The sequence below is a fragment of the Scyliorhinus torazame genome, chromosome 3 (genome assembly GCF_047496885.1).
Source record: "Scyliorhinus torazame isolate Kashiwa2021f chromosome 3, sScyTor2.1, whole genome shotgun sequence".
Taxonomy (NCBI): domain Eukaryota; kingdom Metazoa; phylum Chordata; class Chondrichthyes; order Carcharhiniformes; family Scyliorhinidae; genus Scyliorhinus; species Scyliorhinus torazame.
In genome coordinates this window covers 267563236-267851593 of record NC_092709.1, presented here as the reverse complement: position 1 = coordinate 267851593, position 288358 = coordinate 267563236, and the positions used below count along the sequence as shown (strand labels likewise).

The 288358-nt window shown below is 46.8% G+C and overlaps 1 protein-coding gene across 2 annotated transcripts; it reads left to right on the top strand.

Annotated features, from left to right (window-relative positions):
- Positions 1-68216: 68216 nt before the first annotated feature.
- On the top strand, positions 68217-285507 carry ube2r2 (ubiquitin-conjugating enzyme E2R 2). Of its 2 annotated transcripts, XM_072497227.1 has the most exons (5): positions 68217-68879; positions 243572-243658; positions 260319-260416; positions 270654-270788; positions 284274-285507. In XM_072497227.1, exons 1-5 carry the CDS (start codon positions 68703-68705, stop codon positions 284491-284493), a joined length of 717 nt encoding a protein of 238 aa, XP_072353328.1. In that variant the 5' UTR covers positions 68217-68702; the 3' UTR covers positions 284494-285507. The 2 variants fall into 2 exon arrangements, with proteins under 2 accessions (XP_072353328.1, XP_072353329.1); XM_072497228.1 differs by lacking the exon at positions 243572-243658.
- The last annotated feature ends 2851 nt before the right edge of the window (positions 285508-288358 follow it).

The window sequence follows — 288358 nt, the reverse complement described above, 5'->3', positions numbered from 1 at the left end:
CATTGTCCACCTCTCACCCGTGGCATTCTTATGACAGGTGGGGTGGAAGAATCTAGCCCATTGTCTCTCTAGGTTCTTCCTACATAAATTAATAACTTCACATTTCACTGCATTGAACTTCAGCTGTCTGCCCATTCCAGCAACTTGTGTCTTTTTTGTTACGATCCCAGGTGATATAACTGGACGCGAAGGTCCCAGAATGGAACCCTGGCTCAAAAGACCATAACTTTTACTATTGTGCAGAAAACGTGTAGGTACAGAGTCATAGGATTAAGTAGTTTCAACAGCAAGAAACAAATATTTATTTATAAAAGTTGGATTATGATACAATACTCCTTCACTCCCCCTTAACTTAACAAATACACACAGATTTTCCGATTAACATGGATTTCAAAGTGCATCTTAAGCTACAATGGTATCATTAACACAGTCACTTTAATCACAGATTGGCTATGGTCAAATTCACACACTCCCCTCTGAACCCAAATTAGTGTCTGGATATCTCCTCAGAATCCCCCCCCCCCCCCCAGATGATCGTCATATGAGGGTTTCCAAATTCCACTCCCAAAAACATGCTTTAAAATCTTGTTTCACAATAATGTTTTCCATTAGCAGTTTGCATTTCAAACTCCACTCCAGGTTTTCCAAATAACTCTTAACAAAACTTCTGCTCCACTTTTAGCAGCGGATCCAATATCCAGATTTTACACCACCCCCTTTAGGATTTTTTTGTCTTGGCTGCTCGCAAAACTGTGCATGTTGGCTTCCTAAATTAACTTGCATTATTGTCCAGTAAATTAAATAACTGCAATTGTAGTTTTCTCTTTGTTGCTATTGCCGCACCCTGTTTTCAAGGCAGGGTGCAGCCATAATCCTTTCCTTGGATTGCCACCTTGCTGTGGTAGAGAGGCTTGAACGTTCCATTGATCCCGAGAGCAATGCCATCGGGAGTCTTAAGCTCCTGGCAGGGTCAGCCATGAGATAAGGTCAGAGGAGAGGAACCAGACAAAGTGCAATCCAAAACAAGTCCTCAACGGCCGATCAGGCAGAAGATACTCATATGGTATCAATGGCTGCAAGGGCAGATGAAGACTACTGCAAAAGGGAGATCCCCAGTAGTCGAGGTTGATTCAGTTGTCTCGCTCCTGGAATAGGAACAGGAGAGCATTTCGACAGCTTTATTCACGACTGAGGAGCCCACTTCAGGATCCACTCTGCTCACCCAACAAGGGGAAGGGGCTAGAAAAGATATCCTAAAAATAGCCTGTTCTGTCCCCAACCTGGCTGGAAAACCACATCCAGCGGGCTCATCTACCTGTGGTCAGAAAATCAAAGTGAACCTGACTTTCAGAACCTGGAATGTACAAACTCATGGATAATGAGCAAAAGAATCGACCGAAATGGAGAACTGCCCCTGTTGTTCATGAACTCAGGCACTTCAACATTGACATCTCTGCCCTGCAAGAGACCCGAAGAGCAGGCGAAGGGCACCTTCCTCTGGAGAGGAAAACCAAAGGATCAGCCCAGGACGCATGAAATTGGTTTTGTCATCAAGAACAAACTTGTCAACCGACTATTGGAGCTCCTTGTCGGCATCAACAAGCACTTCATTACATTCCGTCTACAACTTGCTAAAAACCAGCAGGCAACAGTCGTGAGTGCCCAAGCCCCAACCGTTGATGCCAATGCTGGGTCCAAAGAAGGCTTCTCTCCACCCTGGACACCATACTGTCCAACATTCCGAAGGAAGATAAAATCAACTTCCTTGGGGATTTCAATGCCAGTGTTGGAAAGGACCTCCAACATTGGAATGGAACCATCAGAAAGGAAGGAGTTGGAAACTGCAACTCCAACAGGTTTCTCCTGCTCGTGAAATGCTCAGAACATCGGTTTTTCATCTGACCAAACCATAGAACAGCTGACATGATTTTCACTGCTCGGCAATTTCAAGAAAAATGCCAAGAGCCACATCAGCCACTCTACATGGCCTTCATCGATCTGACCAAGGCTTTTGACCCGGTCAATTGGGAAGTGCAATGGAAGACCCTGTTAAAGGTTAGCAATCCAGAGAAATTCATCAACATCCTCCGACGCCTCCACAACAAGATGTCGGCGACAGTCCTCACTGATGGAAACAAGACAGAAACTTTTGAGGTCAAGATTGGAATCAAGCAGGGATGTGTCATCACCCCCACTTTTTTCTCCATCTTCATCGCCACCATCCTTTTACTTTGTCAAGAGCAAGCTTCTCAGTGGAGTGGATATCATCTACAGGATGGACGGAAAACTTTCTCAACCTCAACTGGTTGAAATCCAAGAAGAAAACAACACTGACATCGCTCGTGGAACTTCAGTATGTGGATGACATCGCCATCTCCACTCTCTCAGAAGAGAATCTCCAAGCCATGCTTGACGCCTTCGTGGAAGCATACCAAAGAATCGCTTTCAGCCTCAACCTACAGAGGACTCAAGTCCTTTACCACTCCCACCCAGGGCAAGATCATTTCTCTCCCTCCATCAAAATAACGTAGAAACCCTAAAATCTGAAACATTCCCAGACTTAGGAAGCCACCTCTCCTCTGACATTGATGCGGAAATCCAATCTGCAAGTGCCTCCTTTGGATGCCTAAGTATGAGAGTCTTTGACGGCCGTGACATCTGTGCTGAGACCCAGATCTTTGTGTACAAGAAGGTCGCCCTCCCAGCTCTTCTATACAAAGAACAATACAGCACAGGAACAGGCCCTTCGGCCCTCCAAGCCTGCGCCAATCACGTGTCCTATCTACACCAACCGCCTGTATCCTTCTGTACCCCATCTGTTCATGTGCCTATCTATAAGTCTCTGCCTCAGCCACTTCCTTGGCAGTGCATGCCAGACCACCACCACAGTCTGTGTAAAACACTTCCCCCGCACATCTCCACTGAACCTTTCCCCCCTCACCTTGAACTTGTGCCCCCTTGTAGTTGTCATCTCTGCCCTGGGAAAAAGCCTCCAAATGTTCACCCTATCTAATACCCTAATAATTTTATAAATTTCTGTCAGGTCGCCCTCAGTCTCCGTCTCTCGAGGGAGAACAATCCCAGTTTATTCAATCTCTCCTCAAAGCTAATACCCTCCATACCTGGCAACATCCTGGTAAACCTTTTCTGTGCTCTCTACAAAGCCTCCACGTCCTTCCGGTAGTGTGGTGACCAGAATTAGGCACATATTCCAAATGTGGCCTAACCAACGTTCTATATAATTGTAACATACTTTTTGAGCTTTTATATTCAATATACAGCTCAGAAACTTGGACTATATACAGATCCCACCTGAAGGACCTGGAGAGGTACCATCAATGCTGTCTGAGATGAATTATCCACCACCACCGGGAGGACAGGCATCCTAACATCAGTGTCCTTGAAGAAGCCAAGAGCACCATCATCGAGGCCATGATAATCCAAAACTAACTCAGCACCAGCTGGGTCTGCCATGTGCTTAGGATATCAGAATCACAACAGTCAAAGCATATCTTCTTTACCCAACTCAAGAAGACTTCTTGACAAGCCTTCTTGAAGACAAAGGAAGTGCTTCAAAGACACCCTGAAAGCTTATCTCAAGGCATAGGATGAGGATGCTAGGCGCCATGGGCTAGTTCATGGAAGCGCAATGAGGGGTGAGCAGGTGGTTAGAGTGCTAATGGGGGTTGGGATCGTTATTTTGTGGGGAGGGGGGGAGGAACTGCTGACAAAGGAGGAAATATGGTGTGGGAGGAGTTGGTGATGATGGACATCCAAGAACGGGCCTGAGGGGGTGCTGGATGTGGGCTGGAGGCTGGCCCGGGAGGGGATACGGCTGATGGGGGGGGGGGGGGGGGGTCACTGTCCATGTGGAGTTTGCACATTCTCCTAGTGTCTGTGTGGGTCTCACCCTCACAACCCAAAGATGGGCAGGGTAGCTATGGTGGCCATGCTAAATTGCCACTTAAATGGAAAAAATAATTGGGTATTCTAAATTTATTTTTAAAAATGAAAGAGGGAACTTCCGATGGCAGTCATGGAGTGAGTGGTTGTACACAGGGCAGCTCCTGTTTGAAGGCATAGAAAAGAGCACTTTTTACCCAAATCAGGTGTAACTTTGACGGAAAAGTGTAACTGAAAGGCGGAGGAGAAGCTCCCCCCGGGAATGGTATATCAGCTGATTACCAAACCTGGCAGAAGACGGTGAAAGACCTGGCCAAGATGTTGGAGGAGACCTGTGGTGCAGCAGCCATTGGAAGGATGGCGGAGGGGGAAGGGCTTGTGCAAGTCGGAAAGCCCCAGGTGGAGGAGTTGATGGCTTTCATCAAGGACGAGTACCACCAGCAGAGGAAGCAGATGGAAGAAGATCACTGGAAGGCCATCGAAGGGGCTGTGGCACCATTGCAGGGCTCGATGGAGAAGCCGAGAGCAGGGGAACCGCCGCAGGTGGTGATCGTGAGGCTCCACAAGTTTGTGGAGGAGAAGATTCTGCAGTGGGCCAGGGAGAAGCGCAATTGGGAATGGCAGGGTATCAAGGTCCGAATATATCAGGATGTGGAGATGCCGGCGTTGGACTGGGGTGAGCACAGTAAGAAGTCTTACACCAGGTTAAAGTCCAACAGGTTTGTTTCGATGTCACTAACTTTCGGAGCGCTGCTCCGTCCTCAGGTGAATGAAGAGGTCTGTTCCAGAAACATATATATAGACAGATTCAAAGATGCCAGACAATGCTTGGAATGCGAGCATTAGCAGGTGATTAAATCTTTACAGATCCAGAGATGGGGTAACCCCAGGTTAAAGAGGTGTGAATTGTGTCAAGCCAGGACAGTTGGTAGGATTTCGCAGGCCAGATGGTGGGGGATGAATGTAATGCGACATGAATCCCAGGTCCCAGTTGAGGCCGCACTCATGTGTGAGGAACTTGGCGAGAAGCTTCTGCTCGGCGATTCTGCGTTGTCGCGCGTCCTGAAGGCCATCTTGGAGAACGCTTACCCGGAGATCAGAGGCTGAATGCCCTTGACTGCTGAAGTGTTCCCCGACTGGAAGGGAACATTCCTGCCTGGCGATGTCCGTTCATTCATTGTCGCAGCGTCTGCATGGTCTCGCCAATGTACCACGCTTCGGGACATCCTTTCCTGCAGTGTATGAGGTAGACAACGTTGGCCGAGTCGCACGAGTATGTACCGCGTACCTGGTGGGTGGTGTTCTCACGTGTAATGGTGGTATCCATGTCGATGATCTGGCACGTCTTGCAGAGATTGCCATGGCAGGGTTGTATGGTGTTGTGGTCGCTGTTCTGAAGGTTGGGTAGTTTGCTGCAAACAATGGTTCGTTTGAGGTTGCGCGGTTGTTTGAAGGCAAGTAGTGGGGGTGTGGGGATGACCTTGGCAAGATGTTTATCTTCATCGATGACGTGTTGAAGGCTGTGAAGAAGATGTCGTAGTTTCTCCACTCCGGGAAAGTACTGGACGACGAAGGGTATTCTGTCGGTTGTGTCCCATGTTTCTGGAACATACCTCTTCATTCACCTGAGGAAGGAGCAGCGCTCCGAAAGCTGGTGACATTGAAACAAACCTGTTGGACTTTAACCTGGTGTTGTAAGACTTCTTACTGCGAATATATCAGGACATTGGAGCTGACCTGGCAAAACGGCGGGGTTCAACAAAGCCAAAGCGATGCTACATCGATGGCAGATCAGGTTTTAGTGCTCTACCCAGTGGAACTATGGGTGACTAATGAAGGCCGGGAATACTATCTTGAGACCCCAGAAGCGGTCAATGACTTGACAAAAGGGCATAAACTGCGGGGGGGGGACTGAACAATTTTGGAAGACTGAGGTGCTAGCACTTTGAAGTAATTGAGAACACGGGTAGAGTGGGGTTGGAGGAAGGTTTTTTTTTTCTATTCCTCTGATGTGGAGGTTTTTTTCTTCTTTTTACTGTTGGGTCGACAAAGGATAGCAGGGATGAAAAGTATGTAAAGGGGATGGCTGTTCCCCGCTCAATTTCCCCCCCCCCCCTCACCCCCCCCCCCTCCCCCCCGCCCCCCCCCCCCCCCCCCCCCCCCCCGGCCCCCGCTGCCTAGGGCTGTGTTTTTTTTTCTTTGTCTTGGCGGGGGGGGGGACCTGTGCTTCAAGATGAGTCTCTGTTTCGGTGGGGGAAAGTGAGGTCAGCGGGGAGCCTTCTTCACAGAACAGAGAGGTGAGGGCGGGGAGGAGTGAGGAGTCAGCAGGAAGAGTCTTTGGGCAGAATTTACCATGCTGGCAGGTAATGCTGGTGAAAGGAGGTGAGGTGGGGGAGAAAGCCGAGAGCGGTGGTCATAGCGGGGGGGTGATGCGGTGAGACGAGGTTGAAGAAGAAACATGATCAGGGGCAGAGAAAGGGGCCATCTTGGATGGGCCAGGTACAGGGTGAAATTAAGGGGGGCAGAGCTGAAAGATGAGGATGGCGGACGGTCGAGGGGAATAGAGATGTAAGCACCTGGTACGGCTGATAACATGGAACATGCGAGGGCTCAATGGACCGGTTAAGAGATCTTGGGTCTTTACTCACCTAAGGAGTTTAAAAGCGGAGGTCGTCTCTCTGCAGGACACTGACCTACGCATGAAGGCCTGATTAGGCTGAGGAAGGGATGGGTGGGTCAGGAGTTCCACTCGGGGTTTGATTCAAAGTCGGGGGGGAAGAGGGGGGGAAAGAGGAGGGGGGGGGGAAAGAGGAGGGGGGGGGAAAGAGGAGGGGGGGGGAAAGAGGGGGGGGGGGAAAGAGGAGGGGGGGGAAAGAGGAGGGGGGGGGGGGAAAAGAGGGGGGGGGGAAAAGAGGGGGGGGGGAGAAAAGAGGGGGGGGGGAAAGGAGGGGGGGGGGAAAGGAGGGGGGGGGGAAAGAGGGGGGGAAGAGGGGGAGGGGGGAGAAAAGGGGGGGGGAAAGAGAGGGGGGGAAGAGGGGGGGGAAAGAGGGGGGAGGGGGGAGAAAAGGGGGGAGAAGAGGGGGGGGAACGGGGGGGGAAGGGGGGGGAGAAGAGGGGGGGGAAGGGGGGGGAAGAGGGGGGGGGGAAGGGGGGGGGAAGAGGGGGAGGGGGGGGCAATTTTGATGAGTAAGAAAACGGGGTTGGTAAGCACGAAGGAAGTGAGGGACTGGGGTGAGAGGTATGTGATTGTGAGTAATGTATTAGAAGGGACGCTGGTGGTATTGGTGAATGTGTATGCACCGAATTGGGAAGTTGTAGGTTTTATGAGGGGGTTGCTGGCAGCAATCCCGGACTTGGCCACGCACCAGTTGAATATGGAGGAGATTTTAATTGTGTCCTAGAGCAGAGGGTAGGTGGATCGAGTGCCTCCTCAGCTGGTTCCACACCTTCACCGTGGGCTGCTCTTCTGGGGTCTCTGAGTGTTTCCTTGGCGCCATTGGCATTGCTGCCGTCACCATAGTCCTCAAGCTGGAGCCCCTGCAGAATTCTTCCTCAGGACAATGGGTAGGATACGAATGGCAAAGGAGCTGGGCGGGTTTATGAAAAGATGGGTATGGTGGACCCGTGGCGCTTCAAGAACCCAGGTTGAAGGGAGTATTCCTTTTTCTCATATGTTTATAGGGTGTATTCAAGAATCAACTTTTTTGTGGTGAGCCGGGAGGTTTTGGTTGGGGTTGAGGGGGCAGAATACATGGGTATAGTAATCTCAGACCATGCACCCCACTGGCTGGAGATTCGACTTAGATCGGGACAGGAGCAGAAGCCAGGGTGGAGGCTCGATTCAGGGTTGTTGGCAGATAGAGTGTTTTGCGATGAAGTGTGGGCTGTGATTATGTAGAATTGTTCCCATTGCTCCCGTACAGAGGATTCAGGACAGGGTGATTTCGGTGTATGGGTTGGAGAAGGCAAGGTTTCAGCGATCTATCAAGAGATGAAAGAAGAGGAGGAGGTTTCGGTAGAGGAGCTCAAGGGCAAGTGGGAGGAGGAGCTTGGGGAGGAGATTGATGAGGGTCTGTGGGCTGATGCCCTGAGTAGGGTTAACTCCTCTTCCTCTTGCGCCAGGCTCAGCCTAATACAATTCAAGGTTACTCACAGAGCGCATATGACAGGGGCGAGGTTGAGTAGGTTCTTTGGGGTGGAGGACAGATGTGGGAGGTGCTTGGGAAGCCCGGCGAATCACGTCCACATGTTCTGGTCGTGCCCGGCACTGGAGGGGTTTTGGAGGGGTCTTGCGAGGACTATGTCCAAGGTGGTGAAAGTCCAGGTCAAGCCGAGTTGGGTGTTGGCATTATTTGGGGTAACGGACGAGCCGGGAGTGCAGGTGGCGAAAGAGGCCGGTATCGTGGCCTTTGTGTCCGTGGTAGCCCGGCGGAGGATCTTGCTATTATGGAAGGATGCGAAGCCCCCCAGTGTGGAAGCCTGGATAAATGACATGGCAGGGTTCATTAAGCTGGAGAGGATAAAGTTCGCCTTGAGAGGGTCTGTGCAGGGGTTCTTCAGGCGGTGGCAACCATTCCTAGACTATCTCGCAGAGCGCTAGGAGGAGGTCAGCAGCAGCAACCCGGGAGGGGGGGGGGTGTCTCTTTCGGGGGGGTATTTGGGCAGGTGGGGGGGGGGGGGTTCCCCAAGGGTACTTTTGAATGTCATATGGGGTGGTTAATATATACGGGAGAAACCCAATGTACAAGTAGCTTATTATTTTTGATTGTGGTGTTTGTGTTCTTTCTTCTTTTTGTTATGGGGGGGGGGGGGTTGCCTCCGTAGCACATCAGCTACGGAGGCAGGCCATGTCCAAGGAAATACTGAAGATACGGACTGGGGCTGGGGATGTGGTGAAGCCGGGGAAGATAAACTAGGTGTTTAGGGATTACTAGAAGGAGCTGTACAGGGCGGACGCGGGGGATGAAGATGGTTCTTAGACGATCTGGAGTTTCCACAGTTGGAGGAAGAGAAGAGCCAGGTGCTAGAGGAGCCCTTAGGGCTGAGGCAGTATTGGATAGTATAAGGGGTATGAAGTTGGGGTAGGCCCTGGGGCCTGATGGTTACCCGGTGGAATTCTATCAGGAGTTTGCGACGGACCTAGCACCATCTCTTGGGGATGTTTAATGAGGTTTTGAAGGGTGGGCTGCCTGAGATACAGGCAACGATCACATTAATACCAAAAAAGGGGAAGGACCCATTGGAAGGTGGGTCTTTTAGACCCATATCATTGTTAAATACGGATGTGAAAGTACTGGCTAAGTTGATGGCGGAAAGGATGGAAGGTTGTGTCCTGGAGGTGGTTGTGGCGGACCAAACAGGCTTCGGAAAGGACAGGCAGCTTTCTAGTAATCTAAGGCAGCTGTTTAACATGATCTTGCCCCCGTCGAGAGCCCAGGTGCCGGAAGTAGTGGTGTCCATGGATGCGGAGAAGGCATTTGACCGGGTGGCGTGGTGGTACCTGTCTGAGGTCCTGGGAAGGTTCGGGTTTGGGCCGAAGTTTGTGGCATGGGTGCTCCTGTTATATGTGACATCGATGGTGAGTGTGCGGATCAATGACATGGGTTCACAGAACTTTGAACTGCACAGGGGAACTCGGCGGGGGTGCCCGCTGTTGCCGCTGCTGTTTGCGCTGGCTATAGAGCTGCGGTAAACACACTCTGACCAACTCATCCACCAGCGTGAAAGTCAACGGCCACGTGACCTCCTGCCTACTGGACTCCGGGAGCACCGAGAGCTTTGTACATCCAAATACGGTAAGGCGCTGCTCCCTTAAGGTACACCCTACCAATCAAAGTATCTCCCTGGCCTCCGGATCCCATCACGTAGCAATCTGGGGGTACTGCACGGTCACGCTCACAGTCCAAGGCGTTGAGTTCCACGGTTTTCACCTCTACGTCCTCCCTAACCTCTGCGCTGCACTTATCCTTGGCCTGGATTTTCGTGCAACCTCCAGAGCCTGACCCTTAAATTCTGCGGACCCTTACCACCCCTCACTGTGTGCGGCCTCGCGACCCTAAAGGTCGATCCTCCTTCCCTCTTTGCCAGTCTAACTCCAGATTGCAAACCCGTCGCCACCAGGAGCAGACGGTACAGCACCCAGGATAAGGCCTTCATCAGGCCCGAGGTCCAGCGGTTGCTTCAGGAGGGAGTCATCGAGGCCAGCAACAGCCCCTGGAGAGCTCAAGTGGTAGTGGTTAAGTCTGGGGAGAAAAATCGAATGGTCGTGGACTACAGCCAGACCATCAACAGGTACACGCAGCTCGACATGTACCCCCTCCCATGCATATCTGACATGGTTAACCAGATTGCACAGTACCGGGTCTTCTCAACAGTGGACCTGAAATCCGCTTACCACCAGCTCCACATCCGCAAATTGGACCGGCCATACACCGCCTTCGAGGCAGACGGCCGGCTATATCACTTCCTTAGGGTCCCCTTCAGCGTCACCAATGGGGTTTCGGTCTTCCAAAGGGAGATGTACCGAATGGTCGACCGCTACGGCTTGCGGGCCACGTTTCCGTACCTAGACAATGCGGCCATGATCAGCAGGACCACGACGCCAACCTCGCTAAATTTCTCCGCACCGCCACTGTCCTCAACCTCACGTATAACAGGGAGAATTGTGTATTCCGTACAAACCACTTAGCCATCCTCGGCTACGAGGTCCAGAACGGAGTTCTGGGGCGCGATCCCGACTGCATGGGCCCCCTCATGGAACTCCCCCTCCCCCACTGCCCCAAGGCCCTCAAATGCTGCCTGGTGTTCTTCTCATATTACGCTCAGTGGGTCCCAAACTATGCGGACAAGGCCCGCCCACTCATACAGTCCACTCATTTCCCCCTGACGGCCGAGGCCCAACAGGCCTTCGCCCAAATCAGAGCTGATATTGCCAAGGCCACGATGCACGCTGTAGACGAATCACTTCCTTTCCAAGTAGAAAGCGACGTATTGGACGTCGCCCTTGCCGCCACCCTCAACCAGGCAGGCAGGCCCATGGCATTCTTTTGCCGCACCCTCCATGCCTCCGAAATTCGACACTCATCCGTCAAAAAGGAGGCCCAGGCTATCGTTGAGGCTGTGCGACATTGGAGGCATTACCTGGCCGGCAGGAGATTCACTCTCCTCACTGACCAACGGTCGGTAGCCTTCATGTTCAACAACACGCAGGGGGGCAAGATCAAAAATGACAAAATCTTGCGGTGAAGAATCGAGCTCTCCACCTATAATTATGAGATTAAGTATCGCCCTGGAAAACTCAACGAGCCCCCAGACGCCCTATCCCGAGGTACATGTGCCAGCGTACAGGTAGACCGACTCTGGACCCTGCACGACAGCCTTTGTCACCCAGGGGTCACTCGGTTGTACCACTTCATTAAGGCACAAAATTTGCCCTACTCCGTCGAGGAAGTAAGGACGATCTCCAAAGACTGCCAGGTCTGTGCGGAGTGCAAACCGCACTTCTACCGGCCGGACCGCACCTGGTGAAGGCCTCCCGCCCCTTTGAATGCCTCAGCGTGGATTTCAAAGGCCCCCTCCCCTCCTCCGACCGACACACGTATTTCCTCAGTGTGATCGATGAATACTCCCGTTTTCCCTTCGCCATCCCATGCCCCGACATGACGTCTGCCACCGTCATTAAAGCCCTTAATTCTATCTTCACTCTGTTCGGCTTCCCCGCCTACATCCGCAGTGATAGGGGATCCTCATTCATGAGTGATGAGCTACGTCAGTTCCTGCTCAGCAGGGGTATCACCTCCAGCAGAATGATGAGCTACAACCCCCGGGGAAACGGACAGGTAGAAAGGGAGAACGGGACGGTACGGAGGGCCGTCCAGCTGGCCCTAGGGTCCAGAAATCTCCCGGCCTCCCGCTGGCAAGAGGTCCTCCCTGATGCACTACATTCCATTTGCTCATTACTTTGCACTGCTACTAACAGTACACCGCATGAACGTCTTTTTGCCTTCCCCAGGAAGTCCACATCCGGGGTATCACTCCCAACTTGGCTCACAGCTCCGGGAACCGTGCTTCTCCGTAAACATGTGCGGCTCTACAAGGCGGACCAGTTGGTGGAAAGGGTGCACCTGCTCCACGCAAACCCACAGTACGCCTATGTGGCGTTCCCCGACGGCCGCCAGGATACCGTTCTCCCTCAGGGACCTGGCACCAGCAGGTTCCGCCCCCACATCACCCCCGTCACCACCCTTCCCCCACCCCCCCCCCCCACCCCACCCCGCCGCCCCCATCACCCCCCCTAGGACTGTCCGTCCTCCCCCTGCCCACCCCCGTTGATGAAGAGGATTTTGGCATGCTCCCGGAGTTAACTTGAACCACGACAGCACCAACATCGCCGGCTCCACTTCGTCGATCCCAGAGGACGATCAAGGCGCCGGATCGGCTGAACCTCTGACCGGCCCGCCGGATGACCAGAGACATTTTTTTTTTCACTGTTCTGTAAATATTGAAGATTGCGAATTGTATACAGTTATCCACCACCCCCGCCGGACTCAATTTTAACAGGGGGTGAATGTGGTAAACCACTGTGTTCCTATATTAAGGGTTGTATGGTAGAACCTGCACTATAGGTTCACCTGGGCCCCTGCATGCTAGCTCCGCCCAGGAGCCGGGTTATAAATATGCGTGGCCTTCAGCTCGCAGCCATTTCGTCAGCTGAGGCCACACTTCAGAGACTAATAAAGCCTCAGTTCGAATTCAACTTCGTCTCCAGCCAAATTGATCGTGCCTCAAGAGCCTCTGGCAATGGCTCTTAGGGAGGGGGGGGTCGGCAGAGTGGCGAGGGATTGTGAGGGGACGAAGGGAGCATCGGGTGTCACTACAAGTGGACAACCTGCTATTGTATGTTTCGGACCCGCTGGAGAGCATGGAGAGGATCATGGGCCTGTTGGGGGAAGTTTGGGGTGTTCTCGGGATATAAGCTTAATGTAGGGAAAAGCAAAGTGTTCCCACTGAACAAGTTGGGTCGGCGAGCCAATCTAGGGGGACACCATTTAAGGAGGCTAGAGACAGGTTTAGATACCTGGGGATTCAGGTAGCAAGGGAATGAACGACGCCACACAAATGGAATTTAACAAAACTGGTGAAAGAGTTTAGGGAGGATCTGAAGAGGTGGGACCTGATGCACTTGACTTTGGCAGGGAGAGTCCAAGTGGTGACGGTGAACATCGTGCCGAGGATCCTGTTCATATTCCAGACACTCCCAATCTTTGTACCGAAGGCCTTCTTTCAAAAACTGGATATGATTATTTCAGACTTTGTATGGGCAGGGAAGGTGCCACCCGTTAAGAGGACCCTGTTGCAGAGACAGAGGCAGAAGGGAGGGTTGGTGTTGCTGGACCTGCTACATTATTACTGGGCGGTGACCGTGGAGAAGGTACGGCGGCGGTGGGAAAGAGAAGGGGTTAGGATGGAGGAAAGATTCTGTAGCGGGTGCAGCTTGAGGGCTATGGTGACGGCGGCATTGCCAATGGCGCTAAGGAAACACTCAGAGACCCCGGAAGAGTAGTCCACGGTGAAGGTCTGGAAACAGCGGGGGAGGCACTTTAGGATAGAGGGATGTCGGTGATAACAGCGTTGTGCGAAAACCACGGTTTTGAGCCAGGGGAGTTGGGGTTTAGATGGCGTGGAGAGAAGTGGGACTGGTTAAGGTGAGGGATCTGTTCCTGGAGGTGGGGTTTGCTAGTATAGAGGAACTGAAGGAGAGGGTAGAGCTCCTGAGAGGAAGTGAGTTTAGGTACCTGCAGGTAGGGGACTTCACGTGGAAGGTTTGGAAAGTGTTCCCCAGGCTGCTGAGGTACACCCTGTTGGAGTGACTGCTACTTCCGGATGTTGAAGGGGAGGGCATGATCGGAGACATATATGAGTGGCTGGGAGAGCAGGGAGGTGAACAGGTGATGAAGGTTAAGGAGAAGTGGGAGGGGGAGCTGGGAGGGGAGATAAACTGGGGAATATGGAGTGAGGCGCTACGAAGGGTAAATGTGACCTCCTTGTGCGCAAATGTGAGCCTGATACAGTTTAAGGTGGTACACAGGGTACACATGACTCGGGCAAGAATGAGTGGGTTCTTCCAGGGCGCGACAGACGAGTGTGAGAAGTGTAGGCGGGGACCAGCAAATCATGGTCATATGTTCTGGGGCTGTAAATAGTTGGGATGATTTTGGGTGGGAGTGTTCATGGCGCTGACAAGGATAGTGGGGGTGGAGGTTGAGCCGGGCCCATTAGTGGTGATATTTGGGATATCAGAGAAGCCGGAGCTGATGGAGGGAAGGAGGGTCGATGTTGTGGCCTTCGCCTCTCTGATTGCCCTGCCAAGAATTCTGCTGGAGTGGAGGTCAGCAACGCCCACAGGGGTGGCGACTTGGCTGGGGGACTTATATGACTTTCTTCAGTTGGAAAATATTAAGTACGAATTAAGGGGTTCAGCGGAGGACTTCGAGGTAAGGTGGGGGATGTCCATGGCCGTGTTTGAGCAGCTGTTTTCACGGGAGGGGGAGGGGGGAGGGAGGTGGGGAGTGAAAAAGGGAAAAATTTGTACAAACTGTATAGTTATGTGTTGGGGAGTTTGTTCCCCGAATTGTTTATATTCTGTAACCTTTTGTATATGTTTGGAATAAATACATTTTTTAAAAAGTGAAACAAATAGCGAGGAGTTATTTCTGGTGGCCTTGATTGGATGTGGAGATTGAAGAGAAAGCTGGAACATATTCTTTATGTATGAAGGTCCGAAATCTGGCATCATTTCTTTTTTAAGTTTAGAGTACCCAATTCATTTTTTTTTCCACTTAAGGACCAATCTGCACATCTTTGGGTTGTGGGGGTAAAACCTACGCAAACACGGGGAGAAAGCGCAAACTCCACACGGACAGTGACCCACAGCCGGGATCGAACCTGGGACCTCGGCCCCGTGAGGCAACCCACTGCGCCACCGTGCTGCCCGAAATCTGCCATCATTAGCACCGCTTCATCCTTAGGAAAGGCTGGAAGAGGCTTGGCAATGGGTGCACATCAACTTAGCAGAACCTTTTCAAGGACACATGTTCTTAGTAAGAGTCGATGCTCATTCAAAGTGGCCAGACATCACCATAATGAAGTCAACTTCATCAGAAAAGATGATTGAGAGGCTAGGTGAAGTCTGTAGTAGGTTTGGGTTCCCTGAGCAATTGCTAAGCGATAACAAACCTCAATTTGTCGCCCAAGAATGGGAACGTTTCCTGAAAGAGAATGGTATTCAACATATTAGGTCTGCACCGTACCTCCTGCTACGAACTGACGAGTAGAACATTTTGTTCAAACCATGAAACACACATTGGGGTCAACCAAGTAACAAGATGCTTTGGAGATCTACATTTTCCTCCCGTCGAATATCCCATTACCTTCTGAATTATAATTTTCTCTGCAGTAACACTCTACTTCCATTCAGTCTATCTCATCTGGGTAGCTGATTTCATCATCAGGTATAACTAGACCCCTACTACCCTCCACTGTCTCCACACCCCACTCCACCTCCTTGATTCAAAAAATACATCATACCAGTCCTGTAATTGTGACACTTTTGAAATTCAATTAATTTAATTTAGAAATGCATGAATCAAACATTGACTACTTGGGTTCATTTTTTCCTGAAGGGGCACCAGCTGCACAGTAGCACAGTGGTTAGCATTGCTGCTTCACAGCGCCAGGGTCCCAGGTTCGAATCCTGGTTTGGGTCACTGTCTGTGCGGAGTCTGCACGTTCTCCCCGTGTGTGCGTGGATTTCCTCCGGGTGCTCCGGTTTCCTCCCACAAATCCTGAAAGATGTTCAGTTAGGTAATTTGGACATTCTGAATTCTCCCTCCCGAACAGGCACCGGAGTGTGGTGACTAAGGGTTTTTCACAGTAACGTCATTGCAGTGTTAATGTATGCCTACTTGTGACACTAATAAAGATTATGATTATTATTTATTAGATTATTATTATTAAATATGTCAACTTTCCAGGCATCCCAAAGGGGAGGACCTGTCATGTTCTACTCCCAAATGTTTTGATTTCATACTTTATCTTTACAATGTTCCTTTTCCTGCCTCTTTCAGCGAATCTTCAAAGAGACAGTCTTGGTATGCCCTTCATGTGCAAAATTTGTCCCAGCTATTGCTTCAGTTTTTAAAATTTACTGCCAACTTTCAACAAAACAGTGGCCTCAGTAGACCTTTTTTCAGATAGCCTTGAGCAAAATAAATAAAAGCTGGGACAAAGAGCACAAATATATCTACCAAAATGTTCCAGACCATTTCAAAATCAAATGTTGACTTAACGTAGCTTACTGACTGATACAGTCAGCACTGAGGAGGCAAAGATAGTTTATTGATTCGCTTCACAGTTAATCAAACAAGCTAAAAAAAACATCCTCCGACCATTCTTTCACTGGTCTTTTGAGAGGTAGAAAAATATCCAAACACAATGTTGACTGAAGCTCAGACTTGAGGTTGAATTTTACTGCTGTTTGCAGTAGACTCCAAGTAAATAATCAAACAATTAATGATATTGATGGTCTCAGATTTCATCTTTGATCGGTGCTGCATTAATTGACCCCTGCCGTGTTAATGATGGAGTATCTGGAATTGGCCCCAGTGTTTTCTTTAAATTTAGAGTGCCCAATTCATTTTTTCCAATTAAGGGGCAATTTAGCGTGGCCAATCCACCTATCCTGCACATCTTTGGGTTGTGGGGGCGAAACCCACGCAAACACGGAGAAAATGTGAAAACTCCACACGGACAATGACCCAGAGCTGAGATCAAACTGGGACCTCGGTGCCGTAAGGCAGCAGTGCTAATCACTGCACCACCGTGCTGCCCGATTGGCCTCAGTGTGACAAAGATTTTGAACCAATCGATATCACAGCATCATGTCTCTTCTTGAAAGATTCCAGAGCTCCTGTCTCCACTATCCTGTGTCGGAAACCACTTTTGTACAAAGAAGTAATCTGAGTTACTTACGGTAATCATGGGTTTGTGTTTTATTAATTTATACCTGTGTCTTGGAATTATGATTTAACTTCTCTATTCAATTTAGTATCTTGTATAACTCTAAAAGGTCTTCCATCATTTCTCTATTTTTAAGAAAAAGGAGTGAGTTTTTCTAACCTTTCCCTATAGTTCAGTCTTCAAGCAGGGATCAGTGACATAAACAGTCACTGAATCACTTTCAGAATTTGAATGTTTTATTTTTAACTCAATGACGAAGGCAAGGCACAGAACTCAAGCTAAAGCTCGCAAGAGCACGCTACAGCTCCAGCACAACTGCTTCAGAAATACATTCCACTGTCTGGGCAATTTAGCTCAGCACTGTGCTTTGCTATTGGTGCTCAACAGTAACTATGTAGAGTAGGGGTTGAATCTCTCACAGAGTCCCTCCCAGATTAAGGTCAACCCCATTCATTGAGTAAGTGTATCTCCCAACTGTGTTGGCTGCCTTTCACTCCAGGCTATTTTCATATTGGTAGCTGTGATTATACAGTTAAGGCTGCTCAGCCTTTTGGCTAAGGTCAATAATAGGATCAAGCCCGAGATCAGGTGTGATGTTTGTTCTTGTCAGCTTGGACCTAGTGTGTCCCTTTTGCGGAGACCATCAATTGGATTCAATGTGAATTGTCTTATGGAGCAAGCAAGGCGATGGATTAACTTGTCCACGCTACATATTGACTTTGTAACTTTGAGAAAGGATTTTTTTAAAAAGGCTATATTATAAGGTTATCTCATTACAGCCCAGTATAATGTGCTTTTAGGATACTTAAGTACCTCCTATTTGAAAATCTTGCCACACTTCCTAAAATAGGCCTTGCATGTACTGCAAAGTCAAAGTTCAGTCCTGGTTGTTTTCTTCCTCTGTAGAGATGTCATATCCTTTACAAGTCAAAGACAATCTATCACCTGTGCCCATTGCACCTGATTTCTCTCCAGACCACTCCCGTTATTTGCTGCTTAGTAAAGTACCTGATGACAGTTTTGTTCACTTATCAATTCAAACTGAGCTCAGGTACCAAATGAACAATATTTATGTACAGAAATTGAAGAAATAAGACACATAAATATTTGGTATGATCACAGCAAGCCAATCTTTTAAAACTAAGCTATGCCCTTTCCAGTAGTAAAGAATGCAGAACCTCTTTACCAGCAGTCTATAATATATCTAGTCCTTGCTTTTGGGTCTATTTTACTCAGAACCAGAACCAAATTTTCATTGTTCAAATATTCTCTGCCTTTCCCTGTACAAGAAGCTCAAATGATCTATTCGCCTATGAAATCTTGGATTGCGCAGTAAATTCTATGTAGGCAAACATAATTAATTGTGATGTGACAAACATCCATCACAAAATAGTTCATCTAATAGTTCCTTTTCTGAATTGATTGATTTACAAGAATAACTTGTGCTAATAAATATCCCAAGGTGCTTCACAAACGTGTTACCAATACAAATTTGGCACTGAACCACAGAAAGAGAAATTAGGACAGATGAAAAAAAGCTCAGCCAAAATATAGGTTTTGAGGAGCAGTTTAAGGGAGCAAAGGGAAATAGAGGCCGAGAATTTAGGCAGAGATCTACAGAGCTTAGAGCCTTGACAACTGAAGGGAGGTCACCAATGGTGGTCTAATTAGAATCATGGATATTCAAGAGGCTAGGGTTAGAGAAATGCAGATATCAGAAGGTTGTGGGGCTGGAGGAGATTGCAGAGCTAGCAAAGAGGTGAGGTCATGGAGGGATTTAAACTAAGTATGAGAATTTGAAAATCAAGGTGTTTCTTAACTGCGAGCCACTTTAAGTCAGTGAGCATGGGGGTTATGAGTGAACAGGTCTTGGTGCAAGTTGTGATGCTGGCAGCAGAGTTTTGGATGACCTCAAGTTTTCGGGAGGGTAGGACTGGTTAGGAGTCCAATGGAGTAGTCAAGACAAGAGGCAATGAAAGATCTTAGCAGAGGCAGGAACAAAGTCATAAGATGTAACCGCACTTCAAATTGGCAATCTTGGTGATGGCATGGACTTGCGGTTATAGGTTATCTCAGTATCAAGTAGGACATCAAAGTTGTGAAAAGTCTGGTTCAGTCTCAAGGCTGTTGTCAAGGAGAGGGATGGAGTCAATTGCTGTGGAACAATGCATACAGTGGGCCTCAAGGCAATGACTTTGGTCTTTCGAATGTTTATTTGAAGAAAGTTTCTCTTCATCCAATACTGTATCAGACAAGTAGCATGGCAATTTAACGAGGGGTCAAGAGGTGGGGTAGGATTCCGGGTGCGGCGATGACCAGCTAAGTCGCACGTTTCGGCAGCTCCCGGTGGAACGGACTTTTGGGCTCTTGATAGGAGCCCCAACGGCAATTTTAACGGCTAAAAACACCGTGCGGTAAACCAGAAGGGTATTCCCCCTGGACACGGATGGAAAAAGGAGAGGAAAGTGGCCGGATTGCAGCGGATCCTTTGGAACAGCGGCAAGGAAGGCAAGCAAAAACCAAGATGGCGTCGGAAGGTGGCAGTTTCATATGGGGCCCTGAACAACAAGAGTTCTTGAAATGCTGCGTGGAGGAGATAAAAAAGGAAATGAAGAAAGAGTTGTTGGCCCCGATACTACAGGCGATCGAAGGGCTAAAGGAGGAACAAAAGACCCAGGAGCAGGAGCTTCGGGTCGTGAAGGCGAAAGCAGCTGAGAATGAGAACGATATACAGGGCCTGGTGGTGAAGACGGAGATACAGGAGGCACATCAGAAACGATGTGTGGAGAGGTTGGAGGCACTGGAAAACAACGCAAGGAGGAACAACCTGAGGATTCTTGGTCTTCCTGAAGGTGTGGAGGGGGCGGACGTCGGGGCATATGTGAGCACGATGCTGCACTCGTTAATGGGAGCGGAGGCCCCGACGGGTCCGTTGGAGGTGGAGGGAGCGTACCGAGTTATGGTGCGAGGATCGAGAGCAGGAGAAACTCCCAGAGCCATAGTGGTGAGATTCCTCCGTTTTAAGGATAGAGAAATGGTCCTTAGATGGGCGAAGAAAACTCGGTGCAGTAAATGGGAGAACGCGGTGATCCGCGTTTATCAAGACTGGAGTGCGGAGGTGGCGAGAAGGAGGGCGAGCTTTAATCGGGCCAAGGCTGTGCTTCATAAAAGGAAGATAAAATTTGGAATGCTGCAACCGGCAAGACTGTGGGTCACATATCAAGGGAGGCACCACTACTTTGAGACGGCGGATGAAGCGTGGACTTTTATTGTAGAAGAAAAACTGGAATGAGTGGATTATTAAAAAGAACGTTTGGACAAAGTGGTGGGGCGAATGTGGGGGGCGAAGAGGGGTTTTATGTTCTAATCCTGCGGTATGGTAACTTTTCTTTCTCCCACAGGTGGTGATGGGGGAGGTGGGGAGGGAGAGGAGATGGGGCGTTGGCCATGGGAGGCGGGGCCGAGGGAGAAGCGCGGGCTTGGTTCCCGCGCTATGATAATTATGGCGGGAATAGAGAAGCAGGAAGGAGGGGGCGTCGCACGGTGCGAGCCGTGGTCACGGGGGGAAGCCGAGGTCAGCCAGAGTTTGCTGACTTCTGGGAGCAACATGGGGGGAGTAATTACGCTAGCGGGGGGTCTAGCGGGGGGGGTGGGAGGGGGGAATTACTGGGTTGCTGCTGCTGGGGAAAGGGGGGAGTGGGTACGGGAGAGGATGGGCGGGGGGGCACCGCCTGGGGGAGATACAGCTGCGTGGGAACTGGGTGAGAAGCTGGAAAAAGATGATGGCTAATCGGCAAGGGGGGGGGGTGGGAAGCCCCCCAACTCGGCTGATCACGTGGAACGTGAGAGGGCTCAATGGGCCGATAAAGAGGGCACGAGTACTCGCACACCTTAAGAAACTTAAAGCAGATGTGGTTATGTTACAGGAAACGCACCTGAAACTGATAGACCAGGTTAGGCTGCGCAAAGGATGGGTGGGGCAGGTGTTCCATTCGGGGCTGGATGCGAAAAACAGGGGGGTGGCTATATTAGTGGGGAAGCGGGTAATGTTCGAGGCAAAGACTATAGTGGCGGATAACGGGGGCAGATACGTGATGGTGAGTGGCAAACTACAGGGAGAGATGGTGGTTTTGGTAAACGTGTATGCCCCGAACTGGGTTGATGCCAACTTTATGAGGCGAATGCTAGGACGCATTCCGGACCTAGAGACGGGAAAGCTGATAATGGGGGGAGACTTTAACACGGTGTTGGAACCAGGGCTGGATAGGTCGAAGTCCAGGACTGGTAGGAGGCCGGCAGCAGCTAAGGTGCTTAAAGATTTTATGGAGCAGATGGGAGGTGTGGACCCGTGGAGATTCAGTAGACCTAGGAGTAAGGAGTTCTCGTTTTTCTCCTATGTCCATAAAGTCTATTCGCGCATAGACTTTTTTGTGCTGGGTAGGGCATTGATCCCGAAGGTGAGGGGAACGGAATATACGGCTATAGCCATTTCGGATCATGCCCCACACTGGGTGGACTTGGAGATAGGGGAGGAAACAGGAGGGCGCCCACCCTGGAGAATGGACATGGGACTAATGGCGGATGAGGGGGTGTGCCTAAGGGTGAGGGGATGTATTGAAAAGTACTTGGAACTCAATGACAATGGGGAGGTCCAGGTGGGAGTGGTCTGGGAGGCGTTGAAGGCGGTGGTTAGGGGGGAGCTGATATCAATAAGGGCACATAAAGGGAAGCAGGAGAGTAAGGAACGGGAGCGGTTGCTGCAAGAACTTTTGAGGGTGGACAGACAATATGCGGAAGCACTCCGGAGGAGGGATTGTACAGGGAAAGGCAAAGGCTGCATGTGGAATTTGACTTGCTGACTACAGGCACTGCAGAGGCACAATGGAGGAAGGCGCAGGGTGTACAGTATGAATATGGGGAGAAGGCGAGCAGATTGCTGGCACACCAATTGAGGAAAAGGGGAGCAGCGAGGGAAATAGGGGGAGTGAGGGACGAGGAAGGAGAGATGGAGCGGGGAGCGGAGAGAGTGAATGAAGTGTTCAAGACATTTTATAAAAAATTATATGAAGCTCAACCCCCGGATGGGAGGGAGAGAATGATGGACTTTTTGGATCGGCTGGAAATTCCCAAGGTGAAAGAGCAGGAAAGGGTGGGACTGGGAGCACAGATCAAGGTAGAAGAAGTGGTGAAAGGAATTAGGAACATGCAGACGGGAAAGGCCCCGGGACCGGACGGATTCCCAGTTGAATTCTACAGAAAATATTTGGACTTGCTCGCCCCGGTACTGACGAGGACCTTTAACGAGGCAAAGGAAAGGGGACAACTGCCCCCGACTATGTCTGAAGCAACGATATCGCTTCTCTTAAAGAAGGAAAAGGACCCGCTACAATGCGGGTCCTACAGACCAATTTCCCTTCTAAATGTGGATGCCAAGGTCCTGGCCAAGGTAATGGCAATGAGAATAGAGGAATGTGTCCCGGGGGTGGTTCACGAGGACCAAACTGGGTTTGTGAAGGGGAGACAGCTGAACACGAATATACGGAGGCTGTTAGGGGTAATGATGATGGCCCCACCAGAGGGTGAAACGGAGATAGTAGTGGCGATGGATGCCGAGAAAGCATTTGATAGAGTGGAATGGGATTATTTGTGGGAGGTGTTGAGGAGATTTGGTTTTGGAGAGGGGTATGTTAGATGGGTGCAGCTATTGTATAGGGCCCCAGTGGCGAGTGTGGTCACGAATGGACGGGGATCGGCATATTTTCGGCTCCATAGAGGGACAAGGCAGGGATGTCCTCTGTCCCCATTACTGTTTGCACTGGCGATTGAGCCCCTGGCGATAGCGCTGAGGGGTTCCAAGAGATGGAGGGGAGTACTTAGGGGAGGAGAAGAACACCGGGTATCTTTGTATGCGGATGATTTGCTACTATATGTGGCGGATCCGGCGGAGGGGATGCCAGAAATAATGCGGATACTTGGGGAGTTTGGGGATTTTTCAGGGTATAAATTGAACATGGGGAAGAGTGAGCTGTTTGTGGTGCATCCAGGGGAGCAGAGTAGAGAAATAGAGGACCTACCGTTGAGGAAGGTAACAAGAGACTTTCGTTACCTGGGGATCCAGATAGCTAAGAATTGGGGCACATTGCACAGGCTAAATTTAACGCGGTTGGTGGAACAGATGGAGGAAGATTTCAAGAGATGGGATATGGTAGCACTGTCAATGGCAGGGAGGGTGCAGGCGGTTAAGATGGTGGTCCTCCCAAGATTCCTCTTTGTGTTTCAGTGCCTCTCGGTGGTGATCACGAAGGCTTTTTTTAAAAGGATAGAAAAGAGCATCATGGGTTTTGTTTGGGCCGGGAAGACTCCGAGAGTGAGGAAGGGATTCTTACAGCGTAGTAGGGATAGGGGGGGGCTGGCACTACCGAGCCTAAGTGAGTACTATTGGGCCGCTAATATTTCAATGGTGAGTAAGTGGATGGGAGAGGAGGAGGGAGCGGCGTGGAAGAGATTAGAGAGGGCGTCCTGTAGGGGGACTAGCCTGCAGGCTATGGTGACAGCCCCATTGCCGTTCTCACCGAGGAACTACACCACAAGCTCGGTGGTGGTAGCTACACTGAAGATTTGGGGACAGTGGAGACGACATAGGGGAAAGACCGGAGCATTGGGGGGGTCCCCGATAAGAAACAACCATAGGTTTGCCCCGGGGGGAATGGATGGGGGATATGGAATGTGGCAAAGAGCAGGAATAACGCAACTGAAAGATCTATTTGTGGATGGGAAGTTTGCAAGTCTGGGAGCGCTGACCGAGAAATATGGGTTGCCCCAAGGGAATGCATTCAGGTACATGCAATTGAGGGCTTTTGCGAGGCAACAGGTGAGGGAATTCCCGCAGCTCCCGACACAAGAGGTGCAGGACAGAGTGATCTCAAAGAAATGGGTGGGGGATGGTAAGGTGTCAGATATATATAGGGAAATGAGGGACGAAGGGGAGACTATGGTGGATGAACTAAAAGGGAAATGGGAAGAAGAGCTAGGGGAGGAGATCGAGGAGGGGCTGTGGGCAGATGCCCTAAGCAGGGTAAACTCGTCGTCCTCGTGTGCCAGGCTAAGCCTGATTCAGTTTAAGGTATTACACAGGGCACATATGACTGGAACACGGCTCAGTAAATTTTTTGGGGTGGAGGATAGGTGTGCGAGGTGCTCGAGAAGCCCAGCGAATCATACCCATATGTTTTGGTCATGCCCGGCACTACAGGGGTTTTGGGTGGGGGTGACAAAGGCGCTTTCAAAAGTAGTAGGAGTCCGGGTCGAACCAAGCTGGGGGTTGGCTATATTTGGGGTTGCACAAGAGCCGGGAGTGCAGGAGGCGAGAGAGGCCGATGTTTTGGCCTTTGCGTCCCTAGTAGCCCGGCGCAGGATATTGTTAATGTGGAAAGAAGCCAAGCCCCCGGGGGTGGAGACCTGGATAAATGACATGGCGGGGTTCATAAAGCTAGAGCGGATTAAGTTCGTCCTAAGGGGGTCGGCTCAAGGGTTCACCAGGCGGTGGCAACCGTTCGTCGAATATCTTGCGGATAGATAGATGGGGGAAAAAAGAAGGCAGCAGCAGCAGCCCAGGATTTGGGGGGGGGGGGGGGAGGGATGGGGGGGGGGGGGCGGGGGGGGGGTGTAGCTTGTGACAAGGCAGTTGCCAATTAGGGCTAGTTTTCATTTTTGTTATTTAATATTTATTTATTTTTTGTTTTTTTTGTTTATATAAAATAGGTCATTGTTATCTGTGTTGTTATAATGTTGTGTAAAGGATGCACAATGTACTGTGTTGGTTGACCAAAAATTTTCAATAAAATATTTATTAAAAAAAAAAGAGGTGGGGTAGAGCTGCAGGTCATCTGGGCACGTGTGAAAACTGATGTTGTGTTTTTGGATGATGTCACCAAGGGCCAGCATGTCAGGTGTGAATAGGAAGGGGCCAAGAATAGATCCTTACAGGGTGACCAGAGGTAACATTGTGGGAATTGTTCATACTCCTCCCAAAAAAACCTCAGGAAAGCAGACATATTGAGCTCAATAGTCATCTTATCCTTGGCTTTACATTTATGCACAGTGCAATATCAAATCTCCACCAAATAGCTAATCTTGGGTGGAACATGGAAGACTGGCTAAGAGTGCAATAGAGTAGTCCAGACCTAAAGACCTTGGTGTTTCCAAACAACATGTCTGCATGTTTCATACTGGATAAAAGGAAAGATTGAAACTCAATGGTCAATATCAACTTCCCATTATACCTCAATGGCCTTCCCCATCCTTGGGTCTCAGAAATGTTAACCCAGTAGTTATGGGGTTGAGGCTGGTTTCAGCAACTGCATCATTAATACCCCAGGACCTAGCAGATCATTTAGGTGCGAGCCACTCTTAGAATCAGACTCTGAAACCAGCTCCTAGTCACAAAGTAGCCAACATACTTCACCTGTTTCAGTTCCAAAGTTCACCTGAGAACCAACCTCTGAGATATTTGACAACAAAACCTTGCAACATGTTGTAAACCCATTACTTTATAAGACCCGCACTTCAACTTTCAATCAGTTAACCCATTAACAAAACCACAGGTCCTACCACATAGAATCATAGAATTTACAATGCAGAAGGAGGCCATTCGGCCCATCGAATCTGCACCAGCCCTAAGGGGCAATTTATCATGGCCAATCCACCTAACCTGCACATCTTTGGACTGTAGGAGGAAACCGAAGCACCCAGAGGAAACCCATGCAGACACGGGGAGAAAGTGCAAACTCCACACAGTCATCCGAGGCCGGAAGTGAACCTGGGATCCTGGAATGGGAGACCAGAACCTAAATCAGAGACAGAATTTTTTTTTTTTTTTTTAATTTAGAGTACCCAATTCATTTTTTTTTTCCAATTAAGGGGCAATTAAGGTGTTCAATCCACCTACCTTGCACATCTTTGGGTTGTGGGGGTGAAACCCACGCAAACACAAGGAGAATGTGCAAACTCCACACGGACAGTGACCCAGAGCCGGGATCGAACCTGGGACCTCGGCGCCATGAGACTGCAGTGCTACCACTGCACCACCGTGCTGCCCTAATCAGAGACAGAATTAACTGTAATCTGTAAAATGCGCTATCTTTATCTCCATCCAATCTTTGTTTGTTTGTGTGTTGAATGTGTGCTTGAGACCCTGTGTGACATTGTATTAATTTGGGGTAAGTGTGTGAGAATAAAGATCCCAGAGGACTGGGGAAACTCAGTCATTGAGTATGTTCAAGATAGATATTAATATATTTCTATTAACAATAATGTAAAGGGTTATGGGGATACTGTGGGTAATAGGCATTGAATCAGCCATGATCGTATTGAATAGCGGAGCAGGCTTGATAGGCTGAATGGTCTACCAGTGTTCCTATTGTAGCCATCTGGGATGGCCACTTCCCAATTACAAAATGGACACTTTGCAAAGATTGCAGGGAAAATGGACAATACTGAGAAAACAAGCAGGTTCAGAGCTTGTCTGTATATTGGAGCCGCAGCTCCCAGACAAGACCAAAACTGTAGGCTCATTAGCATACTAATGGCCATTTGAGTAACCGATACTAAGGCAGACACCCCGGCGCCAGAGGAGACCAGAACAAAGCAGGCCAATGGCCACCTAGGACACACCCAGCCATCAGGGCACCCACCCCTTTATTGGATGAAATTGATAGGAACGATCGAGAAACGGCCTAATTGATTGGGGCCAAGTTCAAGGCCCGCCCAAAAGCGCGCGAAGCCCCTTTGGGTACAAGGAGCCCCCAAGAGAGAATCGTTCTCTTGGATCCGGCTCTCACCGAGGAGAGACCTGTCCAACAACTGCACCAGAGGCAAGTAAGTCCAAGGTCAACGCTCGCTACCAGACAGTCGACCTTAGCTGTTCCCTTTCACCACTTCGACCCCAGCAGCCTCAGATCCGAACAACGGCCATTGTTCCTCTGACTGAGTGGGCGCCCGAAGCTACGTATAGGCTTTAGCAGTAGTGATAGTTTAGTCTGTAGTATTTGTGCGTGAGTATATTTAACTGTGTGTGTAACTAAATAAACATTTGACTTTGAACTAACTAACTGGTGTATTGAGTCTTTGATCAGTATTTGGTTTGAACCTTGTGGCGGTATCAAAAGATACCTGGTGACTCCAGAGCAAATGTAATTAGAATTAAGGAAGGCGACCATACTGACCGCCATATTCAGAGTCAACGAAAGAGAGAAAACATTTAGCAACACTATGTCCCTAAATAACCTTCTTTATTTTAAACTCATAAAGATTTGCTCATGAGTAATTTAATTGGAATACACACTCCAAGGGTAAGACAAGATGCACTTCTTTCCATTCAAAACTCACTGATTATGGGCACTAGGGGAGCAAATACATTGTATCTGTGACATCTCCCTTAATTAGAAGGTTATAGATCCTTTGTCACTGGAGCACTACTTCAATGTTGTACTGAAGCTTCAGCCTTGGCTCAATTGGAGCATTCTCATCTCGAAGTCAGAAGGCTGAGAAACATGAGGTTATTTTTCCCAATAGATTATTCACATGTGGTTAAAAGAAATGAGTACGACTTCCGGGTGCGGCGATGACCAGCTGAGTCGCACGTTTCGGCACCTCCTGGTGGAACGGACTTTTGGGCTCTTATTAGGAGCCCCAACGGCAATTTTTGACGGCTAAAACCATTGTGCGGTGAAATAGAAGGGAATCCCCCGGATATATATGGAGAAAGAGAGTAGTGGCTGGATTGCAGAGGATCCTCAGGAGCAGCGGCAAGGAAGGGAAGCACGAAGCAAGATGGCGGCGGAAGGAGGCCGTTCGGTGTGGGGCCCGGAACAGCAAGAGTTCCTGCGGCGCTGTGTGGAGGAGCTGAAGAAGGAAGTGTTGGCCCCGATGCTACAGGCGATTGAAGGGCTAAAGGAGGCACAGAAGACCCAGGAGTTGGAGCTTCGTGATGTGAAGGCAAAGGCTGCCGAGAATGAGGATGAAATACAGGGCCTGGTGGTGAAGACAGAGACGCACGAGGCACTGCATAAAAGGTGTGTAGAGAGGCTGGAAGCCCTGGAGAATAACTCGAGGAGGAAGAACTTAAGAGTTTTGGGTCTTCCCGAAGGTGCAGAGGGGGCGGACGTCGGGGAATATGTGAGCACATTGCTTCACTCGTTAATGGGATCGGAGGCCCCGACGGGCCCCTTGGAAGTGGAGGGAGCATATCGAGTCCTTGCGCGAAGACCAAAGGCAGGAGAAATACCTCGAGCCATAGTGGTGAGGTTTCACTGCTATAAGGACAGGGAGATGGTCCTGAGATGGGCGAAAAAGACACGCAGCTGCAGGTGGGAGAATGCGGTGATCCGCGTGTACCAGGATTGGAGTGCGGAGGTGGCGAGAAGGAGGGAGAGTTTCAATCGGGCCAAGGCGGTGCTACATAGAAAGAAAGTTAAATTTGGAATGCTGCAGCCAGCGAGACTGTGGGTTACACACCAAGGGAAACATCACTACTTCGAGACGGCAGAAGAGACGTGGACATTTATTGTAGAGGAGAAGTTGGACTAGACTGGAGAGAGAAAGAGTTTTCTGTAATAAAGTAGTGGGGGGATTGTATGGGACGGGGAAGGGGGAAGGGGGGGAAATTTTCTCTATTCCCCTCGTGGGGGGGGGGGGTATGGTGAACTGTGGGCGCCGGTGGGGAAGGAGAGGGGGAAGGAGAGAGGGAGCTGCGCCATTAGGGGCGGGGCCGAGTGGGAAACGCGGGCTTTGTTCCCGCGCTATGGTAATTGCGGCGGGAAAGGGAGCGCAGGAAGGAGGGGGCCTTACACAATGGGGGGCCAAGGATAAACGGGGGAAGCCGAGGTCAGCCAGAGTTTGCTGACTTCTGGGAGTAACATGGGGGGAGCAATTACGCTAGAAAGGGATCTAGCGGAGGGGGGGGGGGTTAACTGGGTTGCTGCTGCTAAGGGAAAGGGGGAGCTGTTATGGGGCGGGGTGGTCGGGACGGGAGGACACCGTCGGGGGGACAAACGGGAGCGTGGGAACCGGGTGAGGAGCTGGTCTAAAAAAGGGGATGGCTAGTCGACATGGGGGGGGGGGGTAAAGAGCCCCCCGACCCGGCTGATCACGTGGAATGTGAGAGGGCTGAATGGGCCGATTAAGAGAGCAAGGGTACTCGCGCACTTAAAGAAATTAAAGGCAGATGTGGTCATGCTACAGGAGACGCATCTGAAACTGGCGGATCAGGTCAGATTACGTAAAGGATGGGTGGGACAGGTATTTCATTCGGGCTTGGATGCGAAAAATAGAGGGGTGGCTATATTAGTGGGGAAACGGGTAGTGTTTGAGGCGAGGACCATAGTAGCGGACAGTGGGGGTAGATACGTGATGGCGAGTGGCAGATTACAAGGGGAAGCGGTGGTTCTGGTGAACATATATGCCCCGAACTGGGATGATGCAAACTTCATGAAGCGTATGCTGGGGCGTATCCCGGACCTGGAGGCGGGAAAGTTGGTAATGGGGGGAGATTTCAACACGGTGCAGGATCCAGGGCTGGACCGTTCCAGGACTAGGACCGGGAGGATGCCGGCAGCGGCCAAGGTGCTTAAGGACTTCATGGAGCAGATGGGAGGAGTTGACCCCTGGAGATTCACTAGGCCCAGGAGTAGGGAGTTTTCCTTCTTCTCCCATGTCCACAAGGTGTATTCTCGGATAGACTTCTTTGTCCTGGGAAGTGCACTGATCCCGAAGGTGACAGGGACGGAGTATTCGGCCATAGCCATCTCGGACCATGTCCCACATTGGGTAGACCTGGTAGTAGGAGAGGAAATAGAACGGCACCCACTCTGGAGATTAGATATGGGACTGTTGGAGGATGAGGGGGTGTGTGTAAGGGTGAGGGGATGTATCGAAAGGTACCTGGAGATTAACGATGATGGAGAGGTTCAGGTGGGAGTGGTCTGGGAGTCACTGAAGGCGGTGGTCAGAGGGGAACTGATTTCCATAAAGGCCCATAAGGGGAAACAAGAGAGTAAAGAGAGGGAGCAATTGTTGAGAGAAATTTTGAGGGTGGATAGGCAGTATGCAGGGGCTCCGGATGTGGGACGGTACAGGGAAAGACGAAGGTTGCATACGGAATTTAACTTGCTGACCACGGGCAGGGCAGAGGCACAATGGAGGAAGGCACAGGGAGTACAGTATGAGTACGGAGAGAAGGCGAGCCGGTTACTGGCCCAACAATTGAGGAAGAGAGGGGCGGCGAGGGAGATAGGTGGGGTGAGGGACGAGGAGGGTGAGATGGAACGGGGAGCAGAGAGGGTGAACGGGGTGTTTAAGGCATTTTATGAGAGGCTGTATAAGGCTCAACCCCTGGAAGGGAAGGAGGGAATGATGCACTTCCTGGATCTGCTGGAATTCCCGAAGGTGGAGGAGCAGGAGAGGACAGGATTGGGAGCACGGATTGAGGTGGAGGAGGTGGTAAAAGGGATTGGGAGCATGCAGGCAGGGAAGGCCCCGGGACAAGATGGGTTCCCGGTGGAATTTTATAGGAAATACTTGGACTTACTAGCCCCGCTTCTGACGAGAACCTTTAACGAGGCCAGGGAAAGGGGGACGTTGCCCCCAACAATGTCGGAGGCGACGATATCGTTGCTCCTGAAGAGGGACAAAGACCCGCTGCAGTGCGGGTCTTACAGGCCTATCTCCCTTCTGAATGTAGATGCCAAGCTCTTGGCCAAGGTGATGGCGACGAGGATCGAGGATTATGTCCCAGGGGTGGTTCACGAGGATCAAACTGGGTTTATTAAGGGGAGACAGTTAAACACTAATATACGGAGGCTGCTCGGTGTGATGATGATGTCCCCGCCGGAGGTAGAGGCGGAGATAGTGGTGGCGATGGACGCTGAGAAAGCATTTGATAGAGTGGAGTGGGATTACCTGTGGGAAGTGTTGAGGAGATTTGGATTTGGAGAGGGGTTTATTGGGTGGGTTCGGCTTTTATATAGGGTCCCGGTGGCAAGTGTGATCACAAACAGGCAGAGATCTGACTACTTCTGTCTATATAGAGGGACAAGACAGGGGTGTCCCCTGTCCCCGATACTGTTTGCGTTGGCAATTGAGCCACTGGCCATAGCGCTGAGGGGCTCTAGGAAGTGGAGGGGAGTACTCAGGGGAGGAGAAGAACACCGGGTATCATTGTATGCAGATGATTTATTGCTGTATGTCGCGGACCCAGTGGAGGGGATGCCCGAGATAATGCAGACACTCAGGGAGTTTGGGGAATTTTCGGGATATAAACTGAATATGGGGAAGAGTGAGCTGTTTGTGATGCACCCTGGGGAAAAGAGCAGGGGAATAGATGATTTGCCGCTGAGGAGAGTAACAAGGGATTTTCGGTACCTAGGGATCCAGATAGCCAGGAACTGGGGAACCTTGCATAAGCTTAATTTAGGAAGATTGGTGGAGCAGATGGAAGAGGATTTTAGGAGATGGGACATGGTACCCCTGTCACTGGCGGGCAGGGTGCAGGCGGTCAAAATGGTGGTCCTTCCGCGATTTCTTTTTGTGTTCCAGTGCCTCCCTGTGATGATTACCAAGGCTTTTTTCAAAAAAGTGGATAAGAGCGTTATGAGCTTTGTGTGGGCTGGGAAGACCCCAAGAGTGAAGAGGGGGTTTCTGCAGCGTAGCAGGGATAGGGGGGGACTGGCACTGCCGAGCTTAAGTGACTATTATTGGGCCGCCAATATATCAATAGTATGCAAGTGGATGGGGGAAGGGGAGGGAGCGGCATGGAAAAGACTAGAGATGGCGTCCTGTAGGGGAACCTGCCTGCAAGCATTAGCGACGGCGCCTTTACCGTTCTCCCCGAAAAAGTACACCACAAGTCCAGTGGTGGTGGCAACACTGAAAATTTGGGGGCAGTGGAGACGACATAAGGGAGTGACGGGTGCCTCAGTGTGGTCCCCGATAAGGAACAACCATAGGTTCGTCCCGGGAAGGATAGATGGGGGATTTAAATCTTGGCAGCGAGCAGGAATTGCGAAATTGAAGGACTTGTTCTTAGACGGGATGTTCGCGTGTCTGGGAGCACTGACAGAAAAATATGGGTTACCACCTGGGAATGCATTTCGCTATATGCAAGTGAGGGCATTTGTGAGGCAACAGGTGAGGGAATTTCCACAGCTCCCGGCGCAAGAGATCCAGGACAGAGTGATTTTGGGGGCATGGGTGGGTGATGGTAGGGTGTCAGATATATATAGGGAAATGAGAGATGAGGGGGAGATGATGGTAGAGGAGCTGAAGGGAAAATGGGAGGAGGAGCTGGGGGAAGAGATTGAGGAGGGGCTGTGGGCAGGAGCCCTAAGTAGGGTAAACTCTTCATCCTCATGTGCCAGGCTCAGCCTGATACAATTCAAGGTTCTACACAGGGTGCATATGACGGGAGCAAGGCTGAGTAGATTTTGTGGAGTGGAAGATAGGTGCGGGAGATGCGCGGGAAGCCCGGCGAACCACACCCACGTGTTTTGGTCATGTCCGGTATTGCATGGGTTCTGGGTGGGTGTGGTTTCAAAGGTGGTGGGGGTCCGGCTCGAACGGAGCTGGGGGTTGGCTATATTTGGGGTTGCAGAAGAGCCGGGAGTGCAGGAGGCGAGAGAGGCCGATGTTTTGGCCTTTGCATCCCTAGTAGCCCGGCGAAGGATTCTACTTCTGTGGAAAGAAGCTAAACCCCCGGGCGTGGAGGCCTGGATAAACGACATGGCAGGGTTTATAAAATTGGAGCGGATAAAGTACGCACTAAGAGGTTCGGCTCAAGGGTTCACCAGGCGGTGGCAGCCGTTCCTTGACTACCTCGCAGAACGATAAGGGAAATGGAGAAGGTAGCAGCAGCAACCCGGGGGGGAGGGGGGGGGAGGGTGGAGGGGGCAGGGCCCACGCGGGCCCTCAGGGGTCTCCTATAGTTGTTTGTATATTAGTTATTTATACTGGCGTGTGGGACTTTATTGTATTGGAGAGTTATTATTTTGTTGTTGGCAGTTGCCGTTTAGTTAATATATTATTTATTTGTTTTTAAAAAACGGTCATCGTTATTATTTATATTGTTTTAAAGTTGTAAAAAGGGGAAAATCCTGTACTGTTCTTGTTTGACCGAAAAAAATTTGAATAAAATATTTTTTTTTAAATGAGTACTACATATAGTTATTGACCAACATTTAAATTTGCTGGTAAAATGCCAAGACAAAAAACAGAGTATGTGCATTATTTTACATCTTCGGTTACCAGATGCTGGTAGTTGTTTGTTAAGTAAATATAAATATATCAAATATAATTAGTTGATTAGTTGTATTGTATTAATGTATGGAAGGTATTTTGCACTAAAATGACTGCCATTGCCACCTCTATGGCTAGTCAACAATTTCTCCTGCAGAACACTGATGAAAGCTAACAGCTGTACTGAGGAAGTGTTGCCAAATAAGTTATTTTAAAAATCCTGGTTGCGCAATCCAGTGGATGTAAAAGATCCTGTGGTATTTGAAGAACAGTGGAGTTATTCAAAGTATTTCATCGGCTGTGAAACATTCAAAGATTTTGTGAAAGATTCTCCCCTGCTCCCCCCACACCGACAGGAGAAATTGTTTCTTTTCATCAATGAGGCATTGAAGTCAGGATCTTCCTGGTTGACATGGCTCAGCTGCTCATTGGCTAAACTCAGGAAACAAACATTCATACATGTAACTTAAAACCTACAGTTTACTTACTGTTGACGATTATCACTTCTAAACTCCCTTCCCCCATATTTGATGGATCAGTAAGTAATGGATGTACTGTACTGTATTGTACTGTATATTGAACCATCAGTGAAGATCCCAATTCTGATTCCTGCGCTGTATTAAGTTTGTGGTTTTGATCATGGTAGCACTAATAAAAGGACGAATAAAAATACCACAACAAATGGCCAGGGGAAGGAGGGAAAAGAACCAAGTTGTGTTCTAACTCTTGATCATTATCTGTGTGTGGACATAAGGTGGGGATTGAAATATCTTCCACTGTGCTGCTCCACTAGTCAAGTAGTTTGCCCAAGCTCACACATGAAGAATAATCACTAAGGTGCAATACTTGAGAGCTTGTAAATATTCTTGGAATTAAAGCTAAGCATGAGTAACTCATTTAGGGAAGCAGGAAAGAATAGTAGGGAGAAATATTTTTTTTTGTCATTCATGTTTCCATTAATCATCCTCTATATTGTTATCTGACGCGCCATCTCTTCTTCCTGCTCTGATTTTTAGAGGGGACACAAATGTGATCATTATGATTTTGACTGTTATCAGTACTTTTCCACAACTCAGCTTCAGATCTAAGCCTCTTTGTGTTAGTGGGACTAAAATTATTTTCCAGTGCATGTTTTGCATGGTTGCGAACAGGAATGCAATTCCAATTCTCTTCCTGTATCTAGTGGTGCACTAAGACAGACTTTCCACCGTTCCCATAGCTAGTTATTCCTGGAACAGGTCGCTAGTCTGTCACCAGGAGCTTATAGCTTGACCGGCACCACTCCACATTAAGCATGGTTGACCAGGAGTGTCGCCCGTTCTTACTGACAGCCATTGGTGCGTTGGAAGGATTTTGTAGGTTGACACTCAACACACCTTCCTTGGCCATCAAATCCTGGGGTGAGATTCAAACACTTCTGGCTCAGCGACAGGGATGCTACTCAATGTGGCACAAGACCTCCATGCGAGCAGGAGTACTACCTCCAAATTACGTGACTTTAAGAATACTGACAGACAACTAGGGATGGGCAATAAATGCTGGCCTAACCAGCGATGCCCACATCCTGCAAATTATATTTTTAAATTAAATATATTTACTTCTGTTAAGAAAGCCAAATAGGCCACAGAGTCTCAATGGAGTAGAAGAACAAACAAGTTCAGGGAACAGATTCACAATTCATTCAAAGTAGCAATGCAGGTTAACCAGGCCACAAAACTGCAAACAAAGCTGGGGTTTGTTGTTAGAGGAACAGAACTGAACAGCAGCGATGCCATAGTTCAATTTGTATGGAACTTTGCCTAGACCACACTTAGAATACTGTGCACAATTCTGGGCCGGGATTCTCCGATTCCTCGCCGGTTCAGAGAATCCCCGGGGGGACGCGCGGATCCCACCTTGCCGCCCCGACGCCAGCTGTCCTATTCTCCGGCGCCGATTTTCGGGCAGCATCGGGATTCCCGCCACGCCGGTCGGGGGCCATTGACAGCAGCCCCCCGGTGATTCTCTGGGACCCGATGGGCCGAGCGGCCGTCCAGCTTTGGCCAGTCCCGCTGGCGTGAATTACTCACCTCACGCACAGCGGGACCTGGCAGGTAAGTGTGCGGGGGCGGTCCTCGGGGGGGCATGGGGGGATCCGACCCCGGGGGAGCCCCCACGGTGGCCTGGCCCGCAATCGAGGCCTACCGATCTGCGGGCGGGCTTGTTTTGTGGGGAGACTTCTTTCCTCCGTGCTGGGTCCCTGTAGGGCTCCGCCATATTGCCCGGGCCGGGGCGGAGAAGAGAACCCCTCGCGTATGCCACAGCCCCCAGATTCTCAGAGCCGCCACCACCATCGGACTTGTGGAGTATCGGGCCGGCGAGAATGAAAGAGGTGCCGTTATCAGTGTTCCCAAACTTGTGTCTTTGCATGATGCCGCCTCCATCCGCTCCCACACCAACCCCTCCCCCACTACCCACTTCCTAATCATGGCTATATTAGCCGCCCATTAGTATCCACACAAAGCCCGAAATAACCTTATTCACCGGCTTGAAAAAGGCCTTTGGGATGAAGATGGGGAGGCACTAAAAGACAAACAGAAATCTGGGGAGAACCGTCATTTTCACGGTCCGTACCCTCACCGCTAGTGATAGCGGAAGCATGTCCCATCTCTTAAAGTCTCCTTCCATTTGTTCTACCAGTCGGGATAGGTTTAACTTGTGCAGTGCCTCCCATTCCCGGGCCACCTGGATTCCGAGATACCGAAAGCTCTTTCCTACCATTCTAAGTGGCAGCTCTCCCAGTCTCTTCTCCTGCCCTCTTGCCTGGATCGCGAACATCTCGCTTTACCCCATGTTCAATTTATACCCCGAAAAATTGCCAAATTCCCCAGGATTTGCATTACTTCCCCCATCCCCTCCGACGGGTCTGAAATATACAAGATCAGGTCCCAGCTGGCCAGTATCTTAGCCAGCAGTTTGGCGTCCACATTCAGAAGATAAATTTGCCTGTATTACCCGCATTGCTCCGGATCCTTCTCCCGTTTCAGGATCAATGAAATCGAGGCCTGCGACATTGTTGGGGAGAGGACGCCGTTCTCTCTTGCTTCATTAAATGTCCTCACCAGCAGTGGGCACAATATCTCTGAAAACTTCTTATAGAATTCCACCGGATTGCCGTCAGGCCCCGGGGCCTTGCCCGACTGCATGCTCTCCAGCCCCTCGGTTATTTCCTCAGTCTCAATTGGGGCTCCCAGCCCTTCCACCAGATCCTCATCTACCCTCGGAAACCTCAACTGATCCAAAAATTGCCTCATCCCCTCCAACCCAGCCAGGGGTTCTGACACATATAATTTACTATAAAAGTTCTTAAACACCTCATTCACCCCCCACTGTTAGACGTTTAGCTGCTGTTGTATAAAGAGTCAAAGGTTCTGCTTCTTTTCCACAAACACCTTTAATTTACCAATAGGAGTAGAAGCCCACATGCACCTGAAATTTTGGTGGCTTCCAATAAATTAGATGAAAAAGTTATCAAAGATGCCAAACAGCAAGAACTGCATAGTTGGAGTGAATTTGGGGTGTACACAGAAGTACCGGATAGGGGACAAAGAGCTCTATCCCACAGATGGATTTGCACGGAAAAGGTTCTTCTGGATGGAACATATAAGGCAAGGGCCAGGCTTGTGGCAAGGGGGATTTGAAGAAAACCTATCCGATCAGGATTTAAGGGTAGATTCACCTACAGCAGGAAAGGTTATTTTAAAGATCTTCTTGGCTCTATTAGCCACAAAGGCATGGGAATGCAAATCTATAGATATTAAAGCTGCCTTTTTGCAGGGGCATCAACTCCAGAGAGACATTTTTCTCCTTCCTCCTAAAGAAGCAGCTAACACAGATGGGGTACTCTGGAAGTTGAACAAATGTGTATATGGATTGAATGATGCGTCTAGAGTCTGGTACTTTTCGGTAAGGTCAGCTTTGATAAAGTAAGGTTGTTGCCAGTTGAAAGCAGATCCGCAATGTTTTACTGGTACAATAAAGGAAATCTTTCTGGCAATCAAGCGACACCAAAAAGGATTTTCAGCACTGGCTAGCTTGTTACGAGGCGCACATCAGGTCTGCACCAGACCCTGTTCCGGAGGCTCAGAAAATACAGATACTGTACTCAAGGTTGAGCTCCAACGTCTTTCCGCTGATCCAGGACGCGCGGAACTACGACAAAGCCATGGCGCCACTTAAAGAAAATTACGCCCAGCGGACGAACACGCTCTTCGCCAGACACATACTCGCCACTCGCTCTCAGCTCCCTGGTGAGTCCATAGAAGACATCTGGCGGGCCCTAATGCCACTAGTCCGGGAATGTGACTGTCAGGCCGTTACGGCCATTGAACATTCTAACCTCCTTATGCGGGACGCTTTTGTTACGGGGATTGGGTCGGACCTCATACACCAGTGACGTTTAGAAGGGGCCACGCTCGATCTCGCAGAGACAAATAAGCTAGCGCTCTCTATGACTGTCGCCTCACGCAATATTCAGGCCTACACCCCCCAGCCGGCGGACCACCCCTCCTAGGCATCGAGGTCCCCACAGACGGCCGTCCCAGCGGGGGCCTTACCCAGCCAATGCGCCTGCGCCATGTGCCAGCCAGCTAAAGGTCCCCGGTGTTACTTTTACACCCAACAAAAACACCCCCGCCAACGCTGCCCGGCCCGCGCTGCCCTTTGTAAGGCTTGCGGCAAGAAGAGGCACTTCGCCGCGGTGTGCCAGGCCCGCGTAGACGCCACTATCACCCCCACCCCACTCGTTTACGCACAATGGGTGCCACCATCTTCCCCTCCGTGCAACACGTGTGGCCCATGGGCGCCTCCATCTTGTTCAACCCCCGCCACGTGTGGCCCATAGGCGCCGCCATTTTGTCCTCCGCAAGATTTCAGGCGCCGCCAACTTGTCTTCCCCACGGCACATGGGCACCACCAGCGCTCCAGGACCCGTGCCCCCCGGGCACCCCATCATCCGACACCAGCGATGACCAACCACAACTCGCCTGAGTGACCATCGACCAATCTCGTCCGCACAACCCGGCCACTGCATCGACCAGCGTTAAAATCGATGGACACGTGACCTCTTGCCTGCTGGACTCCGGGAGAACCGAAAGCTTCATCCACCCGGATACGGTAAGGTGCTGCTCCCTCGCGGTACACCCCGCCAATCAAAGAATCTCCCTGGCCTCCGGTTCCCATTCCGTGGCGACCCGGGGGTACTGTACAGTTACACTCACGGTCCAGGGCGAAGAATTCAGTGGTTTCCGCCTCTACGTTCTCCCTAACCTCTGCGCTGCCCTTCTACTCGGCCTGGACTTCCAGTGTAACCTCCAGAGCCTCACCCTGAAATTCGACGGGCCCCTACCACCCCTTACTGTGTGCGCCTCGCGACCCTAAAGGTCGATCCACCTTCCCTCTTCGCAAATCTAACCCCGGATTGCAAACCCATCGCCACCAGGAGCAGACGGTACAGCACCCAGGACAGGACCTTTATCAGGTCCGAGGTCCAGGGGCTGCTTCGGGAAGGCATCATCAAGGCCAGCAACAGCCCCTGGAGAGCCCAAGTGGTACTAGCTAAAACTGGGGAGAAACACAGAATGGTCATGGACTACAGCCAGACCATCAATCGGTACACGCAGCTCGACGCGTACCCCCTCCCACGCATATTTGAAATGGTCAATCAGATTGCACAGTACCGGATCTTCTCAACGGTAGACCTCAAATCCGCCTACCACCAGCTCCCCATCCAGAAGGCGGACCGTCCATACACTGCCTTCGAGGCAGACGGTCGCCTCTATCACTTCCTCAGGGTTCCCTTAGGCGTCACCAACGGGGCCTCGGTCTTCCAAAGGGAGATGGACCGAATGGTCGACCGGTACGGTTTGCGGGCCACCTTCCCGTACCTAGACAACGTCACAATCTGCGGCCATGATCAGCAGGACCACAATGCCAACCTTGCCAAATTTCTCCACACCGCCACTCTCCTAAACCTCACCTACAACAAGGAGAAGTGCGTGTTCAGCACAAACCGCTTAGCCATCCTCGGCTATGTGGTCCAGAACGGAGTTCTGGGGCCCAATCCTGACTGCATGCGCCCCCTCATGGAGCTCCCCCTCCCCCATTGCCCTCCCCCACTGCCCCAAGGCCCTCAAACGCTGCCTGGGGTTCTTTTCGTACTACGCCCAGTGGTTCCCAAACTATGCGGACAAGGCCTGCCCACTCATACAGTCCACCCATTTTCCCCTGACTGCTGAGGCTCAACAGGCCTTCGCCCGTGTTCAGAGCCGATATCGCCAAGCCGCGATGCATGCAGTAGACGAGACGCTGCCTTTTCAAGTGGAGAGCGACACATCAGACGTCACCCTGGCCACCACCCTCATCCAGGCAGGCAGGTCCGTGGCATTCTTTTCCCGCACCCTTCATGCCTCAGAAATTCGGCAGATATCCGTCGGAAAAGAGGCCCAAGCTATCGTTGAAGCTGAGTGGCATTGGAGGCATTACCTGGCAGGCAGGAGATTCACTCTCCTCACTGACCAACGGTCGGTAGCCTTCATGTTCAATACCACACAGCGGGGCAAGATCAAGAATGATAAGATCTTGAGGTGGAGGATCGAGCTCTCCACCTACAATTACGAGATTTTGTATCGCCCCGGTAAGCTCAACGAGCCCCCAGGCGCCCTATCCCGAGGTACATGTGCCAGCGCACAAGTAGACCGACTCAGGGCCCTGCACGACAGCCTTTGTCACCCGGGAGACACACGGTTGTACCGTTTCCTAAAGGCGCGCAATCTGCCCTACTCCGTCGAGGAAGTCAGGGCTATCACCAGGGACTGCCAGGTCTGCGCGGAGTGCAAACCGCACTTCTACCAGCCACACCGTGCGCGCCTGGTGAAGGCCTCCCGCCCCTTTGATCAGCGTGGATTTCAAAGGCCCCCTCCCCTCCACCGACTGTAACACGTATTTTCTCAGTGTGGTCGCTGAATACTCCAGATTCCCCTTCGCCATCCCATGCCCCGACATGACGTCTGCCACCGTCATCAAAGCCCTAAATACTATCTTCGCTCTGTTTGATTTCCCCGCCTGCATCCACAGTGACAGGGGATCCTCCTTCATGAGTGATGAGCTGCGTCAGTTCTTGCTCAGCAGGGGTATCGCCTCCAGCAGGACGACCAGCTATAACCCCCGGGGAAACGGACAGGTAGAGAGGGAGAACGGGACGGTCTGGAGGGCCGTCCAACTGGCCCTACGGTCCAGGAACCTCCCGGCCTCCCTCTGGCAGGAGGTCCTCCCCGATGCACTACACTCCATTCGGTCACTACTGTGCACCGCCACTAACAACACACCCCATGAGCGTCTCTTTGCCTTCCCCAGGAAGTCCACATCCGGGGTGTCGCTCCCGACTTGGCTCGCAGCTCCAGGACCCGTCCTGCTCCGTAGGCACGTCCGACTCCACAAGGCGGACCCGTTGGTGGAGAGGGTGCAGTTGCTCCATGCGAACCCCCAGTCTGCCTACGTGGCGTACCCCGACGGCCGCCAGGATACTGTCTCCCTCAGGGACCTGGCACCAGCACGTTCCACACACACACACCTCTGGAGTGGCTCCACCCCCAGGCGCTCCCAGCAGCAACCCCCCCAGGACCATCCGTCCTCCCACTGCCCACGCCCGAGGACGAAGAGGATTTTGGCACGCTCCCGGAGAGACCGAAGACCAGACCAGCATCGGCATCGTCGCCACCGCTGTGTCGCTCCCAGCAGCACATCAAGGCCCCGGACCGGTTAAACCTCTAACTGGTTCACTGGACTTCAAAATAAAAAAAAATTTCTGGAAATATTGTATATGTAAATTCAATTGCTGTATATAGTTCTCCACCACCCCCGCCGGACTCAATTTTAACAGGGGGTGAATGTGGTAAACCACTGTTGCACCTATATTAGGTGATGTACGTTAAGACCTGTACTACAGGTACAGCGGTAGTCCCTGCCTGCGGGGCTCCGCCAAGTAGGTGGAGTATAAATATGTGTGTCCTCCATGCAGCAGCCATTTCGCCAGCTGCTGTGGGAGGCCACACATCTTAGAGCAATAAAGCCTCAGTTGTATTCAACTCTCGTCTTTGTCCAATTGATCGTGCATCAGGGGCAATGGAGGAGATATGAGAGTTGAGGGAGCATCGGTTTGGACCCCGATTTATAATAATCACCGGTTTATACCGGGTAGGCTGGATGGTGGGTTCCGGAGATGGCAAAGGGCAGGAATTAGAAGGATCGGGGATCTATTTATAGATGGGAGCATTCCCAGCTTGAAAGCCTTGGAGGATAAATTTGAATTGCCAGCAGGGAACGGGTTTAGGTATTTGCAGGTGCGAGACTTCCTGAGAAAACAGGTGCCGGCCTTTCCGCTGCTGCCTCCACGGGGGATACAGGATAGAGTAGTCTCCAGTACCTGGGTGGGAGAGGGGAAGGTTTCGGATATTTACCAGGAGCTTTCGGAGGCGGAGGAAACTCTGGTGGAGGAGCTTAAGGGCAAGTGGGAGGACGAGCTAGTAGGAGAGATAGAGGTAGGTCTATGGGCGGATGCCCTAAGCAGGGTTAATACATCCTCATCATGTGCCAGGCTTAGCCTGATACAATTTAAGGTAGTCTACAGGACACACATGACAGCGGCTAGGATGAGCAAGTTTTCGGGGTAGAAGATATGTGTGCGAGGTGCGCGGGAAGCCCAGCAAATCATGTCCACATGTTTTGGGCATGCCCGAAGCTTGGAGGGTTTTGGCAGGGTTTTGCTAAGGCAATGTCTACGGTGCTAAAAACACGGGTGGTGCCGAGTCCGGAGGTAGCGATCTTTAGAGTGTTGCAAGAGCCGGCAGTTCAGGGGGTGAAAGAGGCTGACGTCTTGGCCTTTGCCTCCCTGGTAGCCTGGAGACGGATCTTGTTAATGTGGAGGGACTCAAAGCCCCTGAGTGTAGAGACTTGGGTTAGTGACATGGTTGGGTTTCTCAGTCTCAAGAAGATAAAGTTCGCCTTAAGAGGGTCAATGGTCGGGTTCACCCGGAGGTGGCAGCCGTTCGTCGACTTTCTCGGGGAAAATTAAAATGGCAGCAGATGCAGTATTCCAAGGGAGAGGGGGAGAGAGAGCCGGATTGTTGTTTTATAGTTGGGGTGTGTGAAGATTGGGATTGGGGTGGAAATGTTTATTATACCATATTTATGTCATTGTTATGTTATTATTATAAACATTTTCAAATATCTTAATAAAAATATTTCAAAAAGAAAATGGACGGATCTGTTGAGAGAAATACGGTGGGAGAAGGCCGAGCATGCACAAAGACATAGACCAGTTGGGCCAAATGGCTCATTTCTGTGCTGTAAATGTTGCATAATTTTATGGAACATCATAGAAATACAATTTGTGTACACATTTTTCCACGTTTTTCTAGAGGTTACTGGTTGACTCAAAGTAAATTTGCTTTTAAATTTCCCAAATTGATCAATGTGCACAAAACCCCTGAAGACCATGCTATAATATAAATAAGGGCAGCTTTGTTCTGAATCAGAAGAAATACAGATAAATGAGTGAGGCGATTATGGTGGCACCAACAGCTCATAACTGACATAACTTAATACAGAATTCACCACGGTAAAAACAAAAACACAGATGTATTGATGTACGCAGTAATTGTGCCATCAACTTATATTAGACACTACTGGCTCTCCAGAGGGTGCAGAGAGTTTATCCTGTGAGTAGCTGAGTTGTACAGATAAAGAAGGTGCACTAGAGGTGCAAATTCCACGTGATTTAGTTGACCTAAAATGGGCTGATGGTAGGAATGTTGCAATTAACCTTCTCTTCACTTGTTTAGGGGGAAAAAATTAAAGCAGCGGTCCCACTCATTCGACCCGCCAAATCTGCCCCGACCCTCTGAAAGAGCACCTTACCTGGACCTACTCCCCTAGCTCTGTAAACCCACCTAATCTGCATATCTTTAGACACTAAGGAGCAATTTAGTACAGCGAATCCACATAACCAACACATCTTTAGACTGTGGGAGGAAACGGAGCACCCGGAGAAAACCCACACAGACACCGGGAGAAAGTACAAACTCCACACAGTCACCTAAGGCCGGAATTGAACCCAGGTCACTGGCAGCAAGGCTAACCACTGTGCCACCCCACCAGCCTCCACATTTAAAGGGTCATCCTCCCCTATTTCCGCCAACTCCAGTATGATACTACCAGAAAAGAATTGTTCCCCTCACCCCACTGTCAGAATTCTGCAGTGACCACTCGTCCCGCACCCCCAACTCCTCATTCCCTTCCCATGGTACCTTCCCATGCAATTGCAGAAAGTGTTACTTGCCCCTTTACTTCCTCCCTCCTCACTGTTCAAGGCCCAGCATTCCTTTCAGGTGAAGCAACGTTTCGCTTGCTCCTTCTTCAATTTGGTCGACAGTATTCACTGCTCCCAGTGCGGTCTCCTCTACATTGGGGTGGCCAAACACAGACAGGGTGACCGCTTTGGGAAACACCTTAGCTCAGTCCTCATGCATGACCCCAATTCTCCTGTTACTTGCCATTTCAAATCAGCATCATGCAGTTCAAAAAATCGGTTGTGCACAGCAAAGGGAAATTAAAGGGAATATCACTTAGATGCACTGGTGATTTATAGATACAGAAAAAACGGAAGAGGAAACTGAGTTTTGCATGTAACAGGCAATGCAACACAGTAATAATAATCAACAATAGGAACAACAAGTTTTGAGCCCCTCGCTGTTATCGTAATCGTGACTGGGGCTCCAATACTACTTAATATTAACATAAATACATTAGTGTTCGGTATTTACAGTGGGGCAAACTTAATTTGATTCATCCATAGGCCTTGTCATTTTTGAGACTGTAAGATACATGTTATAAAAATGGTTTTTCAACTCATTTGACTAATTATAAATTAATTGCTTTAAAGTATTGTACCATTTTAGTATCTTGCACCATCATTTAACTTCTGTGTACTGTACTCTGTTCCCTACCTATCAACATGAACCCTCTTCCTGGTAACAGAATGAGATTAAGCCAGTCTGTTTTCAACCTCGGTGATTGTTATTACGATTAAGTAACCTGTAAAAATAATTGAATAGTTTTAGCCTGTGAATGTAAAGTCTGGGGGGCTATCTCGGACAAAGGGCGGGATTTTTAGGTCGTGCCCACCTGGAGACCAGAAATTCCCATCCGCAGTCAACAGACCTTTACTTGGTCCCTGTCCCATCCGTGGCATTCTTGCGGCGGTCACGGCCGAGCGATCCCGCCCAAAGCATGCACAGGTTCAGGAGACTTGGTCGACCTAACTACTTTTTTCTTTACTGTGGATGCAAGACAAAATATTGGGGGAAAAAGATAGCAATGAAGATTAAATCTGGGATATTCTTGCACTATGTAACTCCCAATTTCAATACTTTAACAGCTAATTCGTGGGTGAACTTATCCCAATCTCTAAAGCAAGATCTTGATCATTCCACACTCCCACCCCCCCTGCTCTCCCCCCCTCCTTAAAATAAAACCCGGTCCCCTCAGGAGCAAGGATTTAACTCAAAGAATAAGAGTGCACAAAATTATAATTTAAATTTTTTTTATTTTTTTCCCCCAATGGTCAATTTAGCGTGGCCAATCCACCTACCTTGCACATCTTTGGGTTGTGAGGGTGAGACTCTCGCAGACATGGGAGAATGTGCAAATACCACACGGCCAGTGACCCAGGGTCGGGACAAAATTAATTTTTAACAGTTTTATTTCATTTCATTTTAAGTTATTCAGTTATGTTTATGAATTTTCATCAGGAGTAAGGAAAACAAAATTAAAAGCGTAATTTAATTCCGACCCTCCCTTTCTTTGTTTACATTTTGTAAGCAATCATATTGAACATGTTGGCAAAGGGGAAATGATATAGAAAATGTTCATCCATTTTGACAATGCTTACTCACAATTTAAGCATCTTTTGACAATCATGCACAATAACTGGGTTGTTTCTATATGTCCTACCCAGTTCATAATGAAACACTATGTAACAATGGTGAGAGTGATACCATCCATAGGTACGGGACCAAATTCCACGTGAGCTCAGATGAAATCTTTACCTCTTCCTTATCTATTGTAGGCCTCTCCCCAGTGCTCCAAACCCAGGTCTCTTGCCAGGCTTCCTGCTCGCAGGCCTCTCCCCAGGACTCTGACTGGAGGTCAGTGTCCAGGCCTTCCAATTTCAGGCATTTCCCCCATCGTTGGGATCCCATGTCTCTCCCCAGACCACCCGATTGCAGGACGCTTCTGAGGCGTCCTGATCGTAGGCCTCTCGCCAGGCCCACCGATCTTTTTATTTATTCGTTCATGGGACAGGAGTACCGCTGGTTGGCCAGCACTCAGTGCCCATCCCTGAGGGCAATTGAGAGTCAACCATATTGCTGTGGGTTTGGAAACACATGTAGGCCAGACCACACAAGGATGGCGGATTTCCTTCCCTAAAGGACATTAGTGAGCCAGGTGGGATTGTTTTAATGACAATCGAGAATGATTTCATGGTCATCATTAGACTTTTAATTCCAATTTTTAAAAATTGAATTCAAATTTCACCACCTGCCATGGTGGGTATTGAACCCAGGTCCACAGAGCATTACCCTGGGTCTCTGATTTATTAGTCAAGTGACAACACCTCTATGCCACTGCCTCCACAAAGAGACCTTACCTCAGGCCTACCAATTACATACCTCTCGCAGATTTTGCACCAAACCCCCTGATTGCAGGTCTATCCCCAGCTTTCCCAATTGCAAGCCTTGACCCAGCCCTACTAGGCCCGGTCACTAGGCCTCTCTCTTCCATGTCTGATTGTCGGGAATGGTCTTCAGAGGTCCCTGTAGCTGCGGCCACCTGCTGCTAATGTTCCGTCCAATCCACCATCTAGGTTGTCCATATTGCTGAGTGGTAGGCTGACTTACAAAGTGAGGTTCTGCTTTTAACATAGAAACATAGAAAATGGGAGAAGAAGGCCATCAATTCACACGAGACGAAGAGTTGAAGTGAACAGTGGTTTTAATCAGCTAGATATGTGCCTGCCTGCGGCTGCTCTGTACTGAGTGGGTTCGTTGACTCCGGGAGCGTGTCGTCTGGAGCTTCATCACTGTAGGTCGGCGATGGGGGGAAGGGGGGTGTAGGCCATGTAGGGGCGGGGGCGGTGTTCGGTGTAGGGTGGGGGGGGGGGGTAGGTGATGGTCTCAGGGGAACCGGCGGGTGCCAGATCCTGGAGGGAGACTGTATCTTGTCGGCTGTCGTGGTGCGCCACATAGGCATACTGAGGGTTGGTGTGAAGGAGCTGGACCCTCTCGACCAGGGGGTTGGACTTATGACTCCTCACGTGCTTCCGGAGGAGGACAGGCCCCGGTGTTGTCAGCCAGGACGGAAGCGAAACCCCGGAGGTGGATTTCCTGGGGAAGACAAATAGACAGTTGTGAGGGATTTCGTTCGTGGCTGTGCAGAGGAGCGACGTAATTGAGTGGAGCGCGTCGGGGAGGACCTCCTGCCAGCGGGAAACTGGGTGACTTCTAGACCGTAGGGCCAGAAGGACGGCCTTCCATACCGTCGCATTCTCCCTCTCCACCTGTCCGTTTCCCCGGGGGTTGTAACTGGTAGTCCTGCTCGAGGCGATGCCCTTACCGAGCAGGTACCGACGCAGCTCGTCGCTCATGAACGAGGAGCCCCAGTCACTGTGGACGTAAGTGGGGAAACCGAACAGGGTGAAGATGCTGTGCAGGGCCTTAATGACAGTGGCCGCAGTCATGTCGGGGCATGGGATGGCAAAGGGGAAGCGGTAGGACTCGTCAACGACGTTGAGAAAATTCACGTTGCGGTCAGTGGAGGGGAGGGGCCCTTTGAAATCGACGCTGAGACATTCAAAGGGGCGGGATGCCTTCACCAGGTGGATCTTGTCTGGCCGATAGAAGTGCGGCTTGCACTCCGCACAGACTTGGCAGTCCCTGGTCATGGCCCGGACCTCCTCGGCAGGTTGCGGGCCTTGACGAAGTGGAGAAGCAGGGTGACCCCCAGGTGACAGAGGTCATTGTGGATGGCCCGAAGTCGGTCATCTTGCGTGCTGATGCATGTGCCACGGGACGGGGCTTCTGGGGGCTCATTGAGCTTCCCAGGACGATACACAATATCGTAATTATAGGTGGAGAGTTCGATTCTCCACCTCAAGATTTTATCATTCTTGATCTTGCCCAGCTGTGTGTTGTTGAACATCAAGGCTACCGATCGTTGGTCGGTGACGAGGGTGAACCTCCTACCAGCCAGGTAGTGCCTCCAATACCGCACAGCTTCCACAATGGCTTGAACTTCTTTTTCGACCGAGGAGTGTCGAATCTCGGAGGCATTGTGGGTGAGGGCAAAAAAGGCCACGGGCCTGCCTGTCTGGTTAAGGGTAGCAGCCAGGGCGACATCTGAAGCGTCGCTCGCCACCTGGAAAGGAATGGAATCGTCCACCGCATGCCGCGCGGCTTTAGTAATGTCTGCCTTGATGCGGCTGAAGGCCAGGCGGGCCTCATGATGCACGATCAATCACTACTGAAGCGAGATTGTAGTCCAATTGAAGGCTTTAATGAACAAGTAGTTACCCCAGCAGCTCCGGTACAGAATGACTGCTGTGGGTGAAACACAGACTCTTATGCTCCGCCTGCTGGGCGGAACCAGCAGGCAGGTTCTACCACTCATAATACAGTATAAGGTACATCCCACCGAGGTACCGCGATACCCCTAATATAGCCCATCACATTCACCCCTTGTTTAAAAAAGAGTCCGGTGGGGGTGGTGGCCTTGCTTTTACAGTGGTAGAGGTTACAGCGGTACCCTTCGGTGCCTTTACATCCAATACACATATTTACAGACAATTATATACAAGTTAATTTTACAATGAAACTATCAGCCGGTCGGGGGCCCTGGTCGTCCTCTGCGATTGTTGCAGTCCCGGCGGTGATGCTGGCGTTGGCTCGGGCATCCGTGGCTCTGGGAGCATGGCGTCTTCAGCTTCATCGCATCCGGATGGAGCCAGTGGGAGGACGGATCCTCCTGGGAAAGGGGCTGCGGTGGTGTGCGCCGGTGAAAAAATGGTTCGGGTTGGTGGCGGGGCGGGGGATCCAGCGGGGGCCAGATCAAGGAGGGAGACTGTGTCTTGTCGGCCGTCAGGGTGCGCCACATAGGCGTACTGGGGGTTAGCATGCACCCTCTCGACTAGTGGGTCCGACTTGTGGGCCCGTATGTGTTTGCGGAGTAGCACGGGTCCGGGGGCTGCCAGCCATGTTGGGAGCGAGGTCCCCGAGGAGGACCTCCTAAGGAAGGCATGGAGACGTTCATGAGGTGTTTCATTGGTAGTAGTGCACAGTAGTGATCAGATGGAGTGAAGTGCATCGGGGAGGACCTCCTGCCATCGGGACACTGGGAGATTCTTGGACCATAGGGCCTGTAGGACGGCCTTCCAGACCGTCCCGTTCTCCCTCTCTACCTGCCCGTTTCCCCAGGGGTTGTAACTGATCGTCCTGCTGGAGGCAATGCCCTTGCTGAGCAGGAATTGACGCAGCTCGTCACTCATGAAGGAGGACCCCCTATCGCTATGGATGTAGGCGGGGAAACCAAACAGGGTAAAGATGCTGTGGAGGGCTTTAATGACGGTGGCAGCCGTAATAAGAACAAAGAACAAAGAAAATTACAGCACAGGAACAGCACATTCGACCCTCCCAGCCTGCGCCGATCCAGATCTTTTATCTAAACCTGTCACCTATTTTCCAAGGATCTACTTCCCTCTGTTCCCCGCCCGTTCATATATCTGTCTAGATGCATCTTGAATGATGCTATTGTGCCCGCCTCTAGCACCTCCGCTGGCAAAGCGTTCCAGGCACCCATCACCCTCTGCGTAAAAATCTTTCCACGCACATCTCCCTTAAACTTTCCCCCTCTCACCTTGAAATCGTGACCCCTTATAATTGACACCCCCACTCTTGGAAAAAGCTTGTTGCTATCCACCCTGTTCATACCTTTCATAATTCTGTAGACCTCAATCAGGTCCCCCCTCCACCTCCGTCTTGCCAACAAAAGCAATCCTAATCTACTCAACCTTTCTTCATAGCTAGCACCCTCCATACCAGGCAACATCCTGGTGAACCTCCTCTGCACCCTCTCTAAAGCATCCACATCCTTCTGGTAATGTGGCGACCAGAACTGCACGCAGTATTCCAAATGTGGCCAAACCAAAGTCCTATACAACTGTAACATGACCTGCCGACTCTTGTACTCAATACCCCGTCCGATGAAGGCAAGCATGCTGTATGCCTTCTTGACCACTCTATCGACCTGCGTTGCCACCTTCAGGGTACAATGGACCTGAACTCCCAGATCTCTCTGTACATCAATTTTCCCCAGGACTCTTCCATTGACTGTATAGTCCGCTCTTGAATTAGATCTTCCAAAATGCATCACCTCGCATTTGCCTGGATTGAACTCCATCTGCCATTTCTCTGCCCAACTCTCCAATCTATTTATATTTTGCTGTATTCTCTGACAGTCCTCCTCGCTATCTGCAACTCCACCAATCTTAGTACCATCTGCAAACTTGCTAATCAGGCCACCTATACCTTCATCCAGATCATTTATGTATATCACAAACAACAGTGGTCCGAGCACGGATCCCTGTGGAACACCACTAGTCACCCTTCTCCATTTTGAGACACTCCCTTCCACCACTACTCTCTGTCTCCTGTTGCCCAGCCAGTTCTTTATCCATCTAGCTAGTACACCCTGAACCCCATATGACTTCACTTTTTCCATCAACCTGCCATGGAAAACTTTATTAAACGCCTTGCTGAAGTCCATGTATATGACATCTACAGCCCTTCCCTCATCAATTAACGTTGTCACTTCCTCAAAGAATTCTATTAGGTTTGTAAGACATGACCTTCCCTGAACAAAACCATGCTGCCTATCACTGATAAGTCTATTTTCTTCCAAATGTGAATAGATCCTATCCCTCAGTATCTTCTCCAACAGTTTGCCTACCACTGACGTCAAGCTCACAGGTCTATAATTCCCTGGATTATCCTGCTACCCTTCTTAAACAAAGGGACAACATTAGCAATTCTCCAGTCCTCCGGGACCTCACCCGTGCTCAAGGATGCTGCAAAGATATCTATTAAGGCCCCAGCTATTTCTTCCCTCGCTTTCCTCAGTAACCTGGGATAGATCCCATCCGGACCTGGGGACTTATCCACCTTAATGCCTTTTAGAATACCCAAAACCTCCCCCTTCCTTATGCCGACTTGCCCTAGAGTATTTAAACATCTATCCTTAGCCTCAACATCCGTCATGTCCCTCTCCTTGGTGAATACCAATGCAAAGTACTCATTAAGAATCTCACCCATTTCCTCTGACTCCACGCATAAATTCCCTCTTTTGTCTTTGAGTGGGCCAATCCTTTTTCTAGTTACCCTCTTGCTCCTTATATACGAATAAAAGGCTTTGGGATTTTCCTTAACCCTGTTAGCCAAAGATAGTTCATGACCCCTTTTAGCCCTCTTTATTGCGCGTTTGAGATTTGTCCTACTTTCCCGATATTCCTCCAAAGCTTCATCAGATTTAAGTCGCCTAGATCTTATGTATGCTTCCTTTTTCATCTTAGCTAATCTCACAATTCCACCCGTCATCCATGGTTCCCTAATCTTGCCATTTCTATCCCTCATTTTCACAGGGACATGTCTGTCCTGCACTCTAATCAATCTTTCCTTAAAAGACTCCCACATTTCAAATGTGGATTTACCCTTAAAGAGCTGCTCCCAATCCACATTCCCTAGCTCCTGCCGAATTTTGTTATACTTGGCCTTTCCCCAATTTAGCACTCTTTCTTTAGGACCACTCTCGTCTTTGTCCATGAGTATTCTAAAACTTACGGAATTGTGATCGCTATTCCCAAAATAATCACCGACTGAAACTTCAACCACCTGGCCGGGATCATTCCCCAATACCAGGTCCAGTATTGCCCCTTCCCGAGTTGGACTATTTACATACTGCTCTAAAAAAACTCTCCTGGATGGTCCTTACAAATTCTGCTCCATCTACGCCTCCAACACTACATGAGTCCCATTCAATGCTGGGGAAGTTAAGATCTCCCATCATGACCAGCCTATTGCTCCTACATTTTCTATAATCTGTCTACATATTTGTACCTCTACTTCACGCTCGCTTTTGGGAGGCCTGTAGTAGAGGCCCAACAATGTTACTGCACCCTTACTATTTCTTAGCTCTACACATATTGCCTCAGTGCTCAAATCCTCCATCGTGCCCTCCTTAATCATAACTGTGATATCATCACTGACCAGAAATGCAACTCCTCCAACCTTTTACCTCCCTCTCTATCCCTCCTGAAGCATCTATACCCTGGGATATTAGGTGGCAGGCCTTGTCTGCATAATTGGGGACCCACTGGGCGTAATAAGAAAAGAAGCCCAGGCAACATTTCAGGGCCTTGGGGCAGTGGGGGAGGGGAAACTCCATGAGGCGGCGCATGCGTTCGGGATCTGGGCCTATGACTCCATCATGCACTACGTAGCCGAGGATGGCTAGGCGATCGGTGCTAAACACACATTTGTCCATGTTATAGGTTAAGTTAAAAATTTTTGTGGTATGGAGGAATTTGCGGGGGTTGGTGTCGTGGTCCTTGTGGTCGTGGCCGCAGTTAGTGACATTGTCGAGGTACGGGAACGTGGCCCGCAGACCGTACCGGTCAACCATTCGGTCCATCTCCCATTGGAAGACCGAGACCCCATTTATGACACCAAAGGGAACCCTTAGAAAGTGGTAGAGCCGCCCATCTGCTTCGAATGCAGTGTACTTGCGGTCGTCCTGGCGAATGGGGAGCTGGTGGTAGGCTGATTTAAGGTCTGCTGTGGAGAAAACCTTGTATTGCGCTATCTGGTTGACCATTTCGGATATGCGGGGGAGAGGGTACACGTCGAGCTGCGTATACCTGTTGATGGTCTGACTGTAGTCTATGACCAACCTATGTTTCTCCCCGGTCTTTACAACCACCACTTGAGCTCTCCCGGGGCTGTTGCTGGCCTCGATAATGCCTTCCTTCAGTAACCGTTGGACTTCTGACCGAATGAAGGTCCGGTCCTGGGCACTGTACCGTCTGCTCCTGGTGGTGACGGGTTTGCAATCGGGGGTAATGTTTGCAAACAGGGAAGGCGGGTCGGCCTTGAGGGTCGCAAGGCCGCAGACAGTGAGGGGGGGTATGGGCTACCGAATTTGAACGTTAAACTTTGCAGGTTACACTGGAAGTCCAGTCCCAGGACTGTGGCAGTGCAGAGATGGGGGAGTTATTGAACTCCACGCCCTGGACCGTGAGGTTGGCTATGCAGTACCCCTGGATCTCCACAGAGTGAGACCCAGAGGCCAGGGAGATCTTTTGTTTAATCGGGTGTACAGCGACGGAGCAGTGTCTTACCGTATTGGGATGGATGAAGCTCTCCGTGCTCCCAGAGTCGATCAAGCAGGATGTCTTGTGCCCGTTGATGAGTACCGATGTCGTAGCGGTTGAAAGCGCTCGGGGCCGATACTAGTCCAGTGTCACTGAGGCAAGTTGTGGCAGATGCTGAGAGGTCTCGTCGGCCGATATACGGCCACCCGAGTTGGGGTCCTGAGATGTCATCCAAGATGGCTGCCCTCATGAATCGCACATGGCCGGCTGGGAGATCTCATCAGGCGATACATGGCCAGCCGAGTCGGGGTCCTGAGATGTCATCCAAGATGGCTGCCCCCATGAATCGCACATGGCCTGTGAGGAGAGGAAAGGCATCGGGCCCGGTTCGGCTGTGGAGACAGCGGCGGCCGACTGGGCCTGGCATACTGCCACGAGGTGCCCCTTCTTCCCACAGCCCTTGCAGATTGCGGATCGGGCCGGGCAGCGTTGCCGGGGGTGTTTGTTTTGCCCACAAAAATATCATCGGGCCCCCCCGGGCTTTCCAGGCTGCCGCACTGCACAAGCTTGTGGGGAATTTAGGGGTGCTTTGGAATCGGCCGCGGGTGGGGTCCACCCTGTCCATGCAGGTACCGCGCGGTCGGGAAAGTAGGACTGGGCGTTGCGGGAGGCTACATCTGGGGAGTGTGCAAGTTTCCGTCCCTCTTTAAGCCCTAGCGTGTCATTTTCTAGCAGTCGCTGGCGGATTTTAGAGGACAGCATGCCCGCAATAAAAGCATCCCGTATTAAGAATTCAGTGTGGTCATTGGCTGAGACTTGTGGACAGTTACAGTTTCTACCTAGCACTAACAATGAGCGGTACAAATCATCCAGTGATTCCCCTGGGATCTGCCGTCTGTTGCTAAAAGATGCCCAGCGTATATCTGATTCACAGTGCGGACGTAGTGCTCTTTTAACAAAGTCATTGCGTCCTTGAAACCGTCTGCGTCTTTGATAAGCGTGTAGATTTCTGGGCTCACCCTTGAGTGGAGGACTTGCATTTTTTGTTCCTCCGTGGGGGTAGTCGGGACCGTCCTGATGTCCCAGTTGAAACATACCAGCCAATGTTTAAAAGTTGCTGCTGCATTTGCCGCGTGGGGGTTGATTTGTAGACACTCTGGCTTGATGCGGAGAGCAGCCATTCTTCAATTTTGTTTATTAAATTGATGCACGATTAATCACCACTGAAGCGAGATTGTAGTCCAATTGAAGGCTTTAATGAACAAGTAGTTACCCCAGCAGCTCCGGTACAGAATGACTGCTGTGGGTGAAACACAGACTCTTATGCTCCGCCTGCTGGGCAGAACCAGTAGGCAGGTTCTACCACTCATCCTACAGTATAAGGTACATCCCACCTAGGTACCACGATACCCCTAATATAGCCTACCACACATCAGTCGTCAGGGGGAGGATGGTGACTTTGATAAGTGGGCGGGCTTTGTCCGCATAGTTGGGGACCCATTGGGCATAGTATGAAAAGAACCCGAGGCATCTTTTCAGGGCCTTGGGGCAGTGGGGGAGGGGGAGTTGTAGGAGGGGGCGCATACGGTCTGGGTCGGGCCCTAGGACTCCATTTTCCACGACATAGCCGAGTATGGCTAGTCGGGTTGTGCTGAAAACGCATTTCTCCTTGTAGGTGAGATTGAGGGCTTGGGCGGTTTGGAGGAACTTCTGAAGGTTAGCTTCATGGCCATGCTGATCATGGCCGCAGATGGTGACGTTATCCAAGTGCGGAAACGTGGCCCGCAGCCCGTACTGGTCCACTATTCGGTCCATCGTTCTTTGGAAGACCGAGACCCCATTGGTGACGCCGAAGGGAACCCTGAGGAAGTGGAAGAGGCGGCCGTCTGCCTCAAAGGCAGTGTAGTGGCGGTCTTCCGTGCGGATCGGAAGCTGGTGGTATGCGGACTTCAGATCTACCGTGGAGAAAACCCGGTAGTGTGCAATCTGATTCACCATGTCGGCTATCCGGGGAAGAGTGTACGCATCGAGTTGCGTGTACCGATTTATGGTTTGGCTGAAGTCTACAAGCATCCGGTTCTTTTCCCCGGTCCTGACGACCACCACTTGGGCTCTCCAGGGGCTATTACTGGCCTCGATGGTCCCCTCCCTCAGGAGCCGCTGGACCTCTGACTTGATAAAAGTCCTGTCCTGGACACTGTACCGCCTGCTCCTGGTGGTGACGGGTTTACAGTCGGCGGTGAGGTTCGTGAAGAGCAAGGGAGGGGTGACCTTAAGGGTCGCGAGGTTACATACGGTAAGAGGGGGTAGGGGCCCGCCTACTTCAGGGTCAGGCTCCTGAGGTTGCACTGGAAGTCCAGTCCTAACAGGAGAGGAGCTCAGAGATAGGGGAGGACATATAGTTTAAAATTGGCGTACTCGGCGCCCTGTATCGCAAGGTTCGCGACACAGTACCCCCGGATCTGCACTGAATGTGATCCGGAAGTAAGGGAGATTGTTTGGGAAATCTGGAGAGAACAGTGCCTTACTGTGTCTGGGTGTATGAAGCTCTCCGTGCTCCCAGAGTCAAACAGACAGGGCGTTTCGTGCCCATTGACCCGGAAGGTCATCATCAAATTCCTGATTGGGCCGTGACTGGTCGAGGGTGACAGCGGCGAGCTGCGGGTAGCCGGTGTGGTCGGAGGAAGCGGAGTGGTCCCATGATGGCGGCCGCCGTCGGTCGCACGTGTCGGGCGGCGTTGAAGATGGCGGCCAAGATGGCGGCCCCCGTCGGTCGCACGTGTCGGGCGGCGTTGAAGATGGCGGCCAAGATGGCGGCCCCCATGAGTCGCATGTGTCGGGTAGGGTTAAAGATGGCGGCCCCCACGGATAGCACGGGGCTGATGACGCGTCCGAAGGGGGCGGTACCAGCAGGCACGCAGCCATGCTGCGGGGTCTGCGGGCCTGTGAGCCGGGCCTGCAATTTAGGAGCTTTGGATCTGGCCAGGCAGACTTTGGCAAAGTGTCCTTTCTTGCCGCAGTTGCTACAGGTCGCATTCTGAGCCGGGCAGCGCTGCCTGAGGTGCTGGTTCTGACCACAGAAATAGCAGGACAGCGTCCCGGGTTGGGCGGGCAGTCGCGCGGCACAGGCCTGGGACACCCTCTGGTCGGGTGTCCACGAGGGAATCACGTGGTCGGAGGGGAACGCATTGAGGCTCTGGAAAGCTACTTCTAAGGAGGTGGATAGTTTTACCGTCTCTTCTAGGTCGAGGGCGCCCTTTTCGAGCAGGCGCTGTCTGACATAGTTGGACTGGACTCCAGCCACATAGGTGTCCCGGATGGCGAGTTCCATAAGCTGCGAGGCCGTGACGTCCTTGTAATTGCAGTTTCGAACGAGTGCCCTCAAGTCGTGTAAGTATTCCTCCAGCGATTCCCCGGGGCGTTGACGACGAGTGGTGAGGAGATGCCGCGCGAACACTTCGTTCACTGGCCTCACGTAGTGCCTTTTCAGGATTTCGACCAAGTCTGCGTACATGGTCGCTTCCTCGATAAATACGGAGATTCGGTGGCTCACCCGGGCGTGGAGGAGACTCAGTTTCTGTGCCTCTGTGACGGCGGGCGAGGAGGAGGCGGCGAGGTAGGCCTCAAAACAGCAGAGCCAGTGCGAAAAGATTCCTTTGGCTACAGCTGCCTGTGGGTCGAGTTCCAGTCGATCAGGTTTGAGGGCGGCTTCCATAGCGATATCTTAGCTGATTAAATTGATGCGACCATCAATTCACACGAGATGAAGAGTTGAAGTGAACAGTGGTTTTAATCAGCTAGATCTGTTCCTGCCTGCGTCTGCTCTGTACTGTGTGCCGCCTACAGGCTGCAGATCTATATACCTCCCCCGAGGGGGCGGAGCCATAGGCAGAACCCACAAGGGCATCAACATAATACAATACAATGTAATGCAATACAATGGTGAATGGTAGCCTTAATACATTCACCACAGAGCCTGTCCCGCCATTCATTATAATCATGGCATTCTTTGATCCCCTTTGCCCCAAGTGCTGTACCTAACTGCTTCCTGAAAACATACACTGTTTTAGCCTCAGCTACTTTCTGTGGTAACAAATTCCATAGGCTCACCACTTTCTGGGTGAAGAAATTTCTCCTCATCTATGTCCTAAATGGTCTACTCTGTCTCCTCAGACTGTGACCCCTGGTTCTGGACAACCCCCCACCATCAGGAATATCCTTCTTGTCTCTATCCTGTTAGAATTTTGTAGGCTTCTATGAGATCCTGTTTCATTCTTCTGAACTCCAGTGAATACAATCCTAACCGACTCAATCTCTCCTCATAAATCCGTACTGGCATCCCAGGAATCAGTCTGGTAAACCTTTGTTGCACTGCCTCTAGAGCAAGAACATCTTTCCTCAGATAAGGAGGTGAAAGCTGCACGAAGTATTCCAGGTTTGGCCTCACCAAAGCCCTGCATTATTACAGCAAGACATTCCTGCTCCTGTACTTGAATCCTCTCATTATGAAGGCCAACATACCATTTGCCTTCTTTACCGCCTGTTGTACCTGCATGCTTACCTTCAGTGACTGGTGTACAAGAACACTTAGGTCTTGTTGCACATTCCCCTCTCCTAATTTATGGCCATTCAGATAATTGTCTGTCTTTCAGTTTTTGCTCCCAAAGCGGATAAGTCATATTTATCAAAATTATACTGCATCTGCCATTCAGATCTGTGGGATTCTGTGTCCACAGCCTTGATAGAATCTTCATCCATTTTTCATCTCAACCAGACTCGCTCTGCTACCTCCAACACTTATTCCCACATTGTCTGCATCGCCAAGAGCACTTCCTTACACCTGCACAACAATTACTTCCTCCATCCCCAACAGAGGCACATCATGCCAAGACATGTCTTTGTCATCTCCAGATTTAACTCAAAGAAAAAGAGCGCACAAAATTAATTTTTAACAGTCTTAACAATCTCATGACCCAACTTATCCAAAGCGTTGCTGGCCCTCTCCTATCTTCCATTATGTCCATCTACAGTCCTTGCAGTTCTATGTAACTGTTTTTGTCAATCTTTTATTCGATGTGAGTGTCACTGGCAAGACCAGCATTTGTCCCCCATCCCTAATGCCCTTGAACTGATTGCTTGCTAGCCTATTTCACAGAATGCTTAAGAATCTGGAGACACATCCATAGACAAGGTAAGGATGGCAGATTTCATTTCCTAAGGAACATCAGTTTTTACAGCATTACTAAAATAAGCTTATTCCAGCGTTATTGGAATTCCACCGGCTGCCATGGTGGGTGCTGAACTCAACTTTCCAGAGGATTAGGCTGGGTCCAGTGACATTCCATTATTCTACTGTCTCCCCTTAGTGCTTGGGGCCCAGTGCAGTGAACTTAAAATCCTCATGCTTATTTCCACAATCTAAATTGCCCCTTAGTATGCAGGCTAAGTGTGGTTTTGGGAGGGCAGCACGGTGGTGCAGTGGTTAGCACTGGGACTACAGCGCTGAGGACCTGGGTTCAAATCCCGGCCCTGGGTCACTATCTGTGTGGAGTTTGCACATTCTCCCTGGGTCTGCGTGGGTTTCACCCCCACAACCCAAAGATGTGCAGGTTAGATGGATTGGTCATGCTAAATTGCCCCTTAATTGGAAAAAAAAATAACTGGTTACTCTAAATTTATTTTTAAAAAGTGTGGTTTTGGGGTTGCATGGATAGGGAGGGAGACTGTCTAGAGTGTTCTTTCAGAGGGCTGGTGCAGACTTGATGGGCCGAATGGCCTCCTTCTGCACTGTAGAGATTCTATGATTCTATGATCAGTCTTAAATGTCCCCCAAACACCCTTTACCTATGAATTTGAACCATCTGTGTATCACAGCCTTTTCAGCACATTACTGGTGAATGAGCTTTCAACCATCTAGGGAATATTCTCTGAAATTCCCTATTTAAATCCAATCACCGGTCCACCTCTTGCTCATTCTTCAAAAGTAAAAGAATCCCTATATTTCTGAATGGGGCAGTGGAGTGATGCTCGATCAATAACTCCAGAAGCGAGATTGGATGACAATTGAAGGCTTTATTGGACTAGATGTTTCCCCCAGCAGCGCAGGTTCAGAATGCAGCTGCTAGGGAGACACAGACTCTTATACTCCGCCTTACTGGGCGGAACCAGCAGGCAGGCTTCACCAATGATCTTCCTTTCTCAGGTACCTCCCACACCAATGATCTTACAGCCTCAACCGAGGTACCGTAATACCCCTAATACAGGCTACCACATTCACCCACTTTTTAAAAAAGAGTCCGGCGGGGGTGGTGGTCTCGTGTCATACAGTGGTAGAGGTTATGGTGGTACCCGTCGGTGGTACAGTGTTTTGCCTTATTACATTTCACAACTATTTACAGTATTCATTTTACATGTACGTATCAGAATTAGTCGATCGGGGGCCCTGGTCGTCCTCTGTGATTGTCGCAGTTTCGACGGTAATGCAGGTGCTGGCTCGGGAATCCGTGACTCCGGGAGCAGCTTCTTCGGTAGCTTCATCACCCCTGGGTGGGACCAGTGGAAGAACCAATCCACGTGGAAAGGGGGGTAGCCGTGGGGTGCGCCGGTGGGAGGGAGGGTGGGGTTGGTGGGGGTGTGTGGGTGGGGATCCAGCGGGCGCCAGGTCCCATAGGGAGACCGTATCCTGCTGGCCGTCGGGGTACGCCACATAGGCGTACTGAGGGTTAGCGTGAAGGAGGTGGACACTCTTTACCAATGGGTCCGACTTGTGCACCCGCACGTGTTTGCGGAGCAGAATGGGTCCAGGAGCTGCCAGCCAGGTTGGGAGCGAGGTCCCGGAGGAGGACTTCCTAGGGAAGACAAGGAGACGTTCATGAGCTGTTTCGTTTGTCGTGGTACACAGCAGTGATCAGATGGAGTGGAGTGCATCGAGAAGGACCTCCTGCCAGCGGGAGACTGGGAGATTCCTGGATCGTAGGGCCAGTAGGACGGTCTTCCAGACCGTTCCGTCCTCCCTCTCTACCTGTCCGTTTCCCCGGGAGTTATAACTGGTCGTCCTGCTCGAGGCGATGCCCTTCCTGAGCAGGAATTGACGCAGTTCGTCGTTCATGAAGGAGGACCCCCTATCGCTGTGTATGTAGACGGGGAAACCGAACAGGGTAAAGATACTGTGGAGGGATTTTATGACGGTGGCTGCAGTCATGTCGGGGCAGGGGATGGTGAATGGGAACTGGGAGTACTCGTCAATCACAAAGAACAAAGAAAAGTACAGCACAGGAACAGGCCCTTTGGCCCTCCAAGCCCGTGCCGACCATGCTGCCCGTCTAAACTAAAATCTTCTACACTTCCTGGGTCCGTATCCCTCTAATCCCATCCTATTCATGTATTTGTCAAGATGCCCCTTAAATGTCACTTTCGTCCCTGCTTCCACCACCTCCTCCGGTAGCACGTTCCAGGCACCCACTACCCTCTGTGTAAAAAACTTGCCTCGTACATCTACTCTAAACCTTGCCCCTCGCATCTTAAACCTATGCCCCCTAGTAATTGACCCCTCTGCCCTGGGGAAAAGCCTCTGACTATCCACTCTGTCTATGCCCCTCATAATTTTGTAGACCTCTATCAGGTCGCCCCTCAACCTCCGTCGTTCCAGTGAGAACCACTCCTCATAGCTAATGCCCTCCATACCAGGCAACATCCTGGTAAATCTCTTCTGCACCCTCTCTAAAGGAAGTACGTGTTGCGGTCAGAGGAGAGGAGGGGCTCTTTGAAATCCATACTGAGGCGTTCAAAGGACGGGAAGCCTTTATCAGGTGCGCTTTCTCTGGCCTGTAGAAGTGCGGCTTGCACTCCGCGCAGATTTGGCAGTTCCTGGTGGCGGTCCTGACCTCCTCAAGGGAGTAGGGCAGGTTGCGGGTCTTGATAAAATGGAAGAATCGAGTGACCCGATGGGTGGCAGAGGTCCATGGAGGGTCCGGAGTCGGTCCACTTGTGCGTTGGCACACATGCCGCAGGATAGGGCATCAGGAGGCTCGTTTAGCTTCTCGGGACGATACAAGATCTCATAGTTGTAGGTGGAGAGCTTGAACCTCCACCGTAACATCTTATCGTTCTTTATCTTGCCCCGCTGTGCGTTATCGAACATGAAAGCTACCGACCGTTGGTCAGTGAGGTGCATGAATCTCCCGCCGGCCAGGTAATGCCTCCAGTGCCGCACAGCTTCTACTATGGCCTGGGCCTCCTTTTCAACGGAGGAATGACGGATTTCTGAAGCATCGAGGGTGCGTGAGAAGAAGGCCATGGGCCTGCCCGCTTGGTTGAGGGTGTCCGCCAGAGCTACATCGGAAGCGTCGCTCTCGACTTGGAAGGGAAGGGATTCATCGATTGTGTGCATTGTGGCTTTTGCGATGTCCGCCTTTATGCGGCTGAAGGCCTGGCGGGCCTCTGCCGACAGGGGGAAAACTGAGGATTGGATTAGTGGGCGGGCCTTGTCCGCATAATTGGGGACCCACTGGGCGTAATTTGAAAAAAATCCCAGGCAGCGTTTCAGGGCCTTGGAGCAGTGGGGGAGGGGAAACTCCATGAGGGGGCGCATGCGTTCGGGACCTGGGCCTATGACTCCATCATGCACTACGTCGCCGAGGACAGCTAGACGGTCGGTGCTGAACACGCATTTATCCTTGTTGTAGGTTAAGTTAAGGGTTTTTGCGGTATGGAGGAATTTGCGGTGGTTGGTGTCGTGGTCCTGCTGGTCGTCGCCGCAGATGGTGACGTTGTCGAGGAACAGAAACATGGCCCGCAAACCGTACCGGTCAACCATTCGGTCCATCTCCCGTTGGAAGACCGAGACTCCATTTGTGACACCCAAGGGAACCCTTAGGAAGTGGTAGAGCCGCCCATCTGCTTCGAATGCTGTGTACTTGCGGTCGCCCGGGCGGATGGGGAGCTGGTGGTAGGCGGATTTAAGGTCCACCGTGGAAAAGACCTTGTATTGTGCAATCTGATTGACCAAATCAGATATGCGGGGGAGAGGGTAAGCGTCGAGCTGCGCATACCTGTTAATGGTCTGACTATAATCGATGACCATCCTGTGCTTCTCCCCGGTCTTTACAACCACTACTTGAGCTCTCCAGGGGCTGTTGCTAGCTTCGATAACACCTTCCTTCAGTAGCCGCTGGACTTCCGACCTAATGAAGGTCTGGTCCTGAGCACTGTACCGTCTGCTGCTGGTGGCGACGGGTTTGCAATCCGGGGTGAGGTTCGCAAAAAGGGAAGGCGGGTCGACCTTGAGGGTCGCGAGGCTGCAGACAGTGAGTGGGGGGGTGGGGGGCAGGTATGGAGCCGCCAAATTTGAAGTTAAGCTCTGGAGGTTGCATTGGAAGTCCAATCCCAGGAGCGTGGCAGCGCAGAGGTGAGGGAGGACGTAGAGTCGGAATTTTTAAAATTCTCTTCCCTGGACCGTGAGGTTCGCTACGCAGAACCCCTTGATCTCTACAGAGTGAGACCCGGAGGCCAGGGAGATTTTTTGGTTAACTGGGTGTATGGGAAGAGAACAGCGCCTTACCGTGATGGGGTGTATGAAGCTCTCTGGTCCTCCGTGGGTGCAGTTGTGGCCTTCCTGAGGTACCCTTTGAAGCACGCCAGCCAGTGTTTGAAGGTTGATGCTGTGTTTGCTGCTTGGGGGCTGAGTTGCAGACACTCCGGCTTGATTCGGAGCTCCATTCTTTAAAATCTAGTCCAATAAATTGATGCTCGATCAATAACTCCAGAAGCGAGATAGGATGACAATTGAAGGCTTTATTGGACTAGATGTTTCCCCCAGCAGCGCAGGTACAGAATGCAGCTGCTAGGCAGACACAGACACTTATACTCCGCCTTACTGGGCGGAACCAGCAGGCAGGCTTCACCAATGATCTTCCTGTCTCAGGTACCTCCCACACCAATGATCTTACAGCCTCAACCTAGGTACCGTGATATCCCTAATACAGACTACCACATGGAGTTACCTGTGTCAACTCTGAAATAAATATTAGTCCCACTCCTGTCATAATATACACCAGTATATCATGGTGCAGATACACACACACTGATGGACACACAGCAAGACCAATCAACACACACAACACCGCAGCCAATCACCAGTTAGAGCACACTCACGAGAAAGACAGGGGGCATCAGAGTTCCCATTCATTCGGGATGCAGCCTCCTAGAAGGACAGAGCTTATAGCTTACAGCACAGATCTTCACCATTTGCTGAGTGCATAGACTGATTAGGACAGGCATAGGTCTTTAGTTTAATCTAACATTGTGTTAACCCACAGTGAAAGTATGTTCAACAGTTTCTAACTTAATAAAATAGTGTTGCACTATTTTAAGTGTTGGTGGCCTATATGTGTTCCATGGATCCAGAGCACCCAACACATCATGGTACCAGGAGTTGAGGGATATTTGATCTTCTTAGACCTACCTGCAAGTGATCTGCCTTCCACCAGCATACAGCCATCCTGCAAAATGGACAGCGTCCGCTCGCCGCCGCCGCTCCGCATCACCGGTAACCTAGGGGCTAACTGGAAGATATTCAAACAACACTCCCAGCTCTACCTTGAAGCCACAGACCGGGAAGATGCCTCAGACACCAGGAAGATCGCTCTCTTCCTATCCACGGCCGGGGAACATGCCATCCACATTTTCAATTCTCTCACCTTTGCTGATGTTGAAGATAAATCAAAATTCAAGACGGTCCTCCTCAAGTTTGACACTCACTGCACCATAGAGGTGAATGAAAGTTTTGAGCGCTCTGAATTCCAACAGCGTTTGCAGGGTAAGGATGAACCTTTCCAGTCCTTTCTCACCTACCTCCGCATCCTTGCGCAGTCCTGTAATTACGGGTCTACCTCCGACTCCATGATACGTTTACGGCGGCCAGATCGTTTTCGGTGTTCAGTCGGACCCCCTACGCCAGCAGCTCCTCAAGGTACAGCAGCTCACCCTAGCGACCGCCATCGAGACTTGTGTGCTACACGAACACGCCACGAGTCGGTATTCCCACATCCAAGCGGCTGAAACGGCGCGGCAGGGTCCCCACGAGGCAGAACCGGTCCAAGCAATCGAGCAACTCCAGGGCCTCAGCCTGGATGAGGGCGGCAAATTTGCGCGCTTTTCGCGGACTCCCTCACTTGTGCACACCGAACGAGGGGACGGCGACGTCGACGATTGTACTGCGCAGGTGCGCACCACGTACGACTGCACCGCGCATGCGTGGTGGCGCAGCGAACGTACTGACGCTACAACGTGCGGCAACGATGGCTCCACCCACTTAAAGCGGCAATGCCCTGCCAAATCCCGACGATGCCTGAGATGTGGCAAACTTGGCCACTATGCTGCTTTATGCAGAGCAGCTCAGCCTGCCAACTCATATCGCTTCAGCCAGCCTCGCAGGAATGTCCGGGCCATTCAACCCACGGTCACCAAGTCCGATGCGGACCTACTACCCGATATTGACACCAAGGACCCGAAGGCGCCTTTTCGAGTCGGTATCGTTACAAAAAACAGGGTTTCCCTGAAGCAAAGAATCCAGCCTCGACCGGTACACAGCATCGATCCAGACGATGAGTGGTGTGCCACCCTGACGGTCAACCAGTCCCAAATACGATTCCGCCTGGACACTGGTGCCTCCGCCAATCTCATTGTCTGACCTCCAAAGCCTTTGTGTCAAACCAGCCATCCTCCCATCAGCCTGCCAGCTATTTGATTATAATGGCAATGCCATTGCTGCCAGCCGCTCGTGCCAACTTGAAGTGACGCACAGGTCACGCAAAGCCATCCTTCCCTTTGAAATCGTGGGCTCCTCGAAAGCCTCCCTGCTTGGCGCGCAGGCATGTAAACTGTTGAACCTAGTTCAGAGAGTTCACTCTCACTCTCCTGCTGACGCGTCTGCCTTTCAGAACACCGACTTCAGGCCGGCCACGTGTACCATGGGGGCTGCCATCTTTGACGCCATCTTCCTCACCGCCCGCCACGCTCGGCCAATGGGGGCCGCCATCTTGTCCGCCATCTGCTACGCCGCTCGACGCGTACGACCTACAAACCATATCCCTCGCCTCTGGATCGCACTCGGTGCAAATCCAAGGGTGCACTACTGCAACCCTAGTGATACAGGGCGCTGAGTACGCTAATTTTCAACTATATGTGCTCCCAGACCTCTGCGCTCCTCTCCTTTTGGGACTCGACTTCCAGTGCAACCTCAGGAGCCTAACTCGTAAGTTCGGGGAGCCCCTGCCCCCGCTCACCGTATGCAGCCTCGCGACCCTAAAAATTTACAAAATTTACCCTTCGCAAACCTCACCACCGATTGCAAGCCAGTAGCCACCAGAAGCAGGCGGTATAGCATGCAGGACAGGACGTTCATTAGATCAGAGGTCCAGCGTCTCTTGCGGGAGGGGGGTCATAGAAGCCAGCAATAGCCCCTGGAGAGCTCAGGTTTCACAGTAACTTCATTTGAAGCCTACTTGTGACAATAAGCGATTTTCATTTAATTTCATTTAATTTCAGGTGGTGGTCGTCAAGACCGGGGAAAAGTTCCGGATGGTGGTTGATTACAGCCAGACCATTAACCGGTTTACGCAACTCGATGCGTACCCCCTTCCCCGGATTGCAGACATGGTAAATCAGATCGCGCACTCGTGTTCTCCACGGTGGATCTGAGCTCTGCATACCACCAGCTCCCAATCCGCCCGGAGGACCGCCACTACACGGCGTTTGAGGCAGACGGCCGCCTTTTCCATTTCCTCCGGGTCCCCTTTGGCATCATGAACGGGGTTTTGGTGTTCCAACAAGCGATGGACCGAATGGTGGACCAGTACGGGCTGCGGGCCACGTTTTCGTACTTGGACAATGTCACCATCTGCGGCCATGATCAGCAGGACCACGACGCCAACCTCCACCGATTTCTCCAAACCGCCCAAAAGCTCAATCTCACCTACAACAAGGAGAAATGCGTTTTCCGCACAACCAGGCTAGCCATCCTCGGCTACGTCATGGAAACCGGGGTCCGAGGGCCCGACCCTGACCCTATGCACCCCCTCCTACAACTCCCTCTCCCTCACTGTCCCAAGGCCCTGAAGAGGTGCCTTGGATTTTTCTCCTATTACGCCCAGTGGGTCCCCCAGTATGCGGACAAAGCCCACCCACTATTTAAGGCCACCCTCTTTCCACTGGCAGCTGAGGCCCGCCAGGCCTTCAACTGCATCAAGGCTGACATTGCCAAAGCTGCGATGCGCGCGGTGGACGAGTCCGTCTCCTTCCAGGTGGAGAGCGACGCCTCAGAGGTCGCTCTCACCGCCACCCTCAACCAAGCAGGCAGACCGGTAGCATTTTTTTCACGCACCCTCACCACCTCCGAAATTCGACACCCCTCGGTCGAAAAAGAAGCCCAAGCCATCGTGGAATCCGTGCAGCACTGGAGGCACTACCTCGCTGGTAGGAGGTTTACCCTCGTCACCGACCAACGATCGGTTGCCTTCATGTTTTACAATACGCAGTGGGGCAAGATCAAGAATGATAAGATCTTCAGGTAGAGAATCGAACTCTCCACCTATAACTACGATATAGTATATTGTCCTGGGAAGTTCAACGAGCCCCCAGATGCCCTGTCCCGCGACACATGCGCCAGATGACCGACTACGGGCTATCCAAGATGACCTCTGCTACCCGAGAGTCACCCGGCTCGCCCATTACATCAAGGCCCGCAACCTGCCTTACTCCACTGAGGAGGTCAGAGCTATAACCAGAGACTGCCAAATCTGTGCGGAGTGTAAACTGCACTTTTATCGACCGGATAAGGCCCGCCTGGTAAAGTCACCCCGGCCCTTTGAACGCCTCAGTATTGATTTCAAAGGGCCCCTCCCCTCCAATAACTGCAACACATACTTCCTTAACATCATAAATGAGTTCTCCTGCTTCCTATTTGCCATCCCTTGCCCTGATATGACCACCCCCACTATCATTAAAGCCCTGCATAGTGTCTTCACCCTGTTTGGTTTCCCCAGTTATGTCCATAGCGACAGGGGCTCGTCGTTCATGAGCCACAAACTGCGTCAGTACCTGCACAGTAAGGGCATCGCCTCGAGCAGGACTACCAGTTATAGCCCCAGGGGTAACGGGCAGGTGGAGAGGGAGAACGCGACGGTCTGGAAGACCGTCCTACTGACCCTGCGGTCCAGGAATCTCCCAGCTTCTCACTGGCAGGAGGTCCTCCCCGATGCGCTCCACTCTATTAGGTCCCTCCATTGCACGGCCACAAACCAGACTCCTCATGACCGTTTGTTTGTTTTCCCTAGGGAAGCTACCTCAGGGGCCTCGCTTCCGCCCTGGCTGATGACACCGGGTCCAGTCCTCCTCCGAAAACATGGTCGGGCCATAAGACCGACCCCCTGGTAGAGAGGGTCCAGCTCCTGCACTCCAACCCACACTATGCGTACGTCGAATACCCCAATGGCCGGCAAGATACCGTCTCCCTCCGGGACCTGGCGCCCACAGGCTCCAACACCACTCCCACTACTGCATCCCCCACACTATGTCCCATCCAACCTCCCATGTTCAGCACCTCCACCCCTATATGGTTCCCGCGCTCCCTCCCACACGCCGCACCGGTCCACAGGAGCGAAGCTCCGGAAGAGCCGCTCCCGGAGTCCACGCCTGTGCCTGCTCCGGACCCACTTCCACAGCCACCCGAAACGGCTGCAACACCAGTGCTTCGGCGGTCGCAACATACGATCCGGGCACCGGACCGACTGAATCTATGAGCCTGTCACCCCCGCCCAACTTCATTTTTTAATTAGGGGGTGAATGTATAATTACTGATAATTCACCAGTGCACTGTGTTATGTTATTGACCCTGTGGGCTCTACTTATGGGCCATTGTGTTGCTTCATCCACAGGGGATATGTTGGGGCATGTATGGGCTCCGCCCATGGCTCCACCCCATTACAGGAAGTATAAGAGCTGCTGACCTGCGGGGCTGCCTTCAGTGTTGTACCGGTCACAGGCAGGCTCAGAGATTAAAACCATGGTTTACTTCTCCACGTGTATTCGAGTGAATTGATGGTCGCATCAAAAGCATTGATGCAATTCACAACGTTGTATTACTTCTTTACAGTAAATGTGTTGGAAGCGAGTTGTAGGAATCAATTGCTTTTTTTGGATGCTTAAAATTATGCACAAATATTGCAAAACATTTTCTTATTTAAGACACAGCCTGTGCTCACAAATCAGATTCTTGTATCCAGGGTGTCTTATTCTGCCAAGCCACTACGTCAGCGCAGGGAGTGGGAGGGGGAACCTTTTGCGCAGACTCAATCCTCAGCAGCAACACATGGCATAGGGCGGGGAAAGGGCGCGTCACAATGAGCGGCGGTGACGTCACAGGCGGGGGACCCGGGGGGGCGGGGGCGGGGGCGGCGCCGGGGCTGAGGCGCAGCCGCAGTAGCAGCTGGTGGGCCATTTTATTGCTGTCAGTGTGGAGAGCGCACAGCCAAGATAATCATTACAGGGAGAGAGAAAATAAAACCAAACCGTACAATAAGCAGCGAAATAAACATCTCATTTTATATAAAAAATACTCATCTTCATGAACTGTTCGTGGTCGGCTTATTTTCCCCTAATGTGTGGAGAATTGGTTTAATTATTTTATCTGGTGAAGAGACTTGGCGTTGTGAAGGAGGAAGAAGGACTTTCTCTCTCTCTCTTTCCCCCTCCCCCCCCCCCCCCCATCCCCTTCTCTCAACTCACTGAAGAGTCCAGGACGTCGCTCAGTTCATTGCCTGGTGTCAACCGAAGGCTGTGTTTTTTTTTTATTATTTTGTTTCCTCCCTCCCTTTTGCTTTATTTTATCTTTCTCTTCCTCCCCTCCCCACCGCCCCCTTCCTCCCCTCATTTTCTTCCCTTTCTTGTTGTTTCTCTATCTCTCTCTGGTTCCTCGCCCACCACCATGGCTCAGCAGCAGATGACGAGCTCTCAAAAGGCCTTAATGTTGGAGCTGAAGAGTTTGCAGGAGGAGCCGGTGGAAGGTTTCAGGATCACTCTGGTGGACGAGTCCGATCTGTACAATTGGGAAGTGGCGATTTTCGGGCCGCCCAACACGCTCTATGAGGGAGGCTACTTTAAGGTAAATGATAGAGGCCCTGTTTACATCTCGGCTCCTCAAAAAAACCCTTTCTCAGTTACTGTTACCAATAAAGTAATCGCTGCTGTCGCAGCATGTTTGGAACATTTTTTAAAAAAATGCCTGTGTAATATTAAAAAGAGACGATTAAAAATAGGGCCCATAGCAGCAGCTAACCATTTTGTTAACGTGGGTAAACAACCGCCCCCACCCCCACCTTTCACTGTTGGTTTTGCCTCGGTCTTAATCGTGCATTTTATTCGTGCAAATCTTATATTTTTATATGTACCCAAGTACACCGAGGCTCTGTCTATGCTTGCCTTCGACTGCACACACAAGTAGTGTGTTTTCTTTTCAAGCCGGATAGACTTTTAAGTGATCAAACTAATGGTTTCTATTGTGGCTTCTTTACATATGTGTTTAAAAAAGCCACGATGTCTTTTTCATTGTTATGCCCCGTCCAGTTATGGGACTCGTGTTTAATAATTTGAAACGAGTGGAGTTTATGGGACACTTACCTTGTGGACTTGAATACATTTTGGGATTTAAAAAAATCCTAAATACAGTAGCCTTTTAACAATGAAAAAGGAACCGATCTTTGAGCCTCCACGTTTTGGTAGCGAAGAATGAAGAACGGCCTCATTGAAGCAATCAGAATATATATAGCATCTGATTTTTGTTTTGTATTTTGAGACGGTAGCAATTTTATCAATGGAAATTTATTTTTTGTGGCAATGATTCTTTGTGCGCTTTCTCTTTATTTTTCTGCTCGAGTAGCAAATGAACCCTAGTAGCCCTGAGATTTATATTTCATAAATGTGGTTTTATTTTTGCGTGGTATACGGGAATTGTATAATTGTATACATTTACTGTGCTATGCTCGGGTGTTTTGATTTGTACAAAGAAAGCCGCTGACTGCATTGAATCGCCCATCTGCGCAGTAATAAACTGCATTAGTTTCCCAGTATCCCTTATTGCAGCAGATTCCCTTGTCTTTCACTACCTCTTATTAATAAGGATAGGTTGTTTATTTATCCCTTTTATACCCATATACTTTGCAAATATATTACGAAAGCACTATGCCATTTAACGAAAGTATTATAATCGTTATTGCTGTGTTCAACTAATATCCTGGGAAAAAGGCCATTGCAATATTTTTATCAGTTAGCTTATTTTTATCTTTATTGATTAATTCGAAGGAGGGTTCTTTACTCATGTGAAGTACAGTATATATTCAATCTGTTTCATCGTGCTAAAAGTTTCCTCTTGTAAACAAATGTCATATGCCACCAATATGGGCTATGGTGAAAGAGTCGTGCGTGATGTTTCTTTTGTCTCCTTTTCTGTTTCTGATTGTATGGGTCTTGATCAATTTTTAGTGCACTTTATAAAATCGTCTATAGATCACTAAAATGCATAAAGTCATGATCACATGAGCAAAAGCAGACAGTCATGTTTCCAAATCAGTACAGAAAGTAACTTTGTAAACTGGGGCTGGGTAATAATTACCTTTGTCACTGCCTTTGCTTAAGAAGTAAACAAACACTTTTTTTTCTTTAAAATGGCCTAACCTAAATCTATCTAGCCTGTACAGCCAATCTGATTGGGCAACCTGTATGGAGTGTTAAACCAAGATTTATCCATTCCTCCTACTAGAGGGAATAGATTACAAGGTGGAATGTTTTGCGATTCAACTCTGATGCTTGGAATATCACACCAGTGGGGAAAATACTTAGAATGATTCACTATCCTAATGAGACACGAGTAGACAGTAAAAATCCAAACCACCACAACATACTAACAGTTTCAGGCAAGAGGTTCATCCAGCCTCACGAGTCCAGTATTCCCTCTATGTATTTGTAATAATCCTGAATCCCATTTCTTGACATTTCTTGTCCAGTTCTTTCTTGACACCCATTAAGGTTTCTTGTTCCATCATTCATGCTAGAGATCAGTTCCAGATACTTGTCAGCCTGATAATAAAAGTCCTGCACTTCCGATTTTCTGCTGTTGAAGTATGACTCTGATCAAGTATTAATATAACCATGACATAGGTAGAAGTCTATCACAAGCATATCCAGGCACGTGTAAATTCGCAACTTTGTGCAGTTAATGTATTAATTGTCTTTTGTAACACAGGTTGACTTTGTTATGGTAGTACTTTCCATTTCTTTATTGCTTGAAGACTATAAGACATAGAGCAGAATTAGGCCACTCTGCCCATCGAGTCTTCTCCGCTATTCAATCATGGCTGATATTTTCCTCATCCCCATTACCCCTGATCCCCTTATTAATCAAGAACCTATCTATCTCTGTCTTAAAGACACTCAGTGATTTGGCATCCACAGTCTTCTGCGGCAAAGAGCTCCACAGATTCACCACCCTCTGGCTGAAGAAATTCCTCCTCATGTGTTTTAAAGGATCGTCCCATTAATCTGAGATTGTGTCCTTTGCTTCTAGTTTTTCCTCCAAGTTGAAACATCCTCTCCACATCCACTCTATCCAGGTCACAAAGCATCCTGTAAGTTTCAATAAGATCCCCACTCATTCTTCTAAACTTCCAACGAGTACAGACCCAGAGTCCTCAACCGTTCCTCATACAATAAGCTCTTCATCCCAGGCATCATTCTTGTTAAATGTTTCATCAGAAATTGAATTTTTAAAAAAATCATGGGATGTGGCCGTCACTGGTGAGGCCACCCTATGTTGCTCAAACCTATATTGGCTTAGAACCACTGCAGTCCAGCTGGTGCAGGTGCACCCATTGTGCTGCCGGGAAGGGGGTGCTAAGATTTCAATCCCACGACAGTGAAGGAATGGCAATATAGTTCCAAGTCAGATGATGAGTGACTTGGAGTGGAACTTGCAGGTTTTGGTGATGCTATTGTCATGTGAGAGTACCTTTAAGAAATGGATGTTTAAACAATGTACCTTTAAGAAAACAGTGATGTCAGAGAGTGGGTGGAGCTGAGCTCAGTTCAGCCATTTTGTAGTTTCAATTTTGAGGAAAAGAGCTTGGGTGTGTGTCTGTGTTTTGCAGTGAGCTGGATCTGCTGTGATCTCTGCCATGAAAGACTATCTCTGGATCATTTGGGTGATTTAAACTCATAATAGTAAAGCCTTTAACCTGATGTGTTTCTGTTTAAAGGTGTTGGGCCTCATGGATGTTGAAAGGGATAACTGAAGGATTATTTAGTGTTGTAATATTTTCAGGGTTATCTTTGAAGTAAGGGGTATTAAGGGGTCCAATGTTTATTTAAAAGGTTAAGCTGAGTTCATAGAATAAACATTGTTTTGTGTTAAAAACCACATGTCCATAATTGTAATATCACACCTGGGGAACAAGTCGGGTGCTTAAAAAGCAACAATCCATCAAAGGAGGAGGTTGGTTGAACTCCATGATACATTTTGGGGTTCTGAAAACAACTCGCCCATAACACTATGCATCCGCTACCCTCTCTTTCTAGGTGGTAGAGTTAAGGGGTTTGGAAGGTGCTGTTCAAGGAACCTCGATGAGTTGTTTCAGTGCTTGTATAGTATATACTATTGCCACTTGACATTGGTGATGGAGGAAGTGACTGCTTAAGTTGATGGGTAAGGTGCCAGCCAAGTTGGCTTTGCGCCGGATGGTGTCAAGCTTCTTGAGTGTTGTTGGAGTCACACTCCTTAAGGTATGTAGGCAGTATTTCATCGCACTCCTGATTTGCACCTTGTAGATGGTGGATAAGCTTTGGGGAGTTAGGAGATTACTTACTTGCCGCCTGAACTGCTCTTGTAGCCACAGAATTTATATGGCTGTTCTAGTTCAGTTTCTGGTCAATGGTAACTCAAGGATGTTGATGGTGAGGGACGATGGTAATGCTATTGAGTTTCATGGGGAGATGGTTAGATTCTCTCTTGTTGGTGATGGTCATTGGCTGGCACATGTATGGTGTGAATGTTACTTGCCACTTACCAGCCCAAAACTAAATGTTATCCAGGTCTTGTTGCATATTGGTGCAGGCTGCTTCAATATCTGAGGAAGTTGCAATGGTACTGAACGTTATGCAGTCTTCAGCGAACATCCCCATTTCTGACCTTATGATGGAAGGGAGGTTAATGATGGGCCTAGGTCACTCCTCTAAGGAACCTGGCACTGCAATGTCCTGGGACTGGGGTGACAACCAGAATAATTTACCATTGTTCTAGGTTTGACTCCATCCAATGGAGAATTTTCACCTGATTCCCAGTGACTTAAATTTTGTCACTGCTCCTAGATGCCACACTTGGTCAAAAGCTGGCTCGATGTCAAGGACGACCGCTACCTCCCTTCCATCTTGAGTCACAATTTTCAAAACAGCAATCATAATATTACATTCTTGTAATCTGATGGATGCTTCAAAAACACCCAACACCCTATAACAATATTGGAAAGACATTTTGCAATTCCATTAATACCTTTCCCAAGAGGTGTTGACTAAATGACTATAGCATTGCAAGGAACAGCACAACTAATCCTTATTCTTTCCTTTCCCAAAATTCAGCTGAGATAATTGAATGGCAATCAAGACATCAGAATCCTGGGTGAGGTATTTTTTAATCCTCCCTAGCAATTTTTCAGTCATTGCATTGCAGCAGAGACAAGTTCTGTTCTGAAACTAAAACAGAAAATTCTGGACACCCTCGGCATGTTGAAGAACATCGGTGAAGGAAACGGGGGTTAATGTTTTCTATGTGACCCATTATCAGAATAAATATCTAATGCCTGCACTTGTTTGCTTTTTGCTTCTGCTATTACTAGATATACACAAATGTATTTCCATTCAAGTCAGATGTTGGACACCTTGACCCAAAAGCCTGAGGACACTTGTAGAAACTGAATTCTGAGGCTGCCTAAAGAATAGTTCCAAGCGTGGTTCCAAAATATGTAGCAGTTCATCAACTGATCTATTATAAAGTTGCGCTTTTTATGTTTACAGGGCTGTTTCAATTTTGAAGTCAACTTTCCTAATACCTTGAATTCAGGAGAGACTGGATGATGCAGTCAGTTTTAAAAAGAATGTGTTTTTTACTTTTGAGGGATTCAAAATGAATAAAAGCTGGCTGGACGGCACGGTGACAGAGGACCCGGTTTCGATCCCGGCCCCGGGTCACTGACCGCGTGGAGTTTGTACATTCTCCCCGTGTCTGCTTGGGTCTCGTCCTCACGACCCAAAGATGTGCAGGGAAGGTGGATTAGCCACGCTAAATTGTTCCTTAATTGGATAAAAAAGAATAAAGCTGGCTGCAGATGTCCTCTGAAATGAGTTCTGGCAAACTCGATTCAGTGGACATATAGTTGTATGACAAAACTACTTCTAGTTTGGGACGAATTGGCAATCTCACTCAGAGGAATATAAAAGAAGGGAAATTTCATTGATGTACAGAGTCTTGATGAGATCACATTTGGAACTTAGAAGAACAAGAGGTGATCTTATTGAAGCACTTATTGAAGATCCTGAGGGGACTTGACGGGGTGGATACTGGCAGGATGTTTCCACTTGTGCAGGAGACTAGAACCAGGGCATCCTTTAAAAAAAAAAAATCAAAGGTCTCCCTTTTAAGACTAAGATGAGAAGTGTTTTTCTCTCCAAGGGTCGTTAGTATGAGGAATTTTCTTCAGTGGAGGCTGGGACATTAAGTATATTCAAGATATATTTTTGATGGACAGGGGAGTCCAGGGTCACGTGGAGCAGACAGGAGAGTGAAATTGAGACCACACCTGTCATGGCCTTTGAATGGTGAGGGCAGTAAATCATGTAACAGGTGAGCTTTTAAGGTCAGACCTTAACATAAGTGAAGAGAGGGTTGACTCTGCATCTGACTGTTACTGTACCTTATCCGAGTGCTTTACAATGATCCTGGGTACCTGAGGTGGGATCGTAGAACTCCTGCGTGCAGAAGGAGCCCATTTTGCCCATTTAGTCTGCATCAACCCTCCGAAAGAGCACCTAGGCCCACTCCTCCGCCCAATCCCTGTAATGGTAATGGGCCCTGGGTTAGGGGCAATTTGGCATGGCCAACCTTACCTGCCCATCTTTGGGCTGTGGGAGGAAACCTGAGCACCCGGAGGAAACCAAGGCAGATATGGGGAGAATATGCAAACTCCACCCAGAGGTCGGAATCAAACCCGGGTCTCTGGCACTGTGAGGCAGCAGTGCTAACCACTGTGCCACCATGGTTCCAAACCATATAGTGGTTTATCAAGTGATGTTTACAGTGCTGTTACAATTTTGAAGTCAACTTTCCAAACATCTTGAATTCAGGAGAGTGGAAGAAGTCCATTCACCAGTGTTAATATCTCTCAATTAGATCATTAAAAAAAAAAGTATTTTTCTGCATTCCTAAATGTGATGATCCTGGGATGTAAGTTCTCTGCTATTGACAGACGCTGATCTGCACTTGGTGCATACTGTTCATGTTTTGAGTTTTGACTGCTGAGTATCAGTGATGTGGGAAGGTTGACAGCAAAACATAACCAGACTTAATTGTGATCCTGTGCATATTTGTAGGTTCTAGCTGGAGTTTTTGCTTCATTGTGATTTGCATAGATCAGGAATTGGACATGACTCGGTTGGGCTTCCATGAGGTTGTGCTGCCTTTTTCCAGAACAGACCATCCAAAATCCAAAGCCACACACTGGGAGAACATGCAAACTCCACGCAGTCACTCAAGGCCAGAATCAAAGCCGAATTGCTTGCATTGTGAGGCAGCAGTGCTAGCCACTGTGCCACCATGCTGCCTAATGACATAGAGTAAGCCCATATGCAACAAAGGTGAGGATGACAAAAGCATACAAAATGATAGTAAAATTAAAAAAAAGAAAACTGGGATAGACTACAATTAAATTAACACTATTTAGAATGGAATATGGAAGCATTCACTGGACACATGGTCGGCATCCTGCTGCTAGTGAAAAATGAGGCAGGGAGGCAGTGGCATAGTGGGATTGTCACTGGACTAGTAATCCAGAGACCCAGGGTAATGCTCTGGGGACCTAGGTTCGAATCCCACCAGAGAAGATTGTGGAATTTGAAATCAACAAAAAAAATCTGGAATTAAGTCTAATGACAACCATCAAATCATTGTTGATTGTTGTATAAACCCATCTGGTCCTAATGTCCTTTAGGGAAGGAATTTGTCACCCTTACCTGGTCTGGCCGACATGTGACTCCAGACCCACACAGCAATGTAATTGACTCTTAAATGCCCTCTGGGATAGGCAACAAATGCTGGCCTGGCCAGCGATGCTCACACCCCATGAACAAATGTTTAAAAAATGACAGGAATCCAGCTTTAGAACGTTAAGGTCAGATGCAAACATTGGCACTTCCTTTGATAACTGAACAAGTCAATTCTGGAAAGGCAAAGTCTGTCACACCCATCAAGTTATTTCTTCAAGGTCTTGCAAATAATCTCTGCTGACATCTTATTTGCAGGGCTGGCATCTACTTTGGAGCTTCTGAAACCATTTGGCGTCTTGATGGTGAACTCCAGCCCACAGCTGGTGTTAGTATTTGCATCAGTCATCAGCTGCAACTGTTAATTACATGTCCTCATGCATGCCAGGGCATACCCTGGCATTCCAGTTTCCAAGATTAAAAACAAATTACTGCGGATGCTGGAATCTGAAACAAAAACAGAAAATACTGGACAACCTCAGCAGGTCTGTCTGACAACATCTGTGGAGAGAAAAGGAAGCTAGCATTTTGAGTCTGGATGACTCTTTATACCCTTCTGGCCTGCCACTTTCAATCCTGAAAAGTACACAGTCTACTTCTTATTACCCTCGTGTAGTTCTGACACGTTCCAGATGAAGAACATCTGACAGCATGTCTCTTATTTCAGCAATACTTAAGTTCTGTGCTGCCAAAATGACTTATGGCAAGCCACGAAGGCCATTCAAAAAAAAAAAAAAACCCAAAGCATTAGAGTTGATATTTGGATAGGTAGCATTGAAAAGCCGACAAACTGGTTGAATCTTGTGCAGAACCTTGGTTCGATCATATTTGGGCTTCTGTGAATTGTTCTGGTCCATATTGAATAATGAATATAGAGGCACTAAAGAATGTGCAAAAAAGATTAATAGTATGTTAGCTGAACTGAGAAGCTACACCTATCGGGAGTGAGTTGGGCTTTTGTCTGTAGAAAATAGAGGACTGAAAGATAATCCATAAAGGTCTTTAAGATTATGGAAATGTTTGGTCAGGTAGATGGAGAGAAGACCAGAATAAGGAGTCCCTACCGCTTTTTATAAAAAAAATTGAAAAAATTTGATGGGATGTGGGCGTCGCTTGCTCGGCCAGCTTTTATTGCCCATTCCCAGTTGCCCTTCAAAAGGTGGTGGTGAGCTGCCTTCTTTAACCACTTCAGTCCCTGAGGCGTAGATACACCCACAGTGCTGTTGGGGAGGGAGTTGCAGGATTTTGACCCAGTGACACTGAAGGACTGGTGATATATTTCCAAGTCGGAATGGTGAGTGACGGAGGGGAACCTTCAGTTGGTGTTCCCAGGTATATTCTACTCTTGTCCTTCTAGATGGTAGTGGTTGTGGGTTTGTAAAGTGCTGCCTAAAGAACCTTGGCAGGTTACTACAGTGCATCTTGTAGATGGTGCACATGGCTGCCACTGTTTGTCGGCGGTGGAGGGATTGAATGTTTTTGGAAGGGATAGCAATCAAGCGGTCTGCTTTGTCCTGGACGATGTTGTGCATCTTGAGTGCTGTTGGTGCTGCACTCATCCAGGCAAGTGGAGAGTATTCCATTACACTCCTGACATGCCTTGTATTTGGATTTATTGTCACGTGTACCGAGGTAAAGTGAAAAGTATTGTTCTGCATACAGCCCAGACAAATTGTTCCATATTCAGTATCTTTTCCCAAAGGTAGGGGAGTCTAAAACTAGAGGGTATAGGTTTAAGATGAGGGGGGAGCGATACAAAAGTGTCCAGAGGGGCAATTGTTTCACACACAGGGTGGTGAGTGTCTGGAACGAGCTGCCAGAGGCAGTAGTAGAGGCGGGTACAATTTTGTCTTTTAATTAGGACTAGCTTAGTGGTCAAAACTGGGTGGCATGGACAAGTTGGGCTGAAGGGCCTGTTTTCATGCTGTTAACCTCTATGACATATAGGACATATGATAAATACACAAAGTAAATGAGATAAACATCGGGTGAAGCATACGGAGTGTAGTGCTGCTCAGGCGAGACGATGCATGGAGAGATCAGTTCAGTCCGTAAGAGGGTCATTCAGAAGTTTTGTAACAGTGGGGAAGAAACTTTCTGAACCTGTTTATCCATGTTCTCAGACTTTTATATTTCCTGCCCGATGGAAGAGGTTGGAAGAGAGCACAACCCAGGTGGGAGGGGTTTCTGATTATGCTGCCCGCTTTCCCAAAGTAGTGGGAGGTGTAGACAGTCAATGGATGGGAAGCGAGTTCGCGTGATGGATCAGGCTGTGTTCACGACTCTCTCTAGTTTCTTGCGGTCTTGGGCCGAGCAGTTGCCATACCAGGCTGTGATGCAGCCAGATAGTATGCTTTCTGTGGTGCATCTGTAAAAATTGGTAAAAGTCAATGTGGACCTACCGAATTTCCTTAGTTTCCTGAGGAAGTATAGGCGCTGTTGTGCTTTCTTGGTCGTAGCGTCGACATGGGTGGACCAGGACAGATTGCTGGTGATGTGCACACCTAGTAATTTGAAGCTGTCAACCATCTCCACCTCAGCACCATTGATACAGGTAGGGTGTGTACCATACTTCGCTTCCTGAAGTCGATGACCAGCTCCTTAGTTTTGCTGACGTTGAGGGAGATATTGTTACACCACTCCACTAGGTTCTCTATCTCCGTTCTGTACTCTCAGGTCGTTGTTTGAGATCCAACCCACAACGGTCGTGTCATCAGTCAACTTGTAGATGGAGTTGGAGCCAAATTTAGCCACAGAGTCGCGTGTGTATTGGAAATATAGTAGGTGGCTACGTACGCAGCATTGAGCGACCCTGGCACTGAGGACTATTGTGTTGTTTATCCTTACTGGTTGTGGTCTATGGGTCAGGAAGTCCAGGATTCAGTTGCAGTGGCAGGAGTCCAGTCCTAGATTTTGATTTGATATTGGCTGGTATTATGGTGTTGACAGCAGAGTTGTAGTCCACGAATAGGAGTCTGACGTAGGAGTCCTTGTTGTTGAGATGCTCCAGGGATGAGTGTAGGGACAGGGAGATGGCGTCTGCCGTGGACCGGTTTGTGGCAGTACGTGAATTGCGGTGGATCAAGGCATTCTGGGAGCATGGAATTGATGTGTCTCATGACCAAGCTCTCGAAGCACTTTATAATGATAGATGTCAAGGCCACGGGACGGTAGTCTTGGGGCATGTTGCCTGGTTCTTCTTTGGAACCAGTATGATGGTGGTCTTCTTGAAGCAGGTGGGAACCTCGGAACAGAGTAGGGAGAGGTTGAAGATGTCCGCGATTGACTTCCAAACACCACAGCCATCTTCCTTTGTGCCATGTATGACTTCAACCAGTAGAGGGTTTTCCCCTGATTCCCAGTGACTCCAGTTTAGCTAGGTCTCCTTGATGCCATACTCCGTCAAATGCTGCCTTGATGTCAAGGGCAGTCACTCTCACCTCACCTCTGGCATTCAGCTCTTTTGTCCATGTTTGAACCAAGGCTGTAATGAGGTCAGGAGCTGAGTGACCCTAGTGGAACCCAAACTGAGGGACCATGAGCAGGTATTGCAGAGTAAGTGCCACTTGATAGCATTGTTGATGATTCTTTCTATTGCTTTGCTGCAGTTGGTGGAATTAGATGAAGGGTGGAATAAGGCTCCTGTGGAGACAGCAAAGACTTTTTGGACTGAATGACCTGTTTCTGTGCTGTACATAATGTGTAACATCGTGCTAGAAGTGGGCCACACCCACACATTGAATTAATCAGTATCCTGAGTTTCTGTTCATTGTATTCGTTTGTAAGATTTGAAGGAGGCACTTAAAATGACCCTTCTTTTGAGGACATGGACATTAATAGGCACAAAGTTTTAAAATATTAAATATTTAATGTATATGGGAACTGACTAGTGTAAACCAATTTAATCAGTAAGTAGTTGTGCATTGTTTTAAAGTAATTTTTAGTCCGGTTTTAAAATCCGGTTACTCAGGTGGTCGACTCGCCTTTCAATAAAAATTAATTTTTGTGAGAACCCACTTTCAGCTAGGATAACAAAACTGCATCAAGTTACCACTCTTACAAATATCAAGGAATATTTTTCAAGGCAAGGGCAAAGAAGTTTTGTCCTAAAATGCTCCCAATTATGCTGGTTCATGGAAATTGAGCTGAAACTTGAACCATAACTCACCACGGTTCCTTTAGACAGCACCTTACAAACCCACGACCACTACAATCTAGAAGGCCAAGAACAGCGGATACCTGGGAACCCCGCCACTTGGGGGTTCCTTCCAAGTCACTCATCACCCCGACTTGGAAATATATCACTGTTCCTTCATTGTCGCTGGGTCAAAATCCTGGCACTCCCTCCCTAACCACTGTGGGTGTACCTATGCGTCGGGGACTGCAGCAGTTCAAGAAGGCAACTCACCACCACCTTTTGAAGGGCAACTTGGGATGGGCAAAAAATGCTTGCCGAACTAGCGACGCCCACATCCCGTAAATAAGTTTTAAAAAATACCATTATACTTGGCATAATGCACCTAACCATTGAACTGTTTACATAACCTTTATTATCTTGTTAAATGATTTTCCTCTCCAATAATTTTAGGGCTGCTTGCTGAATTTTCAATATATTGCAGAACAAAGTTAACAATAATGCTCATTTGTGTATCAAGTAATTCATATTGGAATGCAGAATGAGCTATCTTCTATGAATGAGAGAATTGTAAATCTTTGAATTTTTTTGACCACTTACGAGTTTACAGTTTTAAAATTAATCTGCTTTTTACATTATTTTATTCTCTTCAATGATTAAAAAAAATATTTTTCTCCATCATCATCATCATTGTTGAGGATAATCTCTACCAGGTTTCATGATTTGAGTGCCCTCTGCTAGCTCAACAGACCAGTCGTGGAGCTAGAGATCTTTAGGCAGGAGTACAAGAGTTGCCCTGAGGAAGAGGGGTGGGGCATTCTCGAGCGAGGGTTCGGCTCTGTCCTTCCACTTTCTCTGCAGCAGTGATAGAGGTTAACAGCATGAAACTTGTTCATGCTGCCTAGTTTTTACCACTAAGCTAGTCCTAATTGCCCGCATTTGTCCCATATCCCTTTATATCCATCTTTCCAATATTTTTTTTTAGTGTACTCAATTCATTTTTTCCAGTTAAGGGCAATTTAGTGTGGCCAATCCACCTACCCTGCAAATCTTTGGGTTGTGGGGGCGAAACCCACGCAAACACGGGGAGAATGTGCAAACTCCACACAGTGACCCAGAGCCGGGGTCGAACCTGGGACCTCAGTGCCGTGTGGCAGCAGTGCAATCCACTGCGCCATCATGCTGCCCCCGCTATCTTTCCAATATAATTGTCTGAATGCTTTTTAAAAGACAAAATTGTACCTGCCTCTACTACTGCCTCTGGCAGCTCGTTCCAAACACTCACCACCCTGTGTGTGAAACAATTGCCCCTCTGGGTCCTTTTGTATCGCTCCCCCCTCACCTTAAACCTCTACCCTCTAATTTTAGACTCCCGACCTTTGGGAAAAGATGTTGAATATGGAACAAACTGTCTGGACTGTATGCAGAACAATACTTTTCACTTTACCTTGGTACACGTGACAAATCCAAATGAAAGGCATGTCAGGAGTGTGATGGAATACTCTCCACTTGCCTGGATGAGTGCAGCTCCAACAGCACTCAAGATGCACAACATCCAGGACAAAGCAGTCCGCTTGATTGCTATCCCTTCCAGAAACATTCAATCCCTCCACCACCGACAAACAGTGGTAACCATGTTGATGCAGTCAGCTACTGACTGTGTTGCGGCTTATTGGATGAGGTGCTGCCACATGGCACAGTTCGTGGCAAGTTTCTTCCACACACTGAAGTTAGTTTGTTCCCTTTTCAGTAAGGCCTTCAGAGTATCCTTAAAATGTTTTCGCTGCCCTCCTTGAGATCAGTTACGATACTTGTGTAAGTAGGATCTGATACTGGAATGAGCAGGTTGTCTTATGAAAAATGATGAGGCAGACTGGACTTGTTCCAGTGGGGCTTAGAAAAGTGAGGGGTGATTTGATTGAAGTATATAAGATCCTGAATACTCTTGACTAGGTGAATGTGGAAAGGCTGTTTCCTCTAGCCGGAAACAAGTTCACCCCGAAAGGTTGAAACTTTGATGATAAAGCCTCCAAACTAGCAAATCGTCCCTCTGCAAATAGATCCCTAAAACGTTCAAGGCCCTTCCTCTCCCATGACCTAAATGTCATGTCCAAACCTGACAGTACAAATAGGTGGTTGCCACAGATAGGGCCAGCAATGAGATGGAACCCAATTTGTAATGTTACAAAAATTGCCACCATATTCTAAGAGTGGACACCACCATTGGGTTCGAAGAGTACCTAATTGGAGAAAAGGGAGTGAGGCATTGGCAATGTCCTTTGACTAGAATCCCTACGAGCTTGCTTCCATCTGTCCCCATATAGGGATTGACTCATAGATAGAATTTACAGTGCAGAAGGAGGCCATTCGGCCCATCGAGTCTGCACCGGCTCTTGGAAAGAGCACCCTACCCAAGGTCAACACCGCCACCCTATCCCCATAACCCAGTAACCCCACCCAACACTAAGGGCAATTTTGGACACTAAGGGCAATTTATCATGGCCAATCCACCTAACCTTCACATCTTTGGACTGTGGGAGGAAACCGGAGCACCCGGAGGAAACCCACGCACACACTGGGAGGATGTGCAGACTCCGCACAGACAGTGACCCAAGCCGGAATCGAACCTGGGACCCTGGAGCTGTGAAGCAATTGTGCTATCCACAAGGCTACCGTGCTGCCCATCCCATCCCATGCACGACTAGAATCCCTACGAGCTTGCTTCCATCTGTCCCCATATAGGGATTGACTCAACCCATCCCATGCACCTTCTCGATGTTGGCTGCCCAATATTAAATGTGCAAGACCCCCCTCGACTGCCGGTCCTTCATAGGGCAGCAGAAGGGAAGGGGGGAGAATAGAAAAGCAATAGTTGTAGGAGATTCAATGGTTAGGGGAATAGATAGGAGATTCTGTGGTCGCGAGCGAGACTCTCGGAAGGTATGTTGCCTCCCGGGTGCCAGGGTCAGGGATGTCTCGGATCGTGTCTTCAGGATCCTTAAGGGGGAGGGCGAGCAGCCAGAAGTCGTGGTGCACATTGGTACCAACGACATAGGTAGGAAAAGGGGTGTGGAGGTAATAAACAAGTTTAGGGAGCTAGACTGGAAGTTAAAAGCCAGGACAGACAGAGTTGTCATCTCTGGTTTGTTGCCGGTGCCACGTGATAGCGAGGCTAGGAATAGGGAGAGCGTGCAATTGAACACGTGGCTGCAGGAATGGTGTAGGAGGGAGGGCTTCAGGTATTTGGTTAATTGGAGCGCATTCTGGGGAAGGTGGGACCTGTACAAGCAGGACGGGTTGCATCTGAACCAGAGGGGCGCCAATATCCTGGGAGGGAGGTTTTCTAGTACTCTTCGGGAGGGTTTAAACTAATTTGGCAGGGGAATGGGAACCGGGTTTGTAGTCCAGCAACTAAGGTAGCCGATATTCAGGACGCCAAAGCGTGTAATGAGGCAGTGGGGAAGGGAACACTGACAAAGGAGAGTACTTGCAGGCACGGAGATGGGTTGAAGTGTGTATACTTCAACGCAAGAAGCATCAGGAATAAGGTGGGTGAACTTAAGGCATGGATCGGTACTTGGGACTACGATGTGGTGGCCATCACGGAAACTTGGATAGAAGAGGGGCAGAAATGGTTGTTGGAGGTCCCTGGTTATAGATGTTTCAATAAGATTAAGGAGGGGGGTAAAAGAGGTGGAGGGGTGGCATTGTTAATTAGAGATAGTATAACAGCTGCAGAAAGGCAGTTCGAGGAGTATCAGCCTACTGAGGTAGTATGGGTTGAAGTCAGAAATAGGAAAGGAGCAGTCACCTTGTTAGGAGTTTTCTATAGGCCCCCAATAGTAGCAGAGATGTGGAGGAACAGATTGGGAAACAGATTTTGGAAAGGTGCAGAAGTCACAGGGTAGTAGTCATGGGCGACTTTAACTTCCCAAATATTGAGTGGAAACTCTTTAGATCAAATAGTTTGGATGGGGTGGTGTTTGTGCAGTGTGTCCAGGAAGCTTTTCTAACACAGTATGTAGATTGTCCGACCAGGGGAGGGGCAATATTGGATTTAGTACTTGGTAGTGAACCAGGGCAAGTGATAGATTTGTTAGTGGGGGAGCATTTTGGAGATAGTGACCACAATTCTGTGACTTTCACTTTAGTAATGGCGAGGGATAGGTGCGTGCAACAGGGCAAGGTTTACAATTGGGGGAAGAGTAAATACGATGTTGTCAGACAAGAATTGAAGTGCATAAGTTGGGAACATAGGCTGTCAGGGAAGGACACAAGTGAAATGTGGAACTTGTTCAAGGAACAGGTACTACGTGTCCTTGATATGTATGTCCCTGTCAGGCAGGGAAGAGATGGTCGAGTGAGGGAACCACGGCTGACAAGAGAGGTTGAATGTCTTGTTAAGAGGAAAAAGGAGACTTATGTAAGGCTGAGGAAACAAGGTTCAGACAGGGCACTGGAGGGATACAAGATAGCCAGGAGGGAACTGAAGAAAGGGATTAGGAGAGCTAAGAGAGGGCATGAACAATCTTTGGCGGGTAGGATCAAGGAAAACCCCAAGGCCTTTTACACATATGTGAGAAATATGAGAATGACTAGAGCGAGGGTAGGTCCGATCAAGGACAGTAGCGGGAGACTGTGTATTGAGTCTGCAGAGATAGGAGAGGTCTTGAACGAGTACTTTTCTTCTGTATTTACAAATGAGAGGGGCGATATTGTTGGAGAGGACAGTGTGAAACAGACTGGTAAGCTCGAGGAAATACTTGTTAGGAAGGAAGATGTGTTGGGCATTTTGAAAAACTTGAGGATAGACAAGTCCCCCGGGCCTGACGGGATATATCCAAGGATTCTATGGGAAGCAAGAGATGAAATTGCAGAGCCGTTGGCAATTATCTTTTCGTCCTCACTGTCAACAGGGGAGGTACCAGGGGATTGGAGAGTGGCGAATGTCGTGCCCCTGTTCAAAAAAGGGACTAGGGATAACCCTGGGAATTACAGGCCAGTTAGTCTTACTTCGGTGGTAGGCAAAGTAATGGAAAGGGTACTGAAGGATAGGATTTCTGAGCATCTGGAAAGACACTGCTTGATTAGGGATAGTCAGCACGGATTTGTGAGGGGTAGGTCTTGCCTTACAAATCTTTGAGGAGGTGGCCAAGCATGTGGATGAAGGTAAAGCAGTGGATGTAGTGTACATGGATTTTAGTAAGGCATTTGATAAGGTTCCCCATGGTAGGCTTCTGCAGAAAGTAAGGAGGCATGGGATAGTGGGAAATTTGGCCAGTTGGATAACGAACTGGCTAACCGATAGAAGCCAGAGAGTGGTGGTGGATGGCAAATATTCAGCCTGGATCCCAGTTACCAGTGGCGTACCGCAGGGATCAGTTCTGGGTCCTCTGCTGTTCGTGATTTTCATTAATGACTTGGATGAGGGAGTTGAAGGGTGGGTCAGTAAATTTGCAGACGATACGAAGATTGGTGGAGTTGTGGATAGTAAGGAGGGCTGGTGTCGGCTGCAAAGAGACATAGATAGGATGCAGAGCTGGGCTGAGAAGTGGCAGATGGAGTTTAACCCTGAAAAGTGTGAGGTTGTCCATTTTGGAAGGACAAATATGAATGTGGAATATAGGGTTAACGGTAGAGTTTTTGGCAATGTGGAGGAGCAGAGAGATCTTGGGGTCTACGTTCATACATCTTTGAAAGTTGATACTCAAGTGGATAGAGCTGTGAAAAAGGCCTATGGTGTGCTCGCGTTCATTAACAGAGGGATTGAATTTAAGAGCCGTGAGGTGATGATGCAGCTGTACAAAACTTTGGTAAGGCCACATTTGGAGTACTGTGTACAGTTCTGGTCACCTCATTTTAGGAAGGATGTGGAAGCTTTGGAAAAGGTGCAAAGAAGATTTACCAGGATGTTACCTGGAATGGAGAGTAGGTCTTACGAGGAAAGGTTGAGGGTGCTAGGCCTTTTCTCATTAGAACGGAGAAGGATGAGGGGCGACTTGATAGAGGTTTATAAGATGATCAGGGGAATAGATAGAGTAGACAGTCAGAGACTTTTTCCCCGGGTGAAACAAACCATTACAAGGGGACATAAATTTAAGGTGAAAGGTGGAAGATATAGGAGGGATATCAGAGGTAGGTTCTTTACCCAGAGAGTAGTGGGGGCATGGAATGCACTGCCTGTGGAAGTAATTGAGTCAGAAACATTAGGGACCTTCAAGCAGCTATTGGACAAGTACATGGATTACGGTAAAATGATATAATGTAGATTTATTTGTGGATAAATCTACACTATATCATTGTGGATAGCACAATTGCTTCACAGCTCCAGGGTCCCAGGTTCGATTCCGGCTTGGGTCACTGTCTGTGCGGAGTCTGCACGTCCTCCCCGTGTCTGCGTGGGTTTCCTCCGGGTGCTCCGGTTTCCTCCCACAGTCCAAAGATGTGCAGGGTCGGTTGGATTGGCCATGATAAATTGCCCTTAGTGTCCAAAATTGCCCTTGGTGTTGGGTGGAGGTGTTGAGTTTGGGTGGGGTGCTCTTTCCAAGAGCCGGTGCAGACTCAGGGGGCCGAATGGCCTCCTTCTGCACTGTAAATTCAATGATAATCTATGATTAATCTAGGACAAAGGTTTGGCACAACATCGTGGGCCGAAGGGCCTGTTCTGTGCTGTATTTTCTATGTTCTATGTTCTATGTTCAGTTTGTATCCTGAAAAGTAGCCAAAGCTCCTAAGTAGCTTCATTATTTCATCCATAAAGGAGACTGGATCCATAATATACAGAAGCAGGTCACCTGCATATAAGGACACCTTATGCTCTTCTCTTTCTCTTCTTCCCCCTCCCCCATTTTAATCCCCCAACGCAAACAGGATGGTTTGCCTAGTCTCCCTACTCAATGAAAAATACCTTGCGCTCAAAGCATTGGTGCGTGCATTGGCCATAGGGACACTATGTAGCAGCCAAACCCACAAAATGAACTTCTGCCCAAGACCGAATTTCCCCAGGGCTTCGAAGAGGGATCCCCGCTCTACCCTATCGAATGCCTACCCGCATCCACAGACGCAATCACTTCTGGTTCGGAAACTGGAGAGGGGGAAAGGACAACCTTCAATAACCGCCATACATTAGCTGATAATTTCTGATCCTTAATGAGGCCTGTCTGGTTGTCCACTGTCACCTTCAGGACACATGGCTCCAATTGCAGCGCCAACACCTTCGCTCGTCGTTTGGCATCAAAGTACAAGATAGAAATGGGTCAGGGTGGCGCAGTGGTTAGCCCTGCTGCCTCATGGCGCTGAGGACCCAGATTTGATCCCAGCCCTGGGTCACAATGCATGTGGAGTTTGCACATTTTCCCCGTATCTGCGTGGGTCTTACCCCAACAACACAAAGATGTACAGGGTTGGTGCATTGGCCACGCTAAATTGCCCCTTAATTGGATAATTTAAAAAAATTTTAAAAAGCGGGTCTATATGAACCACAATCCATGGGGTTTTAGTCCTTTTTCAAGATGAGAGGTCTGTGAGAGCGTAGGGACAAGGAATCCGGTGACAAGGAATTGTTAACCATGTCCACGTCAATGATGTTGACTGGGTCCCTACCTGGTTGCATTAATCCAATGCCCTTCAGTACTTCCTCCCGACGCGATGAGGCCCTGCTCTCGCTCTCACTCTCTCTCTCTCTCTCTCCCACCACCAGAAAGGACTTTCCCTCTAAGAACGCCGACATGGCCAACGTATTTTCGGATGGCTCTGTCCTATAGAGGTTCCAGTAAAAAGTCTCAACCTGCATTAACTTCACTTGGGGTGGAAACCAAACTGCCCCCCCCAGTTTTTAATTTGTAAGTCTCTTGGGAAGCTGCCTGTCGCCTCAGCTGGTGGGCTAAAAGATATCTGGCCGCCTTCTCATGAAAAAAGTTCTCCTGAAGCGCTGGAGCTGACCCACCACCTTCCCTGTGGACAACAGATTAAACTGCATTTGCTGCAGCTTCCCGTTCGCAAGCAACTCCGGATAGGCCAAGATGAATATTGACGACCGGTCTCGAGGATCGCATTTACCAGTCACTACCACTCCACCCTCTCTGTCCTATCTAAATGTGCCTTATAGGAGATTCTACCCCCCCCCCCCCCCCCCCCCCCCCACAACCACCACCACCCCACACACACACAACCGGCCTAAGAGCTTCCCACAGTGCGACAGAGGAAGGAGCGACAGAGTTGTTCCTATTCAATCTAGTATAAACCTCGATGGGCGAGGTAATCTGCTCACAAAACCCCCTGTCTGCCAACAGAGCTACATCCAGCCTCCATGGTAGGCGCTGACTAGAATCTGTCCCCAAGGCCAAGTCAACGAAATGTGGAGCACTGCCCAAGATTACGATTGACGTATGTTCTGCTCTCCGCACCCAAGGTAAAGGGAATCCACTCAATAAGAAGTCAATCCTGCCATGGTCTTCATGCACACACCCCTAATCTGTTCCACAAAGGCTAGGAATGCCTTCGCCACCCTGAGAGAGAGCAAACTACTTAGGCCTGGATCGATCGAGCATAGGATCCAATACACAGTTGAAGTCTCCTCCAAAGACCAGTTGGTGTATGTCCAGGTCAGGAATAGATGCCAACATTCTTCTAATGAGTGTCACATCGTCCCACATTGGCATGCAGACATTTACCAGTACCACCAATGTTCCCACCAAAAACTCACTATCACAAATCTGCCATTGGGATCTGCCACGGTCCTAGTGGCCGAAAAAAAGAACTTGTTTATTGACCAATCCTCCCAACCCACAGCAGTCAAAGACCATGCAAAACATCGTTAATTTGAGTCCATGCTTCTTAACAAAGGTGCCCGCTTTCTCTGGTGCACCAAAGTAAATGTCCTTCAAATCATAAGTGACATGCAACCGGATACACCACCCCAAACCGAACTCCCTTCTTGTACAAGGTGGCCTTAGCCTTGCTAAAGGCTGCCCACTTCCTCGCTTATGGAAGTGAGCTACAATTGCACGCGGTGGTTCGTTCGACTGAGTTTTTTGACGAAGTGTTCGATGGGCCCTGCCTAACTATGGGGCTAACCAGATGATGATAGGAGAATTTCTTCCTCCTGGGAATGTATCTAGCCTTTCATGGTACCTGTTGAGCTGAGATTTAGAATGTGTATGCTGAACAGAATGTTGGAAACTATCTTGCCAGTCAAGTCCATGTTGTCAAGCTCATTAGCACATTACATTGAAACTAATATTTTAATATTTTAACAGTGTATCTTAATGCATTCATTTTCTGTTTCTCCAGGGGGTAAATCCAATTTGGTACATTAGGAAAAGCAGAAGAATTTAAGTTAGCAAACTATGCTCAAGCATTGGATTCCATGAACAAAGTGCACACTTTTGTCTGACACTTAAGTCAAAGTTTTTATTATTGTTCATGGGATGTGAGCATCATTAGCAAGACCAGTATTTATCTCCCATCTCTAATAACTTGTATTCAATGACAAAATCTTTGCTTGAATACTCGGCCCTGATCATCATGAGTGTCTTTTGGGGTTTTTAAGTGAAAAGCTTTTGATGCAACCAATTAAATATCCAAATAAAAGTCTAATATGCATAGAAAATTTGTCACGAAGAAAGAACCACTGTCACATCAAGGTAATGAGTGATAAAATTGGGCACATTCAACTCAGTTTTTCTGAGGCCACTAACTAACTACTTACTGGAACCAGTCTTCTAGTTTCCGTAACTTTGCAACCCTTAATTCTTTTTTTTTCCAGAATTGGTCAGATTGGCTTGAATATGTATAATCTATGAAGAAGTCACTAAAGTATTATACTTCTGAACATTACAAATTAAAGAATAATTACAGTGGTGGAGTACACATTACATGTTTTTCCATTTGCATCATGCATTACCTTATATTCATTCTTTTAAAACATTCTTAATTGATCCAGTTCCCGAAATCCCTCAGAACAGAGCCTTTGCTACATAGCTTGGTCCCAGTAATAAATGTTCACTCTGATTTCTTTGTACTAATGTTTGGTGTAAACTGTAATCATTCTTCCAGACAAATGACGATGCAACATTTACCAATGCCTATTTTTTTCCAGATCCAATCAGATTAATGTTGAAATCTGTAATATGTAGGTAGTAGATGTTCTGCAAAGTGGTTCGTTTTTCCAATTGCCTGCCCTTTTACCTCCTGTCACCATCGAAGGGCTTAAACAATCCTTTCTGGTGAGGCAGCGCTCCATGTAAATCTCCTTCAATCTGGTCTATTGCATTCGCTGCTCCCAATGCGGTCTACTCTATATTAGAGAGAGTAAAAGCAGATTGGGTGATCACTTTGCAGAACATCTTCAGTCCATCCACAAGCATGACTCAGACCTTCATGTTGCTTGCCATTTCAATTCACCGTCCTGCCCTTATGTCCACATATCCATTCAGTGAAGTCCAGCACAAACTGAAGGAATAGCACCTTGTCTATCGCTGAGGCACATTACAGCCTTCTGGATTTAACATTGAGTTCAACAACTTCAGACTGTGAAGTCTCTCCTCCACCTTCACCCTATTTTTAGTTCTATCAATTTATTTTAATTTCTTCATTGATCCTTTTTCCCTGATCCCACTTGGGCCATCTGTTCCTCTTCCTAGTTGTCCTTTGACATACTGTTTGCCATTGTTGTGCCATTAACACATTCTGATCTCTTAATGTGCCACTGACCATGGTGTGGAGATGCCGGTGTTGGACTGGGGTGAGCACAGTAAGAAGTCTTACAACACCAGGTTAAAGTCTAACAGGTTTATTTGGAATCATTAGCTTTCGGAGCGCAGCTCCTTCATCAGGTGACTCACTGCTCCATGCACCCCTCCACCCCCAAAAAAGTATAAATCTGACCCTATTTCCAGTTCTCTCCAGCTTTGACAAAGAGTCATCCAGACTTCAAACTTTAGCTCCCTTCTTTCTCCTCAGATGCTGTAAAACCTGCTGAGACTGTCCAGCATTTTCTGTTTTTGTTTCAGATTCCAGCATCGGCAGTAATTTGCTTTTATCCCATATTATTTGTTTTATTATCACATGTACCAAAGTACAATGAAAACTATTACAATAATAATCTTTATTGTCACAAATAGGCTTATATTAAAACTGCAATGAAATTACTGTGAAAAACCCCTTGTCACCACATTCCGGCGTTTGTTCGGGTACACTGAGGGAGAATTCAGAATGTCCAAATTACCTAACAGCACGTTTTTCGGGAGGAAACCGAAGCACCCAGTGGAAACCCACGCAGACACTGGGAGAATGTGCAGACTCCACACAATCGGTGACCCTAGCCAGGAATCAAACTTGGGACCCTGGAGCTGTGAAGCAACAGCGCTAACCACTGTGCTACCATTCTGTGTACAGTCTAAACAGATCATTCCATCCATTAAAGACATAGGGCATACATAAATACACAACGTAAATACATAGACACAGGCATCGGGTGAAGCATACAGGAGTGCAGTAATGCCTGGTCTGTGTAAAGATATCAGATCAGTCCATAAGAGAGTCATTCAGGAGTCTGGTAGCAGCGGGAAAGAAGCTGTTTTTGATTCTATTAGTGTGTGTTCTCAGACTTTTATATATCCTGCCCGATGGAAGAAATTGGAAGAGTGAATAGCCTGGGTGGGAGGGGTCTTTGATTATGCTGCCTGCTTTCCCAATGCAGCGGGAGGTGTAGACGGAGTCAATGGATGAGAAGTGGGTTCGCCTGATGGACTGGGCTGTGTTAATGACTCTTAAGTTTCTTGCGATCTTGAGCCGAGCAATTGCTATACCAGGATGCTTTCTATCGTGCACCTGTAGAAATTGGTAAGAGTCAATATGAACATGCCGAATTTCCTTAGTTTCCTGAGAATGTATAGGCACTGTTGTGCTTTCTTGGTCATAGCGTCGACATGGGTGGACCAGGACAGATTGTTGGTGATGTTCACACCTAGGAATTTGAAGCTGTCAACCATCTCCACCTCGGCACCATTGATGCAGATGTGTGTGTGTATGGTACTTTGCTTCCTGAAGTCAATGACCAGCTCTTTTGTTTAGCTGACACTGAGGGAGAGATTGTTGTTGTTAAACCACTCCACTAGGTTCTCTATCTTGTTGTTGAAAACTCACTACTATTGTTAGAAATCCCCCTATACCAAAAAGGCTGACATTCTAAATGGTGAACAGGGATTCTCATTCCCTGACTCCTATGCAGACTTAGGTGGGTGCTATTCAGGTCAAACTATATTTTCAAGTTATCTCCCGGTATAACCCATATCTTCATAGAAGAATTTTACTGACTTACCATCATCGATGTCCTGGGTCCTGCGTTGCTAAGTAAGTAATGTAGGCTTAGGAATAACCCCTGTTTCAGGTTAAGACTTTTATGTTATTTTATTATAATACTTTTTTCTTTTAAAAGATGCAATCACTGTCTTTACAGAAAGGTAAAAAGATCTTGCTTCTGGATCCTTCTGGTTGGTTGAAGGGACCTTCAGGCCCAACTTGACAATCAATCTTTTTAAAATCTGGCCTTCTTTAGATGTATTCGCTGTTCTGCTCGGTTGCCATGTTCTATCTTTCCCATGTACCGAGCTGTGAGAGCTGGCTCTGCTGACTGTCTCTGAGATGATTCTGAGCTGACTCTGCCTGCTCTTTAAATTCTGGTCTTGCTTAGATGTATTAGCTGTTTTAGCTTGGCTGCTTTGCTCTGTCCCTTTCCCATGACCGAGCTGACTGTAAGCTGACTCTGCTTGCTTCTCGTGTTCCTTCTCTGCTTCTCTCTTCCTTTCTCAGGCTTTATATTTCTTTCTAACAGTTATTAAGTTTTTATGACTTTATTGTAAAGTAACTTTTATTTCACTTGGATTGTAAAAGGTACCTTTAATCTAAATGTTTCTAACACGACTAAGTATTCATTTTGGGCATGACCTCAGCCCATAGATCTGATTACATTGTGTCCTTTGTAATGTTCAAAAATGCTTTGATTTCAATAGGGGTGTGAATTTTGGTTCCTGTCATTTCTATAGTTTTATTATCGAATTGTGTCCCCAGCTCATAATTTTGACTTTGATTTGGGTCTAATTTGTGTTCTTGTAGACGGGTTGTCTCCAGTTTTCTTTAATTTACCTGATGTCAGCAAAATTTCACACCTAGAATTGTCACCTAATTCAACTGAACCTCCTCCATTTTTTTCCAGCTGCTTACTTAACGTCAATGAAGGTGTGAAATATTGCTTTTAGCTTTATACTAAAGATCCAATTGGTGGTGAGTTTAAAAGACTTGCCTCACATTTAAATATTTGTCACCTAATTCAGCTGAAAACCTTATCCATTCCTTTCCATCTGCTTACCTAACTTCAAAAGGAGGTACGAAACATTGCTTTTAGCTGTATACTAAAATTCACTCGATTGTGACTTGAAAGACCTGCTGTTTTGTTTACTAAGCCTGTTTGACCAAGGCTATCTGCCCTTTACAATCCTCTCCTGACAGCTGGTGTTAACTCGTCGTGGAATTTTTCCCTACATTCCCTCATGTTTTTTAGATCAGGTATTGCCAGACTTCCATGTTTCAAATGACATATCTTTCCATATTTTCAATTATAATCTCCCTCCTGTTCTCTGACTCATCATTGTTTGAGATCTGACCCATTATGGTCATGTCATCAGCAAACGTGTAGATGGGGTTGGAGCCAAATTTAGCCACACGGTCGTATGTGTATAGAGAGTACAGTAGGGGGCTAAGTACGCAGCCTTGCGGGGCCCCGGTATTAAGGACTATCGTGGAGGAAGTGTTTTTGTGTATCCTTACTAATTATGGTCTATGGGTCAGGAAGTTAACTTGATGTATTCCATTTGGTCTGGAGTCCCTGTAGATATTCATCATTTTTCCATAACTGACATGTAGATATTATAGATTCTCCAAGCTGGTTTACCCATCCAATCTTTCGTTATATCTAATATGCAGCATTCATTTGATACACTTGTCCTGGTTCCTCTTTCAGCTTTTCCCATGTTGCATGGGGTCACCACAATCACTTTCATACTAACCGTCATGTTTGGATTTGGCAGGTAGTTTTACATTTGGTTGCCCTTCCTGCCACTAATCCTCCCCATTTATCCAGGCTGAGGACCGGCACTGATTCATGCTGGCTTGCTGGCACCATTTGCTGGGCTTCTTAATAGCTGACAAGTCCTGGAGCAGGACTTGAACCAAGTCCTCTGAGGCAGGAGAGCTTACTGAGCCACTCTAGCCTTTGTATCTAACACATGCATCATATCCTATGTTTACTCTTCCCTCCAATTCTGGTGGTGGTTCTGGTCAGGTTATCTGCTACGTGGTTCTTGATACCCTTTGGTGAAAATTATGGTATGCAAACTGCATCAAGAAATACTTGGGATTTGTACTGTGTCTTATCTTGTCTAAAAGAACTTCACAAGTCAATTATCCTCAATTCTAGTACTGTTAAGTAGAGAAATGCAGCAACCATTCTGTGCCAACAATGTTTCTCGAACAGTAAATGAGTTGATTGTGTTTGATATTGGTTGAAGGAGAAATAAAATGGTTGAGACACAAGTAGAACATTCTGTTCCTGGGATAATGCTGTACAATCTTTAACATCCAATGCAAAAGGCAAACAAGACCTTTGTTTAATGTCGTCCCATTTGAAGGACAGTGCTTTTGACTCCTTCTATACTGGGCTAGATTCTGTACTGCAGCCTATGAACCCACAACCTTCTGACTTAGGCAAGAATGCTACCAACTGAACAAAACTAATGCACATTCAGAATTCAGAATGTGTTGCATAAATCATGAAATAATATCAATGAAAAGACTGGCAATTTTCTGGCCAGATGGATGGTATTTCTAACCTAATAACATTACTAGAGGAGCAGATAAAGTTGAACTTGTACTTTGCACAGATTTATGAGGTAAATTCACACTTCATTGATTAAATTAGGGTGTAAAATGTACAATACAAGGCACAGCTTAAAGGGATAGCTTGCTATAGACTTGGCTCCTTCTGAGTTTGATCAAATTTTAAATGCAATAAACAAAATCCAGAATGAGTAAGTTTCCTTATTTGCAGATAGTAAATGTTTGCAAAACATTTGTCCTTGCCCGTCATCAACTAGTTTAGTTTTACATCAAGTTGTTTTTCATAATTTGAACTTTGTCTTTAATGATCAAAGTCAGGGTGGTTCCTTATTTAAATTGGATAAGCCAGATGTTTCAGCATATTTCCTGTAAGAATGTGAGACTGAAATGGTGAAACCATGTTTTCTTGTTGCGAGTTAGGCTTTTTAAGCTACTCAATTTTGTTTTTTCATTTTTCATGTTCATTGATATAAATTCTTGCTCATCTGCTTATAATCTCGTTTAAGATGCCTTTATTCCTTCAGTTCCCTTCAGTTTGGGCAAGACCTCGGAGTAAATAATTAACAAATGCCTTGACTATACATAATCCAAATAAAACACTTTGCACATTTGATCTTCAGAACACCTTATCTCGAGCATCACCAGAGTTGACTTAGTTATTGTCGTTTGTTTGTTCTAAAGTTTTCCATTTTGAGTTATACATTTTGTTTAGACAGCGGCTGCAAAAGTTCATACAGGGAGGTGATTGGAAAAATAATTATCGCCTGTTGTATGTGTGAGCTTGATGGAACTATCACCTCCGCGTCCGAAAGGTGTGGATTTAATCCGAGCACCATGCTTTAGTATAGTGTTCTAGTAGTGCTGCATTGTAAGACTGTTCCACCTTTGGATGAGATTTCAAACCAAGAAATGGTTCGCCTGTTTCAGTGGTTCAACCTCATTGATCTTTTGAAAAGATAATCAGGACTTTTTGTGTCTTCAGCATTGTTCTTGAAATCACGAAACCCTGAGGACTTCCGATGGCGGCATGTAGAGAGTGATTGCACACACGGTGGCTGTCGCCAGAATACCTTGACTTTGGCCCTTATCACCTGGCTTTTGCGGGTGAGTTGGGGTGGAACTTTATTAGTTCGGTGGGATAGGGTTCCCACGTAAAAGGAATGCCCAAAAAAGTACAAGACAAGGCAATCAAAGAATCATCGTCAGTCTCTGAAACCTCTTGAGCCTCGTCTGCTGGGAAAATGGCGGCGGCTCCTGCTGCGACTTTGGCCGAGATACTGACAGCCGAGATGCTCACAGGCATCTCAGTGGCAGAATGAGGACCTGGCTCCCATTCGTGCGGTTGGCAAAAACAGATCAGACGGTAAAGGCGCAAGGCATGGTGAAATAGGGTGTGTAAGTGGCCTTCTCTAGGCAGAGTGACCAGATCACCACCCTGGAAGCAGAGATAGCATGGGTGGCTGGGAAAAATAAGGCGCTCGGGGCCAAGACGGATGAACTGGAGAATTGTGGGGCATCTAGAGGGCCTGAAACCTACAGAATATGTGTCGCAGATGTATGAGACGATAATGGGGGAGAATGGGATGACATCCCCTCCCGAGCTGGATCCGACCCACTGCTCGCTGGGGCAAAAACCCCGTTCTGATGAACCACTGCGGCCGATCATTGTGCGGTTCCGCAGTTACCAGGAGAAGAAACGTGTCCTGCAGTGAGTGAAGGATCATCTGCATTACAAATTGGAGGGCCATGCCATAAGGCTGTACCAGGATGTAGGAGCAGAATGGGCGAAGAAGCGTGTGGTGTTCAACAAGGCCAAAGTTGCATTGTACAGATGTCAGGTTCACATACCCCACACGTCTTCGAATAACTTACGACTCGGGAGACGATTATTTTGATGCGCCGGAGGCAGCGGTTGCGTTTGTGAAAAGGCATGGACTGGGGGCTTTCTAATTGTTAATTGTATTTCTTGTGAAATCTCTGTATGTGGGGTGGGGGAGGGCAAGTGATTTTGGGGATTTGTTGGGATTTTCTCTGTGCTAGCTTGTATTTGTATTTTTTCTTCGTTTATGGGATGCGTATTGTTCTATTTTCTTTGACTAATTATAGTTGGATGTGGGTGGGGGGCTGTGAGCGGGAGCTGCCTTGCTAGCTGTACAGTTAGCTACGGGGAGCACAGTGCTGGGAGTAATTGCATCTCATTACATTAGGGGAGAGGGTAGCATGGTGGCACAGTGGTTAACACTGCTGCCTCATGGCACCGAAGTCCCAGGTTCGATCCCAGCTCTGGACCACTGTCCTTGTGGAGTTTGCACATTCTCCCCGTGTTTGTGTGGGTTGGCCATGCTAAAATTGCCCCTAATTGGAAAAAATGAATTGGGTACAAAAACAAATTACATTAGGGGAGTTTTATGGATGAACTTAGATTTTTTGTTTTTGTTTGTTTGGGGTTGTGGTGGGGAGAGGTTGGGGGGCTTTTTTCACCTTGTTGCTGTTTGCTTGTTTATTTGGGTATGTTGTTTATGGGATGCGGGCGGGGGGGGGGGGGGGGTGAGTCCGCAAGGTGTCTACAATTGTTCCTTTGTTCTGTTGGGGGGGGGGGGGGGGTTGGGCAGCCATCTTGAGTGGGCCCGGTTTGTCTGCACTCTCTTGTGTAGTTGCTGGGTCCCATGTGGTGGAAATTACTGATTCTGCTCTGGATTGGGGGGGGGGGGGGGTGGCTGGTAAAACAGCCCCCTGTGCAGCTGGTCACTTGGAATGCAAGTGGGCCGAATGGACCAGTAACTAGGTCCAGCGGTGGTCTTAGTTAATTTGTATGCACAAAATTGGGACGATACAGCTTTTAGCAACAAGTTACTGGCTTCTATTATGCAGGGGGAGGGGGACTTCTGTGTATTGGACCCACGGCTGGGGTATTGTCGGTCACACTAGTGCAGGCATCGATTTCTTTGATATTAAATAAGGATCCGACAGCGTGTGGGTCGTACATCCCCATCTCGTTGCTGCACGCCAGTGCTAAGCTGTTGGCTAAGATGCTTAGAAACCTGGGTGATTTTGGAGGAACAGACTGCTTTTGTCAAAGGTTGACCGCTGTCGAATAGCATACGTCAACTACTTAATATCGTATTGTCCCCCTCTTAAGTCCCTGAGCCAGAGGTGATTATTTCAGTGGGAGCTGAAAAAGCATTTGATGGGGTCATGTCAGGGTACCTATTGGAGGTTGGTTTTGGGGCTAAGTTTATATCTTGGGTCCATCTTCTGTACAGGGCCCTCACTGCAAGTGTTCATATGAATGCCCTTGAACTTGGTTTACTTCCAGTTGGATAGCGGTAAGAGGCAGGGTTGCCCATTGTCCCTGCTTTTGTATGCCTGGGCAATCGAGCCTCTGATCAAAGCGTTGAGGTCATCTATGGGGTGAAGCAGGTTAGGGAGGGAGGAAATGGTGTTCTTGTATGCAGATAATCTGCTTCTGTATGTATTGGATCCACACTCCAATGCGGAGGCGATAATGAAGCTACATAAAACTTTTGGCTCTTTCTCAGGGTATAAATTGAATCTGGACAAAAGCGAATACTTTCCGGTGAATTCCCCTGGGACGGGAATGGGGGCGGTTGGCAGCGAGCTCTTGTAGCGTATTAATCTGAGGGCCATGGCTGCTGCTCTGCTTTGATTTTCCCTCCGGGCCCTGCAAAATTTACTTTGAGTCTGGTAGTGTAGGCCACTTCGAGGATTTAGAGGCAGTTCAGACAACATTTTAAGCTGTTGATGTTAACCCCAATCTGCAGGAATCATCTTTGTGCCGGCAGTTTTGGACTGGTCATTTGGGTCATGGGGAGGGAGGGACTAAAGAGGTTTAGGGACATGTTTGTAGAGAGGAAGCTCGCCAGTTTTGAGGAGTTGGTGGATAAATTCCAACCACTGAGGACTAATGTATTTAGTTTTTTTTTAGGTATGCAACGTCTTGTGCAAGGTGATTCCTCCTTTTCCTCCGGCACATTTTCCCCCTCTTTTGGAAAGCGACCTTTCGCTGAGTTGGGGGGAGGGTAAGATTTCTAACATTTATGGCCATTACTTGGCGATGGCGCAGGCTCTGCTGGATGATGTGAAGAAGAAAATGGGAGGGGGAGGTGGGACCGGTTTTGGATGGGGAAATTTGGAGTGAGGCTCTCCACAGCGTCAACTCCACCTCCTGTGTTTGGCTCAGCTTGATTCAGTTCAAGGGTGCACTTGACCAGGGAGCGGATGAGTGGGTTCTTCTCGGGGGTGGAGGACAGTTGTGAGCGATGTTCTAGGGGGGCTGGTGAATCATACGCACATGTTCTGGTCATGTCCTAAACCTGTTGACTTTTGTGTCATCTACTTCAGGGGTTCTTGGGATTGAGCTGGAGCCTTGTCCGCTGATGGCTATTTTTGGGGTCTCGGACTGCTGGTGCTACAGACGGGGGTGACTGCAGATGTCCTAGCCCGGAGGTGTGTTCTGCTTGGGTGGAGGATTCTGGTTCTGCCCAGTGCCTAGAACTGGTTGACTAACCTAATGGAGATTTTATACTTGGGTCAAGTACACCATGAAGGGATTGCTAGAAGGGTTCGAGATGGCAGCCATTCATTTCCTATTTCGAGGATCTAGTCTCTGTCAGTTGTTTGGGGGGTGGGGGAGGGGTTTTGTGTTGTTTTTTGGTTTTGGGTGGTACTGGGACTTTAGTACGTTTTGGTATGTATTGGTTATGTGATGGGGTTCTACTTTGTTGGAATGAAAAATGTTCTGTAGAGTACCAATTATTTTCTTCCAATTAAGGGACAATTTAACGTGGCCAATCCGCCTAGCCTGCATGTCCTTTATGGCTTGTGGGGGTGAGACCCATGCAGACCGGGGGAGAATGTGCAAACTTCACACGGCCAGTGACCGGGATCCAACCCAGGTCCTCAACGCCGTGAGGCAGCAGTACTAACCACTGTACCACCACCATGCAGCTCCCATGAAAAATGTTCTTAATAAGAATTTATTTTTATTTTTTAAAAATCGCAACCTTTCAAATCACAACCTAAAAATATATTTGATCTTTAATTTTTTTTTTCATTTTATTCCATGCAAAATTTGGAAGTGATCATATTTCAGAGCAGTTCATTTTGTCCAAAGTGGTTTGTGACTAAATGAGGTAATGGATGAATAAATGTCTTTTTGCGATAGTTTTCCATCTCCAATGATAAATTTGCTTATTGCTAGGTACTGGCAGAAACACAGTACCTTTTGATAATTGAGCTGCTACCATAAACTGTATGATAAAGGGGTCATTTTCAGGATGGCAGCCGGTGACTCGTGGTGTGCCTCAGGGGTCGGTGCTGGGACCACAACTTTTCACAATATGCATGAATGATCTGGAAGAAGGAACTGAAGACACTGTTGCTAAGTTTGCAGATGATACAAAGATCTGTAGAGGGGCAGGTAGTATTGAGGAAGCAGGCGGGCTGCAGAAGGACTTGGACAGGCTAGGAGAGTGGGCAAAGAAATGGCAGATGGAATGCAATGTGGAAAAGTGTCAGGTTATGCACTTTGGAAGGAGAAATGGAGGCATAGACTATTTTCTAAATGGGGAGATGCTGAGGAAATCAGAAGCACAAAGGGACTTGGGAGTCCTTGTTCACGATTCTCTTAAGATTAACGTGCAGGTTCAGTCGGCAGTTAGGAAGGCAAATGCCTGATAGACCAGGTTAGGCTACGCAAAGGATGGGTGGGGCAGGTGTTCCATTCGGGGCTAGATGCGAAAAACGGGGGGGTGGTTATATTAGTGGGGAAGCGGGTAATGTTCGAGGCAAAGACTATAGTGGCGGATAACGGGGGCAGATACGTGATGGTGAATGGCAAACTACAGGGGGAGACGGTGGTTTTGGTAAACGTATATGCCCCGAACTGGGATGATGCCAATTTTATGAGGCGGATGCTAGGACGCATTCCGGACCTAGAGATGGGAAAGCTGATAATGGGGGGAGATTTTAATACGGTGTTGGAACCAGGGCTGGATAGGTCGAAGTCCAGGACTGGAAGGAGGCCGGCAGCAGCCAAGGTACTTAAAGATTTTATGGAGCAGATGGGAGGTGTAGACCCGTGGAGATTTAGCAGACCTAGGAGTAAGGAGTTCTCGTTTTTCTCCTATGTCCATAAAGTCTACTCGCGAATAGACTTTTTTGTGCTGGGTAGGGCATTGATCCCGAAGGTGAGGGGAACGGAGTATACGGCTATAGCCATTTCGGATCACGCTCCACACTGGGTGGACTTGGAGATAGGGGAGGAAACAGGAGGGCGCCCACCCTGGAGAATGGACATGGGGCTAATGGCAGATGAGGGTGTGTGTCTAAGGGTGAGGGGGTGCATTGAAAAGTACTTGGAACTCAATGATAATGGGGAGGTCCAGGTGGGAGTGGTCTGGGAGGCGTTGAAGGCGGTGGTTAGAGGGGAGCTGATATCAATAAGGGCACATAAAGGGAAGCAGGAGAGTAAGGAACGGGAGCGGTTGCTGCAAGAACTTTTGAGGGTGGACAGACAATATGCGGAAGCACCGGAGGAGGGACTGTACAGGGAAAGGCAAAGGCTACATGTAGAATTTGACTTGCTGACTACAGGCACTGCAGAGGCACAATGGAGGAAGGCACAGGGTGTACAGTACGAATATGGGGAGAAGGCGAGCAGGTTGCTGGCACACCAATTGAGGAAAAGGGGAGCAGCGAGGGAAATAGGGGGAGTGAGGGATGAGGAAGGCGAGATGGAGCGGGGAGCGGAGAGAGTGAATGGAGTGTTCAAGACATTTTATAAAAAATTATATGAAGCTCAACCCCCGGATGGGAGGGAGAGAATGATGGGCTTCTTGGATCGGCTGGAATTTCCCAAGGTGGAAGAGCAGGAAAGGGTGGGACTGGGAGCACAGATCGAGGTAGAAGAAGTGGTGAAAGGAATTAGGAGCATGCAGGCGGGAAAGGCCCCGGGACCGGATGGATTCCCAGTCGAATTCTATAGAAAATATGTGGACTTGCTCGCCCCGGTACTGACGAGGACCTTTAATGAGGCAAAGGAAAGGGGACAACTGCCCCCGACTATGTCTGAAGCAACGATATCGCTTCTCTTAAAGAAGGAAAAGGACCCGCTACAATGCGGGTCCTATAGACCTATTTCCCTCCTAAATGTAGATGCCAAGGTCCTGGCCAAGGTAATGGCAATGAGAATAGAGGAATGTGTCCCGGGGGTGGTCCACGAGGACCAAACTGGGTTTGTGAAGGGGAGACAGCTGAACACGAATATACGGAGGTTGTTAGGGGTAATGATGATGGCCCCACCAGAGGGAGAAACGGAGATAGTAGTGGCGATGGATGCCGAGAAAGCATTTGATAGAGTGGAGTGGGATTATTTGTGGGAGGTGTTGAGGAGATTTGGTTTTGGAGAGGGGTATGTTAGATGGGTGCAGCTGTTGTATAGGGCCCCAGTGGCGAGCGTGGTCACGAATGGACGGGGATCTGCATATTTTCGGCTCCATAGAGGGACAAGGCAGGGATGCCCTCTGTCCCCATTATTGTTTGCACTGGCGATTGAGCCCCTGGCGATAGCGTTGAGGGGTTCCAAGAAGTGGAGGGGAGTACTTAGGGGAGGAGAAGAGCACCGAGTATCTTTGTATGCGGACGATTTGCTACTATACGTGGCGGACCCGGCGGAGGGGATGCCAGAAATAATGCGGATACTTGGAGAGTTTGGGGATTTTTCAGGGTATAAATTGAACATGGGGAAAAGTGAGTTGTTTGTGGTGCATCCAGGGGAGCAGAGTAGAGAAATAGAGGACCTACCGTTGAGGAAGGTAACAAGGGACTTTCGTTACCTGGGGATCCAGATAGCTAAGAATTGGGGCACATTGCATAGGTTAAATTTAACGCGGTTGGTGGAACAGATGGAGGAGGATTTCAAGAGATGGGATATGGTATCCCTGTCAATGGCAGGGAGGGTGCAGGCGGTTAAGATGGTGGTCCTCCCGAGATTCCTCTTTGTGTTTCAGTGCCTCCCGGTGGTGATTACGAAGGCTTTTTTTAAAAGGATTGAAAAGAGCATCATGGGTTTTGGGTGGGCCGGGAAGACCCCGAGAGTGAGGAAGGGATTCTTACAGCGTAGCAGGGATAGGGGGGGGCTGGCACTACCGAGCCTAAGTGAGTATTATTGGGCCGTTAATATTTCAATGGTGAGTAAGTGGATGGGAGAGGAGGAGGGAGCGGCGTGGAAGAGATTGGAGAGGGCGTCCTGTAGGGGGACTAGCCTACAGGCTATGGTGACAGCCCCATTGCCGTTCTCACCGAGGAACTACACCACAAGCCCGGTGGTGGTGGCTACACTGAAGATTTGGGGACAGTGGAGGTGGCATAGGGGAAAGACTGGAGCCTTGGGGGGGTCCCCGATAAGAAACAACCATAGTTTTGCCCCGGGGGGGAATGGATTGGGGATATGGAATGTGGCAAAGAGCAGGAATAACGCAACTGAAAGATCTGTTTGTGGATGGGAAGTTCGCGAGTCTGGGAGCGCTGACCGAGAAATATGGGTTGCCCCAAGCGAATGCATTCAGGTATATGCAACTGAGGGCTTTTGCGAGGCAACAGGTGAGGGAATTCCCGCAGCTCCCGACACAAGAGGTGCAGGACAGAGTGATCTCAAAGATATGGGTGGGGGATGGTAAGGTGTCAGATATATATAGGGAAATGAGGGACGAAGGGGAGACTATGGTAGATGAACTAAAAGGGAAATGGGAAGAAGAGCTGGGGGAGGAGATCGAGGAGGGGCTGTGGGCAGATGCCCTAAGCAGGGTAAACTCGTCGTCCTCATGTGCCAGGCTAAGCCTGATTCAGTTTAAGGTATTACACAGGGCACATATGACTGGAGCACGGCTCAGTAAATTTTTTGGGGTGGAGGATAGGTGTGCGAGGTGCTCGAGAAGCCCAGCGAATCATACCCATATGTTTTGGTCATGCCCGGCACTACAGGGGTTTTGGATGGGGGTGACAAAGGTGCTTTCAAAAGTAGTAGGAGTCCGGGTCGAACCAAGCTGGGGGTTGGCTATATTTGGGGTTGCACAAGAGCCGGGAGTGCAGGAGGCGAGAGAGGCCGATGTTTTGGCCTTTGCGTCCCTAGTAGCCCGGCGCAGGATATTGCTAATGTGGAAAGAAGCCAAGCCCCCGGGGGTGGGGACCTGGATAAATGACATGGCGGGGTTAATAAAGCTAGAGCGGATTAAGTTCGTCCTAAGGGGGTCGACTCAAGGGTTCACCAGGCGGTGGCAACCGTTCGTCGAATACCTCGCAGAAAGATAGACGGAATGGGAAAAAGAAGGCAGCAGCAGCAGCCCAGGATCGGGGGGGGGGGGGGGAGGAGGAACCAGAAGGACTCTCAGGGTTGTTAATATATACTGTATAGTATGTATAGGTCATTGCTACAGATAATTATATATTGGACTGTTAAATTATATTTTTGGAGAGTGTTACTTGTGACAAGGCAGTTGCCAATTAGGGCTAGTTTTCATTTTTGTTATTTATTATTTATTCATTTTTTGTTTATAAAATAGGTCATTGTTATTTGTGTTGTTATAATATTGTGTAAAGGATGCACAATGTACTGTGTTGGTTGACCAAAAATTTTCAATAAAATATTTAATTAAAAAAAAAGGGAGGCAAAAAAAAAAGGAAGGCAAATGCAATGTTAGCGTTCGAGAGGGCTAGAATACAAGTCCAGGGAAGTACTTCTGAGGCTGTAGAAGGCTTTGGTCAGACCCCATTTGGTGTACTGTGAGCAGTTTTGAGCCCGTATCTAAGGAAGGACGTGCTAGCCTTGGAAAGGGTCCAGAGGACGTTCACAAGAATGATCCCTGGAATGAAGAGCTTGTTGTATGAGGAAAGATTGAGGACTCTGGGTTTGTACTCATTGGAGTTTAGAAGGATGAGGGGGGATCTTATGAAACTTACATGATACTGCGAGGTCTGCATAGAGTGGACGTGGAGAGGATGTTTCCACTTGTCGAGAAAACTAGAAGCAGTGGACACAATCTCGGACTAAAAGTACCATCCTTTAAAACAGAGATGAGGAGGAATTTCTTCAGCCAGAGGTTGGTGAATCTGTGGAACTCTTTGCCGCAGAAGATTGTGGAGGCCAAATCATTGAGTGTCTTTAAGACAGAGATAGATAGGTTTTTGATCAATAAAGGGATATGGGGTTATGGGGAGAAAACCAGAGAATGGGGTTGAGAAAAATATCAGCCATGATTGAATGGCGGAGCAGACTCGATTGGCGGAATGGCCTAATTCTGCTCCTATGTCTTATGGTCTTATGAACAAGAACATCATGCACAGTGGGATTTTTAAGAATAATTTGTCAGTATCACTGTTCTTACCACCACTTAGTACCAAACCTCTTCAAATCTTAATGGTAAATGAAAATATTGCTCCAACTATTTTCTTTACTGAATCTACAGGAATTTGTATTTAACATAATTATAGCAGTTATACATTATTAAACTTAATGTCATTTTTTGACATTCCTTGTGCAGGCATGCAATATGACTTAATAATCAGGTTTGCAATTCATCTCCTCACCTTGAGCAAATGCCTGATCTCCACTGATTGTGACAGGAAGGGACAGAGTACACAAATCATGGTGGAAAGGAACAGAGAGCACATCAGATAATGCTAGAAGTTACAAAAATAATAAAAGGACAAAACTGAAGGCCCCGTATCTGAATGGACATGGCATTTGAAACAAATCAGATGAACTGATGGTGCTAATAGAAATAGATATGGACGATCTGATGGCTATTAGAGAAACATGACTCCGGGCTGACCTAAATTGGGACTGGAATATTGAAGGGCACGTGACATTTAAGAAGGACAGGAAGCTAGGAAAAGGTGGAATGGTGGCTCTGTTAACTAGTGATGGCGTTGGCACAATAGAGAGGGATAACCAAAGTTCACGTTGGGAAGTAGAAGTAGTTTGAGTAGAGATGAGAAATGATAAAGGCAAGAAGTCACTTATGGGAGGGATGTACAGGCACCCTAGCAATAACCATATGGTAGGACCGGGTGTAAAGGAGAAAATAATGGGAGCTTGTCAGAAATGTACAGTAATAATCACGAAGCCCAAAGAGAAAATGCTGGAACATCTCAGCAGGTCTGGCAGCATCTGTAGGGAGAGAAAAGAGCTAACGTTTCGAGTCCAGATCCCGGAGCATTTGAATTTAGACTGGAAAGATCAGATAGGCAAAGGTAACCTAGATGAGCAATTCATAGAACGTTTTCAAAAAGGTTTCGTAGAACAGCATGTTCTGGTGTCAACCAGAAAGCAGGCTATACTAGACTTCGTATTGTGCAGTGAGATAGGATTAATCAATAACCTCATGGTGAAAGCACCCCTAGGTACCAATAATAATATGATTGTTTTATATTTAGTATGAGGGGCGAAGAATGGTTCTCAGACTTGTATTTTAAATTTAGGTCTTCCAGTGACAGGGATGTGCTGAGTCATCGCCTATTAGGTGGCTCTCCTCCATTAGACAACAAAATAGGCACTTTTGGCCGAATTTTGCCCGCACAATTGGACTTAAACGTCCCTTCACCCTCAACGATAACATAGATGGCAAAAATGCCAGGAATCAGCAGCTTGAGAGGCCACAGGGACACCAGGAATTGAGGCAAAGGATAGGAGGGTCGGTGGTGGCGCTAGCATGGGAAAGAGACTGGAAGCCCAGGGTAGCACGATACGGGAGCTAGAAAAGGCACCGACAGACCAGAGCAACCGAATCGTCGCCCTGGAAATGAGATCAAGTGGTCGGTGGTGACCCAGGGGAGCCTGAAAGGGAAGGTTGGGGATCAGGAGAGGTGGCAGAACATTAAAATAGTGGGCCTGCCGGAGGGGATCAAGGGCAGGGACCAACCAACTAAATGGCCTAAACGCGATAATAGCCAAGCTACACAAATACCAGGACCGGGAAAGGATCCTTCGCTGGGCTCGACAGAAGCTCCAGGGTCCCAGGTTCGATTCCCGGCTTGGGTCACTGTCTGTGCCCTTGTGGAGTCTGCACGTTGTCCCTGTGTCTGCGAGGACTTCCTCTGGGTGCCCCGTTTTCTTCCCACAGTCCAAAGATGTGCAGGTTAGGTGGATTGCCCACGCTAAATTGCCCTTCGTGTCCAAAAAGGTTGGATAGGTTTACTGGGTTACGGGGATAGGGTGGAGGTGTGAGTTTGGATGGGGTGCTCCTTCCAAGGGCCGGGGGGCGGACTCGATGGACCGAATGGCCTCCTACATTGTAAATTCTATAAGAAGGCATACAACTGGGAGGGACATAAAATCAGAGCGTATCAAGACATTGGGGCAGACCTGGCAAAGCACACGGCCAAATTTAACCATGCAAAGTCGGCCCGATATAAGAACAAGGTCATATTCAGGATGTTATTCACAGCCAGGCAATGGGTAACATACTGCCCCTGCAGAGGTGGACAAGTTCGTCCGTAAGAACGATTTGGACAGATAGCAAGACAGGACAGCGGTGAGGTGAAGGAAAGAAAAGGACTTTTTTTGTGCAGGACTGCATAGCCTCGCAATGAACAGGGGAACTAGCTCATCGGAAAGAGAGGACGAAGGCAGCAGAGCGCAGGAGATGGTGAGGAGGAGATTGAAGAGACGCCAGCAGAGCAGGCGGAAGAGACGATTGGATTGACCCTGGGAGGGGGGAAGGGGAGGGGCCATCACACGAGCGGGATAGCTAACAGCAGGAGGTATGAGAGTGGGGGCCGCGGTGCATCTCCCACCTAGGAGAGAGAGCATCTGGCGACCGACACACACGCGCGCGCGCGCACACACACAGTGATGGAGGGACGGTGGACAAAAGAGGGGGATACGGCAAGTGGGGGGGTGCAGAAATGACAAGTGGGTTGGGCTCTAGACTGGCTTCAGCAGGTTAATCTCGGAAATGGGGAACAAGATGGCACCGTAAACAGCAACTTTGGATGGTTCCTGAACATAGGGAGACCCTGGAGTGTAGGGGCTCAGTTGGTGGCCATGTTGGGTGGCCCCTGGACAAAGGGAAACCCCGGAACACGGGGGTTGGGCCTCATGGTGAGAATGGCGACCGCGGCCATTTTGGATGGCCTCCAAACAAAGGGAAATCCCGGGGTGCAGGGGCACATCCAGGGAAGTATGGTTGATCCTGCAAGGGGTGGGGGGGGGGGGGGGGGGGGGGCGGGTGCATAAACCCCATCAGGGAGTTTTCACCCCTGAAAGGTATGAAAGCTGAAATAGTTTTCCTCCAAGAGTCAGACTTTTTTTATAACTTTAGAGTACCCAATTCACTTTTACCAATTAAGGGGCAATTTAGTGTGGCCAATCCACCTAGCCTGCACATCTTTGGGTTGTAGGGGCAAAACCCACACAAACACGGGGAGAGAATGCAAACTCTACACAGACAGTGATCCAGAGCCAGGATTGAACCTGGGACCTTGGCACTGTGAGGCAACAGGGCTAACCCACTGTGCCACCATGCTGCCATCCAAGAGAGACCCCTGAGGCAGAAGGACCCACTGCGGATAAGGAAGGGCTGGGTGGGACAGACCTACCATTCCTGCTAAGGGGGTAGGCACACTGATAAGTAAGAGAACGATGTTATCAGCAACGAGGGCGGCTACAGACTTAGGGGGATGGTACGTTTTGGTTAGCGGTGTCCTGGACAGGGCACCGGCGGTCCTGCTAAACATGTACACTCCCAATTGGGATGCCACGGAATTTGTAGAGAAGACCATGGCGAAAAGCCCCAACATCGATACGCATCTACTGATCATGGGGTGGGGGGAACGACTTTTTAAAAAAATAAAATAAATTTAGAGTACCCAATTCTTTTTTTTTTCCTAATTAAGGGGCTATTTAGCATGACCAACTGCCTCCAGTGCACATCTTTGGATCTGTGGGGATGAGACCCATGCAGACACGGGGATAATGTGCAAACACCACACGGACAGAACAGGGGGACACTTTAACTGTGTACAGGGCCCACTGATGGACAGGTCGAACCCCAGATGGAGAAAGCAACACGCATGGCTAGGGAACTGGGAATGTTTATGGAACAGATGGGGGCGGTGGACTCATGGCGGTTCATGAACCCAGGTGCAAAGGAATTCTCGTTTTTATCGCCAGATCACAGGATCTTTACCTACATCGACGACTTTGTAGTGGAAATCGTGCTTCCAGAAATAGTAAGAGCGGAATACTCCGCGATTGTAACCTCCGACCACACTATGTGGATGTGAGGTTTCAGGCGGGGCATGCCCAGTTCCCCACATAGAGGTTGGACACGACCCTCTTGGCCGACCAGATCTTCTGCCAGAAAATATCACAGACCATAGGCGAGTACATTGCGAACAACCGGAATGGGAAAGTCTCACCTTCCATGTTCTGGGCAGTACTGAAAGCTGTGATTAGGGGAGAAATTATCACCTTTAAGGCTTGCAGAGATAAAGAAGAGAGGGCGGCTAGACAACAGCTGATCAACTCCATTTTGGAGGTCGATGGGCGATACTCCCAGGTCCCGACCGTAGAGCTTCTGACGGAGAGGAAAAAGCTACAAATGGAATTTAATCTGTATTCCACTGGGGGACTTTTTACCAGCCTGGCGATCAGGCTAGCAGCTGAGACTGAGGCTTACGAGCTGAGAAAGCAGACAGCCACGAGGGAAATAGCTCAGGTAAAGGATAGCAGAGGCAGGCTGGTAGCCGAACCAAAAAAGATCAACAAAGCATTCAAGGCCTTCGACCAGGGACTGTACACCTCCAAGCCCCCCAACGGGGACGTGGGGATGAAATGGCTCCTTGATGGACTGGGCATGCCAGTCGTGAGGGAAGGGCTGGAATTCCAAGGGGATTTGAGAAAAAATAGATTTTCACAGTGAGAATCTGGAATGCACTACCTGGGAAGGATGTGGAGGTGGGAAACCTCACAATCGTTAAAAAGCACTTGGATGAACACTTGAAACACAATCAAATTAAAGGATATGGGACAAGTGCTGGTAAATGGGATGAGCACAAGATTAGGGGTAGTTATTGTTGGTGCAGACTCCATTAGTGGAAAGCCCTTTTCTGTCTGTACGACTCCAAGGCTCTGACTCTACGAAAAAGGTAGATATCGAGCAAATCAATCAAAGCACTCTAATTTTCATTCTTCAGCAGCTCAGGTGTCTGAAAATCAAAAATAGGGTTTAAAAAAAAAAAAATGATTTAGATTTCCGCATAAAGTTTTCCTTTTAACATTTTTCTTAGTTCTTTAATTTCAAGTCCTATCTCTTTCAAACGTTTCAGTTTTAACTCCGTATTTATTCTCGGAACCTCCTTAGACTTGCAAATTACACCTTTGCTGTCTGTGCATGTGCAGTTTGCAGAATTTGCCAACATGCATTGGTAACCTCTCTGAATTGTACAAGTGCAAGTTATATCACCTCCCCATTGTTTTTCTGGATGACTTGAAAATTGTGAATTTTTAAATGTCAAGTTAAAGTGTTAACTTAACTCAGCTGGCAGAACACTTTATGCTGAATCCAGTTGTCACTAATCCAAACCCCACGAGAAAAGTTCAACATTGTATTCTAGCTTCAGGAAAAAACTGCCTTTTTGATGAGATGTTAAAGCAACGCCCTATCTGCTTGTTCAGGTGGATGCTGAAGAGTCAATGAATCTGTTTGAACAGGAGTTCTCCAGGCCAGCATTCCTCGTTGAACCAATGTCATTAAAAACAACTGTCATTTATCTTCCTGACTGTCATTAGTTTGCTATTGACAATTTATTGCAGTATTTACCAACGTAAATGATTATATTTCAAATGGAAATTGGTTGTGAGACCTTTGAGATGTTTTCCTGAACACGAGGCAATAAATAAGAGCATAAGAACTAGGAGCAGGAGTAGGCTACCTGGCACTTCAAGCCTGCTCTGCCATTCAATGAGATCATGGCTGATCTTTTGTGGACTCAGCACCACTTTCCCGCCCGAACACCATAACCCTTTATTCCTTTATTCTTCAAAAAACTATCTATCTTTAACTTGAAAACATTTAATGAAGGAGCCTCAACTTCTTCACTGGGCAAGGAATTCCATAGATTCACAACCCTTTGGGTGAAGAAGTTCCTCCTAAACTCAGTCCTAAATCTACTTCCCCTTATTTTGAGGCTATGCCACCTAGTTCTGCTTTCACCCGCCAGTGGAAACAACCTGCCCACATCTATCCTATCTATTCCCTTCATAATTTTATATGTTTCTATAAGATCCCCCCCATATCCTTCTAAATTCCAACGAGTACAGTCCCAGTTTACTCAACCTCTCCTCATAATCCAACCCCCTCAACTCTGGGATTAACCTAGTTAATCTCCTCTGCACACCCTCCAGCACCAGTATGTCCTTTCTCAGGTAAGGAGACCAATTCTGAACACAATACTCCAGCTGTGGCTTCACTAACACCATATACAGATGCAGCATAACCTCCCTAGTCTTAAATTCCATCCGTCTAGCAATGAAGGACAAAACTCCATTCACCTTCTTAATCACCTGTAAACCAAGGTTTTGAGACTCGCAACAGGACACCCAGGTCCCTCTGGAGGTGAAAAAGAGGAAAAATCTGTACAGACTGTATAGTTGATTGTTGGGAAGTATGTTTCCCTGGGCCTTTATTCGCTGTAATCTGTTTTGATACATGTTTGTATTAAAATACATTTATAAAAAAAAAAAAAAAATTAAAAAAATGAATATATTCAATGTTTTAGCGTCAACTGCTTCCTGTGGTAATGAATTCCACAGGCTCATCACTCTTTGGGTGAAGAAATGTCTCCTCATCATTGCCAAAATGGTTTACCATGAATCCTCAGACTGTGACCCTTGGTTCTGGACAAACCCACCATCGGGAACATCTTCCCTGCATCTACCCCGTCTAGTCCTGTTAAATTTTATAAGTCTCTATGAGATTCCCCCCCTCATTCTTCTGAACTCCAGCGAGAACAATCCTAACCTAGTCAATATCTCCTCATATGACAGTCCCACCATCCCTGGAATCAATCTGGTAAACCTTCGCTGCACTCCCTCGAGAGCAAGAACATCCTCAGGAAAGGAGACCAAAATTGCGCACACTATTCTAGGTGTGGCCTCACCAAGGACCTGTGTAATTGCAACAACACATCCCTGCTCCTGTACTCTCAACCTCTCCAATAAAGGCTGCACCTGCATGCTTACCTTCAGCGACTGGTGCAAAAGGACACCCAGGTCCCACTGCACACTCGTCTCTCCCAATTTCCAACCATTCGGGTAGCAATCTGCCTTCCTGTTTTTGCTTCCAAAGTGAATAACCTCACACTTATCCAAATTATACTGCATCTGCCATTCATTTGCCCATTCACCCAGCCTCTCCAGATCATGCTGTAGGATCTGCATCCTCGTCACAGTTCACCCCCCCCCCCCCCCCCCATTTGCAATTGTTGTTTGTGAGATCTAGCTGTGTGCAAATTGGGTACTGAGTTTTCTTTATTGCAGTAGTGGCCACAAAATTAGTAGTAAAGATCTTGGGGATATCCTGAAATTGTGAAAATTGCTTTATGAATCCAAGTCTTTTTCTTTCTTTAATGCATGAATTTTACTTTCAAAAGAATTGCAGAAGCCAGTCATCTTTTTTTATTATTATCATACCTTCTGATGTTGTTTCTCCTTTTACAGAATGAAAGACACAATTTTTTAAAACTTCAAACAAACAAGGTTGAATGATATGCACCGAAAGGTGGAATGCTGGTTTATATAAAATCTCTACTTTAGCGGGGCAGGGGAATGGTGGTGGTCAGCGGGAGTCCCTTCTGCAGGAGTAGTGCATCTGAGATTAGAAGTGGAGGAATTACAGACCGAAATCGCAAACGTCACACCTGGGATCTGTCAGAGTCACTCGATTCGTTGGCACCTGAATATCATTGGCCTTTGAATCTTCAGAACTGGATGAATAATTGCACTTTGTCCTCACCATTCAATCATCTGTCACCTACAGATCCACATTATTGCCTGTGCATGCATTTCAGTGACCATACCCCAATAACTGCATCGGTTCACAGGCCAGGTGAAGGTAGCACACGGGCTTGGTATCTATGTGTAAGGGAGAATTCTTATCTCCAACCATCCTTTTGCAATTTACAAAAAAAAATTGGCATGACTGATGGTAGCTGAGGATAAGACATTGCTTTGCTGGTACTGAAAATCATGACGTGGAGATGCCGGCATAGGATTGGGGTGGGCACAGTAAGAAGTCTTACAACACCAGGTTAAAGCCACCAGGTTTGTTTTGAATCACAAGCTTTTGGAGCACAGCTCCTTCCTCGGGTGAATGAGAAAACTAGATTCGAAACAAACGTTGTAAGACTTCTTACGGTACTGAAAACACTTCAGCACAGCTGGGTGGCCAGCTGTGAACTTCCATCAGCACGGACCCAAAAGGTGCTGCAGGTCATCCACTGCAGTCAACCACATCTCCAGCCGCCCTAATTTGTCAGGCCACCAAGAACAGATATGCAAATGCGATAGAATGGGGCTGGCCAAACACAATCCATCTGCACAGTAAACAACTGCACTGTAAACAACTCGTATGCAGCTGTTTGTTGTGCGCACACCTAACCAGCTCCTTCACAGTCATCTCGTTCATAATATCTATGTACACAACTTCTCCAGTGTATTTTTTCCCTGAACGGCATTGTTCAAAGCAGGGGAGTTTGGGAACTTGGTGAAAGAGGGACTTTTAGGAACCAAAATGTGTATTAAACATTTTGGGGAGCTTTACGAATTCAGCATGGGTTTTGTGCAAAATTCTACAGGAAAAAGCTATTAAACTCTGAAATCCTCATTCGGTGAATGGAAGCATCCTTCTTGCTTCTAAATCCTATTGATGTAGTTTGCATGATGTAACATTCTGAAAAATCCACATGTTCAGAATGCCCAGATGTGGCTGAAAATTCTCAACTTCAAATTGCGTCATAAACAGGCAGAATTTCAGGATAACCATTTAATTACAGTTTATTTTGTCAACATTCAAGGGTTGTGTAATGATATTGCTGCTGCGACCCAGGGTAATGCTCTGGGAATCCGGATTCGAATCCCGCCATGGCAAATGATGAAATTTGAATTAAATTAGTGTTTGGAATTAGAAGACTAATGGTGACCATGACACCATTGCCAATTGTCGTAAAGACTCCTTTCGTTCACTAATGTCCTTCTTGGGAAGGAAATCTGCCACGTGTACCAGATCTGGCCTACATGTGATCCACAGCAATGTGGTTGACACTTAAATTCCCCCCGAAATGGCCTAGAAAGCCAGCTCGTTCAAGGGTAATTAGGGATGGGCAATAAATGCTGACTTGGCCAGCGATGTCCGCATCCCCTGAATGAATAGAAAAAATAAATAAATGAGTAAATAGCATCAATGTGATAAAGCAACAATGACCCCGACTCACTGAGCTCGGTCGTGGAATGTTTAAAAAAATATAGATTTAGGATACACAATTATTTTTTCCCAATTAAAGGGCAATTTAGCATGGCCAATCCACCTACTCTGCACATCTTTGTGTTGTGGGGGGGGGGGGAGACCCACATAGTTACGGGGTGAATGTGCAAACTCACACGACCCGGGGCCAGGATCGAACCTGGGTCCTCAGTGCCATGTGGCAGCAGTGCTAACCATTGCACCACTATGGCGCCCCTATGTCATGGAACATGAATCTTGGTTTATGGGATCCTTGGTATTAGAATTTTTAGAACTTGTGTGGCTGAGGCAGTTATTTGTGTGGCTGAGTTAGTTATAGTTCAATGTCGATGTTAAAAATCTATTCTGCGGGACTTCCGGTGACGGCGGGCGGGAGGCGGCCGCACAATGGAGGGCTCCCGTTCGGGAACGGCATTTTCGGGACTTTAAGCCCAGTCCCCAGGGTCCACGGAGGCGGCAGAAGCAGGGAGAAGGCACGGAGGAGGCACAGTGAAGGCACAGAAAAAAAAAGGAAAAATGTCGAGGGTGAGCAAAAAACGGCCGTAAGAAAAACAGCTGAAGGTCCGTCGGGGAGTGGAAAGGTCACCGCGGGGTCACCAAGGAAAATGGAGGCTGGAGCACCAGGGGAGGCCGCATTGCTTACGGCTGAAGAAATAACTAAGGTGATGGCTGCGGAATTCGAAAAGCAGTTGGCGCAGATTGCGAAATGCATGGAGACGGTGAGGAAGGAGATGAGGGAGGTTTTGAGTGTGCTGGTGGAGGAGGCGGTTTCCCCGGTGAGGACGGAGGTGGCGAGTGCAGTGGAGGAGGTGCGAGAGCAAGGGGAGGCGCTGAAAGAAGTGGAGGAGACGTTATTGCAGCACGGTGATCAACTTGCCTCGATGGGGAAGGAGATGCAGAAGGTGATGGACACTAATAAGGATCTGCGAGGAAAAATGGAAGACCTGGAAAACCGATCCAGGCGACAGAATTTGAGGATTGTGGGGCTGCCCGAAGGAGTTGAAGGACCGAAGCCGACTGAGTATTTTGCCGCGATGCTGGCAAAACTATTGGGGGAGGGGGAGGATCCCTCCCAATATGAACTGGATCGGGCTCGTCGGTCGTGGAGGCCTGTACCAAAGGCGAGTGAGCCGCCAAGGGCAGTGACTCTGTGCTTCCATAGGTACAGTGTGAAGGAGAAGGTCCTGAGCTGGGCCAAGCAGAAGCGGGTGGTGCAGTGGGCTGGAGCTGGTATACGTGTATACCAGGACTTTACGGTGGAGCTGGCGAGGAGGCGGGCTGCCTTCAACCGGGTGAAGAGGGCACTGTACATTAGCAAGGTGCGGTGCGGCATTGTATATCCAGCGAAGCTGAGGGTGACTTACAAGCTCAGGGACTTTTATTTTGGAATGGCGGAAGCAGCGGAGGAGTTTGCGAAAGCAGGAGGACTGTGGCAGAACTGACAAATTGAGGAATGGTCATGTGCCGATGTAACCTCATTACTATTTTCTTCTTTTTTGTATCACTGCGCGCGGGTGTAGAGGTTAAAGGAGCCAATGTATATATTTGGACAAGGGAAGGGACGGGACTTTCACTCGAAATGAGGGCTCTTTGGGGTGTAGGTGGATATGCGGGGTTTGTGTGCTAAAAGGGGATGTTTGGGCTTTCCTAGGGCCGGGCAAGCGGGAAAGGGACCCGGGTGGGGGCCTCCACGCTGGCCAATTTAAGCCGGCCAGTGAATGGGAGTGAGGTGGGGGGAGGGGCTGCGGCCATCGGAGCCTGGCAGAACAGGGTCCGAGTGGTCTAGCCGGGGTGGAAAGTTGGGGGGGAAGGAACCGAGGTTGGGAGGAGGAGTTTGCAAGAGGCAGTGGACGGGAGGAGCTGGAGACTTGGGGGGGGGGGGGGGGGGGGGGGAAGAGCTGTGTAAGATTAAGGGTGACTACGGATAATCCCTGATTCCTTTTTGTCATTTGTTTGTGTAAACATGCGGGTTGAGTTTTGGGGGTCGGTGGGTAGATGGGATCGTTGTTATTATGGGGATTGACATATCTTGCTGATTATTGTTTATTGTTGATGGATGTAAATGTGGGAGAAAATGTGAAAAAGGAGGAGAATAAAAAATAAAAAATCTATTCTGCTAATGGTTATGATGCCAGGAACGGATCTCTCGGGGAAGAAATTCTGCATGTAAGCAATGGTTTGACTTGAATAGCCGCGATCTCAATTTGATCTGTTCTTCAGCTTCTGTGGAGCAATTGGCTACATATTCCCTGGCCCGTCCTCAAGCACTTTACGGTTGTCCAGGTTTTACATTGAAGGTTGAAAGCTGGGACCACTTAGGTCAGTTACCAGGTTCCTGTTGGCATTGTTTACGGTTAACCAAGAGATGTTCCATCGAGAGGTGGAGTATGGCGTATGTTTCAGTCGGGGATTCAGAATTTCAGATTGGTACGTAGGTTTTGAGTTCAATGAGAGTTTTATCACCTGGTGGTTTTCTTTGAGGAGGATGTTTTCCCTGTGGACATCAGGAGGGTTCAATGTGTGCTGGCACAGGAAGCCACTCGAGCTGCATTAGTCTCAGTGTTCCAGAAATAATCCTCATGACTTTCCAGAGGTGAATATCTACCATGCTCAAGCGCTCGCCTTCCCCAATCACCAACATCACCCAGCCCTCATATCAGCCTCGAACTGTGATCCATAAATTCAAAGCCAAAACCACACTGGAATCTGCAGAAAGATAACTTTAAAAAAAAATTATATTTGCAGGATGTGGACATTGCTGGCCTAGGCCAGTGTTTATTTGGAAAAGAAGTTTAGTTTTGAGTGATTTATATTTGTATTGGTAAATATTAGAAATAAAAAGGAAGAGTAAAACCACTGGTTAGATTAATGCTGGATGTGGTGGGGGGAGTGGAGGAGGTGGAGCGGTGTTGGCTTCAATTCCAGCTGTCACCTCTTCCAATATTCCTCCACGTAGTCAGCCACCAAAGGTCCAAGCTGGTGGCTACCCACTGCGCCTGAAAATGTCATAATTTAAAGATGGCCACTGAGCAAGCACAGTTAGAGGAAACTCAATGAATTCAGCCACAATGATTAATTGACAACATTAGGGTGGCACAGTGGTTAGCACTGCTGCCTCGCAGCTCCAGGGACCCAGGTTCAATTGCAGCCTCGGGTGACTGTGTGTGGAGTTTGCACTCCCCCCCCCCCCCCCCCCCCCCGTGTCTGCGGGTGCTCTGGTTTCCCCCCTCAGTCCAAAGAAGTGCAGGTTAGGTGGATTGACCATGCTAAATTGCCCCTCAGTGTTCAAAAGGTTAGGTGGGGTTACTGGGTTATGGGGACAGGGTGGAGACATGGCCTGAGTAGGGTGCTCTTTCTTAGGGCCGCTGCAGACTCGATGGCTGAATGGCCTTCTACACTGTAAATTCTAAGATTCTATGATTTAAAAGATCAAAAAGATATCCATGTTCATACATGAGTATGAAGGGCAACACGGTGGCGCAGTGGGTCCCAGGTTCGATCCCGGCTCTGGGTCACCATTGGTGAATGTTAAGAATTAAAAGTGGTTACTGTTTATTACGTAATTTAGTGCATCTGAGCAGTGATATTTTTTAAGTAGCATGCTTTATTCAATATAAATTAATCTTTACACGATTCCTATGCCATTCACAGATTCTATTGTTGCACTTTATTCTACTACTGGCTCCTTTTCTTCTCTATTATTAATTACTTTCTAGGAGTAATGGACTGAGTTAAATATTTGCGACCCACACCTCTGAGGAATACAGTATAAATGAATTCTATGTTCTGCCTGATCGTTCTGAATTCCAAAATAGTTGCCCAGTTGATCCAGCATCTCCCCGTCTCTGAATATTTTAAGTCAAATTGTTTCAATTGAGTATATGAGTAAATTGAGTATATTTCATTCTATTCTTGTTTACAGTATACCATTATTCCCAAATTTTCTTGTGTTGCTAACTTTTGCCTAGTTTAATTGCTCTGTTTTATCACCTTTGCTCTTGAGTCGCCAGGTATCTTTATGATACCGCCACGTGGTTCAAGTCCGAGTAATGATCAATAATCCAATACACCAATTAGTAAGATTTAAATCAAAGCACATTTATTATATACAATAATCGCTACTCATGCATAAATTCTACGTCTAAGCTACTTCTACAGCTAACAGGCCAATACTTAACTTGGAACTGGCCCACCAGGTCAGGGAAACGAATGGCCTTTCGTTCGGGTTCTGAGCCTGCGGGATTCGAAGTTGGTACAGATTGATAGCTAGGAGCGTCTATCTTCGTAGCGAGCGTTGAAGTAAGACTTACAATTTGAGCGACTGTTGAAGAGTTAAGCTAGCAGGAAGAGAGCTAGAAGAGAGCGCCTTGAACTTGGGACTCGATTCTTATAGTCCCCAGGGGCTTCCCGCCTTTCGGGGCGGACCCTGTACCTGGTCCCAAGTGATTGGACTTTGTCCCAATCACTTGGTTCGATTTTCTCCAATGCTGGAGCGGTTCCCTGATCGATGGGCGGTCTTGAGGTGGTCGTTCACCTCCTTTTGTGTACGCTTCTGCTGGCGCCGAAGAGTCTGGTTTTGCTTTGTGTCTAAATGTTGCTCATTGTTCCGGGGATTGCTCATTAGTATGCAGATGGCTGGTGTTTTGTTATGCTGATGGTTGCTGGTATCGATCTTGTCTGGCCTTTCAGAGGTAAATACACAGTCAACCTGCAGCTGCTCATTTTTGTCCTGTTGGGTGACTTTCCTATCAGCCTTTGCCATTCGCCATTTTAAATCTGGAGTTGGCCATTTTAAGTGGCTACACTTGCAATTGCACATTGTTTTTATTAAGGGGGAACCTGCTCATTGTTCAGTCACTAGGTTGTGCGCTTTGGCTGTCACATAATATTGTGCCACTACTTCAAAGTGCCTATCAAATCAAAGATTTATTTGAGCCAAGATTTGTAGCACAACAACAGATGTTTCGTGCCAACGGAATGCAATGTATGAAGGCCAAGCATTTGTGCATCATGTCAAGATGCAATATTACAATTGCTGCATTTCTCTGAAAATCCCACCACTGCTGGCTCAGTAGACCTGCTCTAAGGAGGTGCATTTGCCTTGCTTCCGTCAACATCCACTTGGCAAAAATATTTTTATATTTGCTTTATGACCGGTTAAAACTTGGTCGCTATGCATGGGACACCCCCAACACCAATTTGCAAAAAGGGATTTGGGTAACAACACACAAATAAGTAACTGATGACCCTTGGCAACATAGCCTAAAGCTGCCAGTTCAACTTAAGTAGATTCTTTTACATTCTTATAGCTGCTATTCCACAGAGAATTCCGTGAACCCATTATAAACTCTAGAACTACCTATTGTCACTGTACCATGTACACTGTATACTGCAAATGTAATGGACCCAAACATTTTTTGATCAAAGAATATTTGAGATGTGTGAATATTTTTTTAGAAACTTGAATAAAAGGGCTGCTTTGTTGTGAATAGCATTTGCTTGTGTCGAATGCGAGTGAGGTTTCTTTCTTTCCTGTCCAAAATGTGTTTTATCTAATTGTGTGTGCAGAGGCAAAGAGCATTTTGTGCCATGCAGGGCACGGGTTCAAGCTTCTGTCAACATTCCATATAGCAGATTAATCCTTTGATAGTCTCAAGGAAGTGATATCAAGAAATAACTGAATGCACTGGATGCTGCAAAAGCTTTGGGCCCTAATAACATTCCGGCAATCGTACTGAAGACTTGAGTTCCAGGACTAGCTGCACTTGTTACAGTACAGCTGTTACAGTACAGCTGCAACACTGGCATTACCCAATAATGTGGAAATTTCCCAAGCAGTCCTGTCGATAAAAATGCAGGTCAAATCCAATTCAACCAATTACCACCCCATTAGCCTCCTCATGATCATCAGTTGAAGTGATGGAATGTGTCATTAACAGTGCTATCAAATGGCACTTGCACAGCAATAGATGCTCAATGATGCTCAACTTGGGTTCCACCAGGGCTACTTGGTTGCTGGCCATATGCCAGACATAGACAAAAGAACTGAATTCCAGAGGTCAGGTAAGAGTGACTGTTCTTGACATCAAGCCAGAAGTGTGACATCAAGGAGCCCTGGTAAAATTGAAGTCAATAGAAATGATGGGGAAATACCCTCCACTGGTTGGGAGTCATATTTAGCACAAATGAAGATGGTTTTTGTTATTAGAGGCCAGTTATCTCCGTTGCAAGGGTAATGCCCCAAACCTAATAATCTTTATTGCTTCATCAATGGACTTTCCTCCATTATAAAGTCAAAAGTAGGGATGTTCGCTGGTGATTGCACAATGTTCAGCACCTTTTGCGACTCCTCAGATACTGAAGCAGTTTGTGTACATGTCCAGGTCTTACTGTATAACATTCGGGCTTGGGCTGATAAGTAGCAAGTAACATGCTTCTTCAACAAGTATCATTCTTTTTTTATTTTTTATTTATTTTATTACAAACATGTATCAAAACAGGTTACGGCAAATAAACGCCCCGGGAAACATACTTCCCAACAATCAATTATACAGTCTGTACAGATCTCTTCCCCCCCCCCCCCCCCCCCCCCCCCATGCGACGGTCACAAACCCCTCAAACACGGTCACAAACACCCCCCACCTTTCCTCAAACACCCCTGAAGAGCCCCTTAAACTCATATTTTATCTTCTTTAACAGCAGTAAATCGTACAGGTCACCCAACCAAACCGCTACCCACGGGGGCGTAGCCGACAGCCACTTGGGCAAAATTCGCCACCATGCAATCAGAGAGGCGAAGGCCACGACATCGGCTTTCCTCCTCTCCATGAGCTCCTGCTTCTCTGAAATCCCAAGTATAGCCACCAAGGGGTCCGGGTCCACCTCCTCCACTATCCTGGCTAAGACCACAAACACTCCCACCCAGAATCTTTCCAATTTTTCACAACCCCAAAACATGTGCGCGTGATTTGCTGGCCCCTGCCCACACCACTCACACTCATCTGCTATCTCCTGAAAGAACCCACTCGTTCTGCCCGAGTCATATGCACCCTGTGCACCACCTTAAACTATATCAGGCTCATTCTTGCACAAGAGGAGGTCCCGTTTACCCGACGCAGCGCCTCACTCCATATTCTCCAATTGATCTCCCCTCCCAACTCTGCTTTCCATTTCTTCTTGATCTTCACCACCTGCTCGCCTCACTGCCCCCCCAGCCACTTGCATATGTCCCCAATTCTTCCCTCTCCTTCCACATCAGGAAGCAGCAGTTGCTCCAGCAGGGTGTATCCTGGCATCCTAGGGAATCCCCTCCAGACCTTTCGCGCAAAGTCCCTAACCTGCAGATACCTGAACTCACTCCCCCTTGGCAGCTCTACCCTCTCCATTAGCTCCTCCAGACTGGCAAACCCTTCCTCCAAATACAAATCCCTCACCTTGACCAGCCCCACTTCTCTCCACCTCCTGTATACACTATCCATCACCCCCAGCTCAAACCCATGATTCTTGCTTAGCGGCGTTAGCCAACATCCCTTCCACCCTAAAATGCCTCCTCAACTGATTCCATATCTTCACCGTGGTCTGCACTACCGGACTCCCTGACTACCTACTACCTACTAGGAGCCATTGGCACTGCTGCCGTCACCATAGCCCTCAAACTAGACCCCTTACAAGATTCCTCCTCCATCCTAACCCACTCTATCCCTTCTCCTTCCCACCACCGCCGCACCTTGTCCACATTCGGCACCCAATAATAATGAAGCAAGTTAGGTAACGCCACCACCCCCCCCCCCCCCCCCCACCCCCCACACGCACACACACACACACACTGTCTCTGCCACTGTAGCAGGGCTCCCCTCCCCCCCCCCTCTCGACACCTTCCCAGCCCATACAAAGTCAGAATTGATCGTGTCCACTTTCTGAAAAAAGGCCTTTGGTACAAAGATTGGGAGAGCTTGAAAGATGAACAAGAACCTCGGCAAAATGTTCATTTTCATCACTTGGACCCTCCCCACCAACGTTGTGCAGTGAGCAAGTATCATTCTTGTCAAACAAATGCGAGGCAATGAGCTTTTCCAACAAGGGAGAATCTAACCATTGGGAGAAGGCTTAGGAAATCAGAAGCACAAAGGGACTTGGGAGTCCTAGTTCAAAATTCTCTTAAGGTTAACATGCAGGTTCAGTCAGCAGTTAGGGAGGCAAATGCAATGTTAGCATTCATGCTGAGAGGGCTAGAATACAAGACCAGGGATGTACCTCTGAGGCTGTATAGGCTCTGGTCAGACCATTTGGAGTATTGTGAGCTGTTTTGGGCGCCATATCTAAGGAAGAATGTGCTGACCTTGGAAAGGGTCCAGAGGAGGTTCACAAGAATAAAGAATAAATCTCTGGAATAAAGAGCTTGTCATATGAGTACTGGTTGAGGGCTTTGGGTCTATACTCATTGGAGTTTCGAAGAATGAGGGGGCTCTCGCAGGATACGAAGTGGACGGAGTGGATTTTTCCACTTGTGGGAAAAACTAGAACCCGAGGCCACAGCCTCAGACTGAAGGGACAAACCTTTAAAACAGAGATGAGGAGGCATTTCTTCAGCCAGGGAGTAGTGAATCTGTGGAACTCTTTGCCGTAGAAGGCCGTGGAGGCCAAATTACATCTTGATTAAAAAGGGGATCAGGGGTTATGGGGAGAAGGCAGGAGAATGGAGAAACATATCAGCCATGATTGAATGGCAGAGCATACTCAATGGGCCGAATGACTTAATGCTGCTCCTATATCTTATGGTTTAGCCAGCAACCTCTACCACCTAGAAGGACAAGGGTAGCGGATGCATGTGAGCACCACAACCTGAAAATTCCCTTCCAAACCACATACCACCCTGACTTGCAAATATATTGCCATTTCATCATTGCTGCAGGATAGAAATCCTGGAACGTCTCTTCAGCACTGTGAATGTACCTACACCAGATGGACTGCAGCGGTTCAAGAAGATGGCTCACTGGTGACACTTGAAAAGAGCAATTAGGAATGGGCAACAAATATTGGCCTTACCAGTGGTGCACACATCCCATGAAAGAATAAAAGCAAGTTTGAGGTGTAAAAGTAAAGACATAAAGACATTAACATTTAATCTTCCTTTATCCCAACTATAGTATGCAGCTTTCTATGTCCCCTGCTGAAAACATTCCTCCTTTTCTTCGTATCTAACTTGCTTTCGATAGAATCATAAAGCACAGAAGAAGGTGGTCATTCGGTCCATGTGTCTGTGAACTCTTTGAAAGAGATTTCCAGTTAGTTCCACTCCCCTGTTGTTACATTTCCCATATAACCTCTATTTCTGTACATCATTGTACTGTTTGGAAAAGTATCACTTTTTAAAATAAATTACAGTTATTTGGTGAAAGCACATTAAGCAATTGGCGGCACGGTAGCACAGTGGTAGCACAGTTGCTTCACAGCTCCAGGGTCCCAGGTTCGATTTCTGGCTTGGGTCACTGTCTGTGTGGAGTTTGCATGTTCTCCCCGTGTCTGCGTGGGTTTCCTCCGGATGCTCTGGTTTCCTCCAACAGTCCAAAGATTTGCGGGTTAGATGGATTGGACATGATAAATTGCCCTTCGGTTAGGTGGGGTTATGGGGATAGGGTGGAGGTATGGCCGTGTGTAGGGTGCTCTTTCCAAGAGCTGGTGCAGATTCCTTCTGCTCTGTAAATTCTATGATCCTATGATAATTAGCACTTGGTCTCTATGGCACCTTTCTATGGCATCTTGCTCTCTATGGCACCTTTCATGTTCTTGGGACGTCCCAAACAAACTGATGAACTACTTTTAAAGTGTAGACTCTTGTTTTAAATATAAACGTGGTAGCCTATTTATGTAGAGAAAAATCCCACAAACAGCAGTGAAATAAATTATGAATTTATTTATTTTTGGTGCTGATGGTTGTGGGAGGAATATTGGCCAGGACATCAGTGAAAGCTCCCTGTGTCAACTTGAATTTTACCCTGAAATCTTTTATAGCCACTTGATGGGGCAGAGCATTGATATAATGCCTCACAAAAGAATGCATCTCTGACAATGTAACACTTTGTTAGTAATGCCTAGATTATGTGTTTGGTGGATTGAACCCACAACATTTTGACTTGGTCGACAGATACTAGCAGAGCCAAGTTGACGTGATTTTCTTTTCTAAACCAGGCCAAATGGATATTTTTAGAGAAAGATGTAATGATTTAGTATAACATTTATAGATATTTCCTTCAGTAAGTGTTTTATATAGCAGTTTGAGCATTGAGATTTGTGAACAATTCTTTAGTCAGTATCTACATTCATGCATTTGGCTTAAACCAACTGGTTGCAAAATCATCCCTTAAGTCACTTTTAATGTTTGTTTGAAATTTTCCTTTTACGCAGTAGTGCTTTATCAGAGAGGCAGAGTACATTCTGTGCTTTTTCTATCTGACCAGGTTGGCTCCATGTGATTTTGTGTGTGCATGACTACTGCAAAGCAATATGCCTACAATGAATTTGCCCCACACTCCCACCTTATGAAATCTAGACCTTGCTTCAGACTACTACGGAGAAGAAAGTGACTGCAAAGTTGGAGAGGAAATCGCGATGAAACGAAAGTAGAGATTGGACTAGGTACAGACATGGAAAATCTCAAGGGAAGTTAGATATTGATGATGTAGTGCAAATTTGAGTTTTAAGTTTTGCAATTATTCCAATTTGTTCACCGGCTTTAAAAAAAAAAATTGTTTTTTCCCTTCAAGCAATTGATTATTTTTGGCACAAGCTTTTGTAGTAGAATTTAATTCCTAGTGTATTGTGTCTTTGTTTAAAGCAACTTCACTTCAACAAATCGGGCAGTTAATAAGAATTTCAAATAGCTTTTCGAAATTGGTGTCCAGACAGGAAGAACAATTAGTTAAATTGCTTAATTTATAGAAGTACATCTCTTCCTGTGCAAACAGTAGACTGAAGTCCAATTTGAGTTGTTTTGCAGCCATTTTGGTCTTCATAGAATAATGCTCAGTCCTTATTGTGACTGAAGATAATTTAAATGCATTAGCCTGGTCTAATCATAGTTCATGCACAAGATATGTTTGTATTAACTTGGGATTCATATATCTCTGAAAATTGTGAAGATATTGCAGTAAATATTACATAAAGATCATTGACATGCTCATGCATCATGTTTATGTTGTGGAACTGGTATAAAATATTGATTCACCGAGAAGGTAACTGCGAACCAATTTTGTTCATTGGTTTAGAGTTGGCACTGTAGCATAATTAATCATTGGAGGAACTAAAACGTGGTAGTAATATTACTGAAGAATAATGAGAGTTTTGAAGTGACTATAGAACATACAGTGCCGAAGGAGGCCATTCGGCCCATCGAGTGCACCAACCCACTTTAAGCCCTCACTCCCACCCTATTCCCGTAACCCAATAACCCCTCCTAACCTTTTGGACACTAAGGGCAATTTAGCATGTCCAGTCCACCTAACCTGCACTGTGGGAGGAAACCAAAGCATCCGGAGGAAACTCACGCAGACACGGGGACTCCGCACAGACAGTGACCCAGCGGGGAATCAAACCTGGGACCCTGGCGCTGTGAAGCCACAGTGCTAACCACTGTGCTACAATGCTGCCTGTGGCATGGACTCTTTCATCAAATTGTGGCAAAGGACTGGAGAGTTGTGGATGTGACACCTTTTTTAAAGAAGGATGAGATGAATAAGGTGGGTGCTTCATGTCTTCTAGTTCCCATAAGTTAGAAATCACCCATTGGACTCAAATTGCTGGAGCTTAATTGAGTATGTTTCTTGTTACACTCCATGTGGCTGGTAGACTGATATATTGTTACTCGGCATATGGCTACAGTTAAGTAGTAAATGTTCATGTAACAATTAGTTTCTCGCTCTATATAAAGATATAGATCACTCAAGTCAGTTTGTGAGATTGCTCTTATTTGACATGAAATTTAAAGGTCACAAGTTGATCAATAGTGCAAATTTATTAAAGGCAAGTTGTGTTTGAAAATGGTATTGATTCTTTTGCAAAAATGGCTGATTCTATAGATTAAACAAATATAGTAGTGTATATGCATTTTTACAAGGTGACATTGTCAAAGCGAAAATATAGTACCCTGGATAGAAAGTTGGATAAACAAGAAACTTTGAAACATGGGAACAACAGCAGGCTACTCAGCCCATGAACTTCATCTTCCATTCAGTTAGTATTTCAATTCCATCCACCTCCCTCCCTCAAGGTTGTAAGACCCTTACCAAACAAAAATCTCACAATCTCAGATTTTCAAACCTTCAATTGAACTAACCTTAACCACATTTTGGGGAGGTTAGTTAGTGTTGCTCAGATTCAAAAAGGGTTGGAAGTGATTTGTGCTGTGTCAACTTTAGTTTTCTTTATAAATTATTTAGATTTGTGTTTGTGGAATCCGACTACAAAATTTGTGAAGACACAACTGTGGGAGGTGTTGCAAACTAACCCAAATGGGTTAGTAGAATTGACAAGTGGGTGGCATAGGATAATGGGGTTTTGAACCTTAGGAGAAAACAATAAATGGGAACAGTTTTGAATAGAAAAACTGTTGAACAGAGTTGAGTTCAAATTCATATTCAGTGTGAATCCACATTATGGATAAAATAACCTGCTCCTTGGGTATCTCCGAGGTAACTCATTCAAATCACACCGTTAGCATTTTGTGAATTCAGAAAATATGGTAATTTGTTGGCTGGAATCAGAATGACCATGAGGGAAGGGAAGGGAGAATCACTTATTGTCACAAGTAGGCTTCAAATGAAGTTACTGTGAAAAGCCCCTAGTCGCCTGTTTGGGGAGGCAGGTACGGGAAGCTTCTGGGTTGCTGTTTTGTTTCTAAAGAAATAGCTGTATGGCTCAGTCTCAACAACTTTAGTGCAGTGAGGGTTGGGCAATGCTCATGTCCGAAAAATATAATTTATGTTTTATTTGGCTTGTAAACTGTACCCTCCCGCTGACTTGCAGCACAATTTTATTTGAAAATTAGATAGTACTATCCGACTGGTGCATTACAACATTAAGATTGGAAAGAGCGGGAATGGGAAAGGAGTTCACCCAAGTTACAATTGTTAGGAAATAGTGTTATAGTCTCCACAGAGACTGGTAACTTTTAAAAAGAAATACAGACATCCAGTTGTTAGCTAAAAGAATGATGTGTCAAGATTTTATGTTTTTCAACTATTTTATGATAGCAAATGACTAATAAACACTATTGACCGAACACCATTTTCTGTTGTAGGGAACTTGTACTTTGAACGAGAGAAATAAACAGTTCTTTGTTACTTATCCCTCTCCAAAAAAATACTGTTCTTATTGCAGATAGTTCACAGTTGCTCTCAACTTTCAATGGGTTGCTTACTTTTTACTTTCCCAGTCGGGTAACTCCTAACCCTAGAACTGCCTTTAACTGTGAGAGTAATGCACTAGGGCTCTTCCTCTAGAACATAGAACAGTACAGCACAGTACAGGCCCCTTGGCCCATGCTATTTTGCTGACCATTTATCCTAATCTAATATCAAACTAACCTACACCCCTTCAATTTACTGCTGTCCATGTGCCTGTCCAAGAGTCGCTTAAATGTTCCTAATGACTCTTGACTTCACCACCTCTGCTGGCAGTGCATTCCGCGCACCCACTGGGTCACTCTCTGTGTAAAGAACCTACCTCTGACATCTCCCCTATACCTTCCTCCAATCACCTTAAAATTATGTCCCCTCGTGACAACCATTTCCACCCTGTGGAAAAGTCTCTGGCTATCCACCCTATCCATGCCTCTCATCACCTTATACACCTCTATCAAGTCACCTCTCTTCATTCTTCGCTCCAGTGAGAAAAGCCCTAGCTCACTCAACCTTTCTTCATAAGACATGCCCTCCAGTACAGGCAGCATCCTGGTAAATCTCCTCTGCACCGTCTCCAGAGCATCCACATCCTTCCTATAATGAGGCGACCAGAACTGGACACACTATACCAAATGTGGTCTGACCAGGGTTTCATAAAACTGCACAAAACCTCGAGGCTCTGAAACTCAATCCCTCTGTTAATGAAAGCCAACACACCATATGCCTTCATAACAACCCTATCAATCAGGGTGGCAACTTTGAGGGATCTATATATATATATATATATATATGGACCCCAAGATCCATCTGTTCCTCCACAGTTCCAAGAATCCTGCCTTTTACCCTGTATTTAGCATTCAAATTCGACTTCCAAAATCATCATAGAATTTACAGCGCAGAAGGAGGCCATTCGACCCATCGGGTCTGCACCGGCTCTTGGAAAGAGCACCCTACCCAAGGTCAACACCTTCACCCTATCCCCATAACCCAGTAACCCCACCCAACACTAAGGGCAATTTTGGACACTATGGGCAATTTATCATGGCCAATCCACCTAACCTGCACATCTTTGGACTGTGGGAGGAAACCGGAGCACCCGGAGGAAACCCACGCACACACGGGGAGGATGTGCAGACTCCGCAGAGACAGTGACCCAAGCCGGAATCGAACCTGGGACCCTGGAGCTGTGAAGCAATTGTGCTATCCACAATGCTACCATGCTGCCCATCACTTCATGTTTATCTAGGTTGAACTCCAGCTTGAAGCTAGGTGAATCTTCCAGCTTCCTTTTAATGGCTCACAAATTCTGTCTTCAGCCTGAGTGTAAGCTCCTGCCCCTGTTCTGTGTGGTGAACAATAGCGTTAGCATTTTCTTTGCTTAAGGCACAGGCCTGGCTAACTCTCTTTCTTGCTCTCTACTTCTCGTTGACTGCAGAACACACAAGACAAAAGTAAAATCCCAACTTCTGTATGTCTGTGATATGCCTGATCTTGAAGTGGTTTTTGTTATGTATTTATATTGAGTCTTAGTAATTGCAGTAAGTACTGTGAATTAATATATGCATGTTGTCACCAGAAGTGATGTCACTAGTACAGGAAACTGCTAGATTGAAGAAGCAGCCTGTAGTGAACACACCATGTAAATCTCCACTAAGTTTTGACAATCTGTGTTTCCTAGCATCAATTTTCCACAATACATAACACTAAAACTAGCGACGAGGACTTTGAACGGTGCCTGCTAGCCACCTGGGAGGAAAGAAAGTTCCAAAAGTCGGGAAAGAAAACTTAGAAGAAAAGCTCGTGTACTCTGGACATAATGGGCAAGGTGGACATGAGTAGCGATCTCCTACAAAGCAGTTATAGAGCTGGTTTAGTTTTTTTAAAAACCTGAAGCTCGGGTTGTTGCCTTGCTTAAAGAGGAGAAAAGCAAGGTATCTGCTGAAAACAAATTACGAAGTGTACATACTGGGAACCTCCATTAGAAAGAAAACGGCGAGAGTTTTTGGCACTTTGAGACCTTTTGATAAAAATGTGGAGCAGTGGGCTCCTGTACTGAACATGTTCACTATTTTGCACTTGCAATAAAAAAATGAGTCTGGGGCTACCATGTTCCTTAGTGCGATGGGAGGGAAAAACATAGAAAATAGGAGCAGGAGAAGGCCTTTCGAGCCTACTCCGCCATTCATTGTGATCATCCAATTCAATAGCCTAATCCCACTTTTCCTCATTATCCTTTGATCAACTTTGCCCTAAGTGCTATATCTGACAGCTTCTTGAAAACATACAATGTTTTGGCCTCAACTCCGTCCCGTGGTAACAAATTCCACAGGCTCACCACTCTGTGAGAAGAAGTTTCTCATCTTTGTCCTTAATTGTCGACCCCGTATCCTCAGACTGTGGCCCCTGGTTCTGGATACACCCATCGTCAGGAACATCCTTCCTGCATCTATCCTGCCTAGTCCTGTTAAAATTTTAAAGGTTTCTATGAGATTCCCCACCTCATCCTTCTGAACTCCAGCAAATACAATCCTTTTTTAAAAAAAAATATATTTTATTCACGATTTTTTGGCCAAACATAACAGTACATAGTTTTTCTTTTAAACAACAATAAAGCAATATAAATAACAGTGGCCAGTTTTAAACAAGTAAATAAATAATATATAAACAGAAACAAAAACAAAACTAAATGGCAACTGCCTTGTCAAAAATAGTTACTCTCCAAAGATACAATCCAACAGTCCAATATACATTACCTATAACAAATGTCTATACATATACAATGACATCCCTAAGAGCCCACCCGGATCTCCCCCCCCCCCCCCCCCCCCCCCCCCCCGGTTGCTGCTGTTGTCTTTCTTTCTTTTCATTCCCTCTATCGTTCTGTGAGGTAGTTGACGAACGGTTGCCACCGCCTGGTGAACCCTTGAGCCGAACCCCTTAATACGAACTTGATCCGTTCTAACTTTATAAACCCTGCCATGCCGTTTATCCAGGTCTCCACGCCCGGGGGTTTGGCTTCCTTCCACATAAGCAATATCTTGCGCCGGGCTACTAGGGACGCAAAGGCCAAAACATCAGCCTCTCTCGCCTCCTGCACTCCCGGCTCTTCTGCAACCCCGAATATAGCCAACCCCCAGCTTGGCTCGACCCGGACCCACACCACCTTCGAAAGCACCTTCGACACCCCCACCCAGAACCCCTGTAATGCCGGACATGACCAGAACATGTGGGTGTGATTCGCTGGACTTCTCGAGCATCTCCCACACCTATACTCTACCCCGAAAAATTTACTGAGCCGTGCTCCAGTCATATGCGCCTGTGTAGAACCTTGAATTGTATCAGGCTTAGCCTGGCACATGAGGACGACGAGTTTACCCTACGTAGGGCATCAGCCCACAGTACCTCCTCAATCTCCTCCCCCAGCTCTTCTTCCCATTTCCCTTTCAGCTCATCTACCATGATCTCCCCCTCGTCCCTCATTTCCCTGTATATGTCCGACACCCTACCATCCCCCACCCATGTCTCTGAGATCACTCTATCCTGCACCTCCTGCGTCGGGAGCTGCGGGAATTCCCTCACCTGTTGCCTCGCAAAAGCCCTCAGTTGCATATACCGAAATGCATTCCCTTGGAGCAACCCATATTTTTCCGTCAGCGCTCCCAGACTCGCAAACGTCCCATCTACGAACAGATCTCTCCATTGTACTACCCCAGCTCTTTGCCATGCTCCAAATCCCCCATCCATTCTCCCCGGAACAAACCTATGGTTATTTCTTATCGGGGACCGCACCGAGGCTCCCGTCCTTCCCCCATGCCGTCTCCACTGCCCCCAAATTTTTAATGTTGCCACCACCACCGGGCTTGTAGTGTATTTCTTCGGTGAGAACGGCAACGGTGCCGTCACCATTGCTTGTAAGCTGGTCCCCTTGCAGGACGTCCTCTCCAATCTCTTCCACACCGCTCCCTCCCCTTCTCCCATCCACTTACACACCATTGAAATATTGGCGGCCCAGTAATAATCATTTAGGCTCGGTAGTGCCAACCCCCCCATCCCTACTACGCTGCAAGAACCCCCTCCTCACTCTCGGGGTCTTCCCGGCCCACACAAAACTCATAATGCTTTTCTCAATTCTCTTAAAAAAAGCCTTCGTGACCATCACCGGGAGGCACTGAAATACAAAGAGGAATCTCGGGAGAACCACCATTTTAACCGCCTGCACCCTACCCGCCAGTGACAGGGACACCATGTCCCATCTCTTGAAGTCCTCCTCCATCTGTTCCACCAATCGTGTTAAATTAAGCCGGTGCAATGTTCCCCAATTCTTGGCTATCTGAATCCCCAAGTATCGGAAGTCTCTTGTTACCTTCCTCAGGGGTAAATCCTCTATTTCCCTGCTCTGCTCCCCCGGATGCACCACAAACAACTCACTTTTCCCCATGTTCAATTTATACCCCGAAAAATCCCCAAGTATCCGCATTATCTCTGGCATCCCCTCCACTGGGTCCGCCACATACAACAACAAATCATCCGCATACAGAGATACCTGGTGTTCTTCTCCTCCCCTAAACACTCCCCTCCACTTCCTGGAACCCCTCAGTGCCATGGCCAGGGGCTCAATCGCCAGTGCAAACAATAACTGAGACATGGGCATCCCTGCCTCGTCCCTCTGTAAAGCCGGAAATAATCAGACCCCCGTCCATTCATAACCACACTCGCCATCGGTGCCCTATACAGCAGCTGTACCCATCCGATATATCCATCTCCGAAGCCAAATCTCCTCGGCACCTCCCACAGATAATCCCACTCCACTTTATCAAATGCTTTCTCGGCATCCATCGCCACCACTATCTCCACTTCCCCCTCTGGCGGGGGCATCATCATTACCCCTAGCAACCTCCGTATGTTCGTGTTCAGCGGTCTCCCCTTCACAAACCCAGTTTGGTCCTCATGTACCACCCCCGGGACACAGTCCTCTATCCTCGTCGCCATTACCTTGGCCAGAATCTTAGCATCCACATTTAAAAGAGAAATGGGCCTATAGGACCCGCATTGCAGCGGGTCTTTTTCCTTCTTTAGGAGGAGCGATATCTTTGCCTCTGACATAGTCGGGGGCAACTGCCCCCTTTCCCTAGCCTCATTAAAGGTTCTCGTCAGAAGCGGGGCCAGCAAGTCCATATACTTGCTATAAAATTCCACCGGGAATCCGTCTGGTCCCGGGGCCTTCCCCGCCTGCATGCTCCCAATCCCTTTCACTACCTCCTCCATCTCAATCTGTGCTCCCAGTCCCGCCCTCTCCTGCTCCTCCACCTTGGGGAATTCCAGCTGATCCAGAAAGCACATCATTCTCTCCTTCCCTTCCGGGGGCTGAGCTTTATATAATCTTTCGTAGAATACCTTGAACACCCCATTCACTCTCTCCGCTCCCCGCTCCATCTCTCCCTCCTTGTCTCTCACCCCCCCCCCCCCCCCCCCATCTCCCTCGCTGCTCCCCTCTTCCTCAGTTGGTGGGCCAGCAACCGGCTCGCCTTCTCCCCATATTCATACTGTACACCTTGTGCCTTCCTCCATTGTGCCTCTGCATTACCCGTAGTCAACAAGTCAAATTCTACATGTAGCCTTTGCCTTTCCCTGTACAGTCCCTCCTCCGGTGCCTCCGCATATTGTCTATCCACCCTCAAAAGTTCTTTCAGCAACTGCTCCCTTTCCCTACCCTCCTGCTTTCCTTTATGTGCCCTAATAGATATCAGCTCCCCTCTAACCACTGCCTTCAACACCTCCCAGACCACTCCCACCTGAACCTCCCCATTGTCATTAAGCTCCAAGTATCTTTCAATACACCCCCTCACCCTTAAACATACCCCCTCATCTGCCAATAGTCCCATGTCCATTCTCCAGGGCAGGTGCTGTTCTTTTTCCTCCCCTATCTCCAGGTCCACCCAATGTGGAGCGTGGTCCGAGATAGCTATTGCCGTGTACTCCATCCCTGTCACCTTCGGGATCAGCGCCCTTCCCAAAACAAAAAAGTCTATCCGTGAATATACTTTATGGACATAGGAGAAAAACGAGAACTCCTTACTCCTAGGCCTGCTAAATCTCCAGGGGTCTACTCCTCCCATCTGCTCCATAAAGTCCTTGAGCACCCTAGCTGCAGCCGGCCTCCTCCCGGTCCTGTACCTCGATCGGTCCAGCACCGTATTAAAGTCTCCCCCCGTTACCAACTTTCCCGCCTCTAGGTCCGGGATACGTCCCAACATTCGCCTCATAAAATTGGCATCATCCCAGTTCGGGGCATATACGTTCACTAGAACCACCGCCTCCCCTTGCAATCTGCCACTCACCATCACGTATCTACCCCCGCTATCCGCCACTATGGTCTTTGCCTCAAACAGTACCCGTTTCCCCACTAATATAGCCACCCCCCTGTTCTTTGCGTCTAACCCCGAATGAAACACCTGCCCCACCCATCCTTTGCGTAGTCTGACCTGGTCTATCAGTTTCAAATGCGTCTCCTGCAACATAACTACATCTGCCTTTAATTTCTTTAGGTGTGCGAGTACCCGTGCCCTTTTAATCGGCCCGTTCAGCCCTCTCACGTTCCACGTGATCAGCCGGGTTGGGGGGCTCTTTACCCCCCCCCCCCCCCCCTTGTCGACTAGCCATCCCCTTTTTTAATCCAGCTCCTCACCCGGTTCCCACGTAGCCGTATCTCCCCCCGACGGCGCCCTCCCGCCTCGACCACCCCACCCCGTACCAGCTCCCCCTTCTCCCCAGCAGCAGCAGCCGAGTTAATCCCCCCCCCACCGCTAGATCCTCTTCTAGCGTAATTGCACCCCCCATGTTGCTCCCAGAAGTCAGCAAACTCTGGCTGACCTCGGCTTCCCCCCGTGACCTCGGCCCCCACTGTGCGAGGCCCCCTCCTTCCTGCTTCCCTGTTCCCGCCATGATTACCATAGCGCGGGAACAAAGCCCGCGTTTCCCACTTGGCCCCACCCCTAATGGCCGGCGCCCACAATTCCTCATCCTTCCCCCCCCCCCTCCCCCACGACATGGGGCTCCCCCACGACATGGGGAAGAGAGAAAAGCTACAGGGTCGCAAGATTAACAACTTGAGAGATCATCCCTTCCCCCTTTTTCCCCCCCTTCACCCCACGTAATCACGCCACCACTTTGTCCCAAACGTTCTTTTTCTGGCCCGCCTATTCCAACTGCTCCTCCACAATAAATGTCCACGCCTCTTCTGCCGTCTCAAAGTAGTGGTGCTTCCCTTGGTGTGTGACCCACAGTCTTGCCGGTTGCAGCATTCCAAATTTGACCTTCCTTTTGTGAAGCACCGCCTTGGCCCGATTGAAACTCGCCCTCCTTCTCGCCACCTCCGCACTCCAATCTTGATATACGCGGATCACCGCGTTCTCCCACCTACTGTTCCGGGTTTTCTTCGCCCATCTGAGGACCATCTCTCTGTCAGTATATCGGAGAAATCTCACCACTGTGGCTCGTGGTATTTCTCCAGCCCTCGGTCTTCGCGTCATAACTCAATAAGCTCCCTCCACCTCCAATGGGCCCGTCGGGGCCTTCGATCCCATTAACGAGTGAAGCATCGTGCTCACATATGCCCCGACGTCCGCCCCCTCCGCACCTTCGGGAAGACCAAGAATCCTTAAATTCTTCCTCCTCGCATTATTCTCCAACACCTCCAGCCTTTCCACACACCTTTTGTGTTGTGCCTCGTGCATCTCTGTCTTCACCACCAGGCCCTGTATTTCGTCTTCATTATCAGCGGCCTTTGCCTTCACGACCCGAAGCTCCTGCTCCTGGGTCTTTTGTTCCTCCTTTAGCCCTTCAATCGCCTGTAATATTGGGGCCAGCAGCTCCTTCTTCATCTCCTTTTTAAGTTCTTCCACACAGCGCCGCAGGAACTCTTGTTGGTCAGGGCCCCATACTAGACGGCCACCTTCCGACGCCATCTTGCTTTGTGCTTGCTTTCCTTGCCGCTGCTCTAGAGGATCCTCCGCAATCCGGCCACTTTCCTCTCCTTTTTCCATCTGTGTCCAGGGGGAATTCCCTTCTGGTTTACCGCACAGTGTTTTTTGTCGTTAAAAGTGCCGTTGGGGCTCCTATTAAGAGCCCAAAAGTCCGTTCCACCGGGAGCTGCTGAAACGTGCGACTTAGCTGGTCATCGCCGCACCCGGAAGTCAGCAAATACAATCCTAACCGATTCTATCTCTCCTCGTATGTCAGTCCCGCAATCCCAAGGAAAAAGTTCAATCTACGATTTAGTGCAACCAGAGAAGCCAGGCACTAAAACATAGAACAAATTGAGAAGATTGCGATTTAGAGTGCCTCTTGGGAGAGAAAGCAAGCTATGTGCAAAAATAATATGTAAGAGCAAACCAAAACAGCATGTAAACAGAACAAAATAAGTGTTCATGCGGTGCAAAAGAGTTAAGAGAAACAAGGCGACTTACAGTCTGAAGGTGAATTGTCACTGAATTTGCTAGCCATTGCTGGTGCTCCGAATAGGTACTGGGTTACTCCTCTGCTGGACAGACAGCCATTAAGGATGGAAGTCAACACTGGGGCAGCAGTCTCTTTGGGGCCCGAGACTGTCTATAAGGAAAAAGTCAGACACGTTTCCTTGAGTGTTGAAGACATACTCTGGTGAAGTAGTTCCACCGCAGGGGCGCATTGACGTAGCTGTGCAACTTAAAGGGCAAACAGCAGATTTGTCTTTACATGTAGTAAACAGAAATCATAAAAGATTTGACTGAACTCGGCTGATGTCAACCTGATGACTAATGACGAATCATGCCTTACAAAAGAGGCACACACACACTTATGTTTGAAAGACATCACAGCTAAATTGAAGTTTAACGAAGGAAGATGAGCAAAATGTTATAAGGCAAGGTCAGTACCCTGTACTATCGGCCCGAAAGTGGAGGAGCCTTGGGAAGACTAGAGTCTTGGATCCTGTCAGTATCAGTGAATGGGCTACACCAATAGTAGCAGGCATCAAAATCGATGGATCCGTACGGATTTGATTTTAAAGTCCCCCGTAATCCAGTGTTCTGTGCGGAATAATTGTAGCCATCTAAAATGGCCACCTGCAAAGGACCATGGGAATTGTGGTCCACATGGGGCACAGAGAAGTACACAGCCTCTGTGTATTGTGCAAAGAAGCCAGACCTGACAGAAACTTGCACCTTTTAAAGGTCAATCAACATTTTCCCCAGGACAATAGAACTCTAATCAAGGAATGGCAACAGTAGCAGGCGCCACTTCCCCTTATTTGGAAAGGCATACGTGCCTGGGAGAATGATAGCTAGGACCAGCCCAGCCACTGAGCTACCCGCCCCAATTGGCAGAATCCATTAGGGTGACCAAGATACTATTGATCCATTGGATCCTGAGATAGCACCGCCCAAAAGGGTGTGAAAGGGGAGCAGGATAAGAAGCCCTGCACAACTAAGGATCAGCCTCTTTTGGACTGGCCTGTGTGCGACCAATTGCAGCATATCAACAAGCCAAGTTCAAGGACCCGCGATCGCTACCTGAAGGACGAGCCCAGCCGAGACGAACCTGACGACTTCCAACCGACCCACATGGACACAGATGAAGGCCTTAACTACCGCGCAGAGCCGGTCACCCCAAAGTTAAGTAAAGGTCATCTTAGTTATTAGGTCTACTTTAGTGCGTAGCCGTGTGTATCATTGCATATAGAAATAAGTCTTGTGTTTATTAATAAACTGTCTTTTGAACTAATATACTGGTTGTATGGTCATTTGGTCAATATAAGAAACAGCTTGTGGTTCACATAGAAATAAAGAAGTCAACATAATACCCACTACCCCACATGGATGACCTGTTTGTGGGATTGGCAGGAGCCAACATTTTGGCAAAATCAACCTGAGCCAGGCATACTTACAGTTTAATGTAGACCAGAAGTCACAGGAACTCCTGACAGTTGTGACACAGAAAGGTTTGTTTCAGTATTGAAGATTACCGTGTGGTAAAACATTAGTTCTGGCATTGTTTCAAGGGCAATGGATCAGATCCTGAGTGGACTAAGCAGAGTCCAGTGCTATCTGGATGGCATCCTAGTCACTGGTAAAGAGAAAGAGGAACATCTTTGGAATTTGGATGCTACTCTTCAAAGATTGGAAGCTATGGACTGAGAGTCCGCAAGGACAAGTGTGGTTTCTTCCAGTCTCCCGTTGAGTGCACTGCCTGGGAGGTTGGTAGAGGTGGGTTGCCTCACATCCTTTAAAAAGTATCTGGGGGCGGCATGCGGCGCAGTGGTTAGCACTGGGACTGCGGCGCTGAGGACCCGGGTTCGAATCCCGGCCCTGGGTCACTGTCCGTGTGGAGTTTGCACATTATCCCCATGTCTGCGTGATTTCACCCTAACAACCCAAAAATGTGCTGGTCAGGTGGATTGGCCACGCTAAATTGCCCGATAATTGGAAAAGAAAAATAATTGCCTATTCTAAATTTATTTTTTAAAAAGGGGGCGGGAAAAGTATCTGGATGAGCACTTGGCATGTCATAACATGCAAGGCTATGGGCCACGTCCTGGCAAATGGGATTAGGTAGACAGGTCAGGTGTTTTTCATGTGTCAGTGCAGACTCGATGGGCCAGAGGGCCTCTTCTGCACTACTGTTCTGTGATTCTCAGTATTTGGGATGTGTGATAAATGCCACAGGCCTTCACAAATCTCCTTTGAAGCTCAAGGCTATCACAGAGGTTCCTGCACATCAGAACATTAATAAATTCCAATCCTTCCCAGGATTGTTGAGCTACAATGGAAGATTTGTTCCAAATTTGGCAACTATTTGTAAACCAATCCATAAACTGCTGTGCCAACACAACAATGCAACAACACTTTTGTGCAAGCCAAAGAAGTGTTGCTGAAATGTGAAGTACCTGCGCCTTTCGATCATACCCTACCCCAATATGTGACGCATCTCCTTATGGTGTTGGAGCGGTGGGATCCCACATCATGCAGTCGGGTGAAGAAAGACCCATTCATTGCCTTTGTGTCTTGAACATTGAGCAAGGCTGAAAGTAACTATGCACAAATCAAAACGGAAGCCTTGGGGAATATCTTTGAAGGAAAGAGATTCCCCCAATTCCTGTACGGAATAAGGTTTACACTGTTGACAGACCACTGCCCGTTAACAAAAATGTTTGGACCACACGCTGGAATTCCATCACTTGCAGGAATTAGAATGCAGGGATGGGCATAACTTTATCTGCATACAGTTATGCTGTCAATTATCGGCAAGCTAGTCTCCATTGTAATGAGGATTGACTTTCACGAATACCACGACCAAGTAGTTCGTCAAACTACTGGGGTGGAAGTATCTTCTACTTTGAACAGGTAGACAGTACATCTGTCACTTCAGGACAAATGAAGAAGTACACTTGGAATGATCCGATACTCTCCGAAATGGATATAGTACAATGAGGCAAGACCTCAGAACTACAACCTTGCATCAAACTCCACAAGACAGTTGGAGCTTTCTGTATCATAATGATGTCTTCTTTGGGAGCTCAGTGATCATTCTGCTACCATTGAGAAGATGAGTGTTAAACAAATTGCATAAGGGCCAATGTGGAGTTGTTTGCATGAAAGAAATAGTGAGAAGTTATTTCTGGTGGCCTGGATTGGATGCGGAGATTGAAGAGAAAGCTAGAACGTGTTCTTCATGTATAAATGTATGAAACCTTCCATCTTTAACACCGTATGTTCTTAGTAAGAGTCAATGTCAATGCTCATTCAAAGTGGCCTGAAGAGAAAAAGACAATTGAGAGGCTAGGAGGAGCCTTAAGTAGATTTGGATTCCCTGAGCAGTTGGTAAGCGATAATGGACTTCCGCAATAATGGACTTCAATTTGTCTCCCAAGAATTCAAACAAGTTTTGAAAGAGAATGGCATTCAACATAGGTTTGCACAGTACCATCCTGCTATGAACAGACTAGCAGAAAGTTTTGTTCATACAATGAAACATTCATGAAGAGCAACCAGGGAACACGGTTCGCTGGTGAAATGCCTTAATCAATTCCTACAGATGTATAGGAATATCGCTCATTTAACAACTAAAATCTCTCCTGCATTATTAAGATGAAGAGACAACTACATTCAGCATTCAACTTGTTGAAACCTCTGGAAACAAGAGAAATAGTTCAACTGGAAAACAAGGACCGATAGAACAGAAGGGGGGCGGGGGGGCAGTGTGGAAAGTAAAGCAAAACATTGTGTTTTCCACCAAGGACAATAAATGATGTTGGCCAAGAATTACTCCACAGTGAAAAATGGGTTCCTGCTATGACCCTTGCATAGATCTGTCGCATATACCCTCCAGACCAGAGCTGATTTCATCTGGAGGAGGCATGCAGACCAGCTGTTGGTGGGGAGGACCAATCCACTGGAAATGGAACGTGCTAGTCTGTTCATAGCAGGATGGTACTGTGCAAACCTATGTTGAATGCCATTCTCTTTCAATATATGCATGTTGTCACTGGAAGTAATGTCGGAGGTCGCTAGAGCGTGAAATTGCCAGAGTGAAAAAGAGCATCCTGTAGTGAACATAACTTGTAAATACAGCTCCATTAATTTTTGGTTCCCCGTGCTTCCTAGCGTCAGTTATCCACAACACAACAGCTTCCTCGCCCTCTTCCTCATGGCAACGGGAAACACATTGCTTAGTAACTAAGTAGAAATGTTAATTATTTATCTTTGATACCAGCTCCTGAGAAGTAAAGGGGTAGTTTACATCTTTATTGTTTATAAATTAACAGCTTGACCTTTGAAAACTTGGAGTCTAGTCATGATATACTCAGTATTTTCGGGCATGGTCTCCAAGCACAAATACTTGCACCTTCCTATCAGTAAAACAATCTGAGTCTCCCTCCAATCTCTAAACCCTGACTTATTGCCTGGCAGACTCCAGCACTGGCCATGTAAGCCCTTTCTTTCATCTACCCTACCTTTTAAAGCTGATGTCCCAAACTACCAAAAGATACAATCCTAAAACATAATTTTATAAATTTCATAATTGTACCAATAGTAAGTTTGGACTTTCATAGCCTCTAGTAGAAAATTGGTAAGAAAACCTCCGGAGGCTTCAAGATGCTGCACAGTTTTGAGATCTTGCAAAATAATTTGGAATAAACTTTATATTGATTTCAGCAGTGGGTTTCAGTTATTGTCTTTATGCTCGACTTGAAAAGCTGACACATTTTGGTTGACCTGGTTTGAGGATACCAGGGTGCTAAGTGACACTTAGTGCCGCACAGTTGAGATTAGCTAACTCAGTTGCAACAGTAAATATTTCTGGCAAAAACGCCCAGTAAATATGCACCTCTCAAAGATGCTTAACATTTCCAAATATGGCCTTCAATTGAAGTATGGTTTGACATCATTAATGTGGATATATGACTAATGGTGTTTCCTGCCTTATACACAGCTGAAACCTTACTGGGAGTGGTTTTGTGGTAATACTTGAAAGACTGGTGTAAAGTTGTAAATATTCTATGGGATTATGCCACTTTTCACTTTTAATTCAAGTCGACCAACAGTGCTGCTACCTTTATCCAGTTTAAACTTTTACAATGTATATGCTGGCTAATTTTATGCAAGCACATGTTCTCAGTCACCTGCTTTCAGACTTCAAGGAGGGAGAATTTGTAACCAATTTAAGGGATTCACTTTTGTCTTTATCACTTAGATGATAACTCATCTTCATGAGTCAAATTCTGAAACAATTAATTTCTCTAATTACACTTAAATTAGGATATGTAACAATTTATATTGAAACATATTAACCCGTTGGAATGTGCTCTCGTGTTATGTGGTCAATTTACCGTATGTCAAGTCCAAATGCTGTCTTCACTTATATTTGTAATTCATTTATCAGCACCTGGACTGAATTATTGCTGTAATTCATTTGTAACAAATGCAGTTATGTATTGCAAGACTGGAGCTTGTGCAACTTGAGGTAAAAGTACATAATGAGAGCTTGTCTGCCTTTGGTGCAGTGGAACCTGAGCCATATATATTTCTGATTTTAAAAAAAAAACATGTTAAAGGGATATGGGCAACCGGTGGGGAGGTGGATTTCAGACCAGGAAGAGGCTCGAAGGGCGGAATTGCCTACTTCCGCTCCTAATTCCTATGTTCGGATGTTGAATTTAATTGGAGATTTTAATGTGAGAAATTATTATTTACTGCTAGTGCTTGGGAGGGTGAGACATTCCGTCATAACATTCAATGATCCTTTCAACTGTCCCCAGTGTTTTCCCTCTACCTGGGCCCCTCCTTCTGACCATCTACTTACTCTTGATCGTTTCTTTGAAAACTGTCGGCATGACATCAGCCATCTTAATTTATTTTTTGTAATAAATATTTTTTATTGAAGTTAACATTTTTACACTGCACAGGAGATGACTGAAACTTATTATTTACAATTTATATGCTGTTTCTTTTTTGGCACCTCCTTTGGGCCCTATCGTGGGCTCTTTCCTCCACCATACATAGTTTGTCGGTTGTTCTGCTCTTACAGCTCTGTGTGTGTGTGGGGGGGGGGGCTCTCTGGCCCCTGTGTCGGTCTCTCCCTGGGCTCCCAACTGCCGGTTCCTTGGGTCTCACCCCCATTAACCCCACCCCCTCGTTCCTGTCGGCTTCCTCTAGCTCTGGTGGTTCCCATGCATCCCCTCCCCCGCCCCTCTCCTCCCTTTCTATCCATTGTTGGCTTCAAACAGAACAAAGAACAAAACAACACAGGAACAGGCCCTTCGTCCCTCCAAGCCATTACCTGTCATGATACCACCCTTGGCCAAAACCCTCAGCATTTCCAAGTGCTCTATTCCCCTATACCCATCCTATCCATGTATTTGTCGAGATGCCCTTTGAACGCCGCTAATATATCTGCTTCCACAACCTCCCCTGGCAACACGTTCCAGGCACTCGCCACCCTCGGTGTAAAACAAAAAACCTGCCTCCCACATCTCTAAAGTTTGCCCCAGGGACCTTAATCCTAGGTCCGGGAACAAGCTGAAGAATGGTCCCCACGCTTTGTGGAAGCCACAATCCGACCCTCTGATGATGTATTTGATCTTCTCCAGATGGGGAAATTCAGATAGGACTGCCAGGCAGTCTGCAGCTGTGGGTGGTGCTGCTGATTGCCAGCTGAGCAGGATTCTCCGGCGGGCAAAAAGGGAAGCAAATGCATGGGTATCGGTCCTCTTCCCCATATGAAGTTCTGGCTGCTCTGAACCTCAAAGACTGCTACTCTCGGGCTTTGCTCCAGCCTCACCCCACACCCTTGGACATTGCCTCGAAGAAGGCTCTCCAGAACCCGACAAGCCTGGGACCATGAGGCCAGGCCCCTGTCCTCCGAGGTTTCCCTTTGTCCAGGGTGCACAATGGTTGTCAACTGTATGAAAACCACGTGGGTGAGCCCCTGCACTCCGGGGTGTCGCTTTGTTTAACGATCCACCAAAGTGGCTACTTATGGTGCCATCTTGTTCCTTCAACCTGAACTTGACCTGCTGAAGCCAATCTAAAACCCTTCCCTTCTTCTCATTATGTTTCCCCCTTCCCCACTACCACCGTGGGTCCCTCTTTCTCTCTTTCCCCGCCTCCCCCCCGCCCCCAACCTCCTTTCTACCCTCTTCCTTACCTTCCCCTTCCCTGCCCCTGTGGTTTCCCCTCCCCACTAGGAGATGCGCCGCAGCCCGCTTGCTTTCATACCTCCTGGCGCTAGTTTTCTGCGCTAGTGTAGTGGCCGCCCTCTCGGGGCTGATCTCACCCGCTCCCTATGCCCGACCAATTGCTGTCCCCTCTGTCTCCGCTTCCGCTGCCCACACCCCTTCCTCCCTGTAAACTGGTTCTCTTGCTCAAAGCAAGGCGTTACTGTCCCAAGCAAACATTGTTCATGCCCATTACTTTTCTTTCACCACCCACTGTTTTGTTTCGGCCTTCAGAGCAACAATCGTGTCGCTCTGGTCAGTTGACACTTTTTAAATCTCCTGGAATGTCTTCCCCTGACCTTCCAGCTTCTTCCCCATTCCGTCGATCTGCGACCACCACCTGGATCTCCACTTTGAGTCTCATCGCCGTCAATTCCTTAAAAGTCTTCCATCTATCTCCAGGTTTTGGGGGAGGGGGGTGGTGTGGTTGTTGAGACAGAGCCCGTTGTTCGGGTCATCGGTCTCCCTCTCTCTGGGTTGGCCGGGGACCCCTCGCCTCGTGGGTCTGCCGACTCGATTCGATCGCTTGCTGTTCCTGTCCTTTTCCACCGTTTCTACCTTCTCTGCAGCCTCTTAAGCTCCCACTTGCTGGCATATTGCTCCTTTCCTCTTCCTTTTCGGTTTGCAGGTAGAATGAGTCCAAATATTCAGACTAAATTCATCCAAAAGTGCCTATTTTATTGTGTTCTGGAGGAGAGCCACCTGAGGTGCGACTGCTCAGCACATCCCCGTCACTGGAAGTCTGCCATCTTAATTTCTCTGCTTCACTCATGCACTCCATCCAGCCTGACTCCTTCTGAGCTTGTTGCATTCAGTTCTTTTAGGTCCAACCTTGACTCTGTTATCCAACCTGTCGACGAGGGTGGTGTTGTTGTCTGCACCTGACCTCTGCCTGGCAAAGGCTGAGCACCAATTCTTTTACTCCTATCTTCACTTGAATCATGAGCCCACTACCAAACATAAAACCATAGTTTCCAGGACTGTCACCGATCTCCCTTCCTCCGGACATCTTCACTCCACAGCTTCCAACCTCTTGGGTCCCCCAACCCCCCACAATCCACTATACCTCCTTCCCAAAATCCCAGGACTGTCCAGGTAGACCCATTGTATTAGCCTATTCATGCCCAACGGAGCCCATTTCTTTCTATTTTGACTCTCATTCTCTCTCCTCTTGTCTTCCCACTTATGTTCGCAGTTTCTCTGATATCTACATCATATCAACAATTTCCAGTATTCTGACCCTAACTCCCACCTCTTTACAATGGATGTATAATCCTGCTACACCACCATTCCCACCAGAATGGTCTGAGGGTTCTTCGCTTCTTGCTCGAGCAGAGGCTTGAATAATTCCCGTCCACAATCACTCTCCTCAGCCTGGCTGTACCTGTTCTTTCACTCAACAATTTCTCCTTTAACTTGTCTCACTTTGTGCAAATACAAGGTGTGGCCATGGGTACACACATTGGCCCCAGTCAGGCCTGTCTCTTTGTGGGGTATGTGTAACATTCCTTGTTCCAGTCCTACTCCGGTCCCCTCCCAGAACTCTCTTTTTTGTTACATTGATGACTGTATCAGTGTTACTTCTTGCTCTTATTTGGACCTGGAAAAAATTATGAATTTTTTTAAATTCACGGAGTGCCGTGGGATCTTTAGCAAGCAGGAAAATAAAAATGTTGGAAGTACTGAGGGCAGGCTTTGGAGAAAAAGTTGATGTTTTCAGGTCGAGATGATCTTTAGTCACTTCAGAACTGCTCTGAAATGTCATTTTGACCTAAAACACACTTTTTCTTTCCACAAATGCTGTCTGACTGAGTATTTCCAGCACTTGTTTTTGTTTCCGATTTCTGGCATCCACAGTATTTTGTTTTTGTGTCAGGCAAATAACACTTGGATTTGGATTGGATTTGTTTTGTTTCACGTATACCTAGGTACAGTGAAAAGTATTGATCTGCGTACAGTCCAGACAGATCATTCCATTCATGAAAAAAAATCATAGGACACACAAATACACAATGTAAATATATAGACACCGGCATCGGGTGGAGCATACAGGGTGCAGTACTACTCCGTAGAGAAGATGTGTGAATAGATCAGTTCAGTCCATAAGAGAATCATTCAGGAGTCTGGTAACAGCGGTGAAGAAGCTGTTTTTGAACCTGTTAGTGCGTGTTCCCAGACTTGTGTCTGCTGCCCAATGGAAGACGTTGGAAGAGTGAATAGCCCCGGTTGGTTTGATGCTGCCCACTTTCCCGAGGCAGCGGGAAATGTAGACAGTCAATGGATGGGAGGCGGGTTCATGTGACTTACTGAGCTGTGTTCACAACACTCTGTAGTTTTGTACGGTCTTGGGCCAAGCAGTTGCCATACCAGGCTGTGATGCAGCCAGAGAGGGTGCTTTATATGGTGCACCTGTAAAAAGTGGTAAGAATCAATGTGGACATGCCGAATTTCCTTAGTTTCCTGAGGATGTATAGGCACTGTTGTGCTTTCTTGATCGTAGCATCGACGTGGGTGGACCAGGACAGATTGTTGGTGATGTGCACACCTAGAAATTTGAAGTGACAACCATCTCCACCTCTGCACCATTGATGCAGACAAGGGCGTGTATGATACTTTGCTTCCTGAAGTCAATGACCAGCTCTTTAGTTTTGCTGACATTGAGGGAGAGATTGTTGTCGGTACACCACTCCACTAGGTTCAGTAACTCCCTCCTGTACTCTGACTCATTGTTGTTTGAGATCCGACCCACCAAGGTCGTGTCATCAGTAAACTTGTAGACTTGACTTGTCATCGGAAAGACGGAATCTTTATGACAGTGTAGCACTCCCTTAGTACTGCCGTATAATGTATGCCTATGTTATGTGCTCAAGTATTTCGAGTGGCCTTGAATCCATAACCTTTCAACTAAGGTGCCAGTGACTTGGAAAAAATTATGTTGGCTAAAATTGAATTTGCTTCACCATACAAAAAGTTGGTTATTATATGGGGAGGTATGAATATTCCTTTTTTCTCATGAGCAGTACCCGAGGATATCAACTGGCATAAATTTTAGAAAGATTTGTCCTTAGTTCTACGCATAACCATATTTTGGTTCCGTTTGCTTTCAGACCTTCAAGGATACTTGGAATGAATACTTATTTAGGTGGAATTTCCTTCCAGGGAATTAAATGAAGATCTTCTCCATTAAATTCATGGACAATGCCATCTGCAACCCACTGTTTCCTAAGTAAATTCCATAAACTGATGGATCACTGAAGTGACTAAAGTAGTTTCTTTGTACTATGGGAGATGCTCGCATTGTTTGGCCTATACGTTGTGCATGCAATAAAATGTTTTTGTGCTCTGGTATGAAATATTATACCAAGTGCCATGCTTGAATTTTAATTTTAGGTTTTTATCCCCAGTTGTTTTTTGTAGGTTGAGAGTGATAATGGTGTTTGGTTTCTTGGTTGCTGCTGTGAGTATCCCAATACTTGCTTTCAGTCACTGTAATATTTAAAATCCATTGGCCAATACTGAATGTCAGCATGATCTTCGACCAAGAAGGCATCATGGCTGAGCCATATTCTCATCTGATGCCTATATGTATGAGCTTTCAAACCAGGCTGCATTGACATGTGATCAGGAACATTGATTTTCACTTCCCCAGTGTTGTAATAGTCAGTTGATAGTCAATTGGTGAAGGAAGAAACCAGAGCCAGCCTTCACTTGGAATAAAGTTATTCACAGGTATATAGCTCCTGACTCCACTCAACTATTGTGTCATGATCTCTTTATTTGTACTCCAATCAATGGCATTCATCTGTATGTACTTAACTTTGCTCCAATCCCTAGAGACCAGGAACTTTTAAAAAGAGACTCAAACTTTCCAGAGACTGATGCAAAGAATCACATGAGAAGCAAGATTTCACATTTTAAGACTTGTACTGTAACAAACAAACTAAAATCTAATTGACTAAACATCATTTAGTAGACAACTTTGCAGTCTTGGTCACCTTCACCTTGAAGGATAAACATTGTTTTTTTTTTACATTTAGACTACCCAATTATTTTTTCTCCAATTAAGGGGAGAAAAATTTACCCTGGCCAATCCACCTAACCTGCACATCTTTGGGTTGTGGGGGTGACATGGGGAGAATGTGCAAAGCCTACATGGACAGTGACCCAGGCCTGGGATTCTAACCCGGGTCCTCAGCGCCACAGTCCCAGTGCTAACCACTGCACCACATGCTGCCCGTTGAAGGATAAACATGACCATGTTCGTCATCAGCGGTATTTGGTAGAGTTTAGATGGGTACTTGACTGCTAAGGCTAACCTCTGCCTCGACTGTTCTGCTGCAACTAAGAAAGAATATTGCAGATGATTGAGTTTTGGATGAGTTACTGGTTTGGGATTTCCTCTTCTTGCATTTTCTCTCTGCCTCTGATGTGTGTTTACTTTTGAAGGAGGTCTCGCCAGTTTTTCTTTTTTTGCGCCAAGTGCAGTGATCCTGGGTGAGCTGCTCCCAGGACTCAAAGTCAATATCAAAACTTTGAATTTAGAGAATTCATGTAGCGTTTCCTTTAACACCCCTGAGGGTGCACCCCAAGGTTTCCATGGAAGATTTGCTTTCGTGAGTGTCAGGCATTTTGACTGCATGACCAGCCCAACTCAGTTGTGACTCAATAAGATGGGGATCCATAGTAAGCCAACCTGAATGAGCACTTCCGTGTCTGCTATTTTGCTCTGCCATCTGATCTTCAGAGGATTTCAACAGCAGCTCAAAAGAAAGTGGTTGAACTTCTTCACATGACACTGGTACACTGATACACTACGTCTCTCATGCGTAGAGTGAGCAGGACTTTACAAAAAAGAATTCCCGGGTACTGTTGGCAAAATCAACATTTGTTGCCCAAATGCCCTTGAACAGAGTGGCGTGGCTTGCTCGGCCATTTCAGAGGACAGTTAAGAATCAACCACGTTGCTGTGGGTCTGAGTCACATGTAAGCCAGACCAGGTAAGAATGGCAGATTTCCTTCCCGAAAGAACATTAATGAACCAGATTGAGTTTTGAACAATCAGTGATCGTTCTGTGGTAGTCATTACTGCAATTAGCTTTATATTCCAGAGGTATTAATTGAATTCAAATTCCACTGGCTACTGTTGTGGGATTTGAATCAGTGTGTCCAGGACATTAGTCTGGACCGTTGGGTTATTAGTCCAGTGAGAACTTTCAGCTTGAAAGGCAGACTTACTCATCTACATACCAAACTGATATTTGTCAAAAGCTGTCCGTGCTCTTTCAATTCTTGCACGTTGTCAGTGTAGACAGCTCGGGGGAGAGAGTTTAAGTGTGCTGCTGAGGTAGTGAACTTATTCACTGCTGACAGGTTCTGGTTGTGACCTGAAACCTTGGACTTGAGATGGGGCTTTCCTGGAGCAAGCTGGTATATTAGTTCAATTTTCTTTATGCTGATCGTAAGGTTAAAGTTATCACATGCATTGGAGAATAAGTCCATTTTACATTGTATTTCCGAGCACTGAACTGGCAGTTAGTGCACAGTCATTGGCAAACATGAAATTGTGATGTCTTGGAGACCTTGGATTTTGCCTGGAGTCATCTCAGATTAAGCAAATTCCCATCCATGCGATAACGGATTTCGATGCCAAGTACATAATTGTGGAAGGTATCAGACGGCATGGCAAGGAAAACATACTGAAGATGTTTTGCACCAGTACACTGCCCTGTTTAACTCCATGAATGACTGAGAATGAGTCTGAAGATTCTCTGTCATCCAGAACATGCATGAGCATGCCTCCATGGAACTGTCGAACCATTATGATGAGTTTCTCAGGGCAATCAAATTTCCCCATGACCTTCCAAAGACCCTCGTGGCTGACTGTGGAAAAGACCTTGGTCAGGTCGACAAATGCGGTGTTAGAGGTCCATGTGCTGTTCTTGACATTTCTCCTGGAACTGTCTAGCTGGAAACACTATATCAATGGTTCTTGACCTTTTTCTGAAACTGAACCAACCCCCTGGCAGCAAATCCTGATTGAAATGTTCATGAGGATTCTGGTGAATATTTTTCCTGTGCTGGAGAGGAGTAAGATTCCTTGATGATTCTGGCAAAATTGGCATGTTTCTTTCCTCTTGTACGGATGGATGATGGGAGGCATTTTTGTATTCCTGCACATTGAGTCCTTGTTTCCACTTTTCCACATGGACTGAAAGAATTCGGTGAACTTCTTAACCAGGCATTGACTTCCAGCCTTGTACACTTTAGCTGGGATAGCATCAGCTCCTGGAGCTTCGCTAGCAGACTGGAGTTTGATTATGTTTGTTGTCTCTAACAGCGTGGGAGGATCATGAAGCAAGCCGTTGATGGAAACCTTTGGTAATTTGTTGATTGCTTCTTCATTGATGGCTGAAGATCTCGTGAGGATGTGGTTAAAGTGCTCTGTTCACCTTTCTAGAATTTGGGCATTTTCTGTGAACCGTGTTGACTTGTTGGCACCAAGGATTGATGAACGAATAGAATGTGACCTGTAGACAAATTTCAGTGCATCATAGAACCTCTTCCGATCTTTGTGCTCTATTATGACTGAGATTTGTCTGCCCATTGCTCTTCCTTCCCCCCCCCCTGAGTGAAACAGTTTGACAAGTCTGTTCTAACCATATGCAGAGCCAGGTTTAGAATGAGGCTTCACACAACTATCCCTCAGCAGGTTCTGTTGTCATGTGATCTGAAATCACATGTAAACTTTCTACTTACTTAATATTAATTCTTTACAGTACAATAGTCTTGAGTTCTTTCATTTAAATCTTAAAGATGGACTGGACAGTATGTAAATAGCTCTGGAGGTTTTTTTCAGCTTGTTCTTTTAGCCTAATGAGAAGGAAACATATCTTGTATACAGCTTCTATTTATATAACTACAAATATAAACCTAGTACAAAAACAAGAATGGCTTTTTCTAGTCATAAAAATGCAATGTTATTTGTTGAAGTGACATAGTCAGGCATAGGGAGACAGAGCATTCAGATTTGTTTTCTATTTACAGTTAATGATTCCTGTGTTCTTTCGTGAACTATGTCAACTTCAGCACGAGGATTGATAATCTGCGTGTGGGCCGTCGGGGATGCTGCTTTAATTCGGCTGCTGGAATGCAGAACATTTTTTAAAAACTCCTCAGCGCGAACTTTTCTTGTCAGCAGATTCTTTGCTATCGATGAATTTAAAAGTATGAGGAACTTTGGATGCAAAAGATCATAGTGCTCCCTGAAGTCCTCTCTTTTTAGGTTCCAACTTCTGTTTGAAATTGCTCCATTCTGGGAGCAGATTCTTCTACACAACGTGATTGAGAATATTGATCTTAATCTTCCTTGTCAGATCAGAAATTTCTACCTACTGTTGTTCTGCTGTCAGTGAGTCGCACACCACAGGGAAAGAAACCATCTTGGGGGTATGAGAAAGAGACCAGTTCTCAGACCATGGTTTGGGGGAATAAGTGTTCATGTAATTCTCCGAATTAATATCCAAAATAAAAATGGTTCACAACTAGTTGTTCAACTGAAATTTTCCCAGAAGAAGCTATAAATCAGGAAATGGAAAGGAGGGAGGAACTCAAAAAATTGCAATCACCAGAGAAGTGGTGCTGAATAAATTGTTGAAGCTATGGGCTGCTAAGTGCCTGGGCTCCTATTGACTTCATCCTAGGGTCTTAAAGAAAGTGGCTCGTGAGGGAGTGAATACATTGGTTTTAATTTTGGATTTGGATAAGTTCAAAATAATTGGACTGTCAACATGGTTTTGTGAAAGAGAAATCATGTTTAAACAACTTAGTGGAGTTCTTTGAGGACGTAATATGCTGTGGCTAAATGGGAACCAGTGGATGTACACTATACTTATATTTCTGGAAGGCATTTGATAAAGTGCCACATCAAAGGTTATTGCAGAAAATAAAAGTTCATGGCGTAGGGGGAAACATATTGGCATGCGTAGAATATAGGCTGACTAACAGGAAGCAGAGAGTCGGCATAATTATGTCTTTTTGAGGTTGGCAAGTTGTAAAAAGTGGTGTATTGCAGGGATCAGTACCTCAGCTGTTTACAATTTATATAAGTAACTTGGATGAAGGGATAGATGGTTGCCAAATTTACTGATGACACAAAGGTGGGGAAGTAAATTGTGAGGAGGACATAAGGGGGCCACAAAAAGATATGGATAGGTTATGTGAGTGGCAAAGATCTGGCAAATGGGGTACAATATAGGAAAATATGAAATTGTCCATTTTGGTAGGCAGAATAAAAGAGAAGCATTTTATCTAAATGGTGAAAGAGGTCTGGGTTGCAAAGGGACCCGAGTGTCTCCGTGCATGAATCGCAAAAAGTTACCATGCAGGTACAGCAAGTAATTATGAAACCTAATATCTTGCTACCATTTATTCCAAGGGGAATTGAATACAAAAGTAAGGAGGTAGGGTGGCGCAGAGGTTAGCACTGCTGCCTGCGGCGCTGAGGACCCGGGTTCGATCCCGGACCCGGGTCAGTTTGTGTCGCGCTTGCACATTCTCCCCTTGTCTGCGTGGGTTTCACCCCCACAACCCAAAGATGTGCAGGTTAGGTGGATTGGCCACGCTAAATTGCCCATTAATTGGGAAAACAAATTGGGTACTCTAAATTTTTGAAAGAAAAAAAAGTAGGGAAGTTTAGCTTCAGTGATACGGAGCACCAGTCAGTCACATCTGGAGTACCCTGTAAAATATTGGTCTCCTTAATTAAGGAAGGATGTTAATGTTCAGAGGAGTTTTACCAGGCTAATAGCTGGAATGGGCGAGTTGTCTTATGAGGAAAAGTTGGACAGGCTAGACTCATATCCACTGTAGTTTTGAAGAGTAAGAGGCGACATGATTTAAATATGTAAGATCCTGGGGGGCCTTGGTCGGGTTGATGTGGAGAGGATATTTTCTCTTGTGGGAGAATCTAGAACTAGGGTGTCACTGTTTAGAAATAAGCCCATTTAAAACTGCGAGAAATTAGACTAAATTATTTCACGGAGGGTTATGAGTCTTTGGAACTCTCTTCCCGAAAAGGTGATGTAAGCAGAATCTTTGAATATTTTTAAGGCAGAGGTGGATGTCGTGTTGGGTATTCTGATGCACAAATGATCCAACACGGCTGTAGATGGTACAACTCTGCTTTATTGTCTAATCAACGGTAACAACTAACTACTGGCTTGGGTACGTGCTTCACCAGCTAACCTGTGGACCCAGTTATCACTATCTTAGTGAGGCACTCAGCACATGGTCTATGTCTGAGTGGCGCGCTGTGAGCTCTGTGCTCTGAGCCATCTCCTGGTAGAATGAGCGGGAACTGTGGTGTTCCCTGTTTTTTAGTGCGTGTGCTCTCACTGGTGATTGGCTGCGATGTTGTGTGTGTGCTGGTTGGTCCAACTGCCTGTCCATCAGTGTGTGTGTGATTGCACCATGATATGCTGATGTGGATATCATGACAGTGGATAGATTCTTGTTAAGCAAGGGGTTCATCTGTTATTGGAGGTAGGCGGAATGCAGATTTGAGGTTACTGTGAGGCAGCCATGATCTTATTTTTTAAAATAAAGTATAGAGTACCCAATTCATTTTTTCCAATTATGGGGCAATTTAGCGTGGCCAATCCACCTACCCCGCACATCGTTTTGTGTTGTGGGTGCTAAACCCACGCAAACACTGGGAGAATGTGCAAACTCCACACAGACAGTGACTCAGAGTCGGGATGGAACCTGGATCTTCGGCGCCATGAGGCAGCAACACTACTCAGTGCGCCACCGTGCTGCCCAGCCATGATCTTATTAAATGGAGGAACAAACCAGAGAGACTGAATGTCCTACTTCTTGTTCGTATGTCCACTCTTCACAAATGTTGTCTGATCTTACTCGCCAATCAGCAACTGACTTAATTTGCTGGGTATTGGAAATTGAGGTGCAATGAGTGATTCTGAAGCATCATATTTTTCATGACTTTGAGCAGTTCTTGTTGGTCATCCATTTTTTTGGAAAACGTATTTGAAAAATAAGAAAACAAAGTCATCTGTGATTTTTTGGGATATCCTTCAGTACTGCTGGAGCTGAGGCAGTGCTGATGAAAACTACCTGCTTTTGAGATGGAGTATAATTTTCCTGATTGCCCTTCTGAACATCTATTTAATCTAATGTTTTATGCCTTCCATCTCAAGCCAGTGATGAACTGCATTGGAAGGGTGCGTTGGAGTGATCCTTTGCATTGGAGCAGCAATGCATGTCCAAAATGCAGATTTGAGATTCTATTCCCAGCTGCTCTGTTGCAAGGAAGCCAAGTCGAGTCTACTGTAGCTAAGGTGTTAATACTATATGACTGTACATTTTTTAATTGAGTGATCGTGCATATGTGACGGGACCTGGAAGCAGGCTGCTGCTCCACTGGTTGTATAATGGTGATGCTGCCTCGTGGGTATGTGGAGAGTAGAGTATATTTTCTTTTTCTTTTCCATTTTCTTTTCCATTTCCAATATAGAATAAAGAATGTGTAGATTAAATCCATTAGTTTTAAGATCACCAGTTCCTCTGTGTAGAATCAGAGTGCGCAAGAGTGAGAACAAATTCATTTCTGCTATGGACTGTTGCATGAAAAGATGCCAATTGACATACGAGCATGTTTGAACTGGAGCACTCTGAGATATGGTCCTTGATATTGAAAACTGACAAACTAGCCTTGGAAGCATCTTTCATTTGTGGTTTAGATAGTTTGTTTTCATCTTTAACAAGTTTTCGAAATGAATGAACTCAAAATTTGTACCCTGTAAATGTAAATCTGTCTTTCTAATTTTCCAAAGTATTTTTTCATCGTATGTCTTGCCTTTAATTCTGCCATAATCACTGTTGCTAAGGTGTTCTGAGCCACACTCTTAGCTCCCAATTGTTAATATCCGTTAATATCAGACCAAGAGCTGGATGGTGAAATCAAACCAAATTGTTCTTAAAACATCAGAACTAGGAGCAGGAGTTGGCAATTTAGCCTCTCGAGCCTACTCCACCATTCAATATGGTCATGGCTGATCTCATCATGGCTTCAACTCCACCGTATTGCCCATTCTCCATAACCCTTCAACCCATTACCAATTAAAAAATCTGTCTAACTCAGCCCACATTTACTCACTGTCCCTGCATCCACTGCACTCTGGGGTAGTGAATTCCAGAGATTCGCAACCCCTCGGGAGAAGTCGTTTCTCCTCATCCCTGTTTTAAATTTGCTACTCCTTATCCTGAGACTATGACCTCTCGTTCTTGAATGCCCCACAAGAGGGAGCATCCGGTACACGTCTACTTTATCCCTTTTATCAATGTATACACCTCAATTTGATCTCCACTCATTCTTCTAAACTCAGGCCTAAACTGCTCAATCTCTCTTCATACAACAGACCCCTCATCTCTGAAATTAATCCAGTGAACCTCCTCTGAACTACCTCTAATGCCCACTACATCTTTCCTCAAATAAGGGGACCAAAACTGTGCACGATAGTCTAGGTGGGGCCTCACCAATGGCGTGTATATTTACAACACTTCCGGACCTTTATACTCTCTTCCTTTAGTTATAAATGCCATCGTTCCATTTGCTTTCTTTATTACTTTCTGTACCTGCCTGCTAGTTTTCTGCGACTCGTGCATGAGGACATCCAGATCCCTCAGCACCGGAGCATCCCGAAACCTCTCCCCACTTGAATAATAAGTAGCCATTCCATCTTTCTATCAAGTGACCTCACACTTATTCATGTTAAACTCTATCTGCCACATTTTGGCCCACTCTCCGAACCTATTTATATCCATTTGGAAGGTTCTTATTTCCTCATTGCAACTTAGTGTCCCAACTATTTTTCTGTCATTTGCAAATTTGGCTATAGAGTCGACTATCCCTGTATCCAAGTCGTTCATATAGATTTTAAATTGTTGGGGCACAAGGACCGAAGCCTGTGGCACCCCACTAATTACATCTTGGCATCCAGCAAAAGATCCATTTATCCCGACTCTCTGTCTTTTGTCCATCAGTCAGTCCTCTATCCAAGCTAATAAATTATCCCTAACCCCATGTGATCTAACCTTATGTATTAACCTTCCCTGTGCGGCACCTTATCAAATGCCTTCCGGAAGTCCAGATATACTACATCTACAGGATCCCTATTATCAACTTTGCTTGTGACATCTTCGAAGATCTAGCAAATTAGTCAAACATGATTTGCCATCAGGCCCGGGGGGGACTTGTCTGTCCTCAAACTGAATAGTTTGTTGAGTACTGTTTCCCTATTGATGCTAAGTGCTCTAAGTTCTACCCTTTCTATTACGTCTGAGTTGCCCGTCCCTGTTGGAATGGTACCAGTGTCCTCCACTGTGAAAACTGAGGCAAAATATTGATTTAGCATCTCTGCCATTCTATTAACTCTCTGGTTTCGCCTTCCAAGGGACCAACATTCACCTTTTAAAAAAATATATATTTTATTCAACATTTTTGGCCAAACATAACAGTACGTAGTGTTTCCTTTACACAACAATAAAGCAATATAAATAACAGTGGCCAGTTTTAAACAAATAAATAAATAATATATAAACAAAAACAACACTGAATGGCAACTGCCTTGTCCAAAATAAATACTCTCCAAAAATACAATCCAATATACAATGACCTATAACAACTATCTATACATATTATACATATACAATAACATCTCTGAGAGTCCGTTCGATTCCTCTCACCCCCCCCCCCCCCCCCCCCCCCCCGGGGTTGCTGCTGTTGTCTACTTCTTTTCCATTCCCTCTATCTTTCTGTGAGGTAATCGACGAACGGTTGCCACCGCCTGGTGAACCCCTGAGCCGAACCCCTTAACACGAACTTAATCCGTTCTAACTTTATAAACCCTGCCATGTCGTTTATCCAGGTCTCCACACCCGGGGGTTTGGCTTCCTTCCACATTAACAATATCCTGCGCCGGGCTACTAGGGACGCAAAGGCCAACACGTCAGCCTCTCTCGCCTCCTGCACTCCCGGCTCTTCTGCAACCCCAAATATAGCCAACCCCCAGCTTGGTTCGACCCGGACCCACACCACCTTCGAAAGCACCTTTGCCACCCCCACCCAGAACCTCTGTAATGCCGGACATGACCAGAACATGTGGGTGTGATTCGCTGGGCTTCTCGAGCATCTCGCACACCTATCCTCTACTCCAAAAAATTTACTGAGCCGTGCTCCAGTCATATGCGCCCTATGTAACACCTTAAATTGTATCAGGCTTAGCCTGGCGCACGAGGACGATGAGTTTACCCTACGTAGGGCATCAGCCCACAGCCCCTCCTCAATCTCCTCCCCCAGCTCCCCTTCCCACTTCCCTTTCAGCTCATCCACCATGATCTCCCCCTTGTCCCTCATTTCCCAGTATATGTCCGACACCTTACCATCCCCCACCCATGTCTCTGAGATCACTCTATCCTGCACCTCCTGCGTCGGGAGCTGCGGGAATTCCCTCCCCTGTTGCCTCGCAAAAGCCCTCAATTGCATGTACCGAAATGCATTCCCTTGGGGCAACCCATATTTTTCCGTCAGCACTCCCAGACTCGCAAACGTCCCATCTACAAACAGATCTCTCAGTTGTACTACCCCAGCTCTTTGCCATGCTCCAAATCCCCCATCCATTCTTCCCGGAACGAACCTATGATTGTTTCTTATCGGGGACCTCCCGTCCCTCCCCTATGCCGTCTCCACTGCCCCCAAATTTTCAATGTAGCCACCACCACCGGGCTTGTGGTGTATTTCTTTGGTGAGAACGGCAACGGCGCCGTCACCATTGCTTGTAGGCGAGTCCCCCTACAGGACTCCCTCTCCAATCTCTTCCACGCTGCTCCCTCCCCTTCTCCCATCCACTTACACACCATTGAAACATTGGCAGCCCAGTAGTACTCACTTAGGCTCGGTAGTGCCAGCCCCCCCCTGTCCCTACTACGCTGCAAGAATCCCCTCCTCACTCTCGGGGTCTTCCCAGCCCACACAAAACTCATAATACTCTTCTCGATTCTTTTGAAAAAAGCCTTCGTGATCACCACCGGGAGGCACTGAAACACAAAAAGGAATCTCGGGAGGACCACCATTTTAACCGCCTGCACCCTACCTGCCAATGACAGGGACACCGTGTCCCATCTCTTAAAGTCCTCCTCCATCTGTTCCACCAACCGCGTTAAATTAAGCCTGTGTAATGTACCCCAATTCTTGGCTATCTGGATCCCCAAGTACCGGAAGTCCCTTGTTACCTTCCTCAACGGTAAATCCTCTATCTCTCTGCTCTGCTCCCCTGGATGCACCACAAACAACTCACTTTTCCCCATGTTCAGTTTGTACCCTGAAAAATCCCCAAACTCCCCAAGTATCCGCATTATCTCTGGCATCCCCTCCGCCTGGTCCGCCACATACAACAACAAATCATCCGCATACAGAGATACCCGGTGTTCTTCTCCCCCCCTGAGTACTCCCCTCCACTTCCTGGAACCCCCCAATGCTATGGCCAGGGGTTCAATCGCCAGTGCAAATAATAATGGGGACAGAGGACATCCCTGCCTCGTCCCTCTATGGAGCCGAAAATAGTCAGACCCCCGTCCATTTGTGACCACGCTCGCCATCGGGGCCCTATACGGCAACTGTACCCACCTGATATACCCATCCCCAAAACCAAATCTCCTCAGCACCTCCCACAAATAATCCCACTCCACTCTATCAAATGCTTTCTCGGCATCCATCGCCACCACTATCTCCGCTTCCCCCTCTGGTGGGGGCATCATCATTACCCCTAGCAGCCTCCGTATATTTGTATTCAGCTGTCTCCCCTTCACAAACCCAGTTTGGTCCTCATGAACCACCCCAGGACACAATCCTCTATCCTCATTGCCAATACCTTGGCCAGAATCTTAGCGTCCACATTCAGGAGGGAAATGGGCCTGTAGGACCCGCATTGCAGCGGGTCTTTTTCCTTCTTTAGGAGGAGCGATATCGTTGCCTCTGACATAGTCGGGGGCAGCTGCCCCCTTTCCCTCGCCTCATTAAAGGTTCTCATCAGTAGCGGGGCCAGCAAGTCCATATATTTCCTATAGAATTCAACTGGGAATCCGTCTGGTCCCGGGGCCTTCCCCGCCTGCATACTCCCAATCCCTTTCACCACTTCCTCCATCTCAATCTGTGCTCCCAGTCCCACCCTCTCCTGCTCCTCCACCTTGGGAAATTCCAGCTGATCCAGAAAGCACATCATTCTCTCCTTCCCATCCGGGGGCTGAGCTTCATATAATCTTTCGTAAAATGCCTTGAACACTCCATTCACTCTCTCCGCTCCCCGCTCCATCTCTCCCTCCTCATCTCTCACCCCCCCTATCTCCCTCGCTGCTCCCCTTTTCCTCAGTTGGTGGGCCAGCAACCTGCTCGCCTTCTCCCCATATTCGTACTGTACACCCTGTGCCTTCCTCCATTGTGCCTCAGGACCAACATTCACCTTAGCGACTCTCTTCCCTTTTATGCAATTATAGAACCTTTTGCTATCCTTTTCGATATTTTGTGCTAGTAACCTTCGTAATTTACCGTAGCTCTTTTTATTATGTTTTTAGTATCCTTTTGTTTATGTTTGAAAGTTTTCCAATCTTCCAGCCTGCCATTGGTCTTTGCAACGTGGTGTACCTTAGTTATATTGTCCTTGTTTAACTATGGATTTTTTTAACCCCTCTTACCATCTTTCTTCCTTTCTGAAATGAATTTTAGTTGTGAGGAATTGAGTATCTCCTTAAACAACTGTTCTACCGTTTAGCCTTCCTGCCCAGTCTACTCGGATCAAATCTGTCCTCATGCCGATCTAATTACTTTGTTTCGTTTCAGAAAGCTATTGTGGGACTACACTTTCCCCCAAACTCAATTTTGAATTCTATCATATTCTGGTCTCTATTCCCGAGAGGATCCTTTACAATGAGGTCATCAATTAATCCCTCCTCATTCCACAATATCAAATCCAGAATAGCCTGCTCCCTGGTTGGTTCCACAACATATTGTTCCAAGAAACAATCTGTAATACATTCAATGTACTCTCCCTCGAGCAGAACCTTTTTTGTTCTGCTTTTTAATTTAGTCCCTAGCTGTTCATACTCTCTTTGCAGAACTTCTCTGTGTTCTCATTGGTACCTACGTGGACTATGACAACTGGATCTTTACCCTCTCACTCCAAGTTCCGCTGCAGCCCATATGAGCCATCCCGAGCCCTGGCACCAGGCAGGCAACACAACCTTCGGATTCTTGATCCTGGTCACAGAGAACGGTGTCAATGTCCCTAACTATACTATCCCCAATTGCAACTACATTTCTTTTCTCTATTCTTTCCTTGTATTGAAAATTCCTCATTCCTGGTCTCATTTTAGTAAATCTCCTCTGCACTTTCTCGTGGGCTTTAACATCCTTCCTTTCTTAAAGAAGGTGCCCAGAACTGAACACAATATTCCAAATGTGGTCTGACCAATGATTTGTAGAGGGGTAGCATCACTTTCATGCTTTTATACTGTATGCCCCTATTTATAAACCGAAGAATCTGAAAAGCCTTCTTAACGACTGTTTCAACTTGCCTGGCCACCTTCTGAGAATTATGCACTTGAACCCCGAGGCCCCTCTGCTCCTGTACTCCCCTCAAAGTTATACCATTGAGCCTGTATTGACTCCTCATGTTTCTTCTCCCAAAATGCATTACCTCACATTTTTCTGCATTGAAATTCATCTGCCAGGTGTCTGCCCATTTGGCCTATTCATCAATGTCAAGTCGCTCAGCATCATCCTCACAATTCACTATTCTCCCTAGCATCTGCAAATTTAGAGATTTTGCCCTCAACACCCATCTCTAAGCCCATTGATATTGATCAGAAAAGGCAAGGGTAAAACAAGATGGCGGTGGGCGGAGATCAAGCTGCATGGGTGCAGGAGCAGCAGGAGTTTCTCAAGCGCTGCTTTGAGGAGCTGAAGAAAGAGGTGCTGGCGCCAATGCTGACGGCGATCAAGGGGTTAGTGGAGACCCAGTAGACCCAGGGGGCGGCGATCCGGGAGGTGCGGGAAAAAACCACTGAGAACGAGGATGAGATCTTGGGCCTGGCGGTGAAGATGGAGACACACGAGGCGCTGCATAAGAGGAGGGCGGAAAGATTCGACGAGGAAGAATCTTCGGATTCTGGGTCTCCCTGAAGGAGTGGAGGGGGCCGATGCCGGGGCATACGTGAGCACGATGCTCAATTCGCTGATGGGTGCGGGGGGGCCTTTCCGAGTCCCCTGGAGCTAGAAGGGGCTCATCGGGTCCTGGCGAGGAGACCCAAGGCCAACGCGCCGCCAAGGGCGGTAGTGGTGAGGTTTCACCGTTTCGTGGATAGAGAATGTGTCTTGCGATGGGCCAAGAAAGAGCGGAGCAGCAGGTGGGAGAATACGGAGATCCGAATCTATCAGGACTGGAGTGCAGAGGTGGCAAAGAGAGCTGGTTTTAATCGGGCCAAGGCGGTGCTCCGTCGGAAAGGGGTGAGGTTCAGAATGCTGCAGCCAGCGCGATTGTGGATCACGTTTCAGGATCGACACCACTACTTCGAAACGCCCGAGGCGGCTTGGACCTTTATACAAACTGAAAAGTTGGACTCAAACTGAGGGTTTGTGATTGTGGGGGGGGGATGTCGGTTGTATACAGGGTTTTAACTATGCGTAGGGAATGTTCCACGAGTTGGGTGATGGATGGGGATGGGGGAAGAGATCTGATGGGGAGACTGTGAGAGAATGTGGGCGCCGGTGCTGGAGGGAGGGGAGGCCCGGGGATGGGGGAATTGAGATAAGGCTGCAACAGGAGCGGTGCCAGAGGGGGCGGGGCCGGCTCAGGAAAGCACGTGCTTTTTCCCGCGCGAGGGAAGGATGGAGATGGGGGGGGGGTGGGGTGCGTGGAGGAGCACACACTGATTGCTGGGTTGGGGGTTTCCCACACCGGGGAGGGGGGGGAGGAGTCAGCTGACTTACGGGAGTGTTATGGGGGAGCAAAAGAGCTAGATACAGATCTGGCGGGGAGGGGGGTGGGGGAAAAGGGTTGCTGCTGCATTGGCCGATGGGGAACTAGAAACAGAAGAGGTGGCCGGGACGGGGATCCCCCGTCTGGAGGACTGGAGAGTGCGGGAGGCGCGGGCACGGGACTGGCGTAGAAAAGGAGATGGCTAGTCGGCCCGGGGGGGGGGAGAAGCCCCCCAATCCGGCTGATAACTTGGAATGTGAGGGGCCTGAATGGGCCGGTTAAGAGGGCCCGAGTGTTCGCGCACTTAAAGGGACTGCAAGCAGACGTGGTCATGCTTCAGGGGACACATTTGAAGGTGGCAGACCAGGTCAGGTTACGAAAGGGATGGGTAGGACAGGTATTCCATTTGGGGCTGGATGCGAAGAACAGAGGGGTGGCAATACTGGTGGGGGAGCGGGTGTCGTTTGAGGCCAAGAATATTGTAGTTGACAATGGAGGTCGATACGTGATGGTGAGCGGTAGGTTGCAGGGGGCGTGGGTGGTATTGGTAAACGTATACGCCCCGAACTAGGATGTTACTGGATTTATGAAGCGCATGTTGGGGCGGATTCCGGATCTGGAGGCAGGAAGCTTGATAATGGGGGGGGGGATTTCAACACGGTGTTGGACCCAGCATTAGATCGCTCCAGATCTAGGACGTGGAAGAGGCCGGCTGCGGCCAAGGTGCTTAGGGGGTTTATGGACCAGATGGGGGGAGTAGACCCGTGGAGATTTGCTAGGCCCCTGGTCAGGGAATTTTCTTTTTCCGTTCATGTACACAGAGCCTACTCCCGGATAGATTTTTTTTTGTTTTCAGTCGGGCGCTGATCACGAAAGTGGAGGGAACGGAGTACTCGGCCATAGCTATCTCAGACCACGCCCCACACTAGGTGGAGCTGGAGTTGGGAGAGGAGAGGGACCAACGCCCGCTGTGGCGTCTGGATGTGGGATTACTGGCGGATGAGGAGGTGTGTGGGAGGGTGCGGGGGTGCATTGAAAGGTATTTGGAGGCCAACGACAACGAGGAGGTGCAGGTGGGGGTAGTAAGGGAGGCGCTGAGGCGGTGGTCAGGGCAGAGCTAATCTCCATCAGGGCTCACAGGGAGAAGAGAAAGGGCAGGGAAAGGGAGAGGTTAGTGGGGGAAGATCCTAAGGGTAGACAGGAGATATGCAGAGGCCCCTGAGGAGGGACTACTTAGGGAGCGGCGCAGTCTCCAGACGGAATTCGACCTGTTGACCACAGGGAAGGCAGAGGCACAGTGGAGGAAAGCACAGGGGGTGGCGTACGAATATGGGGAGAAGGCGAGCCGGATGCTGGCACATCAGCTCTGTAAGAGGATAGCAGCGAGGGAGATAGGTGGAGTTAAGGATAGCAGGGGAACTACGGTGCGGAGTGCAGTGAAAGTAAATGAGGCATTTAAGGACTTTTATGAGGAGCTGTACAGATCTCAGCCCCCAGCGGGGGAAGAAGGGATGCGACGATTTCTCGATCAACTGAAGTTCCTGAGGGTGGAGGGGCAGGAGGTGGCTGGTTTGAGGGCACCAATTGGGTTGGAGGAGCTGGTTAAAGGACTGGGGAGCATGCAGGCGGGGAAGACCCCGGGGCCAGATGGGTTCCCGGTTGAGTTTTACAGGAAGTATACGGACCTGTTAGCCCCGTTGCTAGTGAGGACTTTCAATGAGGCAAGGGAGGGGGGGGACCCTGCCCCCGACAATGCCCGGGGCGTTGATCTCTCTGATCCTGAAGCGGGACAAGGACCCACTGCAATGTGGGTCGTATAGACCGATCTCGCTCCTCAATGTGGACGCTAAGTTGCTGGCAAAAGTGCTGGCTACGAGAATTGAGGACTGTGTCCCGGGGGTGATTCATGAGGACCAGACGGGATTTGTAAAGGGCAGGCAGCTAAATACCAATGTGCGGAGGCTCCTCAATGTGATTATGATGCCCTCGGTGGAGGGAGAGGCGGAGATAGTGGCAGCTATGGACGCGGAGAAGGCCTTTGACCGGGTGGAGTGGGAGTATCTCTGGGAAGTGTTGCGGAGGTTTGGGTTTGGGGAGGGGTTTTCAGGTGGGTTAAGCTCCTATATAGAGCCCTGGTGGCGAGTGTGGCTACGAATCGACGGAGGTCGGAATATTTTCGGCTGTATCGAGGGACGAGATAGGGGTGCCCCCTGTCCCCCCTGTTTGCATTAGCAATTGAGCCTTTGGCTATGGCATTAAGGGAGTCCAGGAAATGGAGGGGGGTGGTCCGAGGGGGAGAGGAGCATCGGGTGTTGCTGTATGCTGACGACCTGTTGCTGTATGTGGCAGATCCAGTGGAGGGGATGGTGGAGGTCATGCGGATCCTAAGGGAGTTTGGGGACTTCTCGGGCTATAAGCTCAATGTCGGGAAAAGTGAGCTCTTTGTGGTGCATCCAGGGGACCAGGGAAGAGGGATAGACGACCTACCGTTGAGGAGGGTGGAAAGGAGCTTTCGGTACTTGGGGATCCAGGTAGCTAGGAGCTGGGGGGGCCCCTGCACAAACTTAATTTGACGCGGCTGGTGGAGCAGATGGAGGAGGACTTTAAAAGATGGGATGTGTTGCCACTCTCGCTAGCAGGCAGGGTACAGTCGATTAAAATGATGGTCCTCCCGAGGTTTCTTTTTGTGTTCCAGTGCCTTCCTATTATGATTACCAAGGCCTTTTTTAAGCGGGTAGGTAGGAACATCATGGGTTTTGTGTGGGCAAACAAGACCCCGAGGGTAAGGAGTGGGTTTCTGGAGCATAGTAGGGACAGGGAGGGCTGGCATTGCCGAATCTGGGTGGCTATTATTGGGCAGCCAACGTGGCGATGATCCGTAAGTGTGTAATAGAGGGAGAGGGGGAGGCATGGAAGAGGCTGGAGATGGCGTCCTGCAAAGAAACAAGCCTGAGGGCGCTGGTGACGGCACCGCTGGCCCTCTCGCCGACAAGGTACACCACAAGTCCGGTGGTGGCGGCAACGCTAAAGATCTGGGGGCAGTGGAGACGACATAGGGGTGAGATGGGAGCCTCGGTGTTGTCCCCGATCTGGGAGAACCATCGGTTCGTCCCAGGACGGATGGACGGGGTGTTTCGGAGCTGGCATTGGGCAGGGATCAGAAGGATGGGAGACCTGTTTATAGATGGGACGTTTGCGAGCCGAGGGGCGCTGGAGGAGAAGTTTGGGTTACATCCGGGAAATGCGTTCAGGGCGTTTGTGAGGCGGCAGGTGAGGGGATTCCCGTTGCTCCCGGCACAGGGGATTCAGGACAGGGTGATTTCGGGTGTATGGGTCGGAGAAGGCAAAGTTTCGGCGATATATCAGGAGATGAAGGAAGAGGAGGAGGCTTCGGTAGAGGAGCTGAAGGGCAAGTGGGAGGAGGAGTTGGGGGAGGAGATCGAAGAGGGCCTGTGGGCTGATGCCCTGAATAGGGTTAATTTCTCTTCCTCATGTGCCAGGCTCAGTATGATACAGTTTAAGGTTATTCACAGAGCGCATATGACAGGGGCGAGGCTGAGTAGGTTCTTTGGGATGGAGGACAGATGCGGGAGGTGCTCGGGAAGCCCGGCGAATCACGCACACATGTTCTGGTCGTGCCCAGCACTGGATGGGTTCTGGAGGGGTTTCGGGAAGACTATGTCCAGGGTGGTGAAAGTCCAGGTCAAGCCAAGTTGGGGGCTGGCATTATTTGGGGTGGCGGACGGGAGTGCAGGAAGCGAGAGAGGCCGACATTCTGGCCTTTGCATCCCTGGTAGCCCGGCGGAGGATCTTGCTTATGTGGAAGGACGTGAAGCCCCCTAGTGTGGAAGCCTGGATAAATGACATGGCAGGGTTCATTAAGCTGGAGAGGATAAAGTTTGCCTTGAGAGGGTCTGCGCAGGGGTTCTTCAGGCGGTGGCAACCGTTCCTAGACTATCTCACGGAGCGTTAGAATGAGGTCGGTCAGCAGCAGCAACCCAGGGAGGGGTGGGGGGGGGTGTCTCTTTCGGGGGGAGGGAGGTTTTCCCTAGGGGTACTTGTAAAAAGCATATGGGAGGGTTATTATGTGCGGGAGAAACCCATTGTATAAGTTCTGTAGTTTGTTTGATTGATATGTTTATGTTTTGTTCTGTTCTTTTCCCTTTCTCTTTTCTGTTACGGGGGGGGGGGGGGGGGGGGTTAATTGGTTGAAATTTTTGTTGGAAAAACTTTGAATAAACATATTTAAAAAAAAAAAAGAAAAGGCAAGGGTCCCAACACTGAGCCCTGGGGAACATCATTTTTAACTCGTCTCCAGCCCGAGAAATGCCCATCTATCCCACCCTCTATTTCCTATCTCTTAGCTAACATTTAATCCATGCTGCGAAAGTCCCATCAATCCCAAACATTTCTAATTTGCTAACCAACCTGCCATGTGGCACTGTATCAAATGCTTTCTGAAAATCCAAATATAAACATCTACAGTACTACCCTCGTCAAAGAACTCAATTAAATTTCAGACATGATTTGCCCTTGACAAAGCCATGTTGACTGTCCAGTATTAACTTATTTTTCTCTAAGTGTATTTATTTTATCCCTATGTCCTCCAGCAGTTTTCCCACTATTGATGTCAAGCTGACTGGTCTGTAGTTTCCTGCATTATCCTTTGCCCCTTTCTTTAGCACCGGTGTTTGCAATCCTCTAGTCCCTCAGGACTAATGCTGTGCTCAGAGAGGCCTGGAAAATTTCTGTCAACGGCTCCGCAATTTGCTCTCTAAGCAACCTAGGATGCAGCCCATTCAGACCTGATGACTTCTCTACCTGGAGTGCTGCCAGTGTTTTAACACCTCCGTTATCTACTCAGTTGCTCAACACCCACATTTTCAACTGGACCATTGTGACCATCATCTATTTTGGGAAAGCAGAAGCAAAATACTTGTTTAGTACCTCTGCCATACCCTCTGCTTCAGTGAGCAGTTTACCCTGCTTGTCCCTTATGGGCTCCACTCTATTTCTCATGAATTGTTTTTTGAATAAATTTAGAGTACTCAATTATTTTTCCAATTTAAGGGGTAATTTAGCGTGGCCAATTCACCTAGCCTGCACGTCTTTGGATTGTGGGGGTGAGACCCACGCGAACACTGGGAGAACTGTGCAAACTCCACATGGACAGTGGGCCAGGATCGAACCCGGGTCATCAGCGCCGTGAGGCAGCAGTGCTAGCCACTTTTCACGAATCTTTTACTATTAATATGTTTGAAGAATATTCTACTTTTGTTTTAGGACAGCCTGCCATCCTTTCCCCATGCTTCCTCTTAACCTTCCTTATTTCAACCTTGGCCTCTCCTGCATTTGAGATGCTCTTCCTGATTTCTACTGCTATTATTATTCCGGCATGCATCATATGCCTCTTTTTTTTTTTCTTCCTTATTTTCTCCTCAATAACTGTAGTCATCAAGGGTACTCTAGCTTTGGATACATAGAACAGTACAGCACAGTTTAGGCCCTTCGACCCACGATGTTGTGCCGACCATTTATCCTGATCTAAGATCAACCTAACCTACACTCCTTCAATTTACTGCTGTCCATGTGCCTGTCCAAAAGTCGCTTAAATGTCCCTAATGACTCTGACTCCACCACCTCTGCTGGTAGTGCATTCCACGCACCCACCACTCTGTGTGAACCTACCTCTGACACCTCCCCTATACCTTCCTCCAATCACCTGTCATGTGAGAGTGCCTTTAAGAAATGGATGTTTATGCAATGTACCTTGAAGAAAATGCAGTGATGTCAGAGTGTGGGTGGAGCTGGGCTTTAGATCAGCCATTTTGCAGTTTTTAGTTGCAGTTTGGAGGAAAAGAGCTTGGGGAGTGTCTGTGTTTTGCAGTGAGCTGGATTTGCTGTGATGTCTGCCATGAAAGACTATCTCTGGATCATTTGAGTGATTTAAACTCATAATAGTAAAGCCTTTAACCTGATGTGATTCTGTTTAAAGGTGTTAAGTCTCTTGGAAGTTTGAAGGAACATTTTGAGGAATTATTTACTGTTGTAATATTTTCGGAGTTATCTTTGAAATAAGGGGTGTTAAGAGATCCAATGTTTATTTAAGATGTTAAGTTGAGTTCATGGAATAAACATTGTTTTGTGTTTAAAAACCCACGTGTCCATAATTGTAATCCCACACCTTGGGAACAAGCCGTGTGCTAGGAAAAGCAACAAATACATTAAAGGGGGAGGTTGGTTGAACTCCATGATACATTTTGGGGTTCTGAAAACGCCTCGCCCATAACATACCTTAAAACTATGACCCCTCGTGACAGCCATTTCCGCCCTGGGGAAAAGTCTCTGGCTATCCACTCTATCCATGCCTCTCATCACCTTGTACACCTCTATCAAGTCACCTCTCTTCCTTCTTCGCTCCGCTGAGAAAAGCCCAAGCTCCGTCAACCTTTCTTCATAAGTCATGCCCTCCACTCCAGGCAGCATCCTGGTAAATCTCCTCTGCACCCTCTCCAAAGCATCCACATCCTTCCTATAATGAGGCGACCAGAACTGGACACAATATTCCAAGTGTGGTCTAACCAGGGTTTTATAAAGCTACAGCAAAACCTCGCGGCTATTAAACTCAATCCCCCTGTTAATGAAAGCCAACACACCATACGCCTTCTTAACAACCCTGTCAACCTGTGTGGCAACATTGAGAGATCTATGTACATGGACCCTAAGATCCCTCTGTTCCTCCACACTTCCAAGAATCCTGCCTTTAACCCTGTATTCTGCATTCAAATTCAACCTTCCAAAATGAATCACTTCACATTTATCTAGGTTGAACTCCATCTGCCACTTCTCAGCCCAGCTTTGCATCCTGTCAATGTCCTGTTACAACCTGCAACAGTCCTCGACACTATCTACAACTCCACCAACCTTTGCGTCATCTGGAAACTTACTAACTCACCCTTCCACTTCCTCATCCAAGTCATTTATAAAAGCCGCCAAGAGCAGAGGTCCCAGAACAGATCCCTGCAGGCCACCACTGGTCACCAAATCCAGGTGGAATACTTTCCATCCATTACCACTCGCTGTGTTCTTTTGGCCAGCCAATTCTGTATCCAGACAGCCAGATTTCCCTGTATCCCATACCCCCTAACTTTCTGAATGAGCCTACCATGGGGAACCTTATCAAATGCCTTACTGAAATCCATATACACCACGTCCACTGCCCGACCTTCATCAATGTGTCTCGTCACATCCTCAAAGAATTCAATGAGGCTTGTGAGGCATGACCTGCCCCTCACAAAGCCATGCTGACTATCTTTAATCAAACTATGTTTTTGTAAATAATCATAAATCCTATCTCTCAGAATCCTTTCCAATAGTTTGCTCACCACAGATGTAAAACTGACTGGTCTGTAATTCCCAGGGATTGCCCTATTCCCTTTCTTGAACAGGGGAACAACATTCGCCTCCCTCCAATCATCTGGTACTACTCCAGTGGAGAGTGAGGACGCAAAGATCATCGCCAATGGCGCAGCAATCTCCTTGCTTGCTTCCTATAGTAACCTTGGACATATCCCGTCAGGCCCAGGGGACTTATCTATTCTGATGCTTTTCAAAATTTCCAGCACATCCTCCATCTTAATATCAACCTGTTCAAGTCTATTAACCTGGTTCACGCTGTTCTCATGAGCAACAAGGTCCCTCTCTCTAGTGAATACTGAAGCAAAATATAAGTTCCCTCCACTATCCCTGTCTTTATTTCTCATGGGTATATTTTGTTTGTTTGGATTTTGTTTTGTTTATTGTCATGTGTACCAAGGTACAGTGAAAAGTATTTTTCTGCGAGCAGCTCAACAGATTAAGTACATGAAAAGAAAAGGAAATAAAAGAAAATACATAAAAGAGCAACACAAGGTACACAATGTAACTAGGTAACACCGGCATCGGGTGAAACATATAGGGGTGTAGTGTTAATGAGGTCAGTCCATAAGAGGGTCATTTAGGAGTCTGGTAACAGCGGGGAAGAAGCTGTTTTTGAGTCTGTTCGTACATGTTCTTAGACTTTTGTATCTCCTGCCCGATGGAAGAATTTGGACGAGTGAGTAAGCCGGGTGGGAGGGGTCTTTGATTATGCTGCCCGCTTTCCCCAGGCAGCGGGAGGTGTAGATGGAGTCAGTGGATGGGAGGCAGGTTCATGTGATGGACTGGGCTGTGTTCACGACTCTCTGAAGTTTCTTGCGGTCTTCGGCCGAGCAGTTGCCATACCAGGCTGTGATGCAGCCAGATATGATGCTTTCTATGCTGCATCTGTAAAAGTTGGTGAGAGTTAATGTGGACATGCCGAATTTCCTTAGTTTCCAGAGGAAGTATAGGCGCTGTTGTGCTGTCTTGGTCGTAACATTGATGTGGGTGGACCAGGACAGATTTTTTGAGATGTGCACCCCTAGGAATTTGAAACTGCTAACCATCTCTACCTCTGCTCCGTTGATGCTGACAGGGGTGTGTACAGTACTTTGCTTCCTGAAGTCAATGACCAGCTCTTTAGTTTTGCTGGCATTGAGGGATAGATTGTTGTCGTTGCACCACTCCACTAGGTTCTTTATCTCCCTCCTGTATTATGACTCGTCCTTATTCAAGATCCGGCCCACTATGGTCGTATCGTCAGCAAATTTGTAGATGGAGTTGGAACCAAATTTTGCCACGCAGTCGTGTGTGTACAGGGAGTATAGTAGGGGGCTAAGTACGCAGTCTTGCGGGGCCCCGGTATTGAGGACTATTGTGGAGGAGGTGTTGTTGTTTATTCTTACTGATTGTGGTCTGGGTCAGAAAGTCAAGGATCCAGTTGCAGTGAGAAGCCAAGACCTAGGTTTTGGAGCTTTGACATCAGCTTGGCTGGGATTATGGTGTTGAAGGCGGAGCTATAGTCAATAAATGGGAGTCTGATGTAGGAGTCCTTGTTGTCGAGATACTCTTGGGATGAATGTAGGACCAGGGAGATGGCGTTCGCTGTGGACCGGTTGCAGCGGTATGCGAATTGCAGTGGATCAAGGTGTTCTGGGAGTATGGAGGTGATGCGCTTCATGACCAACCTCTCCAAGCACTTCATTACGACTGAAGTCAGGGCCACCGAATGGTAGTCATGCCTGGCTCTTCTTTGGCATCGGTATGATGGTGGTCTTCTTGAAGCAGGCGGGAACCTCGGAGCGGAGTAGGGACAGGTTAAAGATGTCCGTGAACACATCTGCCAGCTGGTCCGCACAGGCTCTTTGTGCATGGCCAGGGATCCTGTCTGGACCCGTCGCCTTCCGAGGGTTCACTTTCAGGAAAGCAGATTTGACTTCGGAAGCTGTGATGGTGGGTATGGGTATGTTATGGGCTGCTGGGGCACTCGACAGCGGATCATTGGTTTCCTGCTCTAACTGAGTATAGACTGCATTGAGTTCATCGTGGAGGGGTGCGTGCAGCTCGAGATGCTGCTCGGCTTCGCTTTGTAGCCCGTTATGTTGTTTACGCCTTGCCACAACCGCCAAGAGTCTGTAACGCTAGTCTGTGACTAGCTTGGTCTGATATTCCTTCTATACCTAGCTTGCACTCTATTTATCTCTCCTTTGAAAGTCTCCCATTTTTTCATCTGCTGTTTTACCCACCAAAATGTGTTTCCAATCAACCTGTTCCAGTTCAACCTTTTTTTAAATTATGAAGGGAATAGATTTTTAAAAAAAATTTAGAGTACCCAATTCTTTTTTTTCCAATTAAGAGGCACTTTAGTGTGACCAGTCCACCTAACCTGCACATCTTTGGGCTGTGGAGGTGAAACCCAGCCATGGGGAGAATTTGCAAATTTCACACAGATGATGACCCGGGCCATGATCGAACAACTTTTAAACCCATAATATTTCCCCTTTTCTGGTCTGGGATCTGAATCCGTGACTGATTTTTATCCTTTTCCAATTTAATATTGAACCGTATTATATTATCGCAATTTCCCAACTGCTCCCCCGCTCTGATGTTCTCCACTTGGCCTACCTCATTCCCAAGGACCAGGATCTAGCTTCCTCCCTGGTAGCACTGGAAATGTACTGTTCCAGAAAGTTCTCCAACACGCACTGCAGGAATTACTCCCCTTACGTGCCCCACCCTCTACCCTTCTCCCAGGCTACCTTTGGGTAATAAACCCCCAACTGTCACAACCATACTCGTCTTGCAGATTTCCATAATCTGCCGACAAATGCTCTCTTCTACATCCTCCCACTGATTGGAGGTCTGTAATAAATATGCAAGAAGGTAGTTTCCTTCCTTTTTCTCAGCTCCAACAGTGCAGATTCTAATTCGGGAAATGCATCTCGTTCAAGGGCTGACTATGATACCATCTTTGACCAAGACTGCTACCCCCTGTTTCTACTAAAAACCTTATAACCTGGGATGTTAAATATCCAATTCTGTTCTGGTTGGAGCCATGTTTCTGTCAATGCTGCTCTGTAATTTTTTAAAAAATTTAAGAGTCCCCAATTCATTTTTTCCAATTAAGGGGCAATTTAGCGTGGCCAATTCATCTACCCTGCTCATCTTTGGGTTGTGGGGATGAAACCCACGCAAACACGGGGAGAATGTGCAAATTCCACATGGACAGTGACCCAGAGCCGGGATCGAACCTGGGACCTTGATGCGTGAGGCAGAAATGCGAACCACTGCGCCACCATGCTGCCAAATGCTACTATGTCATATCCCCCTCGAGCAATTTTTGTTTCAAGTTCTCCAATTTTGCTCACTATGCTCCATGCATTTACATATATATGATTTAACCCTGCCCATATCTCTTTCTTGCCCTTTGGGAGGCGACCATTCCTTGTTCACTGTCAACACTCGAGCCTTCCCCTACTTCCTTTTCCCTATTCCCATCTCTTTTTTTGTCCTCCCCAGTACTTATAAAACCAGGCCCATTAGTAATCCCACCGGCCTGCCGTACAAGTTTAAATCTATCTCTACTATACTATTACTCTCAGCCAGGAGATTAGCCCCATTTTGGTTAAGATGAAGCCCATCTCTTCTGAACAAGTTTCTCCGTTACCAAAAGTGTTTCCAATGTCTCAAAAATCCAAATCCCTTACTTCTAAATCATCCCTCAAGCCATGCATTTATTTCCCTGATCTCCTTATCTGCATTTGCCTAAATGGTGAAGCTTGTGGCACAGGTAATATTTCTGAGATTACTACTCTGGAGGTCCTGCATTTCAACCTACCTAACTTCTGAAACTTGTCCTGCAAGACCTCCAAGCTGTCTCTCCCTATGTTGTTGGTTCCCACATGAGCCACAGCCTTTGGTTGATCACCCTTCCTTTCCAGAGGTTTATCCGGCCGATCCGTATGTCCCGAACCCTTGGACCCAGGAAGCAACAGACCATATGGGAGTTGAGGTCTCAGCTGCAAAATAGACTGTCTATCCCTTGAACTATTGAGCCATCCACTACCATCACCTTTATAATCTTTCTACCAGCCTCCTCTTTTTCCAGAGTAGCCTCGGGCAGCAGGATACTGTGTTGCTCACTTCACAGGCATCTAAAATTTCATACCTGTTAGACAACTTCAAAGAATCCTGAGTTTCCTGAACCGGTTGTCTCTTTTACTTTTGAAGCGTGGTCACCCACTCTCCTGCTATCCCTACACTCGTCCTTGTCTGCCAATCACAATGTGGAGTACCCTCTGGTATGATTGTTCAGAAATCCCTCTTCCCCTTGTCTGGTGTGCAGAGACGAGAATCACTGCTGAAAATCAGCCACATGTTGTTCAACGACTGCTACCCTCTGGCACTTCATGCAGATGTGACTGCCCTGGATGTCTTGTGGATCCAAAATCTCCCACATCTTGCGTCCCCACACATCGCAAGCTTTCCCTGAGTACCTGCCATCCTTATTGGTCAAGATGATGCATGCTGCTGAGGCTCTGTTATTTCTAAGCTACAAACAATTATCTAATAGCCCTATCTCTCTATCTTGCTCTCTTTTTTTTGGTTCGAGGTGGAGGAGGGGAGGGAATCACTACAGCAATATAATGTTTAGGACTTTAGACTCCTTTGACACTGGGTCCTCCGTATTCCCCTCGACAATTGTGGTAAGCAAGTCAACCTCTCCCAAAATCCTCCTCAGTCACTTCTCACCTCACTATCGCCCTCTGTTGGATGCTCCTTCCTCCTGTTCAGCACTGGGTCCTCCACGATCCCCATCTCAGTTAATCATGAGACTTTGTTCTTAAAATGTAAGAGATCATCAAATTACCCAGCTATGAGGAGAGATTGAATAAACTGGGATTGTTCTCCGTAGAGAGACCGAGGCTGAGGGGCGGCCTGATAGAAATTTATAAAATTATTAGGGGTATGGATAGGGTGAACAGTTGGAGGCTTTTTCCCAGGGTGGAAATGACAATTACAAGAGGGCACAAGTTCAAGGTGAGGGGGGAAAGGTTCAGTGGAGATGTGCGGGGGATGTTTTTTTTACACGCAGGATGGCGTAGTCCTGGAATGCACTGCCAAGTGAGGTGGTTGAGGCAGATACGTTAGCGACCTTTAAGACTTATCTGGAGAGGCACATGAACAGACAGGGTATAGAAGGATACAGACGGTTGGTCTAGATGGGACCCGTGATCGGCTCAGGCTTAGAGGGCCGAAGGGCCTGTTCTTGTGCTGTATTGTTCTTTGTTCTAACCAGAATTGTGAAAGTGTCCAGATGTACTAGAGTACTTCATCCAGTGAATAAGGTGCTCTTCTACAGTGAACAGTATTGGGATGCAGATTGGACTTTGTGCGTTAATTTACACATTGATAGTTCAGCTTTCTGTTGAACCTTTGAAATAGCTGAACTGATGGATGGGTGGGAGGATCAGGGCTAAGGTGCCTAGCACCCGTTTACAGAACTGGGCCAATGCCCCAATGAACCGACACTGGCTGGCCTAATTTACCTGCCTCAGCATCCACCCACCTCAGTTTGTATCTTGGACCTGCTGCAGGAGGGCGTGACCCTGCCCCCAATCCACCCCCACACCATGAAAATAGCCTCGGTGGGCACTGCTGAGCAGGAGGTTGGATCGCAATATCTGGAGATCTCCTGGATTGCGATTCCTGTCTCAATGTTTAGTGGAAAAGTAACTAGATCATGACAAGAGCATTCATTGTATTTGACAACTTAGGAGGAACTCAATGTATCAGCAGTAACGTCATTAACATGATCAGTTTAGTTATATGCTGTAGTTACTGCTGTTGAAAACCAAGTGAATGTTGTATGTGGAAGTTGGTGTGCAATCTATCCAATTATGCTACAACTTAATATAGTTTCAAAACCAGTATGAAAAATAATAGATTGCTCTGAATAAATAATTAATACTGGTTGCCCTCTTATCACAAGATCACTCTTGTAGATGGGCACTGGAGACATGTCAATTGTTACATGTTTCCATCTTGCATTAGCTTAATCTGCTTTCCTATCTATAATTCATGTTGGCTTTCAAATGTTCGCAAATTAGGCATGAATTTGAGGACTAATGCAGGATTCATTTTTGACTGTTACAGCAGGATTTTCAGCCCAATATGAGGGTGTGAACAGAGGCAGGCACTGTCCCACAAGAACTAAATAGCTTAAAATACCAATTAAGAGGGTAGCATGGTGGCGCAGTGGTTAACACTAGTGCCTCACGGCACCGAGGACCCGGGTTCGATCCTGGCCCCGGGTCACTAACCTCCCACAACCCAAAAGGATTTGCAAGGTAGGTGCATTAATTATGCTAAATTGCTCCATATTGGGAATTTGGTACTCTAAATTTATATTAAAAAAAGTTAAAGGCCAATTAAAACCAATTGGCAATTGCACTGGAAAGAGTGCAGAGGAGATTCACCAGGATATTGCCTGGGCTGGAGTGTTTCAGCTATGAAGTGAGGTTGGCTAGGCTGGGGTTGTTTTCCTATGGGCATAGAAGGCTGAGAGGGGGCAGCTGATTGAAGTATACACAATTATGAGGGTCATAGGGTAGATAGGAAGAAATATTTCCAGTTGGTAGAGGAGTCAGTAATCCGGGTATATAGATTTAAGCAAGGGGCAGGAGATTCAGAGGGGATTTGAGGAAAACCGTTTTCACCCAGAGGGTGGTAAAGTTTAAAATAAAAACAGCCCTTTCCTACCAACTACTTTAACTTCTCATCCTCATCAGGTATCCATTTGGCTTTTGTGTACCTTTCTGTTGAGATATGTCATAGTCATGATCTTAGAACAGATGTTCATTATCACCATCTTTACTCCGAGCTTGCTTGGCCATCATTGACGAGAATGGTTTGTATCTCCCGGCATTCACTCACTGCCTTCCCACTCTCATTCATTCGCTCGGGGCTCCGGGATAGTCAGCGTCAATAATTAATACATCAGTTGAGGGTCACTTTCACTAATTGAGTGCCAGCAGTGGATTCACCAAATCCCCTGTTGCCCTGGTGTGTGTATGTGTCTGCTCTCCGCCGCTCTCAGCTGGTCTCCGGCTCTGTTTCTATATGCTGCCAAATCTTGCGCCCAGTTTCTCTCTCTCTCTCTCAAGCATTCCTAGTCAACAAGCACCCTGACCATTCATAGGCAAAATGTCCACCGAGGGAGGGGCTGGAATTCATGTAACAATGTCAGGAGGTTATTAAATATCATGTCTTTCAAACGTGAACGTTAGATGAATTAGTGAACTCTTTGGATGCAAGAAAGCTTTTGACCAGGTGGAATGGAATTATTTAGAAGTTCAGCCTGGGAGGGGAGTTTGTTAAGTGGATGCAAGTGCTTTATAAAAGTCCACTGGTGCCAGATCTTATCAGCAGTTATAGATCTGACCGTTTTTAACCTCCGTCGAGGGACGAGGCAAGGTTTTAAAAAGAAAATGTTTTATTGAAATTTTTTCGATCAAAATTTTTTCCCCTTACAGAACAAACATAACAGTAAAGAGAGTTTACCAATAAACAAATGGCTAATCAACATGGTTATCTAATCGTTTAACATAAACTAAAACTTCCACACCCCCCCCCCCCCCCCTCCCCCCTGGGTTGCTGCTGCTGGTCATCTGTCTTCCCTCTAACGTTCCCCTAGGTAGTCGAGGAATGGCTGCCACCGCCTGGTGAACCCTTGAGCTGATCCTCTCAGGGCAAACTTTATCCGCTCAAGTTTTATGAACCCCGCCATATCGTTTACCCAGGCCTCCAGTCCGGGGGGTTTCGCCTCCTTCCACATGAGTAGAATCCTACGCCGGGCTACTAGGGACGCAAAGGCCACAACGTCGGCCTCTTTCGCCTCCTGCACTCCCGGCTCATCCGCAACTCCAAATAGAGCTAGCCCCCAGCCTGGTTTGACCCGGGCCTTCACCACTTTAGAAATCACTCCCGTCACTCCCTTCCAGTACCCCTCTAGTGCCGGGCACGACCAAAACATATGTGCGTGGTTTGCCGGGCTTCCGCCGCACCTCCCACACTTGTCCTCCACTCCAAAGAACCTGCTCAGTCTTGCTCCCGTTATGTGTGCTCTATGTAGCACCTTGAATTGAATCAGGCTAAGCCTGGCGCATGAGGAAGAGGAATTTACCCTGCTTAGGGCATCAGCCCACATACCCTCCTCTATCTCCTCCCCTAGCTCTTCTTCCCACTTTCGTTTTAATTCGCCCACCAACTCCTCCCCCTCTTCCCTCATCTCTCGGTATATCTCTGACACCTTGCCCTCTCCGACCCATACCCCCGAAAGCACTCTGTCCTGAATCCCCTGTACCGGGAGCAGCGGAAATTCCCTCACCTGTTGTCTAGTGAACGCCCTCACCTGCATATATCTAAGGAAGTTTCCCCGGGGCAACTTATACTTTTCCTCCAATGCTCCCAAGCTCGCAAACGTCCCATCTATAAATAAATCTCCCACCCTCCTAATTCCCAACTGGTGCCAGGTCTGAAATCCTCCATCCATTCTTCCTGGGGCAAACCTATGGTTGTTCCTGATTGGGGACCCCACCAGGGCTCCCCGCACACCTCTCTGTCGCCTGCATTGTCCCCAGATATTCAATGTTGCCGCCACCACCGGGTTCGTGGTAAACTTTTTTGGTGAGAGCGGTAGCGGCGCCGTCAACAGCGCCTCTAAGCTCGTCCCTTTACAGGACTTTCTCTCCAGTCTTTTCCACGCCACTCCCCCTCCCTCCATCATCCATTTACGAATCATCGCCACATTGGCGGCCCAATAATAGTCGCCCAAATTCGGTAGCGCCAATCTTCCTCTGTCCCTGCTACGTTGTAGGAACCCCCTCCTTACCCTCGGGACTTTCCCTGCCCACACGAAGCTCATGATGCTCCTGTCTATTTTTTTGAAAAAGGTCTTCGTGATTAGTATAGGGAGACATTGAAATACAAATAAGAACCTTGGGAGGACCATCATCTTAATTGCCTGCACTCTGCCCGCCAACGACAGAGGCTGCATGTCCCACCTCTTGAAGTCCTCCTCCATTTGTTCTACCAATCGTGTCAGATTAAGTCTGTGCAAGGTTCCCCAGCTCCTAGCGATCTGAATCCCCAGGTATCGGAAGTTTCTTTCCACTTTCCTTAGAGGCAGGCCTTCTATCTCTCTATTCTGGTCCCCTGGGTGTATCACGAATAGTTCACTCTTCCCCATGTTAAGCCTATATCCCGAGAAATCTCCGAACTCCCTCAACATCCGCATAGCCTCTATCATCCCCTCGCTGGGTCCGACACATACAACAGTAGGTCATCCGCGTATAGCGAGACTCGGTGTTCTTCTCCCCCTCTAATCTCCCCTCTCCATTTCCTGGAGTCTCTCAACGCCATGGCCAGAGGTTCAATTGCCAACGCGAACAACAGTGGAGATAGCGGGCATCCCTGTCTTGTTCCCCTATATAATCGGAAATACTCCGATCTTTGCCGACCCGTGACTGGGGGCGAGGCAAGGTTGCCCATTAACCCAGTTACAGCTATTGAGCCTACAGCAGAGGAAATTAGATATGACCCTTCGGTGTTTGGACTATTCAGTAGAGGAAAGCAACGTAAGATTATGCTATAACCTGGATGATGTGTTGCTATTTTTTTCTAAGCCGATGTTTCTGTCCCTGCTATTACTGATGTGGTGTGGTTGATTCGGCCTTTTTTGGGGGTTATAAAATCAATTTTATGAAGTCTGAATTTATGTCTCTGGGAAGGCTTGGAGGGAGCTTTTTACAATTTCCCATTTAGATGGTTTCCTGCAGGCTTTAAATATTTGGTATTTTGGATTACCCCCCCATCAAATGGGACCAAAATCGTTGGTCCTCCTTACCGACATTGTGGCTTGGTCGGATAGCACTGATTAAGATGAATGTGTGCCTAGGTTATTATCTTGTTCACAGATGGTGTCAATCTTGCTTTCTGCTAAGGTCCTAAAGAAAATGAATGGGGTGCATCTTTTGTATGGAACTAGAAATGTCGCTTGAAACTAGCCAAGCTGCAGCTTCCTCGTTAAGGGAGGGTTAGCGGTGACGAATATTAAAATGTGCCAGTTATCTTCTCATAGATTCATATGAGAATAGTTCAGAAAGGACCCTTCCTTCATTTGGCTCGGTAATGAAGCTGGCTGGTCTCTGAACTCCTTACAGGGCCTGTTGTTTCTCAGGAATTTCAAGGCCACCTTAAAGGCAGTGTTATATGACTTCTGGAAAACCTTGTAGGAGCAAGTCAGAATTACGGAACCTAAATATTTAGATAAGGGCCCCATACTTTTCGGAATGCACCCGATTTGGATCAGAAAATACAGGTTGGAAATTCCATTGGGATAGAGTCCATGATAATTTCATGACAATTTTGAACGGAAGGAGATTTATCACTATTCCAGGAGTAAAGGACATTCTTTCATGCTGAAAATGTTAGGGTATTTTTCAGCCTTTTCTCATTAGCTTCAATGATCTTTTATCTGGGCACTATTTTGCCATGTTTTCTTGGCGTTATCATCTTTTCCCCCATCCTCTTGCTTGTCCTTTCAGTGTTTCTTTTTGTATAATTGGAGGCATAATGATTAAGCTGAACCAACTACGTTGGTATCCTCCTGCCTTCTGTATTCATATCTGGAGAAATATCCATGCTGTACTGTACCATGTTCAAGGGTTTGTTGTGTTATTTGTAAAAGTGGAAAAACCCGAATAAAAGCATAATTTTTAAAAATATGGACAAAGGCTCACACATCAACCCCATAGAATGTAACACTCACTCCCTGCATTGTTTGAACATTCCAGCCAAGCCAACATGTAGGATCGAGTCTATACTAGCCAGCTATGGACAAAAAGCAGAGCTATTTGTGACTCCTCATCTCCAACCTCCAGTACAATCTACACTCCCTTGTCACTAATTCCATCTGTTCCTGGCAACTGTCTGAGGCTGAAACAGACTTTTCGCAGCCTCTGTGTCATATTTGATCCCGCAGTGAGCTTTGGACCACTATAATGCAATCACTAAGACTACCTATTTGCACTCCTGTAACATCATCCATTTCCACCTCTTGCCCCAGTTCATCAGCTGCTGGAAACCTTATTCCATGTCTTTGTTATCTCCTGACTATTCTCAAATACTCATGGATGGCCTCCACATTTTATCTTCTTGAGATCATTGAAAACTGTCCATTTTCTCATTTAAGCAACGTCTTGATTTTAAAATTCTCAACCTTTTTTTCAAATCCCTTTGTGACCTCACTCTCTCGCCCTCTCAGTAATTTGCTCCAGTCCTATAACATTTTGGATGTTTCTGGTCCTCTAATTCAGCCTCTTGAGTATTCCCAATTATCATTGTCCCACCTTTGGTGACCTTGCCTGCAGTTGACTGGGCCCTAAGCTCTGGAATTCCCTCTTACATCCTCAGATGCTGTACCTTGCTTGTCTCCTTTTAAATGTTTAAAATCTCTGGTAACTTGTAAAAAGATATTTGAACTTTTGAGCTAATAGCTGAAAAGATGATGCAACCAGAATTCATATATTTTCTGCAACAAGAGATCACAAGTGCTGTTGACCAAACATGATCTGGGCGGCATGGTGGAGCAGTGGTTAGCACTGCTGCCTCACAGTGCAGAGGACCCGGGTTCGACACCGGCCCCGGATCACTGTCCGTGTGGAGTTTGTACATTCTCCCCGTGTCTGCGTGGGTCTCACCCCCACAAGCCAAAAATATGTGCAGGGTAGGTGGATTGGCCACACTAAATCGCCCTTATTTAGAAAAAAAAAGAATTAGGTACTCTAAATTTAAAATCAAAAGACTATGATCTTTGTCGGAATGTATACTTTAAACCACAAAACAGAACATTTACCTTTTTATTTAAGCTCAGTCAAAAGTGCTCTTTCCAGATATCCTTTACATTGTACTTTAAGGAGAACCAGTCCAATGTCGTTCTTCGTTCCTGAGGGATCACTTATTTTCTTGGCCTGGGAACTTTAAATCCCAGAACAATTTTTCACTTGAGATTTTTTTTCCTAATGGAGATTCTTACTCTAGCCCAAATTGTGCGAATCTCCCATCCTGCTTTAACTCCCAATGAATTCAGTCTATTAAATCCGAACACGAGCATGACTGGGTCCCCGGTTGTACACCCAGATCCTGCGTGGACCAGCTGGTATGTGTTTTTGCAGACATCTTTAACCTCTCCCTACTCCATTCCAAGGTTCCCACCTTCTTCAAGAAAACCACTATCATGCTGGTGCTAAATAAGAACCAGGCAACATGCCTTAATGACTACTGCCAGATGGCCCTGACATCTGTTATTATGAAGTGCTTTGAGAGGTTAAGTCATGAGACACTTCACCTCCAACCTTCCAGATTGCCTTGATCCACTGCAATTCGCCTACTGCCACAACTGGTCCACAGCAGATGCTATCTCCCTGGCCCTACACTCATCCCTGGAGCATTTTGACAACAAGGACACCTATGTCAGACTCCTATTTATTGACTACAGCTCCTCCTTCAACACCATAATCCCAGCCAAGCTCATAATCGAACGCCAAAACCTAGGACTCGGTTCCTCCCTCTGCAATTGGATCCTCGACCTCCTGACCCACAGACGCAATCAGTAAGGGTAAGCAACGGCACCTCCTCCATGATAGTCCTCAATACTGGGGCCCCGCAAGGCTGCGTATTTAGCCCCCTACTATACTCCTTATATACACACGACTGTGTGGCAAAATTCATCTCCAACTCCATCTACAAGTTTGCTGATGACACGACCGTAGTGGGTCGAATCTCAAACAATAACAAGTCCGAGTACAAGAGGGAGATAGAGAACTTAGTGACATGGTGCAATGGCAACAATCTCTCCCTCAATGTCAGCAAAACAAAGGAGCTAGTCATCGACTTCAGGAAGCGAAGTGTCATACACGCCCCTGTCTATATCAATGGTGCCGACATGGAGATGGTTGACAGCTTCAAGTTCCTCTGTGTAAACATCACCAACAATCTGTTCTGATCCACCCACACCATGCTATGACCAAGAAAGCACAACAGCACCTTTACTCCCTCAGGAAATTAAGGAAATTCGACATGTCCACAGTGACTCGTCAATTTTTCCAGATGTTCCATAGAAAGCATCCGATCTGGCTGCACCACAGCTTGGTATGGCAACTGCTTGGCCCAAGACTATAAGAAACTACAGATAATTATGAGCACAGCCCAGTCCATCATGCAATCCCGCCTCCCTTCCATTGACCCTGTCTACACCACCTGCTGCCTTGGGAAAGCGGACAACATAATCAAAGATCCCTCCCACCCGGGTTTTTCTCTCTCTGCTGAAGGTTGATTATGTTACTGGAGTTATTGATGTTGTGCCTCCCATACCAATATTATTCTTGTGGTTAAAGATGACTAAAATGCAATTTGTAAATGCAGTCAATATGTTGTGGTACATGTTATTAATATCACAACAGCAGGATTATATTTGACCAGATATGAGGCCAATATTTCTTGGAACTTCTGTGAACAAGTTGGAAAGACTTGTGCAAGGAGTTCCTACACAGCCTGACAAGCTCAGTTAGTAGATACAAAGATTCTTAATTCTAAGGGTTATGATTCTTAATTCCCAATAGGGTGATGAATTTTTTCTTCGATATTTTGTTCAAAATGCTTTCTTTCTTGATTTTTCAAGAAAGTAAATGTAACCATCAATTCTCCACATTGAAAGTTGGGAAATTCCTGATCATATATCTATTGCATTTACTGAATTGTCAGAAGCATGTTTTACTGTTGTTGAATGATAGTTGGTCAAAATACAAGAAATTGCAATTGGTTACATACTGCATAGACCCCAAAATGGGTAACTTGAACATTACAGTTGGTCTGTATCAAGTCAATTTGTTTGTTTTTATGTGGGAAGCTGGCACTCTGACACTGACAAAGACTCTGCATCGACGCATGTGCAAGAAGCACTCCATCTTAAAAATCCTTTCTCTCTAAGCCTTTCTCCATGGCAATGTGAAAGACATGCGTCTTGTCCCCAGATAGAAATTTTGATTAGCTATCCTTGAGACTCCAACACTCTTTTTATCATGGGATTAAAAGGGGCAGCACGGTAGCATTGTGGCTAGCACAATTGCTTAACAGCTCCAGGGTCCCAGGTTCAATTCCCGGCTGGGGTCGTTGTCTGTGCGGAGTCTGCACATCCTCCCCGTGTGTGCGTGGGTTTCCTCCGGGTGCTCCGGTTTCCTCCCACAGTCCAAAGATGTGCAGGTTAGGTGGATTGGCCACGCTAAATTGCCCTTAGTGTCCAAAATTACCCTTAGTGTTGGGTGGGGTTACTGGGTTATGGGGATAGGGTGGAGGTGTTGATCTTGGGTAGGGTGCTCTTTCCAAGAGCCGGTGCAGACTCGATGGGCCGAATGGCCTCCTTCTGCACTGTAAATTCTATGATAAATTCTATGAAAAAAAGAGCAATTCAAAACACAACTGTTTACAAACTGATATTCTCAACACTTATTTGGAACTATAGAGACTCAGTCTATCCAGTGTTAGTACACCAGCTGTCTCCTTGCCACTTCTGCCCAGTAAAACAAACTTGAATCTCTAACAGGCAAACCATCCAGGCCTGCTATCAAGCAGAGTTCAGAACGAGTCCCAGGAACCCCTTAATTCTACCTTAAATTGAAAACAATCCCAAAATATAACAGTCGTAGACTTTAATTCTTAACTTGTAACAAGACATTCCTTAAAACCTACCTGTTTGACAAAGCTTTTGTTCACCTGACCTAATATCTCTTCATGTGGCTTGGTGTCATATTTTGTTTTGTAATGTCTCTGTGAAGCGTCTGAGGATTTTTTAAATGTTAAATGTGTTACATAAATACAAGTTGCTGCAAATGCAAACGGGACAATGAGCATGAAGGGGTTAACTCCTGGTAAGTTGTAGTCAATGATAAATAAATTATAAATCCAGAATTAGAATATGAATGGATTGAAAAACCTGAAAGTTAGTGGCATTCTTGCGGTTTGATTACTTTGTGAAAGTGTGTAGAAGAAAATTTAAATCTCTTGGAGAAAATGAATGAAACTACTTTGTAATTCATGTCTAAATTGGTATGTGGCCTGTCCGTGTGGAGTTGGCACATTCTCCGTGTTTGCATGGGTCTCACCTCTACAACCCAAAAAGCTGTGCAGGGTAGGTGAATGAGCCACACTAAATTGCCCCGTAATTGGAAAAAATAAAATCGGGTACTTTAAAAAAGAAAAATGGAAATTAAAAAAATTAATTGGTATGCGGTACATGATATTAGCAGTACTCAAGAGCACAACCTTTGTCGCCAATATGTAAATGATGTAGGGCAACGGTTCCTGTAGTTTTCGCTCGTACCAATTTTAATGGAATGTCCCCTTTTTTTCCTGCTTCCATATGGTTCATCATGCCATGAGCATTACACACTTTCAAGAAGAAGCATTTTTATTAAAATGGTGAGCAATTGCAGCTGGACTCCTCAGATACTAAAGCAATTCATGTCCATATGCAGCAAGACCTGGAGAACTTAAGGTTTGGGCTGATAAGTGGCATGTAATATTCGTGCCACTCAAGTGCCAGGCACAGACTCTCCAACAAGAGAGAATCTAACCATCTCCCCATGGCGTTCAATGGCATTACCATCGCTGAATCCCCCTCCAATCAACACCATGGTGGTTACCAATGACCAGAAATTTAACTGGCCCAGCCTAATAAATACTATGACTGCAAGAGAAGGCCCAAGCCTGGGAATTCTGAGGTGCATAACTCTCTTTTTGATTACCCAAAGCCTGTCCACCACCTACAAGGCACAGGTCAGGAGTGTGTTGGAAAACTCTCCATTTGCCTGAATGAGTGCAAGCTCCAACAGCACTCTAGAAGCTTGACACAATTCAGGACCAAGTAATCCAATTGATTGGCACCCCATCCACTAACCTAAGCATTCATTCCCTTGACTGATGCACAGTGGCAACAGTGTATCTACTATATACAAGATGCACTGCAGCAACCCACCAAGATTCCTTCAAAAGCACCATCTAAACACAATACCTCTACCGCCTAGAAGGACAAGGGCTGAGGATCACCACCACCTACAAGTTCCCTTCCAAACCGCTGTTTATATGATGTTTCAGAACTGCACCTGTGATTTGTGAGATAAATGTATCTTTAAATTTAAGGTGAATGAGAGAGTTATATGATATATGCCAGAGCCTACCTGACTAAAAGCTGGATGGTAATTAATAAGGATCAAAGGGAAAACACATTGTGTTACTGAAAGGAGGTGACATAGATTTACATTGGAGGACAATAATAATAGTTGTGCTGAAACTTGCCCTTTTGTTTCTTAGATTAAAGGCTCTTATGGTCATAGGTAGCTAAATAACATTGTTTCCCATTGCCTTGGCGAAGGTGATAGAGCAAGTAATTTTTGGGATCAAGATGCTCCTCTGAATAAGCAGCTGGTTGATGACAAGCTGACATGAAACCTCTATTTTGAAATTTTTGTTTATCAATTAACAAATGTTACAAACCTCATCCAAAGATTTTTTTAAATAAATTTTGAGTACCCAATTATTTTTTTTCCCAATTAAGGGGCAATTTAGCGTCGCCAATCCACCTAACCTGCACATCTTTGGGCTGTGGGGGTGAAACCCACGCAGACATGGGGAGAATGTGCAAACTCCACATGGACCCAGGGCCGGGATTCGAATCTGCGTCCACAGCGCCGCAGTCCCAGTGCTATCCACTGCGCCACATGCCGCCCCAAACATACATTTGAACACACTTTCATCTTTACAACAAGGATAAAATGGATATGTCATTGCTGCATGACAATTTATTCTTCTGTGACTGAGCCAGACCTGATTGAGGAGTGTGAATTGCAAAATGAGCAACTTTGCCTGTGCAAGCGGCACTCAGCTTGCACCTATAAAAAAAATGAGTCCAAAATGTGTTCAGAACTTTTGCACTATTCTTAACATTGGACCAGTTTCAAAAGCCCAATGTTGGCACCAGTGCGCACTGATTGTGGAAAGCTATGCTGATCAATGGCTTAACATTGGACTTATTTAATTTCCAATAAAACCTGTATTTGTATTTAAACGTGCAAGGCAACTGTCCAATGTACAATTAAATCGGAAGTAGAAAAATACAGATCAGTTAATCTTGTGTCAAAAGTAAGGCACTGCAGATGCTGCAAATCTGGAATTAAAGCAGAATATGTTGGAAATACTCAGGTTTGGCAGCATCTGTGAAGAGAGAAACAGTTAATGTTTCAGGTATGTGACCTTTCATCAGAGCTGAGAAGCTATAATAGGTTTTAAGTGGGTCAAATGAGGGAGGGAGGAAGAAAAAAGAACAAAAGGGAAAGTCTATGACACGGTAGTGGAGAATAAATGACAAAAGAGTCAGTGGTCCAAAGAGAGAATGGGAAAAGAAGTGAAAGACGTGTCCAGAGGAGGCTTGAACAATGAACAGAATAATGAGCATCTGCCAATAAAGTAAAATTGAAACATGCAAACATAAGGGAAAAAAATGGAGGCAGAGACTACGGTGAGAAATTGTTGAACCTAATGAAGTCTCCAAAAGGCCATTAGGAAGATGAGGTGCTGTGACGTGACCTTTTGTTGAACCTCATTGGAACACTATGGTAGGCATAGGACAGTTGTATTTAAGAGCATGATGGAGAATTAAAATGTCAGGCTCTGGAAACTTTTGTCATCTTGGTAGAATTAAGGTGCAAAGCGGTCATCCAATCTGCATTTTATCTCCCCATCGCATAGCTGACCACATTGTGAGCAGTGAATATGACTCGCCCTGGCCCAAAAACTCTTGTCATTTAATTTCCCCTGTCTTTTAGATCTTCCCTTTTATTCTTTTTCTATCCTCTCTCATTCGGCCTACTAAAAATCAATAACTTTTTGACTGTTCTCATTTGTGATGAATAGTCATTGGCCTAAAATGTTAATCATGCATCACTTTGATTTTACACAGTACGAAGTCTTACAACACCAGGTTAAAGTCCAACAGGTTTGTTTCGATGTCACTAGCTTTCGGAGCGCTGCTCCTTCCTCAGGTGAATGAAGAGGTCTGTTCCAGAAACACACATATAGACAAATTCAAAGATGCCAAACAATGCTAGGAATGCGAGCATTAGCAGGTGATTAAATCTTTACAGATCCAGAGATGGGGTAACCCCAGGTTAAAGAGGTTTGATTTTACAGTCAGATTTAAGTTACATTGCAATTTTATGAGAGCAGAAAAGCTGTCTTGAATATGACTAAAATGTGTGTCGGTGTTTATTTTTTATTTTTGCCAGTTTTGTTGCCACTTCCTCTATCCACAGGTGCTCATATCTTGCACCTATTCATATGTGAGTATCAGACTATTCAACAGGGTAGGAGGTGATAAATTTGTGCTGGAATCTGTCCTCAACTGAAGTCAGCATGTCTCCTTTTCCAATTGTGTTGTCAAACAGTACGCAAGTGTGGGAATAAATTAAAAACAAAAGACTGTGGATGTTGAAAATCTGAAATAAAATGGGAACATTGGCTCAGGTTGTGGAAAAACATGTTGATTTGCAATCCACAAAAAAACTAGCTTATTGAGGGGGCGTTGAGGCAGTCCTACTGCCAGTACAGACCAAGCGGCGGCATGGTACCTGAAGTAAAAAAACTCACAACTATTCTTAGAATTCCCCCTATACCAAAAAGAGTCAATAAGACATCCTAAATGGTGAACAGGGATTCTCACTCCCTGACTCCTATGCAGACTTAAGTGGGTGCTGCTCGGGTCAATCTATATTTTAAAGTTATCCCCCGGTATAACCCATATCGTCATAGAAGATTTCATCTACTTACCACTTAGTAGCATCGATCCTGGGTTCCGCGTTGCTAAGTAAGTAAAGTAGACTTTGTAATAACCACTGTTTCAGGTTAAAACTTTAAGTTATTTTATTATATTTTTTCTTTTAAAATATGCAATAACTGTCTTTACAGAAAAGTAAAAAGATCTTGCTTCTGGATTCTCCTGGTCGGTTGAAAAGACCTTCAGGTCTACCTTGACAATCTCTCTTCTTTATCTTTTGGTTTTCTCCTGATGGATTCGCTGTTCTGCTCGGTTTCTGTGTTCTATCCTTCCCATGACCGAGGGCAGCTATGAGAGCTGACTCTGCTGGCTGTTACTGATTAAGGGTTTATATTTCCCTTACCACAGTTATTAAGTTTATATGACATTATCGTAAAGTAACTTTGTTTTGCTCTTGATTGTTCAAGGTATCTTTAATCTTAATTACTTCTAACATGACTCTGTATTCATGTTGAGCTTGACTTTAACTCATCGAACTCTGATTACATTTTTTTCCTTTGTAATGTTCAAAAGTGCTTTGGTCCTAGAGGGGTTCTGGTTCCTGTCACTTCTAAAGTTGCTTTATTACTAAATAGTGCCCGTAGCTTGTCAGAACTCTGGCCCCGATTTGGGGTTAACCTGTGCTCTCATGGACACGTCATCTCCGACTTCCCATATTCAACTGGTGTCAGCAGGATTGCATAGCTAAACATTTGTCACCCAATTCAACTGAAGATTCTGGCAATTCTTTTTCAGCTGCTTACTAAAATAATTAACTTCAAATATTGTTTCTCTCCATGTAACTAAAAGTTTCATCTGCTTCAACTTGAAAGACATGCATCAGTTTTACAGCTTGAGCAGTCACAAGCTGTTTTCGTAACACCTGTTTGATAAAGGCTATCTGCATTTCAAAACCTTCTTTTGCAGCTGTTGTTAACCCTCCGTGGGATTTTTCCCAACATTTTCTCGTGTACCCTCAGATCATGCCAGACTTCCATGTTTCAAATTACATATTTTACCAATTGTACTTTACATACCAGTGTTTAACACTGTTGCTTCACAGCGCCAGGGTCCCGGGTTCAATTCCTGCTTGGGTCACTGCCTGTGCAGAGTTTGTACATTCTCCCTGTGTTTGCGTGGGTTTCCTCCGGGTGCTCCGGTTTCCTCTCGCAAGTCCCGAAAGACGTGCTTGTTGGGTGAATTGGACATTCTGAATTCTCCCTCAGTGTACCCGAACAGGTGCCATAGTGTGGTGACTGGGGGATTTTCACAGTAACTTCATTGCAGTGTTAATATAAGCCTACTTGTGACAATAATAAAGATTATGTATTTTGCCTTGCCCAGTATGGCTCCGAGCCACCACAAAAATAAATTGTTGAGCTTTGTTCAGCCACTTTTAATTTAATCTTCTGAGATACCTAAAGTGAAATTAATATTTTTGTGTATGGCATTAAACTACTCACAAATGTTGCATTAAGTTTAATAATTGTGCAATATGCTTTTTATGCCCACATTTAATATTGGCAGCGTGAAGACATTTGCAATGGCCAATTCCTCTCTCAAAATATAAACACTTCGCTGGTTTGGTTTGAACCAGTGGAATTGTACAAAATGCTTTTTTAAATCTACCATTTTTGTTCAATCACTGAAATTTCCAGTCACCTATAATAAGGTTTTATGAACGATCTGGCATTTGTATAGAGCCTTTCTCAAACTCAACATCCCAAATTACTGTTGTAAGGAAATGTGACAGCCAGTTTGCAAATAACAAGTCCCCACAAATAACAAAGCATAATCTGTTAAGTGATTTTGGTTGAGGGAGATATATTAGCCAGATTGATTAGATCGTGATAATTGGAGCATTCAAGAGCAATGGGCTGCCTTCAACCGTATACAAATGGAAGCCATGCATTCCACTGAAGTTAAAAGAAGGGAACATGATAAAGCAAAACAAGTTGACTAACTAGTCAAATTAGACTAAAACAAAACTTTCTTTTTGCAGGTTTAAGGAAAATAATCCTCAAGAGAACAGGGATAGATATCGAACTCAGCTAAAGGCAACAAAAGCTGCTATCAGCACAACTAAAAAGTGAAGAAGAGGATAGTGGATAGGTCTTTTTCAGTTAAGTTAGTAGTCAGAGAACACTTAAGGACTGTTTAAAACACTATTGAAGAATTCCTATGGGCAAATTTGGGTGAACCCGTAAAGATTTTAAATGGCTATTCTGCATCATGCTAATTATTGAAAATGAATGATAGCTTTCCAATGATGCCACATCGGTTTGATGCTATGATTAAACATGTCAAAGTAGTTGTGGCTATTCAAAAGCAAAGTACAGCAGATTCTGGAAATCTGAAATAAAGTTTTCAAAAAAGGTCATGCGGCATATGTGGAGAGAAACAGGTGGTCGATGACTCTTCATAATCATCCGATGAAGAGTCATTGGCTTGAAACATTAACTCTGTTTCTCCCTACAGATGCTACCTTACCTGCTTAGTAGATGTGGGTATTGATCGGACTAGGATTAGTGATTCCAAAACAAATTAAGCTGTTGTCGCCGACGACATTCACCCAAGTGTGCTCAAAGAAATGATGGATGTGTTCTTCAAGACAGTTGATCTAATGTTTAACAGCGCACTTGGGACTGTGATTGTTCCCATGGATTGGAGAGAGGCCAAAGAACTAGTGCCAATATTTGAAAACGACATTAATTCAGAACCAGGAACGTACAAACCTATAAGATTGACCTCTACGCTATGAGACACCATAATAAGGGGAAAAATAAACTTTCATTTGTAAAGACTTGGGTTACTGGAGGACAGCCAGCATGGACTTGTTAAATTGTATCTGATTAACTTGATTAAACTTCTAGAGATAACCCAGAAGGTTCACCAAAGTAGTGCCACAGATTATCAGAAGTGCCACACAGGAGGCTTGATAAGATGGTGGCTGACTGAATTAAGAAGAAAATGGTGGCATGGATATAAAATTAACTCGATGGAAGCAGAGGGTCATGGTGGATGGATGTTTTTCAAATTGGGCGATGGTTTGCAATGGTGTTCCCCAGGGGTCCATTGCTATTTTTAAAATAAATTACTTCGACCTGGGGATGAACAGCATGTTAAAATGGGCAGAAGCATGGCAGGTGGAGTTCAATGCAGTAAAGTGTGAAATGATGTACTTTGGGAGGACTAATATGGAAAGACAGCATACTATAAATGGCATTGGTGTTTCAAAATGTTTGAAGGACCGGAAAGACCCCTCGTGTCCATATGCTCACATCCTTAAAAGTGGCACAGCAAGTTGATCATGCAATTTTTAAAGAAGTGTGTGTGGGTTATTTGGGTTTATAGATAGAAGTATAGAATATAAAAGCAAAGATCGAAATCTAGAACTTTATATATCACTGGTTAAGCCTCAGCTGAAATACTGTAGACATTTCTGGACACCGGGAAAGATATAAAGGCCTTAGAAAAGTCTTAGAGATTTATCAGTGATGTGTAAATTCATAATAAGGAGAGGTTGGAAAAGTTAGGACTGTTGTCCTTTGAACACAGAAGGTTAAGAGATGACCCAATGAAGGATTTTAAGGCAATGAGAGATTTTAATGAAGTTGATTGAGAATAACTATTCCCTTCTGGTGAGTGGGTCAATAATCAGAGGTTATGGATTTAAAATCAATGGCAGAAAGTCTAGAGGGAATTTGAGGCTAATTCTTTATCACCTCAGTTGTTGGAATCTGGAATACTGTACCTGAAAAGTTGGTGGAAGCTGATTCCATAAATAATTTTTAAAAGAAATTGGACAGGCACTTGAAGGTGAGGAATTGACATGTTATGTCAAAAGGCCACATCTTATTGTGAACATTTTGAGTCAAGTTTTCATTTCAAGGTTGTGGCCCCTTGCTTCAAATGGATAGTTTTACTTCACATATGAACATAAGTGATTTTTATAATTTTATAGCAAGTAATGTTACTGTCTTAGCTTGTGTTACTTTCTCGTACTGTTCGGATTTGAGAATTTCTTTATCTCCATTTCAAACAAAGTACAGATTGAATTCTCAAAGGTTTATTTCAGACAAATGAAAACATTTCTTCAAGTTTCTTAATAGCTAATCAATCGTAAATGGATGTTGCATATTAAAGCTCGAGGCAAAATCTATTAGGTTATTCGGCAATAGGGTAACTTGGGGCTGATGTGCAGAATAGGAAAGGAGAAATAGCAATGGTGAGGGGTTGGACATAAAGAAAAGGAACAGAGTGAAGAGAAAGAAGATAGTTTGCCTTTAACATAAAACTAGATTACAATGATATTAACACTGGACTCATAATCTTTAGTTACTTTTCCAGATCAATTATTCTTTTAACCTTTTAAATGCACAGCTACAGGACTGATTTGAAAATTAAATAAAACAAGAAAAAAACTTCTAAGATGGTGGTTGATCATTATTATTAATTGGTTTGAGTTCACAACTGACAGAATTCCAGAGGTTGGATTTCAAAGGCCATATGTTTCTCTTTTAAGTAGCAAGGATCTCTGTTGTAGAAGTATGCGTGAAGGTTAAGGGGTTTTATCTGGTTTGATTGACCCTGACAAAGAACACATGCCCTATCGGATAACTAGTTGTTATGTCTGAACCAGCACCGCCAGAGTTGTACAGTCACTGCTTGGAGCTGATAAAATGGATTGAGCCCAAAATTAAAACCTCCTAGAGACAGTTAAGTATTTTGAACTCAGTCGACTTGTTACGGCAAATAGAATAAAAGTAGGCCAGCATTTTAAAGTGGCAATCCTCAACGAAGACCTAATTTAAGAGTGTTCAGTGGACTTCGAATGATCATGCAATCCTGGTTTTAATCCATGAAAGGCTTCAGCACAAAGGAAAAAGCCTGCTTCACCACGTACCCACCAATCTAACTGTCCATGACCGTACGGGAAGAGGTGAACACACCATTAATCTTGTGGAGATGAAGTCCCATCATCACATTAAGGACGGTTGCGTGGCACTACCACCATGTTAATTGGAATATATTCAGAACCAGTAACTCAGAACCTCATACATACCCAGTTTTGTGGGCGACCAGTAGCAACAGAATTGTATTCCACCACAGTCTGTAATCCCATGGCCCAACATATTTCTCACTCTACCATTACCATTGTGCCCGAGGAACACACCTGGTTCAATGAGAATTGTGGATGAGCCAGGCAGGTGTGGCATTACATATTCCTGACAGCAAATCTCCAAAGTGGTGAGACTGGAGCATGTGATTTACATGCATGCTAAAGAGTGTGCTTATAGACAGTGCTATGCAATTCCACACCAATGAATCCAATTAAAACTTTGCAGCCTTACCCATTCCAGTCATGAGGGGTGGTGGACAAATAAAGAACTAATGGTTGGAGGAGTGTCCATGAGCTATGGCAACATCTCTCTTTTCAGCAGCATTGAAGGGAACATTGAAGTTCTGTACCACCAAGCAATTATTTCCCTGTATTTCTAAAAGACATTTAATAAAGTGCCACACAAAATGTTAATGGTCAAGAGTTGGAGTCATAGACAGGTTATGTAAGTGAGCAGCAAGATGGTAGATGGAGTGTAATATAGGGAAGTGAGGTTATTCACTTTGGTCATACGAATAGAAGAGCAGAATATTTTTTAAAAGGAGGGAAACTTGTAAATGTTCATGTTCAGACTGACTTGACTAGTATAATATAATCTTTATTATTGTCACAAGTAGGCTTACATTAACACTGCAATGAGGTTACTGTGAAAATCCCCGAGTCGCCACACTACGGCGCCTGTTCGGGTACACTAAGGGAGAATTCAGAATGTCCAATTCACATAATGGCGTGGCTTTTGGGACTTGTGGGAGGAAAGGAACTCCGTTAGCACGCAGGTACAGCAAGCAATTAGGAAGGCAAATGAAATGTTCTTTATTGCAAGCAGATTGGAATACCGAAATAAAAAACTTTTTTCTTTATTTTTGCTGTAGTCATTTTGATCCATGGATGATTAATGGACACATACCTTTAAGTAAAGCAGGGGAAGTAAAGGGCTCAAAAGTTACAAAAGAGAACGTAGAGCATACAGTGCAGAAGGAGGCCATTCGGCCCATCGAGTCTGCACCGACCTACTTTTTAAAAAAAATTTAGAGTGTCCAATTAATTTATTTTCCAATTAAGGGGCAATTTAGCGTGGCCAATCCACCTACCCTGCACATCTTTGGGTTGTGGGGGCAAAACCCATGCAAACATGGGGAGAATGTGCAAACTCCACACAGACAGTGACCCAGAGCCGGGATCGAACCTCAGACCTCGGCGCCGTGAGGCAGCAATGCTATCCACTGCACCACCGTGCTGCCCTTGCACCAACCTACTTAAGCCCTCACTTCCACCCTATTCCCATAACCCAATAACCCCTCCTAACCTTTTTCAACACAATGGGCAATTTAGCCTGGCCAATCCACCTAACCGGCACGTCTTTGAAACCGGAGCACCCAGAGGAAAGCCATGCAGACATGGGGAGACCGTGCAGACTCCGCACAGAGTGTCCCAGCGGGGAATCGAACCTGGGACCCTGGCACTGTGAAGCCGCAGTGCTAGCCACTTGTGCTACATTGTGATAACTTTTGAACCGCAGAATCAGACTTTTCAACACCTGAGAGATCGGTGGGATTCGGATCGATTGGTTGACTGGTGGTCAAAAGACTGCATTCTGCCTGCTAATAGGTGGTGATTGGGTCCTGCCTGGGTGGGAAGATTTTTAGAGAGCCAGGGGAAGGGCAGTTGGAGTCCTGGATGCTCAAAGGAAATAAGCTGTTCTATCTCTCCCTCATGTTTTCTCCTGAAAAGCTGCAAAGCTGTACACAGAATCTGCATGAATTTACAGTGAAAACCTCAATTTGAAAGCCGAGATTGAACAATGTGTGCTAGAAACAATCATCTGAAAGAAAGACTTATCTTTTTACTTTCATTATTATTTTTACACCCCTGTTTTCCCATACATGTGTGTGTGTGTGTGTGTGTGTGTGTAGAGATTAGGGGGTGTTAAAGACGGGAGGGGGATTGGGAATTAGATAATAGTTAACCTGTTGCATTTGTTGCATATTGAATTATAGTCATTGTTATTAGTAAAGTTAATTGTGTTTAAATTTTACAAGCCCGGTGACTAGGTATTGGGCAGCAAGGGCTAAAGGCTTTGGGTGGTTTTCTAAAATTATTTGTTAATTCAATTGTGTTGCAACTCTGGGTAAGTGGATCTGGAATAACTGCACACTAGCCCAGGGAGGTCGTAACACTACATTTGGACAGGGCTTTGGTGTGACCACCTAGGGTCCTGTGTGCAGTTTTGGTTTCTATATTTAAGGCAGGATATCCTTGCATTGGAGGCAGTGTAGTGAAGGATCCTGGGTGAGAGGAGGGCTGTTCTCTGATGAAAGGCTGAGTAAATTGAGCATTTATTCCCTGGAGTTTAGAACAATGTGAGGTGGTCTCATGGAAACAAGATTCTCAAGGGACTCGACACTTAAAGGCTGTTTCTGCTGGCTAGGGAATCTAGAATATGGGAACAACACAGTCTTAAGCATAAGGGGCAATCATTTGAGAATGAGATGGGAAATTTCTCCTCAAAGGGTTGAGAATCTTTGGAATTCTCCAGCCCAAAGGGCTGTGAATGTTCTATTACAGCGCTGCCTATTGATATTACAGGCAATTATCGCGCACAATGGAGAGCTCCCGTTTGGCAACGGCATTTTCGGGGCTTTAAGCCCGGTCCCGGGGTCCACGGAGGCGGCAGAAGCAGGGAGGAGGCACAGTGAAGACACAGGAGGAAAAAAAGAACAAAAAAAAATGTCGAGGGTGAGCAAGAAAATAGCCGGGAAAAAAACAGCTGAAGGTCCGTCGGGGAGTGGAAAGGTCACCGCGGGGTCACCAAGGAAAATGGAGGCTGGAGCACCAGGGAAGGCCGCACTGCTTACGGCTGAAGAAATAACTAAGGTGATGGCTGCAGAATTTGAAAAGCAGTTGGCGCAGATTGCGAAATGCATGGAGACGGTGAGAAAGGAGATGAGGGAGGTTTTGAGTGTGCTGGTGGAGGAAGCGGTTTCCCCGGTGAGGACGGAGGTGGCGAGCGCAGTGGCGGAGGTGCGAGAGCAAGGGGAGGCGCTGAAGGAAGTGGAGGAGACGTTATTGCAGCACGGTGATCAACTTGCCTCGATGGGGAAAGAGATGTGGAAGGTGATGGATACTAACCAGGATCTGCGAGGCAAAATGGAAGACCTGGAAAACAGATCCAGGCGACAGAATTTGAGGATTGTGGGGCTGCCCGAAGGAGTTGAAGGACCGAAGCCGACTGAGTATTTTGCCGTGATGCTGGCAAAACTATTGGGGGAGGGGGAGGACCCCTCCCGATATGAACTGGATCGGGCTCATCGGTCGTGGAGGCCTGTACCAAAGGCGAGTGAGCCGCCAAGGGCAGTGACTCTGTGCTTCAGTAGGTACAGTGTGAAGGAGAAGGTCCTGAACTGGGCCAAGCAGAAGCAGGTGTTGCAGTGGGCTGGAGCTGGTATACGTGTATACCAGGACTTTACGGTGGAGCTGGCAAGGAGGCGGGCTGCCTTGAACCGGGTGAAGAGGGCACTGTACATTAGCAATGTGCGGTGCGGCATTGTATATCCAGCGAAGCTGAGGGTGACTTACCACCTCGGGGACTTTTATTTTGGAACGGCGGAAGCAGCGGAGGAGTTTGCGAAAGCAGAAGGACTGTGGCAGAACTGACAAATTGAGGAATGGCCATGTGCCGATGTAACCTCATGACTGTATTTTCTTCTTTTTTGTATCACTGCGTGTGGGTGTAGAGACTAAAGGAGCCAATGTGGTATATATTTGGACAAGGGAAGGTACGGGACTTTCACTCAAAATGAGGGTTCTTTGGGGTGTAGGTGGATATGCGGGGTTTGTGTGCTAAAAGGGGATCTATGGGCTTTCCTAGGGCCGGGCAAGTGGGAAAGGGACCCGGGCGGGGGCCTCCACGCTGGCCGGTTTAAGCCGGCCGGTGAACGGGAGTGAGGTGGGGGAGGGGCTGCGGCCATCGGAGCCTGGCAGAACAGGGTCCGAGTGGTCTAGCCGGGGTGGAAAGTTGGGGGGAAGGAGCTGAGGTTGGGAGGAGGAGTTTTACAAGAGGCAGTGGACGGGAAGAGCTGGAGACCTGGGGTGGGGGATGGGGGGGGGGGGGGGGGGCAGCTGTGTAAGATTAAGGGTGACTACGGGTAATCCCTGATTCCTTTTTGTCATTTGTTTATGTAAACATGCGGGTTGAGGTTTGGGGGTTGATGGGTAGATGGGATCGTTGTTATTGTGGGGACTGACATATCTTGCTGATTATTGTTTATTGTTGATGGTTGTAAATGTGGGAGAAAATGTGAAAAATGAGGAGAATTAAAAAAAAAAGATATTACAGGCAATTATCAAAGTGCATCTGCATAGATTATTTTCATAGCAATTTTAAACACAAATCACAGAATGTAAATGAGCCAAACTGATAATCTTAAATTGGTTGTTCATATAATCTTTAGTACACTTGTGATTATTTAGCAAGTGTTGTCCACTTGCGGAATCACGTTGAATGTTAGGGGCCAGCACGGTGGCACAGTGGTTAGCACTGCTGCCTTAGTGCCAGGGAACAGGGTTCAGTTCTGACCTTGGGTGACTGTAGAGTTTGCACTTTCTCCCCGTGTCTGCATAGGCTTCCTCTGGGTGCTCAAGTTTGCTCCCACAGTCCAAAGATGTGCAGGTTGGGTGGATTTGCCATTGATAAGATGGCCTTGGTGTCCAGGGATGTGCAGGTTAGGTGAGGTTACGGGGATAGAGCGGGGGAGTGGGCCCAGATAGGGTGCTCTTTCAGAGGGTCGGTGTAGACGCGATGGGCCAAATGGGTTCCTTCTGCACTGTAGGTGTTCTAAGGTTAGACATTATATTCTGCGTTTTGCAAGTGCAGACTTATTGAGTACGGTCAGTATTCTGCTTGTTGCAACCAGATGAAGGGACATGCTGTTTGATACAATCCACCAGTTATTGTAACCTGTGATCTATGTAGCTAGCATTGCATCGCCACTGAACTTGTATACCACATTAATTTGTGCGATGGCTTCATGACAGCACCCACTTAGTGGCGAATACCACTCGTGTTGCTACTGCATAGTAACATCGTGAAATGGCTAGCTTCACCTACTGCTCAAACTTTTGAAATATTTTACCCTGGCATATTTCTGATATGCAGATAAGTTTGCTTTATTTGAATCTGCAGCAGTGTGATAGAATTTCTTACACACAACGTGTTCCATCCATGCTCAAATTCACCTTTGAAATGTAGCAGTCTAACAATGTGCTAGTTGGGAAATCAATATTGTTTACCGCAAGCCTACCTGAACTGGTCAATATATTCAGGTTTATTTGGAAACACTCACCTGATGAAGGAGCTACACTCCAAAAGCTCGTGATTCCAAATAGAACATAGAACAATACAGCGCAGTACAGGCCCTTCGGCCCACGATGTTGCACCGAAACAAAAGCCATCTAACCTACACTATACCATTATCATCCATATGTTTATCCAATAAACTTTTAAATGCCCTCAATGTTGGCGAGTTCACTACTGTAGCAGGTAGGGCATTCCACGGCCTCACTACTCTTTGCGTAAATAACCTACCCCTGACCTCTGTCCTATATCTATTACCCCTCAGTTTAAGGCTATGTCCCCTCGTGCTAGCCATTTCCATCCGCGGGAGAAGGCTCTCACTGTCCACCCTATCTAACCCTCTGATCATTTTGTATGCCTCTATTAAGTCTCCTCTTAACCACCTTCTCTCCAACGAAAACAACCTCAAGTCCATCAGCCTTTCCTCATAAGATTTTCCCTCCATACCAGGCAACATCCTGGTAAATCTCCTCTGCACCCGTTCCAAAGCCTCCACGTCCTTCCTATAATGCGGTGACCAGAACTGTACGCAATACTCCAAATGCGGCCGTACCAGAGTTCTGTACAGCTGCAACGTGACCTCCTGACTCCGGAACTCAATCCCTCTACCAATAAAGGCCAACACTCCATAGGCCTTCTTCACCACCCTATCACCTGGGTGGCAACTTTCAGGGATCTATGTACATGGACACCTAGATCCCTCTGCTCATCCACACTTTCAAGAACTTTTCCATGAGCCAAATATTCCACATTCCTGTTTTTCCTTCCAAAGTGAATCACCTCACACTTCTCTACATTAAACTCCATTTGCCACCTCTCAGCCCAGCACTGCAGCTTATCTATATCCCTCTGTAACCTGCTACTTCCTTCCACACTATCGACAACACCACCGACTTTAGTATTGTCTGCAAATTTACTCACCCACCCTTCTGCGCCTTCCTCTAGGTCATTGATAAAAATGACAAACAGCAACGCCCCCAGAACAGATCCTTGTGGTACTCCACTTGTGACAGAACTCCATTCTGAACATTTCCCATCAACCACCACCCTCTGTCTTCTTTCAGCTAGCCAATTTCTGATCCACATCTCTAAATCACCCTCAATCCCCAGCCTCCGTATTTTCTGCACTAGCCTACCGTGGGGAACCTTATCAAACGCTTTGCTGAAATCCATATACACCACATCAACTGCTCTACCCTCGTCTACCTGTTCAGTCACCTTCTCAAAGAACTCGATAAGGTTTGTGAGGCATGACCTACCCTCCACAAAGCCATGCTGACTATCCCTGATCATATTATTCCTATCTAGATGATTATAAATCTTGTCTCTTATAATCCCCTCCAAGACTTTACCCACTACAGACGTGAGGCTCACCGGTCTATAGTTGCCGGGGTTGTCTCTGCTCCCCTTTTTGAACAAAGGGACCACATTTGCTATCCTCCAGTCCTCTGGCACTATTCCTGTATCCAATGATGACATAAAAATCAAAGCCAATGGTCCAGCAATCTCTTCCCTGGCCTCCCAGAGAATCCTAGGATAAATCCCATCAGGTCCCGGGGACTTATCTATTTTCAGCCTGTCCAGAATTGCCAACACCTCTTCCCTACGTACCTCAATGCCATCTAATCTATTTACCTGGAGCTCAGCATTCTCCTCCACAACATTATCTTTTTCCTGAGTGAATACTGACGAAAAATATTCATTTAGTATCTCGCCTATCTCTTCAGACTCTACACACAACTTCCCATCCCTGTCCTTGACTGGTCCTACTCTTTCCCTAGTCATTCGCTTATTCCTGACATACCTATAGAAAGCTTTTGGGTTTTCCTTGATCCTTCCTGCCAAATACTTCTCATGTCCCCTCCTTGCTCGTCTTAGCTCTCTCTTTAGATCCTCCCTCGCTACCTTGTAACTATCCATCGCCCCAACTGAAACTTCACACCTCATCTTCACATAGGCCTCCTTCTTCCTCTTAACAAGAGATTCCACTTCTTTGGTAAACCACGGTTCCCTCGCTCGGCACCTTCCTCCCTGCCTGACCGGTACATACTTATCAAGAACACGCAGTAGCTGATCCTTGAACAAGCTCCACTTATCCAGTGTGTCCAACACTTGCAGCCTACTTCTCCATCTTATCCCCCCCAAGTCACGTCTAATGGCATCATAATTTCCCTTCCCCCAGCTATAACTCTTGCCCTGCGGTGTATACTTATCCCTTTCCATCCTTAACGTAAACGTCACCGAATTGTGGTCACTGTCCCCAAAGTGCTCACCTACCTCCAAATCCAACACCTGGCCTGGTTCATTACCCAAAACCAAATCCAATGTGGCCTCGCCTCTTGTTGGCCTGTCAACATATTGCTTCAGGAAACCCTCCTGCACACACTGTACAAAAAACAACCCATCTAATGTACTCTAACTATATCTTTTCCAGTCAATATTTGGAAAGTTAAAGTCTCCCATAATAACTACCCTGTTACTTTCGCTCTTATCCAGGATCATCCTCGCCATCCTTTCCTCTACATCCCTAGAACTATTTGGAGGCCTATAGAAGACTCCCAACAGTGTGACCTCTCCTTTCATATTTCTAACCTCAGCCCATACTACCTCGGAAGATGAGTCCCCATCTAGCATCCTCTCCGCCACCGTAATACTGCTCTTGACTAGCAGCGCCACACCTCCCCCTCTTTTGCCTCCTTCTCTGAGCTTACTAAAACACCTAAACCCCGGAACCTGCAACATCCATTCCTGTCCCTGCTCTATCCATGTCTCCGAAATGGCCACAACATCGAAGTCCCAGGTACCAACCCATGCTGCCAGTTCCCCTACCTTATTTCGTATACTCCTGGCATTGAAGTAGACACACTTCAAACCACCTACCTGAACACTGGCCCCCTCCTGCGACGTCAAATCTGAGCTCCTGACCTCTGTAATCTCATTCTCCCTTACCCTAAAACTACAATCCAGGTTCCCATGCCCCTGCTGCATTAGTTTAAACCCCCCCAAAGAGCACGAACAAATCTCCCCCCCAGGATATTTGTGCCCCGCAGGCACAATATACCTGTTGGACTTTAACCTGTTGTAAGACTCCTTACTGTGTCCTCCCCAGTCCAACGCCAGCATCTCCACACCATGGTCAATATATGTTGAGATTTCTGCAGCTCCATGCACTGTAAGATTGGCTTTATTGGCAACCCCATCAATAAGGCCTGAGCCATTCTCGCGTGGTGCAAGTTTGAAGCTGAGATTGAGCACCTCAAGCTGTCCTCTGGGATATCAGACTACTTCTCACCAAGTATCGTGCCGACTCACAAATAGCCTTAACGCTGCCATTTCCGACCTGAAAAGGGCCCAGCCTACCTCAAATTACCCTGGAAAGGTAAAATACGTAAATGAATTTGAGCATTAGATGAAGTTAACCATTTCACGCTGCTGCCATGCAGTGGCAATGTGAATGGTATTTTCCACTAACAGCATGCTGCTACCAAGCCAAAAAGACATTGTGAATTTCAGTGCAGGTGTAATGCCAGGTATCTAGGCCATATGTCCCAACAACTGGCGGATCATATCAAACACCATGTCCCTTTTGCTGTTTGTAACAGACAGGTCCCGACTGTACATAACCATCTGGTGCTTGCAAAACTTCAAATATAATGTTGAACTGGATGTGATTTCCAGATTGGATAACACTTGCTGAACAATCCTGAGCGTGCTAAAAATTACATAAACAACCAATTTAAGATTATCAGCCGTGTTCACAATGCTTGCTAGAAGATGCATATATTCATATCAGGGGCATGTCTGCTGCAGGCAAAAGGAATATGTTCAAGCATTGTGCTTTTTTTTGAATTAAACAAAAGCCAAGGTCCATTCTCCATGGCAATGCCTTGACCAATGAAATTTGACTTGCCAGCCAGCAGCAGCTTTTCCTCATACAGTATAAATGTTGCTCGCTTAGAAATTTGATGTTCTTGCATCTGTCCTGATGAGTTCAAGATGAAAAGATTTGAAAACATGTCGTCTTGTTTTCAGCAATACTGAATCTCCATTCTAGGGACATGAGGATAGCTAGAAGCCCTTTGAACATTTTCTGTCATCCAGCTCAGTCATGGCTAATCTCTATCTTCAACTTCAAGTCATTGGTTAATGGAATTTAAAAATTACATTGCAATACCTGGGAGGGTGGAGGGTGGTGGTTGGTGGTGTGCAACACTAGTCACATCCTACCAATTTTTAAAAAATATATATATTTTATTGAAATTTTTTTCCCTGAGCAACATTTTTCCCGCTTACAAAACAAGCGAAACGATAACAGTAACAAAACAGAAATTTTTAAACTTTTTAACAATAATAATAATAGTAGTAATAATATACAAGTAACAAAACCTCGTACTCTATTGACCTATACTCAACTGCCCCCCCCCCCTGGTTTGCTGCTGCTGGTCATCCGTCTTCCCTCTAACGTTCCCCTAGGTAGTCGAGAAATGGCTGCCACCGCCTGGTGAACCCTTGAGCCGATCCTCTCAGGGCAAACTTTATCTGCTCCAGTTTAATAAATCCCGCCATATCGTTTACCCAGGCCTCCAGTCCGGGGGGTTTCGCCTCCTTCCACATGAGTAGGATCCTGCGCCGGGTTACGAGGGACGCAAAGGCCACGTCATCGGCCTCTTGCGCCTCCTGCACTCCCGGCTCTTCCGCAACTCCAAATAGAGCTAACCCCCAGCCTGGTTTGACCCGGGCCTTCACCACCTGCGAAATCACTCCCGTCACTCCCTTCCAATACCCTTCCAGTGCCGGGCACGCCCAAAACATATGTGCATGGTTTGCCGGGCTCCCGCCACACCTCACACATTTGTCATCCACTCCAAAGAACCTGCTCAATCTTGCCCCCGTTATGTGTGCTCTATGTACCACCTTAAATTGAATCAGGCTAAGCCTGGCCCATGAGGAAGAGGAATTTACCCTGCTTAGGGCATCAGCCCACATACCCTCCTCTATCTCCTCCCCTAATTCTTCTTCCCACTTCCTTTTTAGTTCGCCCACCGACTCCTCCCCCTCTTCCCTCATCTCTCTATAAATCTCTGACACCTTGCCCTCTCCGACCCACACTCCTGAAAGCACCCTGTCCTGTATCCCCTGTGTCGGGAGCCGCGGAAATTCCCTCACCTGTTGTCTAGTAAATGCCCTCACCTGCATATATCTCAAGAAATTCCCCCGGGGTAACTTATACTTTTCCTCCAGTGCTCCCAAGCTCGCAAAAGTCCCATCTATGAATAAATCTCCCACCTTCCTAATTCCCAACTGGTACCAGCTCTGAAATCCTCCATCCATTCTTCCTGGTGCGAACCTATGGTTGTTCCTGATAGGGGACCCCACCAGGGCTCCCCGCACCCCTCTCTGTCGCCTCCACTGTCCCCAGATATTCAATGTTGCCGCCACCACCGGGTTCGTGGTGTACTTTTTCCGTGAGAACGGTAGCGGCGCCGTCACCAGCGCCTCTAGACTCGTCCCTTTACAGGACCTTCTCTCCAGCCTTTTCCACGCCGCTCCCTCACCCTCCATCATCCATCTACGTATCATTGCCACATTGGCGGCCCAATAATAATCTCCCAAGTTCGGTAGTGCTACATCCTACCAATTGATTACACACCCATTGTTCCAATTCTGTATGCAGCCTCTTAAATAAATTCCCTACCCGTATCAAAAGGTTGCTTCCAATATCATGCGCTTCCATTTTCCTAATGGTTTCTTAATGGAAATCTTATCAAATGCCCTGTAGAAATCTAAATCTGTAATGCGCATAGACACTCCCTTATCTACTATCATAGTGGTCTCAATATTCAACTGGATTAAGTAGACATGAGTTAACCTTTACAAATCCATGCTGTCTCCCTCTGATCAGCTCAGGTTTGTCAAAGTGTTCTGCCATTTTGATCCTGTTATTTTCTGGTAACTTCCCCACAATAGACTTTAGAACAATTGATCTATTATATCCTGGTTGATTTCTCCCACTCTTCACAAATAACAAACTGTTTTAAATATTTACACAGCAGTTGACGTAAGTGTCAAAGCTGTGGTGTACAGAATTTTAAAAAAAATAATAAAACAAGGGTCATTTATCAATAGGGACTTTGCTTTAAATTGCTTGTTTTGTTCTGTAGAAAGTTACGATTTTAAAAAAAACTATTCCGACCCATTTTGATACCAAAAGTAATGTTTAATTTTGTAAACTAAGCAAGTTCGTACACAGGCAGGTTTGAGCATTTCGAGATACAACTTTCCTCTAAAAAGTATGTTTATTAAAAGGAAAGGGCAGTACGATGGCTCAGTGGTAGGCACTGCTGCCTCACAACGGTGAGGACCCAGTTTCCAACCCGACCCGGGGTCACTGTCCGTGTGGAGTTTGCATTCTCCCTGTGTCTGCATGGGTTTCACCCCACAACCCAAAGATGTGCAGGGTAGGTGGATTGGCCACACTAAATTGCCCCTTAATTGGAAAAAAAAGGAGAACTGGGCACTTTAAATTTTAAAAAAATGTTTATTAACGGTGATAAACACTTGGTCCCACCCACTAATAATGCGCTGCAAGGGAAAGTTTCCATTCCTATGCTGAGGTACATGAAAATTCACATCAGAAAATGGCCTACTCTCAATCCATTAGTTTTAATAGATGGAAAATCTCAGGCTAGAGAAGTGCAATTTCCAGGTACGGATTCTAAATCCTTGCCAAGTGCAAATGGTTCTCTCAGAGGGTCATGAGTCTCTGGAACTCACTTCCTCAAAAGGCAGCAGGAGCAGAATCTTTGAATATTTCTACGGCAGAGCTCGACCGATTCTTGATAAACAAGGGAGTGAAAGGTTATCAGGTGTGGCTAGACTATGGGGTTGAGGTTATAATCAGATCAGCCATGATCATCTTGAATGGCGAAGCAGGCTCATGGGGCCGAGTGGCCTACTCCGGCTCCTGGTTCATATGTTCGTATGTATGTTCAGGAGAGGATGCCAATAGGTAATAATACGGTTATGGAAGAGTGGGATCTGATGACTCAAAAGGTGACAATGGTAGGTTCTGTTTAATTCCCTGGCACCCAGACCTCGAGGCTGCTAAATTCTGCACTTCCCTCCCTGATACTAACACAGACCAACAACGATCTAATAATTACAGGACCCACTCTGACTCGGTGAATACTCTTCCACTTCGAAGGCAAGGACACCTCTTCCATTGATTCCAGGTGCTGCCTTTTCCGAGGATACTCTTGAAACCCCCTTCCCAGTAGCTCTTGTAATATTAGTTGGCAAAATAGCCTTTTCTTAAATAAGCTCTACTGACTCACTGAGTGACAAAACAGGACATCTACCAGTACATTTAACATGTTTTGTTGTAATTGTGCATTTATCATTTAAGGTGAGAATAATACTTCTGACTCCCATGTGAAGTGATATCATATAAAAAGTCCAAAAGATTTCTTGTCAGTTAGTTCTAGCAGAATTATAAATATGCTTTTATCTAATGCATTTTGATTTTGCCAGAAAAAACAAACCGATAAAGTGTAATCCCATTTATTTGCATTGTTATGACATGGTAGTCAAATAAATTCTTCCAGTTTTCTGGATGCAAATGGGGTTGCTAAAATTTCACTGTTTATAACTGTAATATTTTGCACTGTGGTATAAATGTAAATTTAAGTTGATCAAGATTTTAATTAAAATAAAGCAAAATCGAGGAATAAATCTCTATTTTACTACATTTTTTGAAGCCAAGCTTTACTTGTAGTTTAATGAATAATGTCTTTAAATGTCAAGTTTGCTCTTCCTGACATTGAGTAAACATTTTGCAATTACAGTACAGGGAATGTATTTGACTCTTGGCAAAATGTCTATACACGTACACCGAGGCAGGGAAGCTTTTCTTTTGACTGTTTGTATCATGTGGAATACGTGTTGACATGAAATTCTATATTTAGATAGCAAGGAAACAGTGATGAAACCTTATTCCAAAGAGGTTGTTTTCACTGGAAAATTAGGGAGGCCGTGGTTTGGTCACTGGACTAGTAATCCAGCGACCCAGGGTAATGTTCTAGGGACCTGACGGATGGTGCAATTTTAATTCAAGAAAAATCTAGACTCAAATGGGCAGCACGGTACCACAGTTGCTTCACAGCTCCAGGGTCCCAGGTTCGATTCCTGGCTTGGGTCACTGTGCAGAGTCTGCACGTTATCCCCTGTCTGCGTGGGTTTCCTCCGGGTGCTCCGGTTTCCTCACACAGTCCAATGATGTGCAGATTGGGTAGATTGGCTATGATAAATTGTCCTCGGTGTCCAAATATGTTAGGTGGATGTGTGGGCTTAAGTAGGGTGCTCTTTCCAAGAGCTGGTGCAGACTCGATGGGCCGAATGTCCTCCTTCTGCACTGTAAATTCTATGAAATGTCTAATGGTGACCATGAAGCCATTGGTGATTGCTTCCAGTGGCGGCCATGTGCACGGTGACTCCTGCTTGAAGGTTTTGGTCCTTTCTGCCCAATTAGTAGGCTCTTTGGTCAGAAATTGTAGGGAATAAGTCGTGACAATTGAGTTTTCCGAGTTGGAATGTTGGCCGCTTACTGCATCCTACAGAAGTCGAGTAAAGTAATGGTGCTGGAAGTGGAGGGTCTGCGTGACGCAATTACAGAAGGCATGGCTGAGATGTCGTCGTCCCATTGCCAGGGAAGCAATTGATGGGGTTGATTAAGGGAGAACCTCAGTAGAATTGACTAGAGATACAAGAGGACTGGTGGACGGTGATTGAGAGAGCAGTAGCCCTCCTTTGTGGGGCCATGGAGCGGGTGGAGAAACGCCTGTAGTCGCAAGGTGGCAGAACCTGCACATTGTAGGCCTGCCAGAGGGGTGGAGGGAACGAGTGCCCAGGCCTACGTCTCAAAGGTGTTGACAAAGCTGATGGATGAGGAGATCTGTGAAAAGGCACCGGAGGAGGGCAGCATGGTGGCGCAGTGGTTAGCATTGCTGCCTCACGGTGCTGAGGTCCCAGGTTCGATCCCGGCTCTGGGTCATTGTCCGTGTGGAGTTTGCACATTCTCCCCGTGTTTGCGTGGGTTTTGCCCCCACAACACACAAAATGTGCAGGGTAGGTGGATTGGTCACGCTAAATTACCCCTTAATTGGAAAAAATGAATTGGGTACTCTAAATTTATAAATAAAAAAAAGAAAAGGCCCGGAGGTGGACAGGGCACATCGATCGCTAAGACAGAGGCCAAGAGCAGGGGAGCCAGTGAGGGCATTGATAGTAAGAGTGCACCGATTCCAGGTGAAGGAGCAGATCTTGAGGCGGGTGAATACGAGAAGTGACTATACTTGGGAAGGCCAGAGTGTCCTAATATACCAAGACATTGGTGCTGACCTGGCCATGTGGCGGCTGGTTTTAATCAGGTCAAGGCATTACTTGTTCGAAGTAAGGTCCAGTTAGGTTGTGCTGTACCCGGTCAAACTTTGGGTGATTTTTAAGGGGAAGGCATATTATTTTACACCGCCCGAAGAGGCACCCGGTTTTATTAAGAACCATGGTTTGGAGGGCAGCACGGTGGCGCAGTGAGTAGCACTGCTGCCTCACGGCGCCGAGGTCCCAGGTTCAATCCAACTCTGGGTCACTGTCCGTGTGGAGTTTGCACATTCTCCCCGTGTTTGCGTAGGTTTCGCCCCCACAACCCAAAGATGTGCAGGCTAGGTGGATTGACGATGTTAAATTGCCTCTTAATTGGAAAAAATGAATTGGGTACTCTAAATTTATATTTTTTAAAAAGAAGCATGGTTTGGAGGAGAGTTGATTGAAGGAATGTTCTTCATGTTTTGGTTTCTGAGCTGTCCCTATACTGTTGACGAATGGGGGGGGGGCGGGGCGGCTGGGGGGTGGGGTGGGGGGGGGCGGGGCGGCTGGGGGGTGGGGGGGGCGGGGGGGGCGGGGCGGCGGGGGGGGGGGTCGGTTTGTGATGGTCAGTGGAGCCTTGGAGGGGGCTCCGGTAGTGCAAGAAACGTTTATGCACCTAATTTGGATGACGGGGAGTTTGTTAAGCAGATGGTGGTAGACATCTCAGGATCTGGACTCGCATAAATTAATAGTGGGGGCGATTTAAACTGCGTGTTGTATCTTCAGACCAATCAAGCCCAAGGACACTGGTTAAATCGGGAATGAAGAAGGAACTGGGAATTTTATGGGCCAGATGGAGGGGATAGATAGACCCTGGGAGGTTTAGGCATCAGGAGGGAGCTGTCCTGCTTTCCGATATGCATTGGGTGCATTCCCATATAGATTTTTTCATGGTGAGTACTTCAACTCTCTTGGGGTTAGTTGGGGTGGAATATGGGGCAATTGTGGTTTCGGACTGTGTGTCGCATTTTATGGATATGTGTTTGTCGTGGGCCAGGCACAGGGAATCCTTGCGGAGGATGAACTCGGCGCTACTGGCAGGTGAAAGGTTTTGTGGATGAAAGGCTGTACCAGAGATAGTGCAAGTGAGAGATGAGGGATGGTTTCTGCATGGGCTGGTACTGCTGGAGGTTGAGAAGGAGCAGGGATTTGAGGATCTTCTGGATTGACGGGAGGTTATGGAAGCGATTGGGCCGATGCAGTCAGGGAAGGTGCCGGAACCAGATGGTTTCCCGGTTGACTTTTATAAATGGTTTGTGGCAAAATTGCCCCCACCCCACATCTCCTGGAGATGTTTTCAACTCTTTGGTGGGTGGAGCTGCCAGCAATGCAGACGTTGATTTTGTTAATCCCCAAGTAGGATAAGGACCTGGTGTTGGTCATATAGGCCGGTCTCCCTATTAAACACAGATGTGAAGGTCCTGGCTTAGGTATTGGCAAGGCGGTTGGAGCAATGTGTCCCGGAGCTGGTGTCGGAGGATCAGAAGGGTTTTGAGATGGGAAGACAGCTGCCAAGTGATTCATTGAATGTGATTAAGATGTCGTCCAAGGGTAGGGTCCACGCGGAGAAGGCGTTTGATAGGGTAGAGCGGAGGTATTTGTTCAAGGGTCTGAGAAGGTTCGTGTTTGGGCCCATGTTTATCTCAGGGGTGCGGTTATATTTAAAAAAAAATAAATTTAGAGTACCCAATTTTATTTTCCAATTAAGGAACAATTTAGTATGGCCAATCCACCTAACCTACATGTCTTTTGGGTTATGGGGGTGAAACCCACGCAGACATTGAGAGAATGTGCAAACGCCACACGGACAGTGACCCAGGGCCGGGATTCAAACCCGGGTTCTCCGTGCTGTAGACTGCAGTGCTGACCAGTGTGCCACATGCTGCCCTCGGGCCGCCCCCATGGCCAGCATTAGGACAAATTTGATTATTTTGTGAGACTTCCAGTTACACAGGATATGAGACAGGGGTGCCCATTATCCCCACTCCTGTTTGCGTTGGTTATGGAACCCGATCATCAGGGGAGTGGTCACATATTGCAAGGGGAGGCAGGGAGCATAGAGTCGAGCTGTATGCAGATAACCTGTTGCTGCATATTTCCAATCCGTTGGAATGTATGGATAGGAAAACGGGCAAATTTGAGAATTCTGGCGCTTTTTCAGGCTACGAATTAAATATGGCCAAAAGTGAAGTGTTTCCAATGAATACCCTGGGGACATGGGCAGATTTGAGTGCCCTACCATTTAAGTTGGCCAGAAGTAGATTCCAGTATTTTGGTACTCGTGTGGCTCATGATTGGGCCACAATGTATAAATGGAATCTGGCTGGCTTGGTGAAGGGGGTGAAAGGAGATCAGAAGGGGTAGAGTGCCCTCCTACTTTAGTTAACAAAGCAGGCGGTCAAGATGAACGTCCTGCCAAGATTTCTGTTTGTATTTCTATCCCTCCCGATATTTCTGGCAAAGGAGTTCTTTTGCAAGGTTAATCTCGGCTTTCGTATGGGCTAGCAAGACGTCATGTATTCGGCAGGTGTTTTTATAAAGGAAGCAGCGGGTGGAGGGGCTAGCACTCCCAGATTTGTTGTATTACCACTGGGCGGTAAACGTAGAGAAGGTCTGGCAGTGGTGGGGGGAGAAGGGGGTTGAGTGGGTCCCGGTGGAGGAAGAACGTTTCTGGGCCCTGGCGGCCTTCCAATTGCCCCGAGGAAATATATGGAGTCCAGTGGCGTCTTTGTCCTTAGAAATCATAGAATCTACAGTACAGAAGGAGGCCGTTTGGCCCATTGACTCTGCATGACCCTTGGAAAGAGCAGCCGACCCAAGCCCACGCCTCCACCCCATCCCCGTAACCCAACAACCCCACCCAATCTTTTTAGACACTAAGGACAATTTAGCATGGCCAATCCACCTGACCTGCACATCTTTGGACTGTGGGAGGAAACCGGAGCACCCGGAGGAAACCCACGCAGACACGGGGAGAACGTGCAGACTCCGTACAGATAGTGACCCAAGCAGGGAATTGAACCTGGGTACCTGGAGCTGTGAAGCAACTCTGCTAACCACTGTGCTACCGTGCAGCCCTAGAAATAGAAACCCCGAAGCGAGAATCATACTCCTAGACCAACAAGCCAAATCTGGAACCAGCTAAGGTGGCATTTGCTATGGGGGGGTATGTGGGTGCTGGCTCCTATTTGTGGCATAGGGAAGGGGTGGAACGGTGAGGGACTTATTCATGGGAGAAAGGTTTGCAAGCTTGGGTGAGTTGCAGGAAAAATGCGAGTTGCGGAGGGAGGGCGGGGCGGAGTTCTGGTATATACTGTTGCTCTGTTTATCTGTTTATAAATATGGCAGTCAATATGGTCGCCTTCCTTAATCCTAATTATGTTTACTTTAGAGTCGCCAGGTATCTCTCGATACCGCCACAAGGTTCAAACCCGAATACTGATCAAAGAGCCAACACACCAGTTAGTTAGTTCAAAGTCAAGACTATTTATTTACAGACACAGTAAGATCTACTCATGCACAACAGTACTACAAACTAAACTATCTCTAACGCTAATGCCTATATTTAACTTCGAGTGCCCACTTAGTCAGAGGAACAATGGCCATTGTTCGGATCTGAGGCTGTTGGGTTTGAAGATATGCAGGAGAACAGCTAAGGTCGTCCGTCTGGTAGCGAGCGTTGACCTTGAACTTACTTGCTTCTGGCGATGCTGGTGGACGGGTCTCTCCGCTTTGAGAGCCAAGTCCAAGAGAGCGAATCTCTCGTGGGGGGTTCCTTCTTGTACTTGGAGGGGCTTTGCGCGCTTTTAGGCGGGCCTTAAACTTGGTCCCAATTAATTGGGCCGCTTCTCGATTACTGTTATCGATCTTGACCAATAAAGGGATGGGTACCCTGATGGCTGGATGTGTCTTAGGTGGCCGTTGGCCTTGCTTTTTTTGTGCTATTCGGTTGGGGAACTGGCGCCGGGATGTCTGCAATAGTATCGGTTACCCGAGTGTCATTCCTTTGTTTCCCGGAGATGGGCCATCAATATGCTAATCGACCCATAGTTTCAATTCCACCTGGGAGCTGTTTCCCAAATATACATTCAGGCTCTGTGCCTGCTTGTTTTCTAGCATTGTTCACAGTTCCCTATATTCTTTGCGAGCATCCATTTTGTATTCTGGAAGTGGCCATCCCAGATGGCTACAATACAGTTACAGGATTTTGTGCAGAAGGAGGTGCCCTCGGTTGCCGGAGCACGCTTTGTTGGAAAGGTTGTTGTCGCCAGATGTATTGGGGGATGGGAAGATCGCAGATATTTATGGATGTCTGGTGGGCACAGGGAAAGCACCAACTGAAGAGTGGAAGTGGGAGGAGGAGCTGGCCATGAAGTTGGGATGCTGGGGTGTGGAGTGAGATTATGCACCGGGTTAATGCAACGTCGACCTGTGTTAGGATGAGCTCTGATTGCCCAGTGGCAAATTCTACTGGAATGGAGGTCAGTGGAGCTACCAACTGTGTCAGCGTGACTGGGGAATGTAGCAGAATTTCTTAAATTGGAAAAGATTAAATTCGCCCTTGGGGGCTCGGGTGGGCCCTGGGGGGGGGGGGGGGGTTGCCCGTGGGGAGGTGGGGGGTGGTCTGGGTGAGATGGAGGTTTCTGTCCCTGTTTGAGGACTTCTTTGTTGCCAGTGGGTGGGGCGGTGTTGAGGGGAGAAAATGTCAGACTATGGGGATTGAGGTATGTTTTTGAATGATTTTGTGTTGTATTCTCTGGTTTGAATAAAAATATTTTTGAAAAAGACATTGGCGATTATCGGAAAAACCATCTGGTTCACTGTTATCCTTTCGGGAAGGAAATTTGTCGTCCTTACCTGGTCTGACCTACATGTGACTACAGATCCACACCAATGCGGTTGACTCTTAAATGCCTTCATGGATGGGCAATAAATGAGAGAAGGTTGAGAGGAGAGTTGCTCAGAATCATGAGAGGACTGGACGCAGTAGATTCATTGCCAAAACTCTGAGCTTCTGTGCGTACAGTTATGCATAAGGAGTCACTAATGAGGCTTTTTTTGGTGTGTTTTCATTAAATAAAGTCTTTGAGTCATACCTCAGGCGAGGGGCAAGATTGAGAAGATGGAACCTTCATGGCTGACCTCAGCCAGTATGAGAATTGAACTCGCACTGTTGGTGTCGCTCTGCATCACGAACCAGCCGTCCAGCCAACTGAGCTAACCGACCCCTGAAAATAATAAAAATAGGTGTTACAAAGACAGAGTTCAAACATTTTGGCTGTTATTATTTTGGCGTTAAATCTAGCCCCAACTAATGGTTACTTATTTGACAATCTTAAATATTTTGTACAATGTGCAGAAAATCATCAAAACATGCATTTGTGAAATATGGTGTTTTAACTTTTTATTGGAGCACTTGAGTGAAATATCTCCACAGGCATTGCTCACAGATAAAAACACCCTTTTCCATTATTCCATGGTAGAAGATGGTTAAATGAAAGTTATCTGCCTTGCCCTTGAGTACCCAATTCATTTTTTCCAATTAAAGGACAACTTAGCGTGGTCAATCCACCTACCCTGCACATCTTTGGGTTGTGGGAGCGAAACCCACGCAAACACGGGGAGAATGTGCAAACTCCACACAGACAGTGACCCAGGGCTGGGATCAAACCTGGGACTTCGCCGCCGTGATGCAGCAGTGCTACTCACTGCACCACCGTGCTGCCCATGAAGTACTTTTGAGGTGTAGTCATTGTTACGTAATGCAGAAAATCATGACTGCCAATTTGTACATAGCAAAGTGCTGCAAAAATCAATGAGGTAAATGATGAAATAATCTGTTTTTGTGGCATTGGTTAAAGAATAAATGTTACACTGGGATAAACTCCTGCTCCTCTTCCCGCCTGAGAGGGTAGATGCTCGAACCTTTTTAATGCCTCATCCAGAAGGCTGAAACTGCAACAATGCTCCTTAATTCTGCACTATGTATTCAGCCTTGATTATGCAATCACATCTTTGCAATGGGGCTTGATCCTTCAAACTTCTACCTGAGGGGAGAGTGCTACTGCTGAACAAGACTGAAACCTGAAGCCTGTGGTTCTACATGAACTTTTTTTGTAAAAATAACTATGTTAATCAAATTACTTCAATCACGGTTTTGTCAATATACCATTTGTCAATGTTCCCTGTTGATTATTCTTCTGTCTACTATGTGATGTGTTAGGCAGGTCGGTTCGGTGTGGACTGCACTTGATGCAGCGATGCGAGTAACAGACCTCTAACACTGTAGAAGATCCAACACGGTTTTATTGAATGATAGAAGTAACATACATATTTAACTGTGGGTCGACACTATACTGAACTGACTGGAGACTTTGTACTAGCCTGACCAGACTTACTAGCTACCGCATGGCGTTTGCACTGTGATGGCTCGTGGACTCTGACTGTCTCAGTGGCTGGGTCCAGAGAGATCGGGAAACCTAGTGCCCTCTGGCTTTATAGTGATGGTGTCCTGTCTGGTGATTGGCTGCACTGTCACCCTGCACTGCACTTACTGGTCACCCTGTGTGTCAATCACTGCCTGTCTGCACTTCATTATAGACATGTGTGGATATTATAACATCTTCCCCCCCCCCCCCCCTTTTTTTTCTTAAAATAAACACTAAGATGTGGATGCTTACAATACCTGACTATATGCCGAAAGATGTCTAAACGAACGAACATAGGAAGATTGCGATAGTGCAGATACATGGCAAACAAAATGATATTTACAGAGGTCCAATTGGTGAAATCACAAAAATGTACAAAAGCTCAGTCTATAGATTTAGTCTTTGTAGTGGGCGCCGAATTCTAGTTGATCGCCGCAGGGGCGGATTAGGAGCTGTCTGCGCTTGGAGAGGCGGGATCGCTGGCATCACGGTGGGCGCATGGACCGGCAGGATTGCTGGTAGATCGGTGGAAGAATGCTTGGTTTGGCGCGGATGGTGTCGCGGTCGGATTTCGAGATGAGGTTTGTCGATGCGCTGGTGTCCAGTTTGAACCGGATGCGAGACTTGTTCACTGTGACGACAGCAGACCACTCGTCGTCGGGATCCACACTGAGGATCGAGAGGCGTTGCGTAGGTGTGGTGGAAGGCAGCGCATGTGTAGTTATGATGCCCACCCGGTATGGGGACTTGAGGCACTCAGCATCAGGGTCCATTAGGCTGTTGGGATCGTACTCTGGCATGCCTTGTTGTGTTGAGCAGACACTTCTGCGCCTCAGCTGGGATCGCTGGCTGCTGAGCGGTGGAGCAGATCTGCAAAGGGATGTGTAGTGGCCAAGCTTGCCACACTGTAGACACCGGTGTCCTTTTGCCGGACATTGCCGCTTTTAGTGGGCGGAGCCACAATTCGGACACGTCATGACGCCGAAGTCAGCGCGTTCCGTCCGCCATCGCGCATGCGCAGTGCAGTCGGTCGACGTACGCACCTGCGCAATCGGGTTGTCGGGCTCGTCGTCCACTCGGTCGTGCCACACATGCGCAGGGACCCATGAAAAGCGCACAAAACGGCCACTCTCCTCGATGCTCAGGCCCTGCATTTGTGCAATGGCCTGCACCCGTTCCGCCCCGTGGAAGGCCAGCTTTGCAGTCTCTGCCGCCCTGATGTGGGAGTAACGATTCTTAGCATGCTCATGGACAACGCACATCTCGATAGCGACAGAGAGGGTCAACTGTTTGACTGTCAGGAGCTGCTGCCGAAGGGAGTTGGAGTGGACCCCGAAAACGATCTGATCCCGGATCATGGAATCAGCCGTCAAGTCATAGTTACATGACTGCGCTGGGATGTGGAGATGAGTGACGAAGGACTGAAAAGGTTCATCCTTACCCTGAAGCCTCTGCTGGAAAACGTACCGTTCAAAGCTCTCATTCACCTCAATGTCGCAGTGGCTGTCAAACGTCAGCAGGACTGTTTTGAATTTTGTTTTGTCTTCGCCGTCAGCGAACGTGAGGAAGTTGTAGATGTGGATGGCGTGGTCCCTCGCTGTGGAGAGAAATAGCGCGATCTTCCTGGCATCCGATGCTGCTTCGAGGTCGGAGGCCTCGATGTACCAGAGGAACTTTTGCTAGAAGAGCTTCCAATTTGCACCGAGGTTGCCGGAGATGTGGAGCTGCGGAGGAGGCTGGATGTTTTCCATGTCACCGGATGGCTGCTTGCTGGTCAATGCTGATTCACTCGAGGTAGGTCCGTCAATTTTCAGTATCACTCCGTGGTACCATGATGTGTTAGGCAGGTCGGTTCGATGTGGACTGCACTTGATGCAGCGATGCGAGTAACAGACCTCTAACACTGTAGAAGATCCAACACGGTTTTATTGAACGATAGAACTAACATACATATTTAACTGTGGGTCGACACTATACTGAACTGACTGGAGACCTTGTACTAGCCTGACCAGACTTACTAGCTACCGCATGGTGTTTGCACTGTGCTAGCTCGTGGACTTTGACTGTCTCAGTGGCTGGGTCCAGAGAGCGCGGGAAACCTAGTGCCCACTGGCTTTATAGTGGGGTTGTCCTGTCTGGTGATTGGCTGCACTGTGCTGTGTGCTTACTGGTCACCCTGTGTGTCAAATCACTGCCTGTCTGCACTTCATTATATACATGCGTGGATATTATGACACTATGTACGTACTGTGTAAGTTCCTCAGCTGCAGAAAAATACTTTTCACTGTACTTCGGTACATGTGACAATAAATTAAATCAAATCGAGTGAATTTTGGACCAAAATCAAATATCTATAAATTTAAAAAATAACATTTTCAAAACTCTGTTGTATTCAATTAATCTTTCAAACAATGGGTAATAGAGATCTGGAATTCTTTGTCCCAAAAGGCTAGAGCAATTGGAGCTTTCAAGACGGAGATTGATAGACTTTTGAGAGGTGTGAGCACCCCGGGTTGTGAGACTAAATTAGGGTTTCAATGCTCTTGTTTTGGGCAGGAGTATTCTCAAATCAGCAATTCATCACCGCAGCGCCTTCAGTTATTCTGTACCTAATGACCATGTTGCATACCATCGAAGGGTCACACCATTACTTTATCTCAAGCTGTTGAGGCTGTCGTGGTTGACCAGCCCAATGTCTTGTGCATCGACAGATGGTTCCTGCATCTCATAAAGATTGAATTCTTGGGACTGACCTTATCCCTAAAATTTAAATAGACTCACTCAATCTAAATGAGAACTATATCCAAATCATCAATTGTCAGTACCTGCCAGACAATGTGAATACTGTGGATCAAATGTCAGAAAAGTCAGGAACACAACTCTTGATGAGATAGCATAATAGCACATATATATGTATAAATCGTTCATTATTTATAGAGGAATTCCTCCTCTGCAATATACTAGCTACCGCATGGCATTTGCACTGTGCTAGCTCGTGGACTCTGACTGTCTCAGTGGCTGGGTCCAAAAAGGGTGGGAAACCTAGTGCCCTCTGGCTTTATAGTGGTAGTGTCCTTTCTGGTGATTGGCTGCACTGTGCTGTGTGCTTACTGGTCACCCTGTGTGTCAATCACTGCCTGTCTGCACTTCATTATAGACATGTGTGGATATTATGACATCTTTCCCCCCCCCCTTTTTTTTCTTAAAATAAACACTAAGGTGTGGATGCTTATAATATATATATATATATATATATATATATATATATGTACCTGACTATATACAGAAAGATGTCTGAACGAACGAACATAGGAAGATTGCGATAGTGCAGATACATGGCAAACAAAATGATATTTACAGAGGTCCAATTGGTGAAATCACAAAAATGTACAAACGCTCAGTCTATAGATTTAGTCTTTGTGGTGGGCGCCGAATTCTAGTTGATCGCCGCATAGGCGGATTAGGAGCTGTCTGCGCTTGGAGAGGCGGGATCGCTGGTAGATCAGTGGAAGAATGCTTGGTTTGTCACGGTCGGATTACGAGATGAGGTTTGCCGATGCGCCGGTGTCCAGTTTGAACCGGATGCGGGCCTTGTTCACTGTGACGACAGCAGACCACTCGTCGTCGGGATCCACACTGAGGGTCGAGAGGCGTTGCGTAGGTGTGGTGGAAGGCAACGCATGTGTAGTTATGATGCCCACCCGGTATGGGGACTTGAGGCACTCAGCATCAGGGTCGATTAGACTGTTGGGATCGTACTCTGGCATGCCTTGTTGTATTGAGCAGACACTTCTGCGCCTCAGCTGGGATCGCTGGCTGCTGAGTGGTGGAGCAGATCTGCAAAGGGATGCGTAGTGGCCAAGCTTGCCACACTGTAGACACTGGCGTCCTTTTGCCGGACATTGCCGCTTTTAGTGGGCGGAGCCACAATTCGGACACGTCATGACGCCGACGTCAGCGCGTTCCGTGCGCCATCGCGCATGCACAGTGCGGTCGGTCGACGTACGCACCTGCGCAATCGAGTTCTGAAGATTTTCTAAGATGTAAACCGCACAAGGTCTAAACTGCAACAACCCCCTCTCCCAGAGAAAACACGGATATATTTAAACCAGAGAACCTTAAGCTCTACCTATCTCCATGATGATGTGGCCTTTAACGGTTCACTTTTAATGCTTTTCAGCTAATTTACCTCTAATTCCCAAAACAAAACATCTCCCTGGACTTGACTTTGCAAGCGATATGGACTTCGCATCTCCAGTTCTTCAGCTACGTAAGCTGTTTTATGGCCCAATCTCTCAAATTCTGGCACTATTAAATAAACATGGGTTTCTGAGTTGCCATTTTCTTTAGGTATTCTGGTAATCTCCAAGTCCAGCATTTCCATTACCTTTATCTTCACAACAACAGTCCTCCCAGAGATAAAGATTACCTCAAATATCGAGACGAACCATGAACTAGATCTTCATCAAAAGGTGAGTAAATAAGCCATGGGAGCTGTGGCCCAGGGGTAGGATTCTTGTTTTGGTGATGTTGATTAAAATTTGTGAGAGTTCCTGAGTTCTTATCAGAAATACAGATCAGTCATGATACAAACAAAGAACAAAGAAATGTACAGCACAGGAACAGGCCCTTCGGCCCTCCAAGCCCGTGCCGACCATACTGCCCGACTAAACTACAATCTTCTACACTTCCTGGTTCCGTATCCTTCTATTCCCATCCTATTCATATATTTGTCAAGATGCCCCTTAAATGTCCCTATCGTCCCTGCTTCCACTACCTCCTCCGGTAGCGAGTTCCAGGCACCCACTACCCTCTGCGTAAAAAACTTGCCTCGTACATCTACTCTAAACCTTGCCCCTCTCACCTTAAACCTATGCCCCCTAGTAATTGACCCCTCTACCCTGGGGAAAAGCCTCTGACTATCCACTCTGTCTATGCCCCTCATAATTTTGTATACCTCTATCAGGTCGCCCCTCAACCTCCTTCGTTCCAGTGAGAACAAACCGAGTTTATTCAATCGCTCCTCATAGCTTATGCCCTCCATACCAGGCAACATTCTGGTAAATCTCTTCTGCACCCTCTCTAAAGCCTCCACATCCTTCTGGTAGTGTGGCGACCAGAATTGAACACTATACTCCAAGTGTGGCCTAACTAAGGTTCTATACAGCTGCAACATGACTTGCCAATTCTTATACTCAATGCCCCGGCCAATGAAGGCAAGCATGCCGTATGCCTTCTTGACTACCTTCTCCACCTGTGTTGCCCCTTTCAATGACCTGTGGACCTGTACTCCTAGATCTCTTTGACTTTCAATACTCTTGAGGGTTCTACCATTCACTGTATATTCCCTACCTGCATTAGCCCTTCCAAAATGCATTACCTCACATTTGTCCGGATTAAACTCCATCTGCCATCTCTCCGCCCAAGTCTCCAGACAATCTAAATCCTGCTGTATCCTCAGACAGTCCTCATCGCTATCCGCAATTCCACCAATCTTTGTGTCGTCTGCAAACTTACTAATCAGACCAGTTACATTTTCCTCCAAATCATTTATATATACTACAAAGAGCAAAGGTCCCAGCACTGATCCCTGTGGAACACCACTGGTCACAGCCCTCCAATTAGAAAAGCATCCCTCCATTGCTACCCTCTGCCTTCTATGGCCTAGCCAGTTCTGTATCCACCTTGCCAGTTCACCCCTGATCCCGTGTGACTTCACCTTTTGTACTAGTCTACCATGAGGGACCTTGTCAAAGGCCTTACTGAAGTCCATATAGACAACATCTACTGCCCTACCTGCATCAATCATCTTAGTGACCTCCTCGAAAAACTCTATCAAGTTAGTGAGACACGACCTCCCCTTCACAAAACCGTGCTGCCTCTCACTAATACGTCCATTTGCTTCCAAATGGGAGTAGATCCTGTCTCGAAGAATTCTCTCCAGTAATTTCCCTACCACTGAAGTAAGGCTCACCGGCCTGTAGTTCCCGGGATTATCCTTGCTACCCTTCTTAAACAGAGGAACAACATTGGCTATTCTCCAGTCCTCCGGGACATCCCCTGAAGACAGCGAGGATCCAAAGATTTCTGTCAAGGCCTCAGCAATTTCCTCTCCAGCCTCCTTCAGTATTCTGGGGTAGATCCCATCCGGCCCTGGGGACTTATCTACCTTAATATTTTTTAAGACACCCAACACCTCGTCTTTTTGGATCACAATGTGACCCAGGCTATCTACACCCCCTTCTCCAGACTCAACATCTACCAATTCCTTCTCTTTGGTGAATACTGATGCAAAGTATTCATTTAGTACCTCGCCCATTTCCTCTGGCTCCACACATAGATTCCCTTGCCTATCCTTCAGTGGGCCAACCCTTTCCCTGGCTACCCTCTTGCTTTTTATGTACGTGTAAAAAGCCTTGGGATTTTCCTTAACCCTATTTGCCAATGACTTTTCATGACCCCTTCTAGCCCTCCTGACTCCTTGCTTAAGTTCCTTCCTACTTTCCTTATATGCCACACAGGCTTCGTCTGTTCCCAGCCTTTTAGCCCTGACAAATGCCTCCTTTTTCTTTTTGACGAGGCCTACAATATCACTCGTCATCCAAGGTTCCCGAAAATTGCCGTATTTATCTTTCTTCCTCACAGGAACATGCCTGTCCTGTATTCCTTTCAACTGACACTTGAAAGCCTCCCACATGTCAGATGTTGATTTGCCCTCAAACATCCGCCCCCAATCTATGTTCTTCAGTTCCCGCCTAATGTTGTTATAATTAGCCTTCCCCCAATTTAGCACATTCATCCTCGGACCACTCTTATCCTTGTCCACCAGTACTTTAAAACTTACTGAATTGTGGTCACTGTTACCGAAATGCTCCCCTACTGAAACATCTACCACCTGGCCGGGCTCATTCCCCAATACAAGGTCCAGTACCGCCCCTTCCCTAGTTGGACTGTTTACATATTGTTTTAAGAAGCCCTCCTGGATGCTCCTTACAAACTCCGCCCCGTCTAAGCCCCTGGCACTAAATGAGTCCCAGTCAATATTGGGGAAGTTGAAGTTTCCCATCACCACAACCCTGTTGTTTTTACTCTTTTCCAAAATCTGTCTACCTATCTGCTCCTCTATCTCCCGCTGGCTGTTGGGAGGCCTGTAGTATACCCCCAACATTGTGACTGCACCCTTCTTATTCCTGATCTCTACCCATATAGCCTCACTGCCCTCTGAGGTGTCCTCTCGCAGTATAGCTGTGATATTCTCCCGAACAAGTAGCGCAACTCCGCCTCCCCTTTTACATCCCCCTCCATCCCGCCTGAAACATCTAAATCCTGGAACGTTTAGCTGCCAATCCTGCCCTTCCCTCAACCAGGTCTCTGTGATGGCAACAACATCATAGTTCCAAGTAGTAATCCAAGTTCTAAGTTCATCTGCCTTACCCGTAATGCTCCTTGCATTAAAACATACGCACTTCAGGCCACCAGACCCGCTGTGTTCAGCAACTTCTCCCCGTCTGCTCTGCCTCAGAGCCACATTGTCCCTATTCCCTAGTTCTCCCTCAATGCTCTCACCTTCTGACCTATTGCTCCCGTGCCCACCCCCCTGCCATACTAGTTTAAACCCTCCCGTGTGACACTAGCAAACCTCGCGGCCAGGATATTTATGCCTCTCCGGTTTAGATGCAACCCGTCCATCTTATACAGGTCACACCTGCCCCGGAAGAGCTCCCAGTGGTCCAGATAACGGAAACCCTCCCTCCTACACCAGCTGTTTAGCCACGTGTTTGTCTGCTCTATCTTCCTATTTCTAGCCTCACTGGCACGTGGCACAGGGAGTAATCCCGAGATTACAACCCTCGAGGTCCTGTCTTTTAACTTTCTGCCTAACTCCCTGAACTCCTGCTGCAGGACCTCATGCCCCTTCCTGCCTATGTCGTTAGTACCAATATGTACAACGACCTCTGCCTGTTTGCCCTCCCCCTTCAGGATTCCCTCTACCCGTTCGGAGACATCCTGGACCCTGGCACCAGGGAGGCAACATACCATCCTGGAGTCTCTTTCACGTCCACAGAAGCGCCTATCTGTGCCCCTGACTATAGAGTCCCCTATTACTATTACTCTTCTGCGCTTTGACCCTCCCTTCTGAACATCAGAGCCAGCCGTGGTGCCACTGCTCTGGCTGCTGCTGTTTTCCCCTGATAGGCTATCCCCCCCGACAGTATCCAAAGGGGTATATCTGTTCGAGAGGGGGACAACCACAGGGGATTCCTGCACTGACTGCCTGCCCTTTCTGGTGGTCACCCATTTCTCTGCCTGCACCTTGGGTGTGACCACATTTACATAACTGCGATCTATGACGCTTTCCGCCACCTGCATGCTCCTAAGTGCATCCAATTGCTGCTCCAACCGAACCATGCGGTCTGTGAGGAGCTGCAGTTGGGTGCACTTTCTGCAGATGAAGCTATCCGGGACGCTGGAAGCCTCCCGGACCTGCCACATCTCACAGTCAGAGCACAGCACCCCTCTAACTGACAATTAATTAAAATTAAAATTTGTCTTTTTTTTTATAAATACTTTTTTTTTAAATTGCAAAGTTACTGTCAACTATCTGTTTCCTAGCACTAGATTTCTAATAGAAATGCGATAGCTAACTATAATATTCTCCGATCTCTGGCTTAGATATCCTCTAAATTATAATTAAGTTATTATGTTTAATTAGTTCCCAAATACTCACATTTTTTTTTTTTTAATTTAGGTTAGAATCCCAACCAGCCACTCAGGTCACAGCTTTTCTGTGATGTCACTTCAGTTTCCCCCCGACACACACAATTTGAAAAAAGGTATCAAAGTAAAAATCACTTACTTACCTTCTTACCTTCTGAGTGTCTGAGATGTTCTCGGGTTCTCTCGCTGACAGAGACTGCTCTTCAGTCTCTGTCAGCTCTATACAGTTGAATATGGAACAACCTTGAAGGGGCGAATGCTCTATTTCTCTTGCATTTCTATGCATGAGCACAAATGTGTATTGACGTAGTTTGTTTGGAAGCTTTGGATCCTTAAAACTTTTTTGAAAATAATAATAATGCGACTGTTCCAAATTTCTCCAATGGAGTGGAGCGTTTAACATTCACACCAAAACAAATCCTTAATTTTTGAAGTTTACTGTCAAACATCAGCCATTCTACTTTTGGTCAAAGCATTTAAAAGTAGGTTACTTACTTTTCACACAAATGTATCATGCTTCATGATGTAATACATTGTCTCATTTTCCCCTTTCCCATTTAGTCTCTTTTATCTTTCTCCTCCCATTCTCCTCGGTCAATGAATTTACTGAGGTTTGCTATTGTCAAGTTCGGAAAAGCAAGCCAGCTTTGCCTTAAATCAAATGTCTCTGTTTCGCTATTTTCTTCTACCTGCTATAAATAATTCTCATGCTGTTGAGAGAAGCTGTGTCTGGAACAGGATCTTTAATTTGAAAAGCAGAAAACAACTGCTGGGAAACTGTGAAGTTTGACGTTTTGGTGTTTCCTTTGCCTTGAGTATTCTCCAGATTCAATATAATACAGACTACATTCCCCACTGCACGGTTTTATTTTTCATTATCAATGCCATTTTCCTCGGTTCACTGCCAAATGTTGATAAATTATATTTGCTAACTAATTTTTGGCAAACATTGCCTGTTTAATATTTGGTAACAAAACTTGGATGACCGTTTTAAAATGCATGTCAATGGGGCGGCACGGTGGTGCAATGGTTAGCACTGCTGCCCAGGGTGCTGAGGACCCGGGTTTGATCCCCGCCCCGGGTCACTGTCCGTGTGGAATTTGCCTATCCTCCCCGTGTCTGCGTGGGTCTCACCCCAACAACCCAAAATGTGCAGCGTAGGTGGATTGGCCATGCTAAATTGCCCCTTAATTGAGAAAAAATAATTGGGCACTCTAAATTTATTTATTTTTAAAAATAATAAAATGCATGTCAACTGCTGAAGATTTGCTGGAAATGTTTCAAATAAATCATGCGGTAACTCACCAAGGTTCCGTGAACAACACCTTCCAAACCCACAACCACTACCATCTAGAAGGACAAGAGGAGCAGATACCTGGGAACCCCACCACCTGGCAGTTCCCCTCCAAGTCACTCGCCACCCTGACTTGGAAATATATCGCAGCTCCTTCACTCGCTGGGGCAACATCCTGGAACTCCCTCCCTAACAGCACAGTGGATGTACCTACACCTCAAGGACTGCAGTGAGACAAGAAGGCAACTCACCACCACCACCTTCAACAGGGATAGGGTGAAAGCATGGGCTTAAGTAGGGTGCTCTTTCCAAGGGGTGGTACAGACGCGATGGGTCGAATGGCCTCCTTCTGCACTGTAAATTATATGATTCTATGAAGGGCAACTCGGGATGGGCGATAAATGCTGACCTAACCAGGGAAGCCCACATCCCGTAAATGAATTTTTAAGTAATATGGTAGATTATTGTGGTTCCTTTTTCTTGTCCCTTTATGCTCAAATAAGCATAAAAGGAGATGACAGTCCGTTTAGGACTTTCTGATCACTGAAAAGAAAATCATCTGGACTTTAACTTCAATTCACAAGAAGTTTAAAATTTAAAAATGGTGTCAAAAGTTGAGGATAAAAGTGTTGAATAATAGTGCAAGAAGTGACATGAACCATGATTTATTATAGTTTTACTTTGAGCATTCATGGCTACCAGTTGTTGAATGAATTACATAAAATCTACAGTACCAGAACAGGCCATTCAGCCCAGCTAGTCTGTCAGTATTTATATTTCACACAGGCCTTATTCCACTCTTAATTACTCCTACCCACTATGCCACTGTTCTATTTCCTTCTTTCATTGCATTAGGCATTAATGCTCACTCCATTTGGCAATGCATTCCACCATAACACTAAAGAATGGATTCAGAACAGGTCTAGCATTTCAAAACTAGACTTCCATAAGGTACAGTGGACCAACAGCAAAAGCAGAATTGTATTCCTCTTCAATCTGTAACCCCATGACCCAGCTTGCACCCCTCTCTACCATTATCATGTAGCCTGGGTACTAGCCCTGTTTCAATGTGAGGTGTAGAAGAACATGCCAGGTGCAGCACCAAGCAGACCTAAAAATTAGGTGCCAACCAAGTGAAGCTACAATGCATTCCAAACAGCATATGATAGAGAGCCAAGTGATCCCATAACCAATGGATCCGATTAAAGCTCTCCATTCCTGCCACATCCAGTTGTGAATGGATTTTCTCCATATTCATATGATTGGATTGGATTTGTTTATTGTCACGTGTACCGAGGTACAGTGAAAAGTATTTTTCTGCGAGTAGCTCAAACAGATCATTTTGTACATGAAAAGAATAGAAAATACATAATAGGGCAATACAAGGTCCACAATGTAAATACATAAGACACTGGCATCGGGTGAAGCATATAGGAGTGTAGTATTAATCAGGTCAGTCCATAAGAGGGTTGTTTAGGAGTCTGATAACAGCAGGGAAGAAGCTGTTTTTGTATCTGTTTGTGCGTGTTCTCAGACTTTTGTATCTCCTGCCCAATGGAAGAAGTTGGAAGATTATGCTGTCCACTTTCTCCAGGCAGTGGGAGGTGCAGATGGAGTCAATGTATGGGAGGCAGGCTCGTGTGCTGGACTGGGGTGCGTTCACGACTCTGAAATTTCTTGCGGTCTTGGGCCGAGCAGTTGCCATATCAGGCTGTGATGCAGCCAGATAGGATGCTTGCTATGGTGCATCTGTAAAGGTTGATCAAACCCATTCATAATTTTACTGTCTCTATCAACCTCTTTATCAAGAAGAAAAAAAATCCCAGCCTGCTCAATCTTTCCTGGTAGTTATATCTGCTCTTGTAAAACATTTTTGCACTTTCACTAGTACTTCAATATTCATGATGTTTCTCCAGCTGAATTTCTGACCAACTATTGTTTTCATCAGCTTAACCACTTTTTGAGGCACTTATTAGCCTTGCAAGCTACTCTCCTGTTCATTTGCAAGACATGCTTTAGGAGCACACAAAGGAAAGCTGTAAATGCTGGCAAGTATAGATCCCTGGAATGTAATGGGGCCCAACAATGAGCACAATCTCTTAGCTTGAAGATGTACTTCCCACCCCACTACACTACAATAAGTCAGTCGGCCAACCTAACTTCAAATGTGATTGGGTTATTTCCCACGTATTTCAATGCGAGCAATAGGCGTACAACCTCCTAGAACTCCTAGATGTAGCAACACTGGCGAGTTTCTGCTCCCCGGATCTAGAATACCTGACGCTAAAATGCCGCACGTACTACCTTCCGCAGGAGTTCAGCTCCGTTATCCTGATGGCAGTTTACATCCCACCCCATGCGAACGTGAAAATCGCACTGGATGAAATAGTCAGCACCACAAATAGCCTTGAAACAAAACATCCCGAGGCCTTGTTCATTGTAGCTGGGACTTCAACCAAGCTAAGCTCAAGAGCGTACTGCCAAGTTACCACCAACACGTCACCTGTTCCACCAGAGGCCCAAACATCCTGGACCACTGCTACACAAATATCAAACATGCCTACCGCTCTAACGCCTGCCCACACTTTGGCAAATTTGACCACAAGGCTGTGCTCCTGCTCCCAGCTTATAAGCAAAAATTGAAGCGGGAGAATCCATCAAAGAAAGTCGTGCAATGCTGGTCTGAGGAATCGGATGAACTCCTACGGGACTGCTTAGAGTCAGTGGACTGGTCAGTGTTTAAAAACTCTGCGACCAGCCTGAACGAGTATCCCACTACAGTAACTGACTTCATTAGTAAGTGTGTAGAAGTCTGTGTGCCAAAGAAGCAAATCCGCGTGTTTCCCAACAGGAAACCCTGGATGAACAGGGATATCCACTGCTTGCTGAAGTCTAGGTCTGAGGCGTTCAAGTCAGGCAACCCTGACCTCTACAAGAAAGCCAGATGTGATCTAAAGAAATCCAGCAAAGATGCCAAAAGACAGTACTGGACCAAGCTCGAGTCCCAGGCTAGCCACACGGATCCCCGCCGTCCATGGCAAGGTCTGCAAGACATAACGGGCTACAAGATAAAGGCACGTAAAATCGCCGGCTCCACTGCACCCCTCCCTTATGAGCTCAACACATTCTATGCCCGCTTTGAGCAAGAGGTCAGCAAGAGCGAGCCCTCCATCCCAGAAGCCGCGGATGAACTTGTATCTGAGATCACCACTGCAGATGTCAGAGCAACCTTCGCGAAGGTCAACTCACGGAAAGCCACTGGCCTGGATGGGATACCCGGACGAGCACTCAGGTCTTGCGCGGATCTGCTGGCGGGGGTATTCGCAGATATCTTCAACCTCTCTTTACAACAATCTGAGGTCCCTATCTGCTTCAAAAAGACGACCATCAACCCTGTACCCAAAAAAAGTCAAGCAGCGTGCCTTAATGACTATTGTCCAGTGGCTCTGACATCCATCATCATGAAGTGCTTCGAAAGGTTAGTCATGGCACAAAACTCTAGCCTTTCTGGATCTCCTCGATCCACTACAGTTCGCCTACCGCTGCAACAGGTCCACAGCAGACGCCATCTCCATGGCCCTGCACTCTACCCTGGAACACCTAGATAACAAAGACACCTATGTCAGACTCCTATTGATCGACTACAGCTCAGCCTTCAACACCATCATGCCTACGAAATTCATTTCCAAACTCCGTGGCCTTGGCCTCGACTCCTCCCTCTGTGACTGGATCCTGAACCCCTCCCCCATGCCGACACTATAGTTAAGAAAACCCACTAACGACTCAACTTTCTCAGAAGACTAAAGAAATTCGGCATGTCAGCTACAACCTCACCAACATCAGCAGATGCACCATAAAAAGCATTCTTTCTGGTTGTATCACAGCATGGTATGGAACCTGCTCTGCCCAAGACCGCAGGAAACTACAAAAGGTTGTGAATATAGCCCAGTCCATCACGCAAACCAGCCTCCCATCCATTGACTCTGTCTATAATTCCCGCTGCCTCAGAAAGGCAGCCAGCATAATTAAGGACCCCACGCACCCCAGACATACTCTCTTCCACCTTCTTCCATCAGGAAAAAGATACCAAAGTTTGAGGTCACGTACCAACTGACTCAAGAACAGTTTCTTCCCTGCTGCCATCAGACTTTTGAATGGACCTACCTCATATTAAGGTGATCTTTTCTCTACACCTTGCTATAACTGTAACATTATATTCTGCAGTCTCTCCTTCCTTCCCTGTGTACGGTAGGCATTGTTTGTACAGCATGCAAGAAACAATACTTTTCACTGTATACTAATACATGTGACAATAAATCAAATCAAAACTGGAGAAATGCACTCAGCATAAACAGTTATCCAACATGAGGAAGTGTACGTCACTGTAGGTCAGCAAACTGAGTGTTGCACAACGTTTGCGATTTCTAAGTGAGGACCATAAAATCTGGCACTTAAATAGTGGAGATACTACAGTGACTGATGATGGACTTCAGTATTGGAATATAAGTAGGAAGACATTGAAGATTAAATTTAAAGAACAGGCAGGAGCATGCTTTTTAGTGTTTAATTCATTCACATGATCAATAATTGCCTTGAACGACTTCTGGTGGTGGCCATGGAGTAGTAGGTCGCACATTTGATAGCTCCCACCTGTGACGGACTTTGGGACCTTTTTCCCCCATTTTTGCCCGGGTTTTATTGGATAAATCGGTGAAGAGTGAGACAGGAGAAATCCCCCTCCAGTGTATGGAGAATTGGACTAGAAGTAGCCGTGTGAGAAGACAAAGCCCTACAAGGAAGACTCAAGCAGAGCTGGCAACGCTGGAAAGCATGGTGGAGAGGCAGGGCCCCGGGGAGACGGCACAGTGGTCGACGGAGCAGCTGGTAAAGTTGTTTGAAGATTGCTTCGCCAAGCTTAAGAAGGACACGCTGGGCCCGATCAAGGCTTCGATTGATCAGGTGGTGCAGAATCAAAAAACCCATGGTCGTACGATCCAGGAGGTGGAGAAAAAGGTGTCCGAGCACGAGGAATACATAGCCGGGCTGGAGACCAAGGTGGAGATGATGAATAACCGCCAGAAAAGAATGCAGGAGAAGCTGGAGGACCTGGAGTACAGGTCCAGGAGGCAGAATCTGAGAATCGTCGGCCTCCCTGAAGGCAGTGAGGGATCGGATGTGAGGACATATGTAACGGACATGCTGGAGAAGTTGATGAGGGCTGAGGCATTCCCTCGGCCCCTGGAAGTGGATAGAGCGCACACAGCCTTCACGAAGAAGCCCCGAGCGAACGAGCCGCCGAGGGCGATGGTGGTACGTTTACACCGATTCCTGGACAAGGAACACGTTCTGCGGTGAGCCAAGAAAGAACGGAGAAGCAAGTGGGAGAATTGTGAGCTGCGCATTTAGCAAGACCTGAACGCGGATTTGGTCAAGAGGAAAGCTGGATTTAATTGTGGAAAACGGCCCTCTTTAAGGAGGGGGTGAGGTTCGGGATGTTGTAGCCAGCCCGTCTGTGGGTGACATGAGGAATGGGATTTTTACTTTGAAACACCAGACGATGTATGGACGTTCATCAAGGAAAAAAGACTGGAGGTGATCTAAAGACACTGAATCCTTGGAGAGTACTGTAGTGGCGATTTGTTGAAAATCACTTTTTTGCTGGTTTGAGTAAGTAGTGTTATGTGCAATAAGGGGCTGTTTCGATGGCTAAAGTTAACTTTGTTCTTACTGGGAGCTGGTTGGAGGGTGGGTTGGTTTCTGGGGGGTTTTCTGTGGCTGTTTTTTCACTTTTTTCTGATGTTTGTTTACTGGGGAATGTGATGCTTTGAACATGTTTGTCCAAGTGGGGGGAGAGAACAATGGGGAGACAGACAGTTTGGTGGCATGGGTGGGAGCTATCAAGTCAGCTTGGTCAGCTGACTCACAGAGACACAGTGGGGGGCAAGCAGGTGTTAAGCTGGAGCTTGAGATGGGAAGTTGGGTTTCTAGTGCTGTTACCAGGGGTGGGCGGGGGGGCTGCTTTGCTGACAGGGGAGGAACTGTTACGAGGGAACAAATGGGAGGTAGGGGATGGCGAATGCCCGAGGTGGGGGCTCGATGAGGCCGGGTGTGCGAGCTGGAGGCTGGCCTAAAAAGGGTGATGACTAGTCGGCGTGGGGGGTGGGGAGGCTGGGAAGCCCCCCGACCAGGCTGATTACATGGAACGTTAGAAGGTTGAATGGGCCGGTCAAGAGGGCTCGCGTGTTTGTGCATTTAAGGGGGCTGAAGGCGGACGTGGTAATGTTACAAGAAACATACCTAAAGGTTATAGACCAGACTAGATTGAGAAAGGGGTGGGTTGGCCAAGTATTCCACTCAGGGCTGGACTCAAAGACCAGGGGGGTAGCGATCTTGATCAGTAAATGAGTGGCCTTTGAGGCAGGGAGAATCGTGTCATACATGGGGGGTAGGTACATAATGGTCAGTGGGAAGCTGGAGGGGGTACGGGTGGTACTCGTGATTGTATATGCTCCGAATTGGGACGATGTGGAATTTATGAGGCGGGTGTTAGGTAAGATCACCGACTTAGAGTCACACAACTTGATCATGGGGGGAGATTTTAATACAGTCATTGATCCGGAATTGGACCGGTCAAAATCCAGGACAGGGAGGATGCCAGCCGCTGCAAAGGATTTGAAGGGGTTTATGGACCAGATGGTGGGAGTAGACCCATGGAGGTTTGCACGGCCAAGGGCGAAGGAGTTTTCTTTTTTCTCCCATGTCCACAAGGTATACCTTCGCATCGACTTTTTTGTTCTGAGCAGTGCTCTAATACCGGGGGTGGTGGATACTGAGTACTCGGCAATCGCAGTGTTGGGATCATGCCCCACATTGGGTGGATCTATGGGTTAGTTTGGAGAGAGGACAATGCCCGCTATGGAGGCTGGATATGGGGTTGTTCGCAGACGAAGCGATCAGTGGGCGGGTGAACAAGTCCATCCATAACTACCTGGAAACAAATGATATGGGAGGTCTCTGCAGCAACGGTTTGGGGAGCTTTGAAGGCAGTGGTCAGAGGGGAATTAATCTCGATACGGGCCCACAGAGAAAGGCGGAACGGGCTGAGAGGGATAGGTTAGTTCAGGAGATGCTCCAGGTGGACAGGAGATACTCTGAGGTCCTGGTCACAGGGCTACTGAGGGAGCAGCGGAGCTTACAGGCGGAGGTTGGGCTGTTGACTACAGGGAAAGCGGTGAAACAGCTGAGGAAGGCAAGGGGGGCTATTTAGGAATATGGGGAAAAGGCAAGCAGAATATTAGCGCACCAGTTCAGAAAAAGTGAGGCGGCCAGGGAGATAGGTAAAGTAAAGAGCAGAGGTTGGAATACGGTCCCAGACCCAGTGGGGTGAATGAAGTGTTTAAGGACTTTTACAGCAAATTATATGAGTCTGAACCCCCGGCAAGGGTGGAGGGGATGAGGCAGTTTTTGGGTCAGTTGAGATTCCCGAGGGTGGATGAGGATCTGGTGGAAGGGCTGGGAGCCCCAATTGAAATTGAGGAAATAATTGAGGGGCTAGATGGCATGCAGTCGGGCAAGGCCCCGGGGCCGGAAGGCTATCCGGTAGAATTCTATAAGATGTTTTCAGAGATATTGAGCCCACTGCTGGTGAGGACATTTAATGAAGCAAGAGAGAAGGGAGTCCTCCCCCCAACAATGTCGCAGGCCTCGATTTCATTGATCCTGAAACGGGAGAAGGATCCGGAGCAATGCTGGTCATACAGGCCGATTTCTCTACTGAATGTGGACGCCAAACTGCTGGCTAAGATACTGGCCACAAGGATGTTGGATTGTGTCCCGGGGGTGATAGGGGAAGACCAGACGGGATTTGTAAAGGGCAGGCAACTCGAGGCCAATGTTCGAAGGCTTTTACATGTTATTATGATGCCCTCAGATGGAGGGGAGATGGAGGTGGTGGTAGCTATGGATGCGGAGAAGGCTTTTGATCGGGTGGAGTGGGATTACCTGTGGGAGGCGCTGGGAAGGTTTGGGTTTGGTGAGGGCTTTATTGACTGGGTGCAGTTACTCTATCAGGCACCAGTAGCGAGTGTGCGTATGAACCGGCTGAGGTTGGGGTATTTTAAATTACACCGAGGGATGAGGCAAGGCTGCCCCCTCTCCTCGTTACTGTTTGCTCTGGCCATAGAGCCATTGGCCATGGCATTAAGAGCCTCTAGGAACTGGAAAGGGCTGGTTCGGGGGGGGGGGGGGGGGGGGGGGGAGTGGAGCACCGGGTCTTGCTTTGCGTAGATGACCTGCTCTTGCATATTTCAGACCCGGTGGAGGGGATGGGGAAGTTATGCGGATCCTCAGGGAATTTGGTAATTTGTCAGGGCGTAAATTGAACATGGGGAAAAGCGAGATGTTCGCGATCCAGGCAAGAGGGCAGGAGAAGAGACTGGGAGAGCTGCCGTTTAGAATGGTAGGAAGGAGCTTTCGTTATCTGGGAATCCAGGTGGCCTGGGAATGGGAAGCACTGCACAAGTTAAACCTATCCCGGCTCGTAGAACAAATGAAAGAGGACTGTAAGAGATGGGACGTGCTCTCGCTATCACTGGCGGGGAGGTTACAGACTGTAAAGACACAAGTTTGGGAGCACTGGTAACGGCACCTCTTCCGTTCTCGCTGGCCCAATACTCCACAAGTCCAGTGGTGGTGGCGGCTCTGAGAATCTGGGGGCAGTGGAGGAGATATAAGAGAGTGGAGGGAGCATCGGTTTGGACCCCGATTTATAATAATCATCGGTTTGTACCGGGTAGGCTGGATGGTGGGTTCCTGAGATGGCAAAGGGCAGGAATTAGGAGGATGGGGGATCTATTTAGAGACGGGATCTTCCCCAGCTTGAAAGCCTTGGAGGATAAATTTGAATTGCCAGTAGGGAATGGGTTTAGGTATCTGCAGGTGCGAGACGTCTTGAGAAAGCAGGTTCGGTCTTCCCGCTGCTGTCACCACGGGGGATACAGGACAGAGTAGTCTCCAGTACCTGGGTGGGAGAGGGGAAGGTATCAGATATTTACCAGGAACTTTTGGATGAGGAGTGTTGTAGGGAAAAATCCCTTGTACCAGTGCAGTCAAGAGGCCGAGTCTCAAGGCACGGTTCAAAGCGTTGTTCTTTATTGTACAATTACTGAAGCCTTCAGGGAGACCCACGCAGCCAGCTCAAACAGTGGCTTGGCCCACGTTGATCTCAACAATTACACATTCGCTCTGGATTTTTATTGGAATCCAAATTCGAGCGGGAACATTTGCTCATACATAATAGTTAAAGGGTAGTTTTGATTTAGATCTCTCAGACAGGTTTAAACTGAGAATATGCATCTTTGTCAATTTGCATCTGTATGGTGTGTGTCCGTGTTGATGAGATTATCTGTGCTTGCTCGTCCCTCCCTTGTCTAATGTGTTTTCCATTATCTCCCTGATGTGTCTCCTTCACTAAATCGACCTCCGATGTCTGTGGCTGTGCTATACTTTTGTTTCTGTGTTTGCTAGATGAGGTGTTAATGTCATCTTTGTTCTGCTGTGTGTGTAGGGGACGCTAATCTAATTTATACATTTCTTTTATTCCTTCTATTCTGGTTTCTTTGCCTGCCTTGGCCATTTTATTAATATATTATTTCATTCTTTCATAAGTCTTTGCAATACAGTTGTGCCATATATCCCACTGCCAGGGTCTTGACTCGCAGATATCCCGATCTCCTGGCCGCGGGGCCATTTTAAGATGCAGCTTCGTGCTGTTGCTGGGCAGAACAAGTATCTTCCATCATTAAGATGCAGCTTCGTGCTGTTGCTGGGCAGAACAAGGGTCTTCCATCAATTTCGAATTAAAGGTCTCCCAGCTGTGCAGAAGGGGATTTAAACGAATGTCCACCTGGGTGTCCCCTTCTGCATTGTGGGCACATTATAAACGGTGCCAATCAGTCCAATGAAACAGTCCAATAAATGTTAAACGGTGCCAATCAGTCCAATAAAACGGTTTCATAAATGAAGAATGTTTGATGAGATGAGATAAAAATATGGTCTTGGAAAATGGCCTACTTCAGGAGGAAACTCTGGTGGAGGAGCTTTAGGGCAAGTGGGAGGATGAGCTAGGAGGAGAGATAGAGGCGGGTATGTGGGCGGATGCCCTAAGCAGGGTTAATACATCCTCATCATGTGCCAGGCTTAGCCTGATACAATTCAAGGAGTCCACCGGGCAGACATGATGGTGGCCCGGATGAGCAAGTTTTTTGGGATAGAGGACAGGTGCGCGGGAAGCCCAGCAAATCCTGTCCACATGTTTTGGGCATGCCCGAAGCTTAGAGGGTTTTGGCAGGGTTTCGCTAAGGCAATGTCCACGGCATTCAAAACACGGGTGGTGCCGAGTCCGGAGGTGGCGATCTTTGGAGTGTCGGAAGAGCCTGGAGTGCAGGGGGCAAAAGAGGCCAACGGCTTGTCATTTGTCTCCCTGGTAGCCCGGAGACGGATCTTGTTGATGTGGAGGGACTCGAAGCCCCCGAGTGTAGAGACCTGGGTTAGTGACATGGCTGGGTTTCTCAGTCTCGAGAAGATAAAATTTGTCTAAAGAGGGTCAATGGTTGGGTTCACCCGGAGGTGGCAGCCGTTTGGCGACTTTCTCGGGGAAAATTAAAATGTCAGCAAAAGCAGAATTCCAAATGGGGGGGGAAGAGAGGGCCGGACTGTTGTTTTATGGTTGGGGTGTGTGAAGATTGCGATGGGGGGAAATGTTTATTGTACTATGTTTATGTTGCTGTTATTATTATAAAAATTTGCAAGTACCCTAATAGAAATATTTTTTTAAAAAAGAATTGCCTTGAACTGAATGGCTTGCAAAGGGCACTTGAAAGGAAACGACATTGGTGGCTGCTGAAATTGCATATAGACCATACCTGGTGAGGATGGCAATTTTCTTCCTAAAGGCGATCAGTAAACCAGATAAGGTTTTACAACAATCCAGTAGATATATAGTCATCATTGCCAATGCTAGCTTTTTATTCCAGATTTATTTATTAAGTGAATTGAAAAGTTGCCACGGCGGGATTTGAGTTTTGGACAGTTTGACGCAAGTCTTTGCTGGTGTTTTACTCCGGTAATGGAGACCAGGACTTTCTTGCTAACCTCCTTGCACAGTTGCCATTATTGGAAACCTTCATGGAACTAACACCATTGTCACTGCACACTCTCAATCTTGAGAGAGTTCTTTTTTATCCAAGAAGATTTTTTTTTACATTTAGAGTACCCAGTTATTTTTTTCCAATTAAGGGCCAATTTAGTGAGGCTAATCCATCTACCCTGCACATCTTTGGGTTGTGGGGGTGAAAACCCCGCAAACACGGGGAGAATTTGCAAACTCCACACGGACAGTGACCCGAGGGCGGGATCAAACCCGGGTCCTCAGCTTTTCTTTTAGGCTCCATGATCCGTCAGAATGGAATTTCAAAATTTAAGTTTTGTTTTAATATTTAAATGTGAAGGTCAGAAGATACCAGCTAATGGCCAATATGCTTGTAATTTCATTACCGGTCTACCTCAAATTTGTCAACAAACCTTTGCCCAGCTGTCCATGCGAGCATTTTATCCGGCATCCAAGGTTATGATGTAGCAGTTTGTCTTGATGCTGACCATGATGACAGGTTGCCTGGCAGCTTGCATTGCTGCATGAGAATGCACTTTCTGTTGCTGGGCAGCAGTATCTATTAGTTGTGTCAGATCATATTTAGTACTGTCCTTGATTGCTGAAGCTGCCCTTGGACAGAGACAACTGGCAATAAATGTGGTGTCTCCCCTAGTGGTTCAAGTGATGAATTTCTTTTGTTTTATTTTACACTACGAGGTGAAATAAAAAAATGATTTCCTTTTAAGCACAATTGGTATGTTTGTCATTTTGATAGTAAATTGTATGACGTCAGGAATAAAAATGTATCTCCTTATTACAATATACTTAACTGCTTTCTGTAGCATCTTTCACATCATCAATTTATTTTCAAAAAGTATCTTATTTATTTGCTTTCTCAGTCTGAAGTACACTGATTTAACGAAAAATAACTATCACTGTCAACTATCCCAAAAATCACTAAATTAAGCTGTGTATATTCAAATACAGAATATATCCCCTCTTGTTGAATGTGCTGGACAACAAACAACAAACAAAGAACAAAGAAATGTACAGCACAGGAACAGGCCCTTCGGCCCTCCAAGCCCGTGCCGACCTTGCTGCCCGACTAAACTACAATCTTCTACACTTCCTGGGTCCGTATCCCTCTATTCCCATCCTATTCATGTATTTGTCAAGATGCCCCGTAAATGTCACTATCATCCCTGCTTCCACCACCTCCTCCGGTAGCGAGTTCCAGGCACCCACTACCCTCTGTGTAAAAAAACTGGCCTTGTACATCTACTCTAAACCTTGCCCCTCACCTTAAACCTATGCCCCCTAGTAATTGACCCCTCTACCCTGGGGAAAAGCCTCTGACTATCCATGTGACTAACAACGTGAGTAAGTCATAAGGCGTAGAATGATCATGAATTTAATCTGTGGTCTGTGTGGTTAATCACCTCAGTTGACGTAATAACTTTGCAATAGCGTCTTCACACTTGAAGGTAAGGAAAAGCAGCAATACCCCTTAGCCCAAGTCAGGATCATGAGTGAATTGGCAGGAAACTGGTGTTTCGTGGATCTGCTACCCTTGTTTTTCTTGGCCGAGGTTGTGGTTTGGAAGGTGCTGTTGAAAGAACCTTTGGGGAGTTGCTGTAGTGCATCTTGAATGCAGTACATCACATCTTGTCTGCAGTACATACTAATGCCACTATGAGCCAGTGGTGGATGGGGTGCCCAATTAAACAGGCTGCTTTGTCCCAGTTGGTGTCAAGCCTCATGTGTGTTTTTGGAGCTGTGCTTGCTCAGGCAGGTTGTAGCCACTTGACATACTAGAGCAATACTGGCATTTATGGAAACATACATGAGTTTGAGTCATCACTTTAGAAGAGATGGACTAAAGGGAGGAGGAGAAAGTTAACAATATGCCTATAAATACTTGCAATACAAGTCAGTGTCTTTCTAAGGTCATAGTTAACTTGTTCATTTCGAGGATTCTTGTAATGACAGGCTAAGCTGAAGCTGTGAAAATACCAGTTTGTTAGTGTACACATTTAGAATAAGTCAACTGATACTTCTGACAGCTGTACTTAGAACATCTGATTAGAATAGACCATCTCTGTTGGGCAGTGGCACTTGGCTGAAACTGATCTATCAGCAGAATGCATTTTTCAGTGTTGGAGAGCCAGATATCTCCCCTGCAACAAACTAGTGGTGTAAGATTGCCCCATGTTGTAAGCAATCCTGTGAAGGTAGTTTCCCCAAACTGCAATTTATCCGTTCAATGATCATTCAATTTTTGGCACTTTAAGATGAGCTGACTTGCTGCAATATTTTTATTCAAAAACCTCTCTCAAACACTGAGCTTTGAGGACAAACCACTTCATAAAGTATTGATTACCAAATCTAATCAGTATTGTAAAATTCTCAGGAGAACTCTTAAGTGGATGATTGCACTCATCTGGCTCCTTATCCATCCAGTCATTGACAGAAAATCACCTGCAATGGCTTCTCTTCCCACACCATTACCTCTTCTGGGCCCTAAAGATCTGCTTTTATATCCCCCCCTCCCCATTTCTTCTTTAAATTCAGCGCTTTGCAACATCATCTGAAAACAGTGCCAGGTTCCGCATGTATGCTGATGATACCCAGCAGTAACTCACCAAACCTCTCTAACCCTCCACTATATCTAATTTGTTTGATTATCTGACATAAAAGTACTGGATGAGAAGAGATCTTCTGCAACAAAATATTGGGAAGACCAAAGCTACTATCTTCGGTGCTCTTCGCCATCTCCATTCCCTAGTCATGGATGCTATCCATCTCTCTGGGAACTGTCTAATGCTGAACCGGACTGCTCACAACCTTGGTGTCACATTTGACACTGAGATTATATACTTCTGACTATCACTGAGACCATCTATTTCTGCAAACATCGTACTGCCGGCTTAGGCTCTATCTCAGCTCCTCTGCTGAACCCCTCTAGACTAGATTGGCCAGGATTGTGGTGAAACAATCTCTCGTCTTTCACCCTCCATAAACTTAAGGTCATCCTCGCTCTGCTATCCTAACTTTTCCCAAAACTTGTTCACATCTCATCCCTGTGCTCGCTGACTTAATTGGCTTTGCTTTTTAAGTTCTCAACATTTTTAGATTCCTCCAAGGTCTCCCCCCTCCATACCTGTATAATCTCCTCCAGTCCCGCAGCTTTCTGCGATATGTGTTCCTCTGATTCTGGCCTATTGAGCATCTTTGACTTAAACATTGGCGACCGTGCCTTAGCTGCATAAGCCCTAAGCTCTGACTTTCCCTCCCTTATCCTCTCCACTTTTCTCTCACACTTTCCTCCTTTAAGACACTTTAAAACCTACCTCCTTGACCAAGTATTTGGTCATATGTCTTAATATCTTCTTATGCAGTTTGGTGTAAAATGTTGTTTGATAATGCCCCTGTGAAGCACCTTGGGCTGTTTTACTGAGTTAATGGTGTTATATAAATGCAAGTTGTTGCCTGTGCATTGCAACTTTGAAAGTACATTTGTTGAAAGTACATCCCCTGATGTTTCAGCGAGTTTGATCCAATAGGTTGCTGAGCCATGCAGGCCTGGAAGTTCTCAGGTTTGACCCTTGATCTCTACTGTGATAGTTGATCTCTACCAGCCAGAAGGAGAATGCTGCATGGAGTCACAACACAGTGATCAGGAGTATGATTTTTGGCTAATTTTCTCCCCCTAGAGGTCCTGCAATTGTTGGAGCATGAGGCGTTTCGCCGCACTGAGTGGTTCAGGCAGTAAAGCTGTTAGTTTCAGGAAAACTTTTTTTTTTTTTTATATAAATGTTTTATTGAAAATTTTTTCCCAAACAACAATTTTTCCCCTCTTACAAAGCAAACGCAACAATAACAATACAGAAATTTTAAACAATACACAAGGAACAAAACCCCTTTATCTTTGACCTAAACTAACCCCCCCCCTCCCCCTGGGTTGCTGCTGCTGGTCATCTGTCTTCCCTCTAACGTTCCCCTAGGTAGTCGAGAAATGGCTGCCACCGCCTAGTGAACCCTTGAGCCGATCCGCTCAGGGCAAACTTTATCTGCTCCAGTTTAATGAACCCCGCCATATCATTTACCCAGGCCTCCAGTCCGGGGGGTTTCGCCTCCTTCCACATGAGTAGGATCCTGCGCCGGGCTACTAGGGACGCAAAGGCCACAACATCGGCCTCTTTCGCCTCCTGCACTCCCGGCTCTTCCGCAACTCCAAATAGAGCTAACCCCCAGCCTGGTTTGACCCGGGCCTTCACCACCCGCGAAATCACTCCCGTCACTCCCTTCCAATACCCTTCCAGTGCCGGGCATGCCCAAAACATATGTGCGTGGTTTGCCGGGCTCCCGCCACACCTCCCACATCTGTCCTCCACTCCAAAGAACCTGCTCAATCTTGCTCCCGTTATGTGTGCTCTATGTAGCACCTTAAATTGAATCAGGCTAAGCCTGGCGCATGAGGAAGAGGAATTTACCCTGCTTAGGGCATCAGCCCACATACCCTCCTCTATCTCCTCCCCTAGTTCTTCTTCCCACTTTCCTTTTAGTTCGCCCACCGACTCCTCCCCCTCTTCCCTCATCTCTCGGTAAATCTCTGACACCTTGCCCTCTCCGACCCACACCCCTGAAAGCACCCTGTCCTGTATCCCCTGTGTCGGGAGCAATGGAAATTCCCTCACCTGTTGTCTAGTAAATGCCCTCACCTGCATATATCTCAAGAAATTTCCCCGGGGCAACTTATACTTTTCCTCCAATGCTCCCAAGCTCGCAAAAGTCCCATCTATAAATAAATCTCCCACCCTCCTAATTCCCAACTGGAACCAGCTCTGAAATCCTCCATCCATTCTTCCTGGGGCGAACCTATGGTTGTTCCTGATTGGGGACCCCACCAGGGCTCCCCGCACCCCTCTCTGTCGCCTCCACTGTCCCCAGATATTCAATGTTGCCGCCACCACCGGGTTCGTGGTAAACTTTTTAGGTGAGATCGGTAGCGGCGCCGTCACCAGCGCCTCTAAACTCGTCCCTTTACAGGACTTTCTCTCCAGTCTTTCCCACGCCGCTCCTTCACCCTCCATCATCCATTTACGTATCATTGCCACATTGGCGGCCCAATAGTAATCGCCCAAGTTCGGTAGTGCCAATCCTCCTCTGTCCCTACTACGCTGAAGGAACCCCCTCCTTACTCTCGGAACTTTCCCTGCCCACACGAAGCTCGTGATGCTCCTGTCTATTTTATTAAAAAAGGTCTTAGTGATTAGTATAGGGAGACATTGAAATACAAATAAGAACCTCGGGAGGACCATCATCTTAATTGCTTGCACCCTGCCCGCCAGCGATAGAGGCTGCATGTCCCACCTCTTGAAGTCCTCCTCCATTTGTTCTACCAACCGTGTCAGATTAAGTCTGTGCAAGGTTCCCCAGCTCCTAGCGATCTGAATCCCCAGGTATTGGAAGTTTCTTTCCACTTTCCTTAGAGGCAAGCCTTCTATCTCTCTACTCTGGTCCCCTGGATATATCACAAATAATTCACTCTTCCCCATGTTTAGCCTATACCCCGAGAAATCCCCGAACCCCCTCAAAATTCGCATAACCTCTATCATTCCCCCCGCTGGGTCCGACACGTATAACAATATGTCATCCGCATATAACGAGACTCGGTGTTCTTCTCCCCCTCTAATCACCCCTCTCCATTTCCTGGAGTCTCTCAACGCCATGGCCAGAGGTTCAATTGCCAACGCGAACAACAATGGAGACAGCGGGCATCCCTGTCTTGTTCCCCTATATTGTCGGAAATACTCCGATCTATGTCGACCTGTAACTACGCTTGCCGTTGGAGCCCCATAAAGAAGTCTAACCCAGCTAATAAACCCGTTCCCAAACCCAAACCTCCTTAACACTTCCCATAAATACTCCCACTCCACCCTATCAAATGCCTTCTCTGCGTCCATTGCCGCCACTATCTCTGCCTCCCCCTCCACTGGGGGCATCATTATCACCCCTAATAGTCGTCGCACGTTGACATTCAGTTGTCTCCCTTTTACGAACCCTGTCTGGTCTTCGTGCACACCCCCGGGACACAGTCCTCTATCCTCGATGCCAGTACCTTTGCCAACAATTTGGCGTCCACGTTCAACAATGAAATGGGTCTATAGGACCCGCACTGCAACGGATCTTTATCCCTCTTCAAAATTAACGATATCGTCGCCTCCGACATCGTCGGGGGTAGAGTCCCCCCTTTCCTGGCCTCATTGAACGTCCTCACCATCAACGGGGCCAACAAGTCCACATATTTTCTGTAATACTCCACCGGGAACCCGTCTGGTCCTGGGGCCTTCCCTGCTTGCATGCTTCCCAGTCCCTTAATAACCTCGTCCACCCCAATCGGTGCCCCCAGGCCTACCACCCCCCGCTCCTCCACTTTCGGGAACCTCAATTGGTCCAGGAACTGTCGCATCCCCTCCTCTCCCTCTGGGGGTTGAGACCTATACAGTTCCTCATAGAAGGTCTTGAACACCTCATTTATCTTTCCTGCCCTTCGCACCGTGTCTCCCCTTTCGTCTCTAATTCCTCCTATCTAGTTTCAGGAAAACTTTAACATAACTCTCAGAACATCAGTTAAAAACCTGTAGGTTCCAGTTTTGTTCCCCCCTTCAATATCTGAACCAGATATTAGGGACCTGTGTGATTGGTTCCTCTCTAACCATCCTGTATGTTCCCCTTAATATCTTGAAAACTTCGCTCAAATTATCCCATGACACCCGGGGACGCAACCCCAATTTGTGTAATATCGCTGTGCAATTTATCTCTTGGAGTTTAGATATTATTCTGGTAAATGTATGCAGTGCTACGTCCAGGATCAATCCATCTTTCCTAAATTTTGGAACTGCTAACAGTGGCTTCAAGCCTAACCAGAGCTCTGTACAGCGTGAAACTGATTGTACACGTTCAAGACATTTTAATGATCGTTGTACCTGGCCCCGCAGGACTTTTTGGACTTTCATTGTCCCTCATTTTTCACATTTCAAAAATACCCTGTTCAATGCTTTTTAGATCCAAAATCCACATTGAAATCCGTTTGCCACCATTTTGCCCATTTTATTTTATTAATATCTCTTTTTAATTGTATGCTTCCATCTACATTGGTAACAATGGTGCCTATCTTTGTGTCATTGGCAAATGTGGATATCCCATTTCTATCCCATCATCTAGGTTGTTAATAAATAGTGAATAGTTGACACAGATCTTTGTAGGACGCCACGAATCACAATCTACCAATTGGGCCTGCTCATTATCCCAACCCTTTTGTCTCCTGCCACTCAGCAAACTTATCAGTCTCTTATAAGGGGCATATGAACATAGGGGTAGGGAATTAATTAAATGTCTTCTGTAAGGTATAAATAAAATCCTTAGACATGCCCCTGACCACCTCTTCAGAATAGATTTTCAGATTCGTCAACATGACCCACCCTTTACAAATCTATGATCAGCTGAAAAATGAGATGGTCACCTTATCCTCAATTATAATTCCAGTAATTTCCTGATGACAGATGTTAAGGCTAACTAAATCTATAATTCCCTGGTTTTCCTTTCTCCTAAAAAAAAGTGTAACATGAGCACCTTTTCCAATCTAAAGGAACAATTCCTGAATCAAGAGAACTTTGGACGATTATCATTAGGGCATCTGCAGTGTTTCTCACCTCCTTCCTTTAAATCCCAGGAATGGAAACCATCTGGTCCGGGGATTTATCACTCTTCAGTGCCATTATTTTCTTCATTACTGTTATTTTGCTTGGGATAATCTTTTGGTGTAATTTTAGCTCAAACCTCGTTTCTATGCTGAGTTAATAAACTCTACATCTATTCTAAAAGGAGCATATTTTGACCATGCCTTCTATTTTCTCCTAGGCTCATCTGAAATTCCCAATAGATTATCCATATTCTCCACCTACCTTCAGATTTCTGACAAAAATGTGGCACCCAAATATTTATGAGGTAAGTTTCGGTAAAATTATAATTTGGTGTTTCTTGAAACTTTAAGATGAGTATTTGAAATCATCACCATAAGCTGCTGGCTTAAACTTTGTAATTAAAAAAAAATACCACGGCAGCTGTTTCCCTCTATTTAGTAGTTAAGTATTCCTAAGTAGTACAAAAGCAAAATACCAGGAATATTCAATAACTCGAATAGAAACCTAAAATGCTGGAAATGCTCAGCAGGTCAGGCAGCATCTGTGGGAAGAGCAACATAGTTAACATTTAAGGTCGATGTTCATGAGCAGAGATTTAGGAGTTCAAATACAGAAATTACTGACGGTTATTGGACATATACACAAGAATAATTTGAAAGGCTTGTTGGCCTTTGCCACAAGGACCGGAATCCAAAGGGCTAGAAGTTATGTTGCAGCTAGACCTCTGGAGAACTGCATTCAGTTTTGGGCACTGCATCTCAGGTGGGGGGGGGGGGGGGGGGGGGGGGGGTATATTGGGCTTGGATAAACTGCAACACAGATTCACCAGAGTGACACTGGGGCTGAAGAAGTTGAAGTATGATGATAGAGTAGCCACAAAGATGAAGAGGTGTTCTAACTGAGGTCATTATACGATTATAGTGGGCAGCACGGTGGCGCAGTGGGTTAGCCCTGTTGCCTCACGGCGCCGAGGTCCCAGGTTCGATCCCGGCTCTGGGTCACTGTCCATGTGGAGTTTGCACATTCTCCCTGTGTCTGTGTGGGTTTTGCCCCCACAACCCAAAAGATGTGCAGGGTAGGTGAATTGGTCACACTAAAATTGCCCCTTAATTGGAAAAAATGAATTGGGCATTCTAAATTTAAAAAAAAAAAAAAAAATTATACGATTATAGGAATTGACAGGATAGATATTAAAAAAACTTTCATTTGTTGAGACAGCCCAAAATAAGAGGATATAGTCTAAAAATGAATGCTGGGCTGTTCATTTATGATCTTTGAAAACACTTATTCACACACACACACACACACACACACACACAGTCATGAAAATATGGAACATCAATCCCCTCCCTTCTTCCTCCACCCAAAATAAAATAGCAGTCTAGGTCCATTGAAAACTTCAAAACTAGGACTGATGGATGTTTGTTACATAAGGGGTGGGATTCTCCGACACCCCACCCGGTCGGAGAATCGCCGGGTGGCGGCGTGAATCCCGCCCCCGCCGGCCGCCGTATTCTCTGGCGCCAGAGGTTCGGCGGGGGCTGGAATCGCTCCCCCCCCGGAGATTCTCCGGCCCGCGATGAGCCGAAGTCCCGCTGCTGTCATGCCAGTCCCGCCAGCAGGAATTAAACCACCTCTCTTACTGGCGGGACTGACACGCGGGCGGGCTGGCCCCGGGGGTGCCCCCACGGTGGCCTAGCCCGCGATCGGGGCCCACCGATCCGCGAGCGGGTCTGTGCCGTGGGGGCAGTCTTTTCCCTCCGCCTCGGCCATAGCCTCGGCCATGGCCGACCTGGCCCCGGGGGGGTGCCCCCATGGTGGTCTGCCCTGCGATCGGGGCCCACCTATCCACGAGCGGGTCTGTGCCGTGGGGGCACTCTTTTCCCTCCGCCTCGGCCATAGCCTCCGCCATGGGCGACGCAAAAGTGACGACCCCCCCCCCCCCCCCGCGCATGCACGGGGATGACGTCAGCAGTCGCTGACTCTCGGCCCCAGCTGGCATGGCGCCAAAGGCCTTTCCCGCCGGCCAGCGGCACGCCAACCACTCCGGCGCGGGCCTAGCCCCTCAAGGTGAGTGCTTGGCCCCTAACGGTGCGACGCCGGAATGGTTCCTGCCACGCCATCCCGCTGGGACCCCCCGCCCTGCCGGGTAGGGGAGAATCCTGGCCAACGTTATTAAGAGCTACAGACTAAGGTGGACCAATGGAGGACAAGTTATAAATCGGCCATTATTTCATTGAATAGTGCAACAGACATATGGGTGGGGTAAGTGGGATGAATGATATTTGTGAATATAGAACTGGAACAAGCCATTTTTAACTTCCGTATTTTCCTCAAGTACTTTGATCCTTTGGGAATACTGCAAGCTTAAAAGCAAGGAGTTCCTCAACTAGTTTCTGCATGCATTTGAATTATAAAATCCCTACAGTGCAGAAGGAGGCCATTCGGCCTATCGAGTCTACACAGACACTCCGAAAGAGCATGCTACCCAGGTCCACTCCGCCACCCACACCATCCTATCCCCGTAACCTAACCTGCACCTCCCTGGATACTAAGGGGCAATTTAGCATGGCCAGTCCACCTAACCTCTTTGGCACATCTTTGGACTGTGGGAGAAAACTGGAGCACCCGGAGGAAACACACCCACGGAAATGCAAATTCGACACGGTCACCGAAGGTTAGAATTTAACCCGGGTCCCTGGTGCTGAGAGGCAGCAGTGCCACCGTGTTGCCCATTGGAATAATCAATTGCATATGGGAATCAAAAAAGGAATATTGGATCACCTGATATCTAAATTTTAATTCTGTTTTAATACACCTCGTGGGCACAATATTTGCCCACTATTTGCAATATTTTTCTTCTGTCATGGCTGAGGTCAGTCACTTCCTAGATTATCCTTGGATCTGAATTTCCAAAAGGGTGCCAGAGTAGTTGTACTGCTGCCTCAGCGCCACGGACCTGGGTACAATTCCGACCTTGGGTGACTGTGTTGAGTTTGCATGTTCGCACCGTGTCTGCGTGGGTTTCCTCTGGGTGCTCTAGTTTCCTCCCACAGTCCAGAGATGTGCAGGTTAGGAGGATTCACCATGATAAATTGCCCCTTCGTGTCCAAAGGTTATGGGGGGGGGGGGGGGGGGGGGTGCTCTTTCAGAGGGTTGGTACAGACTCGATGGGCTGAATAGCCTCCTGCACTTAAAATTCTATCTAATTTCCCTTGACCTTTCCCCCCCAAACTTTGCAGTTTAACTTTGCTAGTTTGTCCTTCTAAATTAGAGGCTCAGGCCCCAGAGTTATTCCTGTCATTATTTTCGCAACCTTAGATCAAGAATATGCTTTCAAAGGTAGCTAAAAGTTTTTCAACAGCATACTTCAATTTGAATATCTGGAGTATTTTGACATTCCTAATGTTTAATTGGCTGCTCCACTAATGTCAACATCCATCCTGTCAAAAAGAAAATCAATAAAAAGGTTATGTCCGCATACGTATCTGCTTATTTTTTTTTACATTGTTATACATTGAACAGCCCACTCTCTCCTTATGATGTGTGGGAATTGGCTAAAACTACCTACCTTCCTATGAAGATTTGAGTTTGTTCAAATCAACTCTATTAATATAACGGGTAAATTTTCCCCTTCTTCTCCTTCTTACCAAATATTTCTAACTCAGACGTCATTCAAAAAAACAGACTGGCATATCTAGACCCGAATCAATCATGGCATACAACCATGTTTGAAAATCATCTGCAAAACCTCTTCCCATGCCTGTCAAAAACAAAACACAACAAATTTCAGATGTATAACAATATAGGTTGAGACAGCTCTGATTTACTCTTGAACTCTAGGTTACTGTGCCCGGTCTAAAGGGGCAGCTAATAAAATGTAACAACTGTAGAATTATTTAATTTTGTTACAACTAATTTCCAAAATATCTTTATGCTTTTCTTTCTCCTCCCTCTTGTATAGAATTATAGAATGGTTATAACACAAGGAGGTCATTCAACCAGTTGTGTGCACATCAATTCTTATGCACAAGCAATTTAGCTAATCCCATTTGTCCATTCTTCTGCCTTGCAATTTGTTTTCTCTTCAGGCACTTCGATTGTATCTACCTCTACCACACTCTTGAGATCATGATCATTCACTGCGTTAATACAAAATATTTTCCTCGTCATTACTGATTCTTTTGCCACTCACCTTAGACTGGTGCCCTTTGGTTCTCGAACCTTCCACTAGTGGGAACAATTTCTATCTATCCACTCTGACTTGACCCCTCATCAATCTGAACACCTCTATGAAATTTCCTCTGCTTTCCTCTGCTTTCTCGAAGGCAAACAACCCTAGCTTCTCCAGTCGATCCATAGGAACAGGAGTAGGCTATTCAGCCTATCCTCCGCCATTCAGTATGATCATGACTGATCATCCACTTCACCTTTTATCCACACTATCCCCATATCCCTTTACATCATTGGCATTAGAAATCTGTCAATCTCTACTTTAAACATACTTAATAACAGCTTCCACAGCCTTCCGGGAAAGAGAATTCTAAACGTTTACAACCTTCGGTGTAACATGATTTCTCCTCATCTCGGTCTCCTTTATTTTGAAGTTGTGTCCATGCGTTCTAGACTCCCCAACCAGGGGAAACATCTTGTTCATCTACCCTGTCTGTCCCTTTCAGTATTCTGTAGGTTTCAAATAGACCACCTGTCATTCTTAGAAACTCCAGAGAATACAGGCCTTTATATCATACAGTGTAGTGAAATCTTTATAATCATACATCATAGTGTTTGCCAACTAAATTCTGAGGTGGTCCTCCACCTATGGCTTGGAGAGAATTCAACAGATTGGGGTGTTGCCATGCCATGCGTCCAGAGAAAAATGATTTGGGGGTGCAAGGAGAAAATTGAAAATAAATTTTGATCTCAATCATTTCACATGAACCATTTCCTTCAATGCCTTTAGCGAATTCCAGCATGGTCAAGGGAGAAGATACAGGAAGCGCATTGTGAGAAAAAGGGGAATATTGAGTAGGAATTCTGGAAGATCAACCCCGATGCAGGTTGTCTGCTCCAGAAATTTATCGCTACTTAGTTCTACTCACTTCTTCTGGACCATTTCTTTGATTATTAACTTCTTAATTCTTGCTAAACCGTTGCTTCGCCATTATTTCCAGAACATTTCTTGCTTTTGACCTTGCCCTTTCTTGAATCCTCCCACCCCCATTCTTTCCCCCCTGTATTACTTTAAAGAACAATACAGCACAGGAACAGGCCCTTCGGCCCTCCCAGCCTGTCCCGGTCATGGTACCAACCTTTGCCAAAACCCTCAGCACTTCCTTGTGCCATATCCCTCTGTATCCATCCTATCCATGTATTCAGCAAGATGCCTTTTGAATGCTGTTAATGTATCTGCTTCCACAACCTCTGGCAACGCATTCCAGGCACTCCCCACCCTCTGCGTAGAAAACCTGCCTTGCATCTCCTCTAAACTTTGCCCCACGGACCTTAAACCTATGCCCCCTGGTGACTGACCCCTCCAGCCTGGGAAAGAGTGCCTACTCATCCATTCTATCCATGCCCCTCATAATCTTGTAGACCTCTATCAGGTCACCCCTCAACCTCCGTCTTTCTAATGAAAACAGTCCGAGTCTATTCAGCCTCTCCACATAGCTAACACCCTTCAGACCAGGCAACATCCTGGTAAACCACCTCTGCACCCTCTCCAAAGCCTCCACATTCTTCTGGTAGTGTGGCGACCAGAATTGTGCGCAATATTCCAAGTGCGGCCGTACCAAGTTCTAGATCGTTTGGAGACTTGGGTGGAAAGATGGCAGATGGCATTTAATCCGGACAAATGTTAGGTAATGCATTTTGGAAGTTCTAATACAGGTAGGGAATATACAGTGAATGGTAGAACCCTCAAGAGTATTGACAGTCAGAGAGATCTAGGTGTACAGGTCCAGAGGTCACTGAAAGGGGTAACACAGGTGGAGAAGATAGTCAAGAAGGCATACGGCATGCTTGCCTTCATTGGCCGGGGCATTGAGTATAAGAATTGTCAAGTCATGTTGCAGCTGTATAGAACGTTAGTTAGGCCACACTTGGAGTATAGTGCTCAATTCTGGTCGCCACACTACCAGAAGGATGTGGAGGCTTTAGAGAGGGTGCAGAAGAAATTTACCAGGATGTTGCCTGGTATGGAGGGCATTAGGTATGAGGAGAGGTTGAAGAAACTTGGTTTGTTCTCACTGGAACGACGGAGGTTGAGGGCCGACCTGATAGAGGCCTACAAAATTATGAGGGGCATAGACAGAGTGGATAGTCAGAGACTTTTTCCCAGGGTAGAGGGGTCAATTACTAGGGGGCATAGGTTTAAGGTGCAAGGGGCAAGGTTTAGAGGAGATGTACGAGGCAAGTTTTTACACAGATGGTAGTGGGTGCCTGGAACGCGCTGCCCGAGGAGGTGGTGGAAGCAGGGACGATAGTGATGTTTAAGGGGCATCTTGACAAACACATGAATAGGATGGGAATAGAGGGATACGGACCCCGGAAATGTAGGAGATTTTAGTTTAGACGGGCAGCATGGTCGGCGCAGGCTTGGAGGGCCGAAAGGCCTGTTCCTGTGCTGTACTTTTCTTTGTTCTTTGCATACAACTGTAGTATGATTTGCCAGTTTTTATACTCAATGCCCCATCCAATGAAGACAAGCATTCTGTCTGCTTTCTTGACTACCTTGTCCACTTGTGTTGCCACCTTCAAAGACCTGTGGACCTGCAAGCCCAGACCTCTCTGACTTTCGATATTCCGAAGAGTTTTACCATATACGGTATAGTTCCCCATTATGTTAGACCTACCAAAATGCATTACCTCACATTTGTCCGTATTAAACTCCATTTACCATTTTTCTGCCCAAGTCTCCAACCTATCTATGTTCAGATGTATCTTCTGACAATCCTCAACACTATCTGCCACTCCACCAACCTTGGTGTCATCCGCGAACTTACTAATCAGACTGGCTATATTTTCCTCCAAATCGTTTATGTACACTACAAACAACAGAGGCCCAAGCACAGATCCCTGTGGAACACCACTAGTCACAACCTTCCATTCAGAAAAACACCCTTCTACTGCTACCTCTGCCTTCTGTGTCCGAGCCAGTTCTGTATCCATCTTACCACTTCACCTCTGATCCCGTGGTACTTCACCTTTTGTACCAGTCTGCCATGAGGCATCTTGTCAGAGGCTTTACTGAAGTCCATGTAAACAACATCCACTGCCCTCCCCATATCAATCATCTTTGTTACCTCCTCAAAAAACACGATCAAGTTAGTGAGGCACGACCTCCCCTTCACAAAACCCTGCTGTCTATCGCTTATGAGTCCATTTGTTTCTAAATGGGTATAAATCCTGTCCCTGAGAATTCTCTCCAATAATTTACCTACTACTGATGTGAGACTCACAGGCCTATAGTTTCCAGGATTATCCCTGCTACCTTTCTTAAACAGCGGTACCACATTAGCTATTCTCCAGTCCCCTTGGATCTCACCTGTAGCCAATGAGGATACAAAGATGTCAGTCAAGACTCCAGCAATTTCCTCCCTTGCTTCCCTCAGCATTCTGGGATAAATCCCATCTGGCCCAGGATACTTATCTACCTTAATATCTTTTAAAAGACCCAATACCTCCTCCTTTTCGATGTTAACATAATCCAGACTGTCCACACACCCTACCCAAGAATCATCTTCCACAAAGTTCCTTTCTTTAGTGAACAGCAAAGTATTCATTTAGTCTCGCCCATTTCCTCTGGCTCAACACAGATTCCCCCCACACTCCTTAAATGGTCCAATCCTTTCCCTGGCCACCCTCTTGCTTTTTACATATGAATAAAAAGCTTTGGGATTCACCTTAATCCTACTTGCCAGGGAAGTTCTGTCTATTGTCCTAATTATTTGACAGCAGTTCCAGCTGAGGTTATGTGGAGCCCATCCCATCAGAACTGCTCCCTGTTTGCCCAATACTGGGGAAATTCCCTCTCATTCTTCTAAACCCGAGAGCATATATGCCTAAACTGCTCAATCTCTCTGCATAAGGCAAACCCCTAATCTCTGGAATCAATCTAATGAACATGTACATGGTACTCGCTCCCTATCAATACCACATTCCATTCCATGCCACTGCAGTGGCTTCCTGCACCATGATGCCAAGTTCAATTTCCCCATATACTCTTTAAGAGTTGTTCTTCTCATCCAGATAAGTAGCAAGTTCCATGCACATGATCAATTTCACAGGCCATGGATCCTTCATCACGGCATGCTGGACCCCCATACCTACCTGACTTGCATTCATATCCTCCTGGCCCTGACCACTGATCAATTCAAAAGTGCTACCGAACCTAAGGAGTGTGACTGTCCAGGTAACTCTTCTATGATGCCCTGGAATGTCCGCCTGACAGATTCTAGCTTAACAATTTTGAGCTAAGGTTCCTCAAGCTGTGGATATAGTTGCCTGAATTGCAACACTTTTCACAAATTTCTACAAGTTACAGTTGTGGCATACAACCTGCCCTGCCAGGTCCATCTAACCTTTATTTCTTTGCTTATTTATTTTATTCTTTCATGGGATTTGTGCATTACTAGCAGGGCCAGCATAAGTTGCCCATCCCTAATTGCAATAGAATTACTGCAGTCCATCTGGAAGTCATGGCAATGTAGTTGCAAGTCAAGATGGTGTGTGACTTGAAAGGGAACTTACAAATGGTGATCTTCTAGTGTGTCTGCTGCCCTTGTCCTTCTGGTGGTAGTGGTCCTGGGTTTGGAAGGTGCTGTTGAAAGAGGCTTGGCAATTTATTGCAGTGCATCTTCTAGATGTACATACTGCTACCATTGTGCGGTGATGGAAGGAGTGAATGTTTATTGTGGCTGAGGTGCCAATCAAGTGGGCTGCTTATCCTGGGGGGCATCAAACTTCATGAGTGTTATTGGAGCTGCACTCATCACCATCTTGCCTTGTGCCTTGTAGATGGTGAACAAATTTTGGGGAGTCTGGCGGTGAATTACTCACCACAGAATTCCCAGCCCTGTTCCCTGCTCCTGTAGCCACAGTTTATATGGCTAGTCCAGTTCAGTGGTTGTCAGTGATAACTCCCAGGATGCTAGTGGTGGGGGAATCAGTGACGGTAATGTTGTTGAATATCATGGGGCAGGCATTTAAATTCTCTCTTGGTGGAGTTGATCATTGCCTGGCACTTGCGTGGTCTGAATTCTCAGTCCAGCTCTGAATGTTGTTCAGTTCTCGCTGCACATGGATACAGTCTGCTTCAGTATCTGATCAGTTGCAAATAGTGCTGAACATTGTGCAATCATAAATTAATGTCGCCACTTCTGAGGACCCTAACGAACATGTAAGATTATTAGCACTGGACTGTATGAAACCCTTTTTGTAGTATAGGAAGGTGAGAAAATGTAGAAATAGTGCATAATATAAATTGTTGTCAAGTTAGAAGGATTATGGCAAATACTGTCAAGTGTTGCGTTCAGCTAATAGCTTACATTCTTGAAGACAGTTTATATCATCCAGATGGCAAGAAAGGGAGAGAAACCGAAGACCGGACCGGATTAAAGCTGCAAAAGACATGTTCTCTTCCATTTAAGTTTGAACAGGGAAGTGTAACGTGCAATAAGCTGTAACTGCTGTCCAGTTTATTGCTGTAATTTGCATGAAATTTTATATACTTGTCCTAAATTTTTCTCAATAAAGTAATTTCACAGCTGAATTTTTTATTTCTTAAAAAAGATATATTTATTCAAATTTTTCAACAACCCCCCCCCCCCCCCCCCCCCAACAAGAAGAAAGAAACAAGAACACAACAATCAGAAATTATACATTATATTTTCCCCATACACAATAATCCCCCATATAACATTTAAAAGCGCAAATAGCGGGAAAAAAACACCTTCACCCAAACGCCACCCCAAAAGAACCCCCCCCCCCCACCTTCCTGCTGCTGCTGACCTCCTCCTAACGCTCCGCGAGTTGATCTAGGAACGGTTGCCACCGCCTGAGGAACCCTTGCACAGACCCTCGCAGGGCAAACTTTATCCTCTCCAGCTTGATGAACCCTGCCATGTCATTGAGCCAAGCTTCCACACTAGGGGGCTTCGCATCTTTCCATAACAGCAAAATCCTCCGCCAGGCTACCAGGGATGCAAAGGCCAGAATACCGGCCTCTTTCGCCTCCTGCACTCCCGGCTCGTCCGATACCCCAAATAATGCTAATCCTCAGCTCGGCTTGACCCGGGCGTTCACCACCTTAGACATAGTCCTTGCAAAACCCATCCAGCGCAGGGCACAAACAAAACATACGGACGTGGTTTGCTGGGCTCCCCGAGCACCTCCCACATCTGTCCTCCACCCCAAAGAACCTACTCAACCTCACCCCTGTCATATGCGCTCTGTGAGTAACTTTGAACTGTATTAGGCTGAGCCTGGCACAAGAGGAGGAAGAATTAACCCTACTCGGGGCATCAGCCCACAGATCCTCATCTATCTCCTCCCCAAGCTCCTCCTCCCACTTGCCCTTTAACTCCTCCACCGAGGCCTCCTCCTCTTCCTTCAGCTCCTGGTAAATCGCCAAAACCTTGCCTTCTCCAACCCATACACCCGAAATCACCCTGTCCTGAATCCCACGTGCCGGAAGCAGCGGGAATTCCCTCACCTGCCGCCTCACAAACGCCCTCACTTGCATGTACCTGAAAGCGTTTCCTGGGGGTAGCCCAAACTTCTCCTCCAGCGCCCCTAGGCTCGCAAATGTCCCATCCATGAACAGGTCCCCCATTCTTCTAATCCCTGCCCGATGCCAGCTCCGAAACCCCCCATCCATCCTTCCCAGGACGAACCGATAATTCTCCCGAATCAGGGACCAAACCGAGGCTCCCACCTCACCCCTGTGTCGCCGCCACTGCCCCCAGATCTTCAGCGTCGCCGCCACCACCGGACTCGTAGTGTACCTTGTCGGTGTGAGCGGCAGCAGTGCCGTCACCAGCGCCCTCAGGCTCGTGCCCACACAGGACGCCATCTCTAGCCTCTTCCACGCCACCCCCTCTCCCTCCATTACCCACTCACGGATCATCGCCACATTGGCTGCCCAATAATAGCCACACAAATTCCCTGCTACGCTCCAGAAACACACTCGTCACCCTCGGGGATTTATTCACCCACACAAATCCCATGATGCTCTTGCTTACCCGTTTGAAAAAGGCCTTGGGGATCAAAATGGGAAGGCACTGGAACACAAAGAGAAATCTCGGAGGACCGTCATTTTGACCGACTGCTCCCTACCCGCTAGTGAGAGTGGCAGTATATCCCATCTTTTAAAATCCTCCTCCATCTGCTCCACCAACCACGTCAAATTGAGCTTGTGCAGGGCCCCCCAATTCCTAGCTACTTGGATCCCTAGGTACCGAAAGCTCCTTTCCGCCCTCTTCAGCGGTAGCTCATCTATCCCCCTTCCCTGGTCCTCTGAATGCTCCACAAAGAGCTCACTCTTCCCTACGTTGAGTTTATACCCCGAAAAGTCCCCAAACTCCCTAAGGATCCGCATGACCTCCGCCATCCCCTCCACTGGATCCGCAACATACAGCAACAGGTCATCGGCACACAACGACACCCGGTGATCCTCTCCCCCCCCCCCCCCCGACCAATCCCCTCCATTTTTTGGACTCCCTCAGTGCCATGGCCAGCGGCTCAATTGCCGTGGGCAGCACAGTAGCATTGTGGATCGCATAATTGCTTCACAGTTCCAGGGTCCCAGGTTCGATTCCGGCTTGGGTCACTGTCTGTGCGGAGTCTGCACGTCCTCCCCGTGTCTGCGTGGGTTTCCTCCGGGTGCTCCTGTTTCCTCCCACAGTCCAAAGATGTGCAGGTTAGGTGGATTGGCCATGATAAATTGCCCTTGGTGTCCAAAACTGCCCTTAGTGTTGGGTGGGGTTACTGTGTTATGGGGATAGGGTGGAGGTGTTAACCTTGGGGAGGGTGCTCTTCCCAAGAGCCAGTGCAGACTCGATGGACCGAATGGCCTCCTTCTGCACTGTAAATTCTATGATTCTATGAAGCAATAAGGGGCACCCCTGTCTCTTCTCCCGGTACAACCGAAAGTACTCCGACCTCCGCCGGTTCGTAGCCACACTTGCCACTGGGGCTCTATATAGCAGCCTGACCCAACTGATGAACCCCTCCCCGAACCCAAACCTCCGCAACACTTCCCAAAGATACTCCCACTCCACCCGATCAAAGGCCTTCTCCGCGTCCATAGCTGCCACTACCTCCGCTACCCCCTCCACCGAGGGCATCATAATCACATTGAGGAGCCTCCGCACATTTGTATTTAGCTGCCTACCCTTCACGAATCCCGTCTGGTCCTCATGAATCACCCCCGGGACACAGTCCTCAATTCTCGTAGCCAGCACCTTCGCCAGCAACTTAGCGTCAACATTGAGGAGCGAGATCGGTCTATACGACCCACATTGCAATGGATCCATGTCCCGCTTCAAGATCAAAGAAATCAGTGCCCTGGACATTGTCGGGGGCAAGGTCCCCCCTCCCTCGCCTTATTAAAAGTCCTCACTAGCAACTGGCCCAGCAGGTCCACGTATTTCCTGTAAAATTCAACCGAGAACCCCTCCGGCCCCGGGGCCTTCCCCGCCTGCATGCTCCTCAATCCTTGAACCAGTCCTCCTGCCCAATCGGCGCCCCCAAACCAGCCACCTCCTCCACCCTCGGGAACCTCAGCTGATCTAGGAATCGTCGCATCCCCTTCTCCCCGCTGGGGGCTCAGACCTGAACAGATCCCCATAGAAGTCCCTAAATACCTCGTTTATTTTCACCGCACTCTGCACCGTATTCCCCCCTCTATCCTTAACTCCACCAATCTCCCTCGCTGCCTCCCTCTTACGAAGCTGATGTGCCAGCATCCGACTCGCCTTCTCCCCATACTCGTGCGCCGCCCCCTGCGCTTTCCTCCACTGTGCCTCTGCTTTCCCCGTGGTCAATAGGTCGAATTCCGTCTGGAGGTTCCGTTGCTCCCTAAGTAGCTCCTCCTCGGGGGCCTCTGCATACCTCCTGTCCACCCTTAAAATCTCCCCCACCAACCTCTCCCTCCCCCTCCGCTCTCTCTTCTCCCTGTGGGCCCTAATGGAGATTAGCTCTCCCCTGACCACCGCTTTCAACGCCTCCCAGACTACCCCCACCTGCACCTCCCCGTTGTCGTTGGCTTCCAAGTATCTTTCAATACACCCCCTCACCTGCCCACACACACCCTCATCTGCCAACAATCCCACATCGAGGCGCCACAGTGGGCGCTGGTCCCTCTCCTCCCCCAACTCCAGCTCCACCCAATGCGGGATGTGGTCCGAGATGGCTATGGCCGAATATTCCGTTCCCTCCACTTTCGGGATTAGCGCCCTACTCAAAATGAAAAAATCTATCCGGGAGTCCCGTCCGACTCCCATCCCGACTACCTCTTCTACTTCCAGCTCCCCTTTGGCCAATGCAGCAGCAATTCAGTCCCGCCCCCCCCCCCCCCCCTCCCCCTGCTAGATCCTCATCTAGCCATTTTCCTCCCCCCATGACACTCCCGTAAGTCAGCTGACTCCTGCTGACCCCGGCCTCTCCCGCCATTCCATCGACCCCCCCAGTGTGAGAATCCCCCCACCCCTTGGCACAGTGTGCACTCCTCTCCAGCACCGCGCCCCCCCCCCCCCCGGCCCCGTCCCACCCTTCCCTAACGCAGGAAAAAGCCCACGCTTTCCTGAGCTGGCCCCGCCCCCTCTGGCGCAGCTCCTTTTTGCGGCCTTACCCCAACTCCCCATCCCCGGGCCTCCACCCCCCTTCTTCCTCCACGGGGCCCTGCCCCTCCAACACCGACGCCCACACTCTCCCACAGCCCCCACATCAAATCCATTCACCCATCCCCACCCAGCACCCAAACAAAAAGAACATTCCCCAAACGCAGTAAACACAGTAAACATCTCCTTACGACAAACCCTCAGTTTGAGTCCAACTTTTCAGTCTGGATAAAGTTCCATGCCTCATCAGGCGTTTCAAAATAGTGCTCCGATCTTGGAACGTGACCCACAATCGCGCTGGCTGCAGCATCCCGAACTTCGCCCCCTTCCGATGGAGCACCGCCTTAGCCCGGTTAAAACCAGCCCTCTTCTTCGCCACCTCCGCACTCCAGTCCTGGTAAATTCGGATCTCCGTGTTCTCCCACCTACTGCTCCACTCTTTTTTGGCCCATCTCAGGACACACTCTCTGTCCATAAAGCGGTGAAACCTCACCACTACAGCCCTTGGCGGCTCGTTGGCTTTGGGTCTCCTTGCCAGGACCCGATGCGCCCCATCCAGCTCCAGGGGCCTCGGGAAAGCTCCCGCGCCCATCAGCGAATTGAGCATCGTGCTCATATATGCCCCGGCATCGGGCCCCTCCACTCCTTCAGTTAGACCCAAAATCCGAAGATTCTTCCTCCTCGACCTATTCTGCAGGTCCTCAAATTTTTCCGCCCGCCTCTTGTACTGCGCCTCCACCTTCACCGCCAGGCCCCAGATCTCGTCCTCATTCTCCGAGTCTTTTTGCTGCACCTCCCGGATCGCCGCCCCTTGGACCTTCTGTGTCTCCACAAGCTTCTCAATCGCCGCCTTCATTGGTGCCAGCATTTCTGTCCTCAGCTCCTCAAAGCAGCGTTTAGGAAACTCCTCCTGCGACCACTGCGCCCACGCTGCTTGGTCTCCACCCGCCACCATCTTGCTTTTCCTCGCTCGCACTTTCCGCTGCACCAGGATCACTTTTATAACCGCTCCACTCCTGGTCCAATCCACATAATGTCTAGGGGACCTTGCTGTCACCTTCCCACATTGGAAGCCACATTTTGCGGCCTTACCCCAACTCCCCATCCCCGGGCCCCCACCCCCCCTCTTCCTCCGCGGGGCCCTGCCCCTCCAACACCGACGCCCACACTCTCCCACAGCCCCCACATCAAATCCATTCACCCATCCCCACCCAGCACCCAAACAAAAAGAACATTCCCCAAACGCAGTAAACACAGAACAATTGCCGATGGGGCCCCTCTGAAGATCCCAAAGGTCCGTTCCCGGTGGGAGCTGCCGGACATGCTCCCTACCTCAGCATAGCCGCAACCGGAAGTCCTGAATTTTGTTTTTAAGTTTAACTCTAAACCACTTTGATTTTGTGCTATCTTCTCGAGATGAACTTTCTTCAGTTATTGCGTTTGATTCCATTGTCAGATTAGTAAATGTAATCTTAGTTATAATGTAGTTCTTCAAATTGGAAAACACCCTGATGCAGACAGAGCTATATAACTGGCATGTCAAAGTATTTCAGAATAAACACCTGGAATGTAAAAATGCCATTAACCTTTCAAAAAATACAAGCCAGTTCATAAGAACTGACCTTTGGAAAATCTTCATTAGGTTTGTTTACTCCTTGACTTAAAATTGTTGCCAGAAAACAATCCAAACCAAGAACCGTATATAATTCTTACCTTAACAGAAAATAGATAACTGAAATCTCATAACTAGTGGATTTTGATCGAGAATTATTTTCTCAAGTGCACAGATTTGTATTGAGTTTGTTTTTTTTATCCGTGTTCCTAAACTTTGGGTATCTTTGACCAGTTTGCTTTCACTTGACCTCTGCAGAAATGAAACTTCACATTGGCGGCCTCTTGCTGAGCCACAGCACTGGTCAGAGGAATGTGGACATGTTTAACTTGTGTGTAGCCAGATATCTAGAAACGATACTGCAAATAAACAAACAGGATTCCTGTGAATAGAGTTGTCAACTCTTCCAGTTTGTTACCAGAGGCTCTCGAAGTGAAGCATTTGGATACTGGATAATTGGATACTGCTGCAAGTTGCTGGGAGAGAATTCATCGGCACCTTAAAAGGAAAATACAACTAAAGTGATGTTGGTTGAGGAGTGCAGTGGAAGGCTGTTTGACCCACAGGAAATAATAATTTAATTTGGTTCGAAAGAGTCTTATTTTCTTTGTAATTGGCATAAGAATACAGTGTGCTGTGAGGCTGGACATGTTAGGTAACCAAAAGCAGGAGCCTGAGGGTGCCACTTGTGAACGGGGGTTGGTAGAAGAGGAAAGCATATACAAATAATATTCTTGTGAAGACCCAACTGATTCACTAACATCCTTATGGAAGGAAACTTACTATCCTGACCTATTTGTGACTCCAGTCCTGTACCAACTCAATGAAATGTTGACCACTCTCTCAAGTGTTTTATCATGCCTCAGTTAAAGCCACAGGCAATGAGGGGTGGGTAATTAACCTTGCCTGGGGCAGCACGGTGGCACAGTGGTTAGCATTGCTGCCTACGACGCTGAGGACCCGGATTCGAATTCCAGCCCTGGGTCACCGACCGTGTGGAGTTTGCACGTTCTCCCCGTGTCTGCGTGGGTTTCACCCTCCTAACCCAAAGATGTGCAGGATAGGTGGATTGGCCACGTTAAATTGCTTCTTAATTACAAAAAATAATTGGGTACTCTTAACATTTTATTTTTTTAAATTAACCTTTGCCTGTCACACCCACATTTCAAAAATAAACTATTCATAGTATACATTTCAATATACTATTTCAGACTGTGTAGAAACTGCAAATAAAATGTTTCCCTATTGGTTTTTAATATTTTTGCAAATTATTTTGAGATTTAAACTTGAAGGAGATGCAGGCATCAAAATTGGGACAAGTCACTGAGTTACCTTATGCTTGTAGCGATAGAAACTATGAGACCAAGCGTATGTTTGCCAGTACTGTGGTATGGCACCACTGCACATTGTGCAATATTAACTAACGCTCAGAATGAGCAAATGTAAATGCAAGGTGTTTTTATGATATTGTTTGAATATCTGTTTGACAACTTGGAGTCTTTTGTTTTTAGAATGGAGATGTTTGCATTTCAATCCTTCACCCACCAGTAGATGATCCTCAGAGTGGTGAACTACCTTCTGAAAGATGGAATCCAACTCAAAATGTCAGGTAGGGTATTCTCTATTGACATGTATTTAAAGTTTATTAGGATTCGTTCTTCTATACTTTGTGGACGTATGACGAGCTTTACAAGCATTTTTATTTTAGAAAAACTAATTGGGGTCAAACTCTCTCCAACTGCATTATAGCTACTAGTCCTCGCCCAACTAGACCTCCCTGAATTGCTTGCTTTTCCTGTTGAGGGTAAAGTACATTAATTTGATTGTCACTTAATCTGTGTAGCCAGGATATTGCTATAAGCAGCAAAATAACAGCTTTCACTGTTCACCCTGCACATGACTCCCCAGAGACCATTTGCAAGCATGTAATTGGAGATTACTAATAATCAAAAATCCGATGCAGTGCGGCATCTCTGCATGGAATCTGTGCCATCTGTGAACAGGTGAAGCAGCAGGAGGGTACTATTCAATCAATCACACACTCACATTTTCACGGAGACACGCAAAGGTGAAATTATAATGAATCATTATACTGGAAGAAAAATAAAGATTGGGTCCTATATATGGAATTATGGGTGAGATATAGTAGAAAAACAAACCAAGAATTTAATTACATTTTTTAAGAAATCTGCTGCATTCACTTTCTTAAGTGCAGAGGCACCACATTGCAAAATTACTTTTTCAGGACAGAAGAGGTTGTTCAGCAGTAATTATCACCAACTACTATTTTTCTTGGTCAATATACCCCAAGAGCAGTCACTTTGACATCTCCAAGATTTTTATCTTCACTACCCTATCCAGGAGTGCATTCCATGTATTGATAATTATTTATGTGGGGGCCGGTTTAGCTCAGTTGGCTGGGCAGCTGGTTCATGATGCAGAACAAGGCCAGCAGCACGGATTCAATCCCCGTACCGGCTGAGGTTATTCATGAAGGCCACGCCTTCTCAACCTTGCCCGAGGTGTGATCCTCAGGTTAAACCCCCACCAGTCACCTCTCCCCCTCAAAGGGGAAAGCAGTCATCTAGGCGACTTTAACTTTTAATTATTTATATGAATAAGAATTTGTCCTAATTCTATCTTATATACTCAGAACTGTGTTCATGAGTTCCACTCTTCTGGTTAATTAAATATTCAGTTTTATTTGTGCCAACAAAATATTGCTATTTTTCCCTAAATTGCAAGAAGGAACGTATGATTTTGAACATTGATTATCCTCCTGTCATTCGTTATATTTGGTGGCGACTCACTGACTTCTATCAATATTTTTATAAAGCAACTATGTATGGAAAAACTGTCCTTCAGATTTAATTCTTCCTCCTATAGGAATTGCCTCACCCTGATTACGTGCTCTTCCTTTACTCCTTTACTTTATGGAACCTGTTTTAACAAAGTAGAAATTAGGGACAAGCAGCAGTTAGAACACACCTTAATAGGAACTAGAAGAGGCATTTTGGCCCTTTGAACTTGTTCTCCCTCAGCAAGATTATGGCTACCATAATACCACTTAACTACACTATCCCCATTTCCTTTAATTGCAATCGCTTTGACAGAGTCATCCAGACAGACTCAAAACATTAGCTGCCTTCTCTCTCCACAGATGCTGTCAGACCTGCTGAGATTGTCCAGTATTATCTGTTTTTGTTTCAGATTTCAGCATCCACTAATTTGTTTTTATCGTTTAATTCGCTTAGTCACCAAAATGTATCAATCTCTGGCTTCAATTGAGCACCCTTGGCTGCCCAGAGTAAAGAACTCTAAAGATTCTCACAACCCTTTGAGTGAAGAAACTTCTCTTCATCTCAGTCCTTAATGGCCAACCGCTTATTTTAAGATTGTGATCCCATGCTCTAGATTCCACAGCCGAAGGGAACAATTTCTCAATATCTACCCTGTAAAGCCTCTTAAGATTTTATATATTCCAATTAGATCACCAATTCCTAAACTTTAGAGAACATAAGCCTCGTCTGCTCAATCTCTCCTCCTAGGACTACCTCGTCATATCAGAAATTGGTCTAGTGAACCTTATCTGCATTCCCTTGAAGGCAAAAATGTTCTGCCTTTGGTAAGGAGACCAAAAACTACCCACACTTCCAGGTGTGGCCTCACCAAAACCCGGTATAATTGTTTTGCCCCCCCCCCCCCCCCCCCCCCCCCCCATCCTCTTTACTCCTAGACTTTTGTAGTAAAAGCTAACATGCCATTTACATTCCTAATTTCTTGCCGTACCTGCAGGTTAACTTGCTGTGATTTATATATAAGGATTCCCAGGTCCCTCAGAATGGAAACATTTCTAACTCTCACCATGCAAAAAATGTTATACTTATTTTTCCTGCTAAAGTGGATAACTTCACACTTTTCCACATTGTATTCCACTGGTCAAGTTCTTGCCTTCTCACCCAATCTGTCTACATCACTCTGCAGCCTTTTAGCTTTATCTTCACCACTTATTTTTCCACCTAACTTTATAATTTCAGAATACTTGGATACGTTGCATTCAGCCCACTCATCTAAGTCACTAATGTAGATCAGCGCTTCCCAATGTGACCCCATTTTAACACTTGACAATTAACTTTTAATCTCTCGAGCTGCACGGTGGCACAGTGGTTAGCACTGCTGCTTCACAGCGCCAGGAACCTGGCTTTGATTCCGACCTTGGGTGACTGTGTGGAGTTTGCATGTTCTCCCCGTGCCTGTGTGGGTTTCCTCCAGGTGCTCTGGTTTCCTCCCACAGTCCAAAGATGTGCAGGTTAGGTGAATTGGCCATGATAAATTGCCCCTTTATGTCATGATCAATGTATGGGGTTATGGGGATAGGGTGAGGGAGTAGACCTAGGTAGAGTGTTTTTTTTTTGGAGTATCGGTACAGACGCGATGGGCTGAGTGACGCCTCTGCGCTGTGGATTCAAAGATGCGCTGGGAAAACCCCAGAGGTCCCCATGTAGGATTGTACAGTGATTGCCCGTGAAGTTCAAACTTCCATTGGGCAATTATCCTTCGCTGGGAATCATCTGATACTCTGATTTAAATCGCAGACTTTGAATAGTTCCAATTGTTGTAATGATTGTAGAAATTGTTATATATTATATTCCCTACTTGTGGCTGAAATGTTATTAAAAACCCTGATTTAAAATACATACTGGCAATGTGTCGATAAAGCTGTAATGAAGGAATCGTAAAAGTGAGGCAATGATTGATTTTAACCATTTACTTGTTTACAGAGAGATGGCAATGGGATATTGGGGGGGGGGGGGGGAAGGGAAGTGTAAAGCTATGGACAGTATAATGGTTAATGGAGATCAAGGCAGCAGGTTACGTGACAGGTTATTATGTAGAGATATGGGTTCAAAGACAAGGTAAATTAGGAGAAAGGGTAAGAGGAAAAATAAATTGCGAAAAGTTACTGATCAAGGTGTTAGGATTCATAACAAAGACATAAAAAACAGCATAAGTGTACTTTACCTGAATGCTCGTAGTATACGAAATAAGGTAAATGAGTTGATGGCGCAAATCATCGTGAATGACTATGATTTAGTGGCCATTACTGAAACATGGTTAAAAGATGGTCACGACTGGGAGTTAAATATCCAAGGGTATCAGACTATACGAAAGGATAGAATGGACGGTAAGGGCGGTGGTGTAGCTTTGTTGTTTAAGGATGGCATCCGGGCAATAGTAAGGGATGATATTGGTGCTATGGAGGACAAGGTTGAATCAATTTGGGTGGAAATCAGGAATAGTAAGGCGAAAAGGTCACTGATAGGAGTAGTCTATAGGCCACCAAATAGTAACAGGATGGTAGGGCAGGCAATAAGCAAAGAAATAATGGATGCATGTAGAAATAGTACAGCGGTTATCATGGGAGATTTTAATCTGCATAGCGATTGGTTCAACCAGGTTGGTAAAGGCAGCCTTGAGGAGGAGTTTATAGAATGTGCCCGGGATAATTTCCTGGAACAGTATGTAATGGAACCTACAAGGGAACAAGCGGTCCTAGATCTGGTCCTGTGTAATGAGGCAGGATTGATTAATGATCTCATAGTTCGGGATCCTCATGGAAGGAGCGACCACAATATGGTGGAATTTAAAATACAGTTGGAGATGACAAGGTAAAATCAAACACTAGTGTTTTGTGCTTAAACAAAGGCGATTACAATGGGATGAGAGAAGAACTAGCTAAGGTAGACTGGGAGCAAAGACTTCATGGTGAAGCAGTTGAGGAACAGTGGAGAACCTTCCGAGCGATCTTTCACAGTGTTCAGAAAAGGTTCATACCGACAAAAAAGAAAGATGGTAGGAAGGGGAAAAATCGACCGTGGATATCTAAGGAGGTGAGGGAGAGTATCAAATTGAAGGAAAAAACATACAAAGTGGCAAAAAATTAGTGGGAGACTAGAGGACTGGGAAGTCTTTAGGGGACAACAGAAAGCTACTAAAAAAGCCATAAAGAAGAGTAAGGTAGACTATGAAAGTAAACTGGCTCAGAACATAAAAGCAGATAGTAAAAGCTTCTACAAATATATAAGACAAAAAAGAGTGGCTAAGGTAAATATTGGTCCTTTGGAAGATGAGAAGGGAGATTTAATAATAGGAGACGGGGAAATGGCTGAGGAGCTGAACAGGTTTTTTGGGTCAGTCTTCACAGTGGAGGACACAAATAACATGCCAGTGACTGATGGAAATAAGGATATGATAGGTGAGGACCTTGAGATGATTGTAATCACTAAGGAGGCAGTATTGGGCAAGCTAATGGGGCTAAAGGTAGACAAGTCTCCTGGCCCTGATGGGATGCATCCCAGAGTGTTAAAAGAGATGGCTAGGGAAATTGTAAACGCACTAGATAATTTATCAAAATTCACTAGACTCTGGGGTGGTCCCAGAGGATTGGAAAGTAGCAAACGTGACACCACTGTTTAAAAAAGGAGGTCGGCAGAAAGCAGGTAATTATAGGCCGGTAAGCTTAACTTCGGTTGTAGGGAAAATGCTGGAATCTGTCATTAAGGAGGAAATAGCGGGGCACCTGGAGGGAAATTGTCCCATTGGGCAGACGCAGCATGGGTTCACAAAGGGTAGGTCGTGTCTGACTAATTTGGTAGATCTTTTGAGGCTGTTACCAGTGCAGTAGATAACGGGGAGCCAATGGATGTGGTATATCTGGATTTCCAGAAAGCTTTTGACAAGGTGCCACACAAAAGGTTGCTGCATAAACTAAAGATGCATGGCATTGAGGGTAAAGTGGTAGCATGGGTAGAGGATTGGTTAACTAACAGAAAGCAGAGAGTGGGGTTAAATGGGTGTTTCTCTGGTTGGCAACCTGTAACTAGTGGGGTCCCTCAAGGATCAATGTTGGGCCCGCAGTTGTTCACAATTTACATAGACGATTTGGAGTTGGGGACCAAGTGCAATGTGTCAACGTTTGCAGACAACACTAAGATGAGCGGTAAAGCAAAAAGTGCAGTGGATACCGGAAGTCTGCAGAAGGATTTGGATAGGTTAGGTGAATGGGCTAGGGTCTGGTAGATGGAATTCAGTGTTGCCAAGTGTGAGGCTATCCATTTTGGGATGAATAACAGCAGAATGGATTATTATTTAAAGGGTAAGATGTTAAAACATGCTGCTGTGCAGAGGGACCTGGGTGTGCTGGTGCACGAGTTGCACAAAGTTGGTGTGCAGGTGCAACAGGTGTTTAAGAAGGCTAATCAAGTTTTGTCTTTCATTGCTAGAGGGATGGAGTTCAAGACTAGGGAGGTTATGCTGCAATTGTATAAGGTGTTGGTGAGGCCACATCTGGAGTATTGTGTTCAGTTTTGGTCTCCTTACCTGAGAAAGGACATATTGGCACTGGAGGGAGTGCAGAGGAGATTCACTAGGTTGATCCCAGAGTTGAGGGGATTAGATTATGACGAGAGGTTGAGTAGACTGGGACTGTACTCATTGGAGTTTAGAAGGATGCGGGGGGATCTTATTGAGACATAGAAAATTATGAAGGGAACAGATAGGATAGATGCGGGCAGGTTGTTTCCACTGGTCGGGGAAAGCAGAACTAGGGGGCATAGCCTCAAAATAAGGGGAGGTAGATTTAGGACGGAGTGTAGGAGGAACTTCTTCACCCAAAGGGTTGTGAATCTCTGGAATTCCTTGCCCAGTGAAGCAGTTGAGGCTCCTTCTTTAAACGTTTTTAAGAAAAAGATAGATGCCTTTCTAAAGAATAAAGGGATTCGGGGATATGGTGTACGGGTATGGTGTACGGGCCCGAGAGTGAAGCTGAATCCACAAAGATTAGCCATGATCTCGTTAAATGGCGGAGCAGGCTCGAGGGGCCAGATGGCCTACTCCTGTTCCTAATTCTTATGTTCTTATGTATTGTTTAGATTGTTGGAGATTCCCTGGAGAGTAGATTATTTATGCGGGTTTGTATTTAGTCCGAGCTAAGCAGGTGATGGGAAAACTTAGTGGGATACAGATGATCTAATTAATTGGAGGAGCTAGGTCTGTCTGTAGTTTGCAGTTTTGCCAAATGCTGTTAATTTGTACGGCAAAGGATTCCCAAGGATTTGAGTCTAACAAGACAGGACTTTTGGGTTGTTCCTGAAAGGATCTCCCTCTCTCCAATCGTCTGCACAGATAAGCAAGTAACCTGTTTTGTTAACTTTATTTATAAATGGCATTTGAACTATATTGGTAGCAGGTGTAGATAGTAAGTTAAAGTTTTTCCCTTTATTTCAGAACTGTTTAACTGTTGATCGTAAACCTATTCCTTTGATGTTAATGTGGTTAATTCTGTGTTTAAATTAAAGTTTGTTTTAATATAAAAGATACCTATTGGTCAGAGACATCACTCCTGAGGTGAAGTATCCTTTTCTCACAGTTTTACAAATTGAAAATTGTTTGGGGTTCTTGTCCAGTATCTTAACAATGTCTTACAGGAATAGTTACCCAGGAAAAGTTAGAATTAAAACCACTTCCGCCTCTCCGGACCAGCCAACCCTCATCGCCCACCCTACCCGCTTAACTTGCACACTTCCAGAGGGCGTGGCTAGCGATCAAGAGTGGAGTGGGACAGGGGAGAGGCTGCAGCTCATTGGGCCAAGTTGGGTGTGGCACAGTGGGTCTAATTGTTTGTTTTTCTTAAATTTCAAATACCCAATTCTGTTTATTTCCAATTAAGGGACAATTTAGTGTGGCCAATTTACCCATCCTGCCCATCATTTTTGGGTTGTGGGGCTGAGACTCACGCAGACACGGGGAGAATATGCAAACTCCACACGGACAGTGACCCGGGACTGGGATTGAACCCAGGTCCTCGGTGCCATGAGGCAGCAGTGCTAACCACTGTGCCATCGTGCTGCCCTAAAATGTTTGCAATCTGTCTGATGTCTGTCGCTCGTCTACTTTCATACACTTTTGTTATCAATTTAATGGCCCTCCTTTGCTGAATTGCATAACCTCCCAATTCTAAGGCTTACTACTTTTAGGCAACATTTTATTATTCCATTAATCTTGTATTATCTTTAATTCTTCTTGTAAGCCATGATTTGTGTCACTTTTGTTGTGGGGGTTTTGTACTTTAATGAAGGTATATTTGTTGCTGTAATATAAATGTATATTATGTACAAATGCTTGTCATTTCTTGTCTACTGTCGCATATTTTGCTGAAAGCCAACGTGCCCCTCATACCTATGTACTGTTTTGTTCAGTCCAGGATTGATTGATTGATTTTATTTATTGTCACATATACCAAAGTACAGTGAAAAGTATTTTTCTGTGGCTGAGGAACGTACACAGTACGTACATAGTAGACACAAGATTAATCAACAGAGAACATTGACGAATGGTACATCGACAAAACAGTGATTGGTTACAGTGCGGAACAAGGGGCCAAACCAAGCAAATACATGAGCAAGAGCTAGCATAGGGCATCGTGAATAGTGTTCTTACAGGGAACAGATCAGTCTGAGGGGCAGTGTTGAGGAGTCTTGTAGCTGTGGGGAAGAAGCTGTTCCTATGTCTGGATGTGCGAGTCTTTAGACTTCTGTACCTCCTGCCTGATGGAAGGGTCTGGAAGAAGGCAATGCCTGGGTGGGAGGGGTCTCTGATAACACTGTCTGCCTTCCTGAAGCAGCGAGAGGTGTATACAGAATCAATGTGAGGGTGGCAAGTCCGCTGTGATGCACTTCTTCCCGCCCCAATCACCCCCTGAATGCGGATGCAGAGAGTCAATTAAATCTCCATTACGTTTGGTGGGACCATAATATCCTGCCAGACGCTAGTGGCCGTAAAATCCTGGCCCAAGTTACAGACGCAACTAAAACACTAGCCAACATTCTGCCCCGTTATGGTCACTCTTCCCTAGAGGTTTCTTTGCTGCAAAATTATTAATTTAGCCCTTTCTCAGTAGGCTAGATCTAAAATAGCTTGTTCCCAACTGGTTCCTCAACATAAGGATCTGGAAAATTATTGTACAATTGCCATGAACTCTTCCTCCACAGTATTACTGCAAATTGGTTTGTCCAACCTATATCATGGAATCATAAAATGTTTACAGCATAGAAGGAGACCATTTGACCCGTCGTGTCTGTGCTAGCCCTATCAAGGAACAATTCACCTAGTATCACTCCCCTGCCTTTTCCACGCAGTAGGAGACCTACAAAGAAACAGAAAAACAGTTTGAGTTCAGGTGCCAGAAAAAGCTGGACACAGGAAAGGGAACTGCAGAGAACAGATTTCCCAAAAGAACATAAAGTCCCTGAAACCAGGGAGTGAGGAAAAAAGAAAGCCTCAAGAAGGCATTTAAGTCAAGGAACAAGAACAGGTATCTGAACAAGGTCCTGTTAAGTGAAGGTAAAGTAAGGAACAGAGAAAAGGCTCCAAATTAAAGAGACAGAGCTGCAGGAAGCAGGCTTGAAATGGGCTTGTGAGAAGCCAGGATATCCGAGGAGCCAGGCAAAGGTGGGTGACTCCTTACTAAAGGCCTGTGAGGCAGTGTTCTGTTGGTATGTCTGAGTATCTGAGAGATTGCATGGAAGGCAAAGCTTGAATGCATGTGGCGACCCCGAGGAAAGGAGCATTGAGAGATTGAAACATTGAAGGTGGATCCTGTTGAAGATGTCCGAGAGAAAGTGGCGTTTGGGAAAAGATTCCAAGGCGAGTTCCTTGAGAGTACAGATTTGAAACTCTCGTGTGAAAGATGGTGTTTCTGTGAGACCAGTGTCTCGCAGTGTATGGGGAAGTTGATGCGAGGTCCATGAAGTTGCTTTGGTGGCATCTATCACTTGGCTTTTGGAGTGTGGTGTGACTGACCACGATTCACCTATTAGTAAGTGGGCTGTTTATTCACTATGAAGATTAGGGTATAAGATAGACTTGATAACCTGTGTTATACTTACAAATCTGTATATATCTATAAAAGTATATTTGTGGGTGAAGGAATAGTGTAATATAATTCTTCTTTTCTTGTTTAATGAATGTTTTATTCTTTTGTTAAAAGTTCATCAGACTTCTGTGACTGTTCAGTAGCTGCCCTCCACATTTCTGAACAAAAATACAACTTGGGAGATATCTATGGAGACGGGTTCCACCCAGGAATCTGACTTGTCCAGTTGTAACATTAGCCGGAATCATAACAGTTGTGAAGGCAATATATAATTGCAATTATTTCTTTATTAATAGATTCCATAGATAAAGTGCAGTGCAATTTTAACCATTAGTCCCAACCTACTTTATTGTCAGAGGGGGAGTTTTGTCTTTAAATCTGATCCTAAATTCTTTCCTTAAATTTGTGCTAATTTTTGATATCCCGCACGTGTAATAGAATATATTTAAATTGGATACCCACGTGATCACTGTGGAAGTCATGTTGTGGGTATGTTGAATGCAGGCAGGCATTTTTCACAAGCTATGTAAGCCTGCTGTTGGCATGAACATCAATTGAAGGTTCAATTGCCTGACTGGTTTGCTGTCTTTTAGAAAATATCACATGCAATTCTGAGGCGAAGAACCCAGTGAAGATTAATTTAAAAATAGGCTAAAAATTTATTTCTGCCTGCTTCATAGTTGATTTTTTAGACTGCATATGGGATTGTGAAATCATCTGTGCTCACTGCTGATGTATCATTTGTTCTGCTTTTTCTAATGTCCATTTTTGTGGTCTAAAAGGAATATTTGTGTTAAATATACAAAGTGTGGTGCTTAATTTTTTAACACATGGCTTTATAAAAAAAAACTTGCAAAATTTAATACAGAAATTAAGGAAATAATTAACTGTTTTATTCTAATTCTTCCCCCAGGACTATACTTTTAAGTGTCATCTCATTATTGAATGAACCAAACACATTCTCACCAGCAAATGTGGATGCCTCAGTCATGTTCAGAAAATGGAGAGATAGCAAAGGGAAAGACAAAGAATATGCTGAAATCATCAGGTAAGAAATGTAAATTCTTTTTTAAAAATCATAAAGTCCTAAAGTAGACCTTCTTTCTTCTTCCCTCTCTCATTCACCTCTCCCTTGCAACATTGCCTGACAGTGAACTGGAAGTCTTCTCCAAACCACAGAAATGGCTGATAGGTGCAGAATTCTAAACTATTGAATCATGTATCATCCTTGTGACCATTTATCTTTAAAACCGGTTTTAGTAAGTTTGAATTACGATATGAATATTCTTCCTTCCTAAAACTGGGTAGAACTAGGAATCCAGATGTATGGTTATCTTGAGATTAAAAAGGAGATTCTCCATTGCTTGATCAAACTGACTTAAATGAAATACGTGTGCTGCAATATTATGTGTACACATATTACTCTATTGTACTTAAATGTAATGAAATACCCTGATCCAAAAATGCACCCTCAGTCATCCGTTATTTCTTATTTTGACCTACTTTGAAGCAGCTTGGAAACAAGAGGTTTGTTAAATATGAAAATCAGATTGCTACATTGTATTTAGAAACGTATTCAAACCCTCCCATGTCAAATGTTTTTTCTGGGAAAATTCATATTTCCTTAGAAACATAGAAAAAATAGGAGCAGGATGAGGCCATTCGTCCCTTCAAGCCCGCTCCGCCATTCATTATGATCATGGCTGATCATCCAACTCAATAGCCTAATCCCGTTTTCCCCCATATCCTATGCTCCCCTTCACTCTAAGTGCTATATCTAACTGCTTCTTGGAACCATACAATGTTTTGGACTCAACTACTTCCTGTGGTAATGAATTCCACAGGCCCACCACTCTCTGGATGAAGACATTTTTTCTCATCTCTGTCCTACAGGGTCTACCCCTTATCCTCAGACTGTGCCCCCTGGTTCTGGACACACCCACCATCGGGAACATCCTTCTTGCATCTACCCTGTCCAGTCCTGTTAGAATTTTACAGGTTTCTATGAGATCCCCCCCCCCCCCCCCCCCCTCATTCTTCTGAACTCCAGCCAATACAATCGTTCAATCTCCCCTCATACATCAGTCCTGCCATACCAGGAATCAGTCTGGTAAACGTTCGCTACACTCCTTCTATAGCTAGAACAAACTTCCTCGATAAGGAGACCAAAACTGCACACAATACTCCAGGTGTGGCCTCACCAAAGCCCTATATAGAAACATAGACAGGAAGACAACCCTGTTCCTGTAATCAAATCTTCTCACAATGAAGGCCAGCATATCATTTGCATAATTATCATCATAATGCTTTCTTGCACAAATCATTAAATATTGAAGCTTCTGGAATATGATTGTGAATAATGTTAGATAGAATTGTAAAAAATCCAAAAAGTGCTGCAGCTCGTACAAGTTTGAAAAACCAGGTCCTCTTCCCCGTCCACCTGCCCCATTTATGGACATGACTGAGGAATATTGTTTATACCACTGTTTTGATTCATGTTGTCACGTCAGGAGGAATTCTATACACAAATCTACTCCTGAGCTGACTAGCAAGTGCACTTTGTCACTTGGGTAACATCAGAAATTAACCAGGCTAGATTTCACCTTTCATAGACAACATTTTGATTTTAGGCATTGCACAAGTGATTTGCAGTTAAAGAAGATTGACTTTATGAACGTGTTGAGATATCATTTTTATTTTGGAAAGGAAGGACCTTGCATTGTAAGCTTACATAACTGTTGCATTTCATCAATTATGTTGTGTTTGTAAGCAAGAGTTCATGATTATATGGGTTGCACTTGTAAAACACCCTTTCTAATTCTGGAGAAACCATATGTTGTGATCTTTAATTCCCCTGTCCACATCCCTCTCCCCCCAACAGCAATAACAATCGTGACTTGTATTTATACAGTGCCTTTAAAGTGGGAAAGCATACCAAGGAGCTTCACAGAAGCATTATCAAATAAAATTTGGCACCATGTCATGTAAAGAGAGATTTGGGCAATTGGTTGGACAAGTAGCCTACAGAGGTCAAGAGAAGTGTTGATGGGGTGTTGTCAGTGTACATATAGAACCTTCACGTGTTTTTGGACGATGTCACTGAGGGGTAGCATGTCGATGAGGATTAGGAGGGGGCCAAGGATAAATCTTTGAGGGACATCAGAGTTAATGGTGTGGGAGTGGGAAGAGAAGCCATTGTTTCTCCCTCCCTCATAGCTCGGTGGGTGTACCTCCACCACAGGGATTGCAGCAGTTCAGCAAGGTAGCTCACCACCTCCTTCCAGGGGTCAATTAAGTATGGGCAGCTGACCTAGCCAGCGACTGCCATGTCCTGTAAAACAATTTTTTTTAAAGGGGGGATTCTGTGGCTCGGACAGCTGCTGGTCTTAACAGGTCTTCGAAGAGGCTAGTGAATTGTTTCCACGTGTGTTGGAACCCGTCCTCTGATGGCGAAGTTTAGAAACTCCGCTGGTTTGGATAACTAGTCCGATTCCGAGGGTGGTGTTGCCGACCTCCATCCAAGCGTGAGTCTCCGCTGGGTAATAAGGGAGGCGAATGCCAGGGCGTTGCCCCCCCCCCCCCCCCCCCCCCTCCTACAAAGAGCTGTGGGTGCTCTGATACCCCGAAGACTGCCACTAACCGGCATGGCTCCATCTCCACCCCAACCACTGGACATGACCTCAAGGAAGGAAGTCCAGACCCGCGAAGCTTGGGGCAGGACCAGAACATGTGGGTGTGGTTGGCCGGATCCCCTGACACCTCTCGCTTATCCTCCATCTCTGGGAAGAAACCACTCATCCATGTCCGGGTTAAGTGAGCCCTGTGCACCACCTGTAGCTGCATGAGGCTCATCCCTGCGCATGAGGTGGAGTTTACCCTGTTCCTCCCTTTCTATTACCTCTGCATTAACTGTTAATATTGGGATGGTACTCCCCCATGAAAACTGAGGCAAAATATTGATTTAGCGTCTCTGCCATTTCTATGTTCCCTACTATTACTCCCCAGTCTGATCCTCCAAAGGACCTCTTCCCTTTTATATGCTTATAGAAGCTTTTGCCATCGTTTTTTATATTTTGCGCTAGTTTTCTTTAATAACTCTCCTTTGCTCTTTGTTTTTAGTAACCTTTTGTTGATCTTTAAAAGTTTCCCAATCTGGGCGGCGTGGTGGTACAGTGGTTAGCACTGCTGCCTCAATGCGCAGAGGACCCGGGTTTGATCCCAGCCCCGGGTCACTGTCCATGTGGAGTTTGCACATTCTCCCCGTGTCTGCATGGGTCTCATCTCCACAACCCAAAGATATGCAGGATAGGTGGATTGGCCTCGCTAAATTGCCCCTTAATTGGAAAAAATGAATTGGTACTCTAAATTTATTTTCAAAAATTAAAAATCTGATACATTCAATGAACTCTCCCTCAAGGCTACCCTTGCCAGTTTGATCAACCATGATTATTGTCATACCTTTCTTACAAGCCTAGTATTTCCTGATTCACCCTGTGTCCCACTGTGGAATTACTTTTTGGGGATCTATAGATTACTCCCACCATGAACATCTTTGCTATTTCTTATTTCTACCCAGGTTGATTCCACGTCTTGTTCTCCAGTGCCTACGTCATTTCCCACTACAGCACTGATCACTTCCTTTACTACCAAAGCTTCATCACCTCCTTCTCCTTTCTGTCTATCCTTCTGAAATACTGAGTACCCTTTGATATGCAACTCCCAGACCTCGTCTCCTTGTAACCATGTCTCTAATCACCACCAAATCAAACGGCATATGCTGTTAACTCATTGATTCTATTCCGAATGCTTCATGCATTCAGATACAAAGCCTTTAAGTTTGTTCTATTATCAAATTTCCCTACTCTTGTATGATTGGTGCAGTATGACATTCATACTGGTCTGATTAGTAAGTTTGCAGACGACACAAAGGTTGGTGGAATTGCGGATAGCGATGAGGACTGTCAGAGGATACAGCAGGATTTAGATTGTTTGGAGACTTGGGCGGAGAGATGGCAGATGGAGTTTAATCAGGACAAATGTGAGGTAATGCATTTTGGAAGGTCTAATGCAGGTAGGGAATATACAGTGAATGGTAGAACCCTCAAGAGTATTGAAAGTCAAAGAGATCTAGGAGTACAGGTCCACAGGTCACTGAAAGGGGCAACACAGGTGGAGAAGGTAGTCAAGAAGGCATACGGCATGCTTGCCTTCATTGGCCGGGGCATTGAGTATAAGAATTGGCAAGTCATGTTGCAGCTGTATAGAACCTTAGTTAGGCCACACTTGGAGTATAGTGTTCAATTCTGGTCGCCACACTACCAGAAGGATGTGGAGGCTTTAGAGAGGCTGCAGAAGAGATTTACCAGAATGTTGCCTGGTATGGAGGGCATTAGCTGTGAGGAGCGGTTGAATAAACTCTGTTTGTTCTCACTGGAATGAAGGAGGTTGAGGGGCGACCTGATAGAGGTCTACAAAATTATGAGGGGCGTAGACAGAGTGGATAGTCAGAGGCTTTTCCCCGGGGTAGAGGGGTCAATTACTAGGGGGCATAGGTTTAAGGTGAGAGGGGCAAGGTTTAGAGTAGATGTACGAGGCAAGTTTTTTACGCAGAGGGTAGTGGGTGCCTGGAACTCGCTACCGGAGGAGGTGGTGGAAGCAGGGACGATAGTGACATTTAAGGGGCATCTTGACAAATACATGAATAGGATGGGAATAGAGGGATACGGACCCAGGAAGTGTAGAAGATTGTAGTTTAGTCGGGCAGCATGGTCGGCACAGGCTTGGAGGGCCGAAGGGCCTGTTCCTGTGCTGTACATTTCTTGTTCTTTGTACATTCTGTCCGTTCCTTTTATTTTCTGGTAACAATCAACCGCATCACTAACCTGCACTCCTAACTTCTCCTTCAACTTTGGTTTTCTGGGGCAGCACGGTGGCGCAGTGGGTTTGCCCTGTTGCCTCATGGCTCCGAGGTCCACCCCCCCCCCCCCCCCCCCCCCCCCCCCCAAACCACTATTTAGTTTAAAACCCTATGTACAGTCCTAGTTATATGATTCGCCAGGACTCGGGTCCCAGCTTGATTCAGGTGAAGACTGTACCATCGGAACAGCTCCCTCGCTCCCCAGTACTGGTGCCAAAGTCCCATGAATTCAAACCCATTTCTCCCACAGCAACCTTTACCTCTTTAATATTATTGACCCTGTGCCAGCTAGTTCATGGCTCAGGTAATAATCCGCAGATGATTGCCTTTTAGTTCTGCTTTTTAATTTAGCCCCTAACTGCTCATATTCCTTCAACAGAACCTCTATCCTTGTTCTACCTATGTCATTGGTACCTAGGTGTAACACGACAACTGGATCTTTATCCTCTCACTCACAAGTCCGCTGCAGCCCAAATGAGCCATCCCAAACTCTGTCACCAGGCAGGCAACACACCCTTCGGGACTCTCGATCCTGGTCACAGAGAACAGTGTCAATGCCCCTAACTATACGATCATTTTTTTTTTTCTCTTCCCCACTTGAACAGCTCCCTGTACCTCGGCGCGGTGGTCAGTTTACTCATCATCCCTACAGTCGCTGGTATTGTCAACATGGTGCAAGAATCTCAAATCTGTTGGACAAGGCAAGGACTAAGGCTCCTGCAACCCAACCCCTGGATCCCTCTACCTGCATCACTCATAGTCGCACCTTCCTGTCCCTGATCACTGGCCAAATTCAAGTTGATTATTCTAAGGGATGTGACTGCCTCCTGAAATACCGAGGCCAGGAAACTCTCACCCACCCTGATGTGTCCCAGCATCTGAAGCTCATCAGTTCTGAGCCGAAGTGCCTCGGGCATCCAACACTTACCACAAATGTGCTCACTAGGAAATACAATGGTGTCCACCAACTCCCACATTAGAACACAGCACAGTACAGGCCCTTCAGCCCACGATGTTGTGCCGAGCATTTATCCTAATCTAAGATCAACGTAACCTACACCCCTTCAATTTACTGCTGTCCAGAGGGCGGCATGTGGCGCAGTGGATAGCTCTGGGACTGCGGCGCTGAGGACCCGGTTCGAATCCCGGCCCTGGGTCACTGTCTGTGTGGAGTTTGCACATTCTCCCCATGTCTGCGTGGGTTTCACCCCCACAACCCAAAGATGTGCAGGTTAGGTGGATTGGCCATGCTAAATTGTCCCTTAATTGAAAAGATAAATAATTGGGTACTCTAAATTTCTAAAAAGAAAAAAGAATTTACTGCTGTCCATGTGCCTAAGAGTCGCTTAGATGTCCCTAATGACTCTGACTCCACCACCTCTGCTGGCAGTGCATTCCACACACCCACCATTCTCTGTGTAAAGAACCTACCTCTGACATCTCCCCTGTACCTTCCTCCAATCACCTTAAAATTATGTCCCCTCGTGACAGCCATTTCCACCCTGAGGAAAAGTCTCTGGCTATCCACTCTATCCATGCCTCTCATCACCTTGTACACCTCTATCAAGTCACCTCTCTGCCTTCTTCGCTCCAGTGAGAAAAGCCCTAGCTCCCTCAACCTTTCTTCATGAGGCATGCCCACCAATCCAGGCAGCACCCTGGTAAATCTCCTCTGTACCCTCTCCAAAGCATCCACATCCTTCCTATAATGAGGCGACCAGAACTGGACACACTATTCCAAGTGTGGTCTAACTAGTGTTTTATAAAGCTGCAGCAAAACCTCGCGGCTCTTAAACTCAATCCCCCTGTTAATGAAAGTCAACACAATACGCCTTCTAAACAACCCTATCAACCTGGGTAGCAACTTTGAGGGATCTATGTACGTGGACCCCAAGATCCCTCTGTTCCTCCACACTTCCAGGAATCCTGCCTTTAACCCTGTATTCAGCGTTCAAATTCGAACTTCCAAAATGAATCACTTCATATCTATCAAGGTTGAACTCCATCTGCCACTTCTCAGCCCAGCTCTGCATCCTGTCAATGTTCTGTTGTAACCTGCAACAACCCTCAACACTATCTACAACTCCCCCAACCTTCGTGTCATCGGCAAACGTACAAACCCACCCTTCCACTTCCTCATCCAAGTCATTTACAGAAACCACAAAGAGCAGAGGTCCCAGAACAGATCCTTGCGGGATACCACTGGTCACCGACCTGCAGGCAGAATACTTTCCATCCACTACCACTCGCTGTCTTCTTTCGGCCAGCCAATTCTGTATCCAGACAGCCACATTTCCCTGTATCCTATGCCCCCTAACTTTCTGAATGAGCCTACCATGGGGAACCTTATCAAATGCCTTACTGAAATCCATATACATCACATCCACTGCCTGATCTTCATCAATGCATCTCGTCACGTCCTCCAAGAATTCAATGAGGCTTGAAAGGCATGACCTGTCCCTCTCAAAGCCATGCTAACTATCTTTAATCAAACTATGTTTTTTTAAATAATTATAAATCCTATCTCTCAGAATCCTTTCCAATATTTTGCTCACCACAGACGTAAGACTGATGGGTCTGTAATTCCCAGGGATTTCCCTATTCCCTTTCTTGAACAGGGAAACAACATTCGCCTCCCTCCAATCATCCGGTACTACTTCAGTGGAGAGTGAGGACGCAAAGATCATCGCCAACGGCGCAGCAATCTCCTCCCTCACTTCCCGTAGTAACCTTGAGTATATCCCGTCAGGCCCAGGGGACTTATCCATCCTGATGCTTTTCAAAATTTCCAGCTCATCCTCCTCCTTAATATCAACCTGTTCTGGTCTATTAACCTGGTTCACACTGTTCTCATGAGCGACAAGGTCCCTCTCTCTAGTGAATACTGAAGCAAAATATTCATTTTGGGCCCCCCCAACTCCTCAGACTCTAGGCAAGTTCCCTCCACTATCCCTGATCGACCCTACTCACTCTGATCATCCTCTTATTTCTCACAAGTGTAGAACGCCTTCGGGTGTTCCCTAATCCTTCCCACCGGGGTTTTTCATGCCCCCTTCTAGCTCTCCTCAGTCCATTTTTGAGTTCCTTCCTGGCTGCCTTGTAACCCTCTAGAGCAGAGTCAGATCTTTGCTTCCTCAACCTTATGTAAGCTTCCTTCTTCCTCTTGACTAGAAGCTCCACTTCTCTTGTCATCCAAGGCTCCTTCACCTTACCATTCCTTCCTCGTCTCAGTGGGACAAAACAATTCAGCACTCGCAGCAAGTGTTCCTTAAACAACCCCCACATTACTGTTGTGCATTTCCCCAAGAACAATTGTTCCTGCTTTATGCTCCTCAGCTCCTGTCTAACAGCAATATAATTTCCCCTCCCCCAATTAAATACCTTCCCATACTGGCTGTTCCTATCCCTCTCCATGACTATGGTAAAGGTTAAGGAGTTGTGGTCACTGTCACCAAAATGCTCTCCCACCGAGACATCTGACACCTGGCCTGGTTCGTTGCCGAGCACCAAGTCCGATATGGCCTCCCCTCTAGTTGGCCTATCAGCATATTGAGTCAGGAATCCTTCCTGTACACACCTGACAAAATCTGCTCCATCCAAACCATTTGCACTAAGGAGGTTCCAGTCAATATTAGGGAAGTTGAAGTCACCCATGACAACAACTCTGTTACTTCTGCACTTTTCCAAGATCTGCCGCCCAATCTGTTCCTCTATCTCTCTGCTGCTATTTGGAGGTCTATAGAAAACTCCCAAGAAAGTGACTGCTCCTTTCTTGTTTCTGATTTCCACCCATACTGACTCAGTAGACAAACCCTCCTCAACTACCTCCATCTCTGTAGCTGTGGTGCACTCCCTAATTAACAGTGCCACTCCCCCTCCTCTCTTATCTCCCTCCCTATTCTTCTGAAAACATCTAAACCCCGGAACATCTAACAACCATTCCTGGTCCTGTGAGATCCATGTCTCCGTGATGGCCACAACATCACACTTCCAAGCACTAATCCATGCTCCAAGTTCATCTCCCTTATTCCTGACACTCCTTGCATTGAAACAGACACATTTTAACCCATTCCACAGAGTGCAATTTTGCCCTATCAACTGTCTATCCTTCCTCACAGACTTGCTGCATATTATTTCTGCCTGTTCAACAGCTACCCTATCCTCTCATCCATAGCTCTGGTTCCACTTGCTCGTGGCACCAGTAGCAATCCTGAGATCACTACTCTGCTTGTCCTGCTCTTTAGCTTCCAACCTAACTCCCTAAAATCATTTTTTAGATCCTCATCCCTTTTCTTAGCTATGTTGTTGGTGCCTGTGTGCACCATGACTTCTGGTTGCTCCCCCTTAAGAATCCTATAGACTCGATCCGAGACATTCCTGGCACCCGGGAGGCAGCATACCTGCCGGGAGTCTCATTCGCGACCATAGAATCCCCTATCCATTCCCCTAACCATTAAGTCTCCTATCACTATTGCTTTTCTATGCTTCCGCTTCCCTTCTGAGCCACAGAGCCAGGCTCAATGCCAGAGACCTGGCTGCTAGGGCCTTCCCCCGGTAGGTCCATATTTCCCCCGCCCCTTCTCCCAGCAGCATCCAAAACGGTATACTTTTTTGAAGGGGAACGGCAACGAGGGATCCCTGCACTGTCTGCCCGTTTGTTTTCCTTCCCCTTACTGTAACCCAGCTACTCTTGTCCTGTACCTTGGGTGTGGCTATCTCCCTGTAACTCCTCTCTATCACCCCCTCTGCCTCCCGGATGATCCGAAGTTCATCCAGCTCCAGTTCCCTAACTCTCTGAGGAGCTGGTGTTGGGTGCACTTCCTGCAGGTGTAGTCACATTATGCAGGAACAACACATCACCTGGCCCTGCATCCCTATTTTGTTTAATTAGCTTTTAATTTGGGTTTATAACATTCCCAACTTTTTTTTTTTTAGTTTATTTAATCTGTAAAATATTTTTCCTTTTTACCTTTAATCTAAAAGTAATTCAGAATAGGTAAGGCAAATGAGCAGTTATTACCCCAATCAATGAATTTACCATTTTCCTGTTACGTCACCCCTGGATTGTTTTTCACACTCAGCCCTCTGCCCGAGTAGGGTGTCTCTCACAGGTCTAGCTGTCTCCAGTCCCAAAAGTTTGATTCAGTGCGCTAGGGTGGGAAGCAGCAGAGGCAGATAATTGGATGGCCCCAATCTTAGTGGCAATAAAGTCTGTGAACTCCTTGCACTCGTTGGAGAGTACAAGGGAGAGGAGTGTTTTTTTTTTTAAAGCCAGGTTACTTTTGAGAAACAAAGGTCCTCCTAAAATTGCTGTAAAGGTATCTTAAGTTATTGTGCTGCCTGCTTTAATCAACCTTGTCACAATAGCTTTTAGTCTGTTGGATCTTAGATTGGAATTTTATCGATCCGATTTGTATGGCTGTTTGAATACAAGTATTACTTCAATAATAAAGAAGTTCTTGTGAAACCATGCAAGTTATTTTAACTAATGGGTTCATTTTTAAAGATCTCTATTAAAAGATAGGTTGCAGGATTACAATTTAAAAAGCATCAAACAACATTACCACGGATGGGATAGGACTTGGTCTTTACGTTTTGTACATCGACCTGGTTCTATTGAAGCTCTAGTTTAAGGATGTAATTTCTAGCGTAGGTTTTGGTTCTCCGCCAAGCTCAGTTTCGTGACTGCAATAAAATTAATAGCAGACACAAAAAGCTTTAGTATATGAACAGGCTGAAGCTGCAAAACAGATGTCATAAGCCATAATTGTGGAATGTCCCAGTGTGCAAATGCAATTAATTGCCACTGTTTTGCAATTCCAGTTTGAAGCTTTTCTCTCCTAGGTCTGATATCCTTCCTAAAGTGTTGTGCCCAGAATTGGACATGGTACTACTTCACCTGAGGCCGAACCAGTGATTTATACAAGTGTAGCTTAACACTCGTGTGCTCTGCCTCAATTTATGAAGCCCCAGATCCTCCTTGTTTTAACAACTTTTTCAACGTGTTCTACCACCTTCAAAGGTTTGTCTGTGAACTCCCATGTGTCTCTTTTCCTGCACTCCCTTTAAAATTGCTTCATTAAGTTTGTTAGCATAGTTCCACAACATATTTGACGTGCAATTAGTATCTTTATTGCAACAAAACTTCTTTAAACCCCCATCCCATACCATGCATGCATTCTCCCATCCCCCTACTCTCCCCTCTTGTCGAAAGTCTTGCATTTGTTGAGGATGTTCCGCAAACTCTGTTCTACACCTGACAGTTGGTTAGTTAGATATTTTAAAACTTTGTTCTAACATTCAGGTACTTGGTGTACTTGGGTACCACCCACCATGTACTCGGGTACCACCCACCATGTACTCGGGTACCACCCACCATGTACTCGGGTACCACCCACCATGTACTCGGGTACCACCCACCATGTACTCGGGTACCACCCACCATGTACTCGGGTACCACCCACCATGTACTCGGGTACCACCCACCATGTACTCGGGTACCACCCACCATGTACTCGGGTACCACCCACCATGTACTCGGGTACCACCCACCATGTACTCGGGTACCACCCACCATGTACTCGGGTACCACCCACCATGTACTCGGGTACCACCCACCATGTACTCGGGTACCACCCACCATGTACTCGGGTACCATCCACCATGTACTCGGGTACCATCCACCATGTACTCGGGTACCATCCACCATGTACTCGGGTACCACCCACCATGTACTCGGGTACCACCCACCATGTACTCGGGTACCACCCACCATGTACTCGGGTACCACCCACCATGTACTCGGGTACCACCCACCAAAGAAAACTGCCAACAGATGCACCCCGAAGCTGATCAATCAAAACAGACCACTTGGACAAAAAACTGTGTAAAATTTATATAAAGCCTCATTTTTTTCTGTCCAATAATCTTTATTAGTGTCACAAGTAGGCTTATATTAACACTGCAATGACATTACTGTGAAAATCCCCTAGTCGCCACATTCCAGGTACACTGAGGGAGAATTCAGAATGTCCAATTCACCTAATATATATAATTTCATTCTTTTCTGCACATCTGCCAAGTAATAACCAATTTCATGAATGTGTGCCCTTCCATTTCCTTTCCCATAGTTTCAACCCCATATAATTTGTCTTGTAAACTACGAGCTTCCAGATTTTCAGTTTTTATACTGGAGTAATTTGCAGTATTTTTGGTGAAATTTTGACACAGGGCTGTTCATATTGGAGAATAGATATTTTTTTCACCTGGTGTCAGTATGGGCAGGTACAGTGCAGCCCATTCCCTCCTGTAGTATGTTAACTTTCCCACTCCTCAAGTGGTCATTGTTTTCTGGCGAGACTGTCAATTTCATCGTAATTTGAGAGGAGCTTCATGCGCCACCTGGTTGCACTCAGAACTGGGCTGAGACAGCCCTAACCTATTCTGGGGTCACAGTGTACCCAATCTTTGTTCAGCTGCTCTGGTTCAGTTTGATCCCAAGTCATAGCTCTACACTTGTTAATGGGAAGGTGCTGTTTGCTATAAGAGTAACCAAAGGTTCCCACAGGTAAGAAAATATATTGATTTTTAATCAAATCCTCTTTAATACATTTTTTATTTTCTTCCAACATCTTGTACTGGAATATTTTGAATAATATGTATTTCCTCTAGTCCTAAACCACCACCTTTACAAAAAAGTTAAGTGCTGAGATGACTATGAAATTTTATTTGCCTCATATAATATCTAGTTCGGGATTATTATAATTCTTATAAAAGTTATCAAAAAGGCTAATGGAATATTAACATTTAACTAATGCAAGATGGAATATAGAAGTGAGAAGTTGTTGCTTTGGTTGCACAGAATCTTGATCAAGCCTGTCTGAACGAAGTACTACATTCAGTTTTGGGCAGTACAGTTCTGGAAAAATGCATCAGCCTTGGATGAATAGCAGTACAAATTTTTCAGAAACTGTTAAATAATGTATTTAGTACAATTTCTGAAGTTTTTAAAAAAACTTTGAGTACCCAATTCATTTTTTCCAATTAAGGGGCAATTTTGCGTGGCCAATCCACCTAACCTGCACATCTTTGGGTTGTGGGGGTGAAACCCACGCAAACACTGGGAGAATGTGCAAACTCCACACGGACAGTGACCCAGAGCCGGGATCGAACCTGGGACCTCAATGCCGTGAGGCAATAGGGCTAACCCACTGCACCACCGTGCTGCCCCCAATTTATGAAGTTGAGTAGTTGTCTGGTTGAGGTATGCAAAATGGTGAAAGGATTCAATAGGTTAGGTACAGATAAACTACTTCCATTGGTGAGGGAGATCCTGAACAAGAGGGCACAATCTTAAAATTAGAGCCAGACTATTTAGGAGTGAAATCAGGAAGTGGTTCTTCATATTGTTTGAACACAGAGTGTTGGTGCGCTATCAGGTAAATAAGGAGCTTAAAGCACCATCAAGGAATGAATTGGACATAAGAGCTATAATGAATTTTGATTTCCACACACTGAGGTCCTTTCTGTTGTACAGATCAAAATGAAAATTGTGCGCACAGATCAGTTGTGTAAGTCAATTATTTATTGTTACCACCTTACTGTTTTTCTTATCAGGAAACAAGTGCTTTCAACCAAGGCTGAAGCTGAAAAAGATGGTGTGAAGGTTCCAACCACACTGGCTGAATATTGCATCAAGACCAAAGTGCCTTCCAGTGACAACAGTTCAGACTTGCTTTATGATGATTTATATGATGATGATATAGACGAAGAGGAGGAGGAAGAAGAAGATGCTGACTGCTATGATGACGAGGACTCTGGAAATGAGGAGTCGTGACGTACACAGGCCAGAAAAGGAGCAGCACTAACCTAGCAACAGCCCAGCCCAGAACTTGCCACCTGCTGCATCCTGTTGTGTGGGTCTTGAAATGCTCCTTTTTAATGGACCTCTTAACTCCGCAGACTGTCTATGAAACCTCCATACTAGACTATAATCCCACTATATAATGTAACTGGATCTGCTAATTTTCTTCAAAAAAACAATTGTTCACACCCGATTCTTACTCTCTTCCTGCCATGGAAGGCTTATGTAAGCCCAGTAATTTGATTTTGTTTGGGGGGGGGGGGTTCAAGTGGGGATATATGGAGACTTGTAGCACTCAATAGTAAAATGGACTGCCAAGGTTAAGCTGCTCCTGTCACATAGTGTGCACCTCTTGATATTTTTTCTTAACTATGTGGTGAAATATTCTTTTTGGGGGAGGGAACATTGGGGCGTGTGTAGCCTACTGCTTTTTGATTCTTAAGTATGTTAGCATCTAGATTTTTCTTTGGCAGTTTTTACAATCTTTGAGTACACCGCATTCTCCAGCAATTTGCATTTTGAGTTTTTTTTTAATTGTAGTTGTAGAAGTTCCATCAATAGCTGAGTTTGATCAAGTTTTCCCATTTCTTTTCTTTTTCTTTTATAAATTGTGGTCAAAAAGTTCCTGAATTTGGTTTAAAACTGGTCACATCTAATATTAATGCTGATGTTTGCTGGATCCTAGCTTATTTATTTTTTTGCAGTCGCTGGATTTTTCACTTAACAAACACGTTTACATGATGTAAAGCAATGGTAATAGATCAGAAAATTATATTAAATAGAAAATTGGAAACCAATACAGTGCACTAAATAACATATAGCTCTATTTCCAGCTGCGATTCCTTGAATTTTTCTTTTGTTCTCTTCTGCATTTTTTTCTTTCTTGTAGGAATCAAAAATATTTTGTGTTGTCTCCTGCGCTATAAATTACTTTGTCTTTGCATCTACTAATAAAATGTGAATAAAAATGTTGGTTTTGTTATGAAATACACAGGGTTTTCATTACTTTTCAATGTACCTTCAGTTAGCCATTTAATAATAGTGCAGCTTCTCATTCAGGAATTGGGTTGCGACATTAATAAGCAGCTGCAAAGACCTAGCAAACTAAGAGTAATATAAGGGTTAAGAGCTATAAAACGAAGGTGGAGTTAAATTATAGATCCGGCATTAACTAAGTGAATAGTGGAACAGACTCCGAGGTGTGGGGATGGAAGCTGAATGACATTTGCAAACATAGGAACAGGTATTAATAAATGTGCTCAATGAACAAATGGTTGGCAAATGAAGTTCAACACATAATATAAGGTAGGACAAATAGGGAGATCACTCATTACTTGGAAGGTGCAAGTCCAGGAGGGGTAGGGAGTAATGGGACCTCTGAGTACAAATACACCAATTGCTTAAAGTTGCATCACCGGTTAGTAAGATGATTTGTTAAAAATCACAAACCAAGACCTCAGCTTTATTTCTAAAGGCATAGAACTAAAAAGTAGACAAATTATACTAAACTTTTATTGAACCATGGCTAATGGTTAGGTCATCCTTGGAGTACTACATGCAGTACTCGTCATCAGACTATCAAAAGATGGAGAGGCACTGGAGAAGATACAGAAAAGATTTACAAGGATGATACATACATATCAGGAAAGGTTTGACAGGCTGAGTCTCTTTTCCCGGGAAAAAATTGGCTGTGGAGTGACTTGTCATGTGAGAGTACCTTTAAGAAATGGGTGTTTATAAATGGGTGTGTATATAAATATCTGTAGTGAGAGTACCTTTAAGAAATGGGTGTTTACTACTGCAGTGATGTCAGAGTGGGTGGAGCTGGGCTGTCTGTCAGCTTTTTACTTTCGTTTTTGAGCAGGCTGCAGGGTGTGTTTTAGTTTTGTTTTCAGTGTGGGAGCTGAAGCCAGACAGAGCAGGTGTACTGCTGTTCTCTCTGCCATCAAAAGACGATCTCTTGATCATTTGGTGAATTCAGAATTCTAAATGTTCTCAGTAGTGAATGTAAACCTAATGTGCTTCTGTTAAAAGGTGTTTTTAAGTCGTACGGATGTTAAAAGGAAAGCTTAAAGGATTACTTAGTGTTGTATTCTTTGGGGGTTGTATTTGAATTAATGATTGCTAAGATGTTCACTGTATGTTTTAAAAAGGTTAACTTGAGTTCATAGAATAAACATTATTTTGCTTTAAAAAATACTTTTCCGTTTCTGCTGTCCCACACCTGTAGGGGCTGTTTAGCACACTGGGCTAAATCGCTGCCTTTGAAAGCAGACCAAGGCAGGCCAGCAGCACGGTTCAATTCCCATAACAGCCTCCCCGAACAGGCGCTGGAATGTGGCGACTAGGGGCTTTTCACAATAACTTCATTTGAAGCATACTTGTGACAATAAGCGATTTTCTTCTTTCTTTCTAGTGTGGGTCGTGTGCTCCCCATACCACAATCTATTAAAAGTTGTGGGTCAGGTGAACTCCATGATACACTTTGGGGTTCTCTAAACCCTGGCCCATAACAAATTGGAGGCTCGAGGGGGATAAAAGTCTATCTATTGGATTGGCTTAGTGAACTCAAAGACAGTGAGGGGTGAGCATATTGTGGTTGCTTTTCAGGTGTGGTATTCTAGTTTAAGTAGGGAGTGTGTTGTGGACAATGGCTCTTTCAGAGGCTCAAGTTTTTGGGGGTGGAGATGGTCACACGCAGTACCTTACGGACAGAGACTAAAAGCAGACTGTTAGACTTGGCAAAAACATTGCAGTTAACATTTCCTGGCAAAATGCGAAAAGGTGAGGTAATTATGGCGGTGGCTAAGCATTTAAAGGTGCCTGAGATAGAGTTTGACTCATTGGAAATGGCAAAAATTCAGTTGCAAATTAAACAAATGGAACATGAGAAAGAATTAAAGCAGCTTGAATACGAAAGAGAGCGAGAAAGAGATAGAGAGGAAAAAGAAAAGGAGAGCAAAGAAAGGAGAAAAGAAAGAATAGCCCTAGCAGAACAAAAAGAAAGAGAATGGGAGATACAGATCAGGGAAAAAGATAAAGAGAGGGAGTTTGTACTTCAGAAAATGGCCATGAAACATGACAGTCAGTTAAAATTGGCAGACGTAAAGGGAAACGTACAGTTGGATGATAATGATGAGGATAGTGAGAAAGAGCGTCATAGTCGAAGGCTTAGTGGGGATCTATTTAAATATGTTCAAGCATTGCCACGGTTTGATGAGAAGGAGGTGGAAGCCTTGAAGGTAGCTAAACAAATGAAATAGCCACAGGACATGTGGGTATTACTGATTCAAACAAAGCTGGTAGGTAGAGCTAGTGAAGTGTTTGCATCACTACTGGAGGAGGTATCTGGGACGTATGAGGAGGTGAAAAAAATCCATCTTAGGTGCATATGAACTAGTGCCTGAAGCTGACAGACAAAGGTTTAGAAATTTAAGGAAAGAATTTGGTCAAACATACATGGAATTTGAAAGGATCAAACCGAGTAATTTTGATGGGGGGATAAGGGCGTTGAAAATAGACCAAACGTATGGCGCTCTCAGAGAAATTATGCTTTTGGAGGAGTTTAAAAATTCTATTCCGGATGTAGTGAGAACTCATGTGGAAGAGCAGAGGGTTAAAACTGCGAGGTTAGCAGCAGAAATGGCAGATGATTATGAATTAGTTCATAAATCAAAGCTTGGTTTCCAACATCAGTTTCAGCCTGTGAGGGATAGAAACTGGTACATGAGAAATATAAAGTGGAAAAGGTAAAGGTGATCTGATGGGAGATAATAAGGAGAGTGTACCTCAGATTAAAAAAGAAATCCAGGAGGGTAGAAGAGACATGAAAAGTTTC

Excerpts from the sequence above, each read along its gene's own strand:
- ube2r2 (XM_072497227.1), top strand. The coding sequence starts at position 68,703 with ATGGCTCAGCAGCAGATGACGAGCTCTCAAAAGGCCTTAATGTTGGAG. Across the intron at positions 68,880-243,571 it reads ATGAGGGAGGCTACTTTAAG|GCTCATCTGAAATTCCCAAT; the intron begins GTAAATGATAGA and ends ATTTTCTCCTAG. Across the intron at positions 270,789-284,273 it reads GAATATGCTGAAATCATCAG|GAAACAAGTGCTTTCAACCA; the intron begins GTAAGAAATGTA and ends TTTTCTTATCAG.